At 40.6% G+C, this 288145-nt stretch overlaps 2 protein-coding genes across 2 annotated transcripts; one reads left to right on the top strand and one right to left on the bottom strand.

Moving 5' to 3' along the window:
- Positions 1 to 52513: 52513 nt before the first annotated feature.
- Positions 52514 to 247329, bottom strand: CPA6 (carboxypeptidase A6). The gene is made up of 11 exons (XM_059672668.1): positions 247016 to 247329; positions 166712 to 166787; positions 112022 to 112146; positions 107512 to 107626; positions 105599 to 105700; positions 103101 to 103205; positions 84112 to 84222; positions 83323 to 83413; positions 62354 to 62556; positions 58320 to 58404; positions 52514 to 52866 (listed from the first exon to the last, which is right to left on the bottom strand). The coding sequence occupies exons 1-11, from the start codon at positions 247129 to 247131 to the stop codon at positions 52679 to 52681; spliced, it is 1317 nt and encodes a 438-aa protein (XP_059528651.1). The 5' UTR covers positions 247132 to 247329; the 3' UTR covers positions 52514 to 52678.
- Positions 247330 to 282060: 34731 nt separating this feature from the next.
- On the top strand, positions 282061 to 284018 carry LOC132220119 (RNA exonuclease 1 homolog). Its single transcript, XM_059673059.1, has one exon. The coding sequence runs from the start codon at positions 282061 to 282063 to the stop codon at positions 283954 to 283956; it is 1896 nt and encodes a 631-aa protein (XP_059529042.1). The 3' UTR covers positions 283957 to 284018.
- The last annotated feature ends 4127 nt before the right edge of the window (positions 284019 to 288145 follow it).

Raw genomic sequence — 288145 nt, 5'->3', positions numbered from 1 at the left:
ACAGTACAACGATTGAGATTTCTTTTGAGAGCCAAACTTATTAAACTTAAACTATATAGGTAGGTACATTGTTATTAACTTAGTTAGGGTACTCCTAAGGCTTAGGAAGAGCCATACTCAAGAGGCCAAAGAGCCGCAGTTTGCCGACCACTGGCCTAGCTTGTTTGTGGGTTAGGAACAAATTTGAGGGTGAGAGTGCAGTTTTCAGTTTTTTTAAAAAATAAATTCTTCTAGATATGACCTAACCCTCTCAGAAGGAATGGACTCCATCCTCCTTCCTCCCAGGGGACAATTCATCCTCCTCCTTTGCTGGGTCTAAGACTTCACCCAAAAGGTAGTTGTGATGGGGGACAGGGGCATGCACAGCCTTGGGAGGTGGGCACTCTCACCCAACTTGAAACTCAAGGCATTAACTCTGACCAGCCTGGCACAAAAGATCGGGTAAGACTGAGATAAAGCTGATGTCCTATTAGCTTTCCAAACATCCTAAGGGAAAGATAATATCTTTAGTCATTTATTTGCAAGTGAAGGAGAAGGGGTAGGTGGTAGCAGAATCAGGCAATTTTTACACAAAATTTTGAGTATATTTCCCTATTATTATCATTGTTGTTGCTTGGTGCTTAGCCAACCTATTTAAATTTTAAAAAATCTCAGTATTCACTTTAATTTGATTCATTGCTGTTTTTAAAACTTTCAAGTTCTATATTTCTGAAATGCCTATCATCCTCTAAATTTTAAAATATATTTTCCTTATAAATGCTTTCCTGGGTCCATTTTTGTCTCTTGGTCTGCAATCTCACCTTTCTATCAATTATCCCTAATCGTTTTCCCTTTCGTCTGTTACTTTGTATTAGCTGTCTTGACTTTTCTCTTTGGATAATATAACTACTTTTTTTAAAATATATTTTATTGATTTTTTACAGAGAGGAAGGGAGAGAGAGATAGAGAGTTAGAAACATCGATGAGAGAGAAACATCGATCAGCTGCCTCCTGCACACCTCCTACTGAGGATGTGCCCGCAACCAAGGTACATGCCCTTGACCGGAATCGAACCTGGGACCCTTCAGTCCGCAGGCCGACGCTCTATCCACTGAGCCAAACCAGTCAGGGCATAATATAACTACTTTTATTGTAATATCCTATATAATAAAACCCTAATATGCAAATTGACCAAACACCGGAACAAACAGTTGCTATGACATGCACTGACCACCAGGGGACAGACGCTTAACACAGGAGCTGTCCCCTGGTGGTCAGTGCACTCCCACAAGGGGAATGCCGCTCAGCCAGAAGCCCAGTGAGTGCAGCGGCGGTGGAAGGAACCTCTCCCACCTCCGTGGCAGTCAGACATCTTCCCCCCACCCCCCCACTCCACACCAGGGCTCCAGGACTGCTAGAGGGTGCAGACCAGACTGCCCCCTCCAGTGCCTCTAGTTAAACAGGAAAAGACTCCAACCTGGTTTGGTGTACTTTATCATCATCCTTTGAAACACAGATGTAAGTTCAGTGTCGTAAATAGAGATATAAATTCAGTGTAACATGAGAATTATATAAAATCTGAATAAAATTTAATCTGAATAGATCTGATTGATGTTAGAAACCAATATTAGTTAACATAAAAATAGCATCGTGTTCACTTGGCTAAAAAAACCCAGCCTAATGCTTCCATATTATCTTTCCTATCTCTCAGTTCTATTAGCTTTCCAAACATTCCAAAATCTGACCCTTCCTTGACTTTCTAATTTCTCTAGTTTCTCAATAATAATTATCATTTATACAGAGCTTATTATGAGCCAGACGCAGTAACCCAAATGAAGACATTTCCATTATTATCCCTAATTTATAGATGAAGAAACAGAGAATTTAACTTTCCCAAGTCATACAATTAATAAGTGGTGGAGCCAGGATTACAATTTGGAAAGTCGGGTTCCAGAGCACATACTTTAAACAACTAAGTTATACTGCCTCTCCAAATAGTCTTTTCTTGTAACCTCCTTCCCTGCCCACTCCCTCCTCCCTTGAAATCCACAAGCAGGAACTCAAATTCAAGGCCATTCCTCCTCCTCTCTTCTTTTCTCCATATATCCATACAGACACCAAGCTTTTCTGCACCTGCATGCCTTTATCTTTCAGCAATCCAGAGCACCCACCAACCATCTTTCTTTTGTTTGCTCTCCCCAAAGGATTTCTAACTTTCAAAACCTTCTTAAATTCATCCCCTCCTAAGTTTTCTTCTACTTCCAACAGCATCAATCCCTCCCTTCTCTATACTTCTATAGCATCATCTCCCTTACACCTAATTGTATATCCACAGTAAGTGTTTAATCAGACTGCAGATTTTTGAAGACCAGAGCTATAAGATAAAGCAGGCCACTTAGGAGAAGATGGGAAACACTGACTAAACAGAGAAACATCAGTTTTGCTGAGACCACAATAAAGACATGACTAATATAAGAAAGGCCATCTCCAAAGTTAAGTCTGCTTTTTTGCTTTTCATGTGAAGAGGCTTGTAAGCCAATTTGAGATTCCTCTTTTATCAGGTCTGCTTGTTTTCATCTTGCTTATTGAGGAAATAAGTGTGTAAAGTGCGTCTTCAAACTCAGAGGTCCTGCTCCTTCTTTGGCAGGAAAAGTATCAATACCTTGGACAGGGTAAACAGAGCCAGAGCATGATAAATTGAAGAAGTTCATTTAAAAAGAAAACATAAGAGGAGTAAGCAAATTTTTTATTGAATAAGGGACTATATTGTAGTTTTCTTTTTATCATTGAAGTGATTTTTTAAAAAAAAAAAAAATTAGAATGTTGCAAAAAAAAAAAGAAAATTGAGCCAGAAGTTGGAGGTAATAGATTTTCCATGAATTTTAAATCAAGTGTTAATGTCTTATAGAATAATAAACCTGAAAGCATAAGCACTTAAATTTCCTTAAAATCTTTACGTTATATCATTTTCTAGGGTTGTAGAAAATACTTTCTTTCAGTCAATGTTACTATTCTCTTCTTTATATATTGTTACAATTTTTCCTATGTAATTACACTACCGATAGCTATTCCTTGCTAGGTACTTACTTTTATGATACCCTTTACAAGCATTAACTCATTTAATCCTTCCAACAACTCAGTCATGTATATGTTATTATTTCTCTTTTACAAATGAGGAAAAATAATTAGGGATGTTAATTGCCCAGGTTACAAAACCAACTATAAATATAAGTTTGTCACTTGCTAAAGTTCACGCGTGCTTTTAACCATTGTTCTATCCTGTCCTTCTCAATCACATATTTCTATACCCATTTGAAAATGCCTTTTCACCAATATTGTACCATAATCATTTTAAACTATTCTCAACAACTAGTACACTGAACTGAGTGTTAAATATTGATGGCTATGTAGGCATTACATTTTTGGAAGTCAGGTTTTTTTAAAAAAAATTAAAATGGAAAATTTTGTTAAAAGCCTGCCTTTTAAAGAAATTGAATTATAGTTTAAAAATTCCAGAAGAAAATCTCTAGGCCCAGGTGGTTTTACTAGTGAATTCTACCATACACTTAAAGAAGAAAAACACCAATACCATGTCTTTCAGAAAATAGAAGCGAAGGGAACATTTGTCAACTTATTTTATGAGACCAGCATAACCATGAAACCCAAATTAGATAATGACAGTACAAAAAAGAGAACGTAGAACATAGATGTAAAAATCCTCAACAAAATATTGGCAAATAAAATTCAGCAATATATAAAATAATAAGACACCACAACAAATGAGAGGAGAGGGTTATCTTGGGAATGCAGGCTGGCTCAATATTGGAAAATCAAGCAATGTAACTGACCACACTGACATACTCAAAGATATAAAGTCATGATCATAAATTGATGAGGAAGAAGCTTTTGACAATATTCAGTGTTTATTCAAGATAAAAACTCTCAGCAAACATCCTCAACCTGTTTAAGAACATCTTCAAAAGAAACATCAAGAGGCATCATATTGTGGAAACATTCAATGGTGAAAAACTGGAAGTTAGGATGAGAAACAAGGCATGGCTATCCTTCTCACTACTCCCATTCAATATCATACTGAAGGCCTTAGCCAGTACAATTAGGCAAGGGAAAGAAAAGGCACACAGATTGGAATGGGAGAAGCAGACTGTCCTTAATCACAGCCAACATGATTATCTATGTAGAATATCCAAGGCATCTACAAAAACAAAACTAACAAACAAAAAACAGGCTTTGGCCAGGTTGCTTAGTTGGTTAGAATGTCGTCCTGATACGCCAAGATTTCGGGTTCAATCCCAGGTCAGGACACATACAAGAATCAACTAAGGAATGCATAAATAAGTGGAACAACAAAAATTGATGTCTCTCTCTCTCTCTCTCTCTCTCTCTCTCTCTCTCTCTCTCATTAAATAAAAATTAAATTAAAAAACAAAACAAAACCAAAAAACCTCCAAAATTCCTAGAACTTATGATTGACTTTAGCAAGGTCAGAATACAAAGCCAATGCATATTTTTTTTGTATTTGTATAAATTATGAATGTACAATCAGAAACCAAAAATTTGAAAATACCACTTACAATAGAGCCCAGAAATACCTGTAAATCTAACAAAACATATGTAGAATTCTATACTAAAAGCAAGAAAATGCTTATGACAGAACTTAAAGAAGACCTAAATAAATGGAGAGATATATCATATTCTATCCTTCTAATCATGGACTAGTTTACATTGTAAAAATGTCAACTAATCTTACAGGTTTAGTACAATTCTAATTCTGTAGTTATAAAGAAGCTGATTCTAAAATCTATATGGGAAGGCAATGTAACTAACAAGTTTTTTAAAAGAATAAAATTGATGAATCAATACTCAATATTAGCTTTAATATAAAGTTGTGATAAGACATATAGTATTGGTTTAGGGATAGTCAAATAGATCATAGAACAGAAGTCCAGATATAGGCTTATAGAAATGTAGCTAATTGATTTTTTTTGACAAAGATTCAAAGGCAATTTAGGGAAAGAAAGGATAGTCTTTTCAGGAAATAGTGTTGAAACAATTAGAAATCCATATGTTAAAAAACAGCAATAATCCAGCCTCAACCCAAATATAAAAATGAACTCATATAAAACCTAAAAAATAAAAATGAACTCAAAGTAAGTTGTAGGTCTAAATGTAAAATGTAAAGCTATAAAATTGTCAGAAATAAGCATAGGATAAAATCTTCATGAGCTGCGGTTAGGTGGAACTTGTTAGTCATGACATCAAAAGCATAATCCATAAAAGAAAAATATCCATAAATTAGACTTCATAAAATGTAAAACTTTTGTTCTGTGAAAGACACTATTAAGAGAATAAGAAGACAAGGTACAAAATGAGATAAAGTATTTGAAAGTCACATATCTGAGAATTTGATTGTATTCAGAATATATATTTTTTAAATTCTCAACTTGTGTTCATGTATATTTATGGGAATTCTATTCATGCTCACTAAAAACTGGGAACAACTCGTATGTCTTTCATTGAGTAAATGAATAAATAAATAATGGTACATCTATACAACAGAATAATATTCAGTAACCCAAAAAAAACAAATTATTGATAAATGCAACAACTTGGATGAATCACAAAAACGTTATGCTGAGTGAAACATGCCAGTCTCAAAGGTCTGATGATCCATTTCCATGGCATCCTCAAAAAGGCAAAACTACAGGGACAAAACATATCAGTTGTCATCTGCTGCTGCATGTGAAGGTAGGAGGTGTCACAAGAGAGAACACAGGGAAAGTTTTTATGGGGGAGGACTGGTGGAAATGACCTATGTCCTGATCATAGTGAATTTATACATACGTGTGTTCAAATTGATACATCTGCTCACAGGAAAAAGTCAATTTTACTCTACGCTGCTTTTTAAAAGACCTTCTACTTTTTAACAATACCAACTACCAATTTTATCTCTATGAGGATACTAAGTCAGAACCCACTGGATATAAGGTAAAGATGACTGATTCTGGCGATTTTTAGGTAAGTAAGAGAAATGTAGATTTGCTATTTTAAGCAGTAGAAAAATTTATAAGAGTATTGGAAGAAGGAGAGTCTGGTTAGTAAAGAGGCTAAATCATCCAGATTGGCCATGAATGGAACTAGAAAGTTATACAAAATTCCACTCAGCTATAAGCAAGCTCCAGCCGTGGGCAAACTACGGCCCGTTTGAAATGAATAAAACTAAAAAAAACAAAAAAACAAAAAAAAAAAACCGTACCCTTTTATGTAATGATGTTTACTTTGAATTTATATTAGTCCACACAAACACTCCATCCATGCTTTTGTTCCGGCCCTCCGGTCCAGTTTAAGAACCCATTGTGGCCCTCGAGTCAAAAAGTTTGCCCACCCCTGATAGACCCTTGAAGTGCATAGAGAATTCCACTTTACAACCTGGCTGGAGATCCTGGCTAAGGAACCTGGCTATGCTGATGAACTGAAAGCTGTCTGCCTGTCATTCCTTCTTCACTGACTTCGCCCACACCTTTGGGAACCCCTGGACCTGTTTGGGCAGGCAATTTTGTCGACATGGGGAGGTGCGCAGACCTGTGGAGCCGACTGAGGGGAGCCGGAGAGTCGTCCCAGGGCGTGTGGACTTCAACCGCTGAGTTTCTCACTCCAGATCTCGAAATGCATCGTGATTCCTGTCCATTGGATTGTAAGGTTTATGTGGGAAATCTTGGGGACAACGGCTCCGAGGCCTAGAGAAGTATCCAGACGGCTTATGATTTCTCTCCCGAGACAGTGATCTCTCTCTTCTCCTATCTCTGCAAAGGGGCCTGCTCCGGCTACGGGAGAACTTCTCCCGTAGCCTCGGAGCCGATCTAGGTCAAATGAAAGGAAATAGAAGACCAGTTTGCAAGATGAGTGGTGTACAGGAAATAACTTCATTTGACAGAAGGATGTACAGAAAATTCAAGTTTTGTTTGAGACTTCATAAGCTTGGTGCATTTTTTAAAAATATATATTTTATTGATTTTTTTACAGAGAGGAAGGGAGAGAGAGGGAGAGAGAGAGAGAGTTAAGAAACATCAATGAGAGAGAAACTGCCTCCTGCACACCTCCCACTGGAGATGTGCCGGCAACCGTTACATGCCCTTGACTGGAATGGAACCTGGGACCTTTCAGTCCTCAGGCCGGCGCTCTATCCATTGAGCCAAACCAGTTAGGGAAGCGTGGTGCATTTTTAAGATGTTTTAGCTGTTCACATTTGTTTGTTTGGAACAGTGACACATAAAGATGTAATTCTCTATGGTTTGAAATGGATCATATGAGGCATGTAATATCAAGAATTGTTACTTTACAATGTTCCCTTAAGCAAAATTGAATTTGCTTTGAACTTCAGTCTTGCGTAGACTGATAATAAACCTCTTAACTTCTGCCCCCTCCCCCCAAAAAAAGAATTCCACGTTGGTAATTTACATTTTTTAAATTCTCCATGAACACTTACATACTTTCAAAGCTTTTTAGTGATTTACCACTGTTTCAACCTGGAAGAATTTCTGCAATTCCCTACCACACCATTCATAATCCCAAGGGAATCTCTTACATACTTGAAAATGTGAACAGTGTTTTCTTTAAAAACAACAGCCGGTGTGGCTAGTGGTCGAGCGTCAACCTATGAACTAGGAGGTCATGGTTGGATTCTGCAGCCGATCGATGATTCTCTTTATCACTGATGTTTCTATCTCGCACTCCCTCTCCCCTCCTCTCTGAAATCAATAAAAGTATATTTTAAAAAAAGAATAAATTTCTCATTGCACACATTTGTCTGATTTTTCTTCTTCACAAAAAGAATATCTAAAGTGTGTAGGATTCTTTAAATACTCTAATACCTTGCTATTCACAGTATTGTTTGAGTACCAGTAGCAGTGGAAGCTGGTTAGAAATGCAGAATCCTTGTGCCCTATCCCAGACCCTCCAAACCAGAATCAGCACTTTAGCAAGACCCCCCCATGGCAATTTATGTGTGAGAAGTACTCCTTCAATAGGCCTGATGGACTTGGATGAAGATCGTGCCAATGGCTGTGAGATATTAGGAACATTGATGTTATATCAGGGTACAGAGAGAAAGGGCACTGAGCAGGCTTTGGTGAAGTTTGTTAAAGAACCAAAGGGAATCTTAGGAAAAAAACCCTAGAAGGTAAAGTCAAGGGGAAATCCTACCTCCTGGGTGTAAACAAAATTGCAGTACATTTCTATTTAATCTGTACGAACAAAATTATCATTGGAGACTTCCCAAAAGATCCATTCATTAGCTGTTTCAAAAGCTAAGTCCAAATAAAATAAAACTCTTGACAAACATCTATCCACTTTCAATCAAGTCTCCTGGCCTCTGGCCTTATGCCTCATCCCACCACCATTTAGCCAACAGCAAGAATGTTTCTTCTGAAATGGAAGCAAAATCATGTCACTGCTGCATTGGACACCTTCCAGTGACTGCTCATTTTACTCAGAGTAAGAGCCAGAGCCCTAACGCAGTCCTGCAAGATGATGCAACGCACCTGCCTCCACAGTTACTCAACTACTCTCTTGGTTTGCTCAGTTCCAGCTACTGTGGCCTCCTTGCTATTTCCTGAACTTGTCAAGCATGCTCTGCTTCCAGATCTTTCCATTTGTTCCTTCTGTCTAAGATCCTTTCCCTTCAGGTCTCTGCTCAAGGGTCCTCTGCTAGGTAAGGCCTTCCCTGACCACGCTACATAGAATGGCCTTCCTCTAATCTCTCTTCCCTCTCGTCCCTCCTGGGCCTCCCTATCCCTCTGCTTTTCCCCCCATAGCACTGATCACCATTTCTCACACTATTATTTTGATTTGGGGGATTTGTTTCTCCCTCTCTAGAATATAAGCTCCTCAAAGGTTGGGATTTTATTTTTACGATTGCTATATCTCTAGTACCTAAAAAAGGGATAGTTGTTGAATGAATGAATGAATGAATGAATGAATGCTTCTGCCTTAGTCTACTCAGGCTAATATAGTGGGGCCTTGACTTAGGAGTGTCCCGACTAACGAGTTTTTTGAGATACCAGCTGTCTCTCCGCTGATTTTTTGCATTGAGTTGACAGAGTAATTTGAGTTAATGAGCTCCTTAACCAGCTCGGTCTCTGAATGAATTACACTCGTAAGTCAAGGCCCCACTGTATAGCGAAATACCATAGATTGAGTTGCTTAAACAACAGAAATATATTTCTCATGGTTTTTTGGGAAGCTAGAAGTCCAAGATCATGGTGCTGGCTGGTTTGGTTTCCGGTGAGGACCTGGCTTATATATTTCTCTCTAGTCACATTGGGAGTTAGGGCTTCAAAATATGAATTTTGGGGACACACAATTCAGTCCATAGCAGATCCCATAACTAGTTCACTCATACCATCATCAAGAAAATTGCCCCCCTTAGGCTGCATTAAAAATTCTTACCCCATTCAAGGCTGCATTTAGTATCTATTCTGACGTAATTTCCCCTGAATAAAAGTGCTACAGTCAGATGTCATTTGATGTGATTTTCCCGGGGTTTGTATACAGGTGGCTCTGGACATGAAGAGGTCTCTCACAGTCAGATGTCCCTGAACACATATTTTTAAATATTAAGAAAAAAACCAGAATTCAGGTTATTTATTGTAGTTACTTCTCAGTTCCTTATCTTCCTTGACTTGTTAACTTGAACGAAATATTAATCTATAAAATAAAGTAATTGAAGCTACTCCGAAATGCTACATGCCTGCATGACATAGTGCAGAAATCTTTCCTGTTTGCCAATTGCTTCTGCAGTTGTGTAAGTATTAGGAAGAACTCATAAAACAAATAAATTTAAGCAAACTTTGCCTCTGTTCTAGGATTGTAAACCTCCTTACCATAGGAATTGGTTTTCAACTGGTCATTAGACTTATCTTTGGGCAAGTTTTAACACACAGAACTGACTCCTCCAACTTCTCTTCTCAACTAGTCCTCAACCTTAGCCTGTAAAAACCACAGAGACTGCCCCGGCTGTGTGACTCAGTGTTTGAACGTTGACCTATGAACCAGGAGGTCACCGTTCAATTTCAGGTCAGGGCACATGCCCGGTTGCAGCTTGATCCCTGGTGGGAAGTGTGCTGAAGGCAGCCAATCAGATTCTTTCTCATCATTGAGGCTTCTATCTCTCCCTTTCCCTTCCTCTCTGAAATCAATAAAAATATATTTTAAAACAAACAAACAAACCCCCTCAGACTCTCAGCATAAATAATTTCATTCATCCCCCTGGTTTCTAACAGCTAAGGCCTGAGTCCTTAGGGTACTACTAGCCCCTTAAATTCCTGCCCGAGAAAGCTCAAGGCTGCCAGGAGAGTGTATTGTTTGTTCCAGCCAAAACCTGGTGACAGGCAGAGAGGCCCCTAAAAGGCCTCTTGGAAGAGTTACTTTAGAAAGTTGCAATTATAAATCCATTCCCTGCTCCTTTGAGATGCAAATCTCTACCACCCAGACTGGCTTCTCCAGAATATCAAGGATTTTTCTTTAAAATGCAAATATATATATTTTTATCTTTATTGTTGAAAGTATTACGAAAGTTCCCCCTTTTACCTCATTGACCTCTTCCAGCCCAGCCCAGCTCCCAACCCCCCATTGTCTGTGTCCCCATTGTCTGTGTCCACTGGTTACACATATATGCATACAGGTACATTGGTTCATCTCTTCCCACCCACCCTCCCTCAAGGAGCTACCTCTCCCTCCCAGTCCCAGTGGGTGCAGAGCTCTAACCTGCACCACGGCCAGTTTTAAAAGATATAAGAAGTTTGTTCCTCCTTAGAATTGGTGTCAATTAACAAACCCAGATGGCCTAGTCACATGGACCCTTAACACTCCCCAGTCTCTTCCTTGGCAAACTCGACTTTAAGAAGTCTCTGGCCATTTGCTTTGACCAAGTTGACTTCACACTGGGCTCTCTTCCCTATTGCAATAGCTGCCAGTATTACTGAATAAAAAGTTACTCACATTTCTTTAACCAGATTTATTTGTCTTTGACCAGACCAAGCCCAGAGATTCTGTTTCAGTGGATCTAAGGGTGAGGCATAGGTATCAGGATTTTATAAAACCTCCAAAGAAGAGTCTTGCAAGTAACTGCTCTCCAACAGTGGTTCTCAAAGTGGGGTCTCTGGGCCAATGGTATCATCATCACCTGGGAACGTGTTAGGAAGGCAAATGCTAAGTCCTCAAGAAGGAGCCTTCCCCAAACCTGCCACACAGGCATGTGCATTATTGTGAGCTGAGGCAACCAAGACCAGCAGATTAAAAATTTTTACTTCTCCCTTAATCGCCCAAAAGAATATAGATGAGGGCCTGGCCCCCAAAAGAGAGCTATGCCCAGAGATAACCATCAAGAGTGTGGGCCAGGTAATGGGTAGCCTGGGGCAGCTTGGCAGGACCGGAAGGTAAAAATCCTCTCAGTGCCCTACTGTCCCTGCAAATGTTTGCTCTTCCCATTTCTTGAAAATTATCTTTCTCTGCACTGAAGTCTCAGACTCCTACTCTCTTCTCCTTGGCTCAGGATGGCACATAAGCCTCAATTGCCTGACTGCCTATGGGTCTCCCATTCTTACGGAGGCTCCGTATCTATGTAATTAATTTCTCTCCCCTGTGAACCTGCTTATGTCAATTTAATTATTAGACCAGCCATGCTCCAAACCTACTGAATGTGAGACTCTGGGGGGAGGCCCAGCAGTTTGTGCTTCAACAACAGCTCCTGGTGATTCTGATGGACTAAAGTTGGAGCACTCTTGCTGCAGGGGGTTTAATTTGCTCCTCGAACTATAATTAGGACTTGGTTAGTTAACTGTGACTGGGAGCCTTGTTATGTCCATAAACATTAACCTGAAGAATGTGTCGGCAAAATTTCCTGCTTCCTTCCTTCCTTCTCCTTTCCCCCCATTGTTTTCTCTAAAATGAGAGTTAGAAGGATCTTGGTTCACCAACGTTCTTGGAAACCTTCATTATCATTATTATTTTTTAATCCTCACCCGAAGATCTTTTTCCATTGATTTTTAGAGAGAGTGGAAGGAGCGGGAGAAACAGAGAGAAACATCAATGTAAGAGAGACACGTGGATTGGTTGCCTCCCATACATGCCCCAAACCAGGGCCGGGCATCGAGCCTGCAACCAAGGGACATGCCCTTGACCAGAATCAAATCCAGACCCTTTAGTCCTCTGGCAAACCAGCTAGGGCTAATAATGGAAGTAATAACAGTTTCTAAATGACAATGACAAAATTGACCATTGAAAAGGGTGAGTAGAATGTAGAGCTCATAAAATGGATTCTCATCCTCCTCCCTTTAAAAATTGCTATATATCCTAAAATGTGCCTGTTGGCTAACATTTTTATAACTGAATATATGTGTTTCAGAGAGGAGACTAGGAGAGAAAAATGATGATGTTTTTATGTGGTAGGTATTTATATATTGCTGCTTCTTTCTACTTTTATAGTTAAAGATTAAGTATGTCTGAGTCTAGGATATATAGTGCCAGGCCTTTGAGAGATTCTTCCTTCTCACTGCCAGAGAGGAGGAGGCATGGAGGGGCGCTGACAGTCATTCCTTCCTGCTGGAGGAGAGACGGTCCTTGAGAGAGGGAAGAGGACATTTCTTCTATTTTCTGCTCTAGCCAGTGACAGACAGTTATGGCTCTTTTAATCGCTTTATCTCATTTGCAAATGGAAAAACACATTCCACAGAAAGAATTCTCTGCTTCTGGAAACACTCGTTTCAGGGGGGGAAAAAATGCTATGAGAAAGCTTTATTTTGGGCTTTATAGTCTCTTGTTTTTCTAAGTTAAATAGCATTGCAAAATACAGGATATTGTAAGTGAAAAAAATGTACGAGAGATGAGAGAGAAAGAGATCTTTCAAAGCAGAGATGATAGGCCTTAATTTTAGAAACAAATACATTTTGCCAAAAGAGATCTCTTTGTATTTCTTACATTAGGATTTTCATTCTGTAAACAGGTACTAGTTTCTAGAGTCTTGCCTTAGTGGCAAATTGACTATATAATTTGGGAAGATGCCATTTCTGAAAGGCATCAACAATTTCTTTTCTCTAAGAATTATCAGGCCCACTTCCTCTTCAAACAACCAAAAGCATTTGAGTGGAATTTTAGTTTTTATTTAAAAGCTTCTTTTAATGGGCTTTGAAACTCTTCAATAACTACCCACAAATCTCAAATCTCAACTGCCATTGCCTAGATGGTATGAGCATTGGAGCTAACAGGTTAAACCAGTCTTTCAGAGTCTGTCCCATCTCCCCGCCTCCCCTGCCCTCCAACATGTTCTGAGACAAAGGTGAGTTCAGCTGGGAGGGGTGGATGGTCTTGAGTCATTTCCCTGTACTTCCTCTCCAGTGACATTATCTACTACTCCACCTTGAAATCCTAGAGCCATTTCTACAAGATTCATTACTCCACTTCATTGAGCAACTGGTCCTGGTAGCTGAAGGCTTAAAAAAAAAAAAAGAATAGTAGCAGCAAGCAACAATTTTATTAGCAATATTTTAACTCCAGTCTGAGACACACCTGTGAACTTAGTATATTAAGAATGGTGGGCCCTAACCGGTTTGGCTCAGTGGATAGAGCGTCGGCCTGCAGACTGAAGGGTCCCAGGTTTGATTCTGGTCAAGGGCATGTACCTGGGTTGTGGGCACATCCCCAGTAGGAGATGTGCTGGAGGCAGCTGATCGATGTTTCTCTCTCATTGATGTTTCTAACTCTCTATCTCTCTCCCTTCCTCTCTGTAAAAAATCAATAAAATATATTAAAAAAAAAAAAAAAAAGAATGGTGGTCCTGGCCAGTGTTGCTCAGTGGTTGAGCATCAACTTATGAACCAGAAAGTTATAGTTCAATTTCTGGTAGGGATACATGCTTGAATTGTGGGCTTGATCCTCACTGGGGAGCGTCCAGGAGGCAGCCAATCAATGATTCTCTCTCATCATTGATGTTTCTATCTGTCCCTCTCTGAAATAAATTTTTTTTAAAAAGAAACACTTATAAAAAATAAAAGGGGGGTGGTGGTAGTGTGGAGGGAAAACTAAACTTTTGAAACCTCGTGGTAATTCTGCCAAAATTCATGGGTAGAAGAAATGAAATCTTTGACCTGTAACTTAATATATGTGTATGTTGTATTTGTACACACTACCTGCTTGCCCGCCTTTCATAAGGCCCTACATGCGACACTGCCTGGGTGCAGGAGAATAAGGTTCCCATCTTCAAAAATCTGACAATGGGGTTAGAAGGGAGGAGGCAAACATGTAAACTAGTAACTAACTGCGAAGCAGGATGAAATAAGTAATGATACAGAGATTCACGCACAGAGCTAAGGGAGCAAAGAGGCAAGAGTGACCAACCGTGGTTCTTGCTTGAAGGGAGTTATATGCAGCAGCCTTTGGGAGTTAAGGGAGATCCCAGGTTCAAATAAACACACTCAGATGAGAAAGCAAGACTCGAATGGAATGGATTCAATAATATAACATATACGAAAGTCCTTGGCACATATTTTCAATTATTGTTTCAAAAACTAGTTGGCAGTTCAGTTGAGCCCTGAAGGATAAAACAAATGGAATTCGAGGAGAAGGGTTTTTCCAGGCTGAGGGAGCGGCCTGAAGATGGAGAGGTGACATCTGAGGCTCAGGAGGGAAATGGGAACAAAGGGCTGATGGCGTGCTTCCAGCAAAAGGACCTGGGAGTCATGTAGACTACGTCCTGGGAGCCTTCTGTAAGTAACATGCCGTGGGGTTAGGAGAAAACAAAGAGAACCGCGGTCATTTTACCTCCCCCTTCAGACATACCACCAGCCTTTTTCGGGCCTATTTCTGATAAAAAAAAAAACTACAAGAGGAGAGTAAGGAAATTCACATGTTGCAACAAACAAGGACATGTGTGTGGCTCCTAGTGTCCTAATGAAGGAATTGTGAAACAGTCCATTGCCTCTGCCCCCACCACCCCTCCCGTACCCGCGCCACCACCGTCTTTTCCACGGGAACCAACAGCATTAACTCCACCTCCCCATGTCTGACAGTCTCCCTCCCCCACCATCTCCGGAGCCAGAGTCACCACCACGGCCACAAGCAGAGCAGAGGAAGCTCCTGCCAGCGATGCCTCGGACCGTGTTGCACACTGTCCTGCCCGAGAATGCCAACCTTTGTCCGTGGAGAGAATACGTGTCAGCTGAGGGAGCCAGATGGTGCCTCTTACTCTGCAGGTCCTCAGTAAATACCTATCAACTGGAGTTTCCATTGGTTAGGAGCTCTTGATTAAAACAAACTACCGCTTTTTGCTGCGTGACTGTTCCTATGTCAATTTTCTCAAACGACATTAAGAATTTTAAGGAGCAATTTTGGTGTGAACAGTTTTGAATCTAAATGCTGAAAAATCTCTACCACAACCCTCATTACTACTATTTTCATATTATTTGAAAAAATGATAAAGGCGAAATTTTCCTAATTATAAAGGGAAGGCACATACATTACATAAAACTTGGACACTATCACACCCTCTCCCTTTCAAAGCGTCCTTACATGCCCCCCCCAAACCCCCACAAAAACCCAATAACCAGACCATCTATTAGTTTCCTAGTGTTGCTATAACACATTACCACAAATTAGAGCCGTAAAAAAACTTGGTACCTTACTGTTCTGGAGCTCAGAAGTCTGATGTGCCGGTCTCCATGGGCTAAAATTAAGGTGTCAACAGGCTGCATGCATTCTGGTAGGTCTAGGGGAGAACGTGGCAGCCCACATCCTTTGGCGCGTCCCCTTCCTCCAGCAAAACCAACACCTTCACCTCTCTCTGGTCATCCCTCCATACCCGCATCTCCCTCCCCTGCCTCCCTCTTCCACTTTTAAGGACCCTTGAAATTACATTGGGCTCACCTGCTTAGCCCAGGATCCTCTACTTGCTGATCAGCATCTGCAACCTGAAGTCCTCTTGCCACGTAATGCAGCACATCCACAGGTTCTGGGAGTAAGACGTGGTCATCTGGGGAGGTTGTGGTCATCACTCTATCGCACCCATAATCTCCAGACTCAGAAAAGGTAATCATAAACACTTTATTATATGACTTTCTAGTCTTTTTTTTTTCTTCAGTGTACATAAATGCAAATATCTACTACATGTAATAGGCTGCTTCCCACTTTAAAGTGGAATAATGACTGTGTGGGGAACGGAGTTTTCTGTGTAACTAGACCAGTGATGGCGAACCTTTTGAGCTCGGCGTGTCAGCATTTTGAAAAACCCTAACTTAACTCTGGTGCCATGTCACATATAGAAATTTTTTGATATTTGCAACCATAGTAAAACAAAGACTTATGTTTTTGATATTTATTTTATTTATTTAAATGCCATTTAACAAAGAAAAATCAACCAAAAAAATGAGTTCGTGTGTCACCTCTGACACACGTGTCATAAGTTCCCCATCACTGAACTAGACTATTGTTTTAGTTTTCTGAATAGCGTGTAGGTTATTACCTACTTTGAGCTCAGTTTATAATCAATAAAGCTACTTTGTAATAAGTAAATACTGGAGAGTCAATAAAGGTGCCCTACCTGTTCCCTTTTCCCCATTCAGATGCACTAGAAGTGGAGTGAATATATCAGTGCGTGTTGACTTAAGAGTTGGCAGGATTTGGCAAGAAAGTTTTAAAACTTCCGTCTGGGAAGAATCAGGGTTGTTCCAATGAAAACAGGAGCCATTGGCAGTCGTGAAACCTGGATGTGTTCACACCTGTAACACACCTTGTATTCATCACGCTTCAGCCCCCTGAGTTCTGTGAAAAGGAGAACTTGCTTATACACATATTCTACTAATTTATGTCTGGGCAACTACTTCCTTCTTCCTGCAGTGCCCTAACATTACACAAATATAAAGAATAATACTCTCGATATCAGATATTTTTCTCCTGGCCGGTCACTCATGAGTCACCACCACCGATTTTTATAGCATTGTCCTCACAGACCATTCTCTAGGTGGGGAGTTGAAAGTAATATAGCAGTTCATGCTCTAAAGAAATTTCAAAATGGCAAAATCCGTTTGAGTAATCAAGAAAACCACACGGAGTTTACTTTGAGTAACCTAATTACAACGGCAAAGAATGTGCTGTTTATTTATAGAGTACCTTTCCCCCAAAGACAGTAAATTACTAAATTACTATGTTGTCTCTTCAAACATAGATGGGGAGAGGCATTTTGGTAAAGTTGATCTTATCTGGTGATAAGGGAGAAGGGTCTCTCATTCCAACTCCCCCCTCCCCCTCCCCTGTTTCCCCCCTTTTTCCTCATCCCTTTAGAACCCCAATTCCAAACTGGTGAAAGGATGGGCAGCAACTAAGCCCAGAGATGGGGTGACGAGTGAGAGCAGTCACTCATTTTTAAACTGGGTGTGACCTGTTTCTCTGCTTGTCCCTTGAGGTCTAAATAAAAGGAAATCACTCCCCCAATTCCAAGGCTTGTGGCTGATTTCTAGAAATTACTAGGCAGTTTATAGTCTCAAAGTCACCTCTGGCTGCAGGTCTTGTTTTCTCAGTTTATGGACTGTTACACACACACACACACACACACACACACACACACACACACACACACACACGTGCGCCCCACTCCCACGAGGTGGTTTGCATGGTAAGTGGACTTGACTAAAGACTCTCTATTGACATTTCTCTCTCTTCCTCACCTGGTGCCCAAGTTTAAAGTCATTACCAACCCAGCTCCTCCTTCCTCTCACAGGCAAAATAAATTCCTCTGGTTTTGTCATGCAGAACCAGTCAGCCATTGCCTTTGTTTCCTCACTGCCTTCCCACAATCCTCGGGTGCTCACCTGCTCCAAATGACTTATCAAGGTATTTCCCCAGGCAACGTTCCCTTCCTGGGAAGAATTCTTGTGTCAGCTGTTAAGACAAAAATTTCAACCCTGTCTGACTTCTTTTTCAACTCTAGTTTTCAGCCTAGAGAGGGCTATTATTTCTTTTATTCAAGCGTATTTTGCGTGCTTATTTTACGCCAGGCGTTATTGCTGGAGCTGGAAACCCAGCAGCGAGTTAGACACCGCCCTGGCCCTCATGGAGTTTCAGCCTCAAGCGGGAGAAATGTTTGCGACAATTAGCGATGTGAATAATTATTAACAACTGTGGTAAATTACCACAAAAGAAAATTTCTGTGTGTTATCTGGAGGGTCTTGGCAGTGACAGAAAGGGGTGATGGGTGAGAGGTAAGGGAAGGTTTCCCCGGCAACATTTAATTTGCTCAGGATTAGAAAAGACTGGTTTACTCGTAGGTCAATTGTTCTTTTCTCTGAAAATGCTGCCTCTGAAGAGACAACTAAAACAGGAAGGATGACGTTTGTTGAGTTTCAGTCCTGAATTAACTGATAATCCAAGGGTCATTTATTGAGGAGCTTCTACGTATCCGGTACTGTGCTAAGAGCACATGGACCTTGTATGAAGCTAGAGTGGGTGACAGAAAACATCAAAAAATAAAGAAGTATGGTTTTCAGGCAGTATGAAGCGAAGTAACTGGAAACAGGTGGCAGGGTAGGTGGTCAGGAAAGACCGAGTGAGGTTCAGAGGCCTGGAAGGTGAGGAGCTTGCTGAACAGTGTATCTAGATCAGTGGTTCTCAACCTTGGCTGCACATTAGAATCACCTGGGAATCTTTTTAAAATCTGAGTTCTGGGCTTCATCCTCCGGAAGTTCTGTTTCTTTGTTATGGGGTGAGGCCACAAGATTAGTAATAAAGAAACAGAATTTCCAGAGGATGAGGCCCAGAAATCAGGATTTAAAAAAGATTCCCAGGTGATTCTAATGTGCAGCCAAGGTGGAGAACCACTGGTCTAGTTAAAGGAAAGGTGTGTCAAAAGGCCCTGAGGCAGAAACAACAGCACCGGCTTGTCAGACATTAGAGGAAGGTAAGTGGGACTAGGCAGTGATGGCGAACCTTTTGAGCTCGGCGTGTCAGCATTTTGAAAAACCCTAACTTAACTCTGGTGCCGTGTCACATATAGAAATTTTTTGATATTTGCAATCATAGTAAAACAAAGACATATTTTTGATATTTATTTCATATATTTAAATGCCATTTAACAAAGAAAAATCAACCAAAAAAATGAGTTCGCGTGTCACCTCTGACACGCGTGTCATAGGTTCGCCATCACTGGCCTAGAGCATGTGACAGGAAGAGGGGTAGGAGGACCTTGGTGTGGAGCCAGGACCTTCTTAGGTAGAGTTTTGTAGAGACTGGAAGGAGTTAGGGTCTTCCTTTATTTTTTTTTTTTTAAATTTCCAACTCCCTCCTCCCCTTTGGCAACCAACAACTTGTTATCTATATGTATGGGTCTGTTGTTATATTTTTTGTTGTTTTTTAGGTTCCCCATATAAGTGAAATCATACGGTATTTTTCTTTCTCGAACTTATTTCACTTAGCATAATGCCCTCTAGGCCCATTCATGTTGTCTCAAATAGCAAGATTTCATTATTATTATTATTTTTTAAAAACAATGTTGTTTTTAATTTTTTTTTTATTGATTTCAGAGAGGAAAGGAGAGGGAGAGAGAGAGAGAGAAACATCAGTGATGAGAGAGAATCATTGATCGGCTGCCTCCTGCACACCTGCCAACCCTTGTTATTTTGGGCCTTTTTCCCCCTGAGAGTAAAATGAAGTTATCAGCAGGGGAGTTACTAATTTGTTTTATGTTTTAAAAAATCATTCGTGGCACAGGATACAGAATAGGTTGTTTATCACAGTGTTTTATAATACATGGCCTAAACATCTGTTGATGCGGAAGGAAATCATAGTATAGTCATACAATGGAATACTATGAAGCCATTAAAAAGTCAGTGTGTCAGCCTGTGCTAGGGTGAGGGACTGCAGCCTGGAAGGGTTACTGAATGTGGGAGGGGGAGGGACTGCGGCCTGGAAAAGGTTACCGATTGTATTAGAGTCAGGAGCCGTGGCAGAGAAAAATTGCTAGATTGTCTTAGAAAACAATGTGTTATGATATGCTCCAGCCAGGTGTGACTCCGTTTACCTCCCCTTTGTGCTTATGAACTTTCTGTGAACTTCTAAGAAACAGCTAATGAAATGCTTCGTATTTTTTTTAACACTGTTTTGCTATAAAAGATCATACTGCACCCTTGGTCTCTGCCACATGCTCCGAAGCTCCCAGAGGGGGAGATAGGCGCTGTGGTCAGCTGGCCAGCTTAATAAAGGCTCTTAAATTTAAATTCTGAGTCGGTGGTCTATCTCGCTGAGCCAACCCATAACAAGCCCAGCAGATGTGGCTCAGTGGTTGAGTTTCAACCGATGAACCCGGAAGTCACGGTTCGATTCCTGGTCAGGGCACATGCCTGGGTTGTGGGATCAATCCCTGATAGGGTACATGCAAGAGAGAGCTGATCAATGATTCTCTATCATCATTGAAGTTTCTATCTCTCTCTCCTTCTCCCTTCCTCTCTGAAATAAATAAAAGTATTTTAAAAAATGGTGGCATGTCTATATGTTTGCATGGAAAGATATCTACATTATATCTAATTGTGGGGGGAAACAGGTTACAATATGATAACTGTACTGAGCTATAATAAGGCTGAAAAGTCATAAACAAAAATGTTTATATTATTTATCTTTGGGAGGTGATAATATAGAATTACCTTTCTTTCTTTTTTTCCCCTTATATCTATATTTTCTAGTTTTTCCACTTGAGTAATAAAAAAGGCATATAAAAAGAATATAAAAATAAGTTCAGGAGACATAAGATTAGAATATGGCCTGACAGTAATACGGCATTTTCATTTACCGAGAATTATGTTTATAGCTTACTTCAAAACATGAAGGCAGACATTTCAAATGTATTCATAAAATTTATAATGAAAAACTGGAAGTGTGATTACTTTAGATATTATTCTTTAAAATTAATGTTCATAGTATTTCTCTTCTTCCTGCAAATATTATTCATTGTCTTTGATCATACATTTTCTCAGATCCAATGTCAAGCTCTTTCCCAAGTGGGAATGCTTCTCTGTTGCCTTGCTTTATTTTTTGAATTGGGATTAGAAAATATTTCTATTATTGTTCCACTTAAAATTTCCAATAAAAGCAATTTGAAGAATGGGAAACTAAGACTCAGTGGTATATATTTGAGCTCCTGGTACCTTTTATGAGTTGTTGTTCTATTTGCTGTTCCTCTATTTTTGCTCTGATTTACACTTAATTCTTTCTGTTCACCAATTGGTGATGTTTTAAGTCTCGTAAATATTAGCTTTAATAACAGCAGGGCATCTGACCAAATGTCAATGGGCCAGTAAGTACAACTTTCTGACTGTAGCAGCAGGGGGTTAAGTTCTCTGCAATTTTGGTCTTTCTGAACTCGCCTTGTTAATTTCAGACATCCTTTGAATTTTAAACTTCATGGCATGTTTTGCAACAGTAGATTGCTACAAATGTAATCAGCCTTTTGATTTATATGCTTGCAAATTCTGAAAGTTATCTTTTTCTTGTTGGTGTTCATTACAGTCTTTCTGAAATGATTTTCTGTCACTGTTGTATAAAATAACTTGGATTTCTGAGTTCCTCCAATGATCCATGTCCATAACAAATTTAAGTAAGCTACGTAGGAGATATACAACTTGCTAATCATGCTAAAGGAAAAGTATAAATAAAAAGTGATTTTTAAAGCGAGGCACCTTTAATGCCTTCAGATGCAGTAGCCATAGAGATACCTCTCCATCGGACCAAAGTGTTAGTAGAGATTCTTTGCACCTGTCTCTGTGAAAAACAGGGTTTTTTTTTTTTTTGGTTTTTTTTTTACAGCACAGCTATTATATTGTAATTTTATCAAACAGCTTTCTTTTCTTCTCTCTCTCTCTCTCTCTCTCTCTCTCTCTCTCTCTCTCTCTCTCTCTCTCTCTCTCATTTTTTGTGTGTGCTACTGGTAAAGGTCCATTTCAGCTAACATGATCATAATGATAAATTCTGACTTTAGTGGAGTGGGAATTAATTGCACTCATCAGGTTTTATTATATCGTGACTTAGTTTAAACAACAACATTTAACAAAACAGTACACTGCTAGGCTGCCTAGCCACAGAAATGCAGTACCCTTGGTTCATCTCAGAACCTCACAGTAACCACCAGCATTTTTATAACATTTTATGGTTTCCAAAGTCCTTTCACATACATCATGAATACAGTGTTTCCAAAGATGTCTTTAAACTTTCAGTGGTAGATAAGGCTATATATATATATGTATTTGTGTATATTCTCTGTATTATCTCATGAAAGTCTAACCTTTCAGCGGCCATAGCCAGTTTTAAAGACCACATGTCACAGACTCACTATCCTTGTAACTATTAATTTCCAAAATTACGATGTAGCAGGCTTTTAAATTAATCAGTAAGTATACATTGAATGCCTTCTTATTTTTAGGTACCAGCATGGAACTTGAGGGGAATAAATATGAGTAAACTTCTCTTCTGTTTTCAAGAAACTTGTAATAAAATAACTTTACCTATTGCGATTAAACAACTATTCACAATATTAAATGGAGTGAAAGTTTTTTTAAAATTTATTTTTATTGATTTTTCACAGAGAGGAAGGGAGAGGGATAGAGAGCTAGAAACATCGATGAGAGAGAAACATCAATCAGCTGCCTCCTGCACACTGCCTACTGGGGATGTGCCTGCAACCAAGGCACATGCCCTTGACCGGAATCAAACCTGGGACCCTTCAGTCCACAGACCAACACTCTATCCACTGAGCCAAACCGGTCAGGGCTGGAGTGAAAGTTTTTAATAGAGGTATATATACTTATAGACATAAAGAGGAGAGAACCATGAATTTTGACAAAAGAGGTTGAGGAAAGCTTTATAATGGGGTGGTATTTGATCTAAATCTTATTTAAATAACAAACAATAAACAAAATAAACCAAACACTACCAGAATTACCCTTCAAAGAGGTCTGCTTAGAAGACTATATTTGCATTTCAGTGACATGATGAGTAATCAAAATATGTTAGAAATTGCCTCTAGATCCTATTTCTGAGTCAAAGGATGATTAACCCTGTATTCAGAGTTTGCTTTTTAGTATGCTGCTTGATGCTCAGCTCAAGCCAGTAGCATTTCTGCCTTCAGAGGACTTGATGCTTGCCTAGAGTCTGGGATACCTGGCTTCTCCTTGCATTTCTAGGTGATTTGTGGGGATCAGCAGAGAGGAGGAATGTTTCTGGCAATTGGCAGACCTTTAACTAAGGGAGCTCTTTTTGTCTGCCATTGAACCTAGTGACCTGTAGAAGTTCAGAAACAGTTGGTATGAAGAAGGCAGGCCTATGTCAAGTATAAATATTTAGTCCTGGGTAAAATATGATAAGAATCTTCAGTAACATATAAATAGAGTTTTCAGTCATTTTCTCTAAATTTTGCTTTGGGAAAGACAAAAGAAAGAGGATCTGCTACTATTCTGCATACAATTAAGACAAACTTGTCTTCTCGGAGAAGAACTTGTTGAAACTGGGGACAGAATCTAGCCACCCAACCTTCATGTTAGATGTACATCTCACCTTGCCATCAAGGATGGGAAAGCTTGTTTTTGAGGGGTGGGGTGGGGAGGGAGGGGTGATGGTGGCTACTAATCCATAGAAGACCAATTAAAGGTAAAGGGCACATTTAGAATACTTTGGAAGCGTGCTTTAATTTCATGGAATGTCGAGTAAGGAGAGTGGAAACGAGGGAAGAGGTAAAGTAGAAGAAATAAGGAGGGTGGAGGAGAAAAGAAAAGATAAACAAGTGGGTAAATAAAGTAGAAAGGATGATTTAGGCAGTGGAGGAAGAGAGGAGAGAGAGAAACTATAAGGAAATGGAAGAAACAGGCTCCCGTTGAGGATGCTACAGTTTTATGACTGCTTTTATTATTATTTTTAAAATATATCTTTATTGAGTTCAGAGAGGAAGGGGGAGAGAGAGAGAGAGAGAGAGAGAGAGAGAGATCAATGATGAGAGAGAATTATTGTTTGGCTGTGTCCTGCATGCCCCACATTGGAGATTAAGCTCGCAACCCAGGCATGTGCCCTGACTGTGAATCAAACCGTGACCTCCTGGTTCATAGGTCAATGCTCAACCACTGAGCCATGCCGGCTGGGCTATCACTGCTTTTAAAAGTGCTAACTTACACAGGACCTTCAGGGTTCCTTATCCTATTGTGAATGGGATTCCAACAGAAACCCACAATGTGGAAGCTTATTTCCTGGGATATTTGTTGGACTGGGTTTTTGAACCCTTTATTCTTTTTTTTTTTGCGGTTAATCCAGGCAGTTTTATTTAGTGCAATTTTATAAACTTCAGTGCTGACTGCTGCTCTGTGAGGGGTTTCCTCAGCGGGTAGCAGGGGAAGCTCGCCCTTTGGTTGCAGGAGATGCTGTGGGGACACGGGTGTTGTGCCCAGATTTCAAAGTTCCCAAGACCCCCAGGGAGCCCGTCAGTCCGATGCAAAAGCAAAGAGTCATCTATTTCAAACCCGGGTTTGGCTCCCCTGCCACACTCACCGATGCAACGGTAAGCTCCAGTTGAACCCTTTATTCTTGAGGAAGGCAGGTCCTTGGGTCAAACTTGATGGTTTCGATTTGATCATAATCATCTAAAATGTTAACATAAGCATATCATAAACCCCCAGGATGACCACTGTAGAACAAAATACTGTCTAATACTTTTATTGCAATGTTTACTTTTATATTTGCCTGGATATTTGTAAAATAGTCCTGGGTTACTCTAAGTCTCATGGGCTAATGATGGAAGAGTAGTGGTTAACTTAATAAACGATGTATTTGTTCCAAGTAAAGGCCAGATGAGTCACCCTGTGCTTGTAAGGACATTCGAATAGAGAAAAGTAGTGGGAGACAAGAGATCTGAGGGAAGAGAGCCCACCTTCGATGTGGGTACCACCTTCTTACTACAAATAGCAATTTGGTTTCAGCAAAAGGGTGTATTCCATCGCATTAATGTTGTTAATTTAAATTTCACTAATTTTTCTGGTTTTGTTAGATTTTAACTTGCAAATTTATTTTAAATTGTATGAAGTTCATAAGTAAAAGATATTTGTAAATTGTTTTATGTTTTTACATATTTAAGTACTAAACACAAATTATAGCAAGCCTGTGAGTCTTGAGGATTCTCATATTTAAAAGAGATCTGTTCATTACTAAAGTTTGAGAAAAACCACTCTAAATTTCAGTGGAAGATCAATATCACCCCAGTGGCTAAATAATATCAAACTAAAAAGTGCTATGAAAATGGAACCATGTTTGACTATTGGCTTTTATTATTACTTCACTAGGGGCCCGGTGCACGAAATTCGTGCACTGGGTGTGGGTGGGGGGGAGTGTCCCTCAGCCCAGCCTGCCCCCTCTCACATACTGGGAGCCCTCAGGCGTTGACCCCCATCACCCTCCAATCGCAGGATCGGCCCCTTGCCCAGGCCTGATGCCTTGGCCAGAGGCGTAGACCCCCATCACCCTCCGATCGCCTGATCGGCCCCTTGCCCAGGCCTGACGCCTCCGCCAGAGGTATCAGGCTTGGACAGGGGACCCCCATTTCCCCCCGATCACTGGCTCTGGCCCCCACTCAGGCCTGAGGCCTCTGGCCCAGGAATCATGCCTGGGCAGGGGACCCCCATCTCCCTCTGATCGCTTGCTCCACCCCCCGCCCAAGCCTGACGCCTCTGACCCAGGCTTCAGGCCTGGGCAAGGGGACCATCATATCCCCCCAATCCCTGGCTCCACCCCGACCCAGGCCTGATGCCTCGGCCAGAGGAGTTGACCCTCATCACCCTCTGATCACCAATCACCGGATCGGCCCCTTGACCAGGCCTGAGGCCTCCGGCAGAGGTGTCAGTCCTGGGCGGGGGACCCCCAGCTCCCCGCGGTTGCAGGCTCCGCCCCTGCCCAGGCCTAACGCCTCTGGCCTAGGCGTCCGGCCCGGGCAGCGGGGACCCGCAGCTGCAGCGGCCCCGCGATCGTGGGCTCCGCTTTAGGCCCAGGCAAGGGACCCCTAGCTCCCGGGACTGCCAGCTTCGACCGTGTCCAGCTCCCATCGCTGGCTCCACCCCTACTTCCTGCTATCACTGGCCAGGGCGGCAAAGGCGCCTGATTCTCTGATCATGGCCCCAGGGCCGCCTTTGCCCTGCCCCCCAGCTCTTAGCTCCCCCCTGGGTTTCCGATCTCTGTCAGTGACAGGGGGCTTCTTCCTGCTTTCCCTTTCGCCTCCCTGCATTGTGCCTACATATGCAAATTAGCCGCCATCTTATTGGCAGTTAACTGCCAATCTTAGTTGGCAGTTAACTGCCAATCATAGTTGGCAGTTAATTTGCATATAGCCCTGATTAGCCAATGAAAAGGGTATCGTCGTACGCCAATTACCATTTTTCTCTTTTATTAGATAGGATAGGTGTTTCGTATTCATACCCAAGTACTATTTTGGGGGCAGTGGATCTTAGTATCTTTGCTTTATTTATTTTTCTCCTTCTAGTAGATCTGAAAACAAATTGTTAGTGATAAAAAATACTGACCATTTAAAATGTCCATTCATTATTTTAATATTTATTAAATGGAAAATATTGCCAGGCAAAATAGTTACATAAATTTATATATATGTATTTGATCACATAAATAAATAGTAAGTATATATTTACATAATATCCTATATAATAAAAGGCTAATGTGCAAATCGACAGAACGGGAGAACGACTAGTTGCTATGACATGCACTGACCACCAGGGGGTAGACGCTCAACGCAGGAGCTGCCCCCTGGTGGTCAGTGTGCTCCCATTGGGGGTGTGCTGCTCAGCCAGAAGCCTCTCCCACCTTTGCAGCAGCGCTAAGGATGTCTGACTGATGGCTTAGGCAGGGCGTGGGCCTAAACCGTTAGTTGGACATCCCCCGAGGGCTCCTGGACTGCGAGAGGGTGCAGGCCGAGCTGAGGGGACCCCCCCCCCACCCCGAGTGCACAAATCTCGTGCACCGGGCCTCTAGTTTATATATAAGTATAAATATAAAGTAAATAAATATATACATATATTTTTAGGTAAACTAATTATTATAGACTGATCAATAGATAGACATAGATAAGACATTGTTCTTAGCCTTGAGAAGCCCCAAAAATATTGCAGGGAAGATAAATGTAAAAACATAACAACCAAGCAATGGGAATAACTGTTATAATAATTGATATGTGCACTGAAGCAAAGAGGAGGAAAAAAAGAAATTCACTTTTATTAGGTCTTATTACTTTTGTTATAAATTAGAATTTTCACATTCTAGAGTAAGAGGTGAATGTCTGTGTAGGGTTTCCCACCTCCCAGCTTTACTGAGGTATTATTCACATGTAACATATGTAAATTTAAGGTATAAACGTGATGATTTGATACACATATGTTTTGCAAAATGATTACCACGATAAGGTTAGATAACACCTCCATCCTGTGTAGGGTTTTAAAATTTGCCTCATTTAGCAAACAGGCCTGCAATAGTGGTAAGAATGTGCATTTGCTACATTCAATAACAATTGCATAATGTACCAAGGAAATGTTGAAATGTCTCCTATTACATAAACTATAATTTAATTGTTTGCTAGCATAGGTAAAAAGAATATAGTGAATAGCATGATGTATTAGACATATGCATCATTTCATTCACTCATGCTTTTAAAAAAACCTGTACCTTCTATGTGCAAGATAATACATAGGTACTAATGAGAAAACAAAAATCAATAAGGCATCTTTATTGCCTCAAGGAGATTATACCTTAGTATATTCAAGTGACTACAATTTAGAGTAGTTCATGCTAAATGTCCTAAGAATTATATAACCTAATATGAAAAAGTTCAGAAAAAAATGTTTAGTCTGAGTATCAAGATTGACTTTTTGGAAGAACATGGATTTGAGCTTGGTCAAAAGGAATGAGTGGGCCCTAGCTGGTTTGGCTCAATGGATAGAGCATCAGTCTGTGGACTAAAGGGTCCTGGGTTTGATTCCGGTCAAGAGTACATGCCTGGGTTGTGAGCTCAGTCCCCAGTAGGGGGCATGCAGGAGGCAGCCAATCAATGATTCTCATCATTGATATTTCCATCTCTCTCTCCCTCTCCCTTCCTCTCTGAAATCAATAAAACATATATTTAAAAAAGGGATAAGTAGAATTTTTATAGGTGGCTATCACAGATAGAGGGAGCATGTCCCAAGTGTAAGAATTCTTTGGACCCTAGGAGCTCATTTGCAGAGGTGGGAAAGGGTGAGTCTATTTCAGAAACAATAAGCACGCTAGCTTGGTTTGAGCATAAAGTGTGTGTAGCACAGTTGTGGGAGATAACTTTTAAAAGATTCATCAGCAATAGGTCATAGGTGGCCTGAACCTCAGGAAAAACAAACAATTGTGCAAATATTTATTGTAATCTCTCAAGCGCTGGGAATCGAAAGATGAATGAGGTAAAGCCTGTGCCCTTGTGAACTCAGCTCCACAATCCTTGATGCCTTGGGGACAGGCATCATTCAGAGACCATAAAATGTGAGGGTACATCCGGTAATAAAAATACGAGCAAATGATGATGAGAACTATTATTGGGGGAGTCGGAGAAAACACCAGGGAGGAGACAATATTGTACATGGGTCTTGATAAATGAGTGCAGAAAAAAGAACATATAACCTCTCTTCTGCATACAGTGCCCCAGAGCTGACTTAGTCAAAGAGCAAAATGTGGTCCCATGTGACTTAAGGGGCAAGTGCTGGAAGTTGAGGCTGGAAAGAAGGTTGGGGTCAAAAGGAGAACGGTTTGTAGATTGTGGTAAGGAATTTGTACTTGTCTTAATAACCAGTGATTTTCAGTCTTTTGGGTTTGTGGCACACCTTCAAATGCTAGAATTTTTAGCAGGACAATGGGAAATAGTAAAGGTCTGGACACACTAAACAAGCCTGCAGCCATCACCGCACAAGCATTGCACCGTGTAGTTATTGTCTCATAGTGTCTACAAAATCATCCATCGCTACTTCACTAGCGGCTTGGTTGACCTTCACCGTGTTTCTGTGGAAAAGAGCTTTTTACTCCCAGACAGTGCACCCTTGAAAACTCCGAGGTGATGTTCTCACAAGTTCCAGTTAGAATAAGATAGTTACCTTGGCTCAGACTGGATGCTACTTGAAGCGTCTCCCCTCTTACTAGTAGCAAGTTGCACTCTAACGCCCCACATGTTGCTCAGATCAGCATTCTGTTTGACAGAAATTAGTTAAAAGTTCCAATTACTGGCAAAACCAACATTTACCTATTGATCAAAAGGTGGTAGGATGTTTGCAAAGCGTGCAAAGTATAGCAGCAGAGTGCTTTGCTTTACCAGGTGAAAACCATGGCTGTAGGCCACAGACAGTCGTGAGAGACTTTTAGCCAGAACCAAAGGGATGACACGGGCAGCTTAATCAAACTGCCATGTGCAAAATGTTTGGAGGAGAGGCTGGGAGCTGGGAGACCATATCAGGTCGTCAGAACTAGGATCAGAATTTGAGTTTCAGTCAAAAGGGAGATTCAGGGTCACTTTATTAAGGAAATACAGGACTTGGCAATTGACTGGGTGGAGGAGTATCATGATGGATCTGCGATTCGATGCCTGAATGAACAGAAGAATATTAGTGCTATTAATAGGAATAGGATAGTCAGGAGCAATAGCAATTGGGATTACATGAGAAATCTGGCTCAGGGTAATTGAGTTTTCAATGGTAGTTACAAATTAGCCAAGATTAGTGATGTCTTTAGAATATTATCATTCTAGTAGATACCTGGGGAAAGTAAATATTGCCCAATATAGCAATTCAGTGTATTCTGGCCTTTTACTGTCTCACATACAACTCCATTTAAATGCAGTTTTGTTTTTTAAAAGCTGATTTACCTGCGATTTTTGTGGAACCCATTCATGTACTTATAGGCTTTAAGAAGGAGTGTTCTGGGGGCTCCACCTCTGGGGAAGTGGGCATGGCTGCACACCACTACCTGCCGATCTAGGGGTTCGAGTAAGTCTGTCTCCTGAGAAATATGTCTGTAAGGTTGTTTCCACGGTTCTTACCTTTCCACTCTGGGGTGGGGCATAGGAAGGCAGGTGCAGCACAGAACACAGAAAAGTACCAGCCTCTAATAGGCAAACTTTAAGCAGAGGGGTAACTAGGAGACTCTAATTTTTGAGTCCTATGGTTGCTCTTATTACAAATGAGGAAGTTAAAAACGACTTTCACTAGTTATTTCCTCAAATTAAAAAGACGGAAACAAAACCCCCAGAAGAACCCAAAACCACAATTTAGTTGACTCAAGCATACACTTGAGTGGCTGGAGAAGAAAAGGCTTTTCTTTTGATGTATAAGAAAACCCCAGCGTCCGGAGTTCCGGATTTCCTTGGATGCTGTGATGATGTCTTTGTCTGTGGTTCCTCATCTTATTATCCAGGCACACAAGCTGGCACAGGGGATAATTCCACTGATATTCATGCCACTAGATCAGTTTGCAGCACAAAACACACACCCTTGAGAGTCTGGAACGATACCTGTATTCCCTGCGGAAAGTGACAGTGGGAAAAGGACCCTGCCTTGCAGCATAGAGGAGGTGGGGGGGGGGGGAGGGGGGGGGTAGTGTTGAGACTGAGGGACTGGATCTGCCTCCTTCGTTTAACAAGGGTCCATATCCAGCAGGAACTCAATCCTGCCCACAGGCTATCTGAAAAAGGAGATGCACGTTTCATCAATATAAATCTGGTTTCAAAAATTAGAGCCTTAGTGTTCGGTGTCTTCATTTAAATACATATTTTTGACTTGTTGCGAGTGAGGTAAAATAGGCAAGTCCGTCTCTCCCTACCCCTTGGGCAGGAGGAAGGATGTGTTCCTGCTGAAGCTCATTAGTGGGGGGAACGGTGGCTTTCGTCTTGTAAACCCACCCGTTGCCTTTGGCTGGAGAGATGTCTATTGTTTTATAATATCCTCACTGCTGGGGTTTCCCGCAGCTGCCTGTGTTTGCTGCTTTGCATTTTCTCCATTTCTCTTCGTGATCTCATAACCAAGGAAGATTCTGCGTATTCATTTCTTTCTTTCAGCTTATGAATGTACTGCTATGCCTCCTGGCTGCAAAAATGTGATAAAATTACTAGGAAAAAATTCAATAATTAATGGAAATTTTATTCCTCCCACTTACAAGATTCAGAAAAAAAGAATCTTATTCCAAATCTTGATATGTGGACTTAACCTTCAATTCTGAAGAGTAGAAAACATATACTGTGGACTAGAGAAAGAATGCTTTAAAAATGAATTTTTCTTACCGTCTAGGAATTAACAGGATCATGCCGGCCAAATTTAATTGACATGAGAAAAGATTGAAAGAGCCTAATACAATCACTGTTAGATTCTCTAAGATCTTCAGTATACCAGTCATTTAAGAAACTCTCCCTTAACAATAAAAGAAATCTCATTTGTTTGTTTTATGTAAATAGGCCCAGTTTTCGTTAGGGGGACATGAAGCAGTTATCAGAGCAGACACCTCTATTGAACTGAAAGTATTGTCTTTAATTTATTTGACTAACATTTTTTTTTCCCGTGAACACATCTCCTATGTGCCATAACCCATGCCTTCATATAATAACATTACATTTTATTTTAGCAAATATTATAAGATTAAAAATATAAGAGGCCACACACCTTATCTAGAGAGCTGGGGAAATAACAAAGTCTGTGAAGAATTTGGGATTTTTACCTACTTGCAAGCTAATGAGCTAGCCTGGCTCTGTTTCAAGGGTGTTGACAGAAGACATGAGACTCCTAGGCCAGAGACAAATGGCTTGATTTCTCACAGCACAGTGAGTAGGGATAGGATAATGTCCTGTCAGTGCCAGGTCCCCATGCCCTGCCCCCCTTCCCCCGCCCCAGGTCCCATGGCACACTCAGATCCCATGCCAGTACATGCCACGGGTTGTGTTATAGAAGAGGAACACTACGCTTCAGGAATGTACCATTTTTATTTTTATTTTTTTACAGAGAGGAAGGGAGAGGGATAGAGAGTTAGAAACATCGATGAGAGAGAAACATCGATCAGCTGCCTCCTGCACACCTCCTACTGGGGATGTGCCTGCAACCAAGGTACATGCCCTTGCCCGGAATCAAACCTGGGACCCTTTAGTCCGCAGGCCGACGCTCTATCCACTGAGCCAAACCGGTGAGGGCAAGGAATGTACCATTTTTATAATGAGTGGCATGCAAGATGCCACTTCAGCCCTCAGGATTGCTCTCCACAAGCACGACCATCACACATGGCCAGGCTGAGGAGCTGCTAGGGCTTTGTGGTCTTGGCCTCCCTGGCAAGAGTGTGCAGGGAGGGGTGCTCAAGGCCCAGGATGATTCACTTTTCCTAGCAGAAGCTTATTAGCTTGGGATGAAGCGATGTGATAAGAGCAGGAAAGACGCATTCCAGTCAAAGGAAGTGGTATTTGCCAGGGCCCTGAGGTATGAGAGGCACAGATGTTTCAGGAACAGTGGAGAGTCTGGCATGATGGGCATGGCGGTGATAAGTCTGAACAAGTAGGCTGGCATCTAGTCACCAAGGGTTATGGCACGTGGTTTTATTTTTATTTTACAAAGCTCGGAGCATTTTGATATGACATGATTGAACTTTATTTTCTATATCTGGTGATAATGTGGAGAATAGGCTGGAATCAGAGATAAGATACCTGAGCCTTTTACTAGGTGTCCCTAGAACACCTCACTCATTTTATGTCCTTTAAACCTCCGCCTTCTCCAGCCCCCTCCCCCATTTTTCTCACTTCTGACCTTATCTTACCCAATATCTCATTCTCAGCTTCAAGACCCTCACACTCTCACCTTCATGCCTGACAGCCCTCTCCCTTTAACCTACATTGAAAATGTTCAGATAGTTGCTGCTATGCAGTAGGAACATGTCTATTTAATTCACTGAATTTTCCAGTATTTTTCGAGTTGTAAACATGTTATTTTCTGGGAATTTATCCACTGATCTTTTTCCTATGTCAATAGTCTAGTAAGAATTTTTACTTGGCATGATATAATTTATAAATCCAAAGTCTATAAAAGGTACATTGTAACATTCAATTTATTAAAATGAAAAGTACACAAATACTCTATTTTAAACAGTATTTAATTATTCTAAAAAGAAATGTGAAGACAGGTATAAGTATAGTATTTTAAAAGATTAAAAATGGACTAACTATATTGAACATAAAGTCAAGATACCAAGTGTTTTCTTTTCTTTTCTTTGTGATTTTAAAACCTTCCAAATTTTGCAATGTATTCTGGGGAAGAAGTCATGGTGATTACTTTTTAACCTTTTCTGGGAAAGTACCACTGTAACAACCACAAATTCAGAGGCATAAAACAACACAGAGTTGTGGAGGTCAGAGGAGTGCAATCATTTTTTATTTGTCAATTATAGTTGACAGTCAACATTATTTTATATTAGTTTTAGGTATACAGCATAGTGGTTAGACATTTATATAATTCACGGAGTGATCCCCTGATAAATCTAGTACCCAACTGACACCATACACAGTTATTACATTATTATTGACTATCTTCCCGAAGCTTCTCTTCACATCCCTGTGACTGTTTTGTAATTGCCAATTTTGTACTTTGCAATATTTTTATTGGGCTAAAGTCAAGATGTCGGCAGGATTGTTCCTTCTGGAAGCTCAGGGGGAGGACCTGTGCTGTTACCTTTTTTTTTAAATCTTCTAGTGGCACCTGTGTTCCTTGGCTCATGGCCCCTCTCTGTCTTCAAAGCATGTCACTCTGACCTCTTTTTCTGGTGTTATGTCTCCCCTGACTCTAATCCACCTTTGTCCCTCTTATAAGGACCGTGTGATTACTTTGAGCCCACCTAGTTAATTTAGGATAATTTCCCATCTCAAAATCTTTAACCTAGTCACCCCTGCAAAGTCCCTTTACCTTTATAAAGGGAACATTCATAGATTCTGAGGATTAGGATGTGGAATTTTTGGGGGGGAGGGGTCAGAATTCAGCCTACCACAAGCTCACTTTCCATTGAGAACACTGTTCTTTTCTTCTTCCACAGCTTTACTTGATTTGGGGCTACAGCTGAGATCATTGGGCTCCCTAAACATGTCATCCATGTATTGATCTGTTTTAGAACAGGCTTAGCAAAGTATGTTCTTAGAGTTGGACGTTTCTGTGTAAATCCTCCTTCGCCACAGAATGGCTCCGTTTTGAATATGCCAGGTGGGTTTGGTAGGTCTGTCTCTCTCTCGCCCAGTGCCCTACCTGTCTATGCCCTACCTGTACCCACTCATCCTTCCCATTTCAGGCCTCATGGTTCCAGACTGCAACGTGCTGGCATCTGCATCTCTTTGCCCTGGTCTCGGAGCCTGTTCTGTCTGTGCTGGGATAGGCTGGGCATATGCAAAAATGAACACCCCCAGGTCCCAGCAGCCCTGACGAATTAATGAAGCTAGTGTATAAAGATCCCAGCTTCTTCATTTGTTTATTGTAATTTTTTTTTATCCTCACCCGAGGATATGTTTATTGATTTTAGAGAGAGAGGAAGGGGGAGAGAGAGAGATCGATGTGAGAGAGAAACATCAATTGGTTGCCTCCCATACCAGGGATCGAACTAGGTATGTGCCTTGATTGGGAATGAAACCCACAAGCTTTTGGTATAAGGGATAATGCACCAACCAACTGAGCCACCCAGCCAGTGCTATTTATTGTAATGTTTTATTGAGATATAATTTACATAGCAAACTTCATATTAAAGTACAAAATTCAGTGGCTTTTAGTATATTCACAATGTCACACAACCATTGTCACCATCAATATTTTTATCCCTCCCCCCAGAAATCTAGTTCTCCCTCCCTAATTCCCTGGCAACCACTTACCTACTTGCTGTCTCCATGAAGTGACCAATTTTGGACACTTTATATAGATGGAATCATACTCATTTTTGGATGGACAACTTCAAGGCACATGTTCAGTTCTGGTTTTCAGATTTCCCCAGCAGGATTAGGCTCATTGCCCACAATGGTAATGGGCAATTAATTGGCTGCCTTTCCTTTCTTGTCTCACTTTCCTACCTACCCACCAATGTTTCCAAGAATCACCTTTCAAATAAAGGGCTTGCACTCAAATCCTTGCTTGAAGGGTCTGTTTCTGGGGGAACCCAAAGTACCAGGTATATCAAATTAACAAATCCACTCATCAAATACACACTGAATATTTACTCTGCGCTTGGCATATTGCTCAGCACTGAAGAGGCAGCACAAACAATCCCAGTATCATCCCTGCTGTCACAGAGGGTATGGAAGCAGGGAATAAAGGCACTAGGCAACTTACAAGCGAGATGAGTGTTCTAAAGGAGTGGGTGAGATCTGAAGAATGGGAAGGACTTAGCCAGGTGAAAAGGGCAGGGAAATGTTCCCGGCACACGGGCCATTCTAAGATAAGGGTGAGCATGGTGCTCTGGGTGTGGGGGGTGGGGGGGGGGGGAGGGATTGAGAGAAAACCATATGGCTCTTGTAGAAAGAGTTGGAGAACAGTTGTGTAAGGTACTTACCTCTCCCTTCAATGAAGGATTTGGTGTCCAGCTGTGGAGCATACAGTGGTCAACAAAACAGTCTTCAGCTGCCAGCTACTTCAGGCCTGCCTTATCTCCCCAGAGCCACCTAGCCCAAGGTCACTCCCTTCTTGGAGCTGCCTGCATCTGGCGAGTGAGACAGGGATATAGAAGCACAGGCATCTGGCCTGGTGGGGGACATTCTCAGGGGCAATAATCACCCTAGAGCTCCTGGCTACGTTTGTTGGGTCTACATTGCAGTTTGATTGCTTCCCCAGTCCAACCTGCTGCTCCTTTACTTTCACAGGTGTTGGTCCTTAATAAATATCGCGCTCCTCAAACTCTGCGTCAGAACCGGCTCCTGGAGGACGCGGTCTTCAACAGCTAAGAAACAGGAAGGCTTTGTGTCATGTGTGATCCTACTATGAGGGTTCTTCTCCGACACGAAGGCGGTTGGCGATCCTTGGAACCTGATAGGATGGACTCCACCACCGATGAGGTGAGTGAGAGAGACTTTGGAGTCTTCCCTGAAGGGTTTGCAGGTATGTTGGTGCCGGAAGCCATTGCAAGAGTTTCATCGAAAGGTTGATGGAACTTGGGGACTCAACAGGGCTGAGTCACACATGCAGTCGCCTGTTGGGAATGGCTGAGGGTATTTCCCCAAACCTGAAAAGGGATGATTGTTGGCTGCCAGACAGCTCAGGGCATCTTAATCTACATGTTATTGCCTCCTCCTGGCCAAACACCTGAACAGCCGTAGGCTAATTCCCCATTCTGACAATGCCTCTGTATAGGAAACCCTGACCCTTTAAAGTATATATCTCTGCTTCGCCTCAGGACAAATTGTGTTAATAAAAAGCTTGGGGTTGCCAAAACCGGTTTGGCTCAGTGGATGGAGCGTCGGCCTGTGGACTGAAGGGTCCCAGGTTCGATTCCGGTCAAGGGCATGTACCTGGGTTGCGGGCACATCCCCAGTAGGAGATGTGCAGGAGGCAGCTGATCGATGTTTCTCTCTCATCGATGTTTCTAACTCTCTATCTCTCTCCCTTCCTCTCTGTAAAAAATCAATAAAATATATTTAAAAAAAAAAGAAAAAAAAAAAAGCTTGGGGTCCTAAGACGATGAGAACTTAGATCTTAGTTTCCTTTAAGCTAAGCTCCTCTAACCCCCAAATGCCTTTCAAAATTATATTTTGTCTCTGGACTCCTATTTAATCTACGCACAGCCTTCTCCAGATTCCTGAACCCTTCTAGATGCCGGAACAAGAACCCCGGCAAGTTAGCCTTTGAGACATCCTGGAAGTTCAAGAACAGCTTGGGGGTAGTGAGGGTTTGTGATGAGCATTAACATTTTGGGGGTACATTTAAAATGCATTTTATTCTTTGTATGTATTTTTCTAAATTAGTCTCAGATGATAACATTTGTAAATGTCTATGTAAATTAACCTTACTAGTAATAGATCTGTTTGGATTTATATGGTCTTTCATCCTTGGATCCCCTAGGAATGTGAGCAAAAGAGAAGATCATAGAAATATTTTTTTTCCATGGAGGATGATATGAGATTATATACTGCTGGCATTTTAAATTTAATGTTCTGTCTGGGTTGTAGACTTTTAAAATGATAATTAGATGCTACTCCAGTGGGTACTTTGAAAAGCACTAAAATATTAAATAACTGGAATGTTTAACTTACATTAGCGGGGACAGGGATATCTCCATTCCTCTGCCCGCACCTTAGAGTGTACCGCTATGGTCTAGTTTGCCCCCAGGGTACAGACACCAGAGCCCATGCCCACCCTAAAGATCCTGGGATGCTATAGAGATCTGTCTTCATTACAGATGTCTTGGAGCACACACGACTAGAGGCATAGGGATGGGCATTGCCATGGAGGCAATGGCACAGCCTGCCAAGTGCTGGAGTTGTTCTCCATTCTGGCACAGCTCCTGGGGGCCCCTGTGGTGACCCTCACTGCCATCCCTTCTGGGTCCCCTGGGTCCCTTCTTGATCTGGGGACCCATTTCAAGAGGCCATCAGGGATCCCTGATCTAAAGCCACCCTTTCTTGTCCCTCTAGTCCAGGGGTTCTCAACCTTCCTAATGCTGCGACCCTTTAATACAGTTCCTCATGTTGTGGTGACCCCCAATTTCATTGTTACAAATTGAACGTAATTAAAGCATAGCGATTAATCACAAAAACAATATGTAACTATATATATGTGTTTTCCGATGGTCTCAGGCGACCCCTGTGAAAGGGTCAGGCTGAGAACCGCTGCTCTAGTCACTTCCTTAGGTTCTGATGCCTCCTCTTGGGTGAGATTAATGTCCAGCACCTCCTCTATCCTTGAGGGAGGGGGGTGGGGTGCTATCTTTAGGACTTTTCAGGCGATTGCAGATGAAAGAAAGAAATATCCGTTATAAATTCTCTGCCATATAGCAAAATGTTTTGAATATGTGAATATGAAAGCAGTTTCAATGAAGTTCTAGAACAAATAAAATTAATCCATGGTGATGAAAATCCGAATGATGGTCGCCTCTGGAGCAGGGGGGGGGGGTGGGATTGGACTAGAAAGGGGCTTGAGGGTCTTTTCTAGAGAGAAAAAAGTATTCTACTTCTTGATGGGTGGGGGTGTATGTAAAAACTCACTGAAGTGTGTATTTAAAATCTAAGCATTTTATTTTATATAAGTTTAAAAAGAAAATAGGATGACAGTTCAAAAATGAAAAAGAAATGACTATATAAAACGAATTCAGGAAAAATTTAGATTTCAAAATTGTTTGGTTTTAATCTTCTGACTTCAAAACAGACAGAGGCAAGGGCCCACCATCAGCGTGCAGCTCTGCTAAGGGATAGGGAAACATTTTAATCCGTAGTTAATCATTTGTATTAGAAACCAAGAATCTCGCCTGCAACGGGAAAATACTGTTTTTACATTTCATAATTAAAGTTAGCTAGATGAGATTTGGTACACATCTCTTTGGCTTTTCTCTTCAGCTGACACAATTCAGCGGGCCCGTGGAGAAGGTCGTTTCAGTCAACATGGTTTCCTTATAACGTTGATGAGGAAAACAGGATTGCTCAGCTGGGGCCACTGTCTGTGAAGTTTGCACGCTCTCCCTAGTCTATGCCGGTTTTCTCTGGGACTCTGGGTTCCTCCCACATCCCAATAATCATGCATGTGAAGTGAATGGGCGGGTCTAAGTGCCCCTCCTGAGGGAATGTGGGTGGTTCTGGGATGGAAAGGTGTCCTGTTCAGGGTGGGTTCCCACCTTGCAACCTGAGCTGCTGGAACAGGCTCTGGCCACTGTGACCATGACTGGCATAAGTCAGTAGGAAAATAATGACCTTACTTGTTTTTATTCACCTTTCTTAAATGTACATCTAGGTCACATTGATTTCAGTGTTTAATATTAGAAGTGTTTCGGGTCTCTACTTAGAGAGTTGGTACTGTTTCTGTGACTACTAGAAATATGCCGTAGGAACTTAACTCTTGTTTATATCCATCAGCCTATGGTAAAACAGGTTCCCTTCTATGTCATTTTGCTTAAAGTTGCAGTTTCCAAGAACCAGCCAGGATGTTAAGTTGAGGACTTAATGCAGTGGTTTTCAACCTGTGGGTCGCGACCCCTTTGGGGGTCGAACGACCCTTTCACAGGGGTCGCCTGCATATCAGATATTTACATTACGGTTCATAACAGTAGCAACATTACAGTTATGAAGTAGCAATGAAAATAATTTCATGGTTGGGTCACAACATGAGGAACTGTATTTAAAGGGCCAGAAGGTTGAGAACCACTGAAATGTATTTCTACCCACAAAGTTTGCGAAAATAGGTGACTCTGTCCTGTCTGACCAGCTATTAGTGTATGCTCTTGACAGGCAAGGGAAAGTCACTTAGAGACTGACCACCACATGACCCTAGAGTGGTGAGAGAGTGATGAGGGTTCTACGACATTCCAAGGTTGTGCATGTGTGATGACTGGGCAGGTCTACAAACTAAAACTGGATTGGATGATGCAGTTCTGTAGAGTACGCCGAATGCTAGCCAGATCAGAACACCCTTGGGTGTAGATGTCAGAAATATCTTAGGACACAAGATGAAAAGTTTAATCAGCAATAGATAATTTGTTAGTATAAATATGCATGAGGATACTTGTATATCCCTTACATAAGTGGGACATATACGTGGGGCATAACTTTGAGGGATATAATTAAATGAAAATCTTGTTTTTTATAAAAAAAATCTGAAATTTAAATTTAATTGGTGTTCTATATTTTTATTTGCTAAATCTGGCAACTCTATGTTTGGGGTATGCTGAAAGGGCAGGGTTCTTGCTTGTTTTTCTTCACTGAAAATCAGAGACAAATAATCTTAGCCTGTGGTTCTCAAACTTCAGCTTGCATGAGAATCACCTGCAGAGCTTGTTAAAACTCAGAGTTTCTGATTCAGTAGGTCTGGGGTGAGTTCCCCCAAATTTGCATTTTTACCATCCCCAGTCATTACTGATTCTGTGGATTCCAGGGATCTCCTCTGAGAACTACTGGTGGGAGGTGATGCATTACAAAGGTATGTGCAAGGATTGCTAGAAAGGCTGTGTTGATGTATCCTGTCCATTGCCATTCCGCCCAGCACACTAAACTATGCATCACTAACGAGGGACAGCACATCAAACATCATGTACCATCATGTAATATCAATAAGCCATTTATTATATATAGTTGTCTCTGTTTCCGGACTTTATGGACACTCTGTAGGTAAGTGATTTGCCTCTGTAGTGAACGGATTGCCTTTTAAATTAAAATTCCATATTATAATTAGAATAGAATTAAAATTTACATAAGGCCATTAAATAGTAATAGCAGAGAACCTTTGTTAAATTATATACCAAATAAATATTTAACAAGGTGAGACACTCAGGAATGTTATTTATATTTTATTAAACACCACCACAATTTCCATAGCAAATTATATACACACACAGCATTCATGCAACCTCGAGATGTTTGGAATACAAGAGTGGAATTTCTACAGCATGACTTTGTCCAGGGACCTGATTTTCTTGGAGGAAGATACAAGAGGGATTTTCTTGTGCTTTTGATAGAACTGGAACATACTGGAATTTTAAAAGTAATTTGAAAGCTGATATTTTCTATTTCTACTATCAAGATCACTGGGTTTTGTTTTTCACTTTTCTATTTACTGGCTTGTTAAAATTGATTTGGATTTCCTCTTTTTAAGGAGAGAAATACATAGGAAAAAATGAAAGAAGATTACTAGGATATTTTGCTGGGTGTACTAATCCTTTGGCTATTGTTTGATCTACCACAGATATGTGTTACAATCTAATGATTAACTTACTAGAGGTAAATAGAATATTTAATGATATGATGTATAGGATTTCCTTTAAAATAGCTGCAATATGAGAAAAGTTGGAGGAAGAAAGATGAAATGTTTGGTAAAATATTGATAATTGTTGAAACTGAGTAATGGGAGTATAGGGTTTATTATACTATATTACCTTCATATATTTTAAATTTTTGATTAGTTAAAAAAAATTTATATTCTCAGTTTTGCCTCTAACTGGACCAAAAAACCATACTCAAATCATTGGAATGTTCTGTGCCTCAGTTTTTAAAAATGATCATATTGCAATTAATCATTAAGTAATTATTGAGCAAGACTTACTGTGTCATGAGCATTCTGATGGTACTAATTAAATTCTCAGGGATGTTGTCAGATTACTGGAAGGTATAATGTACTTCAAAAAAAACTAAACCTACATTTCAAATATTATTATCACTGAATCCATTGTTGAAATTCATTGAGTACAAATGCTTGGAGCACAGAGCTCTGGTAACTGAAGGTTCCTGAAGACTTTTTTTTTCATGTTTAAGAATAGGTATTCACGTTAGTTATCTGCTGAGAGAGCAGCTGCTCAGATTCAAACGTGAGAATAGGAAAGAAAAAAAATATTACACATTTTGGCTCCTTCTGTGTTTTTGAGGAAAAAGCAAAGCAACCTTTAAGATTTCTAAATACCATCTGTATCTACTACACGGTAACATATAATTTAATTTGGACAGTTTTGCGGTCAATTTCCCAAATGGCAGGTAAATGTACAAAGAAAAACTAAAAGGTTAAGAATATGCAAGCTTGTCTGTCTTTTGCTGTGCATGCACAAGCATAAATGGTTTAGAAAACTTGGAATACAATCCAGGCATGGCTGTGTGGCAAGCTGCCAGAATAGGGGAGACGATGTCCCCTTCTTATTCGTGGACCTGACCGTGGCATGAAATGACCCGTGGCCTGAAGGTCTGGGGTCTGGAGCGTGTGACCACAGTCCGGCTGGCAGCAGAGTGGTTTACTGTGCACCTGACGGGTGCTAAAGACGTGAGAACAAGAAACAACTATCAATGAGGATGAGGATGCACCTTGCACCCAGTGGAGTAGGGTAGACATGGGTTCCATGTGACAAGTGTGTGGTGTACTTACCCTCCTGAATCATTAGAAATTCTTTCCTGTGGTCGTTAGGCAATGATTCCCTGCCTAAAAAGGTGTATTCTGTGCAGAGGGTTAAAATGCTTTCGTAATGTGGTGTGTTTGAACTAACCGTATCCCCTCTGTTATGGACTGAATGTTGTTGTCCACACTCCAATTTGTATGTTGAAGCCCTAACCCCAAGCATAGATATATTGGAGATGGGGTCTCTGAGGAAGCAGTTAAGGTTAAATGAGGCCATGAGGGTGGGGCTTCTTCTCCCTCTCCCTCCCTCCCTTCCCTTTCCCCTTCTCTCTCTCTCTTTTCCACCTCTCCCTCCCCACTCTCTTCCCTTCTTCTCTCTCCGCCACCCCCTTCTCCACCCCCTCCACCTCCATAGGCATAAAAGAAAGGCAAAATAGAGGCCTTACCAGGAACTGAATTTGTTGGAATCATGATTGGACTTTCAGGTTTCAGCACTGTGAGAAATGAATGTTGTTTAAGCCACCCAATCTGTGGAATTTTGTTTTGATAGCTCGAGCAAACTAATACGTCCTCCAATAGACAGTGAGCTGAGAGCACTTACTTCTGGCACCAGAGAGGTCAGCTTTTGTAGGAAGTGTGGAGAGAAGTCTGGATTGTGAGACCTACCTGGAAAGGCAGGCCAGTGGGAGGCAACAGAGGGTGGTGCTTATTCAGAGGCACAGAAGTTGCCAAGCGAGAAGGCATTGAGGCAAGCTTCACTTTCCTTACAGTTTTGCTTGTGGATTACCTTGGCAGGAGGCAGAATCAATCTCACACTAATTGCTCAGTAAACCTTTGGGTAAATGCACAATTCCCTTGGGACGTGGATTTCCTCCAGCAGATCGCTTGTTTGCCATATATGCACAATGGTTAATGTATCTAATAACTCTTTTGGTCTTGTTAGTTTCGATTTTTAAGAATAATATCTTTAAAACCCAAGAGCACCGAATAGGGATATTTCCTCCTAAATCAGGGGTGGGCAAACTTTTTGACTCGAGGGCCACAATGGGTTCTTAAACTGGAACGGAGGGCCGGAACAAAAGCATGGATGGAGTGTTTGTGTGAACTAATATAAATTCAAAGTAAACATCATTACATAAAAGGGTACGGTCTTTTTTATTTTTTTTAGTTTTATTCATTTCAAACGGGCCAGATCCTGCCCGGCCCGCGGGCCGTAGTTTGCCCATGGCTGTCCTACATTAAAGTCTATATTTCAATGATCGCCTCCTTTTAGATGAGGTAGTTACTGAAATTTTTTTTCTAAGCTGACTTACTTTGTCAACAGTGTGTTATAGGGAAAATTTTTTCTTTTAATTAAACAAGATGCCCAGTAGCTTGGGTTTGAGAAAAATAGATCAAGATGAAATTCTAATGATCATTTACCCATAATCAATGAAGATCTCTGCATGCTTTGATTATATTAATATTTTTCTTGCCAGTAAAAAAATATGTCTGTATTTCTTACCCTATGTTGTTATGGACTGTAAAATATAGAAAACTTTGCTTGGTATGAATGATACGGGGCTCAGACCCTTTGCTGATATTTTTCATATGTTACCTCCTTTAATCCACACAATATGCCTGTAATACAGGTCTTCTTATCTCTGGTTTGCAGATAAACACTAAAGGGTGTCTCCTCTGGAGCACAACTTAGAGACTCAGCACTGCTAATCAGAATCTTTTTTCTAAATGTAAAACCAAATATACTATTTGTTTCATGTGTAGTTTTGCTTGTGGATTACCTTGGCAGGAGGCAGTATCAATCTCACACTAATGGCTCAATAAACCTTTGGATAAATGCACAATTCCCTTGGGAATTTTGAAAACACCTTATTCCATGATCTGCTCATGCCATTTTCATTAATATTTTGGAAACAAAAACCTTACTTTGAACTTAAAAAAGCCACTAATAAAAATGTACAAGTGTCATTACTCGGCAAAATAATGCCTGGGCTAAATATAAAAGTAGAGTAAGCCTGGGAAATGGAGCCATTATTCTCATATGTAACCCAACAGGAGTTTTAATACAATGTATTGTGTGGCGCCAGAAATTGGTGCTGGCTGATTAAGCTGGAAAGGAATTTATTATGTAGATATTAATGGGAGAACTAGCTCAGAGCTGAGTCTCAGAATGCTGTCCAGCTGCAGGCTGCAGAACTGGCTAGATGAGTTTAACCAGGGCCCCCACTACTGCCCAACAAACATTAGGGAGACTGCTGCTGCCCCCACCCCGCCACCGCCATTTCTGCAGCATGAACTTGGCTGACAGTTTTGCTACCATGTGGATTCTATGTGGTCTCTCCTTTCTCAAATTGCTCTTTTTTTTTTTTTTTTTTTGGTTTTGAAATTTGTATTACCTTATATATTTATATTAAATATGCAGTACAGATTTTAATGTTGATAAAAGTGGGATCGAAATGGTTTATTCTCAAATGATGATGTACTTAAAAAAATATGGCCCAGCACTTTCAAAGTCCTTGTTGAACAACACAGAAAATCTTCAGCAATGATTCTTAAGATTCCTTCGTTACTTTCTTATCCATTGCTCGCCTCCTGTCCTTAAATTTCCTGGGAAACTTCCCATTCCTTTTCCCATTCCTTTTCCAGGTGTCCTCTTGCTCCTATTCGCTTCCCCACCCTTCTTCCCAGTTCCCCATGTAAAAGCTCAAGGACTGGTCCAGTAAGGAAAAACCTGTCTTGGATGGAGACAGAGGAAAGAGATTAGGACAGGCAAAACTAGGAATCCTCTAGCCCTTAAGGGAAGGAAACGGAGATGTGAAAGACAGTGGGTGCACTAAAATTTTGTATCCAGTCATAGGGACACCTTTAATAGTGATTTTTAAGAAGCATTTGAAGCCCTGGCCAGTGTGGCTCAGTTGGTTGAGCGGATTCTCTTGCATTGAAAGGTCACAGGTTCAATTCCTGGTCACGACACAGGCCCGGGTTGCTGGCTCACCCCTAGTAGCATGCAGGAGGCAGCCAATTGATGTTTCTCTCCCTTCCTTCCTCTCTCTCTCTCAAAAAAAGTCAATAAAACATATAAAACCCCCCACAAAGAATTACTTGGAATAATTAACTAGTCCTCACAAATATGCACATTGCTATAAGATATGCAGTTCAAATGTTTATTGTGATTCAAAGTGACTTCTATACGAAAGGAACTAGGCTAAAGATAATAAGTACACAAAAAAGAACAGACTACCAAGTTATCTTAAAAGAAAGATAAAGGCTAGTGTTCATATTTCTGATTCTTAAGAGTCATTAGTTTAGTTTTAAGTTCTCAGTACAGAATTAATCCTTTGGGGGTAAATTCTACTCAGAGTTATATTATTATCATAAATATTTAGTTGATTCCTGGACACCCTTAGCTCAGTGCTACCTCTTTAGGATATCCTCATGTGTCTCCCATGATAGATTGTGACAGGTGCAGTGACACTTACTTCAAATATTCATTCTTTTATGAAATTCTGTTGACCCTGGCACAGAGCCATCACACTGTCTATTCAACATTTGCTGCTCTACCAAATGAAAATCTTACACAGTATTTGAGTCCAGTGTTGCCTGAGGCAGACAGCTGGATCTAAACACACCTAGCAACACAATTTCTGCTTAGCAAATATCAAATAATCTCCCTTAGAATACTGAATACAGCTTTAAATTACTGAAGAATGCTACCTAGGACAGCAAGGTTCTGTATAACTATATTAGAAATTCAATGACTGAATCTAACACCAGTCATTGGGTCAGACATATCTTCTTTCTGAGCATGTACACTGGGCTGCTGGCTCATTTTCTGGAGGGGATGGGTGCTCCTAGTGTTTTTAATTCTTCCCAAATGGGGAAGCATTTATTCTGAGAGACAGTTTGAAACTTCAAACACACTGTTTCAGTGCTACGTGGGAAGCTATCATTTTCATTTAACTCATAATTAAATTATAAGGTGAACAGTACTCTAGAGTCTATATACTATGAAGTCTAGACTTATCCTTCGATGTGCTTCTCTTGTCTCGCCTGGGCTGGTGGAACAAGGATGGATGCCCTGGATAGAAACTCTCACAGGACACCCATGGGGGAAAGAGGGTCGTCCTAGAAGTCGTAACTGCAGAAACACGGTGGGGTGATTGGCAGCCCCTGGAAAGGAGGAGCTTGAGTCTGCTTTAGAAGGTCTTCAAGTTGTCACGTGCATTATTCAGATAGTGGCTCTCAGCACCATTTGTTTTGTGACATATTTAGGTATTCAGTATAGCTGTTTTCAGATTTATTATGCAATATTCCGATTCATGAAAATACTCTATTAAATGCAATTGCTCATGTAATTACTTTGCTTAATCTACAGCATACTTTAATTAACATTGCACAGAATTCTGATTTAATCAATTAGATTTGATCACGTATAACTTAGCTGTAAATACTTTTCATGATGCAGCAGTCCACAATAATTATCGAGAGCTAAAGAAATACACGACACCACCTAAAACTAACAAATTTCCCATGCGAAGAGAAGTAAATCATAATTTAAATATAACTTTATTTAGGAAAGTAAACTACAAAGAGTAGACAATTCTGTTTCTAACAATAGTCTAGTGAAAACAACCTCGCAAGGAGTGTTAGAATTTTAAAAATATGCTTTATTTTTGCAGCTATTTCCCAACAGTTAGCCATGAGAACAAATGATTAAACTCAAGCAAGATTCATCACTTTTTTAGTTTTGTTAATAGTCGCATTAATATCAGTATCTCATATTAGTTTACTGTTATGGGTTGACTTTTGTCCCCCTGCCCCTCAAAAAAAAGAAAAAAAAAGAAAAAGAAAAAGGTATGTTGGAGTTGTAACTCCCCAGTACCTCAGAAGGTGACTTGATTTGGAAATAGGGTCAACTGCAGATGTAATTAGTTAAGAGGGGGTCGGGCTGAAGAAGGGTCGGCCCCTAACCCAGTGTGGCTGGTTTCCTTATAAGAACACCAACACGGGACAACACAGAGATTCGCAGGGCAAAGGCCATGTGAGAGGAAGGCTGAGTTTGAACTTGTACCTGCAAGTCAAGGAACACTAAAGATAGCTGGCGACCGGCCAGAAACTAGGAAGAGGCAAGGAAGGATTCCCTACAGGTTCCAGAGGGAGTGTGGCCCTGCTGACACCTTGATTTTGGAATTGTAGCCGCTAGAACTGTGAGAAGAATTTCTGTCGTCTTTAGCCACCAATTTGTGGTGCTTTGTTATGGCAGACCTCGGTCACTCATCCACTCACTGAAACTAAGTTGAGAACTACAGCTCAACATGATCAGAATCTATAACATTACTTTTGATAGTAGTGTGTGGGGGGGAAGTATCTTGCTAAACTATTTTTTTAAAATGCATGTGCTGTTTTTCATTTGGTTAACTTTACATTCTAAGCAAGTGTCGACGTAAAGATAACACTTTTTGTTCCTAGCACCCCTCTTCACACAGCACTGAGCCGAGTGCCTTGAACATAAATCAGCCAGCAGTACATTCTGTGGCTTAGTTTAAAAAGATTAACCTATAAATATTAAAATACCCACTTATAGAACGTGAGCCCTAAATATATACAGTGTTACTGAAATGTGGGAGTAATTATTGAGAAGAATTTACATGAGGTTCATCAAGGCAACTTTTATCTTGAAACTATATGTGGGTAATAAGCTATATGCCCAGCCAATTTGTGGATTATTGAGATTCTGTCATTTCTGTTGTCTTTATTTTGACGTTGAAAAAAATATTCTTAGAACCTATGCTATGTGAAGGACAAGGAAAAATAAGATAATATACATTTAAGTTATTGGTGTTAACTTGCTGAAAGATCTTATTCCATAGGGTATAGAATAGGTGGAAATTAAAAATATAAAAAATGGATTTTGGAGGTGATCTGTAAATTCTTATTTCAAGAGTTGATCATTGTTTGGTTGTTACAGGGGTGGTCATGTTTGATGGGAAGACATTAGTAGACAACAGCAGAAGATCTCAACCCAGACAGTTATCAGAACGGGGGCTCTGCAACTGCTCCCAGTCAAAGGCAAAGCTTCCTGGCATCAAGGGCCCATGAAGGCCACCAGATGACACCAGTCAGTTGTGCGCATCTTTGTCAGGTCCTTTGATAAGCAGTATTTCCCCAGTCTTGGGGGTCTTCACGACCTTCTAGCCCTCCTGGTTGTTCTGAGACCTTTGGCTTTTGCCTATTCTGTGGGTGGAAATGACTAGTATACAGCCCTCTCCTCCTGGTCATTTCTGAGCCTGTACTGCCAGATGGGATGGATTGGCCTTTAAAGTCCCAGGTGTACTATTCCCAAGCCGGCCTGAGCCTCACACCTGCCTGAGACCCATTCCTGCAGATACATAACTGGAACTAGAGAAAAAGAGATAAACTACGTTGGTAGAACATAGAGAAGATTAACATTTCCTGATTGTCTACTGTATTCTAGGTTCTGTCTGTGCTAGGCATTACACATATGATCTCATTTACTATTTATAAATTTAATTTTGATTTTTTAATTGAAACAATGTACACTTTCTTTTCTTTTTTTATTTTTTTTATTTATTGCTTAAAGTATTACAAAGGGTATTACATATGTGTCCATTTTATCCCCCCGCCCTAGACAGTCCCCTAGCCTCCCCTATCCCCCAGTGTCTTATGTCCATTGGTTATGCTTATATGCATGCATACAAGTCCTTTAGTTGATCTCTTACCCCCCTACCTCCTGCCCCCCAACCCTCCCCGGCCTTCCCGCTGCAGTTTGACAATCTGTTTGAGGCAGCTCTGCCTCTGTATCTATTATTGTTCAAAAGTTTATAATGGTCTCTATTATCCATGAATGAGTGAGATCATGTGGTATTTTTCCTTCATTGATTGGCTTATTTCACTTATATCTTTTTTTTTTTTGTTAATCCTCACCCAAGGATCTTTTCCACTGATTTTTAGAGAGAGGGGAAGGGAGGGGGAGAGACATAGAGAGAGAAACATAGATGTGAAAGAGACACATCAATTTGGTTGCCTCATGCACACACCCCAACCAAGATCAGGGATCGAGCCTGCAACCAAGGTATGTGCATGCCCTTGACTGGAATCGAACCTGGGACCCTTCAATCCTCAGGCTGATGCTCTATCCATTGAGCCAAACCGGCTAGGGCAACAATGTACATTTTATAAACATCAAAAAGACTGGGTGGTGAGTAGTTGGGAATTAATTTTAAAAAACCATCTTCCTTTAAGAGGGGTATATTCTTTGTATGATTTAAAAAAAAAACACAGCCATCAAATATGACAAGGCTTATATTACAAGCAGTAGTCCTGCCTGGCTGATTGGCTCAGTTGGTTGAGCATTGTCCCATGCACTGAGAGGTGGCTGGTTTGATTACTGGCCAGGGTATATGCCTGGATTTCGGTCTCTATCCCCAGTAGGGGGTGTGTAGGAGGCAGCTGATCAATGGTTCTCCCTCCAATGTTTCTCTCTCTTCCTCTCCTTCCCTCTCTCTCTAAAATAAATAAAAACATTAAAAACCAAACAAACAGCAGTCCTCTGCTCCATCCTTCTTCACTCCCAATCCCCTTTCATTAAATCAATAATTCATAATCTCTTAAATTATTTCTTCTAGTACTTACCTGTTTATTTCTAAATTAAATGCAAATACTGATATTTCTCGATTGTTTTTTCAGTTTTAGGTGTTGTCTATTGACTTCCTACTATGGCAGATGAGGAGTTAGCTCTCCTACTACTATTGCTCCTGTTCTCACATACATGTACTTCTTCCTGTCCTTTAAATATATTTATATCACAATTTTGGTTAATATTTAGGACTAACATTGTTTAACTGTATGAATACTATTTATAGCTAAGTCATATGGTAAACTATGATTATATTTCCTCTCTTGTATTACTCATTGTTTTCACCAGAGTTAACTATTGCAATTTTTATTTCCTTGGTTTCTGTGCTTTTATTACTAATTCACCCCCAAACTTTCTGATGCAAGTAAAAATTGCCTCTGAACCTGTTTAAGTGTTCTGTTTTATATTCATCTTGGAGAATTTCATCGGAAGTCTTCAGTTCTCCTCCTATTCCAACTCAGTTTTTCTCTAAGCCTGACAAACAGCTGTTACTGGGACTTCCCCCTTCACCATTATTTTTAGGCCCCCCCCCCCCATGCCTTTCTCCTGTATTGGAATTCCGATTTTCTGGGAAATACATCTTTCTCTTGGTTTACTTCCTTGTTTCAGTAGAGCATATTCTTCACAAGGTACATAATTAAGGAGCTCAATTTTATGAAAATATTCCACCCTGACATTTCATTGATTGTTTTGCTGGATGTAGATTTTTAGGATAGAAAGGGTAGAAATTTTCCTCAAAACTCTGACACAATGCGCAATCCTCCATTGTCTGCAAGCTTCTGTGGGGCTATTGAGACGTTTCATGCCACTCTAGTCCTCATTCCCTTGTGATCATTTCCCCCCCTCCTCTCTGGAAGTTTTTAGGCTCATCTCTTTATCCAGCTGTTCACGGTGCATCAGATATATCCTCTGAGAGGATTTGTTTTTGCTCCTACCAAATACTGGGAGGATATAACCAATCTGGAGGTAATCTGAATTAAATTCTTGGTTGGCGGTTTGTCAGGTCACTTAGGTATGGGTTTCCCCCACTACCCAAAAGTAGCTTGTTCCTAAGAAGCCTTTCAAAGGCTGACATGGCATAAAGTGAAGAAGCCGTTTCCTCAGGACACATCTTGATAATAGATGCATAAAATAAATCGGGAGGAAGCCTGGATACAGTTCAGAGATCTGGTGGCTTGATGCTGGGATGCTGCGTGTGATTCCCTGGGAAGGGGCTCGTTGGGGCTGCCCTCGATGCTCGGGGTGTGAGCTGTCTCTTTAACATTGGCTGCAAAACAGATGCGGAATGCTATTTTCACTTTTCAAAAAATCTTCCTCATGAGAGACCCGGAGAAGGCCAAGGGCTCAAAAAAACAACAAAAAAAACCCGAACAAAAAAATAAAAAAAATCTTCCTCAGATTTCTTTTGGTTAGTGGAAACAGGTAGTAATGTAAGTCTTTTGTTAAAGTGGAGCGGTGTAAAGCAAGCTTTTGAAAAGCAGGGGATACCGATAGTGTGAATGTGGGCCACAAACCCAGGTGAGGGTTGACGGGTGGTTCCAAATTCTCAGTGGCAATTTCTCCCCACCGTACTCTTGCCAAAAGTTGGAACTGTCCATTTTCCTTGTGGTCCACGGGAGGTGTGTATGGGGGTTATTTGTAATTTACACCCGAATCTCCAGAATCTGGTGGGAGAATCTGCTACTGGACTTCTCACCCCGGAGGAGCCTTGGGCTCCGTTCTCTGCTCTCATTTTCCAAAACGCTGTGAAAATCAGTCTGTACTCAGGTGGTGTGACAATGCCCTCAGGGTAATGATGCACCACTTACCTTTCTAGGTTCCTGCCTTTGCTCAATGTATGCCTGAGATTTCCCTACTTTTTGGTCTGATGTGTTAAAGATTATTTTAAAAATTATCTTTTTCCCCCCCACATGTTTTCGTTATTTCCAGCAGTCCAGATAGAGTACTATGCTGTCATATTCCTGGAAATAAGAGTCTATATCACCTTTCTAAGCCTCAATTTTCTCATTTGAAAAATGAGGATAATAGCAGTAGCTACCTGACAGTATTTGAAGAATAATGTGAGATCATTACATAAAGCTCTTAATGCCGTGTCTGGCAGCCCAATTCATGTTTTCTCCTATTTTTTTAAAAATATATTTTATTTTTTACAGAGAGGAAGGGAGAGGGATAGAAAGTTAGAAACATCGATCAGCTGCCTCCTGCACACTCCCCACTGGGTATGTGCAACTAAGGTACATGCCCTTGACCGGAATCGAACTTGGGACCTTTCAGTCCGCAGGCTGACGCTCTATCCACTGAGCCAAACCGGCCAGGGCGTTTTCTCCTATTTTAAAAGTGGTATTCTCAGAGTCTAATGTGCTCTATCTTGCTATATTTTTATGGGTATATGGTACACTAATGCTCAGGGTAAAGCTGTGAATAATCTGAGGTCTTGAAAATTTTATTCTTATCCTATTAAGGATTATAGTTCTTTGCATTTCAAAAATTTCCATTTCTGGATTCAGAGTCCAGAGTGCTAACCATTACACCATGGGGCCCAGGTAAAAAAAATTTCCATTTCTAAAGGACCAAGTGATTAAACACCACTGGTGGCTCTTAATCGAGAACAGGTGATTGATTGAAGTGACATTCTCAATTTGCACATTTTGTGAAACAAAAGACTTTAAAAATATCCCCACCTTAATCAAACAAGACTCTAATGGGGTATAAAATGGATGCTTTTGCTTACAACAAACGAGGCTATGCTCTTATTTATTTATTTACCTTTTTTTTTTTATTGCCACAGAGAGTTGAATTGCATGAGAGGTTCCTTTAAAAGTCCACAGATATGCTCACTTCAAACAGTTGCCTCTCTCTTTAAGAACAGTTTTCATCCACTGCCCAGCAGCTCCTGGGCAGAGTCAGCTGTCTCGCTGGCGGTTGACCTGACCCTCGGGCCATCTCAGGGACACTTCTTCAGCAGGTGCATGGCGATGTTTTTCACGGCCAGCATGGTCTCTGTACAGGTGGGTTTGATGAGCACCTCCGGGAGTAAAAACCCAAAATGCCCAGTGTCACGCAGTTCAAAAGCAAACGTGTAGGGTATTCCATTTTTGTAGGCCCAATCCATCGAGCTACCAGAACTCACATCTGAAAGTTAAAAGAAAAAAACAAAACCGGCCTCACTAAAGAGTCTGTATAATTTTCAAAAATGTATATATTACTAAGCTATCCTAAATTCTTCCAATAAATACTGTTTCACCAAGAATGATTTAACAGAAGTTCCTTGGCCTCGGGCTCAGAGACCTTATAAATCAGACCTGCCATTTTTGAGAACCTAGTCTAGGTTTTAATGCTTTTCCAGTGTATTGACCTCAAAATTTCTCAGCCTCAACTCCAATAACATTTATTTCCACTCGAACTTTATTCACCCATGACCAAAACCACACTATGGACTTTTCTGCTTCTTATCACTCAGTTCTTCTTCACTTCCAAGGTCTAGCATACTGCAATTCTGTTCCCAGAAAACCTCGTTTCCTATTCTTCCCCTATTTTTTTTTTCCTCCTAATGAACTTGTTCTTTGCCTTTGCTTAAGTTTATAGTTCCCAGACTCTTCCCAGCCTTATAATTTCATTTGTCTCTATACCTGGCCATGGTCAATTACTTCACTGAATTTCTCACCAGAACTCTAAAAATGACTCATCTAGTCTTTTTTTCTGCCTTGGTTTTGCTGATTCTCGATCCCTGACCCAGGGTCTCTGCTTTGACGCCTTATGAGGGAGCTGGAGAAAGCCTTTGCCATAAATTCACACTAATCACTGAAGTCTTTCTCTGTTCCTGATGCTGCTCTAGGCTCCTTTTTCTACACCTTTACTTACTGTTTTTCATTCCCTCTAGTCCTGCCCATCACTTTCTTATTGTTCCCATACTCAATGAGTAGTGAGCCAGCCACCTCCTCTGCTGACCTCATAGCCCTCTGACTTCCCTCCTTTAGCTCAGAAGAAGAAATGTTGCTCATTTTTTACACGTGTCATCTTTTGATACCATTCATTACTGTCTTCTCTGCTAGTGAGCGGGTCCCTTCTCCAGGCTTTTGTCTCATTAATCAAATCCCCCTCTATCTTGCAGCTGCATTGGCCAAAGTGTTTAAGCACCACTTTCCTACAGCACTTCCTGCTCATGATCCTGCTATATGCCATCCTCTTTTTCTTCTTCCTGTTACTTTAAAACTAAAAGAGAATTGCTCTATGTTTCTTCTACATTTTCAGTCGCTTTCACTTTGGCTCTTGCCTCTATCTGTCTATGAAAACTTTTTTCTTAAAGGTCACCAAGCACAGCAGGGCTGATCCCCCCGCCGTCCCCCACTCAGATTCCACTTTCAACCTCTCCATAGCGTTTACCCTAGCTGACAGTCCTTCCTGACAGCTCTCTCCTTCTGGCTCCTGTGACCCCATATATTCCAGCTTTTCAGCAGAGTCAAGAGTGCAGACAACAGAGGCAGACTGTATCCAATTCTCCCTCCTGTGGCTGCTCTGTGCCTCAGTCTCTGCTTTTGACAAAGGGATAACGCCCACTGCACACGGGTTGTTGTGAAAATGAAATAAAATAATGTGCTTAGCCTATACTAGCTGTTACTGTTTTTCATCTTTACATCCCAAAGTGCTTAGCATGTAGTTCTTAGCCAAACATGCTCTTAATAATTTTTAAATAAATGAATACATGTTTCATAGAATAATCTTCATATACTTTTCTCCTGAAATGTATGTAATGCAGCCTGACATACACCATTACGTTAAAATGTGCATCTATTCAAATAATACCACTTTCTATGCTATTTTTGCCGGGACAAATTAGACACAGAATTAGTGTGGGAAGATGACAATTAGATGACTCTGTTGTTTCTCAGAGGCTTCAGCTAGGACAGGCTGTATCTTCATTGTCCCTCCGGGTTAGAGTACACTGGAACTACAAATAGTCGTCATAGTAGCCAAAGCCAGAGACAGTCTGTGCCAACAGTTAGCTCATGGTCATGTGACAGCCTCATTTCTATGGTAACAGGTTCTTCTCGGTAAATATCATACTATGACTGTGCCGTGATACCAAGCTGCAAAGGTGAAGTGTGAGATTTTTAAAATGAATGTTTTGAAATTGTTAATATATATTGGTGTTAGTTGGTAGTGTGATTTCCCCCATTACTTAAAATTTTTAATTTTTCAACTATAGTTGATATTCAATATTATGTTAATTTCAGGTTTACAGCATAGTGATTAGACATTTATATACCTTATGAGGAGATCCTGCCCAATTGGTCTAGCAGCTCCTTGGAACCATTGCAATATTATTGACTATATTCCCTGTGCTGTACTTCCCATCCCCGTGGCTATTTTGTAACTGCCAACTTGTACTTATTTTTTAAAAAAATAGTCTTTATAGTTGAAAGTATTACATAGTCCCCTTTTCCCCCCCATTGTCGTCATCCAGTCTGCCCCTGCCCCCTAGTCTCAGCCTTCCCCCTGCAATTGTCTGTGTAATTTGTACGTCTTAAACCCTTCCCCCTTTACAGCCAGTCCCCTAGTCCCCCTCCCATCTGTTAATCATCTGCTCTCTGTATCTATGAGTTTGTTTCTATTTTGTCTTTTAGATTCCACATATATGTGAAATCATATGTATTTGTCTTTGTCTGACTTATTTCATTTAGTATAATAATTATAGGTCAGTTCATGTTTTCACAAATGACAAGATTGCATTCTTTTTTATGGCCAATGTATACATGTACCAACTCTTCTTTATCTGAGTGTCTATCCATGGACACAGGTTGTTTCCATATCTTTGCTATTGTAAATAATGCTGCAATAAACATAGGGATGCATGTATTTTTTCAAATTAGTGTTTTAATTTTCTTTGGACAAATACCATGAAGCGGAATAGCTGGGCCATATGGTAGTTCCAACTTACAAATTTTTAAAAAAATATATTTTATTGATGTTTTACAGAGAAGAAGGGAGAGGGATAGAGAGTTAGAAACATCGATCAGCTGCCTCCTGCACCCCCTACTGGGGATGTGCCCGCAACCAAGGTACATGCCTTTGACCGGAATCGAACCTAGGACCCTTCAGTCCGCAGGCTGATGCTCTATCCACTGAGCCAAACTGGTTAGGGTCCAATTTACAATTTTTAAGGAACCTCCATACTGTTTTCCATAGTGGCTGCACCATCAGTGCAGGAGGGTCCCCTTTTCTCTGCATCCTTGCCAACACTTGTTTGTTGATTTATTGAGGATAGGCATTCTGACATGTGTGAGGTGATATCTCATTTTGCTTTTAATTTGCACTTCTCTGATAATTAGTGATGTCGCAAATCTTTTCATATGTCTATTTGCCACCTGTACGTCCTCTTTGGTTAAATGTCTGTTCAGATGATCTGCAATTGCTAGTTGTCTATGTTGGGCTTAAAGGTGCCTGGGAAAGGCTATGCTGTCACCGAAGCCGGCTGCCACTAGTGCTGGGCTTGGGGCTGCTTAGCAAGAGGTACTGTACGAGCATACTGAGGCCAGACACTGCTTGCTTTGGGTTTGTAGAGCTTAGAGTTTAGTGAAGTCTGCAGTACGGGCCAAGGCTGGTTGCTCATGTGGAACAGCAGCTGGAGGTGGTTCCAGCTGGTATATGAGTTGGGTGGGTGGGGTCTTAGGTAATCACCAGGGTGGGGCAAGTATTAACCAGGTGGCTAGGGACTCAGATTTGTCACCTGCTTGTGCATACCAGCTGAATTGGGGGAGGGCTCAACAAAGGAACAATGGTGCCTGGCAGCACTTCTGTCCTTGGACAGAGCTGCCTCTCTGGCCCCACCCTGAAGCCAGTCATTTCATTTCCTCCCCATAAACCCCTGGTGCTTTTCCAGCTGCCGTGCCTTCCCTGTGATTTAGGGTGAGTGTTTGTGAGTCTGTGCTCAGGTCTTTTAAGAGGACGCCTGGATCTAGAGCAGCCCTCCATCTCACCTGGACAGATCCCTGCTGGTTTTCACAGCCACATGTGGTGGGGACTCCTCTTCTTGGCCCTGGTGCTCTGGGCTGGGGAGCCCACTGAGGGGTTGGTAGCTTTCCCTCCTCAGGGGGCACCTCTGCAGCCAAGATATCCTTTCTGATTTGTAACCTCCACAAATGGGTGTGGGACCAGACCATTTTGTGTCCCTGCCCCTCTTACCAGTCTATAAGAGACTTCTTTTGAAAATTCATATATAAATTGATTATAGAGAGTAAGAGAGAGGAAGAGGGAGATAGACACATCAATGATGTGAGAGAATAATTGATCAGCTGCCTACTGCCTGCCCCCATGTGCCCTGATCAGAATTGAACAATGATCTCCTTGTTCACAGGTGGATGCTCAACCACTGAGCAACACCAGCCTGACAAGGCTTCTTCTTTATATTCTTAGTTATAGGACTTCTGTTCAGTTAGTCTTCAGGTGGTTCTCAAGGGTGGCTGTTCTACAATTCAGTTGTAATTTGATGTGGTCATGAGAGGAGGTGAACACATCGTTTACCTACCCCACCATCTTGACTGGAAGTTCATAATGTGATTTTTAAAAATACTGTATTTCCCCTTTCAGGGTGACTTTATTGAAAAGTAGTTCCGAAAAGGTCAGCCTGAGACTAATGATCATGGAGTGTGAAAAAAGTTCTGATACTTAGGACATTCTCATTATTAGCATAAGTAGTGTTAATTGACAAACCAAGCTTCTGAAGGCTGAAAAAAGTGAATGGTTATGAATATAATGATGATTAAAGACATCAAGAGAAATTTTCTACTTTATTATAATGCATAATCAGGTGTCACTATTTATACATATACACATGATCTGTGTGTGTCTACACCTTAACATGTATACATGGACATTCAAATATTTAGGATTTCTCACTAGATTTTTCAAGTCATATAGTCAATGAATTTCAGAGTTTGAAAGGCCACGAGATATGATTTGTCTGATTTCTCATTGAACAGTTGTGGGTACTGAAGCTCAGGGTTAAGGCCTTGGCCAGGATTGTATCCTGACTTGTGGCAGAATCAGGACTAGAATCCACGTGTCCCAATTCTTCATCTGAGTTCTTTCTCAATTGTTCTTTATTTTATGTAAAATAAGATATATTTCAATCACCTTTTAATGAAAAATTCAGCTGAAGATGCTATGTAAGAAGTAGAATTTCATAACAAGAATGGTGGAGGAAAGGAATAAAAAGGAAGCTCTGTTCATGCTGAAACATGACTTCAGGATTTCCCCAAGGCCCATTTCCAGGCTTATGGCGGTTACAATTGCTTAAGGAGCCCATTTTGGTACTTTCTGCTGCCATAAGATCTCAATTCAACTTGGCAGTCATTACTACATGACTAGAATATTCTCTGCTTCAAATTTATTTAAATTGGTACAGTGATTTCTGTTGGGTAGTGTAAAACTAATCCAATATCAACTCCCTTCATCTTCCTTGGCTAATTTGGTAGTCAAAAATTTCATGTTAGGGGGCACACACTTTCTCTTTTTTTAAAGGGAAGTCATTATACAGGATATTGGCTCAATAAATGACTCTGACACAACACACACAGGAAACTTACACAAGGTGCTGGAGGCAGGTCCATATCTATATCGTATCCCATATACTGATCGAAGTGCATTCACAGCTTTGTAAGCTGCAGATTCCTGTGAGGAAAAAATGGAGAAATTTATGTCACTTACATCATTGCATTGAAACCTTTGGAAACACTGCATGCTGTTTGAGCCTTATCAGTCGTCACTTTGAAGAACAAGGATGGACACATTAGTTAATAGCCATATTTAATAATAATGTTATGTTACTCTTTGTCACATGCTGAATTTTGCAATATGTTTTAGAACACATTTCCTTTGATTTATCCTCACTAAGAGCCAGTGATCAGTAACATTTCCATTTTACAGATGAGAAAAGGAAGTCCCAGTGAGGTGAAATGGGCATGCTGGGCTTACACGGCAAGGAGGAATTGAGTTGGGATAAGTGGATAAGTACTCATATCTTCTAATGCTGACTTAGACTTCTGTCTTCTTCACGTTAGTTCCGAGTCACCTATTTCTATAAATTACAACATGTTTGGTAGGGCAGGCTTGTCTCAATATTTAGACATGTGCCTCTACATAAGAGATGTTTAATCAATACGTCTTGCATGAATGTTGAATAAGCATAGATCAGCAAGAGTATCAACGTAATCTTATTGATCCTTAAGTACATACTTCACTGGTGATGTACAAGATATTTAGAACACATATGGATCAATTAGGAAGCTCTTTGATTCAGCAAGAATGACTTGTCTTATGTTATGTGTTTATTCCTACTGGGAACGGGGACAGTTTCAGAATGCGCCATGACTTCTAAAGTTACATACACCTCTGACGGAGCCAGCCAGTAGTTCCAAGATGTAGAAATTTTGAGGTGAAACTCTTCCTACCAATGTCAAAAACCAGAGAAAATATTCAGCACAATCAAAATACTAAAGGGTGAATATTCTAACATGAACTAGAATGATACCGACTACTCTTGAACACATTTCAAATGGTCCAAAATACACGTTTCAGCAAAGAGTTAGACAAGTATTGTATGACCAGTAAAGAAGTATGTTGAAACCAGTATACAGCTCTCCCGTTTCCATTTGTCCATGAATAATTGAATACGCCAGTTGAAGCACTCTGGGCCACGTGGGCTGTGTGTTGGACCCAGCTTCAGCTTGCTGTCCTCATTCACCTCAGGGAGGCATTAAGCAGCATTTGTAGCAAATGCCACCCTTTGTGGCTATTCAGGGACCAGGCTCCAGAACCTGGCAGACAATCGATTATTGATCTCACTGATGCTGACATTCTCCTTTTCAGGAGCCAGCAGAAAAAGAATGAAAACACCATAATCATAATGAGGTATCTTTATGGAGAATGTTCTAATGTATTAACATCTTATCCAACGGTCACAGAAATATTCCATGGAAAGGGCAGATCATTCTACATCTAGGAGATTACTCCATTCTGCTGGTGCGGAGACCTTCGTTCCTCATTATTTCATGACTAACCCAAAGGAAAAATCTATTAAGAAAAAACCCAGATATCCACTTTTACCTACATACACAAAACACCTACAGAGTTTTAGGCTTTTCAGCTCACTGCTCTTCTACCACTCAGTGCGGGTGTCTGTAGATAAGAGGCTTAGATATGATCCTTCCACAGAAGATGGAAACTTCAGCACATTTTTAAAAAAATATATTTTATTGATTTTTTTTTTTTTTTACTGAGAGAGAAACATCTATCAGCTGCCTCCTGCACACCCTCTACTGGGGATGTGCCTGCAACCAAGGTACATGCCCTTGACCATAATCCAACCTGGGACCCCTCAGTCTGCAGGCCGACGCTCTACCCACTGAGCCAAACCGGTTAGGGCTCAGTACACTTTTTAAAGAACCCTTTTCCTGGCTTGCACAGTGAGACATGTATTTGAGAGAGTTTAAGTGTTTCCTCTTTTTTATTTTATTTATCTGATTTTATTTTTATTTATCTTTATTGTTGAAAGTGTTACAGATGTTTCCCTTGTTCCCCCTATTGACGCCCTCCATCCCACTCTCCCTTCCCCCAGGCCTTCACTGCACTATTGTCTATATTTATGGGCTTTGCATATATGCATATAAGTTCTTTTCTCTATTGCTTTCTCTTTCCAATTGTCCAAAAGGATGCAGGCCTCACGTATCAGGCCTCAGCTGAGAAAGGAATATATATATATATTTTTTATTTCCATATTTAAAGCAACTTAATGAATGACCTAAAAATATTGGCTGAAACACAGACTCCCACATGTTGATGGAATGTTTATGAACAGTTTTAATTTAAACTATGAATAGCATGTAATGGTTTCTGGTTGACATTCAGAGACTACCTAGCTTCTGAGAGTCATAATCCTGGTTTTAGCGATTTAGTTTGTACGTAACCCACTAACAGGATTTCTCAATAGTGGCACTACTAACAGTTTGGACTGGGTAATTCTTTGCTGTGAGAGGCTGTCTTATGCATTGTAGGATGTTCAACAGCATCCTTGACCTCTACACACTAGATGTCAATCGCATCTTCCAGCTCTGTTGTGACAATCAAAAATGTCTCCAACACTCTCCATTGTCCCTTGGGAGGCAAATTTATCCTTGGTTGAAAAAATACTCTTTATATTACACCCTCCAATCCAAGACAAAAAGAAAACAGGCTTTATTCCTAGAGAGAAGATAAATTCAAAATATGGAGAACATCCTCATGTGATAGTTTTAATATATTGCATACTCCATGTGATGTGTTATGAGCATGTAAAGAGACACTGTGCCATTTAGAAAGGACTGAACATTTGCCTATAGAAACATTGTGATACGAGGTGGTCAGGGTGCCAGGTCAACACCAATAACAACAAAAACCCGATTTGACCCTCAGAGTAGCTGAAGGATAGATAGCATTCTCAATAGCACTATCAAATGTAATGACCACATTCACAATATTTCTTGAGAGAGAGAGCATTTGCTTGGAATTCTTGCTTGTGATGCCAAGAACAAAGTTCCTCTTTTAGACAGAATGCAAGCCTTCCCATAGGCCTTCTGTCTTCCTCATGTTCCCTATTCCTTCCAGGCCTGGGCCTCTAGATCAGGAATTCCTACAACCCAAGCAACTGGCACAGGATGTGCAGTTCAAGGTATAGGGAGAAAGGAGATGCTTCTCTTTTGTAAAACCCTTTAAATTTAAGCATAACATACATACAGCTCAGTGAATGATCACAAATTGCATACACTTATGCAACCCCATTGAGGTCAAGGAACAGAATAGCAGCAGCAACCCAAAAGCTCACCCATGCCTCTTCTCAATCACTGCTCCCAACCTCTCCTCCTCACTTCTAACACTATACATTAGTTTGGCCTGGTTTTGAATTTGATAGGCCTTAGACACTGAGGGTCTGAACCAGACCCACTTTACAAGGCATTATGCCTAACGGGTAGCTTGTTGAATTACTGAGATGTGGAGAGAAAGGAACACTGCTTTTTCACTTTTACGTAATCTTATGCCAGAAAGGCTGTTCATTCTTAGTACTAACTTGTCAGATACATGCCCAGAGACTTAGTAGCATAAAATAAATAGCACTTATAAATTAAAACTTGCTTTTAATTAATGAGTCAGGCCATAATTTATGAGCAATTATTTACTCAATAAAGTGTACATGTGACCAGAACTGTAACACTAATAAAATCCATCCTAACATTTTCTGTGTAACCTGTGGAGAGAATGTAAACAGGGTGAAATGATTGCATCGGGAAAGCAGCAGAGCACAGTGGGTTAAATCAATAGCCCGGCAGCTAGATTTGGGGCTGAATCTTGGCTCTGACACTTAGTAGCCATGTGTTTTTAGTAAAATTATTTAATTTCTCTAGGTTTCCGTTTCCTCATCAGTAAAATGGGGTTAATAGTTTCCCCCCTTATATGATTATAAAAATAAATGAGTTCATATATTATAAAACGTTCATTAGAACACACAGAATATATGTTTGCTATTATCATGAATCATCTTAAAAAGAAGCAAGAAGCCTGGCACACATGTTCACAGGCAAATACTTACCACGCAGCTAAAATTGGGGATTGTTGCATATTTGTAAGAATAGGGATACAGCAACATCTGAGCATATGCATGAAAGGAGAGGTAAGCCCTAATGTGCTTCTTGTGTTTTCGAAGAAAGTTAGCGACAGCTTTCACTTCAGGCTCAGATTCCGGGAAAGGTCCGCAGTACGTGTCATCACAAGGGTGCATGGAAGCTCCTTCATCTGTCAGTTAGAAAAGAAAATGGGGTAGGGCCGTGGGCAGGCAAGAAGCAAGAAACACAAGTCAGCATTATTAAATTGTGATTTTTCTTTTATTTCTATACACATAGGGTATTGTTAGGCAATCCATCTAACTTCTCATTTACAGAAATCGATTACTGAAACATCCACTGTGGCTCAAGCCTTCAGGCATAATAGGAGGGTGGCCCGAATAGGAAATAGGTGCGGATTGTTTAAGTGAGCCTGGAAAAAGAACTACTTTAAAGATAACTCTATCAGATGGAGAACTAATTCTATATGATTCCCTAGGGAAGGGAAGGCCTCCTATATATATTCATCACAACACCTGTACTTTCCCTCCATATGGTCAACACTCTTGTGATTAGTGTCAAATATTTACTTGTTGATTAGTGTCAAATATTTACTTGTTGATCTTTCAACCAATATTTACACTGTTCTAGGTACCCAAGATACACTGGAAAACAACACAACACACACACACAAATCCCTGCTCTAACAGAACCTACATTTTATCTGGAGTCTTTGTTAGACTGTAATGCTCTGAAGGCAGGGGCCGTGTCCTTGCTGGGCACCTGGCAATTAGAACAATAGTATAACAAGTGTTCAACAAACATTTGCCAAATAAGTGAATGTCAAAAAGAAAAGGCTAGGTATCTATACAGGTGTCTTGTGCGATACAAATATTGATGTATCAAAAACATGGAAGCAAGACAAATATTTCCATAGAACATGCCAAACCAATTTCTATTATATTTTTATATCAGCAATATCCAAACAGGTCTTGGAAAGCCCATCTTGGGGGTTTGAAAGTGTTCAGTTAAAAAACCTTCAAAACTAAATCTTGAAAAAACAAAAACTAAATTTTGATAATTTTTGAAATGAAAAATCATGTTATACAGGTCTATGAAGAGGAGGAGGGAAAGTAAGATTCACTGCAACAATCACAAAGTATTAAGGATCCAAGAAATTTTGGAAATAAATTACATTTCCCATAGTTATTTGCCATTCTGAGCCATTATTATCCCTCTAATACCCCTAGAAAACTATAATTCTTCTCATAAACAAATGGAAAATGTGACATAGTCTAACTCTACTGAACACAAAAGGACAACCACATTAAATCAGACTAAATTTTGAGGGCAGTCGGTTTAGTTTATTCTACCTAGGAGAGTCAAGATGGGGAACTGAAAGCAATTGTGGTTTTCCTCTGTTGAGTCTAATTCTGGAGACGCCTCAGAAGCAAGTGGGTTATGGATGGAACTGGGAACTGTAGCTGATACTCCAAAAGGAATAGGAAAAATAGGCACCTGGCAAACACTGATGTAAAGCACTGGAAGGAGAGATCACAACTGAACAACTAATTCCAGACGGAGCTGAACTAATGAGCTAGAGCAGTGGTCGGCAAACTGCGGCTTGGCAAACCGCGGCTCGCGAGCCACATGCGGCTCTTTGGCCCCTTAAGTGTGGCTCTTCCACAAAATACCGACATCTGCGCATGGGCCACAAAGTTTCAATCGCATTGTACGTGCGCACCCGCACGTGGTATTTTGTGGAAGAGCCACACTTAAGGGGCCAAAGAGCCGCATGTGGCTCGCGAGCCGCGGTTTGCCGACCACGGAGCTAGAGAAACAAGAATTTATTATAATCCTAATAAATATTCTCAAGGGACTATCGGAGGGCATTAGAAACAATGAACAGATACAAGAAGTTATGAAAAAGATCCAATCAGATATAGTAGAAATTTAAAAATTCCTGGGTTGACTGAATACAGTTGATGAATGAGTTAATGAGATGGAGTGGGTTTTGAAACATTCCCAGAGGCATCAAGAAGAAACAAAGAACTGGGGAAAAAATTAAAAGTTATAAAAAATGGAATATGTTTCAACATTTGATTAATAGGGGCCCTGAAAGAAAAAAATAGGCAGAAGTTAAATATTTGAAGTACTGCTAATTGAAATTTCCTCACAATTAGAAAAAGATTGAATGAACTTATTGTTCACCAAACAAGAGAATTAAAAGGGAAAATATCAACTCCTTGACACCTTCAGGTAGAATTTAAAAACAAACAAATCCAGGGAGACAGAAGTAGGTCATCTATAAAGGAACAAGAATTAGATTCACATTTACCTTCTTAATAGCAACACTATAGTAATATTTCCAAAGTATTTTTAAAATATGTTTTTATTGATTTTAGAGAAGAAGGAAGAGGGAGAGAGAGAGAGAAACATCGATGAGAGGAAAACATTGATTGGCCACCTCCTGCACGCCCCTCTACTGGGGATCGAGCCCACAACTTGGGCATGTGCCCTGACTGGAAATCAAACCAGTGACTTCTTGGTGCATAGAGGTGATGTTCAATCCACTGACCCAAATTGGCCAGGCCAAAGTATTTTTTTAAAAAGAAATTTGAATCTAAACTTTTATATTTAACTGAACTCTCATTGAAATGAGACTGAAATAAGGATGTTTTCTGGCATAAAAGGCCTCAGAAGGCATATTATACACACACAATTTGTTAACACTCTTGAAGAAAGTAGTCCATCAGAATGATAAGAATTACTGGAGAGTAAGCAACTCAGTAAGATCTATTGTCTAAATAAGCAATGTCCCAAGGGGAAAATAAGTGTAATGATCGAGTATCAAATCCTAGAATATAACAAACTGAGGGAATGATGGAGGGTGGGGAACCAGAAGTAAAAGCATGCTAAGTGTTTGGTGTCTTTCTCAAAGGAGATATAGCTATTGACGAAGTATAGAAATTGATGGAGAAAAACAAATCTAAGCATGGATCCTAATAAGTTAGGAATAACCATAAGAAGAAAAATAGAACACAAATTTCATAGCAAACATAAGTAACTTAGAACCATTCAACAGAAAATAGAGAAAAAATAAGACATTCAAAAATAAAGAACAGAAGTTAAGATGGCAGAAATAAATGTTAATGATTAATTAACATATAAGTTATTATGAAAAATGCTAACAGATAAAAATTGCCAATAAAATGACTGACATTTTTATAGAGAAAAATAAAGAAGACCCAGCAATATTATGTCTACAGAAAAGTAGTACAAGTAAATATAGCAAATGTCTACTTTTATTTTTATTAAAGTATTGTTAACATATGGTATTACATTAATTTCAGGTGTATAACATAGTGACTCAACATTAACATACCTTATAAAGTAACCATCTCTCACTGTACAAAATTGTTATGCTATTGACTATATTCCCTATGCTGTGCATTACATCCCCATGGTAATCCCCTTCACCTTTTTCGTCCATTCCCATTTCTTGGCAACCATCAGTTTGTTTTCTTCTCTGTATCTGTGAGTCTGATTTTTTTTTTTTTAGATTCTACATAAAAATGAAATCATATGGTATTTATCTTTCTCTGTCTGACTTATTTCACTTAGCATAATACTTTCTAGATACTAGTGTATTATTGTTGTTACAAATGGCAAGATCTCATTTTTTATGGGCCAGTGATATTCTATTGTATATATGTATATACCCATCTTCTTTATCCAGTCATCTATCAGTAGACGCCTAGGTTGCTTCCATATCTTGGCTATTGCATGTAAGTAATAACCATTGGGATGCATACATCTTTTTGAATTAGTGTCTCCATTTTCTTTGGATAGATACTCAGAAGTGGAATTGTTAGGTCGTATGGCAGCTCTATTTTTAATTTTTTGAAGATTCTCCATACTCTTTTCCATAGTGGCTGCATCAATCTGCATTCTCACCAACAGGGCATGAGGGTTCCCCTTTCTCCACATCCTTATCAGTACTTGGTGTTTGTTTGTTTATTGATGGTAGCCATCTTGACAGGTGTGAGGTGGTACCTCATTGTGATTTGCATTTTTCTGATAATTTTTAAAAGGAGAAATTTAAAAAAGTTTTTTTAAGGGGAAAAAAATGAACCCAGAAAGCATAGATAAATTTGGTTTTATTTTACATTTTGCAGAAACTGTCCTCTGTGGAAATTGATTTAAAAGAAAGCAGCTGGATCTTCTAGTTAGCATTACTTGGGGAAGTTATAGTTATTGTCACATAAATTCAGTTGTTATTTTTCTTCTTTAAAAAATTTTGATTTTAGAGAGGGGGGAGGGAGAGAGGGAGATAGAGAAGGAGAGAGAGAGAGAAATTGGTTGCCTTCTCTATGTGCCCTGACTGGGGATTGAACCAGCAACCTAGGTATGTGCCACGGCCTTCTGGTGTGTGGGCTGATACTACAACCAACTGAGCTACATCAGCCATGGCAGTTTTGTTTTTATTTTTTTCATTTCCTGTGTTTGTTTTTCTTTTCATTTATATCTTTTAAATTTAACTAAGTGGGATCATATTCCATTTATTTTCAATCCTTGTAGTCTTTTTAAAAATGTATTTTTCACTTGCTTTCCCCACTGTCAACTAACCTTCAGGTAGCCTATGTTAACAAGTGAGTGCAGTTGTTAATATAGTTTGTGAACATTCACACCTGTAACTGTGTATATATGTATTCATGTACCCTTGCATATAGGTATTTTTATATAGGTATGTATTCATTTTTATAGGAGCTATTTTTGGTCATAAAACAGGATCATAATCATATAGTTTCTTGCCACTTGCTATCTCCTTCAATGCTAGTTTGTGGAACTCCATTTGTGTCAACTTGAATTCATTCTTTTAAATTCCATTGTGGTTATGTCATAATTTAGTCTCCCACCTGCCTATTGCAAGGGATTGTGTTTATTTCTCTCTTTGTTAGGATGAACAATATTGCAATATAAAAAGTAGGGCACATTACGACTGACTTGACAGAAGCAATGCTGCAGTAAGTATTAGTACTCGTGTCCTTACATGTGAGGACTCTTATTTCTGTGGGACAGATGGATAGGCACAGGACAGTGGCTTGAAGGATACATTTAAGTAGGTGCTAAGGTCACATGATTCAAAATCTTAAAGTTCTAAAAGGATTGTGTTTTTGATCTGCAGTTAAATGTTCTACCCCTGACCTGTACCCCTTAACCTTAAGATTGTATTTTTCATTTTCATAGATTTTCACCAGATTGCTTACCAAGATTTTTACTATTTGCATTTCCATAAGCAGTGTATAAGATTTCTATAGCTCTTTAATTCCTCCCAATAATACCTTTTAAGTTTATCACCTACAGAGACAGATATTACATTAGTTTTAGATGTACGACAGTGATTAGACATTTATATACCTTATGAGGTGATCACCCTGGTAAGTCTAGTTCCCATCTGCTGTCATACATTGTTATGACAACGTTATTGACTATATTCCCGTCAATTTTTATCACCTTTTGACATTTGCCATTTTGATGGCAAGAATGTAACTTTTATTTCTTACTGTAAGTATGTTTGAGCATTGATGTCTGTTTATTTCAATTGGACTCTTCTCTGAGTTGCTTACTCATGTCCTTAGCACATGTTTTCTCTTGGGTTGTTTATCTTTTCCTTACGCGTCTATAAAAGAGCTTTGTATACATACTTGTCTGTCATCTGCATTTTATCCTCAAATTTATAATTTTTCTATTCAGTTGTCTATGGTAACTTTAATCATTTAGACATCTAAAATTTTATATAACTACTGTCTTTTTAAAAAAATCACTTCTGGGTTTCTTGTGTTGGTTAAAAAAGTTTCCCTATTCTTAGATATTATAGATAATGTATTGAGTTTCTTCTAAGACTTTTTATCATATTTTTTTTCATCCAAGTCTTTAATTCTTCTGGATTTTTTATACATATGTAACATATGGCTATGCTTTCAGTTTTAAAAATATGGATAGCCAATTCTGTATCATTTATTAAATATTTTATAATTTTCCAGTGAATTGAAACAATACTTTGATCATATATTAAAGTCTACTGCATGTGTGGATCTATTCCTAGATTCTCTGTCTCTTCTGTTGATCTATTTGTCTATTTCCATATTGTTACCCTATCAAACTATATTAGCATTACAGAATGCTCTGATATCAGGCAAGACAAGTTCCCCTAACTGTCCCCCCCCCAAGTTTATTGCCTTTTTAGGGTCTATTTATTTAGATCATATAAACTTACTATCTTTTAAAATAAATTCTCAAGAGCTGAAAACAAAATGAAAAGCCCCATTGAGATTCTAATTGGCATTGCATTATATTTATACTGATTTTGGAAGGATATTATTATGTTGAGTTATCAAATCCAAGAACATGTTACACCATTCTACATAACACCATTTACCTGCATTTGTCATAAAGCAGAGTATCCTGTGTGAAAATTGTGTGCATACCCCTGTCCCTACTTGTTGGACCTAGCAGTGTTTGATCAATATTGGACACATAATAAAATGAAACAACACTTTATTTCCTAATTATCATGCACAAGCTAAACTGTATAATATTAAGAAGGGCCATGCCTCAATCTAATGCTGTTTGCCTGAGAAGCGCATTAGGCAATGGAATACACTATAGCATTTTATGGTTCACTTTGTGGATTGGAATCCTGCCGATGTTATCTACCACAGATTAAGTACTGATTCAGCAGAATGGGATAACACAGTCAAAATTCTCTCTGCCTGTGTTTTTCTCTGAATTTTTGTCTTACTCATCTATACCAACCCTGTTTTTAAAAAATAGAAACAGAATATGACTAGCGGGGCCTCCAAGATGGAAATTAACTCAGGTGGAAAGAAAGCCACTAAAACGACCTAATTTTATTTACAGCCTTTGGGGGCACTATTCAAGCTTTACTAAGATGTAGAGGAACAGCTACAAACATTACTGAACCGTAAGTGCCTTCGGAATTTTAAGCAGCCGTGTTGGGTACACAGTTTGAAGAGTCCTTTTCAGATCTAGTCTCAGTTACGCAGATTCTGATCCGAAATATTTGCTGTACTACAGAAGATCAAGATAGCAGAAAATGAAAGCACCAGACAGCATTTTAAGGAAACAGGTAAAAAACATCAAGAAAAGGATTCAATATCTAGGACACTATGATAAAACAGACTTCTAACGGAAAGGGACAAGAAACATCAACCCTAAAACTTTAGGTTTTAGGATCATGATCATCTAAGGGTGATTCGTCTTCCCTTAGTTTATGGGAGCCCATATATTGTTTCTGGAGCTGAGACAAAATTCTCTTTGCCAGCTTCACATGCAGAACAAGAGCAGAATATATAACAGACCTCTGCAGTGCAGAGGGAGAGAGTTGAGCCCTGTCAAATAGAGCAGCATACATCTCTGTTCTGAGCATTTCAGCAATTTAACTTCCACACCATACATCACCTCTTCAGTTGTTGAGTACTGAGATGCGAAACTCTACAAGGACCTCATAAATCTAGACAGGAGACCAGACGCGCACACGAGAGGAAATTAGAGGACAAGGCAATGTAGATACCTAGGATACAATTGTAAAGTGTGTGGTGCAGACCAAGTACACGGAACATAGAGGAGGGAAAGGGAGTACGTGGATTAGCAGCCCTGGGGATACTGTCGTGGCAAAGAGACTTGGGGGTACTCAAGATGGATGGAACTAAAAATGTGGGATTTTATTTAAAAAAAAACACACAAAGGACCAAAGGTTTTGTTGCTTGTATGAACATTAGTTCCTCTAAATGGTAAAATGAGGTAGGTTGTGGTCTTTAGAGAAAAACTGGAGAAGAAAGGGGTGCTAGAAGCAGCAATGGCCCGAACATCACAAGGCCAGGTTCCAGTAAGAGCTGTACTACTGCTGAGCTCAGTGACAGGTGTGTCACTGCTCCGGCTGCATTTGTCCCGGGTGGACCAGGACCCCAATCAGTGGTTCTCACGTGGTGTTGTGTTGCTATCCATTGTGTGTGTGGGGTGTCACACAGCAGCTAGTTATATGTTATAAAGTTATTTAAAATAATCGATTTAGTTGTCCTGATTAATAACTCTTAATTTATTCTCATATACTCTTGTGACGGGGGAGAGGAATGGTCGATTAGAGTGGGTGTGCTGGGAAGTCACCTCAGGAGTGTGCTCTCACCATAATTTGGGTACGTGGTAGTGGGGAAAACAAAGCTGAGAACTACTGGCTAGAAAATGATTGCTAAGACTTTACAGCATCGACAGTTTGTGGTTCTAGTCCAGAAAAAAAAAAAAATCCCAGTGTAATTGCACACTTACTTTTCCTTAAAATCTTTAGATTCTGTTCTGAGGATGTGAGGGTAATATTCAGTAATAAATGTCGTGTGGCCTAATTGATGTTCGTTTTTGTTCTTAGAGGCAGTCTGTAAGAAGATTGCAATCGAAAACTTAGCTGGAAAGCAAATTGTTTCATTTTTCTAAACACATTTTCCTTAGATACAAATTTCCCTCCTTGCCTACTGTCCTCCAACCCCCTCCCAAACCTGTTTCTGCTCTTGTATTATAAACTCGGGATAGGGCTCCTGATTGCCCAAATCAGAAGTCATTTACTGCATCCAACAGTCTACGAAGAGCTGTTGATAGCATTGTTTTAATTTCTCTCAAGTACACCCAACCCAACTAATAGTGTCTTAGTCAGAACTCTCTTGGATTATTGTAGGGGTTTCCCTGGTTCTAGGCTCTTTTTTTTTTTATTAGTTAAGGTATTACAAATGTGTCCTCATCCCCCCCCATTAACCCCCAACCTCCCCCCCACACACAAACTCATGCTCCCATCCCCCTGTTGTCCATGTCCATTGGTTTGGCTTATATACATGTATACAAGTCCTTCGGTTGATCTCTTCCCCTTACCCCCGCCCTCCCCTACTTTCCTTCTGGTGATTGATAGCCTGATCAATATTGATCAGCTGCCTCCTGCACATCTCCTTCTGGGGATGTGCCCGCAACCCAGGCATGTGCCCTTGTCTGGAATCGAACCTGGGACCCTTCAGTCTGCAGGCCGATGCCCCATCCACTGAGCCAAACCGGTCAAGGCCTCTAGGCTCTTCTTAATCTGCTTCTTCGGAAGTCCTGAATCAATTTTACTAAAATGCAAATCTTAATAGGTAATTCCTTTGTCTAAAACTTTCCAATGGTCAACCACTGCCTTCCGGATAAAGGGCCCAGATTAGGGGCATTTTCTCTATATTCCTTGTGGCTGGCTGAATAACGACCCCCACGGACTGCCAGGTCCTCATCCACAGAATCTTGGAATGCCCACCTTTTGTGAGAAAGGCCTTTGCAGATGTGATAAATTAATAGTTAAGGGATACTTATAGGAGGAACATTTGATTATACACAGAAGAGAGGGCTAATTGACAGGAGCAGGGGGACGCTGAGTCAGAGAAAGGGTGCTATGTTGCTAGCTTTGAAGGTGGAGGGAGAGGTCACAAGATGAGGGATACAGGTGGCCACTAGTCCCTGGAAAAGGCAAGGAAATGGATTCTCCCCTACAGCCCCTCAAGGGAGTGTGGTTTGCCCCACCTCCAGCCTGATGAAATCCATTTTGGACTTCTGGCCTCCGGAGCAGTAAGAAAACAAATTTGTGTTGATTTAAGCCACCACGTTTGTGGAAACTTGTTAGAGCGGCAAAAGGACACTCATACACTCTTATAAGCACCCTTTATTTATCTCTACACAGTTTGATGTAATTGTATTTTTACTAAACCATCAGTCTTCTTGAGGGCAGGAATTATGCCCTTTTCTTGTATCTCCTGAGCCTAGTATACTGTCCTTAAAAGATTTATTAAATAAGCTAATAAATTGATCAATATGATTCAGACTAGAGGATGCTTCCAGAAAATTCTTCTTGTTCTCTTTTCTCTCTATTGACATTCTTTGGTTTTGAGGTCAAAGCCCTTTAACTGGATATATGGAGGATTTTTTTATTTCCTGGCTAAAGAGCTTAGAGTCCTCTTTAACTACCACAGTGTCCATACCTCTCCCCCTTACCGCCCCCCCCCCCCCCCCGCAAGTCAGGCACTGTGTTCCATGGCTCTGCTTTCCAGAATTAGCTCCTTTCTCTCTTCTCTGCCCCTACCTAATGTTGGCATTCCTAATCTCTCACCGTGGCCTTTCAGTGGGTGTCCCTATCACCACACGCTTTAATCCATCCTTCACCATGCGCTCAGACTGCTTTTCTACAGCACAAATATAGTATGTCATTCCTCCACGCACTCCCCAAACTCTCCTTAGCTTCTCATGGGCAACATCTGTGCAGACCCCTCAGCATGGAGTCCAAGCCCCGACTGATGGGCCCCTTTGAGGCTCACGTTTTTGTTTTTTTTCTGTATACCCCCTAAGCAGCCGCAGCCCCACCCCTCCCAGAGCCAGTTCATACTCTGTCAGTCCCTCCCACACCTCGTTGCCTTTGTTGCTCCTCTTCCTTCAGCCTGGATTGTCCAGCTCCTTCCACGCCTGGAAGGCTCAGCTCCAAAGCCGCCTGTCTGCTGCTTGCCCACTCTCACCCCAGCAGAATTCCCCATCCCTCTCTCCTCTGTGGGCCAGGCTTTCGTGCCTCTAGTTGTCAGCTTTCACGGGCCTCAGATCACAGCTGGCTGTTTACACGCCAGGCTCCCTCACTGGGCTGCTGGTTCCCAAGAACAAGGACTGAATGGTGCTATTTGCCCGGAGTTGTGCTTTGTTCATGGCAGGGGCTCGATAAATATTTACTGAGTGAATCAATCTGCCCTACAGCAAGGTCCCTCTTAGTCCGTCACATCAAACTTCCATTTGTGTTTTATATCTGAAGGTCAGTTTTATTATAATTGAAGGTTATAATGAAAGGTAAGAACTCGCACAAAAGCCCAAATCACAAAAAAATCTAGGTTTCTGGCATATCTTCAAAATATATGCAAATAGGATTATTTTGAAGAGAATAAGAATATCCCTGAGAATGACAACAAATAATAAAAAGGAATCAATAATTTTGAATCATATTACTACTTTGTCTTTGATTGTTGACAATACACCTTCCTAATCTAAGGGTGATGAAACAGATAATTAGTGCTGTTTTTGTCATGGAACTTGCTGGAAGGCCATTCTGGAATCTCTTTCTCAAAATCACACAGGCTTAGAATGGCATGCATTTAAACCTCATTTTAAATAGACTCCAGTGTAAGAAAACAATTCTTGTATTCTAATGAAATATGTCACATGAATTAAACTTTTATTTGCTAATGTACACTTTCTATTTCTTTACATAATAAAACAAATTTTTGCAAAATGTTTTGTATCAGTGTAACACTTTTTCTCTTGATCTATTTCATATTCTAGGGGAATATTAAGAGAAATAATAGGGGAAACCAGAGGGTGGAAGGCAGTGCCTTCGGTGTTTATTAAATTAGATGATATATAATGAAGTGGGAACTCTAACCTTGCATTTCCCACCCCATTCCATTTGGTGGGGGTGGTGAGTGGGGTCAATGAGGAATGGTGGTGGGGAGTGTATAACATAACTTCTTCATAGACCCACGATCTGCCTCTTTTTGGTCTCACTCCCCCACATTTTACTAATAACTAATTCAGCTAAATAACAAAAACTAATATGAAAGGAGAAGTGCTTTGAATGGTGATAGTGCATTCTGAAGCTTGATTTTTAGTTAAAATTATACTTTAATTTTATTTTTAGAAATGATTGTTGACTTATTTTTACAGTTTTTAATTTTTTTGAGTGGCCACTGTATGGGCATGGTTGTGCCATGTAAATTGATCCCACCTTCATTTGCCTAGCCATCAATTTCTTTTCCCCAGAAGCAATCACCTTTACTTCTTTCCTGTATTATGCATTAGTCTATGCACTTATAAGCAAAAGGCCAGTTTTATCATGTCCATCTTTAAAAAAACTCTTTTTTTACACAAAGAGCAATATTATTTATATATTTTAATCTTAAACCTTGCTTTGTTCAACTCTGTGTGTATGTGTGTAATCCTGGAGATTTTTTCATTGAGTACATAAAGCAGCTGTATAATTCTGGCTATTTCTATTTTACTGTATAATTTTAATTTACATAACTAGTCCTTTGTTGATGGACATTTGGGAAGCCCCTCATCTTTTGTTGTAAAGAGTGCTGTGATGAGTATCCTTGTACATGTGTTTTTTCTAGATATGTGACTACAGCAATAGGACACATTTCTAAAAGTAGAATTACTGTATTACTCAGTCAAAAGGATGTGTATTTTTTAATTTTGTAGACATTGCCAAATACCCTTTCACAGAAGTTGTACCCATTCCCACTCTCAAAGGAATGTATATTGCTTGTTTTCTCATATCCTTCAAATTTTAGCCCCTTTCTTTCTGTCTTTAACACATAGAGCTGTGGTACATAATAAATTCATAAGAATTTCAATAGGTTCAAATTAGATGGTCAGAAAAAGTGTTTCTAGTTAAAGTGTATTTTGAATATAGTTAGAGAAAAATGTACTTGAAGAAAATTAAGAGTCTATTTCCTTGATCTAAAGAAACTTTCCAAAGTAGCATCCTTACAGAGTACTGCATAGATATATCAGGTACTCAGTAAATCCTTGTTGAATGACTCCTGTGGCGTTATTGAGTTTTGCTAAATTCTCAGTGCTACAGTAGGGTCACCTAACTTGAAGTCTTAAGTGTCAAGAACATAGATTTAAGTGGTGTTTATCTCTGGGATTCATTTCATTATATGCAGCTTTTAAAAAATTTATCTTTATTTGTTATTTGGCTAATCACTTGAAGTTTGTATAGGAAAAATAAACACAGAGTGCATACTAGTGCCATGTAAATTGACCCGACCCCCCCTAAATAAAGCCAAATTTATTCCTTACAGTGAAATTGTAAAACTATGTTTAGAAAACATTTAAAAGAAGGAAACACAACACTAGTCCTCTGATACCAGCATTTTGGCATTTTATTTCCTAGTCTTTTCCCCCATGTTAGTATGTGAATGTGTATATATCATACACATATCTATCACATGTACATACAGAATCATTATATTCTTTTAGAGAATTGTATTCACAGTGAAAAAGTTATAGCCAGAATTAGATTCAATAGTATATTATATGCCTTTAATTATTTTTAAAATGATCTTATCCATATTTATGGTTTCCTAAATTTTCACCAAATGAATTTATATTAATTTATTTAACAATTGTCAGTTCAACATTTGGGTTGTTTTCAGTCTCTTATTATTATAAATGCTACAATGGTCAGCAGTATCTTTTTCTCTTTCCTTATAATGTATTATCATAATGGGATGCTTGGACCAAAGGTTATATACAGGCTTAAGGTTCTGCTTTGACTCTCTTGTCTTTTCACTGTCCATGTGTACCCATCTGATCTGTCCCCAAAGCTTCAACTTCTCCCTCTGTGTTCGGGGCCCTCAAGCCTATGTGGTAAGACTAGAAATTTTTCAGTCTCTCATGTCTACATCCAGTTACCTATTGTACATCTTCCCCTAGAACAGGGGTGGGCAAACTTTTTGACTCGAGGGCCACAATGGGTTCTTAAACTGGACCGGAGGGCCGGAACAAAAGCATGGATGGAGTGTTTGTGTGAACTAATATAAATTCAAAGTAAACATCATTACATAAAAGGGTACGGTCTTTTTTTTTTTTTTAGTTTTATTCATTTCAAACGGGCTGGATCTGGCCCTCGGTCCGTAGTTTGCCCACGGCTGCCCTAGAATCTTACCAGCACTCCACCTCCACTGCTCAAAGTAGATGCATATTTGCCGTCAAATCCTCACCTCTCACAAATGCCAAATCATGGTAGATGATGCCTCTATCCATTTGTCGCTCTAGCCAGAATTGAGTCATCCTAGACACCTCACTTTTCCCTCTGAAATTCATTGTTTACATCTCACTGGGATGTAAGTGAATGCTGCTGCTTCCGCACTCTACATCCTTGCCACACCCTCCTGGCTTATGGTCCTGCTGTAGTTTACTAACCCGTCTTTGGCTGATATTCCTGCTCAAGTGACACTCAGAGATCAGTCATTTACTTCTGGCTTTAAAAGCTCTTTATTATCCCTCCCTTTAAAGGTTTCTAATTACCCATTGTTTGTCAAACTTTTCCATCAGAATACCCTGGAGAATTTGTAATCATGTACCTGACATCACAAGCAAATTCAAACTGTCTGCATGGCATGAGGTGGCCCCAGATAAGCAATAGTTACTGGGGAATTTTCTTCTCCTTTCTTCTCCCCATATATTCCCACTCTTTCTCTTTCCCTTATTTGTGTTTAATCATTTTGGTTAAACAGCCCAAGTCTTAATATTCTTTTGATACCAAACTGCTCCTTTGCAGACAGGAGTTGTTTAACAGAGAGGAATGACTGTTCATCGTAAGTTGATCCCTAAGGGTCACACTCATGGCTAGAAACAGGGGCATCAGTGTTAGACTTGGCTTCCCATTCGGACTCAAGTTTTATGTAATTTGGAGCATGCGTCCTAATTTCTCTGAATCTTAGTTTCTTCATCATTTACATAGGGATAATAATAGCATCAACCTACGAGAAATTCATCTTGGGCACTTGGCGTATGGTGAATCCTTAATAAATGCTACCCACAATCACCACCACTAGCAAGCAAACCCCATATGATATCTAAATCTATAGACTCTGTGCCCTTTACTCTCTATAAAAAGCTCAACTGAGCATAATAATTTAACTCATTGATTCTCTAATTTTAAAATTTCTCTCTCAACCTCTGCAGAAGATTTTAGATAATAATATATCTTTTTACACTAAGTTGGTTGTAAAGCAAATAGGATAAGCCAACAGATTTTCCCTTTATATTCCCTGGATTTCCAAATAATTCCGTGGGCATTAGATAAGGACTCATCAAATCTTCCAGAATTTTCTGATACAATTTACAGCACCTTGAATTATAGAAGGTGCTCATACATGTGTTTTGATTTAAAATTGGATTAATATGTAATGTGTTAGAATCACCCTTAACACAGGTGGCAGGGATCTTAAAGGTCTAGTTCAACCATCTAGTTGATATCTAATCCCATCTCTATGCCTTTTTCAGCCCAAAGTTACCCTACGGTATCTGTAAATCTCAGTGATATAAATTCACTGTCTTATAAGTCAGTGCACTCCTGTTGTGAGCTCCATGCCTCTGGAAATTTGATGAGGATGAGTTAGTTCTCTTCCTGAGCTCACCCGGAGGCCAGTCTCAGCACTTCCTCACATCCCCAATTAGCAGGTCCAATTACACAAACGTTAGTCAGTGAAGCAGATTGTACTGAATGTTACCAATGGTGGTGGTTATGCAATACTGAAGGGGATTTATATACTTCACAGCAACATGTTTTTCTTTATTGTTGAGAGTATTATGGATGTCTCCCTTTATTTTCCCCCCATTACCCCTCTCCATCCAGCTTCTCCCCCACCCCAGGCCTTCACCTCATTATTATCTGTGTCCTCATTAGACACCTTTGAGTTCCAAAGTACCTTTCTAGATGTTTTAGCAATGTTACCCCCCTCCCTCTCCTTGCCCCAAATTTAGTCTCTGAAATTCCTATATTTTTATTTTTATAGCAATTCAGCTTAGGTTCTCAGCTAGAATAGCTCTCAAAACCAAAGCCCTTCAGTGGGAGGAACTCATCTTCTTAGAAAGATGGCCAGTGACCATCTATTCTTTCACGGGTATTGGCTCAAAACAGCCAGTATGTAATATTTTCCCTTTTTATCTCTGGTGATCTATCAAAATATTTGCCCATCCAAACAGCCCCCCCCCTTTTTTTGATAGAGCGAGGGGGTTTTGGCAGGAGAAGGGCATGTGTGGAGAGAGACATAGTAATTGGGCTGCAAAAAATATGGTTTTCTCCATTTTATACCTAATTACAATAGTAGGTCACTGAGTGTTCTACAAATAGTAGTGATACTTCATTAAGTGCCTAACTAGCTCCTAAATGGCAGTTAAAAATTTCAGAACATCTTTATTAAGCTATAATTCACATACCATAAAGTTCGCTCTTTTCAAGTGTACAAGTCAACGGATTTTAGCATATTCTCAATCATCGCCACTATCTAATTCCAAAATACAAGGATGAGCAAAATTAAACACACAGTTCATTCCTGTTTTTATTTATTTATTATTTACCTATTTTTGCCCACTCTATATTTTTATCATTCCCCCAAAGAAACCCCTTACCCACTGGCAGCCAATCCTCATTTCCCCCTCTTCCTAGCCCTTGGTAACCACTAATCTACTCTCTATCTTTATGGATTTGCCTATTTTGGACATTTCATATAAATGGAATAATTAATATTATGTTTCAAGGTTCATCCATGTATCAGTACTTACTATTTTTTATGGCCAAGTAATATTCCATTGTATGGATATACCATATTTTGTTTACTTATTCATCAGTTGATAGGTATTTGGGTTGTTTTCACTTTTTGGCTGGTATAAACAATGCTGTTGTAAACATTTATGTGCAAGTTAATGTACGGACAAATGTTTTTATTTCTCTTGGGTATATACCTGGGAGTGGAATTGCTAGGCCATATGGTAACTCTTTATTTAATTTTTATTTTTTATTTTATTGATTTTTTACAGAGAGGAAGGGAGAGGGATAGAGAGTTAGAAACATCGATGAGAGAGAAACATCGATCAGCTGCCTCCTGCACCCCCCCCACTGGGGATGTGTCTGCAGCCAAGGTACATGCCCTTGACCGGAATCAAACCCGAGACCTCTTGGTCCGCAGGCTGACGCTCTATCCACTGAGCCAATCCGCTTAGGGCTAAATTTTTAAGGAACTATAAAACAGTTTTCCAAGTAAGTGATTGCATCATTTTACATTCCCACCAACAAGTAGAAGTGTTCCAATTCTTCCACACTCTCACCAACACTTGCTATTATCTTTCTTTTTTATTATTTCACACTTAGTAATGTGAAATGGTACCTTGATGTGAATTTCCCTCATGGCTACAGATGTTGAGCATCTTTTTGTATTTACTCCCATTTGTATATCTTCTTTGGAGAAATGTCTGTTCAAATCATTTGTACATTTAAAATTGGGTTATATGTCTTTTTTATTGGTGAGTTGTGAGAGCTCTTTTAATATTTTGAATAAATACAAGTCCCTTATCAGATGTCTGCTTTTCAAACAGGTTCTTTCATTCTGTAGGTTGTCCTAATAGTAATTTATATTTAGGCAACACTTGATTTATTTAGGGATTAAAGCTTAAGTATGGATATCATCCAAGCCTTTTACTTCTCTCCTGTATTTGTTTGAATTTGGAAAAAGCAGTGCTCACAGTTATTTAAAAAGCGTGCATAGAAAGATGGGAGAAAAACTCCACAGTGCCTAGTAGAGGGTATGTGCTCAATTAACTTTGGCAAATGAATGTATAAAATGGATATATTTATTCTCGGTTCCCACCGCTATTCTGACTTGTTGAGTCCCTCTGCTGGACTTCCAGTGCAATGATATTCATTTCATGACCTGAAGGCCCCCGGGGGGAGCTATGACGTATTGGAAAGACGTACTTGTTTCCATGTGTATGCTGTCTACTCTACTTAATGCCCTAATGCGTAACACTTCTCTTGGGATGGAGTTTTCATTGCAAAAAAGCAGTTTTGTGTTCTACTCTTGATGCCTGAGACTCACTGACTCTAAAGAAAGAAGCAGTTGTTTTGGCAGTTCAATGTCGATGCTGTAGTGTTTTCCATGGGCCTGGACATTTCATACCATTTACACTATGCTCATTTGGAGGTTCGCTGAGGGATTTCATTTATTTCAATGCCCTTGACCCAGCAAATAGCTGTGGGGAATGAGTCTGACGCTGTGAGGGAGGAAGGCCACATCTGCTTGCCTGTCAAATCAGCTGAATCTACTCGGGAGATGTTTGGAAGGAGAGATGGTCCCAGCCAGGCTGTCTGCATTTCCACATCCCTTTCAACGGCCTATCAAGGTCATTTTGCAACTGACATCTGCCATCATCCTTTGTCAACATCTTGCCCGTTGATTGATAGCAAGAATCAGAAGGATTCAAAAAATGGGAAGAATCAAAGGAATTCTAGTTGGGACAGCGGTTGAAACTAAGAAATCAAAGAAGGCTTCATATGTATGAAGGAAACAAGCTGGGTAAGGAAAGAAGAGCCAAGGGAAGCAAGAAAGTTATTTGTAACTGGATATCAACAGGAGTCTAACCTTACGCAGGCAGAGCTGGCTGGCCTGCTAGGGTTACTCAGCTCGGTTACCCATTCAGGCCGCTCACCCCGATGGTGGTGGGCATCATGTGGACGACACATGGATGTGGGTAGCTGCCAACGAGTGAAACAGAGCACATACCTAATGAGCATGCACAGTGGTCCCATCAGAGAAGGGGAACATAGAATTTAAAAAAATTAGTGGTCTTAGGGAGTTAATGTGAACAAGCTTGTCGTCTCAGTTCAAGTTGAAGAAAAATATTTTAACTCTAAACCGGCGGTTCTCAACCTGTGGGTCGCGACCCCTGAAAATACATCCTGCATATCAGATATTTACATTATGATTCATAACAGTAGCAACATTACAGTTATGAAGTAGCAACGAAAATAATTTTATGGTTGGGGGTCATCACAACATGAGGAACTGCATTAAAGGGTTGCGGCCTTAGGAAGGTTGAGAACCACTGCTAGCACTTTCTAGTACTTATGCAATGCTTTTTCTTCACCCATGAGTGCAAACTCTTTTAAGTTTGCCTTATGGCTCATCATCACAACACTCTCCTGAAGGAAAAGGCAGTTAGTTATACAACTGACCTGAGGCTCAGAGGTGAACTGACTATTCTGGAGGGTTGAGGGAAGGGGTGGGCCACTGACATTTAGACGCCTGTTTGAAGCTAGGACTGAATTAGGCATTAAACATATGTAAATTCCTTTCATTCCTATAAGAACCCTTTGGGATGGGTATTAGTATTGTTATTTGATTAAGGAAAATTACCTAAATTATTTGAGCAATGATGGTAGAATAAAACCGTATCTGTCATATTCTAGAGCTATATTCTTTCTGTTCTCTGATATTCTTATTTGCCAGTCCTAACTGATGAAGGGAGGTGCCCTGGAGCGAGATGTGGGCGGAGTCTAAGCTTATGCCCAGTTACTCTGTCTGAGGCTGGTGGGGACCGGAGGAGTAGCATCTAACACAGAACCCAAAGTGTCACAGAATGAGTGAGTTATGACAGGCCTCACTCCTAAGGGACTAACAAAGACTCTCTATCACACAGGGTCTATGTTTTGGGGGAGCTAAGGTAGGACTCCGCCAAAGGGCAGCTCCTTACAACTGCACTTTGATGATACTTCTCCTTCCCCTCCCTCCTGTTGCCAAATATGATACTAGTGAAGGGAACTAAAATATGTCGCCCCCAAATATACTCTTTGACATAAAAATTATTTTTGAGCTGAAGGCAATGAAGCAGCAGCAAATACAGGAAAAGCTCTCTTTACCTTCTCCCCCTTTTCTGCCTAAAGACAGGATGTAAATTCTTTTTTTTCTTGGAGACAGGACTCTTATTAGCCCAGAGAGGGACCAGAGGAATCTGAAACAAACTTTACTCCATGATTTTTCTCCCATGTAGTCACTTTCCCAAAGTTGGCTGCCCTTGGGAGCCTAAAACTGCTCTCCTCTGACTTGTCATTTCTCCTCAGATTTATTGCTCTTTGTTGGAGATGCAGGATAAGCCAGAGCTCTAAGTTGCCACTTTGAGTAACTTTCCATGACGTTTTCCCCATGTGACATGCATTGTACATGCTGATATATTGTTTTTCCCTCGTTAAACTGTCTTTTTGTTTGAGTCCCAGCTAAAATCTCAAGATGGGTAAAGATAAAGTTTTGCCTCTGCTACGCTAGCTATGGCTAATTCTCTCCCTCCCTCTCTGTCTCTTGTACGCTACCTGCTTTTTTTATTTTGCAAGTTTCCTTCCTTATAATAATACTCTCTCTTACTTGAAAGGTCCATATCCATGAAATATGGACTGTAGCAAAAATATACTTGCTCTGTGTGTGGCCAATCAGGGCATAACAGGCAGATTGGTGGATTCTCATCAAGGATCTGGCAGCTTTGATCATCTTGACAGATGATGGCAGGATCCTTGTTACGCTCAGTGAAAGTGTTACAGAAATACCGGAGAAGAACCAAGCAACGCTTAGAGAGATGGAGTTACATTTGTTACGCGTGGGCCCAGAGGAAATGTATCTCAAATTCTGGGTGAAATCACACACGAAGTTTCTCATATTTATACGATTTTACCTTCTTTGTCTCCCAAATATGGTGGGGGTTTTTTCCGGTTCCCTTTACAAGTTCTTGAAGGGCCCTGTGTGCTGGGGCTTTGAGACCTCAACCAAAGGCTTGGCCTGGTGCCAGCACTGATAACTTCGTCTGGGGAAGGTTTAATGGCCTCTCTGAAATGGGAGTAGTCTTATTTTCCTTATTATTTAAGCCAGCAAGCATCTACAGAAGCCAGAAATAGCAGGGTTAAAATTTCAAACAGCAGTTTTTATAGAAGATGGATGCTTCGAAAGGATGAAAACATTTAACCAGATTTATACCACAAACCATACTTCCTGTTTTCGTTTCTGAATGACAAAGACTTCATTCCTCAGTTTTTTGCTTTTACATCTGTTTTTAAATTTTCAGTTTTCAGGATTGGGTTGACAGATTTAAATCCTTGATGTTTACATATTTTAAAACCCCTTTATTTTGTTTTGTACATTATGTGCATTAATATGTACATTATAGCTACAATGTACATATTAGGTTTTCACATACAGAAAAACATCAGTCTCACATGAGAGTCCTCACAGGCTCACCACTTCTGAGTGGAAAAGATCTGAATCTCAATTAGTCCCCCACTTACCACACCATTTCACTTTCCAGTTACGATTGGCATCCACTCCACGGCAGCGAAACCTTGAGTTCCTTGACCTTGTTTTCCTCCAAAATCGATCCTAGAATGTAATTAAGATCATAGTTGCAGAAAAAAATACTTACAAGGTTACTCACATGCATTTTAGTAGCACAACAGTGAATGAATCCCAGCATTAGGGGAGAGTTCCTCCTGGAACAGAATAAATTCAAGGAGTGGAAAGAGGACTGGGCACTCAGGTTTATGCTCCATTATCTGCCACGACCCTGCTGTCTCTTACCTTAGGTTGGCCTCATTTCTTTACAGGCAAATTGAATACGCTGGACTAAACTAGTGTTTTTTCACCATTTATTTAAAAGGAGAAATCTTTATTTACACGAAATCTTTTTGCTGCTGTTATTGTTAATCCTCACCCAATGATATTTTTCTGTTGACTTTTACAGAGAGTGGAAGAAACAGAGAAAGAGAAACATCAATGTGAGAGAGACACATCAATTGGTTGCCGCCCACCTAGTTCCCTGAATGGAACTAGGACCCATCAGTCCAAGGGCCGATGCTCTATCCACTGAGTCAGACTGGCTAGGGATATTTACATGAAATCTTATGCAAAGCTAAACATACAAACAAAATCAAAAGGTTGTTGCTATGATGGGGGAAGGAGTGAGGTCTCTCTTGTAGCTTGGGATCACGAAGCTGGCTACCCACAGCTTCCTTCCTGTTTGTGACAGTTTTCTATGAATTACTCCACCTTTTTTTGATTGGATAGGCAAAGTGACTTACATTGGTCCAGCTGAAATGGTATCCATCAACATTAAACACAGGCATGATATAAAAATACAGGTGATTCATCATTTTTCTCATGGTTGGGTCGCTCCTGTATGTTAGAAGAGCCTAAAGACAAAGGTGACAGTTTTCTTATAAATTGATTCCAAAAACAGATTTAGAAAAAAAGAAAGAAAATCTTTTCTCTCCATGGGAAATACCAAATATGTTGGGTTAAAAGTAACAAGGTAATATAAACTATACTCTTGGACATTACATGTTCCTTATTGAGACTTTTGTATTATGAATAACATTTTAGCAAAGGTGACAAAACAGATTAATTGGACAGCCCCTGGCAGTGTCTCAGATCTGGCTAAATTTTAGGTTGTTTAAGAAAGCAATGGTTTTGTATAATCAGTTCTTTTTAAGATTCCATTCTATTGTGGACAAACTAATTACCTGATATCTTTGATATCTTTACATGATACATCATAACACACGGTAGTTATATATGTCACTTAATTTGTATGTCTAACTGGTACCATATTCAAGTCCTGGAACTTATTGCATGGACACAGTTTTCTCCTGATTTTTCTATAAAAAGTTTAATGAACAATACAACATCTCTCTCATCTTGATCTTGTAATTGGGTTTTACTTATATTGCGTCTGACGCCAAGTCTGAAGATTCTGCACTATAGATTTGGCCTCAAGTAGAAAAGCATTGAATGTGTTAAAACATTTTGAAATACCATTCCTTTTTTAAAAAAGTTCTTCCTGATGCATGTTTGTCTATGTGTAGAGTATCTTAGAGAAACACATAGGAAATTTGTAACAATGGCTGCCTTTGGGCAGCAGGACTGGGTGACAATGTATTGGAAGGAGAAATACCTTTATGGTTATACCCATTTGGATTGCAATTCAAAATAAAATTCTTAAATCTTAAATTATGTACATATTTTCTTGGAAAATTTAATACTTACAATTTCAATCTTCTTTTATACTTAGTTAAGTAGGATTTTGAACCCCTCATAAGCAGCAATCTGTATTTACATGGTGAGAATTCTATTCATAGAGAGCAATCCAATAATGCAATTTATTATTAGAAACTATCACTATATTAGAAATAATAATGAAAATAGAGTTATATTCAAGAAAAGTTACTAAATACAATTTTATTAAATATAATTTAAATATCTGTGGGATCAACACAAGTTGATACATGTTACTATAGTTTTCTCCTGTTCTCCTTTAATTAAGATTCAATAATAATTTATTGGCCAAATAGCTTTAGTAGAACTTCCGTATATGGTTGAATTTCAATTACCTGTAATGTTTTAATCTAGAGGGATTGTACTTGAAAGAAATATACATTCTCTAATTATTGGGTTTGGATTCTATGTGTTTATTGGATTAAGTCATAATCACATTGTTTATATCATCTATAATCTTACTAAAAAATTTTGCCTGTATGCTGTTTTAGTCATAGGGAGTTGTGTTAAAAAATTGACATTATTAGATTTGTCACTTTTCCTTATAATTTTGTCAAATTTTGTTTTATATATTTTGAGGTCATTGATATGGCCTCATTTTAAAGTTCTTTATTTCTAAATAATATATTAAGTAAGGAAGTTGTTCTCTGGTATTCTGTTCTGAAGTGGACTTAATTTCCAACAGTTGCCAAAACTTGTTTTTCCTCTGACAAGTAAACAGGTGTCAATGCATTATATATGCCATATTTGTGATTTTTTTTTTTTTTTTGTAAATCTCTAAGAATTGTAGCCATTCTCCATCTGGTCAGTCAAAATGAGAATGATTACACTATGATGACTATTCAGTATTGAATAGGATGATTGAGAGACCTCCTTGCTTGAATGCTTTCCGTAATAGGACATAGATCATTTCTCTTATGGTTTAGGTGGAGTTTCTAGAAAAAAGATGACCATGTAACTTTCAATTTCCTATCATTCTAACATATGATAACCTTCTAATGTGTGGGACTCTTTTTAGCAATCAATTTACACCACCCATACACACAGAAAAGGAGATGCTTACTATTTAACTTCCATCTGGGCTTTACAAGTTTAATTTCTTGACTACTATTGTTACCTGTAAGGAAGACTTAATTAGTGGTGAACTGAAAGGCAGCCACAAATCAATACACCACACGCCTCAGTGTGGTAGTCTTTAGGTACTACACTCACCTTACCTCTCTATTTAAGAAATACTTAACGGGAATGGATTTTGATTTTAAAATAAGAGATATCAAAGAAGTTTTGAGTATTATCTTCTGCTAGGAAAATTATATGTCTTGTATTAGGTAAGGGAATTTATTAAGTTAAGAAAGACAAGGAATGAGTCTAATTAGTACTCATCACGTACCAAGACTATTTTGTCTTCCCCATAAATATACACATGTCATAACAGAATTCACCAAATGAACTTTGGTTAAATTTGAGGAACACTTTTTCAATTACTGAGGCCTTTGTGTGGTGTGGTCACGTTAGGCCCAAGAGGTTGCCCTCCCCCCTCTTTTCATTGTTTTTGGATTTATTTGGTTGGATGTTGCTTTTGTAGAGCCCCATGACAACCTGGGGTGCTAGGGTGTTTTTTCTTTCTTTTCTTTTTCTTTCTCTCTCCCAAGACTAGTGTTACTGACCTTTTAAAAGTAGTTTTTGCCCTGGCCGGTTTGGCTCACTGGATAGAGCATTGGCCTGGGGACTGAGGGGTCCCGGGTTTGATTCCGGTCAAGGGCATGTACCTTGGTGGCGGGCACAGACCCAGTGGGGGGTGTGCAGGAGGCAGCCGATCGATGCTTCTCTCTCATCGATGTTTCTAACTCTCTACTCCTCACCCTTCCTCTCTGTAAAAAATCAATAAAATATATTAAAAAAAGTAGTTTTTAAAGTTTCCATTTTTTCCCCTCAAGAATCATTACAAATGACCTAAAAATAAGCACACATTCAGAAAAGGGAATACTGGGAGACGTAGGCATGTTCCAGCTGAGGCCCAGGGAAGGGCGCCGTCACCAGGCACGGTGAAGAATATCTTCACCCGGGCTGGACTGGAGTAAAATTATTTAGGATGGAAAAAAGTTGTAGCACCTAAGTGGGTGCATCTTGACACAAAAGAAGCATTTAAAATTTAATACTAGGAGAATTAATTAGAGCTGGAGAGAGTTTCCAGGGAGATTTTTGAAAGGGAGCTTAATCTATAAAGGTATTTGATGTCACACTATGAGAAGCTTGTTAAATGCAAGATGGAAACTAAATAATAGTTTGAAAGCAACATGAGCAAAAGGCTCTGTGAATGAAGGAGGGAGAGCTGGAAAATCATATGCTAATCTTGAAAATTCCAATTAAAAATATTTTTAAAATTTCAGGTACAATTGACACCAAATATTATATTAGTTTCATGTGTACAGTGAAGTGGTTAGACATTTATATAATTTACAGAATAGTCCTCCTGATAAGTCTAATACCCACCTGATACTATACAGAGTTATTACAATATTATTGACTATATTCCCTATGCTGTATTTATATCCCATGACTATTTTGTGACTGCCCATTTGTGCCTCTTCATCCTTTTACCTTTTCATCCAGCCCCTCAACCCCCTCATTGAGTTTGTTTCTTTTGTGTTTGCTCATTTATTTTTTTCTTTATATTTCACATGTAAGTGAAATCATACGGTACTTGTCTTTCTCTAACTGACTTATGTCACTTAGCATAATTCCCTCTAGGTTCATCCATGCTATCACAAATGGTAAGATTTCATTCTTCTTATGGCTAATTAATATTTCATTGTATATATGTACCACGTCTTTATCTAATTGTCTATTGATGGGCACGTAGATTGCTTCCATATCTTGGCTATTGTATATCTTTTCAAATTGGTGTTTTGGATTTTTTCAGATAAATACCCAGAAGTGGATTAACTGGGTCATAAGATAGTGCTACTTTTATTTTCTCCACATCATCACCAACATTTGTTGTTTGTTGATTTAGTGATGATAGGTATTCTGACAGGTGTGAGGTGATATCTCATTGTAGTTTTCATTTGCATTTTTCTGATGATTAGTGATATTGAGTATCTTTTTCTATGTCTATTAGCCATCTAAATTTCAGTTTTTCCTATACTTAGTTAATTTATACTTAAAACTACCCAGGGATGACTAATCTAACAGGGCAGGTGATAAATGAAAATTGGTATTTATTCATCTATATTTGTTAATAAGAGACATAGATAAATATTTGAAATAATTTGTGTTACCGGGAAGAATACAAAATTAGAAGCATGTCCCCTATACTCTTTCCTAAGAAACACTACTTCAAATTTTAGAACTTATATACTAAGATAGCCTAATAACAAGGTTGGTTGTATTTACTCAGGACCAACAGAGTGAAGGCCAGGACCAACTTTGTGGCATTATTAAAATCTATGTAAGAATCTGTCATCTACCAAAAAGAAAGGAGAGGTACCCTCACTTTGCATCACTTTGCTATACATACATTACAGTTACCATGGTTTAGTTAAATAGTATCAGTCCTCCAACAAGTACAGTTCTAATTTCAGTTACCACTAATTGATTTTTAGTCTACAGATCACTATGTAAATAACAGATGGTTATCAAGATCTGTGACCAATTATGTCACTTTTTTTAAAAGTGTGTCTTTGGGTGATTGGTCACTGAGCATCTGCTATTCAGTTCCCACAGAGACAGCAAAGTGTGTAGCTGTGTTGCCCCCTTGTCTCCTAAACCTGTGCAGCATGTTACAAAAATGGATGGTCGTGAGAAGAAATGGGCCAACAAAGATGAAAGTTCAGCAGAGAAACAGAAAGTGGTTGTAGAGGTGAAATCTGAACCAAACGTAAATGAAGTTATAGAAGAAAAAGGTGATCATGGAATGTCGACAGTGCCACCATTCAACTCTAGATATGCAGCCGGAGAGACCTAGTGAAGGAGAACTTACTGTACAAAACGAGAAGAGTGGTTGTGACGAAAAGGAGGGAGATGACCCAGGGGAAATGATGCTGTCAACATTTCATATTAAAGAAAAACATAGATATTTTACGACATTGAAAGGGCAAAGAAAAAATATTGGAAGCCAATCCCAACTAAGAAAGGAGTATGGCAATTTCCCAAGGCATAAATAAAGGCACTCACTTCACGTTGTAAGTTATATAATGAGAAGGCAAGCACTGCCTAAACTACCTGTCCTAAGGTTTATTTTTTTTTTTAGAATGAAATAGGTCATTTTAATTATTAATATTTCTAATGTTCAATTATAGCATAATAAATATTAGCTTTACTCTTTTTGGCCATTTTCCTACATATTTATAACAATAAAAGTTTTTAATCTCTTTGATAAAAATATGTAAAGGTCATAGAACAAACTTAATTTTCCCCATTGATTATTAAAATAGATTTTAATGGCTTCAGCTTGTAGGGTCACTGTGACAGTCCAGCAATACTCTCAGGAAAAGCAAGAACAGCCTGTACAAACAGTGCCCAGGACACTCTCAGATATTAGATAGTGGAGTACAAGGAATGAAATGAATTTCAATTCAATTCAATTGAACAAACATTAATATAGACCTTGCTCTGTACAAGACATTAAAAATTGAATAAAAAGGGAGAAGAAGCTAGGTTGGAGGATGCAGAGGAGTAAAGAAAAGACTGGGGAGGAGAAAAAGGATGGGAGAACATGGGGAATTAAAGGTACAAAAAGGCTGGTTGAAAACAAATCAAAATATTGTAATTACTTGGAATAGTAGTGAACAAAGTCAGACAATTTAAAAAATGCAGGTCATTTTTACATGATGAACTGTTTTTTTTTTTAACTGTGCAGTTAAGAACCAAGACTTAATTGCTTACTTAACTGAATTCATTAAATATTTGATCTGGGCTTAATAACTCAATTATTTATTCCCTGGCTTTTAGCCCATTTCAGCAAAAAATTTAAGTTCTCTTTTTTAAAAAGTTTATTTTATTTTTAGTGATATATTTCTTAACCAAAACTTTGAATTTTACACCTACATTTGAAGGTTTATATTTTTACCTTTAATAACCAGCAAGACATAAAATACCGAAAGAGAAGATTATCTCCAAAGCTCTTAGACCCTGGAGAAAGCATCGCCCTTTCTGGAAAGCCCTCCCAGTTGAAGGACTTTTCCCACAACCACTGCACCAAGTCTTCCAGAGAGCTCTGTCCTTTACACACAACCCACCACAACCTCTGAACATCATGATTTACCCAGCCCACAGGCATCAGCTGGTCTTAGAAAAGAACTCCCTTCCCTGAAAGTCTCTTACCCCCATTTTTGGCTATTTGAGTTATCTGCATAGTACATCTGAATCACATGCCAGGTTTTGGTACCAGGGTTAGCCATCACATGTGGCCAGTGTAGATGGGAGGGGATGTGTAATGGAGTTGGTTTTCCTGTGTAGTCAGGCTGGGCAAGGAAGGCTGAGGTTTCACATTATGTAGCAGCAGAATACTGTGGCTCACCTGGAAAACTAAGCAAGGTTTTCCCTTCCCTTCCTTGCCCTCCCCTGCCCTCCCCTGCCCTCCCCTCCCCTTCCACCCCTCCCCTCCCCTCCTCTCCTCTTCTCTGTTTTTCTTCCCTCCATTCTCCCTTCCTTTCTTTCCTTTTCCCATTCTTTCTCTTCTGATTTCTTTATCTTCAAAGTCTGGAAGAACTTCTCATTTCAGATCATTACTGTCTCAATTTGCCTGTGGACCATCTTCTCACAAACCCTTGCTTTTTCTATGATCTGCTACCGAGTTAAATAGCATACAACCACTGAAATACTAACATTCTGGTAGTTTGAGAATAAAATGTATTCCGTTTTGGTTGACTTAAGTGGCTTTTTAACTAATAATGCCCATGCTGGTTTTTATTTTATTTTATGCTTGGATATAGCAGCATGCTATATTCCTCCTCTAAAGTATTTTATGAAGCCAGGGCTATCAATCATTTCCTTTAAGTCATCTCCTTCGCTTTTATGCTTGGAAATGTCTTTCCCACTTGGAAATCAAAAAATATTTCCCTGAGTTACTGTCTAAGTATTTATATATATAAAAGCACAGCAACTGGAATGGTGGAACGACCAGAATGACCGGTGGCTATGATGCACACTGCGGCAGCCAACCAACATGATCTGGGCCCCAATTGCCCACAGCCCCTCCCCCTAGCCAGCCCTGCCCCTGGCCGGCCCTGCCCCTGGTTGGCCCCCAACACCCTGATCGGGGGTGGGGCCTGCTGGCCAACCGTCCTCGGCCCCTCCCCCCAGCCAGCCTGGCCTGATGGCTCCCATTGGGGTGGGCCAGCTGGGCCCCACCTGTGCACAAATTTGTGCACCAGGCCTCTAGTTTTATGAATAAAGACTCTGGTCAGATTTGTCACAGCAATGTAGAATTATTGGAGGCAAAAATTAAGTGCTATACATAACTCTGGGCTAGCTAGCACCAGTCATGGCTTAAGATACTCAATCTGGGAGACTGACAATTTCAGTATAGTCAGTTCAATTTAACTCCCTAAGACACACTGTTTTCTGTTGCTTATTGTTTTCCGACACATAAATATTTCTTTTTTAAATAGAATGTAGACTCCTTGAGTGCAGGCACCATGAATTATATTTATGCTGATATTCATAATGCTAGCAGAGCACTGAAAATGTAGTGCTCAACAAGAAATTGTTGGACTGATCAATATAAATACCTTCTAGGAAAACCCTATTTAATTCTAAAAATAACAGCTGTATTGGAAAATGATTTGCAGATCTTATAATTCATCCTTATAAAGTATACAATACAGTGTTTTAAAAATATACTCAGAGTTGTGCAACCATCACCCCTATATAATTTTAGAATATTTTCATAATCCAAAAAGAAATCTATATTTTAAGTATCAATTCCCCAACTCCATCAACTCTCCCATCCACAGGCAACAGCTATTCTACTTTCTGTCTTTATAAATTCATCTATTTTAGACATTGCATATAAATGGAATCATGTAATATGTGGTCTTTTATGACTGGCTTCTTTCACTAAGCAATGCTTTTAAGGTTAATCAATGCTGTAGCACGTATCAGCACTTCATTCCTTTTTAATTGAAATGTAATTAATATAACACACAATTTACTACTTTACAGTGGGTAGTTCAGTGATTTTTAGTATATAATGTTCAGTTATCATTACTATCTAATTTTAGAACTTTTCCATCATACTTATTAGTAGTCACTCCCAACTTTCTTCTTCCCCACATCCTGGCAACCACTCATCTACTTCCTGTTTTTATGGATTTGCTTATTTTGGACATTTCATATAATAGAATCATGCAATATGTGGTCTTTTGGATCTGGCTTATTTCATTAAGCATGTTTTCCAAGTTCACCCATGTTGTATCTTGTATTATACTCCATTCCTTTTTTTGTATGGATATACCACATTTTGTTTATTCATTAGTTGATGGACATTTGAGTTACTTTTACTTTTTTGGCTAATATGAATAATGCTGCTTTAAACACTCATGTGCAAGATTTTGTGTGGCTATATGTTTTTATTTCTCTTGGTTATATACACAGGAGTGAAATTTTTGGGTCACATGGTAACTCAATATTTAATTTTTTAAGGAACTGTTCAACTGCATTTAACCTGTTTTTTTTATAATTACTATTTATAATAATAAAAGGGTAGTATGCTATTTAGACTAGACATCTTCTGGACATCATTCTGGATGTCCTTCCTGACAAAGCTGGGGCCGAAGGGAAGCCAGTCTGGGTCCCGGGTGCCTGCCAGCGGCCAGAGGAGGGTAGCCCGGGTCCCAGGTGCCAGAGGGAAGCCGGTGCTGGCAGCTGGGGGAAGGAAGGCCTGCTATTGCATGAATTTTCGTGCATTGGTCCTCAAGTCTATAACAATAAAGGTGTAATATGCTAATTAGACCAGGTGTCCTTCCTTCTGGACAAAGCTGTGGCGGGCGGGGGCTGAGGCAGAGGTGGCCGTGGTGGTGGTGGGGTGGGGGGGGGCCAAGGCCCTTGCATGAATTTCATGAATTGGGCCTCTAGTTTTTAATATTTTTATAGTTGAGAGTATTACAGATGTACCCTTCTTTTTTCCCCTCCCCTTGCCCTTCACCACCTGGTTCCCACTTTGCCCCTGGCTTTCCTTGACCACCTGTTTTTTAAGTTGGTAGTTTTGTTTGCTTTGTACTTTACCTTTTAAGTCCATTGCTTTTAAGCTTTCTGAGTGTCTCTTTTCATAAGTCTCTACTTGTCTATTTTCTTTTTCTCCTGCTCTGTTTACCCTCAGATTTAAGTCTCTACTCTGGTAAATAACATCGGTTTGCTTTTGCAGAAAGGTAACCTCCAAGTTCTGTGTATTCATCTGTTTCTTTCTCCTTATGTATCTATTCTAGTTTTCTTTCTTTGATGAATTTCATGTCTGTATCATCCCTCTTGGCTCATTATAAATTTAAGAAAACTTTATCACCAACAGATAGTGTTTCTTAAAGCTCCCTTTTGGTTTCATGGTGAAGGGGCATCTGTAGGGCATATTTCATTAGTAAGTCCACCATGTCTGATCCCCCCTTTTCCAACCCCCCCCCCATTGCTATAAATATAATGTTAGTAATGGTTCTATCCTGCTATAAACAAGCATTTAAAAGAGATTCTGCAATCCAAGCATACCTTCATTCGTTTCTTTCATTTTGCTTACAAGATAGAACATTCTGTGATGTGAATACTAGGAAAACGAGAGGTGGCAAGTGTTGAAATCAAAAGTGATGGCTCTATGTTTTTCAACATAATTAAAAGATTTTTCAATTTAAAAGATAAAAACCCTCAATCCTGTGCATTTTGCATTTCAAATGCAACCAGCAGTCAGATGTGGAGATAATGAGTTCATTTGAGCAATTTTCAAAATAACTGTGATCGAGCCCATCGCACCAGTCATTGAAAGCCAGGTAGCTTGCTTTTGTGTTACTGTCTTCTGAGCGCTGCGCGTCGAGGCATTCATGGATCCATGCACGGAATTGGAGTGGCGAGCAGACAGGAAGTGGCTCTAAGGCATGGCATGGGAGGCCAAGCTGGCAGAAGAAGAGAGGGGCATATGGAGCTAGAGCCACATCTGGATACGTATGGTTTCCATGGCATAGAGGCAGGGTCTGTGGGTGAGGATTATACAGCAGGGAAGAGAGCAGGGATGAATGGAACCCAGAAGTATGGAGACCTGGCTATTATTTTTATAATAAATTCTTTTATGAGATAAATGTAGATTCACATGTAAATATAAGAATCAATACAGATAAATCCCATGTACCCTTTACCCATGGTCAGAGACAGCAAGAGCCCTACACAAGCTCTGTTGCTCTGAGTTGCTCTAAGTCCATATATTCTTCTAAATTCTTTCCGACGGTGCCTGGGCCGGTTCCGCCCTGAACCTCGCCCACTGTACTAACTGTTCAAGTTCCTCCTTTATCCTCGGCTCACTAGTTACAGGTGTTGGGTCTGAGGCCCTCTGTCTAGGGCTGGACCTTCTTGGACGCTGGGTCTTAGATGGAGAAGCCATGAGAGGTTGTAGTCTTTACTGCAGAAGCCAGTGGCCATAAGCCATTAGACAAACAGCTCTTCATAACAGTGTCCCAATCAGGCAGCCGTACATCGGCTGGTACATACATAACTTTCCCGCATAGTAACGCCTCTAATAGTCTCTGTGTTCACAGTCGTTATCTGAGCCGCCGCAAGCTGCCTCTAAACTCACCACCTTACATTGTCGTGGTACCTGAGCTCTCTGCCTCAGCAGCTTCTCCTGTCTCCCCTGCCCGGCACCCTGGCTGGTCTCTGTGGTCTCACATCTCTGTGTAGCGCCCTCCAGCAGACTCGCTGGTCAGTAGCTTGTATATTATTCCAGAGACAAAGAAGGCTTCATGCCAATAGTTCCATCAATCATATTTTGGCTACAGAAGGGTACGCGTGCGCAGTAGACTAGGGGAGTGCTGTGCTTGTGTCCCTGCACCTGCGTATGGTATGAGCTAGGCGCAGCGTGGCTTTGGACATCCCAGTACACGAACAACAAGGCCTTTCACACTCTGAGTGGCCTTGGCTGTCCGGCTACTCTGGTATGGTCCCCACACCCACTTTCCCCCAATGGCAACATCTTACAAAACTATAGTATGATATCTCATTCAGCCTTTCTGCCACCACCAGGACCCCTCATGGTGCCCCTTTATGGCCACATCCAGTTTCCCTCCCTCCGCCGCCTCTCCTTAACTGCCAGGAACCACTGGTCTGCTCTCCGTTTCTATAATTTTATCACTTCAAGAACATTATATAAATGAAATCATACAGTACGTATCTACTTGGGATTGGTTTTCCAGGGTACCTCCCTGGAGCTTCATTCAGGTTATTGTATGTGCCCATAATTTGTTTCTTTTTATTGCTGCGTAGTTTTCCATGGCGTGCGTGTACTGGCTTGTTTAACCATTTGCCCATTGAAGGGTATCTGGATTGTTTCAAGTTTTTGGCTATTGGAAATAAAGCTGCTATAAACATTCCTGAACAGGTTTTGAGCAAACATAAATGTTAATTTCTCTGGGATAAATGCCCAGAGTGCAATTACTGGGGCATATGGTAATTTTAAAGGAAACCGTTCACTGTTTTCAAGAGTAGGTCTGTTATTTTGCATTCTCACCAGCAGCGAGGGATGAGCGATTCAGTTTTTCTGCATTCTCTCCAGCATTCGGCGGTGTCCCTCTCTTTTCCCTTTCTCCCTCTCTCTCTATGTATATATGAATAATGTTAATTTTATCCATTCTGATAGGTGTCTAGTGATAGCTCATGGTGGTTTTAATTTGAATTGCCCTAATGACATGGCATCTTTTTGTATGCTTTTTTTTTTTTTGCCATTGGTATACTCTCTGGTGAAATGTCTCTTTATGTCTTTTGCCATTTTCTAATTGGATTGCTTCCATTTTTATTGTCAAGTTTTGAGTTTACTCCCAATGTGAGTCTTTTAAAAAAAAATCAGATATATGGTTTGCACATATTTTCTCCCAGTTTGTAGCTCATTGTTTTCATCCTCTTAATAGGGTCTTTCACACAATTTTTTTTTAAAAATATATTTTATTGATTTTTTACAGAGAGGAAGAGAGAGAGATAGAGAATCAGAAACATCGATGAGAGAGAAACATCGATCAGCTGCCTCCTGCACATCCCCCACTGGGGAAGTGCCCACAACCCAGGTACATGCCCTTGACCGGAATCGAACCCGGGACCCCTCAGTCCGCAGGCCGACGCTCTATCCACTGAGCCAAACCGGCTTCGGCTTCACACAAATTTTTTAGTTTTGATTAAGTTTGGTGATGTTCAATTTATCAATTTTTATTTTATGGAACATGCTTTTGGGGTCTAGTCTAAGGACTCTGACTAGCTTTAGATCCTGAAGATTTTTTCCTAAAAGTTTTATAATTTTACATTTTACATTTAAGTCTGAGATTCATTTTAAGTTCATTTTTGTATAAAGTGTGAGACTTAGGTTGTGGTTCATATTTTTGCCTATGGAAGTCCACTTGCTTCAGGACGTTGAAAAGGCTGTCTTTCTTTCCTCCATTGAGTTGCTTTTGTACCTTTGTCGAAAATCAGTTGGGTATGCGAGTATAGGTCTACTTCTGGGTCCTCTATTCTGATCATGTATCTCTGAGTATCCCTTCACAAATATCACACACTTTTGATTAGTGTAGCTAATATAAACACATAATATGTTTTGACATGGGTAGCAAGGTTCTTTTTCAAAGAGTTTTAGCTCGTTTAGTTCCTTTGCCTTTTCATATAAATTTTAGAATAATCTTTCTTATATCTACAAAAAGTCTTGCTGGAATAAATTATGTTATATTTGTGTATCAATTTGAGGAGAATTAACATTTTTATATGTTACGTTCCCCCATCTATGAATAGGCTATTCCTCTCCATTTATTTAGATTTTGATTTTTCACCAGTGTTTTGTAGTTTTTAGCATAAAACTTTGGTACATGTTTTGTTAGGTTTACTCCTAGGTATTTTACTTTTTCAAGTAGTTATAAGTGGTATCGTAATTTTAAAAATATATATATTTTTATTGATTTCAGAGAGTGAGAGAGAAGGTGAGAGGGATAGAAACATCGATGATGAGAGAGAATCATTGATAGATCGGCTGCCTCCTGCATGCCCCCCACTGGGGGTTGAGCCTGCAACCTGGGTATGTGCTCTGACTAGGAATCGAACTGTGACCACCTGGTTCATAGGTCAATGCTCAACCACTGAGCCAAACCAGCCAGGCGGTAACATATTTTTTAATTTTAGTATCCATGTGCTTGTTGCTAATATATAGATATACAATTTATTTTTGTATGTTTATCTTGTATCCTGTGATCTTGCTGAACTCACTTATTCTATAGATTTTTCTGTAGATTCCTTGGGATTTTTGATGTAGACAGTTATGTCATCTACAAATAGGATAATTTTATTTATTCCTTTATAATCTATATGCCTTTTAATTCCTTTTCTTGCCAGTACTGACTAGGACTTTCAGCACTATGTTAATTAAGAGTGGTAAAAGTGGACATCTTTACTTTGTTCCTGATTTTATCAAGAAGCATTTAGTCATTCACCATTAAGTATAAATGTTTGCTGCAGGATTTTTGTAGATGTTCTTTTTATTTTTCTTTAAATATATTTTATTGATTTTTTTACAGAGAGGGAGAGGGATAGAGAGTTAGAAACATCGATGAGAGAGAAACATCAATCAGCTGCCTCCTGCACATCCCCCACTGGGGATATGCCCGCAACCAAGGTACATGCCCTTGACTGGAATCGAACCCTTCAGTCCGCAGGCCGACCCTCTGTCCACTGAGCCAAACCAGTTAGGGCTGTAGGTGTTCTTTATAAAGTGGAAGAAGTTCCCCTCTATTCCTATTTTTTTGAGTTTTTATGATGAATGTATGTTGAATTTTGTTAAAGCTTTCTCTGTCTCAATTGATAAGATTATGTGAGAAGATTATTATGTTAGATTACATTGATTAACTTTCAAATATCCAACCAGGCGCACAGTCCTGAAATAAACCCCACTTGGCCATGGGCATAATTATTTTTATAGATTGCTGAATTCTGTTTGCTAGTATTTAGCTAAGGATTTCTGAATCTATTTTCATGAAAGATATTGTTCTCTAGTTTTCTTTTTTCCCCTACTCTCTGATTGATTTTGGTATCAGGGCAATTACTAGCTTTGTAAGATGAATTGAAAGTGTTCTTTCCTCTTCTATTTTCTAAAAGAAATCATGGAGAACTGGTGTTAAATTTCTTTGAACATTTGGTTGAATTCTTCAGTGAAATAATCTGAATCAAAGGATTTCTTTTAATTTTAAAATAATGAATTCAATATCCTTAATAGTAATAGGGATATTCAAATTATCTGTTTCATAATGAATAAGTTGCAGTTTTTCAATTTATTGATTCATTTTGTGTAAGTTGTCAAATTTATATGTGCAGAGTTATTCATAGTATTGTCCTATTATCCTTTTGATATCAGCAGGGTCTGCAGTGATATCCCCTGTTTCATTTCTAATATTGGTAATTTGTATCTTCTATCTTTTATCTTTGTCTTCCTTGCTAGAGTTTTATTAATTTCATTAACATTTTCAAGAACCAGTTCTTTGTTTCACTGATTTTTTTCTGACTTTGTTTTCAATTTCATTGATTTCTTCTTTTATCAATATTTTACTTCTGTTTGCTTTGGTTTCATTTTCTGGTTTCTTGAGGTGAGAGCTTAGATTATTATTTTGAGATTTTCCTTCTTTTCAAATATATACATTAAATGCTATCATATTTTTTCTCTCAGCATTGCTTTGTGTTCCAGAAATACTGATATGTTCTATTTTAATTTTCCTTCAGTTTAATATGTTCAAATTTTTTTGAGATTTTTATCTTTGACCCATAGATAATTTTAAAGCATGTTAATTTCCAAGTATGTGGAGGTTTTCCTGTGATTTTTCTGCTATAGATATCTAGATTGACTTCATTGTGGTCAGAGAACACAGTCTGTATAACTTTAATGGTTTTAAATTTGTGAAGGTCCTGTTTTTTGGCCCAGGATATGGTATATCATGATATATGTTCCATAGACACTTAAAAAGAACGTGTATTCTGTTGTTGCTGGATGGAGTGATCTATAAATGTTGTTTAGATTCTGTTGGTTGATGGTGTTGTTGAGTTCTTTCATATCCTTGCTGATTTTTTGTTGTTGTTGCTGTTGTTTAAATATGGTTTATTGATTTTTAGAGATGGAGGAAGGGAAAGGGATAGAGAGATAGAAACAGCCATCAGCGGCCTTCCACATGCCCTTTACTGGGGATCCAACCTGCAACCCTGGCATGTGCCCTGGCCGGGAGTTGAACCGGTGACCTTTTGTTTCATGGACCAATGCTCAACCACTGAGTAACACCGGTGGGCCTGATTTCCTTTCTAATGATTCTCTTGCTGTTGATTATTTAAAAATACCAAATTGTAGAAATTACCACTTAAACATTGAGTTTATTAAGTGCTTATTATATGCCAAGCACTTTAAGTTTTTACATGCATTATATCATTGAATCTTCCCACTAACCCAGTGTGTCACATATAATTCTTAGGTTCAGAGAGGTTAAGTGACTTGCCCACCAAGATCACACAGCTGGTAAATGGCAGAGCTGGCGTTCCAACCCAGGGCTGCCTGGCGGTTAAATGTGTGCTGGTGACCTCCATGCAATTTGCTGCTCTATCAGAATCCCAGGGACTTGGTACGTTTTCTTCCAGTTCACATCTGAATAAGGATGTAAACATTAGTGTGGTGGCTGTGGGGCAAGTGCCACAAGATACGGTAGGCAGCCGCTCAGCTGGTCTCCAATGATTCCCCACCCTTAGTCCTTAAGCTCTTGCGTAATGTCCTCCCCTTGAATACGGCCTGGACCTAGTGATTCACTTCTAATGGACAGAACATGCAAAAATGGTGGTGTCACTTCTGAGATTAGGTTACCAAGAGACTATGGTTTCCAGCTTGGGCCTGCTCTCTCCCTCTTCCGCTCTGAGGGAAGACAGGTGTTGTGTTGTGAGCTGCCCCGTGGAGAGGCCCACATGAAGTCTCTGGCTTACAGCCAGGGAGGACCTGAGGTTGCCAGCAGCCACGTGAGTGAGCTCAGAAGCAGATCCTCCCCCACACAAGCCTCTGATGAACGAAGCCCTGTGAGGGATCCTGAGCAAGAGGCATTTGGCTGTCCTGTGCCTGGATTGCTGACCCACAGAAACTGTTGTTTTAAGCTGTTGAGTGTGGGTTAAAGCACTCAAGAAAGAGAGAAAGCAAAGGCAGGAAGCCAATCTTTTGGCTTCTGAAAGTACCCTCGTCTCTTGGGGTTGGAACTCCAGGGAAATCAAGACATGGTAGAGACCACTGACCGATTGGAGAAAAAAATGTAAGGAAAGAGGACCTCTGTCCTGTTTACGCCATGTCTGAAAGGACACCCTGTCACGTGTTCCTGCATGAGAGGAGGGACAATCAGAAGTGTGGCATGTGTCAGCCAAGAGGGGGACAGACATAGCATCCTACGGTCTCCTGCGAGGCAGAGAGCGCCCAGAGCTTCCCTGGTGTCCCCAGAGGGGCATGAAAATTAGATGAGTTGAGAGCCTGGGAGCTGGTCATGGGCCTTCTGTGGTGAAGGGGAGGTCACTTGTGGAAGGGATGCTGCTTGGTGCCCCTCTTGGACCAGCCACCCCCTGCCTTCTTTGGGAGGCTGAGGATTTAACAAAGGACTGAGTTAGTGTGTAAGAGATGATGTTCCAATGCTAGGCAGGTTTAAGGTTATTTAAATCTTTCAAGTCCCTATTCCCTCTGCCCCCAATACCACCATTAGTGGAAATGGGGGCTTTAAAGCAAATGAGAATATTTCTTATAAGCCTGTAATGTCGACCCACTCCTGACACTGCTACCATGTGGCTGTCACACATTGGCAGCCCCAATACTTCCACCAGGCCACTGAAACAAGCGATCCCATAGGTCTTCTCCCTTCCCTCCCCCCCCCCGCCCCCAATTTCTGTTTGCTCTCCTGACTCATGGAAAATGTAAGTGATAAAGTGGAGAGGCAAGCAACTGCCATAAACAGGAGAGTGAGGGAGGTATGGAAAGGGTAGCAGAGGCACAAAAATGGATAGACATACCTGCGTGCTTGAAGATGGCCTGGTGAAGGAAAAAGCCTTTCTTTAGTTATCTTTGGTAAAATGGCACATCACTTTCATGGATTCTTCTTGCTTTTGCTCCAATATCAACTATTTTCAATGGGCAGTCATTATATGTGCCTCTTTCTTTTTCTGTGGTTACACGGTATCTTCCCTTCCTTGGACAGTTAGCTTGAGTTATAGAGCTGCCTCCCATGACTTTACAGATTGTGCCTTGCAAAAATCCAGGTGGTACCATTCATATTACATGAGGTGATTTGACAAGTCCTCTCTCAGAAATCTTTCCACTTCATTACCACTGGATTCTCATTATTCCCATTCATTAACAAATGTTTGAAAATTTATTAAGCGCCAGGTGTTGCTCTGGGTGCTGGGGATTTGGCGCTGAACAAGCTAGAGTCTCTACTCTTGGTGCAAAAAAGAGATAACACCATGAACATATAAAATAAGTTTAGGTGTTCTAAGAAAGAGGCTGCACATGCGGGGTGAGGTAAATTTCTTATGTCCTTCAATCGCACACAGGACCGTGGTCTAGAAACAATAGGTGTTCTGTACTTAACTAATTTCTCCTCTTTTTGAAACGAGAAAGCAGACAGTATGTTTACCTATACAATGGATATTTAATACAAGGTAATAGAGTTAATATCTTATTTGATTTTGCGTTTGTCCTATTAGGGTGAAATGGTCTTTTAAAGAATATGAATTACTCAAAACACTGAGCGGGAATAGTTTGAAAATTTTATTATTACATAATATTTATAAAATTAAGGATACTTTTGTGGGTTTGGTAGTGGCAGATTTAACAAATTCAGTACTTTCTTGACATTTTACAGGGCTAGGAGAGTCCTCAAAATCCCACACCTCACACTAGAGCATATAATTTCCTTATAAGACTGAAGTTTTAAAATATCTTTGGTATCCTTAATGGTTCTCTGTAAGTACAGGGCTAAACATATTTGTAAGGTTACTTTTTGGCTTAGAACCTTCATTTCCTTAGTCTTTTTCATTTTCAGCACCAGTTCTATAGTGGTTGGTTTTCTTTTAAGAGTCTTTTAAAAAAAATAAGAAGTCAAGATTAAAAAACAACAACCACGAAAGTCATTACATTCTTGACAAGGATAGAAAAATATTCAAACATGTTAAGATGTTGGTTCATGAAATTGCCCATTCTTGGGATAGGGACCCGCTAGATACACTAACATACAGAAGCCTTTGGAAAGTGAGAAATCACTATGAGTTATTAATAATTAGAGTCGATGAAAAGTTCTGAGAATGTTAAATTCACAGATGTTAAAGGTCTTTGGTATCTAAATTACAGATCCATAGCAGGAGGGAAAAATGCAATCACTTGCTCATCTCTTTATTGTTACAGCATGTGTGAGATCATTTTGACAGAGAAGACAAATGATGTTGAATATTATATAAGAATCCTCTCTGGAACACATAAATTTGATTTTTAGCCTTTTGCCATATATCAGCTACTAGGGCTGGTTTCTAATTGGTTACAAATTCATAAATGCTCTGAATCCCAGGCTCCTTCTCTATCATGAGGGTTGGTAATTCCAACCTCTAAGGGCAGAGGTGAGGATAAGCTGAGCCAGGGTTATGAGAGGTCTTCATAAACATGAAAGCGACTCAGAATCAATACGTTATCATTCAAGCAGGTATCACTGGCTTCACATTCCCAGCTTTGTTCCTTGAACAGAATAAAAACACATGGGAGCCACCGACTAGCTGAAATGGGCATTGTGTAAAAGGTTTAACTTACTTCTTTTACAAACCACTGACAAAAGGCAGGACCAATCCATTCTCTTGCATGAATACCACAGTCTATCCAGACAGCTCGTTTGTAAGCTCGAGATCTCCTGCCCAGCTGAAAACAAGAGAATTCACCGTAACCAATGCAGGCTTTTATTTTTGGATTTACTCACCAGCATACTTTAATAAGGTTTCATTTGATAACCCATAAAAAAGAGAAAGTGATTTCCTATTTCAGAAGTCCAGATTTGTTTACGCAGAAACAAATTTATTGCCCTGATTACAAATCAAAGAACTGGAAAATACACAGGGAAAATAGTAATTCCTTAGAGAGATTTGCTTCTCTATTTTAATAGAATATGTGACCGTTAAGTAAAAAGCCAAATTTTCCACCTCGCCTCCATCCAAGAAACCAGAAATATTCCCAAGGAGTCTTTTGTAAAGAATTAGCTATGTTTTATAGGTGGACAAAGTAAAATTTTATTTAAACGCAAAATGGAAAAACACAAAACAACTTAAATTATAGAATTAAGTGACAGATTTTTCTTTATAATCCTACTAGTGGCCTGGTGCACAAAATTTGTGCATGGGGGGAGGGGGTTTCCTCAGCCCAGCCTGCACCCTCTCCAATCTGGGACCCCTCAGGGGATCCCTGTGGGATTGGGCCTAAACCGGCAGTCAGACATCCCTCTCGTAATCTGGGATTGCTGGCTCCTAGCCACTCACCTGCTTGCCTGCCTGATCGTCCCTAACCACTCTGCCTGCTGGCCTGCTCACCCCCAGCTACCCCCCTTTGCCGGCCTGATTGCCCCCAACTGCCCCCCACACACACACACACCAGCCTGCTTGCCCCCAACTGCCTCCCCCTGCTGGCCTGTTCACCCCCAACTGCCCCCCCTCGCCAGCCTGATCACCCTCAACTGCCCTCCCCTCCTGGCCTGATTGCCCCTAACCACCTCTGCCTCAGCCCTGCCACCATGGCTTTGTCCAGAAGGACGTCTGGAAGGTCTCCTGGTCTAATTAGCATATTACCCTTTTATTAGTATAGATTATGAATATTACCTTATAATGGTTTCTAACCCAGTAATCGATAGGTGGCTCTTGACTTTATGTTTATAGGGGATCTAATTTTCACTTATTCATTAGTTCACTCAGGAAATTCTTTTCAATGTCAGACACTGTACTCAGCACCAGAGATTCAAAGATGAAAGACAGGATTTATATGCCAGTGGGGTGGGCAGACATAGGAGCAATTAATCAGTATGATGTGAAAATGTGTAAGTTAATTTGGGAACATGTCTAATTTTTTCCTGAAAAAGAAAAGAAGGCTTCTCAAAAGAGGGGCCTTCTCCTGGAGCATTTGAGCACCTGAGGAAGCTTTGTCCGGCAGACAAGTTGGAAGAGAACCTAAGCGCACCATATCCGAGGGCCTGCTTCCCGGTAGGAGGAATGGCAGGCGGAGCTGGCTCATCCCGAATCCCACGGGACAAGTGTGTTTGGAGTCAGGGGGAGAGAGCGAGAGCCCACACTGACAGCAGTGGAGGTGGGTGAGAGGATGAGAGGGTAGAGGCTGGTTTCAAAGGGAAGCTCAGTACAGAGGCCGTTATTGGGATAGTCCAGGGGGAACAGATCCAGCAATAAGTGAGGACAAAAGAAGAGGTCGGTGCAGCTCCAAACGTTATTTAGAAGGAAGGATGAATGTTCTTGGTGGTAAAAATCAAGGAGAGGCATTTAGGCTGATGCTCATGTTTTTAGACTGGGAGAAGCGTGGTGCCAGTCTGAGGGGAGGTGCTTCTGTGACTATTGAGATGAGAATGTAAAGCAGGCAATGATGGATGCATTTTAAAGCTCCAGACAGTGGACGCCACTGCATAGCAGAGTCTCTAGAATGATTGTTGACACCGTGGGGTGGATATGCCCATCCGGAGATCGTTTGTAGAATGAGAGCACATTTGAGGATAGAATCCTGGGATTGTCAGAACGTAAGGAAAGGATAGAAATGAGGAACCTGAGAGAATGGTAAAAAAGATGGGAGGAAAGCCTAGTGGTCATCGTTGACCGTGGCAAGTGAAGATTTAGAAGAGTGGTGGGGGCACGACAGCCAGTGAGTCAAGGTCTCAATAGACGGGGAGAAAGTAGAGAGGGATGTTTTATTTTAAATCTTTTTGAGTGTTTGCATGTGAAGAGGTAGAGAGCTGTAGAAGAGAATATAAGGTGAAGGGCTGGGAATGACGCATAACTTTTATGTAGCACCAACTCGCAAATTATTTTGAAGGTCATTATTTTTTAGGTGCATTAATATGTTAGCATTCTCTGAAATACTCAATGGCAAAAATTCAATATGGCTTGAAAACCTAAGGGAACTTGTTTTCTGAAATTATCAGATAATGTTAAATATTAGACACTATGACAGACCATTTCACTTCTTTTCCCCATAGATCAAAGTTAATGTTTAGTAAATATTTTAGTTAATTTCCTGTTTTTTACCTAATAATTTCCTGCTTTTACCTTTAAAACAAGGAGAGATCTTCCCTCATATGATTTTCCAATAGAGAACATGTGAATGAGGCCTGAATGAGTATTATTCAGATGATGCATCCAATTTTGAATCTAAAAGCAAATAAATAAAGACCATGTCAGACTCCGTAATTATAGAGCTTTTAGAGACGAGAAGGTAACAAGACAACAATAGGTCCCAGAACACAAAGACCACACATGGAATATAAAATTGAACAAAAGCCAAAATTTCTATTTTAAATTTCTTCGGGATATTTAAAGTTACCTTTTATTTTCTGCCTTTCCAAATAGTAGCTTCATGTCTGTATATTGCTCCCTCTTTAAAGCATACCTTCTACTATCATTTATCATTAATATCTTGATGGCAGAGTTTTTTAAAAAATTAATGTGTTCTGGGTTCCTTTTGAAAATCAAAATTTATTTTCATTTCCTCCCAACTATTTAAGAGTAAAAAAAGGAAATTGCTTTCAAGAAAATCATTCAGACAACTTGAAAGTGCTCATTGAAGTGCAATATATTATAATTTGCTACTGAACAGAAGATGCTGAGAAAAAGACATTATTTTTTTTGCATTTAATGGTATTCTATCAAGCCACATATTGGAGGGCATAATCTGAATAAATTCCCCAGTTATAGTGATGCATTTGCATCAATCCTTTCACATACACTTACCTGTCGTCAGAAGGTACACTGGAGATGGATGAATAAGGCACTTAGAAAGATGGGTGACATTTCTGACTTAAAAGCTCCATGAGGAGTAAGGAAGTCACACAAAAATGTCCCACTATTCCATGATGTAAAATAAAGAATCTGTGCTGAAAAAAATATTTTGGAAGGTACTATATTTTTTTCTTAGTCTAATGAGTCTATGTATGTATGTATACATACATATCTATATAGATATATTTTAAAATTTTGACTTTTTTCTAGTTCATGTTAATAGCACATCCACGTGCCAAGTTATCTAAAGCCTTTCCTTATTGTAACATAAAATATATAGACATACTCTCGAAAGGAAAGCCATTATCAAGAGAACCAAAAATTCTCTTAAGAATATGTAACAGGATCTCACGAATTCTATGCCTGGCATTCTTTTGCTCAATTCGGAGAAGTATGGAAAATATATATATGTGCATTCATTTATTCATTCTATCCTCAACTCTCTGTTTGGAGGTCTATTTGCTTGCCACTAGGGATATAGTGGTGAACGAGAAATGCCTGTCCTCATGGAACTTGCAGCTTATTAGAGAGAAAGGCATTGATCAAATAATCGTACATCCACGTGCTATGGTGCATGCAATATGCTGGGGGTTGGAGGTGGGAGTGGAGTTCTGATTCAGTAGAAACAGCTGTCTTCCTGCTTAAGCTGAGATTTGTGGTCCAAGTGAACAGTAAAGGATATGGTAGTGGGAACGAGGTTGCTGTGTTTTCCAGGTAGAATAAATAATAGCACAATAATAAGCCTTGAGGTGCCACCGATGAAGCTTGGCCTTTGGGAGGTCACAGACTTGCAGAGGGTGTGGGGTAAGAAGCAAAGTTCACTCTTATCCCTCAACCAAATCATTGCTCTCAAACTCGAGCTCACTCTACCTTCCATCAATAAGTGCACCTGACTTTTAAGTTAAGGTCTTTATAACCACAGTTATAACAATGTTACTTCACTTTTCCAATGCATTTCCCATGTCTTATGTAGGGGTGGGTGGAGCAAATGAATTAAAATTATTTTGCTACTTCTTATATAGCAGTTAGTTAAAGGCTTAGTGGAAGACTGAGGTGCCTAGGCAATATAAAGAGCTATACATACTCTTCATCTAGCCCCTGCCTCTTAGTGCTTCATTCTCAATCCTTAGATCTGATAAAAATTAATTTTCAAAAAAGTAAAGAAAGCCCCTTTGATTACATACGTCTTCTAAGGAGTGATAAACTTCATAATTATATTCAGAGAGGGATCTTCGATTTCTCTGAGCTTGCGAACTGCTTCCTTTTTCCAGTACTTTCTGAAGATCTTCTATGAGGATCCTGGATATGTAATAATAGACATGATGAAAATTAAATGGAGATAATATAAAAATCAGGCAATATATAAAAAGAAAACCATGCATCTATGAAGTGAGGGCAGCAAATACTGATATTTCTAAGAATGCCAAATTTTGGGAAATGTTATTTTTTCAGGAAATAAAAGCTCTTAAATAAATGGTGTAATAAATATTAAATGTAAAATTATAAGCATATGTTCCCTAATAATAATAGTAATAATGACCACCATTGATTGAGTAGTTATACAAACTGAATGATTATGTGAGTAAATACAATCACACTGCTATTTTCAATAACTTAGCCTGCACCTTAATACAGGCCCAAAGAGACCAACCTGAAAATGAAAATAATTGTGATTTGGAAGGTCTAGCCCATTTTCCTCATCAAGTAGTTTATTGGAAACTAATGGATTGATGAGAAGGCCAGGAAATGGAGCCCAGAAGTGGTTTTTGTAGCTGTTGTATTTTCTTAGTTCTTTTTTATTTTTATTTTTATTTATTTTCTTAGTTCTTTACAGCTGATTATTATTCCTACCAATTGTATGAGCTCCTATGAAGAACTTTCCAAGTGATGTCATTACTTAGTACAAAACCACTTCCTCCAAGCTTCCAGGGTGGAAGAGGGAACTCCAAATTTGAAGTTCCATGACCAATTTTTATAGGTATTTAATTTACAAAATGAATGACAGTTTTTTTATGGCAAAATGAGTCATCTTATTTTGTCATGTCATTAAGAGGAATTGATCACCTAGGGGCCAGACACATGGGGTCACATTATTTCGGCTTTAAAGATGACGATAGCTATAAATATGTATAGCTGTACAGAGTAAATGATAATATTTTGAAAATACTCCAGGCTCCAATAATAAAAGTCAATTAAAATGATCTCTACCTACTGGTCCTGTGGAATTTAATATACTCTTATGTGTTATTATCTTGCGACCAACAAAATGAATAATTCTAAATTATTATTCTCCACGAGGAGACAACTGGTTTAAAACACTCATTTTAGACTCTAGCCTCCGTGACATACAGTGTGATTTTTATTCTGTTAGCTCCGCATGACCTATATTTAATAGCAGGAAATAGAGACTTGTTAAAATAACTGGTATATTCTTTTCTAGCGAATAATAATTAATGAAGCATGTGAGTTGTTACTGAGCACCTATAGATATAATTACCAAGCTCTTTCCTGCTAGGCATTCAGAAAATCAAAGCTACAGCAATGACTAAAATGTGTTCAATATGAACAATAGTTTTATGCACAGCTGTGCCTCTACCCTGTTGTAGAAGCACAGATAAAATATCTTACTGAAAAGCAAATCAGTACTTTAATAAGGCTGCAATTATTTTTCTGGCAGGGAATTATTTGGGTGAACCAGGGAGGGATGCCACTGTCATGTTGCACCCTTGGTCCAGCCTTTCACAGAGACTAGGGCCTTCACCATTAATCCCAAGAGCCATGAGCCCATCCCAGGCCTCGCCAGACATCATTACAGATCTTTGTGCTTGTTTTGTCAGTACCAGAACTTGCTAAAAAAATTGGGGGTTGCCCTAGCCAGTTTGACTCAGTGGATAGAGTATCGGCCTGTGGATTGTACGGTCCCAGGTTTGATTCCGATCAAGGGCATGTACCTTGGTTGTAGGCTCCTCCAAAGCCTGGGCCCTGGTCAGGGCTCATGGAGGAGGCAACCAATCGATGTGTTTTTCTCACATTGATATTTCTCTCTTTCTTCCACTCTCTCTCTAAAAATCAATGGGAACATATCCTCAAGTGAGGATTTAAAAAATTGGGGGTAGCTGAGGTTAGTTATTGACAATCATGCTTGTCAATCCCGAAATCCTAGGATTCCAAACAAAAGGTAAGTCACTCAGTCTAGTCTCATTACTACGTTGCACTTCAGATCCTGCATTGACTCCCCATCCCTCCACTTCCTTTTTCAGTGAACTTTCTGGAATCCCTCGTTCACTGTAAATAGGCTTCCTACATCCTCCAGTCTCTTCAGAGAACTCTCTCTTATATTCTTGCCCTAATAGAGATTGGATGCTCTTAAGGATGCAGGTTCTTTTATGGCTTTCTCTTCTTCCACTCCACTTAACATGGGGCCAGAAGGTAGGGACCTCCATTCTCCTGGACCCCCATTTCTCCTTCCCCCTTAATCTTCTAACTTCCAGGAAAAGCTTATCCTTTCTTCAGCATTTTATCATTCCTAGTTGCTTTTCTCTAGCTCCTGGATTCTTCCTGATATTGCTGTCCTGTTATATCTCTCCACATCTAATCTTGCCATCAGCCAAGGAGATTTAAGAGTGCTATGATGATTCTCTGGTGATTTATCCACCCATTCTTGACCACTTCAGCCTCAATGATCACTACTACACTTCAGCCATCTGCCCCATGGTTACCCCCTGAATCTTGTCACCAGCCATAAATGTTCTACCCTAGATTTCTTAATATCCAATAGCCAACACTGTCAAAACTTCCATTTAGTTTGTTGTCCTCAGTCACACTACACCTATTTTAAATATAACGATCTTCACCCCTTCCTTGATTCTCCTGTCACCCCCCCCCCCGTCATTCCTCCCAAACTCTCCCCCTTTCCTATCCAGATTAGACCCCATGGATGAATACTTGAGCTAGTATCTCACTAGGAATGTCATTATGACCATGATCTTTCTGTGGTCCTGCTCCATGAAATCTCAACTCTTTATCAGGGCTATAAGCTCTAGTATCTGCAACAACTTCTTTTCTTGGTTCCTACCTTAGTTTTTCTCTTGGAACATTCTTCAACCCTTGTTTCTTCACTTTCAGAAGATAATTTTGCTTCTTCAAAAAAGTTAGCCATCAGTTATCATCTCTTTCAACTAGTCCCACACTTATGTCTTCAGTCTTAGAGAGTAACGTTCCTTCCTACTATTTAAACTCACATCTCCACTTTTGCATTCTTTCTGATCTCATCATCATCTTCTTTCCTACTGGCCCCTCCCCTCAGCCTATAAACAAGCCCAAATTGCACCCTCCCCAAACAAATTCCAAACTCAAGCAGTCATTGATACTGCATCTCCCTGTAGTCACTCCTCATTCTCTACTTCTCTCCTTACTTTACCTTCCAAGAGCAGTCATCTTCTCTGCTGCTCCATGTTCTCACCTCCTGTTTGCTTCTCTGTCTCCTACTCCTGACAATTTAATTCCTCAATTAGAGTTACCAACACTGTTTCTATTGCCAAATCCAGAGAAAACTGTTCAATCCTTTTCTTGCTGGTCTCATTGCAGTATTTGATACCACCGATGTTCCCTCTCTTGAAAGTCTTTCATTTCTTCTTTGACTCCTGTTCTATTCCTGCTAGTATAACTAGTCCTTAAGAAAACCTGAAAATATCCAAATCTGTATGAATCTGGCTGCTCATTCACCCAAGCTAGAAGACTTGGCATCATTCTTGACTTCTTTCTCTTGCACCTGCATCCAACCAAGTGAGGAGTCCAGGAGGTTTTGCCTCTGAACTATTTTATTGAATGCTCTCCTGATCCACTACTCTGGTCGGGACTCAGGTCCTCACTATCTCTTACCTGGACCATGATTGCAGTCTCTGTCCAGTTATGTGTGTCTCCCTTGCTTGCATCCTCCACCTATGCAGCACCACCCGCAGGATAAGAGTGAACATCATTCTTCCCGCAACCTGACCTCCTCTGACTCTCCACCATTTTTTTCTACTCTCTGATTTGAATTTTGTACACTAATAACACTGAACTACCTCAGTTTCCTGCACACACACTATGCTGCTTCTTCCCTTCGCTTGCATCGTCTCCTCTGTTTGCAAGGTCCTTAGTCTTATCCTTTGCCTAATTGAACAGCTCCTACAAAAAGCTCTCCCCGCTGCCCTAACTGGTTTGGCTAGGTGGATAGAGCGTCAGCCTGCGGACTGAAAGGTCCCAGGTTTGATTCCGGTCAACGGCATGTACCTTGGTTGCGGGCACATTCCCCAGTAGGAAGAGTGCAGGAGGCAGCTGATCGATGTTTCTAACTCTCTATCCCTCTCCCTTCCTCTCTGTAAAAAATCAATAAAATATATTTAAAACAAACTCATTCGCCTTCTAGGCATTGCTAGGCTTCTCTACTTTCCTCCCACAGAAAAAAATACCTTCTGTGTTTATACTGATGACTTGGTGGTGATGGTGAAATATGTCAATGTGGTTTCTCTCTTTACCATTACGTTAATAAGCTCAAAGGTGAATATAATTGTTATATTCATGTTGGTTTTCCCAGTTGGATAAACAGTACCTGACACAACATCAATGGCACTCAGTAAATAACCTGAATACAGCTATAATTCAGTTCAACTTAGTACAAATGGACTAAACAATGAAAAAAAAAATGCTTACTTGTATGGGATGTTGGCTTCCTGTAAAAAGGCTAGCAAGGTGCGGGAACCATTGTGGGGAATATGAACATCAGTGACTGTTCCCTCTGAGACATAGGAGATACTGCTGGGCTGCCACAGGTCCACCTGTAGTGCAGGAACCAACCTATAATTCATATTCAGTGTAGGTGGGAAAGATCCATGTCACAGTGTCAAACATGTTATCTTGTTTGCATTCAGTAACATCAAACATATTTTGGAATTAGTCTCAGGGCTTGAATCATGAGGGTAAAACTCCTATTTGATTTTGAATTCTCTAAATTATGTCATATCCATATATAATTTGATCATAATTTATAAACGTAAAGACCAATACATTAAAGCTACAAGGTAAAAATGAGATAACAGTTATAAGTATGAGTTTGATGTTTAATATTATTTATTGCGCAAATATTAGAATAATACTGATAAAAAATATTACCCTTTATCCTACTATACAAGCAAATCGTGGTAGTCTGACAACATTTGGTAACTTTACATGGAACGCTCTCCAGGTTTGGTACCTCCTCTTTCGCCAACACATGCCTTTCACCAAGAGAAACATCCCTTTCTCAGGGAGGACTTGTCAGCTAGGGTAGGTTTCCTCGTCATAGTTCTTAGAACACCTGGTGCTTTCATTGTATAACTTCCTTTGACCAGAATGTAGCCTCCAGAGGGCGAAGGATTGTCCATTCTGTTACCACCCCATTCCAAGTGCCTAGAATGGTGCTTTGTGCACACTGCAATTCAATTGTTATCTGTTGTGTATATGTAGGCTTCATTTAGTAACTCACTGTGTGTTTACCATGTGTTCAGTGTTTTGCAGGAAGGCAAGGGCCATGTCTGCTGCTTGCTGTAGTGCCCTAGTGTTTTGTCTAGTGCTCTGCACTGGTAGGAATTCCAAAGTCACTGAAAGAATGACTTGTATTTTTGCAAAAGATACCTCCAACAAGGGACTGATACCCAAAATGTATAAAGAACTCATCCAACTCAGAACAAAACAAAAATTCCAATTTAAAAATGGGCAGAGGACCCGAGCAGACATGTTTCCCAAGAAGACACAGATGGCCAACGGATATATGAAAAGATGTTCAACTTCACTAGCTATAAGGGAAATGCAAATCAAAATTGCAATCAAATACCACCTCACACATGTTATCAATAAGGAAACAAACAAGTATTGGAGAGGGTGTGGAGAAAAGGAAACCCTGTGTGCTGCTGGTGAAAATGTAAATTGGCACAGTAACTATGGAGGTTCCTCAAAAAATTAAGAATGGAGTTACCATATGACCCAGCAATTCTTCTGGATAGCAACTCGAAAAATTTAAAAACACTTATTCGTAAAGACATATGTATCCCTATGTTCATTGCACCATTATTTACGACCTAAGTGTCCTTCAGTTGGATGAAGAAGACCTGGTAATAGGGACTACTACTCAGCCATATAAAAGGATGAAACATTGCATTTTGCAACAACTTGGATGGTCTTGAGAGCATCATGCTAAGCAAAATAGGAAAGGTGGAAAGGAACCAGAACCATGGGATTTCACTCATATGTAGAATATATAACAAAAAGCAACAAGTGAACAACAACAACAACAAAAACAAACTCACAGACAACAGTATGGTAGTTACCAAAGGGTAAGGTGGGTAGGAGGAGGATTAAGAAATTAAAGGGGGTCAAATATATGGTGAGGAAAGGAGACTGGCCTTTGGGTGGTGAGCACACAATGCAATATACAGATGGTTTATTATAAGATTATACACCCGAAGCCTGTATGATGTTATTAACCAATATTACCCCAATAAATTTAATTTAAAAAGAATGAATAGCTGAACTCAGCTGGGAGGGTAGAGAGGGCTATCTTCTGCATAAGTCTAAAGCTTATCAATTAGGTGCAGTTTGTTAGTTATAGTCATATCTGTTTTCTCTCTGCTTTGGGACTCCCTCTTCCTGCATTTCCAGTCTTGGTTTGCTGCTAAGTTTTTATCAGATAAGGTTATTTTCACTTAGGTATTCAATTAAGAACTCTATAAGACTAAAAATACTTAGTGATGCAAGGAAAAATAATGGTATAATTTAATGGTATAATTTAATTTGGAAAGGGTAGAGAGGCATTTATTTTGGAGACAAAAAGTCTACCTGTTTTCTTTCAAGCAGCTGACTCCTCCACTAACTTGCAAGGGCAAATCTGACTCAGCTGACATCCTAGTCCAACAATCCTAGGAAAACAGAAGTGTGGGGCTGGAAGGGATGCTGAGAGATCATTTGATCCATCTGTCAGCCCTTGGGCAAGGATGCATCTAGGTCTCAATCAAACTGTCCCCAGTAGATGCAACTAAACCACATCTTTTTAGTCTCCCAAAGAGGAGAGTTGATAACATACTAATTTAACTCATATCCACATTTAATAAGAGATCAGACATTTGTCTTAATCTCTTACATTATGGCACAGTTTCATTTTGTTTTCTTGTTCTACACTGAGCAATGGCTGGTTTCTTGCCTTTAAGAGATAAAGCACCTTGGTATCTTTTTTTTATGTGTTAGATTTTCCTAATCCTTTAATCATCTTTAGGACTTGCCAGATTTTTTTTTGTATGTGTGTGTGTGTGTGTGTTTGATTCTTATATCAGTATTTTTTAAAAATTTTTTTGATACAGTTGACATTCAATACTATACAGGCAATCCTCGGGTTACGTCAGACTCGACGTACGTCGATTTGTGGTTAATCGCCATCTCCCATTTATTTATATATAAAAAAAGTTCTGTCATTTCGACGTATGTACATATGTGTTTTATTAGTTACCACAAGTAAAGGTCAGGAATTGTTATCTTTCTTTTAAATTTTTGTTTCTGTTTCACTTCATTACTGCTGTGTATGTGCTCCATGTGAGTGAGTGATGTAGGTACTTATGTAGGTGGGTTCTGACTTACGGTGAAAATCGCGTTACCTTGCGCTGTAGGAACGGATCGCCGATGTAACCCAAGGACCTACTGTATTAGACTTACAACATAGTGATGAGACATTTATATAACTTAGGAAGCGGCCATCCCGATGAGTCTAGTACCCATGTGACACCATACATAGTTATTAAAATATTATTGATTATATTCCTTAGGCTGTACTTTATATCCCTGTGACTGATTTTTATAACTGGCAATTTGTACTTCTTTTTTAAAAAAATATATTTTATTGATTTTTTACAGAGAGGAAGGAGAGGGATACAGAGTTAGAAACATCGATGAGAGAGAAACATCAATCAGCCGCCTCCTGCACACCCCCTACCGGGGATGTGCCTGCAACCAAGGTACATGCCCTTGACCAGAATCAAACCTGGGACCCTTCGGTCCGCAGGCCGATGCTCTATCCACTGAGCCAAACCAGTCAGGGCAATTTGTACTTCTTAATCCCATTCCCTTTCACCCCCCTCCCATCTGACAACCATCAGTTTATTCTACAGACATCTTTTTGATACTAAGGTTTGTTGCCATCCCTTAATACTTCCCCTCCCCCCATCATTATATCCCCAGTTTTCAGAATCATGCATGGCACATAATAGGCACTAAATATTTTCTAAACGGGATGAAAGAAACCACACATTTTTATCTCTTTCTTCTTCTTCTTTTTTTCAAATATGTATTCTCTCCAAGATTGCTCCAGAGCATTTCTAGGTTCCTAATTCCAGTTCCTCTTACCAAGAAATTGATAAATTTTCACTTATTTCACTTCTCAACTCAAAGTCCTTAATTTTGAATTTTTATTACATTTCCGTGTAATATTAAAAATACGCTGCTTCTCAGGTCACAGTACTGCACTCTTTTCTGATGACGGCAGTGGTCACGTCAGCTACACTGTTCAAGAAATGCTTATCTTTCACTGTCCTATTTGTCCTTGCTCTCCTTCTTACAACGTGTCAACATTTCAAGTATCAGTGGGCTGCTGGGAGGGAAATGTGGCCAAAGAATATGGTCTCCTGTAAACCAGAGGCATTGGTAGGCTGTTAAATTCCTGGATCCAATTCTGCCTAACCCTGTCTCCTCTTTCCAAGCCCAGGAGCATTTTGTAAGTTATCATTTCCCTAAAGCACAGTCCCAATAAATCCTCAGAAATGTAGGCAATTAGATTTCTTGTGGTTTCACCATTAAAGAAAGATGAAAACATGTTAACTAACAACTAATTAGGGATTAAAATAATTAAAAAAATCACCAAAGGCCTCATATTGGGATAAAGTTAAATCAGTCCAAAAGAAAGCATTGCTTATAAATTTTAATACAATAGCAATTATTACTACCAGCCTGAGTAGTAGTCATCAGAAAAACATTATTTCTACATGAGGTAAAGGTGGGAAGCCCTGGGAAAGCTGTGTCTTCGTGCCCAAGTTTTCCCTCTAGTTCTCTTTAAGGCTAATTGCTGATTGTAATCATTAGATAGTCCCATTTATTGACACGAAGTCCACATATTGGAAAAGGGAAAGATTCTTAACATTTCCCTAAACTATTGATTGGTACATTCACAATTTGGAAACATTGTTGAAGCCTATCTATCTGTCAAAGACTTAGAAAATAAGAGCAGTAAAAATGTTTGGTTTATTGGGTCAGTGCAACAAGGGGTTAATCTCAGGACCAGGGGCTTGGAAAGACTCTGTGGGATTTGGGGTCATGTTAGGTAATTCTGTGAAGGGGTTAAGGAAGTAGGATTTTTTTTTCTGAAGTGAATGCTATCCAAAAGAGAGGTAATTCTATCATTGGATAGCTTAATAATTTTACCTAGAAAACAGGGGAAATAATGTGGGGCTAAAACTGTAATTGATAAAGAAGCCGTAGCCACTCATATCAGCCAAAAAACCAAACCAAAACAAAAAACACATACAAAAAAAGAGGAATGTTTGGTCATGCTTCTGGTTTGGACAATGTTCTCTTTTGGTCTGTGTTTAGTCATGATCACTGTGATCTTGTTTGTTTGTTTGTTTGTTTGTTTGTTTTTAAATCTTATTTCATGAGGGACACAGAGTGGTCTTGTCTGAAATTGGTTTACTGTGAAATGGTTTATATTCACCAGGAGAATACCAAGTCTAGCTGTTAGTGTGAGTCAGGTTTGCTTTCCGTTTTCCAGGATGATCACTGTTCTACTTAGGTCATGTGATAACTGCTGGCAGGCTAAACAAGGGCTGGGAACTCAGCATTATCAGGCCAGGATGACTTGGAGGTGATTTGGGGACTACGGCGTTTGGGGTTATGGGACAAGGGGTGTCCAGCCGTGCTGGCCCCCCCCAGGAGAGACTAGGAAGTCCATGATATCTGCCTTTGACACCATGCACCTTTCTGTAGCACCTACACACCAACACCTTTTTCATATAAAAGAGTCAATACTTCCTTAATTCCTGTCCTTTCGGTGAACATTTGAAGACTTATAAATACTAAGGAAAGATTCTTGACTCCTATACTAGAGACACTGAAACTAGGCGGCCATGCAGGAAACTTATTAGAGACGTAATATTTCACTACATTCTGCTAGCTTAAAATAACTCTGTACCTGAGAATCCAGTTAGCATTTTTCGCCTTTAGCTTTGCAGAAAGGATGGAAATAATCAGAAAGCACCTGGTGCATCACATGGATATTCATTAGTAAGTATATTTGAAGGAAGAGCCCCTGATTGCATCCCATAAAGTAATAGAGATTCCCTCTACCCTCTTTTGATGATTTATGGTTTAAACATTGATGACTTCTCCATGATATTTGATTGCTACATTCAGAATATTCCATTTGATGCTTTAACAGCAGTATGACGGTGCATTTACATTTTAAAATTCTGGCTCTTTACTGTGGTTTAATACTCAATGAAAAGCACTTCAGATTTTGTTAATGCATTTTCTTCCCAGAATCTGGCTCAAAAACTCTACTATATATTATCCAAAGAAATAAAATAAAACATCTTTGGTTTTGTGGAAAAAAAAAAAAAAAAGATTCCCAACGTAGGAAACGGGAAGAAGCCATTTCTTTTATATCTTATCTAAATTTTAATATGTCACATTTTAGGGCCTTAATTTTCTTAATTACAAATAATGTAGCTAAACTACATGATTTCTAAGTACGCTTTACACTATAATTCTGTTAAACTCAGGGTGCTTTTCTGAGTATAAAAGCTTACATTTCCCTAGGAAGATCTTTCTCAAATTTATCCATATTTTCTTCTTAGCCTAAAAGTTAGAAAAAAGACCCTCTCAACAATTTAGCACTAGAATCACCTTGCATGGACTTATAGGTCAGTATCTATAATAATAAAAGTGTAATATGCTAATTAGACCAGACGACCTTCTGGACGAAGCCGGGTCTGCAAGGGCCGAGGCAGAGGTGGCTGCTGGGGCTATGCCCCTTGCACGAATTTCATGCATTGGGCTTCTAGTTGAAAATAAAACAGAAGCTTTTATCTGTTTCTTCTAGGTTATTTGTTGGCAGATGACTGTTCATAGTTGTGTCTTATGATCCTTTGAATTTCTATAGTATCAGTTACAATATTCTTTATTTCTGATTTTATTTATTAATCTTCTCTCTTTTAAAAAATGCAGATTCTGATTTAGCAGGTCTAGATACAGTCTGAGATTCTGCATTTCTAACAAGCTGCTAGTTGATGACAGTGCTGCTGGCCCATAGATCACACTTGGAGCTGCAAGGAGTTATGTCCATTGGAAATGCACAGAAGGAGCGAGACAGGAAAAGCATTCCAAAAATAAAGTTGGTTATGCAGAGTGAGGAAGAAGGAAGGAGAGGAAATGATTGAGATTTCTAGCCTATGGGAGAGTTATCGACTGACATGGGAACGAAGAAGGAGAACCAGCTGCAATCTGTATTCATTAAATCAAGTTTCCGTCTGTTCTTAGACCAATTTTAAAAAAGTGAAAGAGCTGAACCCACTCTTACCAACATACAACCTACCAAGACTTAATCAAGAGGGAATGGAAAGCCTGAACAGACCAATAATGAGTAAGGAAACTGAATCAGCAATAAAAAACCCTCACAATAGAGAAAAACCCAGGGATTGACGGTTGAACTCCACTGAACATTTGAAGAAGAGTTAATATTAGTTCTCCTTAACCTCTTCTAAGACACAGAAGAGGAGGGGACACTTTCAAACTCATTCTTTGACTCCTGTATCACCCAGATACCAAACAAAGACACCACAAGAAAAAACTACAGGCCGATATTTCTAGTAAACTTAGATGCAAAAACCCTCAATAGAATACTAACAAACTAAATTCAACAGCACACTGGAAAGATTATACACTAGGAGCAAGTGGAATTTATCCCTGGGATAAAAGGGTGGTTCAACATACACAAGTTGACTGATATATCACATTAACAGAATAAAAGGTTAACAGAACATAGAATCATAAGAAAAAGCATTTGACAAAATGTAATATTCATTCAAAATAAAAACTCAACAAAATAGGTGTAGAAGAAACTTATTTCAATGCAAAAGAAGGCCATGTATGAAAATCCCACAGCTAACATCACTCTCAATGGTAAAAACAGAAAGCTTTTCCTCTGTGATCCAGTACAAGGCAAGAGTGTCCACTCTTTTCACATCTATTCAGTAGAGTATGGAAAGTCCTAGCCAGAGCAATTAAGCAAGACAAAGAATAAAAGGTAACCAAATCGGAAAGGAAGCAAAATTATCACTGTTTCCAGATGACATGATATGTAGAAAACCTTAAAGACAAACACACAAAAGCCTATTAGAATTAACAAATACATTCAGTAAAGTTGCCGGAGATAAAAATTAACATGCAAAAATTAGTGGTATTTCCATACACTAATAACAAACTATCAAAAAATTAAAACAATTCCACTTATAATACCAGTTCAAAGAATAAACTAGAAATAAACTGAACCAAAGAGGTGAAAAGCTTATACACTGAAAATCATGAAACAATGGTGAAGGATACTAAAGAAAACAGAGAAAAAAAAGAAACAAATTCTGTGTAAATTGTAACAATATTAATATTTCCAATCAATGTCCATACTGCCTTAACTGATGCATACATTCAATGCAATCCCTATAAAAATCCCATTCTTTATAGAAATAAAAAATCCTATAATTTATATAGAAATACAAAGGACCCTCAAGGCAATATTTTTTATTATTTAATTTTTTATTTATTGATTAAGGTATTACATATGTGTCCTTATCCCCCCACTGCCCCACCACCACCTCCCCACTCATGCTCTCATCCCCCTAGTGTCTGTGCCCATTGGTTATGCTTATATGCATGAATATAAGTCCTTTGGTTAATTTCTCCTCCTTACCCCCAACCTCCCCTGCCTTCCCTCTGAGGTTTGATGGTCTGATCGATGCTTCTCTGTCTCTGGATCTGTTTTTGTTCATCAGTTCATGTTGTTCATTATATTCCACAAATGAGTGAGATCATGTGATATTTATCTTTCTCTGACTGACTTATTTCACTTAGCATAATGCTTTCCAGGTCCATCCATGCTGTTGCAAATGGTAGGAGTTTCTTCCTTTTTTATTTTTATATATATTTATTTTTAAAATATATTTTATTGATTTTTTACAGAGAGGAAGGGAGAGGGATAGAGAGTTAGAAACATCGACGAGAGAGAGAAACATCGATCAGCTGCCTCCTGCACACTCCCCACTGGGTATGTGCCCGCAACCAAGGTACATGCCCTTGGCCGGAATCGAACCTGGAACCCTTGAGTCTGCAGGCTGATGCTCTATCCACTGAGCCAAACCAGTTAGGGTGGAGTTTCTTCCTTTTTACAGCAGTGTAGTATTCCATTGTGTAGATGTACCACAGTTTTCTTTTCTTTCTTTCTTTTTTTTTTAATATATTTTATTGATTTTTCACAGAGAGGAAGGGAGAGAGATAGAGAGAGTTAGAAACATCGATGAGAGAGAAACATCGATCAGCTGCCTCTTGCACATCCTCCACCGGGGATGTGCCCGCAATCCAGGTACATGCCCTTGACCGGAATCGAACCCGGGACCTCTCAGTCCGCAGGCTGATGCTCTATCCACTGAGCCAAACCGGTTTCGGCACACAGTTTTCTAATCCACTCATCTGCTGATAGGCACTTAGGCTGTTTCCAAATCTTAGCTATGGTAAATTGTGCTGCTATGAACATAGGAGTGCATATATCCTTTCTGATTGGTGTTTCTAGTTTCTTGGGATATATTTCTTGAAGTGGGATCATTGGGTCAAATGGGAGTTTCATTTTTAGTTTTTTGAGGAAACTCCATACTGTTCTCCACAGTGGCTGCACCAGTCTGCATTCCCACCAGCAGTGCATGAGGGTTCCTTTTTCTCTGCATCCTTGAGAACACTTGTCATTTGTTGATTTGTTGATGACAGCCATTCTGACATGTGTGAGATGGTACCTCATTGTCGTTTTGATTTGCATCTTTCGGATGATTAGTGACTTTGAGGATGTTTTCATATGTGTCTTGGCCTTCTGTATGTCCTCTTTTGAAAAGTATTTAGGTTGGTTGTCCATTTTTTTGATTGGGTTGTTTATCTTCCTTTTGTTAATTTTCTGAGTTCCCTGTAAATGTTGGAGATTAAGCCCTTATTGGAGATAACATTGGCAAATATGTTCTCCTATGCAGTGGGCTTTCTTGTTGTTTTGTTGATGGTTTCTTTTGCTTTGCAGAAGCTTTTTATTTTGATGTAGTCCCATTTGTTTATTTTCTCTTTAGTTTCCATTGCCCTAGGAGCTGTATCAGTGAAGATATTGCTTCGGCATATGTCTGAGATTTTGCTGCCTGTGGATTCCTCTAAGATTTTTATGGTTTCTCGTCTTACGTTTAAGTGCTTTATCCATTTTGAGTTTATTTTTGTGTATGGTGTAAGTTGGTGGTCTAGTTTCATTTTTTTGCATGTATCTGTCCAATTTTCCCAACACCATTTATTGAAGAGACTGTCTTGACTCCATTGTATGCTCTTGTCTCCTTTGTCAAATATTAATTGAGCATAGTGGTTTGGATCAATTTCTGGGTTCTCTATTCTATTCCATTGGCCTATATGTCTGTTCTTGTGCCAGTACCAGGCAGTTTTGAGAACAGTGGCTTTGTAATCTTGAACAAGAAGAACAAAGCTGGAGGCATTATACTTCCTGATTTAAAACTCTATTAAAAAGCTACAATAATCAAAATGGTATGACGCTTGCATAAAGACAGACATATAGACCAATGAGACAGAATAGGGAGCGCAGAAACAAATTCATGCATTTATGATCACCTGATCTTTGGGTGCCAATAACATATAATGGGGGAAAAGATTGTCTCTTCAATAAATAGTGTTGGAAAAATTGGATATCTACATGCAGAAGAATGAAATTGGGTTCTTATCTCACCCCATATATAAAAATCAACTCAAAATAGGTTGAAGACTTAAATGTAAGACCTGAAACTATACAACTACAAGAAAACATGGGAGAAAATCTTGACATTGCTTTCATGGATTTGACATCAAAAGCACAGGCAACCAAAGCAAAAATAGACAAGTGGGATCTCATTAAACTACTATATTACTGAACAGCAAAAGAAACAATCAACAGAGCGAAGAAAATATTTTCCTCAGAATGGAAGAAAATATTTTCAAACCATATATCTGAGGATGGTTAACATCTAAAATATATAAGAAACCCAACTAAATAGCGAGAAAACAGCCCTATTAAAAAATGGGCGAATGACCTGAATAGACATCTCTCCAAACAAAATATGCAAATGGCCAACAAGTAGAGGAAAAGCTACTTAACATCACTAGTCATTAGAGAAATGCAAATCAAAACCACAATGAGATATCAGCTCACACCTGTTAGAATGGCTATTATAAAAAAGACGAAAGATAACTTTTGGCAAGGATATGAAAAAAGGGAACCCTTGTACATGGTTGGTGGGAGTGTAAATTGGTGCAGCCATTATGGAAAACATCACAGCAGTTCCTCAAAAAATTAAAAATAGAACTACGATCTGATCTAGCAATCCTACTTCTTAGTATATAGTTAAAAGAAATGAAATTAGCATCATGCTCTGCACTTTCATATTCATTGCAGCGTTATTTACAATAGCCCGGATTTGGAAACAACCTAAATATCCAACAAATGAATGGATAAAGAAAATGTGACACACACATTAACTTCAACCAAATTTGAGATAAATCCAGCAAAGGAGGGAACGATTTCTAATCCTAAGAGCAGAATGTGATCAGGATGCACTGTCAGAATTCCAGGTGTTTCAATTCATAATTCACAGGAAGGAACTCTGATGTCTGCTAAGCTGGCCTGAAGCCTTTCATGGCAACCCCAGAGCATCCACTGTTGTTCTCTGTTGTGTTTAGCAACGCCATGCCGGGCACACAGAACATTACATTAGGACCGGGTGCCCTGGCAACGGCTTCCCTGTTAAATGGCAATGAGTAAGCCATGATGTTTAACAGACACTGCAAAGCTCATGCACCAAAAACAGATCTCCCTCATCCTCCATGTTCACTCTTTCTGAATAATCTCAGTGAACAATCGTTTAGGGATATTTAGATGACCTTTTTCCTGAGACCTGCTGTTTTATGCTTTGCTAGATGTCTAATCTGTGTAATTACATCAGGGCACAAAATCTGTTTAGTGTTCTTTGATATGGATTTCACATATAATTCACCACTTTTGCCATGCATATCTCTGACAGGCAACTTTAAGCTTCCTTCCATTAACCCCCAACCTCCACCTGGATCTAAGCAGGGCTTACTTCTCCTCCTCACCTGCTCTGCTATCTTTCATTTAATGATACGATAAGGGGGAGTCTTCTGACCTTTTCATCCTAGAAGTTATTTGCAGAGCCTTTAAAACCATTTTTTTCTAGCCATCAGACAAGGTGCTAAGTTATTTTAAAGCCTGCTTGATTCATATTTTATCAGTAAGGCAGACTTTTGTCTATGTACTTAAGTCCCATTTCATGTTCTTTAGAAATAATGATTTAATTAGTGACTATAGAACATAATTTTAAGAATAATGATATTGTATAATTATAAAGCACTGGGCTATGTATAAGTGATTTTTCTTTCAAATGTGTAGCCCTTCTCAAAAAGTAGTTAATTAGAATTACATGTATACTTCAGAATGAGGGAAGCATAATGTAGAAAAATGCAACTTATTGAAATTGGAGCTCCATTATTTTCTCCATGAAACTCAACAGCTTCTCTCAGAATTTTCTCTGCGTTGCAAGGTTTATTATCCACATGATAATGCACCCCAAACACCCAAACTCTAAATCTAAAAATATCTTTTTTTGTGTGTGTGTGTGTGGAAAGGTGGACATTTATTGGGAAACAAGCACAGACTCCCCGTAGGGAGGGGGTCCCAAAGGGGGTGGCCCACTGAGCCCCTTTTTCCTAAGGTTTATAGGGCGGCAGTTCTTTGTGTCCCAATACTCCCTTCTGATTGGTCCTATAGCAGCTTCAAACTCAAGCCCCAGGTGGGCCCCCTCTTTCTCTCCCCTTTCAGTGGTGGAATTCCCTGTCCCCTGTGAGCACCTGTCTTCCTCTTTCTCCCTTTTGTCTCTGTACTCCCTGTGGCGCTCCCTGTGTTTTGTGAATGGGTGTCTTCCTCTCCCCTTATCCCAGGGGTGGGTAAAAATAACTTTCAATGTCTTTACCTGGCTTATCTTCCAGTGGATCCTGAGGTAGATTCTCTCTCTGCACTGTCCCTCAATTTCACTCCCATTGCCTGAATCTCCACCTTCAACATTTCCCTGCCGGGCCCTTTCATTTTGCTGCTGACCCATGTGCCTGGCTCTCGTCTCTCTCTTCATCAATCTGCCGCCTTGTACAGTTGCTACAGTTACCTTTGTTAAATGCAGGCAGGCACCTGCTGAAAGTCTCTAATGTTATCTACTGAGTAGAGGATAAAGTCCAAGGCCTCTGGTAATGAACCTTGTTAGTCAGTCACTCACGCTCTGGTCTCGCCAACAGACTCGTCACTCCCTGCCTCTGTCCCTTGGCATAGATGGTTTTCTTTACCAGAAGGGCCTACTTGCTTCCTTACTATCTCCCTTATACCCCTAAGCATAGGTCCAGGTTTTGTGGGGTCCAATGTAAGAAAAAGAGCACACACTTATGTACTCTCATAATTTTGTATAATTACAAACACAGAGGCAGGGTGTTGCAAGGATCCCAGTCTTGGGCTTCCTCCTGGTAAATCTGCCTGAGTTATTGCTCAATGACGCCTATTGAACTATTGCTTATGAAACTTCCTCAGTCTGGCAGAGTGACCATGATAGTATGGGCTTCGTAAGGATTTGCTAATTTTAAGAATAAAATCCTATTTGCCTTTAAGTTTGGCTCAAATTTCATCTCTTCTGTACACTCCTTCTGAATTTTCCCAGGTATTTGCTGTTTCTCCCTTTTTCCAAAGTGCTTTGCAGACACATTTATTATGGCACTTCAACACCACCTGCTAACGGTTTATTTGTGGACCAGTGGTCCTCAAACTTTAGCATCAGAGTCGGCTTGCAGAGCTTGTTAATCTCACTGGCAGGGTTCCTGACCCAGTGGGCCGGGGGTGCCTTTCGTTGGAGGGTTTACATTTTTAACAAGTTCCCAGGCGATGCTGATGGCCAACCTCAATAAGAACTATACCCTACTCATTCTAAACACATTGCTGGTTCTTGGTAGCTGCTTCAATATATAGATTAAGTGGAAAAGGAATTAAGCATTCACCTATGGAAGGGCATTGTTTCCCCTCCCCCCAAAGTTTGAGGCTATTATAAATAAAGCTTCTCTGAACATTTGTGTACAGGCTTTTGTGTAAACCTGTTTTTATTTCTCTGGGGTAAGTGCCCAACAGTGCAATATCAACTACTTGGCCCTTATTTGAAAGTAACATATAGTCCCATATTTCACATGTAACTAAACACATAAACTTATCTTCTATTTAAAAAAAATCAGAAAAGAGCGTATCCATTTGACTAATCTTTTCATGTCTAATATAAGGAGTTACCCTTATGTCCATCTGCAAACGCCGGCGTAATTGGTAAGCTTGTCATGCCTGCAGCTGATGAAATGGACCAGGGCAGAATTTCAGCCAGCATTTCTGATCATCTGCTATAACAGCCTGATCCTCTGAATATAAGACTTTTTTTTTCTTTCTTCCTTTGGTATACTTCATTCACAGCACACACGCACACAGTTTTTAAAAGAATGCCTCTTGGTTTCCTTGATTCCAAATTAAACAAATATGGTCATGCAGTTTATAATGAATTGCTTTCCCCTAGCTATTAAAATCACCAAGCATACAAGAGGCGTGTTAGAGAACAAGGCAGCACATGCACAGGTGAATTGAAATTCAAAAATAGAATAGCAACTTACTAAAGCTCAGGGGATTGATGGTTGGTCACAGTGTAGTGACCATTGCGCTTCACATAGACAAATGCTAATTGCTTAGCGGAGACTTCGCCCATGGCGTAGGACTCAGATGGCATGGGGATGGCATATAACTCCCCCACACCACAGCTCTCAGCAGAATATGTTACTATGTGACTCAACATATAATAATGGAGTTAACACAAAACACTAAGGTGAAACATGTCAATACTTTTGAGTAAATAATAAAAGAATGAATAAAAGGACAACAAAATCTCTGCCCATGTCTCAATTACTGGCAGGATAAAGGTAATCAGTTTGGTTAACATGATAAACTTCATTTGGAGAATTATATTTTTATTTGAACTGATAAGTAACAAAAAGAATGCTGATTAATTTTGAGCTAAACACCTAATTTATGAGGCTATAAAACTGTGAAAGAGTATTTAATGTCATACTCAGGACATAACTTTATAAAATGTTTGAATCAATATTATAATAACTCTAGAAAAGTAACATTTGAATAATTTATTAATTACCCATATTTGATCAAATCGAATATGCTGTGAAGTTGAAGCTTTCTTTATCTTACCAGGAGGTATAGAAGATTTCAAAAATGGGAGACAGTGATGTAAACCATTATTAATCGCAAGATACATACCAACTTCAGAGAGGTTAAAATGTGAAAAACATGTGCATCTTAAAATAGATAGGATATGGTAATATATAAGCATTTGTTGGGCATCTACTCTATGCCAGGAACCATGATAACCACTGGATATACAAAAATGAACAACATATACTCTATATACTCAATAAGTATAGAGCCCAGAGGTGAAAAGTAGAGAGAAATCAAACAACTTCAGGTATAGTGTTCTCAAGTTAATTTTCAAGTTAGTTCAAAACACAAGGAGAAACCTTCTCATAATAGCATTATATGAGGGCTATTGATTATATGATAGCTAAAAAGTAGAAGTAGTTTTATGAGCATCTAGGAAATAAACTGTGACACTCTTTTAATTTATTTCTCAAGCACTTGCAATGTCAATCCCCCCGGCCACATTAAAGTTTGTCTCGTTTTGATAGATTAGAGTGGAAAAAAACCATCATTTTCCTCTTGGGTCTCAAGATTCAGGAGTGACCCAATATTCAACTCATTCATTTCTCAAATAAATATTTTATCATCTTGCAACTGAAATAAACTGTAGCATTTTAGTCCCAAAGGAAAACTACTAAAAATAATAGAAATAAGCAGAATACTGACTTAGTCTTAAAATATCCCCCACTACACTGCTTGTATCTATTTCAGGTCCCCAAAATGTTGCTGAGTGAACAATATAGTCATTTGTGATGGAAAGAGAGACAATGTTGATCTTCAAACCTGAATCCTTTCTGCAAACTGTTAGATTCCTGAAGGGTGTTTTTGTGTCCTTAACTGTTTTTGTTTCACATGATGGCATAATAAAAAGAATAAATATGTGATCTTTGTCCCCGGGACCTGGCCTAGAGCTCCTAGAACACTTGGAATATACTTTCTTTTGTATGCTGATGAGATGACTCATGGGTGTGGCGGGAGAGTAAATAGCTTCAGGACTGGGGCTCATAGCCAGAAAAACCAACCAGATGATAAGAGGTTTGTACTTTCAGCTTCACCCCCTGATCTTCTGGGAGGGGAGACAGGCTGGAAATTGAGTTCAGTCACCAATGGCCAATGATCGAACCAATCACACCTACTACAGAAACTTCCATAAAAACCCCTACACTATGGGGTTCGGGGAGCTTCCGAGTTGCTGAACACACTGAAGCGCCACCTCTCCATACCTTGTCCTACACATTTAGCTGTTCCTGAGCTGTTCCCTTTATAATGACCTGGTAAGTAAAGTACTTCCCTGAGTTCTGAGTCATTCTAGCAAATTGTTATACCCAAGGAGGTGGTCATGAGAACCCCTGAATGGGCTGGGCAGAGGTGTGGGCAGCCTGGGCACCTTATTTGCAGCTGAAGTGGGGCCATCCTGTGGGACTGAGCCCTTAACCTGTGGGGTCTGTGCTAAGTTAGTGTCAGAGTTGAGTTGAATCAGTGGATGTTAGAGAATTGCAGAATTGGTGTGGAGAAATGATGTATACGTTTACTGTGAGAAAGAAACCATATACATATTGTATTATGTTCCCCCCTTTCCTGTTGCACTGAGGCATTTCTGTGGGAACTGCTTTGGCCGAGTGTGAGGGACGTGGCGGGAGTCCCTGCAGGCAGAGCCTCAGAGCAGGTGTGGTTCCCTGTCTCTCTCCATGTGTCAGTGACAGCGATGTTCTGAACAGAGGCAGCTCCTTCAGCCTGGGTCCCAGAGTGGAGACGACGCAGCACAGAGCTGCGATGGACCATGAGCCAGAAATAAACCTTGTTCAGGTTTAGGCATAACTTGTCTCCCCTAGCATAACCTAGATGATTGTATTGAAGTTCAAGTGATATGGAATAAGGGGTTTATGATGGGAACTGGACTATGTAGCTGTGGGACCTGGGGAATAAGTCGGTCAGATAGTGTTGCCTCTGGTTTGCTGGTGGGCCGAGAGCCATCACTGATCAGCAGGGCTGGGAGAGAGGGAGGACAAGGTGGAACCTGCCTGACCCCGCTGCCTGACCTCCACCACGTGGGTACCTGCAGAAGGAGCCGCATCCTGTGCTACAGACCTGCACGTGCACCTGCACAGAGCTTGAAGAAGGGGATTCCCTGGGACCTGAGAAGCTGTAGGCCAGACTGCTGCTCCACAGACATGGTAGGGGAACTGGAAGGCCAGGGACCACGTGGGTGAGCTGTGGATGGCCACTGACTGGGACCTCGGAGCAGACTGGCTTCTGCTTTTCCTCTGCCTTGTTTACCTCCAGCAATTTCCTCTGTGGCCAATCCTAACTCAGAACTGGATGGGACTTCGGGAAGCTTAGCTAAATTGGCACACACAAAAGCACCACTGCTTATGAGCACATGCCAGGAAAAACTGCAGGCTCTGCTACAAGCCGGAGTTCTCTTTTCAAATCCCTATTTGGAGTCAGACTTGGGGAACTGAGAGGAAACTTATTAAAATGTCAACCTCTTTTTGCTTCCTTGAGCCCAAGACCCAAACCAAAGCAAGGGGCGTGGTCTGTTACTTAGGCTCTTTGTCATAGGACTGTATCTGATTGGCCCTTGAGATTAGCACTGGGACCAAGGAAAGAGAATAAGACCTGAACCTGAGCTTTACTAAGCTGCCTCTGTCCATGTCTCTTTATCCTGGTCCTGCCAGACCCTGCAAGGGTGGTGGGGAGGGAAGAGAGAGGACGATGAAAAAGAACTTTTATTCCTGTGAAGTCCCATGTGTGGTTAATGTCCTATCAACTCGGTGCCTTTTTGAGGGGCACATCAGGAGTCTTTACTTTTGGAGATAGGGGCAAGTGGTGAGGCTTGAGCGCCGCCGGAAATTAGTGTCCTGACTTAACTGGACCACAATTAACCGATGGCCAGACCCGGGTTCTCTGGAAAAGAAATGGACTCATGTTCAAGGCTTGCTGGATGCTTCCTCCCCGAGGTTACTCTCTCAGGACATCCGTGTGCCCCTGCTCCCACCAGCTGAATTGCATGCTTACCAAGAATGAACTGCATTTATTCCAAAACCTGTTTATGCCTCTTAGGACAATCGCTGTGAGCGGAAGTGATGCCTGCAGTTTCCATTTCACTCCTGAAGAATGAAGCTGCTGCTGCCCTCTCGGTATCGGTGGCTGTAGCAGTTGTTTCTAGCAGTACCAGTTGGATTCAATTGGCAGCTTGTTCTGCCCTATCAGAATCAGCATCCTTTGCAACTTCAGAGAGATCAGCACCATCTGCCAGCAAACCCCTCCACCCTCAGGTTTGATCTCAACTCGGGGGGTGTGGCTCAAAGCTGCCTAGGGCACCAGTGTTAGCAGGCACTGTCCTTCCTCCAAGGCTGAATTCTGGCTCGGTGGGAGCTTTCCTGCAAACTCCAAAGTCTAGTCATCGTAACCCATTCCCTTTGTTCATGTGTCCAGCATTAAGTATGAAATAGACACTAACGAGGCTTCTAATCACAGCTCTTGAGCCTCGGGGAAGACCATTTTCAATACTCAATATTGATTTTGTGTTACAGCTAAGGATATCCATTCCTGAAAGAAAGTGTTTTTCTTGCTTTCAGAGAGAGGGAGAGAGGGGGAGAGAGGGGGAGAGAGGGGGAGAGAGAGGAAGAAAGAGAGATAGAAACATTGATGAGAAACATTGATCGACTGCCTCCTGGCACAACCCCTACTGGAGATGGAGCCTGCAACCTGGGCATGTGGCCTGACCAGAATAGAACCAGTGACCGCCTGGTGCATGGGACAATGCTCAACCAACTGAGCAACGCTGGCTGGGCAAAAGTGTTATTCTACAGATTACATCACACCTCTGCTTAAAAACTCTTAATGGCTTCCACTGTCCTCTGAGCAAAACCCCAAGGTTTTCTCCTTTCTGCCAAGGCCCTGTGTGAAGTTGCCCTGGGCTGTATCTCTCAGACCTCATATCTTTCCTGCTCTCTCGCTCTTCTGTTTACTACACTCCAGACTAATTGGCTTTATCTCTGTCCATCAAATGACTAAACTCAGCTGGACAAATCTGCCTTGGTACTTACAACGATCCCTGCCTGGAATTTCTCTCTTGAGACCTTTGCATGACAGGTTATAGCCTTACTACCACATATTTAAAGAGATGTTTTCTGAACTTTCAAAGAATCCCATTCTCTCTATTTAATCTATTTTTTCCATTGCATTTACCACATTCTGTAACTACCTTCTTCATTTGCCTCTTTTCTTCTCCACGATGACAAGCTCAGAAGGGCACCTATTTTGTCTATGTTGTGGATTAACCTCTTTAAATATCCAGTGAATAAAAAATGAATTTAGCTTTTGGCACTGTCTAAAATATGCAAATCAATGTAAATTAATTACTTTTAAACTTCAAAGGAGCCCAGAAACTCAAAGTACCTAAATATAACTTTCTTCTTCTAAGACAACACAGAACAAGTGGACAGCTGTTTTCATAGGATGGACCATTCATACACTATAGTGAGTCATCAGGTGAAGAAATTAGCAGCGGGTGGAGGGGGGGGGGGTTGGGGGGGGTCAGCCTACTAGTAACTTTGATGCAAGACCCTGTCAGAGTAAAGAAGAGCTGATGTAAACTGTTCACCCACGTGTTTCATCCCAGCAAATGCACAGCACAAATCTTGCAGTCTATGCCTGCGCCTCCCACCTGGTCACACTTCATCATGAGGCTGACGGTATCCATAAACACACCCTGAACACCGGCGCAAAAGGAAAATGGTAGTCTTATCAAGTAAGCAAAAACTTTATGGCAAAGTATAAGAGTCAGTAAAATTGGTGAGATTTTCTTTTAACAAACCCTGTTGAATTATAGTGGCCCAAGAAGTTTTTCCAGGTGATACTGACTCAACTTGCTTTGCAAAATGCACGTGAGGCCCACTAGAATCAGAGGGTTGACTATAAAAGTGTCCTGGCGCTGATGTTTGGGGTCCGGCTTAATACATCACATTTAAGGAGAGTTGTATTTCATTAAGAGTCACCTGAAATTTCTCTTTGCCCCCATATATTGGCACATTCTTGCTGTACCATAACTATGCCATCAGTGAAACTTGTTTCTAAACCATTTAACGTTTATATACACGTAACCTAATAAGACTGATAAGAAATTTTATTTAGATCATTCAGAGAATGACTTACCAACTAATATATTATCCAAGTCTATACTTCTCCCATTGAAAGTATTTATTATCCTCCCCCAAAACACACATATATAGGAATCTGGGTAGTAGAAGTGAACACACCAAATCCCAGTTGCAAATTCAGTCTCAGGACAAGAATACTAGCCTGCCCACAAACCCCTGCACTGCTCATGGCCACGGGGTCCTACAATCTGACGCTTCTCAGGGAGAGGATTTAGATGTACAGTCATGTGCCACTTAATGAGGGAAATATGTTCTGAAATGAGTCATAGGCACGTCGTTGTGCGAACATCATAGAGTGCACTTATACAAACCTAGATGGTCTAGCCCAGTGGTCAGCAAACTGCGGCTTGTGAGCCGCATGTGGCTCTTTGGCCCCTTGAGTGTGGCTCTTCCACAAAATACCGACTTCTGCGCATGGGCCACGAAGTTTCAATCGCACTGTACATGCGCGCCCGCACGTGGTATTTTGTGGAAGAGCCACACTCAAGGGGCCAAAGAGCCACATGTGGCTCGCGAGCCGCAGTTTGCTGACCACTGGTCTAGCCTATTTCTCCTGGGCAAGGAGCTTAGATAGCATGTTACTATAACAAATATTGTAGGCAATTGTAACACATGGTATGTATTTGCATATTTAAAATATCTAAACATAGAAAACACTAGAGGCCCCATTCACGAAATTCGTGCACTTGGGGAAGGAGTCCCTCAGCCCGGCCTGTGCCCTCTCGCAGTCTGGGAGCCCTCAGGGGATGTCCAACTGATGGCTTAGGCCCACTCCGCATTAGCACTGCCACGGAAGTGGGAGAGGCTCCCACCACCGCCACTGTGCTTGGCAGCCATGAGCCTGGCTTCTGGCTGAGTGGTGCTCCCCCTGTGGGAGTGCACTGACCACCAGGGGGCAGCTCCTGCATTGAGCGTCTGCCCCCTGGTGGTCATTGCATGTCATAGCAACTGGTCGTTCCGCCATTTGGTCGATTTGCATATTAGCCTTTTATTATATAGGATCTAGTAAAAATAGGTATCAAAATTACAATGAGATTACAGTCTTATGAGACCACCATTGTATATGTAGTCACCATTGACCAAAACATCAGTTTGTGGCACATAACTGCATAAGTACACAATCTTCAGATTTCTGCTCATGTTCTGTCATAATTTTATAGGAACAATAGAACTAACTTTCTCCACTGTCAATAATACGAAGTCTTTTCAAAGTTTGCCAGTGTGGAGGTACAAACAAGCTTTCTTATTTATTCTACTCTGTTTATCTTTTTAAGGCCTTGATAAACCTTAGCATAGATCCCTTCTGTATCACAGCTTACATCATAGACATCATGCTGTGAGCCATCCAGAGAAGGCAGCAAAATGGGAAATTTATCCACACGCTCGTCCACACAGGATTCCACACCGGCGCTTTCTATTGCTGATGCTTTGGACACACACACACACACAATCCCGTTTCCCAGATGTACTTTCGGCAGGGCTGTTTCTAAACCATCACACAATGAAATGGAGAAAACACTGTAATTACAAAAGAGAAATGCTCTCTACAGGTGCTTGCTAGACTCCATCGTTTATGACACTTAGCATTGTTAACCTGATTTATAGTCTCCCTCAGTGGGACAAAGCTATACTTTCTCCAGCTGTTTTTTTCGGACTTCTATCCTTGAATACAGGTATGTGCCAGGAAGAAATACAAAGTGTTCAAAAGCAAGAGACTAGCTAACCGTGCTCTGCGAGGCCTTTGATCTTCCTAGGAGGCCAGAGCAATGCCTCTGTGGGTGAAAAATCTTGTATAAGGTGATAAACTATGTTGTTAACTGGTGGGGAGCAGAGGCTGAGGGAGAGGGGGCCCTGGGATCACTGCTCATTCTCCCTCCCTCCCTCTTACTCTCCTCTTCCACCAGAAGAGGCTCACTCAGGGGGAATGGGGTTGACATGGAGGAAGCTGAGGTTTGCCAACTTTTCAGCTGTTCCTGACTTTTTAATTAGGGTATTGATTGATATCCTAACAGACAGGCTGACACCAGGGCCGCAGGCCATATGGAAATGGACTGCTAGGCCATCTCCTATTTTCCTTTTAGATCCCCTTTCCCACTTGTTAGTGGCTCAGTGCCTTCATGCTACCCTCTCTGCTCAGCCCCATTCACCCAGAATTTACAAACAAAAGCATTTTGCTAGCTAGGCTTAAAACAAACAATTATTGTTTGGAGAGTACAGGCAGCAACACAAAACCCTGATTATTTGAAACACATTATAAACATGCAAATGTGGAAGAGTCTATACAGAAGAGCAAATACTTTCTAAATTTCCACTTTTAATTCCTATTCCAATTCATCTTAAATAGAACTATCCAATTAATTATTCTTTAACAACATTTTCAATGTTTCTCCCATATCCCCAAATCTATAAATACTACAAATTGCCAGTAGGATAAAACTCCCCAATTTTAATTTTGGTGACTTAAAGTTCTCCATTAATTTAGTGAAAAATACATATGAGGAACTCCACTAAGCATTGCCAAGGATACAAAATGAGCACAAGACTCCTCTTTCAAGGAATTTACAACCTAATTGGTAGACTATATGTACAAAACAACCTACAAGGCAGAATATATGAGCCACAAATGAGACATAAATAATAACCAGCGATTATATACTTAGCATTTACTATGTGCTAGGTAGTTCACATCTCTTACCATGAATCCTCACAACAACAATATAACATAGAGGTATCTCCATTTACAGATAACAATAGCAATTACCAAATTCCTACCAGTGCCAGGCGTTGTGTATATATGATCCCATTTAATCCCCATAAAATCTCATTTTATAAATGAGTGTTGGTGATCTGCTTGAGGTCACAGAACTAATCAGTGTTTATATGGTCTAAATCAGTGGTCGGCAAACTCATTAGTCAACAGAGCCAAATATCAACAGTACAACGATTGAAATTTCTTTTGAGAGCCAAATTTTTTAAACTTAAACTATATAGGTAGGTATATTGTTATTAACTTAATTAGGGTACTCCTAAGTTGGCCTTTGCTAAAAAACATCCTCAATCTGATTGAGGTACGTTCGCTGAGGTCGACCCCTTCCAACTCTCCCACCCACACTTGTCTTGTATACTTGTTTCATCTATCTCCTTTCGTTCATCCTCTCTATATGTCCATCCCCCACTTCTTCTAACGCCACTTCTTCAAAATAGACTTGCCCAGGCCGAAAACCAACTTCTGCGCATGGGCCACGAAGTTTCAATCGCACTGTATGTGTGCGCCTGCACGTGGTATTTTGTGGAAGAGCCACACTCAAGGGGTCAAAGAGCCGCATGTGGCTCGTGAGCCGTGGTTTGCTGACCACTGGTCTAAATGTATGGTCCAAATACACATGTTGGAATCCTATTGCCCAATGGTATTTGGAGATGGAATCTTTGGGAGATGTTAGGTCATGAGGGTGGAGCTCTCACGGGTGGGATTAGTGCCCTTATAAAAGAGGCCTGAGAAAGCTCCTTAGCCCCTTTCTACCACGAGAGGACACAGTGAGAAGTCAGCAGTCTGCAATCCAGAAGAGGACCTTCATGAGAACCCAACCATGCTGGTACCCTGATCTTGGACCCCCAGTTTCCAGAACTGTGAGAAATAAATTTCTGTTGTTTATAAGTCACCAGTCTGTGGTATCTTTTATAGCAGCCATTACTGATTAGGGGAACTAGAAATTATTGGAGTTCCTTGTAAGAGAGCTCCAAGTCTGATACTCCCCATTTAGGCCCTTCTCACCTCCTAAGTGTATAAGAAACAGAACATGCAATTGGTCTCTGACTCTAGGAGTAAAGCTTGCCAAAGTCTATGGTGTCAAACCCAGATTTCTCTCTGCCTATGACTCTCCTGTTATGCGTGTCTTCTCCCTCTACCCCCCCCCCACCCCCATTACTATTTTTTGGAAGCCTGTGCTTCTATTAGGATACAAGCTACATAGTGGCTGTTAAAGCTATTCTTGTGTGTGTGTGTTTGGGAGATAAAGGACTGCATCTAAGGTATTAGTTTATTTAATTCAGTCTTCCTATTTGTGCAATAATAGATCGTTTAACAAAACTGCATTCTCTTATATGAGTTGTGCTTTCAAGGTCATAGGAAGAGCAGCAGAGAGCTGAATCAAATGCACAAAATGTTCTTGAAACCATCAGCAAAATGTTTATACCCACATTATCCATTAGAAGGGACATATGTCTGTTTCCAAGTACAATTTATGCATAAAGCAAATTTTCTCATTTAAAAAGGCTTAATTCAACTTACCTTACACATTAAGTATGATGTCAATGTATTTTAATTAGTAATTAAAATTGCCGAAATAATTCCATGGTTTTTTGTTTTTTTTTTTAAATTGTAAAATGATCCATCATGTGGCAATGCACATTGTAATTAAGCAATGATCAGAACAATCATTGCAAACAACAAAGGGAAAGGCTGGCCTTTAAAGGAATTTCATAAGGAGTGTTTGAGTTGATGTCAAAAAACATTTACCGAGAAATGAATTGAGAATCCCAGTGTGGTCTTCTAAATCTTTCAGTCTGTACCATTTGGTCAGATCCGTCACGCCATTTGAATTAAAGCTAGAGATGGATATAAAGCAGCAAGACCCCCAAATAAACATGTTAGATAATGGAGAGCAGGTGGCAGACAATGAGAAGCTCTGGGGCCACTCCATGGGCTTTTTTTTTTTTTTTTTTGAGGGTCTTGCTCTGTTGTTAGGTATGCTGCAAGCCACTGCAGAATCCCCCTCGAAACCCAGATGGCGAGACTGTGTGTAAATACTTCAAAGGGGAAGGACGGGAAGGATAATGGGACACGGAAAAACAAAAAAGGCCGAAGAGCGTTCTGTCAGCAGTGTGTGATTGAAACACCCCACACAGGTCTGGCGGAGTTTGCTTATTTCTGAAAAGGACACTCCCTTTGAAGTCTGTCCTTTCAGTCGGAGCTCTGTTAGGCGAAGGGCCTCCCTTACTGCTGACAGGATACATCAAAGGAAGCACCTTGCGCTACATGGGAGTGGCACGGTCAGCAAAGACCCTGCAGATAGAGCGACAGAGCAGCTAATGGATACGGAGCCAACGTCCTGTATAAAACACCACTCCTGGTTTTCAAAGGATGAGCCGCTTTCAGAAAGGCCTTTACATTTAGGACTGCAAATACAATGGTTGCTATTTGGTGGTTTTTTTTTCCAGGGCGAAACAGAATGGACAGATCATTAATTGGTATTGATCAACTACCCGGGGTCTATTCTGAAAATGTGCACAATTTGTAATGCGGGTGTGTCTCTGGCACCCTCACTCTCTTGATATTTTTAACCATAGTAAAACAAAGACATTTTTGATATTTATTTTATATACTTAAATGCCATTTAACAAAGAAAAATCAACCAAAAAAATGAGATGTCTGTGGTAAGTCCTCCACCTGCAGACAATATCCTAGAGGCTATCAATGTCCGATTCTGACACCTGAGCCTCCACCTTCTCAACTCAATGACCCGAATCTGTACCCTCCCCCGCTTCAGGCACCCACTTTAAGGTCAATGCCTTGTAACACTTCTGAAAGTTTGCATTTCATTTTTCCACTCTTGGACTACAAATTCCTAGCCATGCTTTCACCTTTCTGAGGTTACGAGTGACACAGGGAAAGTCCAAGTTAAAGTAGGTTAAAAAAATCTTTCTTTTCCCAATATACATGGGCCTGTGAACACATCGGAAAGGTGAGGGGTTGTAAACATGTCCAGTCCTATATCCTCTGCTTTCTCCAGACTTCTAGTTCCCTCTTAGCTTTTAGTCTTTTTTTTTTTTTTTTTTTTTACCCAAATGGGACACTGTGGTTAATAGCATTTACAATAACCTCGCCATATCACTGCATGCTGCTACACCCGCATCACCAAACCCCAGCCCCAGACCAGTGCTCCAGTAGACCTCTGTCCATTCTTACAGAGAACCAGAGGTGCTGAGACCTGGAGGGCATGTGTAGACTGGCTTCAAGGCATGATCTCTAACCTCAGGAGGACACTTCATGCTGCCCATGAATCCTCCTTCATAACCACTGGAGATTTTAAATGAGGTGCCCAGGAATGCCGAGGAGGCACAAGGTTGCCCTTTACAGCAGAATGGCCATTCCATAGGCTACTCAACAACCTATACCGTGGCGCTGTGGCCTGGCATGAGGTGAGTTAGACATCCTGCCCTGGAATCTGAGCTTTAAGAAGGGAAGGAGTTTATCAGTTGGCATCTGAAGAGACTGAAAAAGGGGCAGACATGTAGAGAGCAAGAATCATAGTAATGGCAGCATCTCTCCCCTTCCCACCTCTTTCTTCATAAATGTATTACTTATTATTTAGACAATGGGATAAGAGGGGACAACCCAGTGTAACTCCTCTTTCATACTGAGTATCAGAAGGGTAGCTGGGCCACGGGAGATCCAGGTTCTGTGGAACCTAAAGCACATACAACTTGAAGTGTCATCTCAAGAAAATAAAACAAAACACCATCACAAAAGTAATTCAAACGTATTTAAAAATTGTTGCAACTTCATAGTGAGCTACATAGTTGGGCAATTAAATTTTACATGGCAATCACTGACTTATCCATGAATAGATGTGTTTCTACCGCTGAAACATTAGATTCTTCAGGCCACTTAGCTGAGTCAGGGGCAATTTTGCAAAGCATTTTGTCTGGAACCACTAGATTTAATCAGGCAGAAATGCTCTAGGTCAGTGATAGCGAACCTATGACACGCGTGTCAGAGGTGACACGCGAACTCATTTTTTTGGTTGATTTTTCTTTGTTAAATGGCATTTAAATATATAAAATAAATAGCAAAAATATAAGTCTTTGTTTTACTTTGGTTGCAAATATCAAAAAATTTCTATATGTGACACGGCACCAGAGTTAAGTTAGGGTTTTTCAAAATGCTGACACGCCGAACTCAAAAGGTTCGCCATCACTGCTCTAGGTGCTTAGATAGGATGCATCGGTATGCTAAACACACATGGACTTTTCACACAGATATGCTCAGAGCTAGAAGTGCTACAGCTCTATGCGCCGAAAGCACAAATTCTAAAAACAGAAAATTTCACTTCACATGCTTTCCATTAAGAACACATGGTGCATTTATACTTGTATGTGCTTCACTATCAAGCATATTTCTGACAGCAGAGAATGTCTGTTTTGACTGCACATTTGAGAAATAAACCTTTTGCTTAGGATTAGACATATCTGAGGATATGAAGAATATTCTATTGATAAAGTAGTTTCTGGCTTCCCACATTTCAAACCTTGTTTCTTTAATGCTACTCTGGTACTGGGCGCTATAGGATGAGGTTGTATCACTTTACGTTTCCTCCGCCCTTGCCACAGTTACTGTGTTGGCATAGTGGGCGGAAGGAGATAACTAGTAGACCAAGTGACTTCAACCAATATAAATAGAATCCCACTTAAATAAAACTCAGTGTATCCCAAATTCCATCTGCCTTTAGCTGATCTCCCAATGCTGTGGCCTTTCCTGGCACAAGAGCTCATAAATGACAGGGAAATAAGTTAAAAATCTTACTTTGCCCAATACAAATGGGCCTGTGAACATATTGGAAAGGGCTGTCCAGGGGAGGGGTTGTAAAGATTCTATTTTATTAGCTTTGGGGTAAATTCAGCTTTGTGTCTGGACTCTAAAGGTTGCTTAGCATACAATCTGGAGGTTCCTAGTAGGAAAGATCAGCTACTTTCATACACTTATTGAAAAACAGGCATCTTCCTTATTCTTGATGAAGATGATAGAGGTAAAAGGGATATTGAAGATCCAAAGAAGTAGGATCAAAGTGTTTTTTTGAATCAGATGAGATATTAAAATTTCTTGAGACCAAAGGAAAGCAGGAGATTAGCTGTAACATGCTGCTTGCTCTCACAAGAGAGTAACGGAGCCCCAGGATAAATCAACCCTATAATATGGATGAGGTCAAGTGTGCATCAGGTAGAAGTAACCTGCAGTGTCTGTATCCCCAACCAAGGACTTTCTCCCCACCCTAAACCCTTGGCCAATCAGTCATCTCAGCTTTGAATTGTTCACCCAGTACATCAGCTCACTGGAGATGATAAAGTTGTTCTACTAGAGCAGGGTTTAGTAAACTTACTTTGTAAAAGATCAAATAGTAAACTTTTTTTGGTTTTGTGGGCCACATGGTCTCTGCTAGTGTGAATGCAGTGATGGACAAAATGCTAATGAGTAGGCATGGCTGTGTTCTAATAAAGCTCCATTATGGATGCTGAAATTTCAACTGCATATCACTTTCCTGTGTCACAAAATACGTTGTTTGATTTGTTAACGATTAAAAACTACAAAAGCCATTTTTAATTTGAAGGCTATGCAAAAACAGGTAGCAGGCCAGAGTTTGCCCCAGGCTATAGTTTTTGCTGATCTCTGCTTTACAATAAGCTCAGGAAAGATTTGGGATTAAGCTGATGGGAGGTTCAGATGGACACCACTTTTCTGTTTTCCATTTCTAAGCAGAGGTAATCCTGTGTATCAGCTGTTCTTTAGGCATCATGCTGACGCTCTAAAATATCTTTCTGGGCATCCCCCCTCAAAGGGCTAAAATGCAATATTATCAGCTTTCCTATCCATGACTTTTAATTGGCTACGGGTGGTTTGGGTTGGCTTGGGATCAAGAGCATATGTTATAGAGACACAGTACCAATGCAACGTGATGGCCACAACCCAATCTGTACAACCGCACTGACAGCTGAGTCATTTGCATCTATATTGTGCTCCTTATGGGACTCTCTTATTATCATGAGTATTGAACTCCAAGAGACTTCATTAGTCCCAGTTACTTGGATTTTTAAGATATATCAATTTAGCCCTAGCCAGTTTGGCTCAGTGGATAGAGTGTAGGCCTGCGGACTGAAAGGTCCCAGGTTCGATTCTGGTCAAGGGCATGTACCTTGGTTGTGGGCACATCCCCAGTGGGGAGTGTAGAGGGGGCAGCTGAATGGATGTTTCTCTCTCATCGATGTTTCTAACTCTCTATCCCTCTCCCTTCCTCTCTGTAAAAAATCAATAAAATATATTAAAAAAAAGATATATCAATTTAGTAATGTTACATAATTTGAAACACTTTTCAGTAACTTTTAAGTGTAACATACAACTCTTATTATTCTATTTAAAAATCTATACCTAAAATAAGTATTTTACTTTCCCATGTTCTTTGTTTGATTATCAGTGGTTCTCAACCTGTGGGTCGTGACCTCTTTGGGGGTCGAACGACCCTTTCACAGGGGTCGCCTAAGACCATCCTGCATATCAGATATTTACATTACGATTCATAACAGTAGCAACATTACCGTTATGAAGTAGCAACGAAAATAATTTTATGGTTGGGTCACAACATGAGGAACTGTATTTAAAGGGCCAGAAGGTTGAGAACCACTGGATTAAGCTGTACAGGATACACATCCTTAAATAATAATCAGCCTTTAGTTTGTCAAATTTGTTTGAACATTTTACTTTGCATTTATAAATGTATTCAATAGATTTCACTTCAACTGACTGACCAGCAAGTTTACCACCTAAACAAGCAAATCTTTTCTACATACTTAAATGTATAAATTTAAATGTTATTAAATTTATAATGATACTCAAATTCTTCCAAGATTTCCATTATTGTTTGTAAGTGTAGTTAAATTTCAGCCTAATTTTCAACTTACGATCACAAGTCTATACATTTAAATTGTAATCCCCTTAACTAATCCATCAAGTTCTCTATCATGTCAAATTTTCTTAAACATCACAAACACAATAAATATGCAATACATACAGATTATCCCAATGATCATAAAACCTAACCTTATCCCTAAAGCACAGATAATATGAGTTGATTTACTTTCATTAATTCTTTAAAATTTTAAAAAATTTGATTTTTTTTTTGAAAGAGAGAGAGAAACATCCATTTCTTGTCCCACTTGATTCTTGTATGTGCCCTGACTGGGGATCAAACACCCAACCGCGATGTATTGGGATGACACTAACCAACTGAGCTACCTGGCCAGGCCTACTTTCATTAATGCTTAATTTTAAAGCATCCTGGGGTAAAAGTATCTTATCTTTTAAGTCAAGGGTCAGCAAACACAGTCCAGGTCCTGCTGCCTGTTTGGGTATATCTTAAATGCAAACGGAAGAAACACACACAGTAAAACAAGATTTCAGCATCCATACATAAAGTTTTATAGAAATACAATTATGCTCATTTGTTTAAATATTGTATATGACTGCTTTCAGGCTAGGCCGTCAGTGTGGAGTGGTTGAGAGAGACCATATGGCCCTCGAACCTAAAATATTTACTCTTACAGAAAGTTTGTCACTTCCTCATTTTTTTTAAGGAGACACAAGTCCTACTCTGCTTGAATTTCGAACACCCAAATAAAGCATCATGGCAGCAGACAGTTTTGCCTGAAGGGTGTCTGGAGACTATGGGCAAAGAGCTTCTTTTAGACACTGTTTATCCTCCTTCCTCCTCCATGTACCCAGAGCACCATAAACAATAAATACTGAGGATAGGAAAGAAAGGATGGCAAAGGCAGAGCTATACAGGAGTGGGCGAAAGTAGTTTACAGCTGTGAGTACACAAAACACAGAGTTTATTCTTGTATTTATCAATTACTGTATTATCATTTATTTATTATTATTAACCTATTTTTGCCCACCCATCTATTTTGGGTATAAGGACAGAGATAACCATTCATCCCATGTAACTCTTTACTCACACCCACCAAGATACAGTGGGGCCCTGACTTACGAGTTTAATTCGTTCCATGACAGAGCTCGTGACTCAAATTACTCGTATGTCAAATCATTAAAGTGAACGAGTGAGACACGTGATGCTGGGCTGATGTTGTGGCATTCACTGTGACGTTCGCTGCGCCAACTAGCGGTGGGATATCTGAAGCTGGCTCGTAAACCGAATTTTAGCTCGCAACTCAAAGCAAAAAATCGGCCAAGAGATGGCTCATATCTCGAAAAACTCGTTAGTCGGGACACTCGTAAGTCAAGGCCCACTGTATAAGAGATACAAGTGTGCACAACTCTTCAGGGCTTCTCAGCAGGTGCTGAGCAGTGGAGGCCACTTCTCCCCCGACCCAGAAGGAGATGCTGTGGGAGCTGCTCCCCGGGCTCCAGGTCTGACAGTGTGAACAGCAGCCTCACTTTTCAGTCAAGCTCCAGAGCGCCCATGTAGGAGATCTGGCTGTCTTTCCTAGCTGTCAGTGGTACCGTTCATTCATCTTCTCTGTATGTTGCTCCTCTTGCCTTGATAGATGGTTTAACTAAATATTTTAGCTAAGCCTTTCTCTGGGGAAGCATCTCAACACCCAGTTTAAGCTTAACTTAATTTACACCTTTCCTGACATCACATCAGGAAGTCTTACATGTAATACTTGCATATGTGTTTTAATGTGCAATATAGATATTTATTTGATCCATAGCTTATAATTTGAACTCATAACTGATACCACTGTAATCAGCTAGTTATTGATAATAGGAGAGGAGCAAAGGGAAGGCAGACATTATTGGAATGTCATTTGGGCAGCTTCACTAGGAAGCTGCAATTTCTCACTCACCAGGGAATCACGGGCCTATCCCCTGCAAATCATGGCGGTGGGAGGATGTGGGGGGTAGGGGGTAGGGGAGTCCAATAAAGGGGAAACAGACGCATGCACAGTGAAGTTGGGGTGACTAGGGAAGGTGTCTATCAGTCACACCTGGCAACAGAGATCATTGGCTAGAATGGGTGTGGCTACTGGCAGCCTGTGAAAATTTGGGGGTACATAATACCCTAAACAAAGGAATTCTCTCTCATGGCCCTCTTTTGTGGCTCTTATTACTCTTGACTCTTGGCTTGTGGGCTCTCTTATTTCTGCTTCTTTGCATTTACCATGTTTCCTCCATAGCCATGTGGCCCTGCGGCCCCCACATGGGATAGACCACAGCAGGGAGTACAAGCTAAGTTAGCCTGATGAGGAACTGGACTGCTCCAACATGGAACAGAAACTCCAGACACTGACTCTGATTCTAGCCCCATTGAAGCCACTGCTACGCTTCTTCCTTGGCAGGACAAGGAGAAATGGGACCTTGGAAATAGCCATTTAATTCCACAGAATTAAAAATCACTTGTTCTCCCATGCAAGTCTCAGAAAGTAATTTTTCTTGGGATAGTGCAAGAATTCCACTCCCCCCCCCCCAACAAAAAAAAGAATTCCACTCCCACGAACAACAGGTGGGGACAAGGACCTCTCCCTACCCGTAACATAACCTTTCCACAGCACTTCTGAACCAGGAGTAAAGCCACAACGAAGCCAAGTTCATCTAGGGGAGCACAGAGAAAGCTCAGAGCCTTTGGCTGTCTTTAGCTTTGCCTTTCAGTGAGCTCACGCAAAGGATGGTTGAAATGCCTCCCTCAGAGCGTTTTTGGAGTCCAGTTTTCATTTCCAGAAAATCTAAAGTAAAGAAAGATACTTGAAATACAGAGGGAAGGAGGAAAATACAGAATAGGAGGGGGACATTTGAATGGAGCGGAAATATAAGCCAGATGGTTAAAACAAAGTTCATTTGTCATTACTACACGGAAATTATGACAGGAAGTTTATAGCCCCATCCATTGCTTAAATTATCCTTTAAAATAGCGTTATTTTAAAAAAAGAAATACTCAATAAATGGGCAACTCACAGTGCCCTCTGAAATAGAAAATGATTCTTAAACATAATCAGATCAGTTTGTTGAATCTAAATGTCAAGTGTATCTTACTTTTTGAGTTTTGACGCTAGCTCAGCTCCAAAGTATGATTTATCAAGATCATGAGTGATGGAGACCAGACGCCAGATCTACATTAATGCTGACTGATGTGGGGAAGCCATAATTATGGGACTTGGATAGAGAAACTCCAGGTTAGAGGGCTGAGAATGTGGTAGTTTTAGAATGTTGCAAACATTTCTTAGTTTATTTCAAAATTTCTGTAAGTCTATTTTGCTTTTTATAATTTTAGTCTATTTTTTGTAGCAAAACATTTAAGATCTAGCCTGTTAGTAAGTTATTGATGTGGTTTCGATCAAATCATTTAAAAAATTAAATGAAAATATAAATTTATTTTTAAAAAATGGTTTGATTAAAACTACCTCAATAAATAGTGCTAGGCAGCACAGCAGCCTCACTTCAGGGGGACTTTGTGCTAATGAGATTATACACTTGCTAATGGACAGTACACCTCATTGAAAGAGAACTATTACAGAGGCTTGTAGGCTGTGGCACAGAGGAGAAGGAATATAGATAGAAATTTAATATCAAAGCAAGAGCTGTGGGGATACAGTTTACAAAAAATCCAATATTATAATCCTTAGAAAACAAAGAACGGGCAGGTAGAACCTTTAACGGAGGGTTGCGTGTGAGCATTTCTAAACCTTTTCTGACCCTTAAACCTGCCTTGTGAAGTCTTTCAGGAGTTGGAGGGACCATTTCATCATTTTCATGCAGTACTGATAAGGAGAGACTGATATAATGCTGTCAAGTTTTAAAAACATTTTTGCTATAAAATAAAACATCAAAGCAAGTGTAGAGCTTAAAGAATTATTAGAAAGTGAAAAGCCATGTAACCATACCCACAGTAAGAAACAAAACCTTGATAGTACCCCTAAAGGAGACCATTTTCCTGAATTTTATAGCAATTACTTTTAATTTTTTGTTTGTATTTTTTTTTATCATCTAACAAGTTCTTTCTAATTATATCACCCATTCTTTGATGCTTTTACTCAATATTCTTGTCATTTCTGGGATTGATTTTTTTCTCTCTCCATTAGTTGGGAAGCTATACCATCACTTAAAGAACACTTCCTTTAGTGAGTGTTACCGATGAACTCTCTTACTTTTGTCTGACATATCCCATCCTCATTCTTTATTTTTCATCACTATTACAGATGTCCCCCAATTTCCTCCCCTTTTCCCCCCTTCTCTCAGTTTCTGTTCCACCCCAGGCCTTCACCACACTATTGTCTGTGTCCATGGGCTATGCATATCTACATATATAAAAGGCTAAGCATTTGAACAACAACCAGTTGACCAGTTGCTATGACATGCACTAACCACCAGGGGAAAGATGCTCAACGCAGGAGCTGCCCCCTGGAGGTCAGTGTACTTCCACAGCCAACCTCCAGTGGTCCCTCTCCCCACTTGCCCCCCCCCCCATAGGCCCCAATTTGGGGGGGGGGACTGGCTGGCTAACTGCCCGCGGTCCCTCCCCCGGCCAGCCAGCTCCCCCTGCTTGGCCCTGATTGCTGGTCAGGCCCAGGGGCCCCACCCGGGCACAAATTCGTGCACTGGGCCTCTAGTATGTATATAAGTTCTTTGGTTAATTTCTTCCCACTTCCCCTCCCTTCTGAGATTATGTCAGTCTGTTCCATGTATCCATGCCTCTGGACCTATTTTGTTCATCAGTTTATTATGTTCATTTGATTCCACATATAAGTGAGATCCTGGGATATTTTGTCTTTCTCTGACTAGCTCATTTCACTTAGCATAATATCCTCCAGGTCCATCCATGCTGTCTCAAAGGGTAAGAGATCCTTCTTTTTTACTGAAGCATAGTATTCCAGAGTCTACACCCCAACCACCTTCATTATTGGCCTCTCACACTCTAGACCACTTTACACCTGCACTGAATACCCCAGAGCCAAGTACCAGACAACCATGAGCAGCCCCCTATGCCCCAGAGTCTACTGAAATTATTCAAACTAACCCATCCTACGTTGGTTTACCCTACATCACCTGTACCCTCCTGCAGAAACTCAATAAATGGTACCAAGTAATGTTCAGTATTATAAGAGCATAGAGAGGCAGTTTTATACTATATGAACATCTAGTAATACTATTTTAGACACACTTTAATCTTTCCAGTTTAATGTAACCAAAAAGGATATTTCTCCACAGAACCTCATTTTTTAAGAAGAAAAATTTTCAAGAGAAGGCCATAAATAAATACTAACCTTTGATGTTACAGTATTAATCAAGAATCCTATATAATAAAGATGTAATATGCAAATGGTTGTTACGCTGTGAAGCGTAATCACTGACCACGTAACAACCAGATCACAGATCAGCAGGAGGGTGGGGCAGCGAGCTATAAGTGGGCAGCGGAGAGCTACAGCAGGGGGCAGGGCAGCAAGCTATGAGGGGGGAGCTACAGGAGGGCGGGGCAGGGGGCGGAGAGCTACTGGAGGGCGTCAGTGAGCTATTGGCAAGCTACTGGTGCACAGATTCATGTGCAGGGCTACTAGTTTTTATATAATTGAGCATGGTCTAATACTTTAGAATTCTGTCAAATACTTCTCTATGGAGAGCAGCAAGGCTTTGAGAATTTCCTGTAATTACTGTAAACGGGACATCTGTGACAATTAGTCCAAGTCCTTGTTTGGAATATCAGATGTCTTGATTACACCTTTGCAAATGCCACATAATGTGTAGTATACTAGTTGTGCTGGCACATGCAACATACCTTTAAACAGCTCATAAAAATGAATTTCTCACTTGGTAGAACTTCTCTGTAGTGCAACTTGTAGTATCACAAACACCAACCCACACATAGTTTTGAAATGCCTCCCCCTCTTTGAATATATGCTTTAAATACCATATGTAAAATAATGTTTTCTACTTTTTTTTTTCTAAATACATATTCCCAAATTTCCCTGAAAGTGACCCATTCACAGTACAAAAACTCCAATATATTGTTCAAGTTCTTTGATAGAACTAGAAATGTTTTGTAGCAAGTGTTTCTTGAAACAACTTGTTAGCTGGCTGAGGTTTAGAAATCTGTCACACAGAGTTGTTTTGGCAAACCTATAGGCATAGTAAATGGGGTATGATCTGTATTTTTAAGCAATTTTATGTAAAGGTTAAATTTTTAAAATTGCTCTTTGGAAGATATGTGGAGATTATTTTAAATTTGTGGGCTTGTGAAAAGATATACATCAAATATCTCCTTCAAAAATTAGAAAATATTACTTAGTCTACAATGTTTCTCTGAGTTAAAAAGTTTGATTGTGCACTATGTTGGCAAGGATATAGAGAATAGAGATTCTCAGACATTTCTTGTGGGAGTGTGAATTGACAGAGTCTCTATGGAGAGCAACTTGGAAAATACCTACAAATCAAAATACATATGCTCTTTGACCCAAGAATTTCATTTCTGAGAACTTCTCTTACTTACATATATGAAATAGATTTCCTGTCAGGTTCTTTTCAGTGACAATGTTCATAATAGCATAAAATTGGAGGCAATTTTAACATCAGTAGAATAATGATTAAGGAGAAGCTGGTATACCATTACAATGGAAACTACGCAGGTATAAAAAATAATAACAGAGCTTTTTGTTTTGTTTTGTTTTGTTATGGAATGATTGCCTAGATATCTTAAGTGAAAAAAACAAGTAGTAGAACAGTGTGTATAACTTTGTTATAATTTACAGAAAAAGGCAGAAGAGAAATGTATGGCCATACACAGGCATACCTCAAAGATATTGCCAGTTCAGACCCAGACCACTGCAATAAAGTGAATATTGCAATAAAGCGAGTCATGGGACATTTTTGGTTTCCTAGTGCTTATAAAAGTTAAGTTTGCACTACACCGCAGTCTATTAAATGTACAATAGCATATGGCTATAAAACAATAAACACACTTAATTTCAAAAAGACCTCATTGCTGAAAATTGCTAACCATCAGCTGAGCCTTTTGCAAGTCATAACTCTTTTGCTGGTGGGAGGTCTTGCTTTCAATTTGTAAAATTCACAATTCTGTGAAGCGCAATGAAGTGAAGCACAATAAAATGAGGTGTGCCTGTACAGATATATCTTTATCTATTCCCTCTCCCCACTCCACCCAGATGTGTGTCATTGGTAAGAAATTGGTAACACTGGTTGCCACTGTGGGAAGAATTGGGTGACCAGAGGACAGGAGTGGGAGGGAGATTTTTTTTTTACTGTGTATTTTTCTAAACATTTTGAATTTTAAATATTATCAATACATAGAGTTATATAGTCAAAAATAAATGTCCAACTTTTTACAAGTCCATTTGAACTCTACATATCTATATATATAAAACCCTAATATGCAAATAGACCGAATGGTGGAACAACCGAATAACCGTCACTATGACATGGGCTGACCACCAGGGGGAGGCGTGCATGGAACATGGTGGGTGTTGGCCAGGGCAGGATGGTAGAGCAGGTGAGTGGGGGTGCCAGATCAAGGTGGGGCACCGGTCACTGTCATTTGGGTGAGCCTCTGGTTGTTACTGAAAATTCTTTGCTCCCGTGTGCCGCGGTCCCACTGAGCACTTGCACCTGCTGCCAGTGCCAGAGCTGCTGCTTGTACCTGCTGCCGGCACCCAGTGCCGATCTTGATCTTTCAGTGCAGTTAGCGGGTGTGAGGGGCGGCTGCTGTCCCTGATCGCCCCTGAGGGCTTCTCCACCTCCCCCTGCACCTGAGGGGCGATCAGGGCAGCAGCTGCTACTCGCACCCACTGACAGTGATGCCCCACTCTCACCCGCTGCTGGCGCCAGTCCCAATCACTCCACACCATCAGTAGGTGCGAGCAGGGCCAGTACCATCAGCATGTGGGAGTGGGACTGCCAGCAGACAGAGGACGAGGGGCTGTAGAGGGAGGGGCCGGGCAGGGGCCAAGAGGAGCCAAGACCCACCCCGGTGCCCACCATAGCCTCATGGCCCACAGTTCCTTTCAAGGTGCATGAATTCATGCATTGGGCCCCTAGTGTCAAGATAAAAAGGAAGTACTCATTAGCAGAATAAGTCTGGTGTACTGAGACTCAACACCCTAAAGGTTTACTCCCCTTAAAATAGAAACAAAAGCTGCCATCTCGTAAAAGGCTGTTCCTTTCCCTCATCTCATCAAGTTTAACAGGAAGGCATGGACTACGACAGTTCACTGACAGACCTCAGGGAAATAGAAAGAAGAGCAAAATTGGAACATAACAACTCCAAATGGAGAGAGGTGAAATGAGGTCAGGTCAACCCCGAATGCTAGGAAATTATAGCTCATTTCCACTTCAGGACTAATTATGACTCATGTTCCGAGCAGAAAATGAGACAAAGCCATCACAGCACCACCTATCATTTCTTCACCTGCTTGGGAACTATGAGAGTTAAGTTAACTAACATTTTATAAAGAATTTGGAACCCCTTGATAGCCAAGTGTCATATAGAGTTTTACAATCTGGTACTTTTTATACCTTACTTAAATAAAACGCCAAAGTCCTTAATAAAAGCATGAAATTAAGTAGGACACAAACCTTTGGGTGGCCGTGCTAGAAAGATATGTTTCTTTCTTTCTGGTTTGAACTGGGTTTTGTCTATTATATCCTGAAACAAAATACTGCGAGTTCCAAAGATCATTCCGTGTCTATGAATTATCCTTTAATACTGTATAAGAATTACATTCTTGAAATGTTTCCAAACTAAGTACAGAGGGTCACTTTGAACTTGTAGTTACACGTCTGTTCTCTTTACCTCCCAAGTGGAGATGGGTGCAGGATTTGTCCAAAAACGGTTTTAATTTGAGCACTTCTTTTTACAAAATTCTTCGAGGAGAAAACCTTAGAAGTTCATTTAACTACTGATTAAATTACAAACACATTTATTCTTGAAAGAGTTCATTCTGCACTTTATTATACTTCTATGGCTTTCCGAGAAGAACGGAGGGTATTGCTAAAAGGAAGAAAGGGTCTATAAATTTAACATGGGTACTAAATGAAACCGACAGTCTCTAAAGCATCTCCATAAATTTTTGTTAAAACAGCATTAAAGACAAACATTTGTAGAATCTTTGAAGAGTACTGGGAACATTCAGATCTGTAATTAGTATTTACTAAGTTGTCCTTTAAGATAACCTGGGGTTGTAGTTGTGCATATTCACTGAGATAGTCGGAAAATAATTCCCAGGCAAATCAGATTTATCCTTCCGCCCTCCTTTCGAGAATAACCGAGGTTCATGAATCACTGAGCAGTAGTTATCTCCAAAGCCTCTTTGCTAAGCCCAGAGCAAACTGCTAAATTTGGTCATTGTTTGATTTTGCTTTGCTGCTGCCTTACCACCCTGTCCCCTTCACTTAAGTTAAGCCTATGGGTGTCATCGATATTTTCATCCTTTGGATTAAAAAACGTACTATACGTCTTTTTAAAAACTGTGTTCTTTGTGCATAAGGCAGGAAAGGTAGTCTTTTTATGTGGAAGGAGTGTGTGAACAGAGATTTGGCTGGAAAGAGTAAAAGGATGTTGGAAAATGTCAATTGTCGACATCAAAATATGCCAGCTGGTGATGGAGGTCGTGTGGGATTAAGGCAAAGAGAGCTACAATTTATTAACCTTAGGTCATCTGATTCAAATTGGTCTGTTGTTCCCCACACCTCATGAGTGAATGAGAACATGTGTTTGAGTAAGAAAACCAGAATCTGAGAACAGACTGTATAAGAGAACAACAAAGTTCTTTAAGAGCTCAAGATAGAGAATGAATGTATCTACTTGTGGCAGTCGAAGAAAGCTTTGGACGAGTTAGCATCTGAGACAGGTAAAGAAGGAGGGGGTGGGCATTTCCAAGGGTGGAGGAATAACAGATCACCCCCATCTCCTTCAAACCTTTGCTCAAATGCCATCTTTTCAGCGACATCTTCCCTGACCATTCTATTTAAAATCATACCCCATGCCTCCCAACCTTCCCCCCTACAACTCTGATCATCTGATATGCTACATTTTACTGTTTTTAAAAATCATTTTCCCTTTATAGAATGTAAGTTTCAAGAAAACAGGGATTATTGTTGGTTTTGTTTATTGCTCAGTTTTTAGAATGGTGTCTGTTACACAGTAGTTGCTTAATATTGGGATACATTTATACATCTGTATAAACAAGGCTTAAGACTCAAACATGCAGGACATATTTGGGGAACTAAGCAAGTTTGGCTTGATTGCTGAATATGTATAGTGAATAAACGTGGGCTAAATCTGTAGCGGGTCTACAGAGCCGTCCTTTCTGTGCTCTGGGTGACCTCAGGAATATTTCCAAGCTCCCTGACCCAAGGTCCAGTTTCTGTTCACAGCACAGCGTGTAAGTCACGCAATGCCCAGCATATGGTCATCAACAAAGGTCTGTTAGAGAACGAGTCTGTTTGTAAATTCTCAGGCTATACTGCTTTCATAGAATTTAAACTCCTGTGACATTCAGTGGACCCACAGAGCTATGCCCAGGAGTCTCAGAGATGGGGTAAGATTTAGAGCTACTAGCTCTGTCAGGGTAACCCTAGGTATGCCAACAAATAGACCCAGAATGTAGATTGGCTCACATTCAAAAGTTTCCCCTCATTTCTGAGATAGCTGTTCCTTGCTGGTGGGTAGCTTATCCATCATGTGGTGATTTAGAGATCAGGCTGCCTTCATCCTGTGGTTCTACTCGACACTAAGACCTGGCCACAGTCACTACAGCCAGTGGATAGGGACAGAGAGTGAGCAGGGTTACAAAGCCTTGATCTGTAGGTAGCATTCTGCATTTCACTCCACTGGCTGGAACTCACCCACATGTCCACTCCTACTGTCAGGGAAGCTAAGAAACATGAGCCCCAAAGAATTCGATTTTTGATGACCAGTTAGTATGTTCTTTTAGTCACTAGATACCTGCATGAGGGGACCCCCAAAGTTAGCACAGTCTTCTTCAATATGTTCAGATGTGGCTCCTTATACTTTGGAATGTATAAATTAAAAGGCGGGTTATCTGCCCCTTGCACCTCCCTCTACCCCAGGTGCGATGGTGAGCAGAGACAGGACAGCCACAATAACATCTCCTTTGAACAGGGAAGAATGGGAAGTGGGTGTAATCACTGGCCCAGGTAATGAGGACATCTACCTGGGGGGCATGGTAAATGGGTGCAGCCACTGAAGAAAACAGTATGGAGGTGCCTCAAAAAATTAAAACTACAACTACCATATGACCCAGCAATTCTACTTTTGGGTATTTATCCAAAGAAAGCCAAATCACTAGTTTGAAAATAGATACGCACCCCTATGTTCATTGCAGTGTAATTTACAATAGCCAAGATAGGGAAGCAACCTAAGAGTCCATCAAGAGACAAAGAGGAAGTGGTACATATCTACAATGAAACATTACCCCGCCATCAAAAAGAATGAAACCTTACCATTTGCAACAACCTGGATGAACCTAGAGGGTATTGTGCTAAGAGAAATAAGTCAGTCAGAGAAAGACAAATACCATATGAGCTCACTAATACGTGGAACATAAAGAACAAATAAATGAACAAAACAGACACAAATGCATAGATACAGAGAACAAACTGATGGTTGCCAGCTGGGAAGGGTTGGGGGACTGGGTGAAAAATGGAAAGGAATTAAGACATACAAACTGCCCGTTACGAAATTAGTCACAGGAATATAATGTAGAGCACAGGGAATATAGCCAATAATATTGTAATACTATGTAAGGTGTCAGATGGGTACTAGACTTATTAGGGCCATTGCTTCGTCAGTTACATAAATGTGTAAGCAAGCACTAAGCACTATACCTGAAACTAATATATCGTATGTCAACTGTAATTGAAAAATTAAAAAAGAAATTGTATATTAAAAAAGACCCCCTGCTCTGGAACAGGGGAGGAAGGGCCTTGGTAGGACCCAGGCCCCGCTCTCTGGGTTCTCCCCACTCCTCTCTGGGAGGTTTTCCTTTGGCCACGATTCTTTGAAGCACTGGTGAGGACGTGCTCCTGGGAGACAGGCAGCTTTTGCAGCCTGCTTCTAGCTTGTCCACATTTTTGGTCCTGATAGTTGTATAAGGCTTTACCTAGCAATGTGGTATTTTGGGGTGTGGGATTGTGGGACTGCGATGTTTTGGGCCATCTGTCAGAAACCAGGGAAGCTTCTGCTCTGTTTTCTTCCAAGACGTTTCATGTGACAGCAACCACACCCACAGTTCTGCCTTAGGTGTAATTCTCAAATCTGTTTCATTACCATTTTTTTTTTTGCTTCCTGGCCCTCATGCGCTGCCACCTCTCTCCAAATCGACAGGAGCCTCTCTGAGGGCATTTGAAACAGTAGGTTTGAGTGGAAAGGTAGAAAAGTAACTTCCTTAATGGAAGTCATTTTGCAAACTGAAGAAATCTTAATGGACCTATTTTTTTTTTTTTGCTTAAAAACTTTTTGAGTCTTGTTTTCTTATGTTTAGGACTGAGAAGCAGTCTGGTTTTCCTGCCCTTTCATTCCCCAGTCCCTTTTCATTTCTGCTTGTAAACTCATTAATTCCTGCCTGAGCTCAGCACTTTCTCGTAATACCTTTCTGTAAGCAGTGAAGAACCAACACATGCTAACATTCTGGGTATTTGCACCTACTTTCCTTCGAGCTATAGGATCAGGAGACGCTTTCTTTGGCTTCCATGTTCAGCTGATACTTTTAACGAACGTTACCATATGTTTTGTTACCACATAACACCGATCTTTTTCTTCCCAGGCTGTGATATCTAACTTCCTTCCATCTACTGCCCAACTGTTAAGCTAAGGCCACATATTTTTTATTTGTTAAGGTAGCACTTTAATGTACCATGTGCATATGTCACCCCAAAATATGACAGTAGGGGTTCAGGACATGCCACCTCAAAATAGGCTGCTTTGGTATATTGATGATTTTGAGCTGTACCACTTGAAAACCAGCAGATGCAGGAAGCAGCTTTCTCTGCACTGCCCTTATCTGCCTAAATACAGATTCTCTAAGAGGAACTCAATGGTCATAAATCCCCTCCCTGAGAGTTTCATCAACCAGGGAAGACGGACTCTTATCACAGAGGGGAGACTAGAAATTGACTCCACACCCAGGCACACTTTGTCACAAACCATCATGCCTCCCATCTATCCTTCTAAGGGCCTGTTCTTCCCTACAAATTATTTGCTCTCCCATAAGAAGTCTACACTGTCTTTTCTTTTTCCATTAAGATGGTATTTAAGTCTGAATTCTAAACCATCTCCGGAAGTTACTTGTCTCTAGATATCTCCCATGTAGACATGAGTTATACCTGTTAATAAACTTTGATTTATTTCCCTCTTGTTAATCTGCCTCTTATTACAGGGGTCTCAGCTAAGAACTAAGAAGGGTAGGGGGAAAATTATTTTTCCTCCCCTACAATGCTCAAATACAATATAATGACTCAAATATAAGAGAGGTTTACTCCTTGGTCACATAACAGACAAAGGCGGGTATTTCTTGAGGGTGGGCAGCTTTCCTCGCCATGGTGATTCAGGGATCCAGAAATTTTCCATGTCATGGCTTCTCCATCCTCTGTTATTACTGTCATCCAGGCAGGAGAAGAGAAAGAAAACATGGAGGGCAAGCTCTTTTCTTTAAAGTATTGGCCCAGAAATGGCCCACATGACTTTGGCTATGCTGTTGCATGGCTACAACTAACTATAAGGGAGGTTGGAAAGGGTGCCCAGGAAGAAGAGAAGACAGATTTTGTTGCATAACTAACAGTCGGCCACACTGTAGGTCACTCCAGGCATCTCTGAAAGCCCCGAGTCCTTACATCCTAACAGACACACAACTTATAGATGTGTGACTCTATTTGTTCATCGCAAGCTCACATTTCACTGTGATCTTTGATTTTCCCTTCTGTGTGGCTTACAGTCTAAAAATTTATAGGCATTACTCTGTATTTATCCTTATAACTTTAATTTCTGTTTTTCAGAACCCTCTGCTGTTTAATTAGTTACCAGAAATTTCGATGATAATCCCCTTAAATAACTGCTCCTTCCTTATCCATTGATTCCATCTTCTGGCTTCATGGATATTCTTTAGAGACTATCATTCATAGTCTGATGAAGAAAAAGCTAAATATCACTGGTCAGAGAACTTTTATGGCTTATGTCTCTCATAGCCCTCATCTGAGATTTAATCCACTTATGGTTGTATGATATAGACCTTATTGGTACCAGTTGTTAAGGAATAACTTCTCTAGGTAATATCCCAAGTCCTGTGACAGTCAACATTTTGTATACTGTGCTTTACTCATCTTGATAAACCTTGATCAATTGCTCTTTTGACTAATTATGGCTCTTACTCTCCTGAAAGAAACTGGGTGACCCTAAGAGGTTTTGTTATTCTAAGAACAATGTTGTTTTCTTTGTAATCTGTCAGTATTCGTTAAAATAGAAATATCATGCTCATTATCACTATTTCTTCCCTAATCTCTCAGCACCTTCTTCATCAGTCACATATTTATATTAGAAAAATATTTTTTTCTAAAATAGGCTTAGACGATTTAAACACATTATTAAGAAATAAAAAAGCAGGGCGGGTTGCAGGAGGTGGCAGGAGAGATGACTGACTGCCCAGGGCCATACCACTTTTGGACAAAATTGTGAAGTGAGTCCTGTTTGCCAGTGGCACGCTCCCAGCTCCCTCCATCTGGATGCTCCACTTTGGCCCATATACTTTCCCAGTGTCCTTACTTATTCTCAGCTGACTGCCAAGTACGGCATACCTCATTTTATGGGCTTTGCTTTATTGTGATTCACAGATGTAGTTTCTTTTGTTTGTTTGTTTGGTTGGTTTATTTTTTACAAATTGAAGGCAAGACCCTCCATCAACCAAAATATTATAACTTGCTTTTTTATAGGGGTCTGGAACCCAACCACAATTTCTCTGGGTTATGTCTGTGATTTCAGCAAAAGTCTTTTTAAACAAGATAAAAATTTTAGGTAAAACGTCTCCTGTAGGTTCCTCAAAAATTAAGAACAGAGTTACCATATGACTGAGCAACCCCTCTATGCGAATCTGCTACCCAAATTTGGAAACATTTATTCATAAAGATATATATACCCCTATGCTCATTGCAGCATAATTCACGGTGGCTAAGATATGGAAACAACCAGTGTCCTCCAATAGATGATTGGACCAGCTCTAGCCTGCTGGTGCCCCAGCAAATTTCTCCACCATTCTGGGAGCCACCGGCTCTGGAGGCCTGAATCTCAGCCATGGAGCTGTGGGGGAGGGGAAGAAGTTCTTCCAAGTTCTTAATCTCCTCCTCCTATTTCCTTCCTCATTTCCAGAGGTAGCAGCTGCTCTCTGCATTTGCATTTCTTCTCTCATGCCTTTTAGTAGTTAGTTACTATTTACTAATTAATACTACTTTATATTAAAACTAGAGGTCCGGAGCACGAAATTCGTGCACGGGGGAGGGGGAAGAGGTCCCTCAGCCCGGCCTGCACCCTCTCCAATCCAGGACTCCTCGGGGGATGTCTGTCAGTTTAGGCCCGATCCCTGCCTGCCTGCCTGCCTGATCGCCCCTAACTGCTCCCCTGCTGGCCTGATTGCCCCTACCGCCTCTGCCTTGGCCCTCACGCCTGGGACCCAGGCTTCCCTCCTCCGACTGGCCACAGGCACCTGGGACCCGGGCCGGCTTTGCCCGCCTGGGACTGCGGGTGGTTTCGCCCAGCCCTGGTTTTGTCAGGAAGGACATCCAGAAGGTCATCCAGAAGACATCCGGTCTAATTAGCATATTACCCTTTTATTAGTATAGATGTTGCTGTTCAAATTAGTGGTGTCTGCCTCCTGACTAGACCTTGACTGATCTTAGTGCTCACTACAATTTGTTGTCTAAACCAATGGGCTTACTACTCTAAGCCGGGCTCTGGATAGGGTGGCTGGAGCTTTAGGCCAGGAAGAGATGGAACTATTACATGAGAGAAGAAGAACATATTCTGCCCTTCCATTGTTTACCCTCCATCCATTCACTCCTTGCTTGAGAGTCCAAGGGTTGCTCCCTTGGTGTATCCTCTATCACACTATCACCAAAAGGTTCATCCTGGTCCCTTAACACAGAGGCATCTCCTGCCTGTGCTCCCAACATCACCCCTCTAAGGGAGTGAACAATTGAGGCTTGTGATACCACCTGTCAAAGATCACCAATCCCTACCTTGGGTCAAGGTCTTCACACTGCTAGATACCTCCTTAGGTATCTTTAGTCAACATCTCCTTCCTTTCCTCTCTCCCAAGAATATTATGCTGATTCTTAGCCCAGATCAGTCCATTTTCAAAATGTGACTGAAATGTGAGTAAGTAGAACACTAATGATCAGATAGCCTCAAAGCAAATGCAATGATCAGAAAGAGGTCTCAGAAGCACATTTGTGGGACCATGGGGATTTTAATCACTCCACATTTATACAGCTAGACAAACAAAATGGTAGAAAACAGGAAAGTCCTTTAATCAAGCAAAGTCTTTGTGGTTTTGGCTGATGAATATGCAAAAGCTGCCCTGAATATTTTTTAGGGCACAGGAATTGTCACATTGGCATCCCTACTAGCAGTTTTTAGGTTATAAGCAAGAAACGGATTTGTTAATCAAGTAGTATGTCTAAGGCATAAAGAAATACAGACATTTCTGATTATACAGAACAACAAATTGACTTTTAGGCAAAACACCTGAGCTCTGATTTTCAAATTAAAATATTCTGGTAATTAGCATTATTGTATTCATTGAGTCAGTCAACACTGGAAGGGACAATCTTAAAATCATGTGAAGCTTTCACAGAAAATTGCAGATCTTAGAGACAGTTTTCTCAAGAAACATATATATCATTAAGTTCTTACACAAATACTACTTCCCTCATAAACTTCCTTAGTAATTGGAGAGATAATTTCCCCCACCTCATACTTTTGATACTCCCTTAACATCATTCTACAATGATTCAAATTCCTACCTTGATTTTGCTTTTTTGATCTTGTTGACAATTTATTGTCAAACGTATTTTTTTTATTAGAACCTAAGTTAGAGTTGTATGTATTTTAATCATAGGCGAGTAGTTAGATAAATGAATTCCTCTTGCTCATTCATTCAAGATTTGTTGAATACCTACTACAACCGAGCACCAGGGAAACAAACATGAATCAGGTATAGATCCTACCCAAAGAAGAATGGTAAGCAGCCCTTGCTCTCAGGGGGTTCTCAGACTAGTAAGAGAGACACAACATGCGATCAAATAGCTACAGTGTAAATATATATGTTCCAAGCTACAGGTTAGCACAAACGTGGGAAGATCAACTCTTCTATACTTCTCTACTTTCCAGATTAGGAAGTAGAGCAATTAGGAAGCATAGAGCAATTAGGTCATTCACAGATACTTGTACGACTCAGACATGGAAGAATCTAGATATGAACGCAGGAAGTACATTGCCAGGGGTCATGCTGTTCTTAATCACCATGCTAACTGCTTCTCACATTTGAACTTATAAGACCTCATGTAGTTAAATTTTAATAAGTACATTTGGATGGTGATAGTCAATCCCTTTGGGTCATTAATACTCATTTCCATTCTTGTGCCTTGATATCAGCCATTAAAGCAGAACCCACTATCATTTCAGAAAGATCACCTCGGCTCCAGTATGGAGAACAAATAGGAGTCATAGGTGAGGCGACAGAAAGGCAATGTGGGAGACGGGTTCTATTCAGGCTAAAGACCATCAAGGCCAGGATTAACGCAGTGGCAGTGAGAATGCAGAGGAGAAGTTACGGAGCTGCCACCCCCCCCCCCCCCCCGCTAGATTTGGTAACAAACTATAAACAAATATGTGCGTGAGGTTGGAATGAGGTGGGTATAGGGGGTGTGGTCAGTTATAAAAATGAAAATTCTTCTCAAGTCTGTATTCAAACCTTGCAATCATCTCATTAAGAACTAGAATCTGTTTCTTCACTCCTTGAATCTGGGCTGGCCCTGTGACCTTCTTTGACCGTTAGAAAGTAACAGGAGTGATGTTATATGAGTTCCAAACTCGGGTTCAAGGACCTCTGTGAGTTTGCTCTCTCTTACTCTTGGATCGCTGTGACCCCTGAGTAAATAATGAATGAATTCAGTTGCATAAATGAGCCCACTTGAGATCACCTTCTGTGAGACTCGGATGGACCTGGACTTTCAAACTGTCCAGTTACAGTTACCTTAAGGATGGCCGTTACTACCAGCCAATAAGAGCGACTACTTCTAAAGTTTAAAAACTGGTTTCAAAGCAGGCTGTTTTGTGGTGAAGGCCTGGGGTGGGGCAGGAGCTGGGTGGAGGAGGACAAAATGGGGAAAATGAGAGACATTTGTAATACTCTCAACAATGAAAAAAATAACAACAACAAAACCCTGAATAGTCTTACAAACAGAAAGGAAACTAAAATACTATGGTATTAGCCCAAGGTCATGTTGCCAACTTACTTGAGTAAATTAAATAAAAGACCACTGAGGTGATTATAATAATACTGCAGAGGATTTTTTTTTTTTTTACTTTTGAAGAAATGTTTCTAATGTATCCCCCTCCACCACACACACATATGGTATTGTTTCTCTTAATATGTTTTTGTTATTGAGTTTTCTAATTACCAATCTCCATACAGAAGGAGAAGACTGCATGTCGTGTCTGAAATTTATATTCCTGAAATTTAATCCATAATTGCATTTGGACGTCTGCCTGAATTATAAGCAGCTTTTTCTCTTTCAAAATTGCCAGCGAAATCAAAAGTAATGTTGCTTCATTACTTTACAAAGCTTTTAACAAAAAGATGGAAATGTTTTAACCTGCTCCCAATATATTGACAGATAAAAGTTTTGGTCTTTTTCTTACTTTTATCATTCAGAATATTTCTGTGTATCCTCAGGTAGCTCACTGAATCAGTGTTTTTTGTTTTATTTTAAGACCATAGTATTCAATTTTTATTGCTAAATTGCTATAAATTTAGCAGCTCAGTTTTATTTCTTCACCATTCCTATAGGTTAGGAGTGGCTTGATTTTCTGCTCAGGCTAAAATCAAGTGACCACTCATGCTAGGGACTTATCTGGTACTCAGGATCCTCTTACATTCTCACTGGTTGCTGGTAAAATTCATTTCCTTGTAGTCGTAGGACTGAGGTCTCTGCTTTCCATCTAGTCCAATGCGGACAGCTCTCAGCAACTAGAGGCCCCCTACAATTTCTTGCTACATGGACGTTCTTTGCACGGATGTTTGCTTTCCTCCAGGCTAGCAGGCACCCATCTGTCTGACGCTCCCCTCTCATCCTCCCCCCAGAGAGAAAACACTCAGTTTTTAAAGGGCCCACATGATTAGGTCAGCCCCCCCCCCCCCCAGATAGTCTTTCTCTTCCAAGGTCAACGGACTTGGGACCCTATTTACATGTGCAAGATCCTTTCACAGCGGGAACTAGACTCATGTGTGATGGAACACCCGAGAGGAAGTGTGTGTATACCAGGGTCACGAATCTTGACGGCCAACTTAGAAATCTGACTACCACAGTCACGATGAAGAGATGCTATGATAGCTCAATCGGTTTCTAAAGAAAATGAGGACGAGTAACTCCCACAGCAGGAGTTCTATCACCATCTTCTTCCTCATAAGTTTCCTAGTCAATTAAATTGTCCAGTTGGATGCTGAGCCTGTTGGCTCCTCGGGACCACAGGTATTTGAAGCTCCTGTAGGCCCAGCTGTATGACTTGGGAGTGCACCAAAGAAGATCAGAGATGAGAGCAGTCAACTACAGCACGTCGCCGAGGAAGGGGGCAACACCTGGGAAAGGCAGCAGCAAGTTTCTCAGCCAAGCAAAGGAGAAGGGTGAGGCCTTCCTTGTATGACTCCACCTTGCACTCAGTGATACCTGACCAGCCAGCTAATATTTTGAGGCTATGATTTAGTTTGTGAAAGTGACAAACTTTTGGGTACAGTCCAGTTTTCTTTTTTTTTTTATCATATAGCCCTCTGATGAGAAAACTGGAAACCGAAGCATCATTAATTTTTCTTTCAATGAGGATGTGTCAATTCTATAACAGGAACTTGTTCTGTGACCTTAGACCAGTGGTTCTCAACCTGTGGGTCACGACCCCTTTGGTGGTCGAACGACCCTTTCACAGGGGTCGCCTAAGACCATCCTGCACATCAGATATTTACATTACGATTCATAACAGTAGCAACATTACGGTTATGACGTAGCAACGAAAATAATTTTATGGTTGGGTCACAACATGAGGAACTGTATTTAAAGGGCCAGAAGGTTGAGAACCACTGCCTTAGATAAAGCCATTTCTATCCTTCAGAGCAGAAAGAATTTGTGAAGAGATGTGGGCTCAGTCTCTAATTGTATTCACCTGCAAACTGTCCCCTTCCATCACAACTTTATATAAATCATGGCTATGTGCTTCATCAACAATTTAGTTGATGGGTGCTTTCTCAATCTCGTTCTCTGGGGCATGGTTTTCTGTTTAACTTTCTTGTTTTAATTCTTCAGCAAAACCATACAATGTAATTAGGAAAGTAACCAGCTTTGTAACATTTTCCACACCATTTTAGCTATGCTTTGACTGTACCCCTTCTCAGAGTCTGTTTGATGTTGCACATACGTTTTGCATTTGGTCATGTTTCAGATAAGATGCTGTGAATTTACAGCCTAGGCATGTAGTCTAATCACTTTTCACTTTTCCAGGGCTCCTTGGTGATAGCCAGGAAAATCAGAGAATTCAAAGCACTGGTGTATGCGATTAAAGTAAGAGCCGCCGAAGGCCAAGACGCAGGGTTGTTACTTTTCTGGGTGTATTCGCTTTCTGTGGCTGCCCAGAGAATTAACCACAGCAGCGTAAAACAACACCCATTTATCATCTTACAGTGCTGTAGGTGAGAAGTGCAGGCAAAGCTGGCTGGAATTTTTCTTCAGGGTCTCAATGGGCTAAAATCAAGGGGCCAGCTGGGCTGTGATTGAATCTGGACCTCAGAGGCATCTGGTGAAGACAGAACATAGTTCCTTGTGGTTGCAGGACTGACATCTCCATTTCCTTGCCGTCTATCACCTGGGGTGACTCTCACCTTTGAGAGCCCCTGGGTATTTCCGATGGTGTGGCTCTCACGGACATTTCACAACATACCAGTTTGATTCTCCTTTGAGACCAGTAGGAGCTCTTCTCTGATTTCGTTCTCTGCTTTTAAAGGGCTCACCTGATTTGGTCAGGCTTATCCAAGGTAATCTCCCTTCTGCCACACTACACAATATATCAAAGGAATGACTATCCCAGCCTACTCACAGTTCCCACCCACACTCAGAGGAGGGATTATGCAGGGCGTGCAGACCAGTGGGGAGAAATCTTGGGGCCATCTTAGAATTCTGTCTACCACACTGTGCTTCAGGGAAATAAGGCAACGAAAGGCTTCCTGGCAAATCCTCCTCCCTTCCCCTGGAAGGCAGTGCACAGGTGTGCAAACGAGCTGCCAACAATGGCCCCAATTCTGTCCATCAGCTCCACAGGGCATAGGATGACAGGCAGTCATCATCTCCTCCTCTGCAGGCCCTGTCTCTGCCTGGCCAAAATGCCTGCGCTTAGTGTGAGTGAACCACTCGATGACACCATTTACATAAAACGCCAGCAAGTTAACATGATGCTTTTACATAGAAACTTATTTGAGTGCAACACTTCACACTTCAGCCCAATAAAACTATTTCTTTAAGGAACAGAAGAAATGTGCAGAGAAGAGCTGACAGAACAGGCATGAAACCGCTATCCTCAGAAAGGCCTGCTTGCAAGATGGGCTCTTCGCTGGCATCCGGGAACCTAGATCTTGGAGGGTTTCCACCACCCTAACTGGGAAGAGTGGCTAACACTGAACTGTGTGTGCAAACAACATGGTTCAAGCTGAACACCTGCTTTCTCTCTGAGAGTCTGGAATTCTGGCGTGTGCTAGGCAGAGGGGCCTACATGACAAAAACCCGGGGCCCTAGGTCTCTAATGAGCTTCCCTGGCAGACAATATTTCACATGTCTTATCACAACTCATTGTTGGGGCAATTAAGACCATCCCGTGTGACTCTACTAAGAGACACTTCCTGGAAGTTGAGCCTGGTGTGCCCTGGGCTTCAACCCTTGTGCCTCTTCTCTTTGCTGATTCTGCTTTGTATCCCTTTGTGATCCTAAGTCATAGCTGCAAGTAGGACTATAGGCTAAGTTGTGAGAGTTTTGCCTTCAAATCACTGAATCTGGGGGTGCTGGGGTGGTGTGGGTGACTCAGGAATAAAGTAAATGAACACATGATAATGATCACACTGAGTCTAGGCTCCACTGCCCAGCAAACTTGGCTTTCACCCTTCTGTTGTGAAGATGGTCAGAGTAAATAGACTAGAGGCAAGAGGTGGCCTCACCTGAGTTCTAGAGGGCTTGGCCCTGTCTAGATAGGTGTGTTCTGATTCCACACTGTGACCTGGGGCAAGTTACTTAACCTCTGCCTCTCCTAGTTTCTTCATGTGTAAAATAGTAATAATAACGGTACCCACATCATAGAGTTGTTAAAATGAGGCAAGCTACAGGAAGCATTGGCACTGTGAGAGCACACAGTGGCCAAGAGGGACTGGGTGTAACTCCGGATGTAACTCCCTGTGGGGCGGAATGCCTGGAATATCATTGACATTCTAACATCTACTCCCTATCTCCCTTCACTCCGCTCCCGTCTTCCTCACCAGCCCCCTTTCCTCCCTTCAGTGTCATCTAAGCCTCCACAACCAAGCCATTTCCTCCCCCACCCCTGTTTATTAACCTTTCCTTCAGAACCAAATGAATACAACACGCAGGAGTGTTTTTTAAGTGTGTTCATAAAAGGGATCCAATATAAATGCGTTATCATCAGTGTCCACAGTCCTAGCTTTATTCAACATCTTTTAGTTCCATTTACTGTGATTTACAAGAGTTTGTAAGTAACCCTCACAGTCCTCATTGATGTTATGTTATTGTTTTTGATAATGGTAAGTGATCATATATATAACGATGGAATTTTATTTTCATAGCTTTGTAAAGCCTACCATATAAATTGGGGGGGAAATCCTAATGATTTTTTCCAATATTTGTTCCCTGAAATACTAGATCCCAAGGTGTAAAGCGGATATTTAATTTTTCCAGTGTTGTATTCAAAACACAACTGCAATGGAGATGGAAACGTCTACTTGAAACTGGCTTTGCTTCTTTTTTTTTTATTAAATATATTTTATTGATTTTTTACAGAGAGGAAGGGAGAGAGATAGAGAGTTAGAAACATCGATGAGAGAGAAACATCGATCAGCTGCCTCCTGCACATCTCCTACTGGGGATATGCCCGCAACCCAGGTACATGCCCTTGACCAGAATCGAACCTGGAACCTTTCAGTCCGCAGGCCGACGCCCTATCCACTGAGCCAAACCGGTTTCGGCTGGCTTTGCTTCTTTACAATTTTTGAGGCTCTGGTGGATTGTTTTGATAGTATTCAGATATTGCTGTTGAAAAGGCTACAATGGTTTGGGAGAAGCCCAGCAAATGCAGTCTCTCTGCAATTGGATAAAACCATAACAATTTGAGGATAAGCTCCTGCAACCTCACTCCTTATGATGAGGCACCAACATTAAACTGGACATTTCATGGATAGGGGCTGGGTAGGAAGAGGAAGAAAGAAAATCCATAAAATAGAAGTTTAAAATTTCATTTCAAAAAAATTCAATATGTAAAGGGAAGATGTCAAAGAGAAAAAAAATCAAACCAAAAATAGAAGACCAAAAGTTTGATAATTACGAACATTTCCAGAAGCCCCTGAGTCTTTCACTCCTCCTTTATTCCTCATCCCCTCACACCTTCTCCAGGTACAATCCAGGTAGGATTATACTCCGGTCATATAGGACATGTGTTTTTCTATTCCGTATTGAAGATATTCATAAGGCTTCCTTTGTAACTGTTTTGCTCTCCATGAAAATGAGCCCAAACCACCATGTTTTATGGGCTCACTTCTCTTCTTGGCAGGTAGTCATGGAAAAGAGCCCCATCACCACACTTCTCATCTTAAGTCTTTAGCTAAAGCTAACACTCAATTACATGCAGTAATAGGGACTGAGAAACTCACTAACTTTAAAATCCATAAAATCCATCAAAGATTGAGTAAGCAGAGCCCTTCAACTTTTGCCAACGGAATTCTCTTATCAAATCCACTGAAACATAGCAAAATTAATTAACTTCAATTTCTAGCTTTTGTTTTCTTCATCTCACGTCTGCCTGAAGTTCTAATGATCAGCAGGAAGATTTCAAGAGGGAAAAGTGAAGCTCTGGAAAAGTATAAACTAACTTCACTCATGCATTAAACAACAAAACATTTACTGAGTTTCTAGGATATTCCAGAGACTGACTGCGAATTAAGTGATGAAGAGACATACACAAGCTCTCTCATGAAGCTTACATCCTGCTAAGGGAGATGGAAAATAAATAAATGGACTAGTAAATAGATAATGGGCCAGATATATAATAACATTTTAATAATCTTAACTGCCCACTAAAAGCTCTTTCAAGTTCTCTTAGAATTTTATTCCCGTGGTTAATTAATTCCAAATATTCAACTCCAGTCAGCAAAGCGCTGCAAATACATTGCAAGCACAATGATAAGTGAGTGACACTCTCTTACCTTAAGCCGGTGGCTTATTTTCTTCAATGCGTACACTTCCTCTTCAGTACTGGGGATAAGTCTTATCACCTTATCACTGTAAGAAAGGGGAAAATGGTGATATTTACTTTTAAAAAATAAAGATGTAACCACCTCTATTTTTTACTTAAAAAACAAAACAAAACAAAACAAAAACAAAACTGCCCCTGCCTTTAAGAAGGAAAACAGCAAACCTTTGAGCTCAACAACAGGTATTTTATCCAGTTCTTGTTACTCTCTGATTGCTTGGTCTTTTTCTGTCTTAAAACCATTTGTTTTTTCATCAGCTTTTGAAGATTACAAACTCACACTTAAGCAGAGAAAGGTCAAAACACAGGCAGAGTGGCAATAAGGACAAGAACTCTCCTGAATACCTCAGAACAGACACCAAGAAAGAAAATTCTTAATGATAGAAAAACACACACAACACTTTTAAAATAAAACTTAATGCTGAAAAGGGATGTGACTTTCGATGAGAGGAGATATGGAATCCACACACCATGACCATTCCTGGTTTGGATTCTTCCCACACTGAGAACAGTAAAGATAAGCCCATCTCTATGGGGCATCTTAACTCTCTAGTACAGAGCTTCCCAACTGGTCTGTGGGACCCGACTGGAGGGCCACCCAATTGTTTACTTGAGTTCCATGTGATACTGATGACCGGAAAGCTGTTAAAGTGAAAAAAATTTTAAATCAATTTTTACAGCCATTAAAATTATACCCCAGTTGAAATTATATTTGGATACTCTCTAAGAGTCTTTCCATAACTTGAGTAAGACTGGAGGGGTCATTTGTCAGGGAGTTGTTTGTGATGGTGACCTGTCCCTCAGGTGCGCCTGTCAGGTATTATCATTTTGTATATGTCATGATGAGGACATGTTGGGAAGCGCAACTCTACTGTGTTAAAATCACAACTGTCAGCGTGTCTTGCACAGAGTAGACACATTAAATATTTATTAATGGATTTGGCACAAAGGCGATCATTGAGAATTCTTGGCTTCCAGAGGAAATGTCGGTAAAACTAAATAAAATACACAGGAAGGAATGTTTTTCGTAACCCCCTATGGCATTTTATAATGACTGGAGATAAAGTAGAACATCATGAAGACCATATATTTAAAGCTCAAAACAAAAATTCTGGCATTCACCCACAACTTCCATCTCCAGCCTGACAGGTGTGCCGGAATCAGGATGGAATTTGCATGCTTTCCATGGTTTTGCTTATCAGTGGTTCTCAACCTATGGGTCTCGACCCCTTTGGCCGTTTAACGACCCTTTCACAGGGGTCGCCTAAGACCATCCTGCATATCAGATATTTACATTATGATTCATAACAGTAGCAACATTACAGTTATGAAGTAGCAACGAAAATAATTTTATGGTTGGGTCACAGCATGAGGAACTGTATTTAAAGGGCCAGAAGGTTGAGAACCACTGCCTTAGATGAATAACAGTTTCCAAGGTGAGGTAAGATTAATGGGTTTGGGGGGGGGGCATTAGGGACCTTCCAGATTTGCTGGATGATGATTCTTTTTTAAAATAACATTTTAATTATAACTTATTTAGTTTATTGATTTGAGAGAGAGAGGAAGGGAGAGAGAGAGAGAGAAACATCGATTGGTTGCCTCCCACTCGAACTTCAATCAGGGAACGAATCTGCAACCTGGGTATGTGCCCTGACCAGAAACAGAGCCCACTACCCTTGGAGCACAGACAACGCTCCAACCCACCAGGGCTGAATGAAGGTTCTTTAAGGCTGTGTGTTCATTTCTAATCATTTTAGCTTTGTAATTTCCAATGATCCGGTTATACCTTTGTTAGGCCTGTGAATTAAAAGGTCCTCGGCTTGCTCATGATAATTTATTATGGTTAGGCACTACCACCCTAATCTGGCTTTGTAGCTTTTGTTTCCTCAAAGCCACAGAAAACAACCTTTTAGTATCTTTTTCTGAAAAGAATACAAGAAAGTAGAGGTTAAGAAAAATTCATCAAGTCACTGTAATACAACTCCAAACCTGAACTTTAGAATTGAAATGTAATTACATCTTTTCTGGTACACAATGCGTTGACCTTTGCTTGCCCTGGCTTCATCAGATCCTGGCCTCTCCTACCTGACCCAATATGGTTCTTGGCTGAGAAAGACACCTTTGCTGGGTGATATGGTTATTATTGAAGGATGGGTCACTTGACATCCTGCTGGAGACACCTCCATCGAGGCCTGTCAGCTCCCCAAGAATGCAAAGAAAGCAATCTGTAGCCGTTTTACAACTGTGGGAAGATAAAGAAAAAACTTAACCCTGAAAGTGATTGCTGAAACCCAGCTTTATCATTCAATTAAAAAAAAAATCACTTCATCTCAGCTTGTAGAAATTCTCAGGTGCAACTTGAGAAATGTGTTTATTATTGTTTGATTACTTATCAAAGAACAGAGAATAAGGAAAGCTATTTAGGAAAATCCATAAAGTGTCTTACTTTTTTACAAGCCAATAAATGAGAGGGGTAGACTAACTAGTAACCGAAGACCAACAAAAGCTCTTTATTCAGCATGTAAAACCCAATGACCCCCAACTGTCCCATTTGTCTCACCGAAGGGAAAGCTTACTCTCTCTAGATCTGATAGCTGGCCATTTTGAAAGCAGATAATTCAGCACTACAAATGGGTTTCAGGTAGTGAAATAGCGACTGGAACTTAGAAAAACCAGCTGCGAGTATCAAAGGTGAACTGAGAGGCTTTCTAATTTATCAGTTTTCGCCCGCTAGGTGGCAACATCAATTTTAAACCCCATAACTACCCTTTGGGATTAAGATGAGAAACCAAAGGTCTGAATGTGATTGAGGTTAGAGACCAGCTGCTCATTTGTATATGTGTTTGTGAACTAGATATTTCTAACTCAGCCTATATAAAGTTGTCAGGAGGAAAAACAGGCCAGGTGTTTTTAATTACAGCTTAAGGCTGTAGTATAGAGGCAGTATAAGGAACCTCCAGGTAATTATGTTTATGTATTGATTCATTATATACTTAGATTTTGTCCCCTTGCCTTACAGGACAAATGAGATTGTATTGCTATAATGCTAACATCAAGTTTTGTTTTATGTTAGATTATTGTTATGTACAGCAGCAACCACGCGGATGAGATAATCTTGAGTAAATGAAATCGATTTATAAAGTGTGTAATAAGAATGTATGCATCCAGAGAAAAGAATTTGGCAAGAGAACACCATCTCTAACGTTTTACAGTCTGTCTGAGCCTCAGTGTCCTGGTCAGAGGGATGAGCCCACTCGCCTTTTCATGTTACGCTGTTTGAGTTTGCTGGCTACCATGTTTACTGGGACACCTATGGAAGAACAGCTCTGTTTTATGGGCAACTACGGAGTCCTCCCCAGACTCCTTTTGAAAGACATGGATGCGAAGTTCCAGAGTTTTGTTCTGGCTCCCGGCAAGACCTTTCACAATTGATCCCATGATTAAACTCTAAATTGCTCTAGTTTATGAACCCATGCTTGTAAAAATCAAAACATTACAGAGGATATGAAATAATAAAGTTCCCCTCCCAGTTCTCTTCCAACCTTGACCTTCCATCCTCCCCTCAGAGCCTTGTTAATAGTTCCTTGTGATTCCCTCTAGACCAGCGGTTCTCAACCTGTGGGTCGTGACCCCTTTGGGGGTCGAACGACCCTTTCACAGGGGTTGCCTAAGACCATCGGAAAACACATATATAATTACATTTTGTTTTTGTGATTAATCATTATACTTTAATTAGGTTCAATTTGTAACAATGAAATTGGGGGTCACCACAACATGAGGAACTGCATGAAAGGGTCGCGGCATCAGGAAGGTTGAGAACCACTGCCCTAGACTTTTCCTTTGCATTGACACATGCACACACTTTTGGGACCACAGCTAATTTGACACCTGACTTAAAGGCAGTCAATGGACCATAAGGTGGGATGACAACTGAATCCTTCCCAGTTGGGTTCATTCCACTGGACGATGACTGACAGCTGATCTAGTCAGATCCTGCCTTTGGGACTTTGCACTTGAGACATAAAGAAAAAACCAGTGAGTTTGCATTATCAGGAGCAGTGGCCATAGATGCAGGCAACAGCCAACTTACTATAATGGCAAAATTCTCAAGCACGGAATGTAGGCATTGGACACATTGCCCTGGTTTGGAAACAGTCCCCAGTCTTTCTCATGTTTTTTTTTTTAGCATCAACATCGATGATCTCATGCATGCCTTTTCAAACTTAACAAATGCACTATTACTAAGACCACTCAAACTTCAGGTACTTCAGTTTTTCATTCATATCTTTGAAGAACCAATTCATCTTCCCTGATCCATTTTTTTTTTCTTCACTTAGGGAAGAAATAGAGCAAGGCTGGATTCTAATATCAGTTCCACCACTTGCTGTGTGCCCTGGGCTAAACTGCTGAACCATTTAGAGCCAATGATTCATAATCCTTACAATGGGGGGAAACCCCAATACATTGTTGCTTAAGGTTTTGGTGAAAATTATTCCATTCGGCCACATTTACTAATATTAAAGTCACGTTAAGTTCCAGGCATTGTGGCAGGGGATAGGGATATAGCAGTTCCTGCCTGTGGTGAGTTTACCATCATATTCTCAATGATAGAGTCTGGGAAATGCCCACCTAATAGTCTCTCAATGCACAGTAGCTACTGTTATTACCTCTACAGGAAACTGTCTCACCCTTTAGAAATTAAAGCGCTAATAGCAGATGCTTCTCCAAGTGGGTTTCACCGTGAACATCAGAAGCAATAAAACATGATTTTGTTAGGGATATATTTCACCTTTTTTGTTGCTGCTGGTGCTTTTGTGTGTGTTTTTTTTATAAGTATTTAAATCTCATTATTGATCAACTTCCTGATTTGGCACTTATTATTTCTTCTCTTCTCTTCTCAGGCAGCAATTTGGCATCAGAGAAACACACGTATTAGACAGTCTCATTATTTCCTACAATAGCAATTGAGGATAGAGGACACTTTATATAAAATAAAATGGGAAAGCCCTAGCTGGTTTGGCTCAGTGAATAGAGCATCTGGCCTGCAGACTGAAGGGTCCCAGATTTGATTCCTGTCAAGGGCATATGCCCGGGTGGCGTGCTTGATCCCCAGTGGGGGGCATGCGGAGTCAGCCGATCAATGAATCTCTCTCATCATTGATGTTTCTATCTCTCTCTCCATCTCCCTTCCTGTCTGAAATAAATAAATAAATAAATAAAATGGGAAAATAATTTCAATGAAAGTCCTGCATAGATGTTCTTGCTGTGGGTGCAAGCTGCACATGCTCAGTTTTTCAATACTTCTAAAGACACAATTTAGCTGGATATAGAAAGGGATTTCTACATTCCTTGGCCTTCACAAGGAATCAGATTAGATGGCTGTAGTGGCTGTGCCTCCAAATCCATTTCCCCTTCATAAGCCCTAACAAGACTGATTTGCTCATATAGTCCCTCCATCCCCACATCTATATACATAAAAGCCTAAGTGACTGGCCGACCAGCCGGTAGCTATGACATGCACTGATCACCAGGGGGCAGATGCTCAATGCAAGAGCAGAAACCACAGGCATGGAAACATGGAACAGACTGATGAATCTCAGAAGGAAGAGGGGAAGGGGGGAGGGCAGGAAGGGATTAACCAAAGGTCTTATATGCATACTAGAGGCCCAGTGCACGGATTCATGCACCAGTGGGGTCCCTCAGCCTGGCCTGTGGGGATTGGGCCAAAACCAGCTCTCCAAGATCCTCCAAGGGGTCCTGGATTGCAAGAGGGTGCAGGCCAGGCCTGAGGGGCCTCTAGTTAGGAATAAATCTTGATTAGCCAATCAGAGCTTAGATATCTCCAGTAAATTGTGTTAGTATGGAGATGAATATATGTTATAAATGGGCCCAATCAGATTTGAGGGAAGAATTATTATTCCATGGCTGGGGTTGAAAAGATTCACGCTCTTGTTGAACATGAATAAGGAAATATGTAACCCTGTATGTATAACCCTCACCTGGAACAGCCATTAATCATGAAAGGAGTGAGCTTTAGGGTACGGCAGATTCTATAACTGCTGAATAGGCAAGAAAAAAACCATGTTTTCAGTGGTTTTGTTGAATTAACCAACCTTTAAGCCTCTCCTTCCTGCCTCTGGACTTAGTTATTTAATATAAAAATTTCATTATCATGTAGATCAGTTTGAGTCAGGTTGTCTCCTACATGTAACCAAAATTGCCCTGCACAATAATAATTTTGCTCTGTCTATTTTTAAGGAATGAGATAAGGAAAAGCAATGGAATAAATAAATTTACTCTTAAATCAAAGTCTTCACAGGTGGGAAAATACACACTGGCCTTCTTTCTTTCCTTGAATACCTTTCTCTAAAACACCCCTCTAATTTTGATAGTGCTTAGAAAAACTGCGTGTGTTTTCAGAAGGATGATTTAGGCTGCTCAATAGCTAAATGCATCTCATATTCTCAAGAAAAATGGACCGCTTAAAATATTTGCTGAATTTTCTGAAAGTCCTGTATCCCATGGAAGAGTTAATAATAGGATTTCACTTAAATAAAAATCTCTCGCCCAAGCACCAAGGAACTCATTAGGTAGTCCAGAAAAAATTAATGTTCACATGTCAATTCTATATTATAAAGTGCTTGGGTCTCAGAGGTGCATTTCCTTTGATGAAAGATTGTGTTTTGATGTACATGAAAAATTCCCTTAAAAAGCAATAAATAAGAGACCACTTGGCAGAGAACACTCCAGAGATAAATGGATTTCCCCCTCTTTGGTTATGGTTTATAGTCGCAACATAAAGACCTCAGAACATGAAGAAGCTCCCTGTGGCAGTTTGCTTAGGACACGAAGATTTAGACTTCACTCTTGGGTTAAAGTTAGGCAGAGGGATGACTTTCTTCCCGCCTTTGGTTGCTGCAACTATTTTTAATAGCAGAGAAAAGAAAAACAGTCCTCCTAAGCCTTACTGTACTTAAGAGAAATGTTCTCAGGAGGTTGAACACCTATCATGGAATCTCACATGTAATGGATGATCAATAGATTTTTGCTGAGTTGAATTGAAATTGTTTTTTCTTTTGTGTGTATGTGGTTTATTTTTTTATTGTTGTTGTTTTTTGTAAACTGCAACCAACCAACCAGACAACTATCTTTAAATTTCTGAAGTTGACTTCCATTGTAAGATTTGAGAATTTCCTCTTCTCCCATTAGCACAAGCCAGGAAGGAAAAAGCAATAAAATGTAACACTGCCTTTCAATTAATTTCTTACAGTCAGATAAATTTCTTCAGTATGTCTCAAAGACTTGAAATATATTGTGTGAAATCATTATGTGATACTTCAATTTAGCCCTTTCTTGTAGTATTTAAGAATAGGATGCAATCTAAGAAATGAAGAACAAACCATTCACTTGAAAGATACCTATATAGCAAGTTGCTAGTGGGGAAGGAAAAGGAAAGGAGTTACAAAGCATAAGGGACCACCTTTCAAAGATGTATACTCTAGTTTGGTACATGAAACATAGATAAAACCTTATTACTAGAGGTCCAGTGCACGAATTTGTGCACCTTGAAAGGAACTGTGGGCCTTGAGGCTACAGTAGGCACAGGGGTCGGTCTTGGCCCACCCTCCGTGCCCCTGCCCGGCCCCTCCCACTGTGGTCCCCCCCTCATCCAGTCTGCCGGCAGCCCCACTCCCACCGCTGCCGCTGCTCGCACCCACTGACAGTGCAGAGTGATTGGGGCCAGCATCAGCAGCGGGTGTGAGCGGGGCTGGTGCCATTAGTGGGTGCAAGGGGTGGTTGCTGCCCCAATCACTTCCCAAGAGCAGAGGGAGGTGGAGAAGCCCTCAGGGGCGATCAGGGCCAGCAGCTGCTGCTTGCACTTGCTGATGGTGCCAAGCAATCAGGGCTGATGCTGGGCACTGGCAGTGGGTGCAAGCAGGGCTGGTGCCGGGTGGGACTGCAGCACATGGGAGCAAAGAATTCTCAGTAACCACCAGAGGCTCGCCCTGATGACAGTGACCCGTGCCCCTCCTTTGTCTGGCACCCCCTCTCACCTGCTCCAATATCCCACCGCACCCGATGCCTGCCATGCTCCACACATACTCCCTGGTGGTCAGTGCACGTCATAGCGACTGGTTGTTCAGTTTTTCATTTGTTCTGGTTGTTATGCCGTTCCGTCTATTTGCATATTAGCCTTTTATTATATAGGACTGTAATATAAGGCAGTATGTGGTAAATGTTTTATAAATTATGTAGAATATATGTATAAAAAAGGTTTAGATGTGATAATCAGAGAAGACCACATGGAAGGACTTGATAATTGAAACTAAGAAGATCTGGGCCCCAGGGACTGACAGCCATCAGCACATATTAGTTTAGTGGTTTTGAAATCTGAGTGTGCATAAAATTCACCTGGGAATCTATCTGCCAGCATAATTTGGGGTGATAAATATACTGAAATCACCTTCCAGTGAAAATCACTTAGCAATACTGAAATATGTATGTATGTGATATATTTTTTAATATGCAGGGGTAAGGTGGCAACAGAGTAAGTCAGGTTAAACCTAAGAAGCCAAAAATGCTGAGATAAGCTAACACTGAGGCCAGTGGCTACCCTGACTGAGGAGCATCTTGCTAATTCCTAAGTTTGAGCAAGGTGGGGATTCAGATCAGAGACCCTCATAGAAAGCCTTAACAGTAACAACCTCAGTGAAAACATAACCAGAAAACCAGTCTTATGAAAGGAGAGAGTAGGGAAACCGTGTCTTGGATTTGGCCCTGGATAGGAAGGAAAATGAAATTTAAACTACCTATGTGGTCCAAAAATCTACAAGCTTCATTCTCCCAGCTGCAGAGTGTACCCTGCTGATGGCTCACAGCTGAGTCCATATTAAAGAATGGTCTTCCTGAAAATGGAACTCCCATTTGACCCTGTGATCCCACTTCTAGGAATATATCCCAAGAAACCAGAAACACCAATCAGAAAGGATATATGCACCCCTATGTTCATAGCAGCACAATTCACCATAGCTAAGATCTGGAAACAGCCTAAGTGCCCATCAGTAGATGAATGGATTAGAAAACTGTGGTACATCTACACGATGGAATACTATGCTGCTGTAAAAAGGAAGGAACTCTTACCATTTGCAACGTCATGGATGGAACTGGAGAGCATTATGCTAAGTGAAATAAGCCAGTCAATAAAGGAAAAATACCACATGATCTCACTCATTCATGGACAATAGAGACCATTATAAACTTTTGAACAATAATAGATACAGAGGCAGAGCTGCCTCAAACAGATTGTCAAACTGCAGCAGGAAGGCCGGGGAGGGTTGGGGGGCAGGAGGTAGGGGGGTAAGAGATCAACTAAAGGACTTGTATGCATGCATATAAGCATAACCAATGGACATAAGACACTGGGTGATAGGGGAGGCTAGGGGACTGTCTAGGGCGGGGGGATAAAATGGATACATATGTAATACCCTTTGTAATACTTTAAGCAATAAAAAAAAAAAGATTAAAAAAAAAAAAAAAAAGAATGGTCTTCAGCTGAAGGAAGGTGCTTCACCCAAGATTAAGACCCCCACCCCAAGGGCAACCTTTATGCAAACCCGAGTTCATGCTGTGGCTCTGAGGCCTGCCCCCTGGTCTGAATTTGAGATGTTTCTGCAGTGCCAATCCAGCTTCACACTTCCTCCTGAAGTCTGTTGTAACTGCCGTCCAATCCTTCTTCTATCCTCAGCTTCCTTCATTTCCTTATAGATCATTATAATTTTTTGTTTGTGAGAGAGCACTCTCCAAGAAAGTGATTCCATGAAGAACAGACAGAGACCCCAGAAATTGACCCAATGAATATCAAGATTTATTATAAAGCAATGGTAATTAAGACAGAATGGAACTGACATGAGAATGGACACATAGATTAGAAACAGATCTTTACTTATAGAGAAACGGTCAGTGACAGAGGTAGTACTGCAGATCTGTGGGGAGAGGATGGACTCTTACTGCATGTAACTGGGACCACTGGTTATCCATGTGGGGAGAAAATTAATAACCTGGGTTTTTCTCTCTCACACACTCATCAAATCAAGTCACGTCAACCTAGGTCAAGTCAAGTTGGAATAAGAACTTAACTGTGAAAAGAAAAACCTTAAAAGGTCCTGGAGACAAAATATCTTCATGATGTCAGGGTTAGAAAAGGATTTATTAAACAAGATACAAAAATCATAAAGGTTGATTAATTCAAGTATGTTAAAATTAGAAACTCCTTTTCATCAAAATATACCATAATGAAAATCAAAAGTCAAGCCGCAAGTGAAGAGAAGACATTTAAGTATCCATCAGAAGATTAGTCTCAATATGAAACAGATGCATTACTTACGAAAATTGGGCAAAGATATGAATGCAATAAATAAATAACCAAAAATATGAATATATGCTCAGTATAATTTGTAAACATGGAAATGCAAATTAAAACAGTGACAACTACCCTTAAAACCATTTCACAATTGTCAGTTTTTTCCATTAAATTTTGATAATATCAAGAAATGGCTATTGAAACTCAGATCTTTGCTCAGTAGAGTATAAAGTCGTGTAGTACTTTGGAAGAAAATAGTTGTGTGTTAACTGGTAAAAGATAAACCTTCCATACTCATGTCCCAACAATCAAACTCTTAAAAACTCCCATGCACACATGTACCAGGAGAGCCATACAAGAATATTCACTGTAGCTTTATTCCATGATCACAAAACAAAACTAGAAACAAGCCAAAATCCCATCAACAGTAAAAATGATAAATTAGAGCTCTCCAAAAAGTGGAATTCTTTTTGGAGAGCTATAAAAGTGGACTTAACAGCTGTTAAAATACATGAATTATGACTATATACACCAATGCGGATGAATTTTGCAAACAGAGTTGATTGAAGTGACTGTGAGAACAGAACTTGGGGGAGGGGAGGATAATCAATGAAACTGGGAAGATAAGCCAGCATCTGTTTACAGTCCTATCGTATGTATTCCTTGCTTTGGAGATTTTATTTTTTTGATGGTTTTAGTTTGGTTTGGAGAGAATTTTTGTGTGTTTTTTTTGGTAAGCATACTCATATTGTGGTATGTGAATGGTCTTTACATCTCTGGAGGTTACTACGTCTTGCTGCTTAGTGCCTGTACAATTAACAGAGAAGGCAAAACTGGGAGTGCGTGCTCCTATGTACACTGCAGCACTAGCCACAGAGCCAAGACATGGAAGCAACCAAGGTGTCCATGGACGGATGCACGAATCAGGAAAACATGGTGTGTTTATGTGTATGTGTATAAATATACATACAGTATATATACATACACATATACCCACATATATACATACATATGCACACACATGGAATATTATTCAGCCATAAAAAGGAAATCCTGCTATTTCTGACAATATATATGGACCTTGAGGTCATTATGCTAAGTGAAATAAGTCAGACAAAGAAGGACAAATGCCACTGTTATCTCACTTCTTTGTGGAATCTTAAAAAACCAAACTTCTAGAAAGAGAGTAAAATAGTGGTTACCAGGGGCTGAGGGTTGAGGAGAAGAGGAAGATGTTGGTCAAAGGGTACAAACTTTCAGTTTTAAGATGAGTTCTGGGAATCTAATACACAGCATGGTGACTCCTAACAATACTGCCTTGTGAACTTGGAAGTTGCTATAAGAGTAGAGCCTTAATGTTCTCACCATAACAACAACAACAAAATGGTAATTATCTGAGGATGTGCTAACTAACCTTATTGTGGTAAACATTAATAATATATACATGCATCAAATCACAACACTGTATATCTTAAACAATGTTATATGTCAATTATAACTCAACAGAGGTGGGAAAATGTGGAAGTACAAGCATTGAATTTTTTTCATGCAGAGACTAAACTGCATAAAACTTTAATAGCTTTAAATTATTATATTTGCCCTGCTTAAACTTTTTTGGGGGATGCTGACAAAGATGTTTAGAACTTATTTCAAATCATATTGGAAATATCTGAATGCAATGTGTATATAAAATTTTTTTTAAAGAATAATTAGGCTTATAGTAATTGTCTAAACTAAACATTCTGCAGGGAACTTTTTCAATTATAATATTAGATGCATTTATTTTAATCCCAGCAATAATAAATTATAATGATGCCCAGTAGTTTTCAAGTTACTATTAAGCTTTTTCTAAGTTCTGTACATGCATTAACCCATTTATTCCTACTATGACTTTTTATTTTTAGTAATTGGCTACATTTAAGGTAGTATATTAAATTATTTCTATCTTTTAAGGATTGAATAAACAGTAAACTGAGGCAGTGATTATCTGTATACACACAAGAGTGGTGAGAATTAGGGTTGAATTTTGTCAAAGGCTTAGAGACTCAGAAGGACACTTTATAGGCAGTTTGTCTAAAATTGTTTATTATGTGTAGAAGCAGTGGCTGACACGAGACCTATATAGCCATTATCACCTGTGACTTGTTTTTTCAAATCTGAAAATTTCTAGGAAACAAGAGCCACCTTGAAGTTCAAGCTCAGTCTAACAAAAAACTCCTTGAATGCCAATAAAGACATAAGGGGAAGTGGTAAACCTGTAAACAGCCCTTTGAGAAGGAAAAGCACCAGTTGCAGAGAAATGAGAATTAATAAAGTATGAAAAGTGAGCCCGGTTTCATTATTTTCTATGCCATCCAAACCCCAGATCTGCCCCTTTCTTTCTCCTCTATTTCCTCTATTAAATGTATGGATGAGGCTAGTGGTTTAGATTTTGAGATCCTTTCCAGAGGGAAAGACTGAACTTACTTTTCTTTCTTGGCAGTGGGACTGTCTGGCTCTATACATGTAACCAGCCCTGTAAGACGTCTGTCAGGGGTTAAAAAATATGATCGTCCAATTACCACACCAGTTAGGATGCTTTTGTTTCCAAATGAACAGAAAACCACCTCAAATTGGACAGAACCAGAATGGGAAGTTATTTGCTTCGAAATGAAAAGTCTAGCCATAGGTCAGCAGGATTTGGCCAGCACTTGGGCCTGATTTCTCTACAATTCTCTTAGCTCTGTTCGCTCAAGCCAGCATCCCTTACTGTCACTGAACGGCTGCAGCAGTTCCGGGCCTTACACGTCCATCCAACACACTGTCCAGAACAGGAACAGCGTACTTTCTTTTCCAACTACATAAAGAAAACAAGTCCTAAACCTCTCTCGATTTGGATCAAGTGAGATACTGAGCCCACCCTTGAACTAATCACAGCGTCCGAGGAACACTATGTGCTCCTGCAGCAGCTGGGAGCTGCTGGTGACGGTGGGGGAGATGCGGAACCATCCCTGACTGCTTCACAGTGAGGAAATGCACAACGTTCACACATTTTAACCAAGAGATGATCCCACATGCATTTGCTTCCGGTGCTCTTGACCAATGACCTTTCCCAAAGGGCACACAGGTTGGCGGGATGCCAGCTGTGAGTACGTTGGTAGGTTTTAATGTACAGGGGTGGGAGTGAACAATCTTATCAGGTTCCTTCCTACAAGCCAAAGCCTTCCAGAAGAATATTCTGAGGATCCAGGTTTTGGGCATTTAACAGTGCTCAGGAGCAAGTTTAATTAAGAACGATCAGTGAGAGAATGTTAATATTCACAGTCTAAAATTACCACACAGAAGCTGAAGAGTCAAAAAATTGTTGTCAGCCGTATTCAACGGCAAAACCTAAAATCTACTTCTTTTGTCTCCCCAAAGGAATGGGCCTGACGCTTAATGGCTCTGTGATTATATAAAGGTCTTTACTTTTTAATACTTCTTCAGGCTGTGGTTTTTTTTAGTGCCTTCTGACTAGGTGCTTCATTTTCTCCATTGGGTGAATAAAATCTATGGGATGTAGGACTTTTTGATACATGGGTACTAGATCCTGGGAAGAAACCCAGGTTTCAATTATTAGGAGATTAGAATAGTGGGAGGTCTCGGGATGTGGACAGCGTTATGTCTTGTGCGGTGTGCAGCGGGGAAGGAGCCAGGGCCCCTGAGGGCAAGCATCAGCCCTCAGCCCTCAGCCCTCAGCCCTCAGCCCTCAGCCCTCTGCCCTCAGCCCTCTGCCCTCTGCCCTCAGCCCTCAGCCCTCAGCCCTCAGCCCTCAGCTCTCAGCCCTCTGCCCTCTGCCCTCTGCCCTCAGCCCTCAGCCCTCAGCCCTCAGCCCTCTGCCCTCTGCCCTCTGCCCTCAGCCCTCAGCCCTCTGCCTTCTGCCCTCTGCCCTCTGCCCTCAGCCCTCTGCCCTCTGCCCTCTGCCCTCTGCCCTCAGCCCTCAGCCCTCAGCCCTCAGCCCTGGCCTCCTCCTCCCCACACCAAAAAACGCTTCCTCTTATGACATGAAATGGGTTGGAGCAGGATTGAGGGCAATGGATGAAGAGTGTTTTGTACAGGATAGGTGCCCGTCTATAAAATCTGGGACAATGTCTTTTCCTGAGTGAGGGTGGAAACAGAGTCCTATGGGCGTTATGGAGTTACTCTGACACATCAAAAATGCCCTCTTCCTTTTCCATATTACCCCCAGGCCTCAAGGGCTTACACAATAGGCAGCCAGATCCATCTAAGTTTCTGGGTTTTTTTTGTACTTTGGTTCCTAGTACTGGCTTTTCTATTACTGGCTGTGAAACCTGAGGCAAATGATTTCACTTTTGTGATCTTTCTGTGAGACATGGATAATACTGCCCCTTTATTACAGCACCATCAGTAGGATTGAATTAGGTAATAGACAAGCATTCCTTGAATATCATAAAGTCGCACAATGTAGAGGGTGATTATTTAACCTCTCCAACTCCTAAAATCATCTGGAGTGTTTCAACTGTGCAGTCCTTTGATGTGCCCTAGGGGTCTTGTTGTAACAGGAATTCTCACTGCAGCGTGACATAATCTGATCATTCTGAAAAGCAGAGCCTGGTGCTTCTACCGTATAAAATAAGATACTGGGGCTGGGGGCAGGGGGACCATATGCTAGTTTTTGACTGTTATCATCCAAGTGGAATACAGTTAAATTTCTGATAACAGGGATCGGACTTCACCATTATCATGGTTTCTGTGATTTCACTTTCTCTAATGAGTTAAAGAAAGGTAATACCTACTATGAAATACGTAACTGTTAGGAATCAGGAGAAACAGATTTTGATGGAAAGACATAAGGATATATGTCCCTCTTGAGATGAACTCTAAAACCCCATTACATTTGGCCATGAAAAACATGTAAAGTCCTTACTCTAAACTGCTTAAAAATAACATTTTCTTCTGCTCAAAAGCCTCTGTTCTGCATCAAGCAAGATCGCTGAAGAAAAGAGAGCGAACCTCCGCTCCATCTAATCTTGCGGGAGGTCAGATAGTCTGGCTCCGATGCGGTTCCTACTTCCTGAAAGAACAGAGGATGAGCTCCGCTGGAAATGACAGGGAAGCCCCCCTGGGACTCTCTGTAATGGCATAGCTGAAAAGGAATGTTTAATCTCTGCAATCCTGACTTTAAATGGCCACCATTGTGTGAACTGAAAGGTGATGAGACAGTGCTGAGGAGCTCATGGTGGCAAAAATGGGAGGAGTAGCTGAAAAGGATTTTTTTTTAAGTAAATAAAGCCTCTTTGTAACAGAATCTTTCCCTTAGTTTATCCCTGGGTCCATTTTCCCCCAGGTCATTTCTTATCCATTGTCTTCCTGAACATAAAACACTTGACACTGATATTATCATGAGGTTTATGGGTTTATGGGTGTTGGAATCTCCTTCCTAATCTCTGTAGAAGCAGAGAAGTTAACAAGGGCCATTGGAGGCGTTATTATGCTTACTGTTGTTTATTTTTAAAAAGATTTTTTTTTAAATTTGATTTTTTAGAGAGAGAAGAAGGGAGAGGGAGAAACATCAACGTGGGAGTGGAGCATTGCTAGGCTGTCTCCTGCACGCCCCCTACTGGGGATCAAGCCCGCAACCTGGGCTTGTGCCCTGATCAGAATCAAACCAGTGACCTTTCAGCACATGGAACCACACCTGACCAACTGAGCCACACAGGCCAGGGCATATTGTAATTTATTTATACCTCCTTTGCTCAGACTATAAACAGGGTTGGATGAGAAAAGATAACCGGAGAAAGGCTAGCTGAGATGTTACTTCCTGGACCAGGTCAACCAGAGGCAGAGCTAACTTTTCCTCCCACTCCTGACTTCAGAAACCATTTGATGGTTTCCCCATGAAACCCATACCCCTAAACATTGGTGGCTAGTAGTTTCTGTTTGAGACATTTCTCTGGCCAGTATCCCATTCTTCTCCCTTTGAATATTCCCACAAATACCAGGGGATGGGAAACATGGATCAGTACAGCAATGACTGATTAGCCCTGAATCTAGGTCATTTATGATTTAATGCTTATCAAGGACATATCATGACCAAGAACTCAGAGGACACCTGGTGACGTGATATCACCACGTGATGCCATCAGGTCATTGAAATGTGTTTCAAGATTTGCTTCTGTCACTTAACCGCCCTGATGTCTGATCATCTGTGAGACAGTGAAACCTCACCCACATGGCACAGCTAGGGGAGGACTGAATGGGAACAGAAATGAAGGCCCTTTATAAAGTAGTCAGATGCCACAAAAACGAGGTTCTGCCTGGGCCTACAGCCCTTGGCTTTTTAAGGATGATCTTTATGAGCTTGGTGGTGTTCCTTAACGGTTCAGAACAGCGTGCCAGAGCCAAATGGACACATCCCTGCACCTAGACCTCTGGATCAATGTGACTCTTCCCAAGTAGTTTGGCCTCAAAGTCTGAGTTGGGGAAACTGAAGTACTATGATGCCATTTCCTCCTTTCCTTTCAAAAAGCCCCCCTAACATGAAGACTACTATCCCACCTCTATACTCACCTCCCCTCTCCCCACTTCTTATCATTTAATTTATTTTGTTCAGACTCAGACTAGGAAGAGCAGGAATGATGGCTCAGGTCATGACTGCAAATTTGAAAGAGGTTGAGGAAGATGCCAAGAGGGGAAGGATTAGTGATCTAGAGAGGCCAGCCAAGAGCTGGTTCTTTGAAAAGATAAATAAATTTGATAAACCTTTAACCAGACTCATCAAGAGAGGCCAAGAGAGCAGGCTCCTTCTTTCATTTCCCTCCATAAAGAATAAGTGAAAAATACATAAGACCTGGACACAGACAACAGCGTGATGATGGTCGGGGTGGAGGTGGGCAAAGGGGAAGGGGAATGGGGGCATCTGCAGTAGTGTCAACAGTAAAAAATGAATGAAATAAAATAAAAAGGTAACTTTAAAGATAATGATAGGAAGTTACAGTGGTAATAAAACTATGTGCATATAATTCCATGTCGCTGTAGAATCAGTGTAACCAGACAATTGTTATACAGGACAAAAACAAAAACCAAAACCCAACCAACCAACCAACACGTGCATAATATATCTAGCAATTTTAAAAATATACGTCCTTACTTTCTCTAAAAGGTAAGAAATAATCAGAAGAGTTGGCTTTATAAGTGAACAGAAAAGACAGCCTCTTCCACCCTGTCTTCCTTGCTGAAGGTAGGCTGGCCCGACATCCGATGTGCAGTGTTCACTGGTGTCTCTGACAGCCAGCCCTGCTCTGTTCCTGGTAGGCCTTCAACAAGTATTTGTTGGATCAAAGTTTCTTTATACCTTGAAGGGTCTAAAGTGTTATGTGTGTGTGTGTTTGTTTTTTTAAAGAATATTAGTAATACTCAGGATAGCTAACCAGCTCTTCCACACACCCTGCCTTCTCTCCGTCCTGTCCTCTGTCCCCCTCTTTGCAAGCTCTCACGGCTCAGCCGGTTCTGCAGGAGCCCCCCCCCCCCCCCTCCACGTGGGCCTCCTCCTCAAGCCCCTCTGCTGTCTCTAGAAAATACATTCTGTTTATAACACAGATCCTGAATCTTCCTCGCTTCATCTCCACTGCTCCTCCTTCACGCTACCTCCTTTGCTCTCAGCCTCCTAACTGGTTTCTCTGTTACCTTCTTGTTCCCCTTCGATCTATTCACAAAATAGGCAAACAGATTTTTTAAAAAATGCCAGTGGCATTCTGCGCCCCATTACTTAAAACTCTTCACTGTCTTTCCATTCATGAAAGATCAAATGCTTAGCATGGCCTGCAAAACCCTATCCCAGTTGGCCTCTGCCTTCTTCTCCAGGCTTTTTTTTGCACCTTTCGCCCCCTCACCCCCTCACCTTTATGGTTCAGACATCCAGGCTTTCTTTTTGCTCTGTGATGGGCCAGAGTCCCCCTTCCGAATGGAAGCAGATACATAACAGACTTCAATTTCAGATTATATCAGAGGATGCTGAGATTTCCCTGATTAAATTATGGCTGCCAATCATCACTCAAACTCCAGAAATTGCTAATTAAGAGACAAAACAATGCAATATATGTGTAACTGAGCACGACCTAAGGATGCACACTAATACAATATTATCACTTTCTTCCCAATCTCTTTCAGAGTCTCCTGGCACTTGGATTATTATTGAAAATACATTACACATCGGAGAATGTCAAATCCACACTTTAATAAACTGCAAACTTAATTATGTTTGCAAACCTGCCCCGAGGTCCTCCTCCACATTTCAACAAGGTATTCAAGCAGCTGACTGCTAGAAGCAAGACTTCAATTACCCAAACAGCCTTATTCATGCATTCCACCAAAACAAGTTAGTTTCACATTTATCATAAGTAATAAATAGATCACATGTTGTTATCAAGATGCAAAGCCCATTTTATGACACACTGCCTTCTTTTCATTGCATTTCTATGATTGCTTCGAGATTTTCCCCAGCGATAAGCCAAGCTGACTTTCAAAAAATGAATTGGAAAAGATGGCAACCTTTGAAATATCATTTCCCTCAACTGCGGAAAAGCTTCATCACTGTGTCAGTGTTTTATAATCCAGGTAGGAAGCTGCTATAGAGGCTGATCATTTCAAACCTAGTTCGGGGTCAGTAACAAAGCCCAAGTGGTCTGATTTCATTACTTAGGGAAGCCGTGCCGCATAATGGAAAGACGGTGGATTCAGAAAACCTACGTTTGAATCACACGGCAGCATACATTTAGGAAGATCGCTTCTGAGCCTCGGATTTCTCTGGAGAATATCGTATCTACTAACAGAACAGTGAAGTGTAAATGACCTTACCCACCGAGTGTGTGGCATCGAGTAGGGGTTAAACACTGCAGTTTTAATGCACTGTAATGAGGTAAAGCTTTCCACCTTCTCCTGATCTTATTCACAAAGGAACAGGCCGAGCTGCCTTTGGTATTCATATCACTGAGTAGATGTAGTCGATAGGGTGACTGATTCCATTAATTTCCCAAAGGACCTGGTTTTTCTGGAAAGAGGTCTGTCATGGTTCGCTTGAGCGTTTAGTGACTTTGGTATTAGTATTATTGCAGTAATCTGGATTACTGTAACAGCTTCCAGTTACAATTCCATTTAAAGGGAGAGAGCTTTTAGTAAAACTATATTATTTCGAATCATGTTGGGAAATGCTAGTTCATTCTTTAAAAAAAAACTTTATTATTGAAAAGTATTATATATGTCCCTTTTTCCTCCCATTGACTCCTTCCCATCCCTGCCCCCCACCCCAGACCTTCACCACCCTATTGTTGTGTCCATGGGCTATGCATATATGCACACAAGTTCTTTGGCTGATCTCTTCCCACCCACCCACCCCTGCCTTCCCTTTGAGATTCCTCAGTCTTTTCCATGCTTCTATTGTCTCTGGATCTATTTTGTTCATCAGTTAATTTTGTTCATTAGATTCTACATATGAGTGAGATCATGTGATACTTGTCTTTCTCTGACTGGCTTATTTACCTAAGCATAACATTATCCAGGTCCCTTCATGCTGTCTCAAAAGGTAAGAGATCCTTTTTTTACTGCTGCATAGTATTCCATGGTGTAAATTTACCACAGTTTTTTGTTTTTTTGTGTGTTTTTTTTTATCCACTCATCTACTGATGGGCACTTGGGCTGTTTCCAGGTCTTAGCTATTGTAAATTGTGCTGCTATGAACATAGGGGTACATTCATTCTTTCTGATTGGTGCTTTGGGTTTCTAAGGATATCAGTTCATTCTTGTATCTGGTAATTCGTTCTTGTATTTGGTAATGTATTCCTTGAGTATGTACCACACATCACACACCCTTCTAAACAAAAAGGAAAGAGCAATGATTGAAAAAACAAAGAACATTCTTGACCTCTGTCAGGGAGCAAATACACACACATAATGAGTAGAGCATTCAGTCTGCAAGATGGTGAGGAACCCTTGGACAGCAGAAGGTGGGGCAGCTTTCTGTGAAGGGCCAGGTTTTCTCACCTTGGACTGTGGAACTGGGGTCAGTTCAAGAGGTCAGCAGATACGAACCCCAGTTCCACATTCCCAGATGAGAAAATCTAATTCAAATGGTTTTGGGTCAGGTGGCAGCTCAGACCTATCCCTAACATTTGTATAGGGCTGAAGTCAAGAGTGTAAATGGAGACCCTCATGACAAATGTATAAATATTAAAAGTTAAAATCAAGGAAATAAGATAAAATGTTTTATCTTTTTACTCTGACAGGCATATCTTCTTCTTTTTTCTTTTTTTAAAAATATATTTTACTGATTTTTTACAGAGAGGAAGGGATAGGGATAGAGAGTTAGAAACATTGATGAGAGAGAAACATCAATCAGCTGCCTCCTGCACACACCCTACTGGGGATGTGCCCCCAACCAAGGTGCATGCCCTTGACCAGAATCGAACCTGGGACCCTTCAGTCTGCAGGCCGATGCTCTATCCACTGAGCCAAACCGGTTACGGCAGGCATATCTTCTAATAGCCTGGAAGTCCAGGTTCAAACGTAGGACTATTGGGCTCCATGGGGCACTGTGCCTAAATGCAGCAGCACAGTGACCCCCTAGCCTGCAGCCCCTGTGCTGCCTTCTCCTACCCCTGCATTATGAATACCCCAGTGTGCATATCCAAGCTCCAAGACAGCCCACACAAATGGCCGCCCCTTCTACCACTGGGCCCAGGGCTGCAAGGCTCATGTGGGCCCTACAGGTGGGCCTGAGGCTGTTTGGGTTTTGGTTCCAGGACCCTGGATTTCCCGACAGAATGGAAGTGCACACTTTGAGAAGGATGTGGGTGCACCTGGAGAAGGGCTGGAGCATGACACCCAGGGCACGAGTCCATCTGGCCTAGGAATTAAGAAATAATACTAGCTACACTCCCGGGAAAAATTATTACTCAGGTTATGGCACATCCTATTACAAGGCTGGTCAAATGTATTAAAAAAAAATAGTAAAGGAGCCTTATACTCAAACCTTTAGTTTACTGCACACTAAACCAAAAAAGATAAAAATTCCTTAGGTACTACCTGGGAAAGGGGAAAACAGAAGAAAAATGGCCACAATAATACAATAAATCATAAGTAACTTATCTTCTCGTTTCTGAAGTTAAAAGTATTATTCTTCCTCCCACTGCCACCCCCAAATCAGCAAACGCTCACTTTTAAAGGTTGAGTGGACTACTGATGATATTTTGTGGTTTTGTTCTACAAGATTTCTATTTCTTCTCAGGAAAACAAAACAAAACAAAACAACTACAACACCTGAAAACAATTCAGGCTAACCTTTCATTCCATTACTTTTCTCCTCTGATTCCTTAATAGGCATGTCTGTGTACAACTGAGATCTTCAGGACCTTACATGACCGATTCTCTACATGAAGTTGTCATTTCCTATTCTCTGACCTCAATTTCCACTGCTGAAATGGAAGCATATGACACCAGCAGAATGAAAAAGCGAGAGAGGAACAGATCTCTCAAGAAACAATATCTCCAAATACAAAGACTGAAAACATGAAAAATACAGTTTCTTAAAAAATTTTCAAAATAGTTTTATACAATTATAATTAGATCTTTTCAAATTAGTCATATGCTCCTGTGGTTTCTCATCGTCTAAACAATAAGGTTCAAATTCATCGACATTTTCCTCTTTTTGGTGGTCTTGCTTCTTTCTAGCCTCCCATGTATATATTTTTCTTCTACAGCTCTGTTTTTATTGCACCATTTCTCTCACTTTAGAACTTCCCATGGGCCTCGGTTTGTTACAGCAATAATTCTCAAGTGTACAGGCAATAAAGTTTGAGTATGAGCTTTAGAGCTCAAAAAGTCTGGGTCTGAATTCCAGTTCTGCTACTGGCAAGCTGTGGGATTCTAGACAAGCAACCTAGATTTCAATTTCCTAATATGTAAATGGAAATAATAATGGTGGCTATCTCATTGGGTCATGAATTAATATAGGCAGTGCCTGTATTAATTCACAGGGCAGTGCCTGGCACCTGGTAAACCTTCCATAGATAATTGACAAAATATATATGACCTCTTGGGGTTTGTGCCTGTCCCCATCCCTATAGGCTCATCTTTTGATCTATCATATTTCCTGTCTTATAATATGCAGTTCTGGACTATTGAACTACTTAGAGGTTAGTGAACATGCTATACTGTTCCTTTAAAGAAAGAACCATGCTGGACATGACCTCTTTAGGAGTTTCCCCAGTTGCTCAGACACAGGTGACAGCTCCCTCCACTGTGCTACTTTTATACGTCTCTGCTACACTCCTCAGTGGAGACAATGCAAGCCCTTGTTGGTTAGGAGAGTCACAGAAGTGGGCAGAAGGTTTGTAGCAAGCTCTCCAAAGTAAGGTGTTGCTCGTTCTCTCAGGAAAAGAGGTCCAAAGAGAGCAGTGGTGAGAGAGGGCTAAAGAGGGTCACTCTTGCCAATGGAGGACCTTGGTAGTAGCCAGTGAAGCTGGGCAGAGGGAGACAAGGCCTGGGAGCTCACAGCCCTAGAACCTGGACAGAAAGTCCCCATTGGCTCCTCCCTATGACTAGGGATGGGAAGATGGAAGCACTTGGGTTGGTGGTTCAATGAGAGAGAGATCTTTAAGGGACTCTTAGGAAAAGCTTTTTAACCCAAGACCCAGAGCAGCAGCGTAGGGAGGCACCTGATGCTGCTAGGCCAGGTGCTGCCTGGTGGTGTGACTGTGACCTAGGTTCATGACACAGAGCCCCTGGGTGCAGACTGCAGCCCTGCAGTCCTGGGCACCGGCAGAAACGGAAGGGCCAAGTGCAGGTGACAGGATGTGGGATCTCCAGGTCAATCAGGGTGGCTAAAACTCTTGATCATTCTCAAATCCCCCAAACATTTTACTGGTTGGGGCCTTAGGCCTCAGAAATATTAGTTATTGCTATCTCTAGAACAACAGGCCTGAGGAAATACCTGCTATACACAGTATTGTGAATTATAGGGTTTACAGGTCTGTATTTCCTTTCTTTTCATACTGTGGGCACCTTGAACTAAGCATGTGGTTATTACTATCACCAGAGCCAAGCAGAGCAAGGCCTGTAGAAGACGTTCGATGAGTGTTTAATATTGGGAATAAAAAAAACACACCTATCAGCTGACACCTAAACAGGCTCTGGATTGATTTAACTTTCCTACACGAGAGCTATTCCATCATGACCCAGCCTAGAGGTCATTGTCTTCTCACTACTAGAGACCCTCTGCTTTGTTTCCTTAAAAAAAAAAAAAATCATATTTTGGAAAATTCTGTCTACCAGACTATCATTATTAGCCATCTGTTTCCTGTTTTCATTAGACACATTTAACTGCCAACAAAATCTTTTTAACAGCCCGAGCTAACCACTTACCATGAATTAATCATGATATACTATGATTTAATCAATCACCTCACTTAATAGTTAAAAGAAAAACTTTGAAACTTTAGTTTGTGAAGTTTTTTTATTAGGCATTTTAAAACATTGAAAGTTGACCCCGGCTGGCATAGCTCAGTGGTTAAGCATCAACCTATGAACCAGGAGGTCACGGTTCGATTCAGGTCAGGGCGCATGCCCGGGGTTATGGGCTCCATCCCCAGTATGGAGCATGCAGGCAGCAATCAGTGGTTCTCTCTCATCATTGATGTTTTCTCTCTCTCTCTCTCTCTCTCTCTCTCCCTTCCTCTCTGAAACCAATAAAAATATATTTAAAAAACACACAGCAACAACATTGAAAGTTGATGGTGGACTCCCATTTCTGTTTTGATGACCCCTGAGTAAAACCATCAATTCAGTGTGCCCAATATCATTTCAAATCAGGAATGAAGGCTTCCTTCCTGTTCAACAATATCACGTGGCTTAGCGAGTGGGTTCTTTTTTTTTCTTTTTCTTTTTTTAAAATATATTTTATTGATATTTTACAGAGAGGAAGGAAGAGAGAGAGTTAGAAACATCGATGAGAGAGAAACATCGATCAGCTGCCTCCTGCACATCTCCCACTGGGGATATGCCCGCAACCCAGGTACATGCCCCTGACCGGAATCGAACCTGGGACCTCTCAGTCCGAAGGCCGACGCTCTATCCACTGAGCCAAACCGGTTTCGGCGCGAGTGGGTTCTTGATCTCAGCTCTGGAAAGGACCTCAGAGCTTACTTAGTTAAGTCCCTTTGCCCCCAAATCCTTCCAAAACTGGCTGAGCAGGTGTCATAAAATTAATTACTATCAGAGCTAGAACCAGAACCCATGTGTCCTAACTCCCAGCCTGCTGGAAAGTGCCCCATGTTAACATCACCAAAATTTCCTCACCAAAAGTTATAGACAAAAGAATTTTAAGATCTTTGAAATTGTATAAGACCTTCGACAACTATGAGCCCACCTTTACATTTCCTCTCATTTTAAAGATGTATAAAAGGAGACTCAGTGAGGTTAGGTGACTCATCTGAGGGGGCCCTCAGAATTAGGAGTGAAAGTGGGGTGAGATTTCTAGTCCTCTGACACTCCCTCCAATTTCTTTTGGTAGAAGAATAATTGTAAATTAGTTTAATCCCAACTGAAGATAAGGTACTCTCAAGCTTTCAATGACGGAACACAGCTTGAAATGGTAGTCAGTACCCCATGGCTGCCATAGTGGGCTGCTCACTCTTAGAAAGAGCTTTGTGGGTGCCAGGCACTAGGGATAGAAAGATGAACTGATACCATTGTAATTAATCTAGTTATTAATAATAGAAAAGGAGCAAAGGGAAGGCCAGATGTTATAGGCATGTCATTTAGACAGCTTCACCAGGAAGCTGAAGCTTTACACTCCCCAGGGGTCCAACAAAGGGAAGACAGACACATGGCCAGGAAAGTTGGGGTGACAAGGGAGTTCCCTCTCTTGTGTTGGCAGGACCCTCGGGACTCTCGCTTAGGGCGAGCTCCCTTGCACTCTCTTGTGTGGCCCACGGCCATGCAGAACCCACACACAATGGGCTAATGGATTGTAACTAGCCTGATGCTGAATTGGACAGCTCCAACATGGAGAAGAGACTCTGGACACTGGCTTTGATTTTAGCTTTACTGAAACCCCAGCTGTACTTCTATGACTGGACAAAGGGAAATTCAACGTTAGAAATTCAGGGATATAATGCCACACAAATAAAAATCACTCATTCTCCCGTGAGAGTCTCAGACGTTTCTTTCTCTTGAGCTATTATAAGGACTCCACCCCCAGCACCCAGTGGGGAAAAGGACCGCCCATTTGTCTGATAACAGAACCAGATTGGTTCCCATCTTCCAGGCTCCTGGGCGAACATGAGCTTCTTAAGTAACATCATGTCTAGCCAGCCATTGTTATGGCCACAAATCAATAGGTAGTTGCTATACAGTATTGACATGGTGCGATTCTATACACAGAAGGTTCTCCAATATTTGAGTTGAGTGGGCACAGGTTATGCACATGTTGTTTTTCTTCACATATGTGCACATTACTAAAATCATCCTCCTTGAAGACTTAATCCAGTTAAAAAGGCTTTGCTCAACATGGCTTTCCCCTACAATTATAAAATTTTTAATTAATTTTTATGGCTAGAAAATTGTTTTGATTGCAATATATTTTGTCAAAGTACTTTCAATAGCTTCCAGTGGATTTATCTCTATTCTTTATATTCACTCCAACAGTTTGTACAGTCAGAACTATAAGAATACATTCACATCCAGTAAAGGTTTTAATATCACAGTTCCTTATCTGTTGTCCATCAGTTACACATGCAGGCAATTCTCTACTGTTTTGTTTGTGTGAAAGAACTGCTTCAATTACAATGAGTTAAACAATCTCTCTAACTTATGACAGGTTTATTTATAAATGCAGAGGTAGCTCTTTCTTATTATAGTAGCTGCTCTCCAGTTCTTATTTCAAAATTAAGGGATATATAGCATATCCCACGAAAGATATGCTCTAGTACAGCCGTGTGCAAACTACGGCCTATGGGCTGGATCCGGCCCGTTTGAAATGAATAAAACTATTGAAAAAAAAGACCGTACCCTTTTATGTAATGATGTTTACTTTGAATTTATATTAGTTCACACAAACACTCCATCCATGCTTTTGTTCCGGCCCTCCGGTCCAGTTTAAGAACCCATTGTGGCCCTCAAGTCAAAAAGTTTGCCCACCCCTGCTCTAGTAGGAAAAATAGAAACCTGCTGTCAAGTGTGATATTGTTTCAGAAGTTTATCTGGAGACTTATAATAACAAAATCCCTCGATATTCAATGTTTACTGGCACACAGCATTTTGCCAGGTACATGATAGGCAAAAACGAAGCACATAACTTTGAGAGGAAACTGATGTGCAAATTCACAGTTACATTACAATATGCTTGCTCAAATGGAGTCCCCTGGGAGCAAAGGAGAAAAGAGAACCCAGAACTTCCTGGGAGGGAAGTTTCTTAAAAGAGCAAATGCTAAACAACAGGTGGCTGCTCGCCTCTGGATAAAGGACGGGGCAGCTGTGGTCAGGATGGTTATGGAGGAAGGATCACCGTCTCAGTGCAGGGATGGCTTGCAGGCAGATCCTGAAACCAGTACCATTACCAGTCAGCTTCTTCCTTGTTAACCAAAGATCTATTGCCCAAATCATTTAGGACAGTGGTCAGCAAACTGCGGTTCGCGAGCCACATGTGGCTCTTTGGCCCCTTGAGTATGGCTCTTCCACAAAATACCGACTTCTGTGCATGGGCCACGAAGTTTCAATCGCACTGTACGAGCGTGCCCGCACGTGGTATTTTGTGGACGAGCCACACTCAAGGGGCCAAAGAGCTGCATGTGGCTTGTGAGCCGCAGTTTGCCGACCACTGATCTAGGAAGTCACGCAGGAAAGATATCCTGAGTTACCATCTGATTTATTCCAGGGCTAATTACAAGTTGGCTATTTACTACCACATTCTTAAATGAGTGCATTCATTACTAGAGGCTGAAAACAGTCCCTTACTAAGATGATTCTTCTTCAGCATGGCAATATTGTTTAAGGATACACTGACAACTGATTATTGATTCAGAGGTTTCTTTGCATATAGACTAAAGAGAGTAAGAGGTGAGTGAGTTTTAGAAATGGTTAGATGGATAATTTGATCAAGTTATAAGTGTACACTGAGTCTTTCCACAACTCATCCCAGGAATGAGAAGTAAGCAACAATCATTTCCATGCTGCCAAGAGCAATATTACAGAATCTATGCTGAGGTAATAGAATTCATCAGGAACTAACTTATATTTAATTTAGAAATAATTTTAATAACTTAATTGTTAAAGAGTATAAACTAAATCTAGTTTCTCAGCTAATATCTTCCTTCCTTCCTCTTTCCTCTTATCCTTCCTTCCCCGTTCGGCATCTATTGCTTCCTAGAGTAACAGAAGGGCAGACATTCAAGGGCAGACATGGCTGGGAGATATCTTCAGCTTTATTTGGTGAGGATAAATAAGATTTTTCTTTATTTAATGTGAGTTCTTATTCTGATTGGTGATTGCAGTTGCCATGGAGTTCAGAGCTGTTTTCAAAATGAGCTATCATGTAGTCATGAAAACAATCACCTCACTCTTGCTTCCATAATGGTGTCCAGCTCGTAATAGGTGCTCATTAAATACTTTTTTGGTATTAAAATCTGCCTACACATTTTTTCAGTTATCTATAACCATGTACCTCCTTCCCAACCCTGGGCTCTGGGTCCCCCTGACATCCTTTTACTTTCTTTCATTATGCACGCCTTACACAGGGGCTGCTCTTCCGGAAGCTCCTTCTCAGTGGCATCACACCGCTGTACGCATCTGTCTAATACTAGTGGAGACACAGTGTTTTGGCTCCTTAATGTCCGCTAGCATTCCATAGCACCCATTGGTGATGCTAACAGAAATGATTAAGAATCGGGCTGAGGTACCCGAAGTAGAAAAATACGTGAAACAAAATAGAACACTGCTGCTTCTTTATATGCTTTCATTCTGGTCTCATATTTTATATATTTGTGGCATTGGCCCTGCCAGCTGATTAAAGAACATTATGTCCTTGAATATGAAACCCACTAGTGTTAAGTTTGCTGTAGACATAGAAGACTTTGGAAAACATTACAGTTTCTTTCTCATGCAGGCTAGAATATTATTCAGGTTTTCTTCTGCAGTGGTCTTCCAACATTTGTGCTTACGCACACCCTAAAAGATTTACTATCTGCTTGTACTTCTTAAAGCTGGCGTCTAACATTTTTCATCACGAGTTTAAAGAGCTGCAATGGATATAGTGTTTTAGTGCATTGCAAATACTGGCATTAAAAATACATCACACTTTTAAATGTATCCAAAGGAATCCAAATATCATATACCAGTGAGAAATTTTACATCCTTTTTGTCTTTGAACCCATATTTTCATTCTATTTTCTGTGCAAAATGTTTTCCTACCACCGACAAATCTTCTAGATCACCTTTTTATACTTCTGTGCAACCCAAAACATTTCACTTTCCATTTTTCCCTTTCTCATAAATGCACCACTATCTATTCAGGTCCTCAAGCAGTAAATGAGGAGTCATACTTTCCTTTATCTTCCTCACTCAGCCTATCCATCATCAACTTCTTGTTACTCTCCTCCAGTGTCAAGTCAAAGTCTCCCCAGCTCTCCTGGGTCCACAAGAATTCCTGAGAGGAGGTTTGTCAGAGAGCGGAGGCCCGACATGAACAAGTAGAGGCAAAAGCCAAAGCAATTTATATCTCATTTAGAAAGTATAATTGAAATGCCGTTAACCTAGGCACCAAACCATTCTGAAGTCCTGCTGAGAACACAACCAAGATGCTTTATTCGACATCCCATAAAATGATGTTTTGCTTTTAAAATCAATGAAATGCCAAACCAGAGTCTTCCTTGAACAAATAAGCGCTAACTGCCCTTCTGCTTTAGGCTTATAGGATCTTGTAGGCACCACAGAGGAAGGTATTATTTCAGTAAGGTTTTAAAAAACCACATAACTTTTTATATCACAAAGTGAATTTCAAAAGTTGATAGTGACTTGGGAGCTATAGGAAATTCTGCAGTAAGAAACAATTCAACTAGATGTGATTTGAAGGTACAGGTACACTGAGCAGCTAATGAGATATAGCCCAGCGAGAAATATGAAAAGATGAACTGTGGAAAAGGAAAAAGGAGGCAGGGATGAAAGCCAGGATGTTATACAGGTCCAAATTCTTTGGTCTTGTTTTGCTTATACCTATCCACTTTTCTTACTCTATTAGGCAGCATTAAAACAGATCGTGAAGGGGCAAAATAAAGGATACTTCAGTTTTCTGATACCAAGATAGAAGACAATTTTAAATTTGGATCTAATGATTGAGGTTACATTATTTTAACTTTGTAATCTCTTTCAGTTATTTCATTATTTTTATCCTCAGAAAATAATAGCATTTTAGCACTCACCCGGAAAGGAACAGACTTAATTCAGCAAAATCCATTTAACAAAAATGGACTGAGTGCCTCCTATACACCAGGCACTATTCAAGGCATTGAGGGAATCTGGTTGTGTTGACTGAAGACATTATAATGAGGCAAAAGCCACGGACAAGTGCCTTTCCCCTGGAGAAGCGTTTCATAAAACCATTGTATAGTAAGTCCTCACTTAACTTCACTGATAAGCTCTGTGACTTTAGGCGAAATGATGCATTCTGAAACCAATTTTATCACAGGCTAATTGACATAAACAAGAGTCAAGTTCCTATGGCATCTCATCACTGTCATAATAAAACAATGTTGAATAAAGTGTTATTCAAGGACCTGCAGTATATAAAATATTCTAGGAAGGGTTGCTTTATGAGATAAAGGTAAATAAAGAGAGGATAGTCAGGTAGATAATAATAGCTACCATTTATTGAATTCTTACTATATGCTATATTCTGTGCTATATCATAGCTACCATTTTGCTTCATTCTCAGAGCAATCCTATGATGCAGGAACTATGAACTATGCTCCACGGCTGTGAAATCTGACACCTGAGGGGTTAAGCCCAATATCATAAAGCCTATGAGTGGTAGAGCCAGGATTTGGACAGGTCTGATTTCATGGCTCAAGTGTAAGAGGCAGGTTGTACTATAGGGGTAACAGCATTTCCCAGAAATAATGTAGAGAAGATGCCTGCCTTGCCTGCAAGGTCGTGCTAGAACTCTAAGGTCACTTTAATGCTAAAGTCCCATAGCTGTAATTGAGCTAAAGGATCTCAACTGAAAAACTACTCTTGCCCAGCATCATATCCATAGCAGGAATTTAACTCCAGATAAAGTCTTATGAATAGCAATAGAGACTGTATGACTGGCTCTCTTTGCAGATTTACTGAACATTTAAAGCTTCCAAACAAAGACATATCCATAGTGGTATTGATTCTGGGCACGTTTTCCCAATGCACACAGCATGCCCATCGCTGGGTTGGTTGTCCTCCTCATTCCTGCTGGGACCCTCCCCTTCTTCCATAACAGACGGGATGTCTGCCTGCAATTCTGGAAACTATGCTGGTGAACTGCACCTGCTGGAGGTAGTGTTGTCCCTCTTTCTACTCATCCCTCTATCCCTTGCAATTTATGTTCTAGTTAAATTTTCCTAATCCAATTCTTACCATCATGGTCCCTTATACTTTCACCTCTTCCCTACTCCATCAAAACCAACTCTAACCTGCCCACTAATGCTTAAGGAACCTATTGCTAATTCACTCAGTGCTGCCAGGGGATCCTTCTCTTGGGAAATTGTCTCAAAAGACGGAATTCCTCAATGGAAAGACTTTTTGCAGTGATGGTTGAGTCTAACTTGATGTGAGAGCCATTCTGAGGGTGGGAGGGGACTCTGTGCCAACCCTCCAATCACACCACAAACGCTTCACCCTTACTTCTCCCGCTGAGACTGCAGGGCATCTTTGCTCTGAAGCACATTTGCTCCTTTGGGTGACTCAAAGTCTTGTTCACTTTAAGATCAGCAAACTCTTATTTTTATGCTAAGAGTCTCATTCCAAAATTACAGTTCTCTCTGATATGACACACTCTGCTTCTATGTCAGTTGTATCAGTAGATGAATATTTGTTGGTCTTTTGCTTTTTGGAGAGAATTTTTATGAGTTTATTTGAGCCAGACTGATGGCATATGCCACAGAGAAAGATCTCAAATACTCTCGGGCTTTTGCTTCTTAGTAGGGTTACGGGAGTGTTAGCAGGGGGTAAGTGAGAATGTTCATTATTAGTTAATCTGCGCAGATATGGTTCCTTAGGACATTTCACAAACACAGAGGGGCAGCTGTGCTTTCACTTCCCACCAAGTGGCATCCAACAGAATCTGCATTTATAAGATTCAACCTGCATTCAAATAAGGTTGAAAAATCAGATTTCATTTACCAAAATACCAAGCTCAGGCAAGTCTACACCTTCCTTTAAACCCCTGGCCTTAATTACTCTCTGTGACTGTTTGGGCATGTTAAATATTATTTTATTATTTAAGTTGATGGTAGTAATCCTGCCATAATTTCAAAAGGGGTACCTGTGTCAGACCGCCCTGTTTTGGGGAGAGGGTTACTGTATTGCCATTTAGCTTTCAACTTGGACACTCAGCTATGCTATAAAACTTTTATAGATTAATTGCACAGAAATAATGGCCCCAGCTGTAGTAGATTTATTTGGGTTCTTTTTCCTAGACAGGCTTGTACATGCCTAGTGGACATTCCTTTAGAGCACTGAACTTTAGCACCAGAAATAGCAAAAGGAAGGAGTCTGTGTCACTTGAAGAGTTATAGTATACCATGAACTCTACTCTTTTATAAAAGTATATTGCCATTTAAAATGCATCCAGCATAAAATATTTTGAATGCTGAAATTATTACTTATAACTCTTAATGAGGATATTATATCAGGAAATGTTGACATTCCAATTCTAGCAACAATTCCTCCCTGGTACCAGGGAAGATGTACATGACATAGATCTACATCTTTATATCTCCACCCCAGCAGGCCACTGTACTGAACTGTACTGCACAACTCTATGGGTACCATTCACATTGAGGTCTGTCAACGATACCCCCTTCCCAGGAATTGGTAGGATCCAATCTTCATAGTTTTAAATGGAGGACCTGGAACCTACTAATACAATTCTTGCCTTGCCAGGGGAGGTACTTACTATTTCTCAATTCAGAACAGTTGTGAAGAGAGAAAGACTTTGGTATCCATAAATTATTAAGGAATGGATTATAACTGTTCAATAGCAGCTACTCCACCCCTGTTGAAGTCCACCATTTGATCTTGCTGCTAGTGAAAGGGGAGGTGTGCTGGGGCCCAGAACTGGAATTTGACTATATTTTCCACTACAATGGTACAATGTACTTGGAACAGTAGGTGCAAGGAGCCTTTGTAAACTGCTCTGGAAATCAGCTATCAGTAACAACACTGGATATTAGGTAGAAGCATAAAAGCCAACTCACAAATGAATGTTTGGAGCACAATCATCACTTCAATATCTCTGAGTGTGTTATATGTCACAAATATGTGAGATATATATATATATATACTAGTATAATTCTTTCGAAGCTATTATCCTAGCTCCACTAGAGGAAATAATCAAGTGTCCAGGGTGGTAAATATCTAGGCAAGAATGCATATCCATATAGAAAAAAAAATAAATCTTGACTTTCTCTTTCACACAATATACAAAAAAGTAATTCCATATAGATTGTAGCTCTAAATGAAGAAAGGATAAAGTATTTTTTTGGGGGGGGAAAGATCTTCAAATATTCTGTGTACCATCAGAAATACATCCAAATGTTCACCAGAAGATGCAGACAGAAATGTTTATAGCAGTAATATTTGTCACAGCCCCAATCTGGAAATAACCCAAGATCTACCAACAGTAGAATGGATACACTGTGATATGAGAATGAGTTCCAACTACACGCACAAACACAGCCACCACTCAGCATAATGTTAAGTGAAAGAAACCCAGATATAAAGAGTATGATTCCATTAATAGAACGTTCATATACTGTTAAAAGTAAGCTATGGAGTTAAAAGTTGGGATGCTGGTTATTGGGAGGAGAGGCAAAAACTGTGAGAAATTCAAGGGAACTTCTAGGTGCTTGGTAATATTCTGTGTCTTGGTCTGATTATCAATTACACAGGTGTGTTCACTTTCTGAAAAGTCATTCAACTTAACATGTATGGTGTGTGCACTTTTTTGGTATATTTATATATTGTGCCAATAAAAAGTTCACATTAAAAAATAGCCCCAAAACCAAAAGCATTTTACATGTGTTCTATCCATGAGAGCTTATTGATTAAACAGTCCTTGGTGTTACCCTGCTTTTTACAGAAAGGACATTTTTGTCCAAATTAAACATATGTCTTTGTGTTAAAAATCTTACTTGTTATTTGGAAGGGAAAACACTCTTTGAGACAAAATGCTTCTAGGAATCTGTTTTGAATAGATTTTAATGCCTTTCAAAGTCTTTATTGATAATGTGCTAAGCCAAACATTTTCAATTTTACATCATGGACTTGAACACTACTAAGCTTTTTACTGCTAAAAGATCAACAAATAAATGCTTGTGCTAATCAGTTTTGATATTTAGGATGCCATAGTGGAAATCACTTTGTCTGTGCATAGTAGTGAAGCTGCAAAATGCCCAGGGGTGTCCACAGCTGCCATGCTTTTGATGAATAGGAAGCCACAATCAAAAACTGCTGAGCCAACACCCCCCCCTCCCCAAATTAAGCACCGTGCTACTGAGTTTTAGTTTGTTCTTGTATAGATGACTGTCTACTGCTTGGAGCGCATTTCCTCATATAGTTCAGCCCAATATTAGGCTTAGATCCAAGGATTTTAGGACTTAATTGCTCATTTCCTGTGTAAGTGGTTCAGCATGCTATTGCTCGGCTACAATTGTTGATGGTGATCAAAACACAGATTTGGAGGTGGGGCGTGGTAGGGACTACGTATTGTTTTTGATGGTATCATGGAGGATGAGGCATACATATAAAACTGACTTGCATGCAGGTTGGACGTCAAGTTCTTCATGGTCCTTTTCTAAAGATCATATTAAAGTGCATTTCCCCAGGCTCCCTATCTTTATGTCACTCTGAACAGAGGACTAGATTCGATGAGAGTTAAGAATGCCATCTGTTTCTCATCCAAACCAAATGTAATTTAACTTAACAAATGTTGTTAGTGCTTGCTACTTCCAAGGCAATGAAGTAACCTTATAAGGTTTCACATAACTACACATGAACTGACATGAAACACATACATACATAAGCATACATGGAAACATCTATCATCAAGAAAGAAATCATTTGGGTATAGATTCTATTTTGTGTGGTTTCATTTTTTTTTTTTTTAATTCTGTATCCAGACATGACCTATCTTCCAAGTTCTAGTCCTATAACTTCATCTGGGTGCTGGGTATTTCCACTTTGAATGGTCCTGTATTACATCAAAAGAAGCATACCTAAAACTCCACCCTTTACCCCTAGCCCTAAGCTTTCCTATTTTAGCAGTCATATATACTACCAGTCTTTCAGCTACCCAAGATCCAAAGCTTTTACTCTCATTATACTTTTAATTTGCATTTGTCTAATGGCTATGTTGAATATTTTTTCATGTGCTAATTTGGCCTTTGTATATCTGCTGTGGTGAGGTGTTCAAATATTCCCCCTCCCTTTTTTTTGCTGGGTTGTTTTCTTATTCTTGAATCTTAACAGCTTTTAATATATTCTAGATAGAAGTCATTTATCAAATGTATGGTTTATAAGTATCTTCTCTCAATCTGTGACTTGTCTTTTTATTCTCTTAACAGCATTTTTCCAAGAGCACAAGTTCTTAATTTTAATAAAGTTAGTTTTGTTATTTCTTTCTTTTTAAATAGATACTACTTTGGTAGCAGATATTAGAAACCTTTGCTTAGTTCAAGGTCACAAAGATTTTTTCCCATGTTTTCTTCTAGGAGTTCTATAGCTCTACATTTAACATGTAGACTTAAAATCCATTTTGACTTGTTTTGATAAGTGGTACAATGCTTGGATTTTTTTTTCATAAGGATGTCCAGCACCATTTGTTGAAAAGACTTTCTTTGCTTAATTTTCTTTGTACCTTTATGAAAATTCATTTGAGAAAAATAATGCTTATGCTATTCAGTTTGATATTTAAGATGCATAGTGGAAATCATTTACCTGTGGTTCTATATTTGAACTGTCTATGGGGTGCCATTGTTCTATTAGTCAATCTTTCCCTCAATATCATACTGTCTTGATTACTATACCAGGTAGCTTTCAAAAGTCTTGAAATCATGTACATTAGTCCTTCAAGTTTTTTCTTTAAAAAAAATTGTTTGGCTTTCCTAGGTCCTTTTATTTGCACATGAATTTTAGAACCAGCTTGTTAATTTCTTTAAAAAATACATTTGCTATGATTTGACTGGGATTATACTGAGTCTATAGAACAATTTGGGTGGAAAAAAATTGAGCCATCTTCTTATTTGTTTCTCTGTACATAATGTCTTTTTTCCTTGATCCTCTTTTTAGATTTTCTCTTTATCTCTGGTTTTAAGCAATTTGATTGTGTTGTAACAGTGCAGTTTCCTTCGTTCTGCTGCTTCAGCTTTATTGAGCTTCTTGGGTCTGGGAGTTTAAGTTTTAATCCAATTTGTAAAAATTTTTGGTCATTATTTCTTCAGATATTTTTCTGCCCACCTCCCAACTATCTCCTTCCCCTGGCCTTTGGGAACATCCATTACATGTATCTCAGGCCACTTCATATTTCCCATAGATCAGTGGTTCTCAACCTTCCTAATGCCATACAGTTCCTCATGTTGTGGTGACCCCCCCAATTTCATTGTTACAAATTGAACATAATTAAAGCATAGTGATTAAACACAAAAACAATACGTAATTATATATGTGTTTTCCGATGGTCTTAGGCAACCCCTGTGAAAGGGTCCTTCGACCCCCAAAGGAGTCGCAACTCACAGGTTGAGAACCGCTGTCATAGATTAAAAATGATCTGGTCATTTTTTATTTCTGTGTTTCAATGCCATGTCTTCAAGTTTACTAATAATTTATTCCACCTTATCTAATTTAATATTCATCCCATCCAGTGTATTTTTTGTGTGTGTGTAGACATAGTTTTAATTTCTAGAATTTCAATTTGTGTCTTTTTAGTATTTTCCATGTCTCTATACATGCTCAATCTTTTATCTACCTTCTTGGACAGATGAAATACTGTTATGACTGTTATGTTCTTGTCTACTTATTGTATTGTTGGTAGAATTTGTGGGTCTATATCTATTGATTAATTTTCTCCTTATTATGGCTCATGTTTTCCTACTCTTTTTCATGCATGGAAATATCTAAGTGGATGCCAGACATTGGGAATTTTACCTTTTTAGGTCCTGGGAAATTTTTGTATTCTTGTAAATATTTTTGGGTTTTGTTCTTAGAAGCTGTTAAGTTACAATTTGACTCCTCTAAGTCTTCCTTTAAAGTTTAGGATTAGAGTAGCCTCTATTCTATAGCTAGTTTTATTCCACTACTGAAGGCAAACACTTCTGAGTATTCCCCATGATATCATGCAAATTATGAGGAGTTTTTTATTCTGTCCCTTAGGAAGATAAACTCTTCTTGCCCTATATAGATCCAAGGATTGCTTTCTTCTAATCTTTTTGATGGTTCTTTCTCCAGGTTTAGGTAGTTTCTTTACACACATTTGTCAATGAGAGGGTCACTGAAGATTCAAGGGGCCCCTCTGCAAATCTCTGGAACGCCCTGTAGCTCTCCTTTCTCAGACTCTGCCCTGCAAGCTTTGCTGCCCTGGACTCCCAGCTCGATCTCTTTAGTGCAGGGAGACTTCCAGGCTCACCAGGGTCCCCTCTCCCTAGCTGCCTCCTGGAAACTCTCTCCAGGCAGTAAGCTGGAGCAGTCATAGTGCCGGCCTGCTCTGTGTCCTCTCTCCCTGTGATCGCTGCCCTGTCATGTCTGATGTTCAATATATGAAAACCATATTTTGTTTATCTTAGTTGTTTTGGGCATGAGGTTATATCCAAACCCTGCTACTCCATCTTGTTCAAAGTAGAAGTTGCCATGTCCTCCCTCCCCGCCCCGCCCTGCTTTTTTTGGCTGTGCCTTTTTAAACCTCTTGTGTCAATATTTGTACAACTCACCTAACTTATGACATTATATCATCTGACACCTCAAATATTGACTCCTGTAATTTTTCTAACTGGTCTCCCTGTCCTTGGATTTCACAATTCATTCACTCTCACTCAGTCACAGTCAATTTTATATACTTTCTTCTAAGCTAGTAAAAGCTCCCTTTTGCCTTCAGGATACAATGCAAATTTCTAATCTGGCATGCAAGTTCCTCCACAGTCTGACCTCCACTTATCTTTCCAAACGTACTTTTTTGCTATCTCAGCCAGGCTGAGCTACACAGGCTTCCCAACATTGCTTGTATGCAACAGTCCCTCTGCCTTATTATATTCTCCCCAAGAGAAACACTCTCCTCTATGTCTACTAGTATTCTTGGTAGGCAAGATAGTAATTTTGTAAATAACTTGATAATTTATCTAAGTAACTTAACAACTTCTCATAACAAAGCTCAGGAATTCAGGTTATTTTCATTCTTAAAAATTAGTTTTTGATGTCTGATTTTTTTTCTCATTCACTGATATACCTTTTGTCATCAGAAGTTTGTCTTATACACCATTACTCTCATGCTTAAGTTTATCACTGTGTCATGTGTCTTGTAGAAGCTTAATAAATATCTCATGTTGTCGAGCTGCAGCGGGAAGCCCGGGGAGGGTTGGGGGGCAGGAGGTAGGGGGGTAAGAGATCAACTAAAGGACTTGTATGCATGCATATAAGCATAACCAATGGACATAAGACACTGGGTGATAGGGGAGGCTAGGGGACTGTCTAGGGCGGGGGGATAAAATGGATACATATGTAATACCCTTTGTAATACTTTAAGCAATAAAAAAAAAAAAAGAAATCTAAAAAAATAAATAAATAAATAAATAAATAAATAAATAAATATCTCATGGTCGTTCTCTGTCTTGTTCATGTTCTCTCACTAAAAATGCAAATGTAAGTTTCCTGTCCCCGATAACCTGCCTGTTCCACGTAGCCTCAAGGTGACGAGCTGTAGGAACTTTTCCTTTAAGTTCTCGCCTCTCATTTGCAACAATATGGATGGACCTAGAAGGTACTGTGGGAAGTACGTTAAGTCAGTCAAACAAGGAAAATACCATATGATTTCACTTATATGTGGAATCTAAAAGAACAACAAAAACAAATAAAACAGAAATAGACTCAGAGATACAGGGAGCAAACTGATGGTTGCCAGAGGGGAGAAGGGTCAAGGGATGGGTAAAAAAGGAAAAGAGGAATAAGTGGTACAAACTTCCAGTTATAAAATAAATATCATGGGAATGTAAGGATGTGCAGCAGAGAGAATATAGCCAATAACACAGTAATCACTTTGTACAGCAACAGATGGTTACTAGACTTATTGTGGCGATCTCTTCATAAGGTATATAAATGTTGAATAACTATGTTGTACATCTGAAAATAATATAATATTGTATGTCAACTATGCTTTAATGAAAATGGAAAAAAAATGTTCTCACCTCCTTTACCATTTTCCCTTTGGGAACAAATCACGAGTAGCCTCACATATGGAACGATTTTACTACAGGCTGTGGAATGCCAATGAAACACCTGATTGCCAGTGAAACAGCACAAATACTTCAGCTCTCCCCAGCTCATGACCGACCTGAAGCCTGGGACATCTGGGCTCTAGTACAGGTCCCAGCCAGCTTCTACCCCAGAAACAGGAACTTGCCCACTCTCTCTCAGGAACTGAGGACACCAAAAAAGCAGGATCCTTTTTGGCTGGGTATCCAGATATGTCAAACAGTTCCCAGTACCTTCAAGATAATTTCTTTGTCTATCTTCCATGCTGAGATTCTCAGCCATCCTCATGATGTAGCTAGCCCAGTGGTTCTTAACTTTTTATGTATTGTGGCACATTTAAAGATCAGATTGTTACATTATTGTCACCCACAACTGTGTGTGAAGCAAGATTAGTGTTCAGGAGTCAGAAGTTGAAGAATCCTGTTAAGAGTCCTATTAAACTCTCAAAAGCACTATAAACAGCCGTATCAGCCTATGGATACATGAGAAGTGGTAACTATAGAAGGAAATCCTTATCAAGTTTGAAATACAACTCAGAAAATATCATGGTGAATCAACAGATCGCAAAATTTTTTGACTTCAATATATGTTTAACTTTTGGATAGAACGCAGGGAATGAAAATTATATATTCAAATATGGTATACATTTCAACAACAAAATGCCAATGAATACAAACTTGAGATGGCAAATTTAACTGTATTACACGGTTGGTATAGTACAAGTTTACCTACAATAGGTTTACTGTACAAATCATATTTTAAACAAAATAATAAACGATGAGTGACTACTGCCTAACTAAATGGTTTCCCCTGAAGGATAAACTCTGTCCATTAACTTGAAAATTACATTTTTATAACTGCAAGCATTTATCACTTTTCTTTTCCCCCTTCACTTGATAATACAAAAGGGAACCTTACAAAAACAAAGAAAACAAGAGGAAACTCACACAAAGACCAACTATTTGTCTCTCCAGTTTTTGAAATAATACATGTTGGCCTCAGTTATCTGTTCAAACAGAGTCCATGTTAAAATCTTTCCTTTCTTCTCCTTTTGTTTTTTTGGCATACCATAACCTATACTTTACATCTAGGTGGCCCTGGAAAACCAGTTGGTCAGTGGTGTAGAAGTAATGTGTGCCTCTTTCAGGCCTGGCTCCTGAACTTTCCTTGAAATCCACATCACCTTCTCTTTCCTCATTTGCTGGGGGCTACAGAGGACTCTGAAATCTGAAAAGATGTCAGAAAAGATGAAAAGAGCTTGGATCCCTGAATGACTCTGTGGAATAGAGTACCCTAGCACCCAAATTGTCATGAGCAGCAAACAAATCTTTAGTGTTCTGTGATATTTAAATGTGTGGTATTTAAATGTAAGATATAATTATCTCTATTTAAATACATTACCAAGTTACTTCATGGACTTATATATTTTTTTATTTTTCTAATGTTTTGTTCACCTAGCACTTTTAAATGCTAAATAGATTTCAGGAAATTGGCTTTTAGTGAAAATAACCATTGATAGATGGATGGATTAAAAAAAGAGATGACTCATATACAATAGAATATTACTTAGCCATAAAAGAGAATGAAATCTTGCCATTTGTGACAGCATGGATGGATCTAGAGGGTATTATGCTAAGTAAAATGAATCAGAGAGAGAAAGACAAATACCCTATGATTTCACTTATAAGTGGAGTCTAAAAAACAATATAAACAAACAAAACAGAAACAAGGTTGGATACAGATAACAAGTTGATGGTCACCAAATGGGAGGAGGTTTGGGGGCTGGGTGAAAAAGGTGAAACGTTTAAGAAGTACAAATAGGTAGTTACAAAACAGTCATGGAATGTAAAGTATAGCATAGGGAATATAGTCAATAATATTGTAATAAGTATGTATGATGCTATATGGATACTCGACTTATTGGGGGATCAATTTGTAAGGTATGGGAATGTCTAATCACTGAAACTAATGTAATATTGTATGTCAACTATAATTGAAAAATAAATTTTAAAAAGAAAATAGCAAAGTATTACTACAGGCCCCTTTAAGAAGGAGAATATTGCTTGGAAGGACAAAAAATGTGAACTGATAAAACAAAACCTCAAACCAATCTTTGGCACCAACTCCAAAACTTCTTTTGGTTGATAGAGAATAATTCCCTTATGAACTACACTGGAGTTTTTTAATTAACACATCATATTTTTGTCCTAGTGGTTGCCTGTGCAGGGATGAAAAACAGATTTCAAGAACAAGAGAGTGGTAAAACTTGAATGTGATGAAGGCATATTTCACTTGTTAAAGTGTGAACTATGTGCTGGCAGCTGCTTGAGAATATCATTTATTTTCATAAGGATAACATAATGCGTTTCACCACTGAACTATTTTTATTGAAACTTATCTGTAAAGCATTTTAATGACAAATAGTAAACATTTTTTCCAATTAAGATTTCTAACAGTGAAGCTTATCTTTCTTGCTATAACTTATTGTGTGTAAATCATGTCTTTTTTATGTATACTATTTCAAAAGTGGGTATGCTAAAACTATTTTTCATTAAAAATAGTATCACATAGAAATTATTACCCTTAACTGATGGGTTTATTAAGTAGCAAGAGCAAACAGCTTTATGTACACTATTAATGAGAAGTTAGTGTGTTTCTCTAACTATTAAATCATAAGTCTCTGTGAAAGTGTTGACCTCATTGCTTCAAATTGGGGCACAGATAATCAGTGCAAATTAATACCCAAAGTAGTTCACATGTAATCTTTATTAGCTGATAATGTGTTGGAGTTGTAAAAGTAGGTACATATTCATCAAGAGTCATACCAATTAGCATCCATATATATAAAAGCCTAAGCAACCATTACAACCAGTTGACCAGTTGCTGTGACGTGCACTGACCACCAGGGGGCAGACACTCAATACAGGAGCTGCCCCCTGGCGGTCAGTCCACTCCCACAGCCAACCTCTCGTGGCTGGCCAACCTCCCACCATCCCTCCCCCAGGCTGGCCAGCCCCAATCGCTGGCCAGGCCAAGGGACCCCACCTATGCACGAATTCATGTACTGGGCCTCTAGTATATCCATAAGCCCAGGGCCCAAAAGACTCTAGGTGAGGGGATAAGTCACTCAAGCAGGAATAGAAACCTGAATGAAATTCCAATGATGACTCAGAACAGCAACATTATAAGGCAGGCTGATCACTAGTTAGGCAGGCTGATCACTGCAACAGTATTAGTACACTGGTGACTGTGAGAAGACTGGCCCCCAACAGGAAAATAATTGATAGGAAATTCCTTCTGTTTTCCGCATAGCATTTGTAAACTGTGCAAACCAGGATCACTGTTATTTTATTCTGTGGCAGTATCTTAAGGAACAAATGATAAGATGCTCAAAGCTATTTCTAGAGTCCCCCCACAGCCCTACTCATGTCTTTGATAAAGCCAACAAAGGACTATTTTCAATCCTTTAGTGCATAAACTACCAGGGAAAACAGGATGCTCACAGAATGTAGAACATACCATGGGCCATGTTGGAGCCAGGATCTCTGGTTTACTTACTCCTGGGATTAGTGGGAGGTGGGAGAAGGGCCCTGGCACATTGCAAGTCATCAAAATTACTTGTTGAATGGATGGTCTTATATGTAGATGAGTTCCTATTCTAGAGAACTTTGAAAAAGTTCCTTAAAAGACTTGTTCCCAAAAGACCTATTTGAAAGCAGATCTAGAAGACCCAATAGGGACCTTCCTCTGGATGTCCACTAGAGTATTACTTCCTAAAACTTTCCTCGTCAGGGCACACACAGAACATGATAGTATCTGTACGAGACACTTGGGTAAACTGAGGAATTTGGAATCCTGGGTGAGGTTGAGGTAACGGGCAACCTGAGGGTTGGTGAGCTAGATTTCCCAATACATAGTTTGGAAGCTCTTTTCCAGAGGAAAGGATGAATGAGTAATACTGAGGGCCCAATGAGAGACCTAGAATCTATTAAGTAATCTACACTAATAAAAGAGAAAAATGGTAATTGGTGTACGACGATACCCTTTTCATTGGCTAATCAGGGCTATATGCAAATTAACTGCCAACTAAGATTGGCAGTTAACTGCCAACAAGATGGCGGTTAATTTGCATATGTAGGCACAATGCAGGAAGGCGAAAGGGAAAGCAGGAAGAAGCCCCCTGCCACTGACAGTGATAAGAAACCCAGGGGGGAGCTAAGAGCTGGGGGGCAGGGCAAAGGCGGCCCTGGGGCCGCCTTTGCCCTGTCCCCCAGCCATGATCGGAGAATCAGGTGCCTTTGCCGCCCTGGCCAGTGATAGCAGGAAGTAGGGGTGGAGCCAGTGATGGGAGCTGGGCACGGTCGAAGTTGGCAGTCCCAGGAGCTAGGGGTCCCTTGCCTGGGCCCAAAGCGAAGCCCACGATCGCGGGGCCACTGCAGCTGTGGGTCCCCGCTGCCCGGGCCGGACGCCTCAGCTAGAGGCGTCCTGCAGGGGCAGGGGCGGAGCCTGCGCGATCGCGGCGCCCCCTGCTGCCACTGCAGGTCCCCGCTGCCCGGGCTGGACGCCTAGGCCAGAGGCATCAGGCCTGGGCTGGGGGCAGAACCAGTGATGGGGGGAAATGAGGGTCCTCTGTCAGAGGCGTCAGGCCTGGGCAAGGGGCCGATCCTGCGATTGGAGGGTGATGGGGGTCGACGCCTGAGGTCTCCCAGTATGTGAGAGGGGGCAGGCTGGGCTGAGGGACACTCCCCCCCCCCCCCCCCGCACACACACCCAGTGCACGAATTTTGTGCACCGGGCCCCTAGTAATAACAATAATAGAAGTAGCTATCATGCATTTGAGTACTTACCATGTGCCAGTCACTGTATTCAATGCTTTATGTACACTATTTGTTTTCACCTTTAAAATAATCCTGTGGATTATACTCTGATAATGACAGTGTAAATAGACCAGATGATTCTTCTCCATAGAAAATGATTGTAGCCCTAGCCAATTTTATTCAATGGTTAGAGCGTCAGCCTGCGGACTGAACGGTTGCGGGTTCAATTCTGGTCAAAGGCACATACTTTGGTTACAGTTCCAGTTGGGGTGCGTGTGGAAGGCAACCAACAGATGTATCTCTCTCACATTGATGTTTCTCTCTGTGTGTCTCCCACTTCTTTTCCCTGTCTCTAAAAATCAATGGGAAAAATATATCCTGGGGTGAGATTTTAAAAAAGACACCCAACAACAACAAAAGAAAATGATTGCACAGTAGAAAAAATTATCAATGATAAGCATCTCAGGGCACTGGGAAATAAGCAAAGATAGGCAACCCTTTGAGAAGTGTTTGTTTACTCATGAGAAACTGCTACCGCATTAGAGAATTGTGGGTTTGTAGCTTTTACTTATTCATGTATGTCTGGGAGCATGCCCGTCCTCCATCAACTGCCTAATGTGAGCAGTAAAAATCCACAGGTTTATCAGCCGAAGGTGACAGACTTGTGTAGGAGCAGGTTCAATAATCTTTGCCCAAATTATTGTCCGAACTTTAAACTGAAGGCTCAGGGGAGAACCCCCCAAAATGAACAGCTGGAGATTTCAATAAGACTCCAGACATGTCAATAATAAAAAGCCAAGTCCTTCCAAGAACAAAACAGATTCCAGAATCACTATAAGTATCTAGAAAAACTTTTATTTCTTTTTTTTTTAACCAAAGATTATGAGATGTGAAAAAGAAATGAAAAGTATGACACAATTAGGGAAAAAAGAAGTCATTAGGAAATGACTTTGAGTGAGCTCAGATACCAGGTTTAAGACTTCAAACAGCTATTATAAATATGTTCAGAAAATCATGTTCAAGGAATGAAGGAATATACCCTAATAAATGAGTAAAATATAGTGAATACTAAAAAAGAAGAAAACTATAAAAGGGAGCCAAAATGAAAATTTTAGGGGTGAAAGTATATTAACTGAAATGAAAAATACGTTGCATAGACTCACAAATTTGAGATGATGGAGAATAAAAATAAATCAATGAATGAGAAGACAGTTCCGTAGAAATTATCCACTCAAAAAAACAGAGCAAAAAGACTGAATAAAAATAAGCAGAGCTTTAGAGATCCATGGGTCAATAACAAGCACTGCAAAACACATGTAATTAAAATTTCAGAAAAAAATTTGAGGGAAAAAATGTCTGAAATACACCCAAATTTGGTGAACATTTTTAACTTACAAATCCAAAAAATTAAATAAACTCAAAGTGGGATAAACCAAAGGAAATACAGCTGGGCACATAAGAGTCAAATTTTTGAATGCTAAAAATAAAATCTTGAAAGTAGCAAGATAAAAATGACTCATCACATACAGGGAACAATGGTAAAAATAATGGCTAGCTCTTCTTCTGAAACAATGGAGACACAGATATTGGAATGGTATATTCAACATGCTAAAAAAAAAATGGCCAATGAAGAATTCTCTCTCCAGATAAATGATTCATTTATTTTAAGCAATAAAAAAATATGAGAGTGAAAAAAAGACATTTCCAGATAAACAAAAATTCAGCACATTACTAGTGTACTTGTGCTACAAGAAATGCTAAAAAAAACCCCACAAAATAAAATACCTAAAGTCCTCAGGCTAAAGAGAAGTGAAATCAAGAGGTAATTCAAATCCAGAGGAAGGAATGTAAAACACTAAAAATGTGAAGATACAGGTATAGGAATATGTAGTATGTATATAATTATACATGTGCGTGTATATACAAATACTTATATTTCTACTCTCACACAATTCCATTTTTCCTTTCTGAAGTTCCTTAAAAACCATATAACTTCTTAAAGCAAAATAAAAAATTGTATTATTGGGTTTAAAACTTATATACATAAACTATATATAACACTATAGCAAAAAAGAATGGATGTATTTTTTTAAAAAAAAAAAAAAGAATGGATGTATAAATCTATACCAATGTAAAGTTCTTACATTTTATGTAAAAAGGTATTAACTTGAAATAGATTGTTAAAAGTTAAAAAATGCATATTGTAATGGCAGCAAAATAGAGCCACAAATTTAATAGAGAAATTAAAATGGCGTACCAAAAATACCTATTTTACAGAAAAGAATAAAGAAATAGAGAGAGAAAGAAAAGAGTGATGAGAAAACTAAAAAAATAATCAAATGGTAGACCTAAATCCAATTATATGCAAATTGTATTAATAAGGCCCTCTTAGGTATGGCTCAGTTGGTGAAAACACTAACTTGAAAAGATACCTGCATCCCAGGGTTCACTGCAGCATTACTTACAATAGCCAAGATATGGAAATAATGTTGTGTCTATCTATAGACTTATGGATTAAAAAAAACCTGATACACACACATACACACAGAGGAATATTGTTCAGCCATAAAAAGAAGGAAATCTTGCCATTTGCCACATGGATAGAACTCAAGGGTATTATGCTAAGTGAAATAAGTCAGACAGAGAAAGATCTGTATGTATGCTCTCATATGTGAAACCTAAAAATAATTATAACAAAAACAGCAATCTGTGTCTCAACATCCCCACCAGGTGATTCTTTTTATTTTTTAAATATATTTTTATTAATTTCAGAGAGGAAGAGAGAGGGAGAGAGAGATAGAGCAAAATCAGTGATGAGAGAGAATCATGGATCGGCTGCTTCCTGAATGCCCCCCTACCCCACTGGAGAGTGAGCCCGCAGCGTGGGCATGTGCCCTGACTGGGAATTGAACCGTGACCTCCTGGTTCACAGGTTGACTCTCAACCACTGACCCACACCAGCCGGGCTGTATACGTATTTTTAAGTTCTTTGTGCCACACAGGGCCTATCTGTAAGCTGATACTGCCTAAGAGTACACAGTACCTGGGAAAGGCAAAGACACGAATACACAAGCTGTTTTAGCTAAATAATATCACAGTGGAAAAAGGCAAGAATGGTGCCCAGAAGTTCTATTACTACATTCTAGGTCCAGTTCCTTTTTGTTTTCCTAATACGGCTTCAAATAAGTTTCCAGAGGAAGCCCAAAGACCAGAAGTTCATGGTAGGCCATTCCACATAAGGTAAGCAATGCAAGTGAAAACCTTGTTGAAATGAAAAGAGAAAGGCCTGGAAGAATCTCATAATATCAGAGGCAACGTTGCTAGAATAACTTTTCCTAAATGCTCTATCATGATGGCTTCTTGTAGCCATACATGGCCAATAAAAAAGGGGCTTTGGCCTGGCCAGCCTGGCTCAGTGGATGAGCATCTACCTATGAACCAGGAAGTCACGGTTCGATTACCTGTTAGGCACATGCCCCGGTTGTGGGCTCAATCCTCAGTGGGGGGCATCATCCATCGTTGATGTTTCTATCTCTCCCTCCCTCTCCTTTCCTCTCCAAAATCAATAAAAATATATTTTTTTTTTAAAAAAAGAGGGGCTTTGTAGACTAATTAATTAGTTAACTAACAATTTTAATTCCAAGTAGGCTTGTGCCTAAAAATTAATGTGATATTTATATTCTTAAAGAGCTTCAGAGGTTGGAGAAGCCTTTAAAACTGTATGTAAGCTATTGTGCATATTTCCGTTTTAGAGGAGCTAGTACATCACACTCATTGGAATCACACAGGGATCCACAGCTCAAAAAGGGTTTATCACTCTCTGGTCTAAATATTTTCTTTTGGCTTATACCATCACGAGGTATACAAAATTGAGATTTTTTTTCCTTATATATTTCTCCAAGTGACTTTTTTCTTTTATTCATTTTAAACACTCCAATATGGTAACTTTAATCGAAGGGGTACTATTTACAGACCTGAAGCTGTGATGTCTTTGCTGGTCTCTAGAGCCAGATGTTTATAGTTTTGCCTAAAGTGGCTCACTGAGTCATCATGGTTACAAGTTGAATAGCACCCATTCTTTCAGTTTTATAAATACCAGGGAGTTTTATAAACTCTGAAAGAGAAACGATTGCTGGTAATTAACCTCAAACTGTATTTGCTATGCTAATATAAACCATTGTTCTGAAGCAATATAACCATTTTCTCCGGCAATCATTGGGTGGCATTCCGCTGGACAAAGGAAGCCTTCTGCAATTGTAGGGGTTTGTAAAAGACTTAAGTAAATAGATGTTGGACTTCTTCTGGTATTTTTTGTTCAGGGACAAATGAATCATTAGAGCTACCACTCCAAAGTTTAAAACAATGTGTTATAATCAACAAATATATGGTTAAAGTTGGAGTAATGTTGCCTTAGGACAGTGATGGCGAACCTTTTGAGCTCTGCGTGTCAACATTTTGAAAAACCCTAACTTAACTCTGGTGCCGTGTCACATATAGAAATTTTTTGATATTTTTAACCATAGTAAAACAAAGACTTATATTTTTGATATTTATTTTATATATTTAAATGCCATTTAACAAAGAAAAATCAACCAAAAAATGAGTTTGCGTGTCACCTCTGACACACGTGTCATAGGTTCGCCAACACTGCCTTAGGATGATTTTTAGAGTATGGATCATCTGTTTTCATCTTTCCTTCCAGGAATTTAGGCTGGGGTTTGCAGTCTAAGTATATTTTTATGCTATAAAAATCAACAACTAAACATTGATCAAAGAAAGTTTACAATGATTTTACTTCAAAGGAGTTGCATTTTATGTATTACCTGGGAATAAAAATACCCCAGAATTAGCAGGTAAATTTCGGTGCACCAATAATAACATGCTAGCATTCAGACATAAAATTCTGACCACCCTCCTTCCCTGCAATCATGGATTTTTTTGATGATTTATCTCCATATTCTCCATCTAGCCTCCTTCAGCCGGGAACACATAAAGACAGGCCAATGGTAGGAATATACATATAGTCTATGACAATAGAATATTGTGAGCATATTAATTAGTGCTGACAGAACTATTCACTTAGGCACAAAGCACATCTCAGGGAATCTCAGAGGAAACATGGTGTACTGGAGAGACCACAAACTTTGCAGTTGGAGTCATTCACTTATTCTTAACTCATACATTGATTGTGGGCCTATTTTGTGCTAAGAAATACAACAGGAGCCCTGGCTGGTTTGGCTCAGTGGATAGAGCGTTGGCCTGCGGACCAAAGGGTCCCGGGTTCGATTCCAGTCAAGGACACATGCCCAGGGTTGCAGGCTCGATCCCCAGTAGGGGGCATGCAGGAGGCAGCCAGTCAATGATTCTCTCTCATCATTGACATTTCTATATCTCTCTCCCTCTCTCTTCCTCTCTGAAATCAATAAAAATATATTAAAAAAAGAAATACAACAGGAAACTCACAGATATAATTCCTGCCACCTGGAACTTTGTAGCGTCCGTTCTGGTGTGCTGTTGAGCACGTGTGTATCAAGCATTTACTTTGTTGAGTCTCTGGAGCCAGATGTTTATAGTTTTGCCTCATCTATAAAGGGAGAGAATATCACTCATTTCTTCTAGTGAAGGGTGCGTACGAAAAAGTACCTGGTTCAGTAGCTAACAAACAGGTCCTATTTAACTCTGAACTATTATTAGACAGCTCCCTCTCAGTTTTTGAAAGGATACACATGCCATGGCTGTAAAAATGTGTGACTGTAAAAATGTGTGGCGGGTCAGAGAACACATTTCCAACTCTTTAGAGTACAAAGAGTGCAGCAGCCCCACGGCGGCTCCATGACAGTCTTCTATAGTCTAATGAGGATTTTATTCTGGAAAACTGCACCTAACCTCAGATGCCCTACCTAGTCAGAGAATGCAAAAGCACCCGGGGTTTAAACAGACCGAAACCAGAACTTAGGAATGTGTGAAACTGTGGCTAGAACCGAACTCGAGGGTGGCAAGCAAGAGAAGGCTCATTTATGAAGCTTTTCCTGGGAAGAACTGTAACTCCCTGTTAGGAGTGGAATGTTTTTACTTCTGCGCTAGAATTACTGCAGACTCTGAACTGTAACTGAGGACCTAGTTCGGTGGCTCCCAATCGTTTTGGCACTCGAATACCCCTTCTTCCCTCTTTCATGAGCACCAGGCTTGGAAAGATCATGTCTGCCGTGCCTGGGAGAGTGCAGGCACACAGAACACGCTGCACAAGTGTTCGCTATTATTACTATGGCTGCTGTGACACTGAGTTTTCAAAGAAAATGACATATAACAAATATTTCTCATCATGAGGAATAACAACCATTATCTCTATCAAGTTAATAGCATTTTATCCCAAATCAGGGACACTCAAGGTCCCCATGATCTTGTGTAGCTTTATCTGCATGACTTGGATGGGTCCAGGGAACCCAAGTCCAAAACCACTGGGTTTATTATGCAAGTTCCTTTCCTTTCTGGAAAACATCTGAACTCACAGTCATTGAGATTACTTAAAGAACTGTAGTCATTCAATCATTAATGTTGTCTTAATAATAATAAAAAAAAGATGAATGAATGCTCCCAACAGCGGCTACTTTTTGGAGCCTGGTCCACAGAGAGCCCCACCTCTGCACCTTCTGTATGGCTGGCCCCAGGCATTTGCTCTGAATTACCTGAAACTGTGTCCCTGGCCTTGACTGGCTGGAACATGGCCAAGTACATACCCAGTGCTTTCTGCCCAGAATGTAGGATTCCAACTGAGATACAAAGAGACTGCAAACAAGGGTCAGTGAGCACAGCCTGTTGAGGAAAGGTCTATGATCAGGCCTTGCAGTCCCCAGTTCCCCACCCTGGAATCCTTGCAACAAATTTCCCATTTTGGTCTCAAGCAGCCCAAATCAGTTTCTGTTACTTGTAAACAATAAACCCTTAACAAATATACAATTCAAATGCTAATTTACTATAAACCTAGACTTCGATAAATAATACAGAAAATATCAGCTCCATTAGGTTTTCTATGGGGGATCTAAAACAAATGTACAAGTAACAATACTCATTTTCAGAGCCCCAGGAGATAGAAGTAGGGGCCCTGTTGTGGCTGGTGATCACACTAAGATTAACCCATGTATGGAATTGGCCCCCCTCTCTCCTAAGTACAGGTATACCTCGCAGATATTGTGGGTTAGGTTCCACACCACCATAATAAAGCTAGTATCACAATAAGTGAATCATAATTCTTTTGCTGGTGAAGGGTCCTGCCTTTAATTTGTAACAAAACACAACATCCGTGAAGCACAAAAAAGCTAAGTGCAATAAAAGGAGGAATGCCAATATCTATTTGCATACGTTCATTGACACAAGCCTGAGAAGGCTCCAGGTTTGGAGTGGGGTGGGATCCTAATCGTGTCCCCAACAGCAGTGTGTGTATGTATGCATGTGTGTATACACACACACACACACACACACACACACACACACACACCTACCTCTGTTAGGTAGGGAAGCACCTTACACAAGCCATTGCTTGAAGACAGATGTCAGAGCCCATAGAGAGAATGCAGGAGAAAGGGAAAGGATGTGTACGGAGGAGCCAGTCAGCATGAGTCCCGAACATCAAGTGGGAAGTCATGGTTGAGGAAAAGACAGTCTGTTGGTACCCTAATCAACACCCCGGTGGCATGATTACCCCAGGAGAAGCAGCACAATAGACACATTGAGAAAGCAACATAATCTTTGGAGTCCAAGCTGACCTGCATCGGGACAGATTCCAGATCCTCATCAGAGGAGGGATCTCTGTCTCCCTCCCTGAGTCCTTCCAACCTGGTGAGTGTGCAGCAAATCACACTGACACGCCCACTTGGGCAAGCACCTGGGTTTGTGATGGGAGCAAATCCCAGCTCAACCTGCATGGAGATGGCTCTGCTGCAAGGAATTTATTTTGAAAAACTGCACCTAACATTCCAAGACTGAGGTGGCGGGAACTGAGCGGGAGCAGAGCACCACCCAGGCCTTGGCACAGCCTGGGCACAGAGAAACAGCGCAACTGGACCACTGAAGCTGCCACCTGATGTCCTGGAGGTGTCATGGGCACGTATTTACACCCGCAGAGGACTGCCAGCGCTGTTGGGCAGTAGCAGGGAGAATTCTGTCAGGAACTGAAATCAGCAGAGCATGTGAAACAGTGAGGCTTCCCATGTTTTCACAAAGCTCAGAGACCCACAGAACACATTCCAAGTGCACACAGAAGCCTGCTGAAGACCCACTAAGATCTGTTTTGGGAAGCTTAGCCTGGGAGCAGGCATCCTCAGTAGGTCCCTCTAGAAAGCCAGAGAGGCGTCACTGAAACAGATGTTAGGATACACAGAATCCCAAAAAAGCAACCTCATTTTAGAGACTAGCTCCTTCTCTAGGGACGACACATATGACAACAGCCACGTTGATCATTTTAACAGACAAGAGATGGTTGGACCTGGAGTTTTGTTTGGGTGCATGAAAAAGCCCCAACACAGAACCTGGCTGAGTGGCTTGTCTGCAGCCATGTTCTTTCCTCATTGCAAGTTTTCATGGGCGACTCCAACGAGTCATTTATTCCATGTGATCAGCTCATGACTCTATTTTTGAAAAAAAACAACACGCACAAAAAAAAACACCCAAAAAACAAAGGAGGGAAAAACATTCTTTCCCTGCTCTAGCATTTAAGCTTGGTGGAACGTGGCCACACACATTCTGAGTAACAAGACATAGACAGTTAGTGCCCTGGGCACTTTATAGGCAGCCTGGGAGTATTTCATCCATTGTTTCTAAGGCCCAGATTGATAATTGCTGTTTCCATCATAGGCATTTGACACAATGAGCCTTGCTAAAGTGCTTCCCAGTCTCCAAATGGCATCATTCATTTTTTTTTTAATTCTAAGAGGAGATTGATTTTACAGTATACTGGCTAGTGGAAGGCTCCTTCCGTTTTCTCTATTAAATTAGCTTCTGTATATAATTCCAACTTAGAGCTGCATTCATTTGCTATTTATTTCTGCTTCTCTCTTAGCACAGGGATGAACCTGAAGTTCAGGTTGTTAAATGCTAGCCACCCACAAAGTTTAATCCTACTGGTTTTACACAAGCTCTAAATTCAAATAATTGTGATTTCGAACCCTCTAGTCTAAAATGGTTGTCTAAGAATGGGGTTCTTTAGAAGGCTATCATTTACATATTCAAAATATCTCTATGTCTGAATCTGACCGTAAATACATCTGTCTATTGTACATGAACAAGACGCATCACAGCAGGTGCTGGGGTAAACAAGTTGCCTGAGGTCTCATCACCCACTTCCATTCAGAACATACACAGGATTATCCCATAGGTGGAGGGTTAGGGATATATAAAAACAGCAGAAAAAGTTATTGAATGGAAACTCACTCTGAAGGAGGTGTCATGTTCAGGGTACTGGGGTAGAAGCACAATCCTGATGGGGAGGACAGAGAAAGCAGGTGTGTTTAGGTGGTGACAACTTCTCAAAGATCCCAGGGTTTCTCTTCCTATTCTATTACTAAGCCTTAACCTAAAATCTGCCATCAATCCCTATTAAAGTTTAAAGCGTAGAATGAAGTGCCTTCCTAAACTTTCTCGGTTGTTTCATTGGCCAAAGTGGCAGTAGATAGACTGGACTTAATAGAAATACTTTGCAGAAACAGAGGAGTCATAATATTCGATTAGAGACACATTTGTTGGATATTTAATATACACCCAACACTTCCAGGATCCTTTTTCTACTCTCAATGAATTTATAGTGTCATTTGGGGATTTAAAAATACATACATTTTTAAAGTCCAGACTAAATCAAGCAACTGAAGGAACTGAGGAGCTATTGTAGGCCTGAGATATCAGAAAGGCACCTCCTCTCAACCAGAGCCTCTAAGTCACCAAAAAGAATGCTACCATTCGGCACCTAAAAAGAGAAGGTATGGTGACGTCAACCATCTTGGAGACAAGCTGTGGTTTTGAGTAAGTTGACTCCTCAAAGTCTTGCTAAGACCAACCCCTGGGCCTTGTAAGAGATGCAGAATCTTGGGCCCCAGCACAGCCCCACTACATGAGATCTGCATTTTCAGAAAATACCCAGGAGGTTTCTATGCACATGAAGTTTGAGAAGCTTGGCTGTGTACATGTTCTCCATAATTCATCTATCTAGGTGATTCTCCTCTTTCTTTTAATAAGTATCTACTCTGCTGCTTCCTTGTCATGAAAACCAGCCCCTCTCTGCAATGTTTGAAGTAAAGAAAGGGAAGATGTTACTGGCTGCTTTTAACAATTTTCCACTTCTGTTTTCCAAAGTATTCTAACCAATGCCTATTCCAGCTGTGCTCACCTTTGTGATTACAGTATAATAAATGCATCTAGTGATAAACCAAGTGGATTTAATTAAATGCCTGATTAGCTATACATGTTAAAACAGTTGGTTAACTTCTCCAAAGAGGACATACAGATGGCCAATAGACACATGAAAAAATGCTTAATGTCACTCATCATCAGATAAATGCAAATGAAAGCCACAATAACATATCACCTCACACCTGTCAGAATGGCTATCATCAATAAATCAACAAACAAGTGTTGATGAGGATGTGGAGAAAAGAGAACATTTGTGCACTGTTGGTGAGAATGTAGATTGTGCAGCCCCAGTGGAAAGCAGAATGGAGTTACCTCAAAAAATTAAAAATGGAACTGTTTTATGACCCAGTGATTCTACTTCTGGGAATTTCTGCAAAGAAACTTGAAACACTAATTCAAAAGAGTATACGTACCCCTGTGTTCATTGCAGTTTTATTTCCAATAACCAATATTTTGAAGCAGCCCAAGTGTCCATCAGTAGATGAGTGGATAAAAAGCAGTGGTACATTTACACAATAGAATACTACTATGCTATAAAAAGGAAGGAAATTTTACTCTTTCCAACAGCATGGATGACCTGGAGAATATTATGCTAAGTGAAATAAGCCAGTCAGAGAAAGGCAAGCACCATATGATTTCACTTATATATGGAGTTTAATGAACAAACTGAACTACCAAGCAAAATAGAAACAGACTCATAGATGGAGAGAAGCCAGACAGTTCTGGAGGTGAGGGGTTGAGGTGGTGGTGGGGGTGTGTGGAGGTGGTGATGGGGGAGTGGAGGGATTGAGCATAAAAGAAAAAAAGAGAGAGGACTGATGGACACGGACAACAGTGTGGTCATTGTAGGTGGTGGGAGTGGGTGGTTGGAGGTGAAAGAAGACATAGAGGGGATAAACGGTGATGGAAAACAATAAAACAAACAAACAAACAAAAAGTTGGTTTTTCACCAAAACAATGGAAAGTGTCCTATGTCACACAAAACTGTAAATGCTTTTCTTGGAATGGCCATTTAGACATAAAATAGTGACTGTAATTCCTTAATACGCTTATAGAAAAGTTATGGATTTCCAAATTTGTCCTTTAACATAATGAAATCTTCATCAGATAGAAACAACATTCTTGTCTAATTCAAAATGCTTAGTTTGGCTATCCAACAGGTGGCCTCTTCAGCCTTTCTGAGACAGCCATAAAGAAAGTAGATGTTACAGAAGAGAGAGATGGAAGAAATTGCTAGTCACCAATGAACCGGAAGCATCTTGACCAAGTGATACTGGACCTTGCAGTAGATTGAGGGAAAAGTGGAAAATTCGACACTATGACTTTTGAGGCCTTGGCCTTTACCGTATTCATAATTATATCCTCAGTTAGCTCTGTTCAGTACCTGAAAAGCAGCAACTGCTTCAAAGATGTCATTTGAGAAACTGATCAAATAATAGTCATCAGTGTAGAGAAAAAAACCTTCCACAAATGGTAGGGAATTACACACAAAGGGGGAGTGAATATGTCCCCATGAAGCAAGGCACTACAGCCCCCACTGACGGGAGGAAAAACCAAAACCCAAAGATCTCAGAGTACAGGCCCAAAAAGAAATAGTCTGTTTCTGCCAATTCTCCCCCTTGCCCCCTTCCTTCTGGAGACCTTTCTTTGGTCTTAAGGAAGAAATTAGGAAAAATAGCCTGCAACAGAGGGATCAGCAGGGACTTTGAAGCCAAGCAAATCCGAGTTTGGATGTAAGTGCCTGAAGGGTGTTTTCAATCCAAATTGCACAGATGAGTGAAAGGAGAGCAGCTGCATGGGGAAGAAGAAGGGGGAGAGCTGGAAATAAGCTCCGTGAAATAAAGGATAATAAAGATACCCAATTGGGGCACCATTTGCTTGTTTTGATTTTGCAGGAAGTACCCTTGTCCCTCTTTAATCCTTATTGTGTTATCCCTAAGCAAAAACATATCAATCACATGCTCTTTGTAAAAGAGTAAAATGCTTCAAAAGCATATAATATTGGCAATGAGAATTCCCCACCAACCCACTCCCAAGAGATAACTGTTGTTAACCATATGGTAAATATTCTTCTAAGGATATTCTTGCTGCTTTATAATTTGAAATTGTAATTATGCATTTGATATACTAGTAAACAACATGCTAATAGTTAACCATTGTGTTTGGCTGAATAATGCAGACATCCACATTCTAATCCCTAGAATCTGTGAATATTCCTTTATATGGTATAAAAGGATATTGCGGATGTGATTGAGTTGAGGATCTTGAGAGAGATCCTTGTAAGAGAGAAGGTAGAGATTTGACACTCACAGAAGAGTGCAGAAGACAATGTGACTATGGAGAAAGAGTCTGGAATGAGGAGGCCTCAGCCAGCTATCAAAAGAAGCTGGAAGAAGGAGGGGCAGGATTCTCCCCTGCAGTCTCCAGAGGGAATGGAGCCTTGCTGACACCTTGGTTTCAGGCTTGTTGGCATTTTGTTAGCAGAAATAGGCTTTGGGGAGGAAATATCTTTGGGCCTGAACTCATAACATGAAAAGACACAAGGAGATGAATATAAATATAAATATATATATATATATATATATATATATATATATATATAATATATATTTCATTAAGTTCTTTTGCCTTCCAGAAAATTACATTTGCATTCTTCCAAGAAAGCCTACTAGGGTTCAATGTCTGAGTACACCCTTTTCTAGAATATTATCAAAAATACCAATCCCCCATAGCAAAAAATGTTAAGTCCTAATCAATTCTGGTGGGCACAATTAAGAAAATAATATTGCTATTCCAAACAATCAAGGTTTTTAAGAATTGTGTTTTTACTTGTTTTTTTAAAAAAGCTAATTTGGGCTAAAGGAAACACAGCCAGATAAAATAATATTAATCTGGATAAGAATGAGGAACACCGAATTTGCAAAACCTGAGGGAAACCATTCAAGTCTAAGGAGGACCAGGGGTTATGTACTGCCCATGGTGAGGAGTGTACATGCATGTTTGAAAATCCCTCTAAGAAATTTTATCAAGTTAGGAAGTCAGAAAAATTCCTCTGGCAAGAGACTCTCCTCCATATCGTTATCTGGGCTGATACCTTTCCCCAAGTACATACAGGTTTCCCAGTTTTAGGAGTTGTGGATTATTTGAACAGAGACAGGTAAGGGCTAAATTCAATTCACAGTTCTTATTTGAACCTTGGGGTTGGGGGTAGGGCCTGGGGTGTAAAAAAAACTTAGCCCAGCTGCCAAATTTTTTTTTTTGGTTCTTTTTTCTTTCATTGTTATGGGCAAGTTGAATTGAGAATCATGTTTAAGACAATGGGCCAGGTTCTAAATCTAATCAACATCTTTGTTGTTGTTGAGCATTTGCTATTTATGAAGCAGTAGGAGAGGCATAGAAAGTAGTTGAAATTATAGGCTTTACATTAAAGATGACTCAAGTTGACCAAAAAAAAAAAAAAAAAAAAAAAAAGCTGGCAAGGAGAGAGATGTTGGTGTGGGCTTGTTTGATTATGATAGGGCTGGACCTTAAAACTAGAGGCTGAAGGACACGGATACTTCAGATAGGAGGACAGAGTGAAGGACAGCATCCAGGTGATGTGAATAGAGTGTGGGCACGCTATGGTCATGTTTGTGGAAATCTGCAGACCACTCTGACCAGGGTCAAAAGCTCTGTCACTTTTTGAAGTGAAAAAAGGAGTCAAAATGGGAAAAGGAAAGAGCTATAGAAGGCTAACTGGTAGATGGCCTTGGATGCCTGACAAATGAGTTTGGATATGATTATTGAGATGTCACAGCCCGCTGAAGTGTTCCGGATCATCAGAGTAATGTAATAGAAAGGCACTTCAGGAAGATAAATTTGGTACTGATGTGCAGAAGAGATTGAAGGGGGTGAAACTGGAAGCAGAGAGGCAAGTTTTGAGGTTATTATGACCACACAGGCATAAAATAATGAATATGGCATGAGAGCAATGAAACCGAGGGAGGAGATTGTGAAAAACAGGAGTGATAAGACTCGATGAGCCACTGAACCAGGGGAGAAAGAAAAGTGGCATAGGTTTTGACCTTGGGTGTTTGGATTTCTCTAAATTGAACAAAAATGGGGGAAAGAGGCAAGAAGATTGTATGTGGAATAAAAAGGATGAACTATTTTAGCAAAGTAGGCATCCACATGGATGTGTCCAGCAGCCAACTAGACATATGTGACTTCATTATGGGTAAGAAGCCAGGACTGGAAATAAGGCATGAGACTCATCAGAGCACAGGCACTAGCTCAAGCCATGAAGACAATTCACATCTGTGAGACAGAGAATACAGAGCTGGCAGAGACAGCCCTGAGTGATAACCTGAGGGGGGTGGGGGGGGGGCAGGAGGCCAGTGGTGGAGACACAGGAGAAGTGGTCAGAGAGAAATGAGCCAACACCACGTTTGGATAATGCCACCAACTTTCAGGAAACAGAACTTAAGAATGGAAGGAATGGTCTTCAGCAACTTGAGAATTATATCTCTACAGCATGTACCTTAAACTTAACAAATGGCTCCCTCTGATATGTTTGAATTAGGGATGTCATGCTCAATTACAACTCTGCTCTGGCTTTTCTTCATCATGGTGATCTATTTCCTGGCTCACTTCATTCTCTAGTGGAGCGACATGTACTTTGTGCAGCTTACTCAACTCAAGAGAGCAACTTCAGCTGGTACTTCCTTTTGCAACTGCACAATTAGAAGGCAGCAGGTGATACTGTCACCAAATATTTGCTAAGCAACCTACTATGTGAAAGAGCCCATTTTAAGGGCTGAACAAACATCTTATTCACTTATACTCCCCCTTTTAACACAAAAGGTAAGCATTATAAATGTTTAAATAAATCCAATGCCGGCTGGGGGGGAAAGTCTTAAATCTCACATATGGAGTTAATGGTGCCAAGTTGCTTGTTTTTATAAGCACGAGAGCTTTTAAGAGCCAAGTACTCTGGCTACGCCCATTAGGTTACACGGTCCCCTCAAGACTTTGTTGTGTGACATCTGGTACTTTACTGCCTTCAAGGCTAACGAGAAATACCAGGCGTGCCGTTTGCTTTGTCTCAGTGTTTCTAAAAGGTTCCCTTTCCATTTGGTCTTTCTTTCTCTGTAAGTGGTGATATTCTTCAAGGGTTTCAGATATTGAAGGCCTTGTGTTAATAGATTTGTTTTTGTTTTTTTTACTTTTAAATGTCACGTATCTATTACTCAGAAAGGAATATACAACCACGATCTGTACACTAGCTTTTATTTGGCAAAGTTTTTAAAGGATGGTGTTGCCCAGATGACTTTGAGTTTTGGGGACACAGTGTATGCCTTGTGGCTAAATACAACCAATAACAGGACACTGACTGAGAGAGTCAGGTGCAGATTAACAACAGAGCCTCCGGGTGACACTTTTTATGGCAAAGCTCGTATGTTACTTTAACAAAAACCCATATCAAGGATTAATAGCTCCTAGTGCGTGGGAAAAAAACGAAATTTTGCAAACATAATTGAATTTTACACATCTGTCCACTGTGCAGGAGGGATTAACACTAAAAGGTATTTATTTATTTTTATGTATGGGATTTACAAATGCTTGCTGCCATAACTGCCTTTATTACCTTTGGCGGGTAGCTTGACCTTCTTAGTTGATAAATTTCATCAGTGGTTTACAAACACTAGTCTATAGATGACATGCATCAGAATCACTTGGTAACCATGTAAAAAAATTGACTCCTGGGCCCGATTTCTGGGTACTCTGAGTTAGTATATTTGGGGTATGTCCAGGGTGTTTTTATTATGTTTGTGAAATGTGCAGGTCACGCTGATAAGTAGTCAGCTCTGAGGTCAGCTCAGTTCTTTCTGGATGTACCATTCTGTGACTGCAGGTTCTGTGATGTAAAGCAGGCTGTGATGTGCCAAGTATGGGCGTCCAGGCACCGAATCTTTCCCAGGTGAGAAAATGATGGCCCTTCGCTATTGGGCCGAAACCAACACTAATGGGCGTGTAAGTCTTAGTCTTTAACTAGAGCAAATGTGAAAATGGCAGGGGAAAGATTATCATCTTGCCTACGCTGCCCTTATTTCAGGGGCATTTGGAGCATTTCGTCTTTATTTTCCCAATAAATGTTGGAAGAAAAGATATCAGGACACAATGATATACTGAAGACATGTAAACCAAACTGAATTCGGGTTTCCTCTCCCCTCATCTAGTTCTTATGATGTACATAATGACATAAAATTAAATCTCTTGTGTTGCCATAGCAGATCATTTTAATATTTCGGGGATAAAGGAATCTACCCTCACAAAATACCATTGCCACCGTCTCTTACCCACATCTTAGAAAGGTAAAAAGGAAAATAATCGACACAAACAACATCCCAAAGAAGTATGTCAACAATGCAAAGACTAGCACATTTCAAAAATAAGATGATACACATTACTCTCACACCTCCTATTTTTATTTAATAATAAGTCATGCACATTTCTCTAGGTCAGTAGGTGCTCATAAGTTATCCTTTGTAACAGTTTCATAATTGTCTATAGTATAGAGAGATAATATGTCAAGATTTCTCCAATCATTTCCTTAACGACAGGCTTTTAGCTTGCTTTTTAAAATTACTACAGACAGTGCTGCAATAAACATTGCAACACACATCCTAGTGCTTTTAGTTTGGCCTGGTATTTTCCAATGAATGGATTGCTCTGAACATGGGTTCCAAGATCTTAACTCATACTAGATTCTGCTGGATTATTTTTCAAGGAACGTGTAGCAATTTCATGTTTCTACCAGCACTGTACGAGAGTTCCAATTTCGTCTATACCCTCCCCAGCACTGAGCATTTTTAATCTTTTAAAGTTTTGCTGATCTGAAAGATGCCAAATGGCATTTTATTGCTTTAAAATGCATTTCCTTGTGTATGAAATACACCTTTTCATATATATTGGCTCTTTGCATGTCTTCTTTTGTGAATGACCCTCTAGGACAGTGATTCTCAACCTTTTGGCCCTTTAAATACAGTTCCTCATGTTGTGACCCAACCATAAAATTATTTTCGTTGCTACTTCATAACTGTAATGTTGCTACTGTTATGAATCGTAATGTAAATATCTGATATGCAGGATGATCTTAGGCGACCCCTGTGAAAGGGTCGTTCGACCGTCAAAGGGGTCGCGACCCACAGGTTGAGAACCGCTGCTCTCGGATAAAATTAAGTTATACTCTTCCTCACACCATGTAAAAAAAATAATTCCATATAGATTAAAGGCCTAAAGAAAAATACTACAAAACCAGAATAGCAAAACCCTACATTTTAGAACTTTAGTGGAAGAGTTATTTGACATTTTAAACATGACACATCTAAATTCCATGGAAATTAAGAATTTGAATTTTTAACCATTAAAATTGTTTATATTGTTTTTTGCCTTACAGACAAGTCAGAAGACACATGATAATTGGTTTTAAAAAAGCATGTGTTGTATATAATACAAAGATTAATTGCCCTGATATACGGTTCTCTCAAAAATTGATTCAAAAAAGGCAAAAGGAAAAAGAAAGCAAAAGAGAAATGGGCAAAGGATACATGCCCAGTGATACCTTTTCACTGTCACACCCTGCCCACGAAGCTTCTGGTGTTTAACATGTAGACGAAGTGCGTGTTTCCATCAGAGTATTGATAGAAGGTGTATCTCCTCCCTCATGACCTTCTCACATTCACATCCTTCTCTGCCTGTCGAGCCCCTTGGCATTTGGCTCTGATTTCCTCGTGGTGTATTGCCTTTGGTAAGCCTCACATACCCAATAATCACATCCGAATTTTCCTTTTGACATTTCCCTCCAACCTCCTCTTTCAATTCTTCAGCCAACTCACCAGCAGCCCAACTGCCTGCCTCTTGAAGCCAACAGCTAATACTCAGAAGGCTCTGTGCACACAGCAAAAGGCCCCACCCAGCTCCAATTCAGTATTTCAGGTGAGCCCTACAAGGGAAGGACCACAGCCAGGCCTAGAGTTTAGAAGCCAAGTTTAGGAAAGGCACCTGCATTGTTCTTACACACACCAGAATATAAAGCACTTGTATGTCACAGGAGCAGATGAGGAGCCGCTGAGATGATCCATGAGACACATCCAAGTGATAACAAGCAACGGGGCCAGGTTTTCTCTTAGAACCACAGAACTCAAAATCACCAGTGAGCAGTGGGAACATTGAGTATTACTCCTTTCTCGCTAGATGGAGAGAGCACATTTCTCACCAGCTCTCATCCACTATAATTACCATTCCCAGTAAGTGCATCATTCAAAGCCCTGCCTTAAATCACATTCCCAGAAAGCCCTCTCTTGTCTTAGACTCACCCCCTAATTTTCAGCTGCCAGTTCCTTCTGACTTGGTAGCACACTGTACGACTTCTTTATATCTTTAATCACAGTTGTAATTAACATCTGCCACCTTGACTTGAGCACAAACACAATGAAAGCAAGTACCACATCTATTTTGTGTACAATACTTAGCACAGTGCTAGGTACAAGCTGGTAATCACAAAACATTGAATGAATAAATGGAAATAAAAGTATCTTGCTTATTTATATCATGCCTGTTGTAAGAATCTGTGATTATTACTGTTTGTTCATTTGTGCATTGCTGATCTCCCTCATGAAAATATGGGCTTCTTAAGAATAAGGGGTTATTCCTCACCCTTTATATTCCTAACATCTGAAACAATGTGGACATATAAGTGCTCAATACAAATTTGATAAATACACAGATATAGGTCCCAGTATGTGCTATTGCTGGCTGGCTGGAACCTTGAGATAGTTGTCACCTCCATTTTCAAACCTCCATGATTGAATATTGTGAGCACTCCCAATCTCCATATATTTATTTTACATCATTTACAAATACTATTTGATGTACCAGCATATTATGTATATTATAAACATACAAAAATTAAAATCAGGATGTGATAAAAATAAGTGCTAGACACATAATATTTTTTGGAGCACCCTACTTTGGAGACCCATTTTTCTGAATGACAATGAGTCACCCCAAATTAAACTGCAATCAGCTACACAGCTGTCAAGCCAAATTTTTTCAATATTCTTTAACCAAAAGCCTCTGTTTTAAGACAAAATTCTCTTTAATCAAGGTTCTAGAATACACGAGAGGGAGGCAAAGAAAATAATTCGCAAGCAATTGAAAAGTGGTTTTCATTCTAAAGTTTTTTTTTCCCTTTTAGTTTTAAGGTTGAAATTACTAGTTAGGGAAAGAATCAAGCATCCATAGGTCATGGGTGATGTCTACCCCAAAGGTGAGAAGTTCAAAGTACTAACAGTCTAGTAAAAAGTAAGGATGAAGGATTTCACCTGGCAGTAGAGTGGTAGAAAATTTATGCAGACAAAGTTCCCTCTCAGTCCATCCCCACAGAGACAAGATGAAATAGCCCTAAGTCTTCTTTGGCAACTTAAAAGACATTCAACCTGACTAGGTTCTGATTGTCACTATTATGGCAGTTTACAAAGCAAATATTTTTCCCGAATATCTTTTCAAAATATAATGGGCTGGCTCAGGCTGGGGTAAATATATGTCAGAGTGGAATATATGTAAAAGCATAATGGATTCTCCTCCAGTTAGTTCAAATGCTTTTCCCTGACCCATTGTATTAACTTTTAAATGAAAATCCAAATACAGATTTAATCATACTGTGGTATTGAGACCACCAAGGGGTTTCTATTTGAAAACCCATCTTGTTAAATACACAGATCAGCACGATGCTGGTTGTTTCCGGTATTATTTTAAACTGAAAAGCCTTAAGCCCCTCTCCTGCGTTTTACAGAGTCCCCAGGATCTGCGTGACACGCGGCAAGGCAGCCGCTCTGGCCATTTAATGCTTCGTTGGAACACCCCAAATCTCATTTTTATTCAGAAATAAAAAATGAACATGCTGTTTTACTTTGTAGTCATTAGTTTGGCCCTGAGTGTTATATTTATTAAATTTACTGACTTTTGATTCTTATTTGCAATGCTTCTAAAGCAGTTTTGGCATAAGGCAGCACAGAAGACAAAGACAAAATCCTTGCTATAGAGTTGATTTGTTTTTGGTCAGGGTGGGGTGCGGGTGGGGACCGACACATGTTTCAAATTACTTTTCCTCGAAATATAAAAGTTATTTATGCCTCATTTAGAATGAGTAAATACAGAAAAAAAGTATAGCGAGAAAGAAAAATCTCTCTCATGCTATCACTTGGTCATAATAAATACTTACTATTTTGGAGCATTTTCCCCCTGGTATAGTAAACTATATCATATGTAAGAAATCAGAGTTACACTTGAGCTCTTACTTAATACAGCTCTGTATCCTGTTTTCTCCCCACTTCACACTGTACCTCAAGCATTAAAAATTATTTGTAAACATTTACAACGGGCACAAAGATTCCATAACATGCACTGTAATTAACCTTTCTCTTATTGTTGAGCATGTAGGTAGTTAGTGAAGTTTTGATTAAATAAATGGAAGGTGAACACCTTTCTCTGTGCACTCTAAACCTTTTCTCACCATTTCAGACAATTCTCTTAAGAAAGCTTCTTAGAAATACAACTATAGAAAATATTAATGCTGGGAATCACTTGCATTTATTGAGTTTTAAGTGTTAAGTTTTGTCCTAAGCACTTTGCATATATGAACTAATTCAGTATTAGTTCAATCTTACAGATGAGAAAACAGGCCCAGAGAGCTGGAACACTCTTTCCAAGGCCATAGACATCACCAGCAGCGCCTGGAGCCTGTGAGCAATGCTGAGGCCCCGGCCCTTCCCCAGCCCTCCAGGCTGCAAACTGATTCTGCATTGTTCACAAGATCCTCTGGTGATTCGTTTGCACATTAAGGATTTGAGAAGCTCTAACAATACACTCTGTAACCTTGGTAGATCTTTACTACTTTAGTGGAAAATCTGCATGTAAACTTACTAGCATCTCCAGAGCATGAAAAAAAAGTCCTTAATTAAAGCTTATGTTAGGCTCAACCATATGAATTTCTTGCTATCCTATATAATAAAAGCCTAATATGCAAATTGTCCCCTCAAGCAGGAGATCAACCTCTCGCTATGACATGCGCTGACCACCAGGGGGCGGCACAGACCATGGTGGGCGTCGGTAATGCTGCCCTGACAGCAGGCGGCAGTGGAGGCGCTGCTGGCCCTAAGTGGGACCATGGTGGGATGGTGGAGCAGATGAGTGGGCGGTGCCAGGCCAAGGCGAGTGCAAACAGGGGCTTGACTGCCTCGCAGATTGCCCTGCATATGGAGACCAGCAGCTGGCAGGCCCTGATTGCCCAATCGGGGCCAGGTCCCAGGCTGGGATGGGGAACTGGGGTGGGTGGCAGCGACCAACCTCCCACGGCTCCTGGGCAGGGGGCTGTGCCTCTCGCTGGCTACCTGGGGGCAGGGATGATGGGGACAGAGGTGCGGTGAGAATGCAGGGTGTCTGCCAGGCTCGCTCTCACTCCCCCTGGTATCCTCCCCTGGGATGCCAGGGCTCACACGCCAGGGAAGCCCCCACACTCAGGTGCCAGGCACTCGTGAGGAGCCTGCCCTGCACCCGCTTGGCCTTTTCCAGGTGAATCAGGCCACAGCCGCTGGGACCACAGGGGCCAGTCGGGCTTCCTGTGGGTTTGCACAGGAGCTGTTCTGTGAGGCCGGCCGGGAGAGAGCGTGCTGCCCACCCGGCTTCCATACCGTGCCACTGGGTGGTGCAGAGGCCCATGCTGCGCCCTCACCAGCGGTGTCCAGCCGCGCTCACCGCATCTCCATGTGGGGACTTGGGTGCTGTGACTCAGGAGGAGGGGGGCATGTGAGGGCTCGGGGGCCCAGGTGCTGCCCAGGGCCCAGAGATCAGCTGGGACCTGCCCTTCCATGCCAGACGCTCACACTTCGATCGCTGGCCAGGCCTAGGGACTGCACCCATGCACGAATTTCATGCACCGGGCCTCTACTTTTAGATGAAAAAAGTCAAATACTGGCAATTTATAGTGGTTCAATTTCAGTAGGTGGAGGGATAGCAATAATAAAACTTACAGGTATCTGCAGTCTGTGTAGAGATAGGATTTCAGAAAGAATAAGATGGGGTTCCTTCCCCCAACGAATATACAGTCAGGAAGAATAACAATGAAACAGGTAATTCAATTCAAAGTGATAAGCGCTACCTAAGAGCATTCTGAGATCTCAAGAGGAAGTTAAGTGATATTCTGGAAGACAAATGCTATGAAAGAAAACAATGATTTGCTTTTATTGATGGTAAGGAAGTTGGGCTTACATGCCTCAGCCAAATTATTAAAAATGGGCAGCCCTGTGAGCTGCTGGGAGTCTGATATAACAAACAGGTAAAGAATATAAGGTGTTCCAAAAAGTGTGGGAGATGTGACTTGCCACTTGACCTGTGAAAGCAAGGTGACAGTGTATCCTTGCTGAGGACAGCAGGTAAAGAAAATTACAGGTCTTGCCACTCAGGATGCACTATTCTCATGGGCCCCCGATTGGCCATATTTTTTTAAGTTGGATATTTTAAGGTTGGGTGAAATGAAGAGGTGGCTTCCCATTGTGCTACAAAATGGACAGTAGAATCTTAGGAGGAATTAATCCTCAAGGGTACAATATGTTTACCAGAGTGCTTAGTAACCTGTAAATAAATCATACAGTATGTGTAAGAGCACAAAGCCTTTGCTAAATATTTACCTTCTCCCCAGCATGTCCATTCTCAGGATATTATTCTTTCAAGTATTTGCAGTTTCCTGTTACAGAATGAGACTGGGTTATCGTGTTAATTTTGCATCGTCCCACTGGTTGGTTTGGAATGCTCAATTTTGAGGGAGGGGGTTGAATTGGCAGTAATTCCACTTCACCATTTTACCTTTTTCTTAAGATTTCTTTTCCGAGAAAGCACTAACCTACCACCAGTTGGGCCCATGGTGAGCTATTCATCTGTTAGTTAAATGATCTCCATGTAAGTTGCTTTTTCACATGCAAGAAAGACTTGTTGGTGGCAAGTCCTTTGGTGCTTCATATGTTTTCTTGAGAAACTATACATGTGTGTCACAACTGGAGAGTGAGCCTCCAACATTGGGACCTTCCCGTTGCTATTTCCTCAGGGTCCTCACGTGCCCTTCCTTCGTCCAAAGCTCCTTCGGTCAAGGCTTTCTGAGACTCAGCCTTTCTCACAGGAACCAACTGATTTTCACATAATTTCTGTCTGGATATCTACAGATTTTCTCCACGTTGCTGCCATGGAGAGCAGGCTGAGCTCCAATCATAAAAGGCTGTAAGTCTGAGGACACTTCAACCACATAGCACTGTATTTGATCACTTCTATCTGTACACATTTTTACCATTAGCTTATTTTAAAGGAAACTGCCCACATTTTCCAGGGCCATTCTGTTTCTGTGGCACCTGGAGCATATGTGGCGTTCTGACTAGGGGAACTGAGTATAGGAATTGCAAGCAAACCTGTGCTCTCACTGCACGAACACATCTAAAGAGTTAGAAAAGGATGAGCCAAATAGAAGAACATGGACAATAACGTTCTGAGAGGCCAATTGGAAGGCCTTTGGTTTGTAAAAATTATTCAAAGACGAGAGAAGATGGTAAACTCAACGAGAATTGATGATAAAGGAACGATTTATAATCTCAAATGAGTTCATATGTATTCTTTAGACTAGAGGATCAACAACAATGACCAAAGGCGAGGGTTACTTCTCTATATTTGGTAAAAGGCAATGGCCAATGAACATGTTGACCAGCTGGCGTCCATTCTGCTCTAGACAGGAAACAGCAGCTTAGGCTCAGCCTCAGAGATCTCCCCAACGCAGGGTGCTATTCAAAGCAATTTTAGGGGCCTGTGTAAGTAAAATATCTGAGACCGAATTTGGGTAATCATGTGAGTGATAACCAAAACACACTGAGCAGGGGGAAATAACATGAGAGGGGGGAGTATCATACTTAGGCAATTACTGGTGGCAGATCTAGGGGTCCCCATATTCTTCCTGCAGCCATAAGGGGCAAATGGTTTCTATTTCTCAGCACTTGTCATTAATAAGATCTAGTCTGGCAAAACTGCCTGCAAATGTTGGCAGTTGGATTCCTAACTTATCAGTTTCCTTCATAGCCTGCCTTCCTCCCTTCTTCCCTCTCTTCCATTGAAGGACTGTGAGAATACAGATAAGAATAAGATACAGCACCTTTCTCTCAACTTTCTTATAATCAGAAAGGAGAGAGAGGATGTGCACAACCATAACACCCAGCTGTATGTTGGACGCATGGTGGGCACTCAATAAATACTGTTAACAGAATGAATGAGATATTGTCTTGGAAAGAAAAGGCAGGATGAGGGACCTGTATAGTTTGAAATAGAGAGGATGGAAACCAAGATAACTCAGGTCAGATGCTGTTCTGCCTCCATCTTATCAGTAAAGCTACTTTGCTCTTATTAGTAACAGGTGTGGAGTTGGAAGGGCAGGTTAGGCAGGCTGGGGGCTTGAACTAATTGGAGAGTTTTTAGAAGTGATATTGTGGACAGCAAACTACAAGAACAAACTAAGCTTCTAGGAAATAAAACTTGAATGTGATGAAGGCACATTTTAGACAGAAAAGAAGGTAGACTAAATTTACTCCTCTAGGAAATGCCAAAGTGGTTTTCCTACCAGTTAATATATTAAGATGACCTTCCACTCCTCCTTAGCAAGTATTTTCCTCTGCTTCCATGTAGAGAGACTGGACTCCCCCATACCTGTCCTTCTTTTCTGCTCTGTAGGGCAGGGGCTGACAATCATTTTTCAACAGCAAATTTTTAACTACTCCAAATAGTTCGCTATTCAGGCTTGTCCCAAATGCCCCTAACCTTCCCCAATGTGTACCAACTTTGATGCCAAATACATTACTATCACATCATCATACACATATTACATACATTTCATGGAAATATGATTGTTTATAATAGGGCCCCAACCATATCTTATTACAAGTCTTACATCCTCATTACATTCACAAAAAGGAGCCTAGTAGACATTTGGGCAATTCACAAATCAATCTGAAAAGTAGATGGGGGAAATGAAAATATAGCCAATGAGGTCACGTGTACAAATGGTTGCAGATTCTGTAACCAGATGCTGATATGGTGATAAAATATGTGATCACGTAGAAGTTTCACCTTTTAGCAGTTGGCGATCTAAGACTAAAATGCTATAAAAGTATCAAGAAAACGAAGGTGGAAAAAGAGCAGGAAGAGGGTGTGTCGACCTAACATACTTACATTATCATTTTTTTGTTTTTGCCAGTTTAGGTCCTTGGATTAAAACATAAGCCCTCAGAAAGCAGACTCTGCCTCCCTTTCTACTTGAAGATTCTTAGCCCTACTTGGGATTAATAAATGATGGCCAGATAGTCATCACTGGTACTCCTGGTACTTGGTCAGGAGGATGGGAGGACTGGAAAGATAGAGGAGGAAATGGTACCTCCAGTTCTCAGGTAACTGACAGGAGGAGGGGGAGGGGAAGCCATTCATTTGGCTAAGAAGACACTTAGACATTTTCATAGATCTTTTACTTAATTCCCCAGGAAGACAGAAGGTAATGGAAAGGGAATCAATTTTGTAACAGGATGTGTCTACATGAGAGCCTTCCCAACTAACATTAGACATAATAATTTACTGAATATAATACCTGATATTATATTCCAATTTACAAAGTACTTTATCATTTCAGTCAATGCTAGAGAAATACAAATTATGGCAGCCTTTCCCTTATCCTCTTTCTTCCACTGCTGTTCCATTTCTGTCCTCGTTCATTTCATTTTGAGTTCCAGAAATTTTCTAACACAAATTTTCATAGTTAAGTATGTATTCTTTCTGCTTTCAATCCCAGCTTGGTTTCTCTATCAGTCAGGGTCCCAGGAGAAACAGAAATTTGCTCAGATGATGCAACTAAAGAGACTTTAACAAAGGAGCTATTTACAGAGATGTGGGCAAAGTAAGGGAACAGGCATGCTGTAGCACCCAGAGATGAGGGATTCCTGGGTCTGAAGGGATAAAAGAAGGGAGGCAATGACCTCCTAGAGAACAAAGAGAGCTGGCGCTTGGCAGCTTGTCCAGCAGGAGCCATTATTGTGGAGGCTAGTGGCTACTTTCAGAGCTGTCACTGAAACCAGGAGGGAGGGATAGGGAAGAAAGACCCTTACCTTTCTCTCTTCCTGCCCTTCATTCAACCGCCAGGTAAGGGAGCCAGACACAAGCCACAGAATTACAGCTCATAGGCACAGAGAAGAGAAAAGTAGAGAATGGTTTGGGGGATTTCTGACATCAACCTTGCTTGACTTGCATTTTGGCTTCCTAAGTGCTTATTTAAAGGTATAGCCTCACCCTTTTGTGGAATTGTACTAGACTGAATGATGAGAGTCCATGGTGGCATGTCTCAGGTAACATGTAGCATGAGGAAACATGTCATGATCCTTAAAAAAAATCACGGAGCTGGGTTCATGATTCCATTACAGACTCATCTCTACCATCAGCGGGACCCTCAGTAATGGTTGGTGATCCCTCTGAAGGTCCAAGTTATTTCCGTCAGGAACATTTTAAAATTAAATCATCTCTCCTGTTACTATGTCCCCTATTCACTATCTCTTCATGGGACCAGGACTTCTCCTCCTCCTTTACAGAGAAAAGAGAGGCCAGCTAGCTTTCTGTCTCTCCAGAGACCTAACTTCATCACTTCATCCCTCTCTCCTCTTTGTCTACAGTCTCTCCCTCTCTTCTTATTCCTACCACTTCCCAAGTATAGGAAAAACATGGCCATATTTTAAGACGTGGAAGCTAAATAACAAAACCCCTTTTCAAGTCACTACTGACCTGTATCAATACCCACCATTCATGAATAAGTTATTGAACTTATGATCTACACTCCTTGCTAATTTCCTTACAGCCCAGTCATTCCTCAGCTTACCATATTCTGGGTTTTACTCACCACACCAACAAAAGCACCACTGATAACATTGCAACTGATTTCTTAATGGCCAAACCAGTGGATACTACTTTGCAGTATTTGAAGTGACTGACTACTTCCTTCTTGGATCTTTTTTTCCAGGTTTTCTGATAATTCCTGGGTATCTTACTCTCTTTCTAGGTCTTTATACTAACTTCCTCTCTGGCTTTTCCTCTGTATTCAGTTTGAGACTCTCTATGTTTTTCACATAATGAGTGGCCCCTAGGTGATGCATCCTACACTCAACGTTTCAAGAAATTCTGTTTACAAATCAGTTACTGGAACCTTTTTCACAATCAATTAATATCTCTCTCTCTCTCTCTCTCTCTCTCTCTCTCTCTCTCTCTCTCTTTCTCTCTCTCTCTCTCTCTCTCTCTCTCGAGCTTCCAACCCATCTATTCAATTTATAGGCACCTAAAACTACATATTCAAACTACTTAACTTCTTGGCAAAGAGCTCAGTCCAGTTACTCAATTCTAAGTATCACTTTACACAATTTTCTCTTTTCTCTCTTCTTTGATTACCTAATTGTAGAAATCCTACCTCCTAAATATTTCTTTAATTGGTTACCTCCTTTCCCTTCAATTCTCACTGCAATATGCCAGGCTCTAATGCATATTAACATAGTCACCATAACATCCCAGTCTTCAGTCTTCTTGCCTTCAATCTTCAGCCCTCAAATCTTCCCTTTTCAATGGTGACAAATGAAATTTTCATTAAAAAACAAACAGACTAACTATTATCTCAATTCCCTGTTTAAAATTCACCATTAGCACTCTGTCACCTTGGGAGAAGTCAGAACTCCATGGGACATAGGTATGAAGCCTTACCTCCCCTCTCGTTACGCCCATCAAGAGAAATACCCTTTAGGTTAGCCATACTCAGTTGCTCCAATTTTCTAGACTTCACCAAGCTCTCTTACCTGAAGTTCTTTGCACATACAATATATTGCCTGTGTCTGGAAAGACTTAATTTAAATTCTACTTGTTTTTTTATGACTGAGATCAGGGCCATGTCCTTTGGGTATGAATAATTTAAAAGAAAAATGTAAAATACCTTGGCTATTTAAGAATCCACCTCAAATCCCTGTTTGTCTTTTAAGATTCATCTCACATCCAAGAAACCTTCTTTGACCTTCTCTCCACCCTTCAGTCTGGATTAAGTGACCCTCTCCTGCACTCACCCGGCACCAAGAGTATTCTCTGTGGGCACAGTGACCCCACAGTTGGAACTGTTGTTTACTTGCCTGAGTTACTCATTACGACTATGCACATGGACTGCTCTTTTATCTCAGTAGTCAGGCTTGTAGAGGGCCAGATACCTTACAAATATTTATAGAAATGAAATGAAATCCTTTCTCATTAAACACTTCTCAGCCTTGCCAATTCACTTTACTTCAATCCTGACAACTCTAGGGAATACGAAAGAGTAAGATGATTTCTGGACTTACCAAAGACACTTTTGTCAACTAGAAAGAATGCTGTGCACTCGACTGATCTGTGTTTTTTTCACCCCATCACCAGCTCTGTAAATCCCTTTACCTTTTTTGGAGTTCTTCTTCCTCATGTACTACATAAAGGGATTGGGCTGTGATTTTTAGTTTTGTCTCTTCCAGTTCTGACAGTCTAAGAAACCATTTACAGAATGAAAGCACACACCAACTTGAAGTGCAAAAATCTAAAAGCTTATTTGGGTGGATTATTTCTTCAGGAGAACCAACTGGAGGGGAGAAGGCATTGGTAATCATTAAATATCCGAGTGACCAGTGAGAGAGAGAGTTTGTTAGTGATTTCTCAGTATGCTTTCCCAGATCTGGCCCTCTGGCTAAAGACCATTATTATATTGTCTCCCTTGCAGCTAAGGCCATCTAACTGATTCTGGCCAGTAGGGAGTGATGCTTGATGCTCTGAAAGGAAAGAAGAATGACCATTCTTCCTTCTTGAGCGGTATTTGTGAGTTGAGTGTTGAGCATGGCAGAGATAGGCCAGAGGGAACCTCGTTCTCTGGCACTACCCAGAATACCTGCTCTGTATTTTTACATGAGAGAAAAATAAATTTATTGTTTAAGCTATTGAATTTTAGGGTTCTTTGTTTTATAGAAAAAAAGATAAAAGACAAAACAAAATAACCCTACAGTATTCTTAATAACATAGTAAAACATTTTTTTACATCTTAGTGTCTATTTTCAAAGTACAGTGAGTAAAAGAACGAAGATGGTAATTTTATTGACAAGAACCAGTCATTAAAAAGAAAAGAGAACCAGTTATTAGAAGTTTCCTTCAACCTTTAATAACATAATTAATTTTTCAAGGAAATTTACTATAGTTCCTAAAATGAGATCCTAAAGCTTTCTATTCTGTATTCCACTTTATCTTAGAGAAGTGAGGGCCCAGAGGCAGACTGGGAAGGCATTTACCGGGCAAAGCAAATTCTAATCCTACAAACCAGTTATCTACTGATTGATCATAATGAAGACTCTAAAACAAATCTCTGAAAGGGTTTTGTTTTCTGTTCAGTAATTCCACTTACAAAGACACAAAAACATGAAATGCTTTTGTAGCTCATACAATATGAGCTGTGAAGTTATGAAACATTAACAACCTTCATTGCTTTCCAAGGGTGGAAATCATTATGCTAATGGTATTACCCAGAAAGTATCCTGGCGCCATAAAATAAAGGCTCCATTATCAGATTGGGCTCCAAGGAGAGAGTGGCCCAGAAGCATTTGAAACCCTCCTGCTTCCGCTCGTTCAGCGGCAGGGGGATGCCGGTCCCCAGGGAGCACAGTCTGCGGTGACTTCAGGTCAGAGGAGGAGAGAGCTGCAGCTTGCACATCTGACAGGCAAAGCAGGAGGCCCCGACTCAGAGCACGCCACAGGGAAGAAAGCTTTTGTATAATCAACCGATAAACAATCAGTAATTAGGGGTTGCACTTCGAGCTAGTGCATAAAGAAAACGAAAAATATTCTACTGTGAATAAGGGCCAAGAGCAAAAAGGAACTTCCAGAAGGCACTGGGGAATGATTCCATTTACTATAAATGAACTGTGGTGGAAAGGTTCAATAGTGACCCAAGAAACTCCCCCCTCCCCACCAATATATCCTTCATAGTCCCTAATGCCCCAAATCTGTCTCTCACACCTTCCAACCTATTTTCATCATCGAGATGGCTTCTTTGTGCTTTAGGTCCTTAGTATGAATGGGGCCTGTCTGCTGTGCTTGTTAAAGATGAGCACTGCTGATGCTATTTCTCAGACCTGACCTCCCAGGGCTTTCAGGGCCAAGGAAGAGGGCAACAGAGGCAGGTGAATCAGAGGGTTTGATTATAGAGGCCTTGAAAGCCAGGCAGAGGATTCTGGATTTGATGGAGTTGGCAATAGGAAACCAAGTAGATCTTTGAGCCAGGAGTAACCCAACGAAGGTCTTATGTTAGTGAGAGCATTAGTATGAGAAAGAACTAGAGAAAAGTAGATTGGTTAGGAGAAAATTACTTTTTTGTTGTTGTTAATCCTCACCTAAGGATATTTTTTCCATTGATTTTTAAAGAAAAACATTTTTATTGATTTTAGAGAGGAAGAGAGAGACAGAATCATCAATGATGAGAAAGAATCATTGATTGGCTGCCTCCTGCACACCCCCTACTGGGGATCAAGCCTGAAACCCTGGTATGTGCCCTGACTGGGAATTGAACTGTGACTTCCTGGTTCATAGGTCGACACTCAATCATTGAGCCATACTGGCTGGGCTCCACTGATTTTTAGAGAGAGTGGAAGGGAAGGGGAGAGACATTGATGTGAGAGAGTCATCAATTGGTTGCCCCCTACACATGCCCCACCCTGGAATGGAGGTACATGCCCTTGACTAGAATCAAACCTGGGACCCTTCACTCCACAGCCTGACACTCTAACCACTGAAAAAACTGGCCAGGGCAAGGAGAAAATTACTTGAATCTAGGCTAAGATAAAGAAATCCTGAACATAACTAGTGACTATTAAAAGGGAGAGGAAAGAATGGGTCACTTTGCATAAGAATGGAAGGAACCAGAGATAGATTTGATCTTTAGTAATGAAATAAGGGGGTGGTTGAATGCTTGAAATAAAACTCATCAAAACAACAAAAACAGTAAAGAATAAGCCTAAACCCACAATTTCCTATCCAAATCACGACCCTTTTCAGACTGAAAGGGGACACTGCCAATTACTACATCTGGGACAGTGTTGGGCAAATGACAATGTATGGCCATCCTACCTGAAAAGAGCTTTAACTATCAACATGGAAGGTAGCTCCCAGATTCATACCACCAGCTCCAGGTTTCATAAAGTTCATTGTATTAAAAGGGAGTCACCATCAGAGGATAAAAGAATTACAAGCTGCTGTTGAGAGACAGCGGTCCAGCCAGAGCGGTAGGGTGGAAACACATGTGATGTCCCTGAACTTTGAATCTGATCTCCTGTCACTGTATCTCTCACAGTCCTCTTCTCTTCAATATGTCACATCCCAACTTGGGGCCTCTTTGCCTACAGGATTTTGAGGACCAAACAGTTTTAAAAAATCTTATTTCCGTTAAGTCTAATTTCTGAATATTTATATCCCGTTTCCATGGGTAACAAGGTAACCTGACAAATAACTGGGGTGTGTGGGATGGTAGCAAGTGAGAGACAGGGGTAGGCATGTGGCTACAGCATGGACACTGACTAATCAGAATTCACCAGCTGGTTGGCTGTAATCAGCCTGCACTCACCTATGGTCATGGGAAAAAGGCTGAGTCACTGGAGCTGCTCCCCTGAGAAGAGGAAGAAATTGCTCAGAGACATGAAAGGGGTCTTCTGGAATGCAGGGCTGGGTGAGGAAGGAGGTGGCGGGAAGCCTCACGGGCAGATCCATGTGGGTTCAAGTCCCTAGAAGCAGTGCTGGTGGCAGGCAGTCAGTGCTCTCTCCACCTCTAGCTGAGATGCAGCAGGTGAGGCCCTGGAAGGATTCCCACACCTCCCTCTTGGTTCATGGAGCTCTCCTGTTAATCCCACGATAGCCTGTCATCCATACAGCACTTACATGCTGTATGGTAAGGTTAGGTGTGGGGCTGGCTATTTTCTGTAATCTCTCAGAGGACATTGGCCCTGTTAACACTTTTAGCACAGAGTAGGCGTTCAAATACTTGTTGAATGAAGGCACACACTCACAGCCACTTTCTGTGTTGCTGTGTGTGTGTGTGTGTGTGTGTGTGTGTCTGACAATCTAAAGTTCCTTCATTTTCCATTTTTCCATCCCTGTGGTCTCTGCCTGCTTTTCTAATAATGATTTACCTTCAGTGACTCATCATCACCCTAGAGAAGGGACCAAGATTAAACTTCCAAGTTTATCTACACAATCTACTCCTTTCCTTTATTAACTGGAAAGGATCAGTTTCCCAAACAAGATTAAACATTCAGTTTTCCTTTTTTTAATGTTAACTATTTTTATTTGAGAGAGAGAGGGAGAAGGAGAGAGGGGGGAGAGAGGTGGGGGAGAGACTTGTTGTTCCACTTATTTATGCATTCATTGGTTGCCATCCTCTATGTGCCCTGACTAGGGATTGAAGCCAAAACCTTGTTGTATTGGGACAATGATCTAACCAACTGAGCTACTTGGCCAGGGCCTATTTAGTTTTCCTTAAAATCAATGGTTTTCCATACCTAAATGGGTGGCAGAGTGAGAAGTACTAGTTTGTGGAGTCAGGTGGAGCTGGGTTAGTTAGCACTGAACTTGGGTTACCCTGCCTGCACCTCATTTAGCCTATATTTACCATGGGGATACCAAAAACTGCATAAGGTTGTTGAGAAAATTATTATCTTTATAAATGTTTATGTAAATTATTAATAAGGATTAGTTATTTTACCACCCTGTTAAGTGTTTAGTAAGTGCCAACATCCTCACAAGAACTTGATGACGAAGGTTCTAATATCATCTCCATTGTCCCAGAGGTTCAGAGAGGTTCAGGAACTTGCCCAAGGTAACAGAGCTACGAAGTGTGGGAAAGCAGAAACTGAAACCCAGGCACTTGAACTTCAGAACTTATAAGCATTGTCACACTGACTCACATGAAAAAGGTACCAAATAAGTAGTTCTCAAAAAACCCTAGCCACTGTAAGTTCGCATTGGCAGAATGTATTGCTTTGTTGTCTTACATCTATCTTTTATCATCACTAAAAAGAAAATCGACCGTAATTGCACGTGATTGGGAATATCCTTATGTGTTTGCCCTCAGTATAGTAAATCACCAGGTCTGCTTCCAGGCACACGAGGAGGCGAGAGAAAGGCGAGGACAGTGCTGTGTGCCTGTGTCCACTCACTGACTGACGTTTGTTTATCCAGGAAATGTTTGACCTGCATTGGAGCCCTCTGACACTACAGGATCAATACATATTATTTCAAGTCAAGTTATTTCCCACATTTCGCTTACTTCTTTTTCTACGTATTTTGCACTGGATCTTAGCCAAAAGGCCGAGAAGTGATTTTTCTATGTATTTTAAATCTCCCCTCTAAATGTGTGATTTCATCTAGCTACCCAAAAAGGCATTAGCTTTTGTCAGATTTTCCTTGAGGTTTCTCTACAATTCTTCCCCCCGAGACACTTAGATTTGCAATTTACTGAGCATCCATTATCCAATTGATACTATACAACTGTCAGTTTGTGGAGAAGGAGGACTGAGCTGAAAGCTGCTCTCGGGGACATGCTGGTCTGCCCTCCGTGTTCTATTTTTCGTTCATGTGCAGAGGCCTGTGAATGATAATCCCATATTATTAGATTCAACCAAGACCTACAAAAGTATTTTTCATAAGACTGCAAGGAATAGGGCTGCTCCATAATTATTAGCAATAACACCGGAACAAATTATGTAAGGGATTAAAAATGAGGTGGTTTAGAACCGCAACAAAAATATTGCTAAATACTATTCCACTATGTCATCCCATCAGGTTCTGATTCACTGAGGACTAGGCCTGCAGAAAGCAGCTCCTGGGTAAATAAAGCAAAAAAAAAACACCTCCCAAATTTATGCATTTTCTTTGGTGATGAGAGAACAACAGCGGGTAAGTAAACCCCCCCCCACTTTGGAGGGTGAGTGTGCTCTGAAACGTGTCTTGTTTGGAGAAAACTCTAGGCTTCTACTGTGATGGACAGGTAAGCCTGCCTTCTTCACTTTCTCATGGTTGTATCGTTTTCGTCCCACTCCCAGATGCCTGGTAATTTATACATTGGGACTAACTTATTATGTAGCATAGCAGCCAAAGAGAAAATAGCAATTATTACTTGCATTGCAGAATAGGAAAGGTAGTGCAACTACCAGAGAGTCCCAGTGGCTGCGGATTCTAGAAGGAAGGGCGCCAACATCAGCCTCATTTCCTGGGAAAGTGCGCACACCTGCGCAGCTGAAGCGAGCCTGGTAACCAGTCATGGAGGAGTGCCACACGCTGGCATAATTACAGAGAGGGCCACGGCGAGCCGAGGAGTGAGGTCCTGTGTCACACGGCGCACCTACACCTGTGATATATGCTTATCATGTGGCCTGAGTCAGCTAGGACAGTCACAGTTCCTCTGCAACCTCAGCCTGTACCCTCAGTCATGAAACACGGGCCTCTTTCCCCAGAACTCCAAGGGCGGCGACAAATGACTGGACCCTGTGTGTCTAGGAGACCGAAAAGCAGCCCTCAGATGTTCACTCCTCTGTTTTTCCTGGGAACACTGCGGTGGAAAAATCTGGGATTGCATGACCATCATGGTCCCCATCGCAACCAACACCCCACCCCAGCCTCACCCCCTAAAACCGAGGGCAGGTTCTGAAAATGTCCCCTGGGAGCACTCAGTCCAGAGGGACTCCAAAGGCAGAGCCCAGGTTCTCCAGGAGAAGGCAAGCAGCTCTCTTTTCCGGGGTCACGCTTACACATGCTCTTTACACTACCCCTGGAAAGGGCAGCTTTGCTTTAGGACACTGGGTGCTCCCCAGTCATAATCCAGATCTACATGAAAGCTGTCCTCAACTGGTAATGATTGAGCCATAGTCGACGGCTTAAAAAAAGATTTAAGACACCGGTTTTCCTGCTCTGCAGAAAGGCATTGAACTAGAGGAGCTATTTAAGGTTTTGTGTGTTTTTTTTTCCAGCTCCAAAATGCAGGAATGCCATAATTTCCAGATTCAAAGAATGACCCCCTGCAAGTTCGAGCAAAGCACATGCTGTATGCCTGTCTTCCCAGCAAGCCTTCGGGACCATAGGACGTGCATAGCCGCCCACTGCTCTGTGCGCCCCGTGCCTCCTCATGAAAGGCACTTTCCACGCAAAGCACGCTGACCCACAGGGGGAACATGGATTGTTGTCCCCTTCTATGTTTCTCCCTTCGGGAAAACGCCCCTCATCTTACAGTTGGCTACTTTTCTTCTGCTTATTTTGAGTCGACTCATTTGCATCACGCAGATTTGGAAATCTTTCTAATGACCACGCTGAGAGCTAACAAGCATTAAAAAAAAAAAAAAAAGCACACAGTGCTTAAATGAATCGCCGGTGAGTTTCAACCCACTGCTCCCGCACACAGCGCTAAAGGGGAAGCTCTAGTTTTCAGGTCATAATTCACATGGTGCAGCAGCATCCTTCCCCCCCTTCCCGTACCCCCACCCCCGCCCCAGCATCCACCAAGGCAAATACTGCAAATGCTGCCCGCAGCTACAGCAAAGACAGAATGCCATTCACCATGGGTCCGCAGGGGAGGCTGGCACACTATGCAAAGTATGGGAAGCTAGACTCGCACCCTCCACATTCTCTCAGTGAGCTCAGCCAACGAGCTGGGGACTCACACACATTTTACTTTAGGTGGCCAGGAAAGTATTCAGGTTCACACAGAGACCACCAGCCCCCTCACCCAACTAAAAGCCGTGCAGGGCATCAGGGTTGCTGCACTTACCCGGCGTAGCGGTTGCTGTAGAGGTGGCTGTGCCCTGGTTGCAGGATCTTCAAAAAGATCAAGCAAAGAGGCAGAGAGACAGCTGTCTGGCTCCTGGGCTTCCCGAGGAACTTCATAGCGTTTCAGTGAGAGGAGCTGAAGTTCGTTCCAGCAGGCACCCGAGGCTGGAGGTGGCTCACAGCACCCCCTCCACGCGCCCAGGGTCTCTGAGAGGGGGTTGGGGGGAAGGCTTGGGAGTGAGCAAAATGTGACACTTCTTTCCAGCCACAGGATTAAAAAAAAAAAAAGTTTAAACGGCCGAGGAAGGAAAGTGGCTCTTCGGACTTGGTCTTGGGACAAGAGCAGCAGCATACACAGCCCAGCCCAGCCCCTGAGCCGGCTCCTTAACCAGGCTCTCCTGGAAGGGGCTGGGCCTCCCCCGTGCTGACTCACGGCAGGGGCTTGCTGGGTGCTGCTGCCTTGGGGAAACTCCTCTCTGGTTCTTTTTGTTGTTTGCTTTTTGCTTTCCATCTTCAGGCTCCTAACTTTTCTGGCCAGCCTTTCTTCTTCCATTACCCTCTACAGCAGAGGACCTGAACCTAATTGCAAACACTTTGTTTGAGGACGCGCTAAACATGCAGGCATAGAACATTCCAGGCTTAATGTTTTGATCTACCATGACAAATCTCTACGAATTCCACATCCTGAAATGCACAGTGGAGAGCCTTGTGTGTATGGGCGCAGGGGTAGGCTGGGCACCTGGATAGGAACAGCCAGCCTTGGTCCCGTGGTCATCTGTACCAGGAAGGGCTAGCTTCTCTCCTGGGCTCCAGAGAGCTCTTATGGTCCATCCACAGCGTCAGCACCCAGAGCCGCGGCTATTTCAGAGGTTCTCTTGGCGAACAGGAGGCCTCCAAGGGCTTTACCACCTTCTCTGCACATTTGGAATTACTTAGGGAGCCAGGCCATTTAAATCAGAATTCCCGGGCGTGGGAGCAGTCGTGTAAAGAGCTCCTCAGGTGTTCGAATGGTCGGTCACCACGCTGGTCTTGAGTGGGCTTCTCAAACTTGAACGTGCATGCGGATCACCTGGGGAGCTTGTGAAACCGCAGCTTCTGATGCAGTGGGCCGGGGCTGGGGCCCGAGATTCTGCACGCCTAACAAGCTTTCAGGTGCTGCTCATGCTGCTGGTCCTTCAGCCAAACTTGGAGAAGCAAGGTTTTACTTTAGAATGAGGGCAATTTTTCTTCTTCTCTCTCAAAAGTACGGGTGGAGGGCACCCTGGAGCAAACGATTTCCTTCTTGTTTTTCTAACGTTGGTAATGAAGAAGGCCTTTTTAGCCCCCACTTGCTCTTACCCAAATATATGAGAACACGTATTTGGAGGCACGTGCTTTGCTCCAGTAAATAAGAACAGTGTTATCTAGAGTGCCTCCTGTTATCGCCTGTGTCAAATCCTGATCATACCATGGAACAGAGTGTGAGCCAGCATCTATCACATTCACTCATGTACTTTTCAAAGTTCATGAAGAGTCGTGGCCAAGCACTCCTGTCCCTCCAGTATGATAGCCAGCGCACCTGTTTAGAAGAGAAGCACCAACTCCCTCCCCATGTTCTCCACCTGGAGGGCTGAACCAAACTCACAGGAGGTTGGTCCTTAACAGAGCCGAAATGATGTTCCCTTGAAATGAAACTCTAAGGACCAGGTTGTCTTCATCTACCCCTGGATTCGTTTAGTTCATCTCTTCCTGGAGTCCCCTCCCTAACACCCGCCATGCCCTCTACCGTGGAGCACACACAGCACATGGAGTTTAGGGGTTTGTCTGATTTCCTCACAAGGCTGCCTTCTCCTTGAATGCAGGAGTGTACCCCTTTCACCTTTGTGTGCACTTCCGTCTGTCTCCTAGGGGGAGCACCATGTTCACTGAAGGATAAAGAACAATGTTTGTTGAGTGAATGATAAACCTGGGAAGGGATTCATTCAACAAGCATGTACTCTGTGGCTTCTGTATCCAGAGAGAGGAAAGGACATCAGGGTGGCAGAGAGCTCTACAGATGTCTTTGAATAGTGGGAGTTCCCAGGTCTCTTGGTTTTATTTCTTGTTGGTTTATGTTGTTGTTTTCTTCTTCCTGACTTCATGGCCCAGTGCCTTCGTCTCTGTAAGCTGGCGAGGCTGCTCTGCAAGGCTCCCAGCGATGCTTCCTGAGGCTTTTTGATGAGACCAAGAAAGCCTACATAACAGCCAGTGAACTGTTGAAATAAGAGGTTACTGTGTAAATAAAACACTTCATCTCTTTGCATTTCATTATGTCAGAACAATGTATAAATCTGTCATATTATATCACAACATTAAACTAGGAATGTTCAGGCTCTGACTGGGGATTAAGCTCATCCTCAAATCATTCTGAAGGACTGGATCCAGTGAGCATGTTCAGCAAAGCCTCTCCAGACCCTGAGACCAAGGTAATAATTTCCTGGACCATCAAATATGCAAGAGACCTGGTGACGTCCTTCCACCATCCTAAAAACCCAGATCAAAGGGAGGGCTTCAAACAATAGAAACCATTCCTAGCAATCTTCCTCTGCTTTTCTAAGGACCAGGTTATCTGATCAAACTTCTCTTGGAGTAGATAAGCGCCCATAAAATGAGTGATAAATGGAGTCCATTTAGCAAGTGGGAGGAGAAGAGAACAGTTTTTCAGATGAAATTCAAAGATAAGAGTCCCGTTTTTAAGGCACTGAGAGGGAGTGAATTATTAAACCAGTTAGAGATTTGGAGATGGAAAAATGAGAATTTCTATTTATTGGCTATGCCCTTGTCATATTTTAGTGCAAGAGTGAATTTTATTAAAAGAAATATTAGCATGCAGAGAAAAAAAAAAGGAAATGACAGTCGGGAGAGGAAAGTGTCTTCCTTTATTTGGGTTCATTTTGTTGATGATTTTAATATCCCTCCTAGATCTGAAGTTCTATGGTGTTGTGGGGAAGATTTTGAAAAATTGTTTCTTAAGTATATGAGTGAGAGTCATGTGGATTTATGTGGGTCAAGATATCTGGAGAAGATAAATGGGTGTGGTTGAGCTTTGCTATACAGGCAACCCTCCAATTGCAGGTGGCTTTGTGTTCATCTCTCATTGCCTTATTAACAGAGATATATTGCCCATCAGGCCTCTTTTATGGCTTTCTGCCATCATTCCAACCTGTGCGGAAATAGCAAATGTAAAGTTAGGCTCCTGCCTCATGCATCTTGGCTACTTTGTGAGGCGTGTCCTGAAGCTTCCTTTAACTACACATTGCAAAGGATTCTCTATGATTCCCTTCTTCAGTGCCATCAGCTACCCTTTCTTGCCCCTATGTCTTTAATCTTTTCCTTGTCAACTTCCGTATCTCTCCCATCCTTAAACTTCAGCTCTCTCTATTCTTCCCCCGCCCCCCCCACCCAGGTTTCACAAAAGCATACTCTTGAACCCAGACAATTTACTTTCCATCACTACCATCCTGACGAAACTTTCTCTTCAAAATCATGGGTAATCTCTAAGTAAAAACACTTGGTTATCACCCCAATCTAAAGTTCTCACCCCACTCAGGTTCCTAAGGTTGTGTGCCACCTGTTCTTTGGGATAGGGGACACTGACCTCTCCCGTTCCTCTCTTCCCTAGGGTTCTTTCTCTATTTTTTTTTTTGACCTGCTTATAATATAGATGCTTTTCGGGGCTCTTTCTTTGACCTTCTCCTCTTCTTGATGTACTGTGTGCAGAATAGGCTGGAACAAGTTCATGGAAGAGATTGACTTGAGCTGGGTCTGGAAGGGATGCAAGGATTTGGCTGGAAAGAGATAGGAAGCTGGATAAAAATGACCATTATTGTCAAGGAAGCATTGTAAACACAGAAGACGTGGTTCCTGACTTTGTGACTTTTGGTGCTGGTGGAGGGGGCTAGACAGAAACACATAGTTACATGTAGTGGTTCAATTAATTATGTGCAAACTAATCACAGATGCTATGATAGTGAAGGGGGAGTGGGATCACATATAGTGGGTGTCCTGAGGAAGTGAACATTTAAACCAAATACAAGAAGGAGCCAGCTGTATCAAGAAAAGGATGGTGGTGGTGTGGATGGAGTGAGAAGAGGGGACAAGACCATTGCAGACACAGGGAACAGTATATGCAAAGAAGTCCTGTTTAGAATTTACTGTCCTTCCTTAAGTCAAGACAGGATAGAGTACATTCAGGCTCCTCAGCTTGTTATTTAAGACCCTTGAGAACTTTCATTTGCATCTCTTCAATATTCCCTGTATACTCTGTGTCTTTTCCTTCCTCTAGGTTTGTCTATGTCCCCTTGATAATAATAATGGGCATCTCTATATAGCCTTCCTATCCTCTATTCAGCCAAATACTTTCATCCTTTCAGGACCCAGCTCAAGTCAGTCTCTTCCATGAGAATGTTCCAGTGCAGTGTGTCCACTGTGCTCACCTTCTTGGAACAGACAGCATTCATTCATGTATACCATTATATTCTAGTGTGTTGACAATCGAATATTACCATTTATTGTAGAGTCCTTGAGGGCAGTCACTCTATTGTGTTCATCTTCAGATTTCACAATGCAGGGTCCACAATTGACATCCACTGACAAAGCTGTTGTATTGCCTTTTAGCCAGGTGCTCATAGAACCTTTTAGCTGTTCAGGGAGCCCTTGTCCAGAACCCAGGCTACACCCTTAGCCAGGTCTCTCATAAAAAGTCTTGCTTGCTCAGATGAAAGAGCAATTGGAAGAGCAAATGTTACTGATGGACAAGCCTATGATTATATTTTTAAGTCTCTGTAATTGTTACAAAGATAATTCATAGAATTCATAGAGCAAAACCAAAGTATGTTAATGTAGGAAAGTGGGAATGAGGAGTCGTACTGCTGATTCCAAGCAGCAGAAGAGACTTATCCATCTTCTCCCTTTCTATTCTTTCTTCTTTCTCTCCGTCCCTCTCTCTCATTCTCTCTCCTGCTTTCCCTTCCTTCCTGATCCTTGTCCCCAAGGCGCTAACTAAGAAATAAGGTAGGGAAAACATAGATGAAAATACTCTAAAGATTACTATTTCAAATGACAGAGAAAGGATGTTTGTGTTATACCATTTGTGACATTAAGCATTTTTATGAAAATTAAGAGAAATTTGAGACAGACATTACAGAAAGTTTGATTAGAATAAAGTCAAAAGAAATATTAAAGCAAATGACTGAAGGACTACTCTCCTATCCATGTGCCTAAGGCAGTGGGGAATGATGAAAAAATAAGACAAAAATAAGAACAGAAACAATAATGACAGAAAAGACTGAGATGTAAATAAAACTTTTACTAAAGATTAAGTCAAGAGGAAATTGCAGATATAGCAAAGATCAAAAGGATAGGTGATAGAACCTGTCTTAAGAAAGAAAAACTGTTGTGAGGAATGAAAGAAGTCCAACAGGTAGTAACTTTTCTCTTCAGACATATTAGATGCTCATGAAGGTTGAGGGAGAGGAATGTTTCCCTGGTGCTGAAGGACAGAGAGAGAAAAGGGCGTCAATTGGGAGAAAAGGGGGACATCCTTAATACTTTCAACAATAAAGGTAAATTTAAAAAAAAAACTAAAGGAGCTCTGTTCTGACTGGTTTCTAGTGATAAATAAGTATACTTTGAATATTCCTAAAATTCCAAGACAATAGGGAAATTGAATAATACTTTAAATACTACTATCATAAAAAAGCACTCTTGCAGAAACAAACTCAGAAAATTTTAAAAATCCAAGTTTATATAATTAAGGTAAACATTTGGCAAATAAGACTAGTTGAATGATTCTGAGATAATAAAAAGAACAGCAATATTTTCTCTAATTTGTCAAAGGTAAAATTCTCTTTGGACATGCTTTATGTAAATGTATACAGCTGTATCGGTTGGTTATGAAAAAATGTGAATTTGTTTACAAGTAAATTGAATCCTGATTTTGACACTTTATTTCAATAGGAATCATGTTTTATAGTATGTCAGTTTGAAGATAATTTCCAAGTTCTTTAGGGAACTTAACAATAAAAAGACAAATACCAAATTGAAGAATGGGCAAAGGATCTGAATAGACATTTCTTCAAGGAAGATATCCAAATGTCCAATAAGTAGATGAAAAAAATGCTCAACATCATTAGTCATTAGGGAATTGCAAATCAAAACCACAATGCGATACCAGCTCACTCACACTAGGATGGCTATAATCAAAGACAGACAGTAATGAGCATTGGCAAGAATGTACAGAGCCCTCAGGCATTGTTGGTACGAATGTACTATAAAATAATGCAGCTGCTGTGGAAAATGTTTTCTAGTTCTTCAGAAATTAAATACAGCCCTAACTGGTTTGGCTCAGTGGATAGAGCATTGGCCTGCGGACTGAAAGGTCCCAGGTTCGTTTCTGTCCAAGAGTACATGCCCAGGTTGTGGGCTTGAAACCCCGTAGGGGGCGTGCAGGAGGCAGCCAATCAATGATTCTCTCTCATCATTGATGTTTCTATTTCTCTCTCCCTCTCTGAAATCAATAAAAATATTTTTTTAAAAATTAAATACAGTTACCCTATAATCCAGAAATTCCACTCCTGGGTTCCACTCAGGGAAATTCAATCATATTTTTATACAAAAACCTGTACACAAACCTATACCAACTAATAAATGTATAAACAAAATGTGGTATATGCACACAATAGAATATTTGTCCATAAAAAGGAAGGAAATACTAATATTTGCTGTATCATGGATAAACTTGAAAACATTATGCTAACTAAGTAAAAGAAGCCAAACACAAAAGGCCACATGGTGTGTGATTATGTTTATATGAAATGTCCAGAATAGGTAAAACATATAGACATAAAACACATTATCCGTTGCCAAGAATGGGGAGTGAATGCTAACGGGTATGAGGTTTTATTGTGGAGGTGATGAAACTGTTCTGGACTTGGACAATGGTGATAATTATACAATCTAGTGACTATACTAAAAATCACTGAAATGTACATGTTAACATGCTGATTTTTATGGTATGTGAATTATATCTCAATTTTAAAAAGATCTTTAGGAAACTTGAGACCCTTAGGCTGATTAAATTAAACTAATTAATGGTTAATCACTGGACACCTATATTATTTCTAAATAAGATAGAACATGGATAATTGACTACTAAGTATAATTTATGTTTATATGATTTTGCTTTTAATATGCTATAGATGGGTATATCTTTGGTTAGTTTTGCACTTTCAGAAGATATATAAGGCTGTAGCAAGTATGTGTCTGTACACAGTTGTGTTATATGTATTTATAAGTTCTACCTATTGGCTAAAATGCTGATTTGTGACAGTTCTCCATAATCCACTTTCACATTTTATCTGTGAAATACGAGTTAGTTATTTTGGTTAAAAGATTTTTTAAAAATTTGTCTTTATTGTTGAAATTGTTATAGATGTCCCTTTGTTTTAAGGAGCCATAGTGACAGAGAAAATACAACTACATATGTGCTCCTATCTTTCAAGAAAATTGTAGATTTTTCTTTAAAAAGTTCTTTTCTGGTTTTTATTGTTGCCCATTTACACTCTTAAAACTTAGCGAGGACTCCAAGGAGTTTTTTTTATATGGGTTATAGCTACTGATATTCATCGTATTGGAATTAAGACTAAGAATTTTAAAAAAATATTGATTGATTCATTTGAAGATAGTAATGATGGGAGCCTTGTATGCAAATAACATCTTATGAAATTAGATTTTGTGGTCTTGCAAGATTTATTCTAAAGTGCCAGTATGTTCCAGAATATTAAAATGCACAATGACAGGCAAACCTTGGAATGTAAATTTTATTTGCCTTGGTTTATAATACCTGAGTCTGGAAAGCTCTGGAATGTGTTAATAGCTTAGCAAACTTTGCTCACTGTTTATTGGTTTTACTTACAATATGAAGGGTTAATCTTTATGTCATCAGAGTAACTTTCTGTGCTTCATACTGACATTATTACATCCTGGATTATTTAAGAGAACAACAACAAAAAGAAGGGTGGTGAAGGCCTGGGGTGGGGAAGAAACACAGGGTGGAGGACAAGGGGGAAATGGGAAGACACCTATAATACTTTCAACAACAAAGATTAAACAAGAGAACAAAGAATCCTCACTTCTGAAAGAAAGAGCTAACATTGTACAATTATGTTACCCTCTATGTTTCTTTTTAATTTTTATTTTTTGGTCACTCAATTAAATAGGGTACAAGTATTATTTCTGAGGCATCATGGTCTTAATCAATTATCTAAATCTCCTCTCATAATAATTTTTATTTTTGTTTCCCCAAATCAACTCTCAATATAGAAAAAAGTAAAGTAAAACCTTTAAGATATATATATATATATATTTGCCTCTGAAACTGTGTTTCTGATTTCCCAGATGGCCCCTGCGAAATTACAAAGACTTATTCTTTTACCTTGTAAAGTGCTGGAAATAATTAGGTTTTTTAAAATATCGATATTCCTGGTGACGGTGCCTGAGAAGAGTTGCCAAATCAAACGAGATGCTTATCCTTCCTCAGGTTACATCTTTATAAGTAAATATTAGTATTTCTGAAATTGCATATGGGGAGTTCAGAGAATTCTGTCAATGTCTTTGCTGCCCATGACATGTTTCTTGGGGCTGTTTTGCCTGATAATATCAGGCATCAACAATAAAGTGTTATTCATCATAAATTTCAGTTATTATTTAAAATGCTATTGTCCGCAAGCTCATTCTGCATTTGAATCTAATATCTTCTAGGTCAGTGGCTCTCAGTTTGGGATATACATTAGACGCAAGCATGTAGCTTTATAAAAATACAGATGTCTAGATTCTACTTCAGACTGACTAAATCTCTTTACTGGATACGCTTGGAATATTCTTTGCATATGCTTTGCATATTGTTGGTATGTCATGTGCCTTATGTCTCAGGATTATTAGTTATATTATGAAAATTACTTCCTCTGTAAAAGTATGGTCATCTAATTGTATAAATCTGATGTCACATTCACTGACTTCTTGGAAAAGAGGCTGATTCATGATCCTTACAGACATTTTACCAAAGTGTTTTGAAATGGCTTTACTATCTTGTTTTTCATGCCATATACACAACCAAATTTCTTGTAGTTGCGTCATTCTTTTTTTGACAAGCTTTTTATGTTTTTAAATTTTATTTTTGCATCCTTCTTGTTGTGGATTCTCATCAGAACGTTTACATTTGAAAATTATTATAAGAAATGAACCACAGCTATTGTCATCTGTGTCGTGTGCACAGTTTTTTGTCTTACTCGATGCTTTCATGGTGTAGGTATGGCAGTTTGAAAGGTCACCAACAGTGAGTCTGGTCCTCCTCCTTTCTCCCCGGCACACTGGAGCCATCTTCTCCCAGCTTCTGCCCAGCCCCCTCATCAATGTGGGTTCTGTGCACTCCCTTTTCCTACCCCACCCCAAAGGTTAACTGCCTTATTCTTTTCTCCCTTGTTCAGGGGTCTCTCTTCTTTGACTGTTTCTTTTAGTTCTTCTCTCTCCTGTTCCCAATCATTAGTTCTTTATTATTTGATCTACCCCTTCTCTCTGATCAGGGGTCTTATTCCTCTCCCCCCACCCCAGGTTTTTCCCTCCCAATTGTCAGCCATGTTCCTAATCTTTCAACAGCTCACTGGCTGTTACGTAGGCTTTCTTGGTCTCATCAAAAAGCCTCAGGAAGCATCGCTGGGAGCCTTGCAGAGCAGCACTCCCACTGACTCCTCCCGACTGTCTCCATGTTTCCTTCCGTGTGAACTCCTTAGTGTGTCATAAGCAAATTCTTGTTTGTCCAGGTTGCATTCCTAACTCCATTTTGCCTGCCTGCTAGAGGAGAAAACGTACTCACAAATATTAGGCAACTGTTTCCGAGTTGTGGACACGGGATTCACAAATTGAAAATCAATCCCGTGCTACCCTAAGTGCTTTAAGTGCTTCTCTGAATTAAAGGAAAGCATCAAATGTCCAACCAGAATTTCAACACCAAAGTTAGCAGCTGGGGCATAAAGACTCTCACAGAGCCTCTTGTTATCTGAGTTAGGCCTTCCTTTATTTGAAACGTGCAACTTGGCATTAAATTCACAGCTGCGAGCTTTCTAGGAGGGAGAAAAAAATGGTGTGGATAGAGTTACGTCAGCTACAGAAGAAATAAAACCTATCTGTGATCTTAATTCTTCGGGCAGCCTAACGTGGTGGCTGGAACTGTTTTCAGAACTTCGAGGAAAAACTGATGTAATTACATTCTCCAGGGCAACCCTTGAAGAATTCAGTTTAGAATTATGCTGCTCACCTATTTGGTCAGTTGCACACCGATTTCCACCCCTTTCTTACCCCAAACCTTCTGTCTCCCTACAGGCTTCCTCAACTTTATATACAGAAAAAGCTTTGTACACACTGGGCATTGTTCTAAACCAGTGATGGCGAACCTATGACACTCATTTTTTTGGTTGATTTTTCTTTGTTAAATGGCATTTAAATATATAAAATAAATATCAAAAATATGTCTTTGTTTTACTATGGTTGCAAATATCAAAAAATTTCTATATGTGACACGGCACCAGAGTTAAGTTAGGGTTTTTCAAAATGCTGACACGCCGAGCTCAAAAGGTTCGCCATCACTGTTCTAAACAAGTGGGTCCCAGACTTTGCTGCTCTTTAGATTCAGCAGGGGAATGTTAAAAATCCGAATCACAGTGTCTGGGAAGAGAACCAGATATCACCATTTTGAAAAGATTCTTGGCTGATTCCTAAATACAACAAAGTTTGGAAACCATTATTCTAAGTGATTAGCCTGTATCAACTCACTGTCTTGGCTATTACCCCTCAGAGGTCTCAGACCGTCCCAGATCTCATGGGTTGTTCAATTCAGTTCTCAGTGTCACAGGTGATAACTCATCCTCCTTAATATACTTACTCTTGTGCTCTTTTTTTCTAGGAAACTGCACCTCCACAGTCATTTTCATTTTCTCTTAGTCCTACTTATAGCTTCTCTTTTACCTGTCCTCCTAACATGGATGTGCTGTAGAATTCAGTTCTTGACTATCTCTTCCCTACCTTACATTTAGCCCCTAGATCAGCGGTTCTCAACCTGTGGGTCGCGACCCCTTTGACGGTCGAACGACCCTTTCACAGGGGTCGCCTAAGACCATCCTGCATATCAGATATTTACATTACGATTCATAACAGTAGCAACATTACAGTTATGAAATAGCAATGAAAATAATTTTATGGTTGGGTTACAACATGAGGAACTGTATTTAAAGGGCCAGAAGGTTGAGAACCACTGCCCTAGATGAACTCATCCAATCTCATGGATGAAAATATCATTATATGCTGACAATTCCCATATTTATATTCCTAGTTCCAAACTTCCTTCTACTTCCTGACTCCTAAATACAACTCCCTATTCAATATCTCCATTTGGATGCGAATAGTCACCATAAGATGATATACCTAAAACAGGATCTCTGGTTCTAGTCTAACCACTCCTCCAAATGTACTCCTCTTCAGAAGTTCCCATTTGAGTTGATGGCAATTCCATTATCTGAGTTGCTCAGATGAAAAAGAAATCATTCCTGACCACTCTTTCTATGAGCACATTGAACTGGTCAGAAAATCCTGTTGCCTCTATTTTTCTAAGTATCTCCAGAATCCAACTACTTTTATCACTTCCAGTGATCCCACCCTGGGATGAGTTGCCATCATCTCTCTCCTATATCACTGCACGCACCTTCTCACTGTTCTTGCATTTATCAAGCCTCCTTGTGGTCTACTCTCAAAACCGCCACTGAGTGGTTCTTAAGGACACAAGATCAACTGTGTCACTCCTCTGCTTGGCTTTCTATTTTACTTATGGCAAACCCCAAGATTCTTATGATCACCTATAAGGCCCATCTGATTTAGTTCCCAGTCACCTCTCTGACCTCATCTCCAGCTACTCCCACCCTTGCTCACTATGCACCAATATTGTTACGCTGAATAATTCCTCCCCCCACCCCCCCGCCAATGTCCATGTCAGAATCTCTGGAACCTGTGACTATTAACACTATGTAGCAAGAGACTTTGCAGGTGTGATTAAGTTAAAGATTTTGAGGTGAGGTGATCATCCCAGATTATCTGGGTCGTCCCATGTAATCACCAGGTTCCATAGTTAAAGTCAATAATGGAGATGTGACAGTGGTAGCAAGAGGTTGCAATATCACTTGGAAAAATTACTAATTTGGCAAACCTTGTTTTTATCATCTATAACATGGCAAATATAATATCCACCTCACAGGGTCTTTCAGAAGATAAAGCAAGAAAATCCTTGTATATTTGCCTTTTGAATTGATATGTAATATATTCTATTTACATTCCATACATTTCATGTTGTTTATTTTGGACCAAATTTTTCATTAATCTGAGAAAAAATGCAAAAGTCAGTATGTTATTCTGTATGTTAATGAATTGATCATGCAACAGAGATTTATATTTCTTCTTGATGTTCATTTAGGTCATTAAAAATATTATAGAAACAACTAGACCACACACAAAACCCTTGAACATCTTTCTAAGTGGATTATTATCCTTATTATTCAACCATCCATGAATTCACCTACATTGAACATGCAAATATGCCCTAGCTTGGTTCACCAATTTTTTTGAGACACTTTTAAACTGCATTGCTAAATCCTGATATATAGTATCTGTAACAACTCCTTAACTGCTGGGTAGTTGGGAAATTCTTTCTTTTACTGAACCCATTCGGATTCTATGAATCATCTTGACCGCTTCTTTGTTTCATAAGTATTGGCAAGTCATAAACCATATTAGGATTTTTCTAGATACTGATATAAAGTTTATTGTTTGATAGTTTCTCAGGCTTACCTTTTGAAAGAGAGGCATTTTTCCCCCTTAAGTATTAATATTTCTGTATTTCTCACTAGTAGTCTCTTTGGGTCTATGCTTGTACCTGCACATTTCTTTTGTATCCGGAGACATAGTACATCTTGGTCTGAAAGTCTGATTATGTTTACTGTGACCAAGTACTCTTTGACGCTTCTCCATATCTTGGGCTTCAGTTCCCTCTTAACAATGCTTCTGTTATCTGAACAGTTGACAATCATTCTTCTCAATTGATAGGGTAGAAGTTGTTAACACTGCCAGAAAATCTTGTACTCTCAATTTGTTTAAGGCATCAGTTTCAATACAGAACAGGAAGTATTGTTTTCCAATATAATTACAGATTTCATTTTACATAGACAAATTCCATGTTTTTCCCTTCAAATTATATTTTTATTCATCAGACTTGATACTTTTCTGAGGGCAAGCAACATCTCCCTCCCTTGGCTTTATTTTTCTTTTTATAAAAAAAAATTAGAATGCTCCATTTAACTTGGATCCTTTGAATGATAAGTGATTTAGGATTGTTTGTACAATAGCACTGGAATTAAATGAGCTCCATATTATAAGATATTCAGCTTCTGAATATGTGAAAATGTAGAATGTGTACCTGGCACATTTCCTCTGGGGAAAATCTCACTGAAATGTGTCCATGTCCCCCTTTATTGGCTCCAGAAATAGCAGCCGTGTGCTCCTTCACCCTGTGTGTGAAGCACTAGCCCTTCTCTGCAGTCGCCTCTAAGGACGCCAACTCTGTCTATTCAACAGATTTCATTAACTGGACTGCTTGGTTTTTATGAAATAAGGAAACTATGAAAAGAAGGACAAAAAGAGAAAATTTTTGTTAATTAGTTCACTCCAAAGTTAATGTTGATACAGTCATATTTGATTTTTGTCTTAACAGTAAACTTAGGGCAATTTCTCAATAACCTGTAACTTCCCTCTGTTTTGCCTCATAAAGAGATATTTTGCTATAAAAAGATCAACTACATGGATTTCCTATATTGTATGGAAGGGAAACATCTAGAAAAGTAACCCTTAAAAAATACTGATTTACATTATAAATTTGGGCTCTCTACTTCTGGACGTCTTGTCCTTCTGACCAGAGAAAGTAAAATGGTGTCACTTCAGTAGTCATGGTCGTGGTAATTAACACTGAATGCATTACTACGCGTTAGGGACGGTGTGAAGGACAGGGTGTCCTTACATTCAGTCCTCATGGCAGCACCGTGAAGCAGATACTACTGTTACCCTCACTTCATAGAAACAGAAGCAGAGGCTCAGAGGTTAACACAGTGGCCCAGAGCAGACAGTTACTCACTAGCAGAGTCTAAATTTTAAACCCAGTGTGCCTGGCTTACAGGCTTGCTTTCATCCACTATGCAATACATTTTTCTGACTTTAGCCACCAGGAGAGACATTTCTGGAAGTCCAGTTCCCCTCTAGCAACACTTGCATTTGTTCTGGGAGTCTCTGAGATGTGCCTCATGTGTACTCATTAATAAAACTCTGGAGTTAATCTGGAGATTCTTCCCCACTATCACTCAATCTTCACTTTGGTAATAATTATATCATTGCTGAAGTCTATACCATTCTCAAAATCTGTCAAAGGGCTTTCTTCACTTCTCCCCCTCCTGGAGAGGGACTGAGGCACTTCATGGGTGGTCGTGGGGGTTGTGGGGGGCGCTGTCTCCACATGGACCCAAAGGTATGAGGCTGTCTATTCTGTCTGATGGGCCTGCTCTCCCCAGCTGGGTGGATGAGGGACCTGGGCGCCATCACCACCTCTGTGGGCAAAGTGAATGACTCCCATCATGGAGCAGTGGGTGTGCTGGAGCAACAGGAGTCCTTTGGGTGCCAGGCCTCCCATCGCTTCCTTGCCCCTCTATGCCTCTCAGCAAGTGCCTCACTGTGGAATGCCCTTTCTCACTCCACCCCCCCTTTACCTGGCAAGGTCTTCTTCATTATTTAAGACCCAACTCAGGAGCCACCATGTCTCTGAACCCTTCCCTGATTATTCCCCACAATTTATTGGTTGCCCTCCACTGTGCGTCCACAATGCTCTTTACTTGCCTCGAACGCTGCCCTAACATGCTGTATTGTAAGTATCAGAACGCTAGACAATCGAGTGCATTGTGCCATTTGAGGGCAGGGATTATTCTCCATCTCTGTGTCCCAGCACACTGCCTGGCATGTAGTACCAGGTCACTAACTGTTAAATAATAAATCACTCCAGTGTTTCTACCTAGAATAGCTGGGAGGATGAATGCCTCAAAAATCTTCCTTTTTAAGTTTTTCTTGACCCTTCCAAGTTCATACCTTATCCTTGCTTACCTGGACCCCTGAAGCAACTTCTTAACTCTTTTTATTGTGGTAAAATAGACATAATATTAAATTTACCATTTTTGTCGTATTTAAGTATATGAACATATTTAAGTAAGTCCTCCTCAATTCCACCCTTCCCTTGGTTGCCCAAGTGAACTAAATCCAGGTCAGCCTGTTATGTAAAATCTTTCACTCACGTGCCTTTGCCTACAGAATATACTTAAATCAATGCTTCAAAAAAGGCCACATAAAATTCGCATGTGCAACTCCTTTCATATCAGCAGGATTTAGATTTCAGTGATGAATTTTTATATAGTTGGTGTGTGATTGGCAGTTTTACAGGAAGAAGACTGCCTGGGGCACTTTGCCTGTCCTTTCACATGTGAGTGCTGCTTGCAACCCATCCATGACCCAGGAGACTGAATCTGAAAGGATGACTCAGAGGGAAAACCCTACCGGAGCTCCCCCCTCTGTCCCGTCCTCCCTGTGGAGCCAGTGAGGGAAGACAGGTTGTTCCAGAAGTCCTGATTAAGAAATCTATAAAACAAAGAGTATGCGTTGTTGGCAGGTCACGCAGGAAATGTTACAGACGCTTGAACAGCCCTAAGGATGGGGTGCTCAGTGTCTGAGAAATCAAGAGCCAGTAGTTAAAATCCTGTTGCTTAACCACCCACAATTGGTTTTATTTGGGGGGAGGGGGCTAAAATATTCTAGGAGGACCAAGGATATTTTACAATGCTATTTTTTAAAAAATAATTTATATTTTTTAATAATTATAATAGGAAGGACGGTAGGATTTACTGAGAGTGGATAAAGTCCTGATACTTTTGAACGGATGGGGTCCACTCAGCAGTAATGAATGAGAGTTGAACTTAGGTGTAAGAAAGGGTCTACAAGCACCCAGGTGTTTGTATTTTCCAACACCCTATCTGCTAGCACACAGCACTTCCACATACATTCCTTCATTTATTTCATTTTCAACCATTTCCAGAGCTATTGCTGTGATTTACATATTTTACACCTGAGGACACTGAAGCCCAGAGCATTGAGTGATTTGCCCAGAGTCACTTGAGAGATGAGACTGAATTACAAAGCAGTTCTCTGGACTGTAGATATAGCAGGGAATGGGACTCTGTATAGTATTTGATACATGGTAGGTGCTTAGTCAATATTAGGGGGTTCCATCCAGGCAGTTTCACTGCACTGCACTGCTTCTTACTAGCTCTCTCTGGTGTATTAGTGCTTGGGAGTGAGTGGTAATGAGGAACCTCTCAGGGACTTAAAGATGGAAGAAATGATGGATTCTGTCAGCCATGGGTTAGCATGATCAGGAAATGGTTTGTGATTGTGCAGCAGCAGAACAGAAAGAAGGCTGGCATTTTGCCAACTCTAACCAAGGCAATCTAGAAATAATAAAGAGGCCAGACAGAAATATGAATTCAGTATATAATTTCATTATACCTCATTTGGAGAAAGACAATATGAATGAGTCAGGATGCAAAGGATCTTAACCTGATTGGACTGAACTAGGTTTCGTTATAATTGGTTTCATTTGCAATCCTAGATTATTTTTAGCATTTAAAAATTCTGAGAATGGCTTCATGGGCATGGTCAGACTGCCAAAGGGGATGGTGAACAACAAAGTTCCAGATTTTATAACATAAAAAGGGGACCGGAATGGCCAGAACTAGGGGATGATACTCATACAAATCCTACTTAGAAGAGAGGGTATCCCATCAGGCCAGTGTGAGGACCGTATACCTGGCAGAATGTGCCCAGGTTAGAGAGCGAAGCAGTGCAATAACAGATTCTGATGCCACAAGGCATAAAAATGTATATTTTACTCCCCTCCCTTTTATCTGTTCCAACTAAGAGCCCCCAGGAATAAGGCTTTCCGTACACCTTTCTTAGGAGACCTTGCTCAAGCTGATGTGAATGTCCCCCCACCTGGTGGTTACATTGTTAACGTAAATCAATAAGTCGGCATTTTGTAAGCTTCTATGCACCCACCTATGTGAGTCTGCAAAACTGAGGACAAAATCTCGCTGTGGGGAATTCAGCACTCGCTGCCAATGCTGTTCAACCAGCCAGCCTTCTGATGAACAAAAACTGCTTCCATTGGAAACCACAAGGCTGTTTCTACCAAGAAACCGATGAGAGTTATCCTGTGTTTGCTCTTCATAATCAGGTTTTGTTAACAATTATAATCAAAAGAGATTGCTAAGTTCTCTCACTGATTTATAGGTGGAAAAATCATGCAACTGCAAATCTAAAGTAACATTGGCCCATGTCTGAACCCATCTAAATGCTGGACCAGGTGCCTGGACAACCCAGACTCTAGAAGTGATGACTACCATCACATAATCTAATAGGCATGCCAGGTTCTGAGTTACCACCAAGTGCTCTAAGATGCATTTCTTGGGTTCACACTGTCTACCATGTAATTGAGTTGGTGTAAGTATCCTAGTGTTACGCTTAGTAGGAATTAGAATCTATAACAGTTCAGGTTTCTTCCAAATAATCTGCAACAATTTCCCCAAATTCTGACCAATGTGCCCTAGCACAGTGTCTGGCACATGAGAAGTACATGGTTTGGCAGAGCCAAAATGCAGTGCTGCTTTGCTATTAGAAGTGAATTTCCCCCAAGTCCTATCCTCATCCATTGCTGCCCTGCATGTGACCAAAGAATGTTCCTGATGGGAATGACCTTCAGGTGCACAAATGTGGTTTCAACATAAACTTTTCCGGGTTGAGTTTTGTTTTTTTTTTCTAGTTTCAAGGCTGAGACATGCATATGTTGCCTCGATGATAGGAATTCTTATAAGAATATGAAGGGACATGGTACTAGCAATTTCACAGGTAGGTACTAAGGAAGTGAAGTGCCATTCACGCTGAGTAGGCTGCCACGGTAACGGTACCAGACTCAGGCATCCATCCCTCCCTGCTCCCTTTTCTAAATAACTGCTGTTCTGGAGCCTCGGTTTCTGCTGCTGTGCTTTATGCCAAGCTAGAGCTTCTCTGCCGCCCCCTGCTGCCTTCTTCCTGTGCTCCTGCACTCTAGATCATGGCTCGCGCCGACTCCTGGATGCTCTGCTGCCAGGTTTCTGCTTCCACAAAGACTTCTCTAGGGAGAATATGTAATGGCCTTGGGTTGACGCTCTTTAGTGCAGAACCCTCTGCAGGCGCGGCCTGTAGTTGTTTCCTGAGATCCCAGCCCCCGATCCCAATTGCTTGTGGCCGGGATGATGGGGTCCCATAATACAAGGTCTGAATCGTGTGGGTAAGAAAGTGCTGCTGGCTGCTTGGAGGCTGGCAGGAGTGGATGGAGAAGGCACGTATAAATCAGAGGCTGTCATTACAGTTGCCAAAGCGTCGGTGTTGCCTCAGACCAAAGCTTTGCCATGTCTGATGCCATTCCAGAAGGTAATGTGCAGTTCAGTACATGCCGATTGGGGTGTCGTTACTGAGAAGCTGTGTCTTTCATTATAGACTTCATGCTGATAATTGACCACACCATATGTTCCAAAGCCGGAACTCAAGCTGTCCGTTTCCACTTTCATTCAGATGTGGCTCACACTGACGGCTTCCCATAGGACCTTCTGCCCAGTGTGTAGGTGGTGATGGCTCCCTAAAAACCTTTGGATCGAATAAAGGGTTCCATTTGCTTCTGTAATCGCCTACTTTGGGGCTGACAGAAGAATTGAAAATCTGGGGGAAAATTGTTCAGCTCTGAAGTCCATATGTGATGATTTGCTGCAAGAGTGATAATAATAACAATGAAAACAGTATTTCAGCCTTGACATTCCCCATTTCGAATGTATGAATTCCTTTAGCGAAAGTGTTGCCTTTGAAAACTTGTCTCTCCCCTTTCAGGGACATCTCTCCAGGGGGGAAGCCCAGCAGGAATTGTTCTCTGCCCTGAGGGATGACGACGACTGGGCTCCCCCCAACCTTTGAGTTCAAGGCTTACCTTGTGCGGATCACAGTGTTAAATCTGACCACATTGGGATATGACATAGCCACTATGTAAATGAGAAATGGCCACAGATGTTAAAGGTGATCCTCAGGGCCAGGTGAGGCTCTGCATTTCATACAGGGTGATGACAGGGTGGACCTATCCATGGTCAGGCTGCTCTAATCTTATCCCATCGGTGTCAAACCATGTCAGGGCTCTGGAAAACAGAAGGCTGCTAAAAGGCCTCTTAGTTCCTGCATTTGGCTGCAATTGAGGGTGCACATAATTTTTCAAAAGGGATCTCCAAGAAAGGTTATCTTTATTCTGGGTCGTGGCCAACTCTTGCAGCTCAGGCAGGATATTATATACAGTGACTGGTGAGAGAAGGGTGGAAGTAGCTTAGATTTTTGTTCTTGAAGTCTCCCAGCCTTACCGAAATACAGGTTATTGGCGAGTATGATGATTATTCTGTCTCCCAACGTCTTGGCTGTTCCTGATTCCAGGAAAGTCTCCCTCCCTTAACCCTGCAGGCCTATGGCTGGTAATGGTTCCCAGCTATTGCTGCTCCCTGAGCATGCTTCAACAGCTCCTGTTGGTTGTCTTAACCCCGTCTATACCACTGCAAACAATTCCTTCACCAAAAGGCCTCCTTAAACATCCCAGCTGATGATGTCATCTGTCTTATTCCAGAACCCTGACTGAAACATCTAGTAGGCACACATCTGCATCATAAGATAGTTGAGTTTCTAAAGTAGATAATTTCCATTTCCATTTCTAAGATTTGTCAGTATAGTGACATCTTAGGCTTATCAGCTTAAAACAATTTCTTTAAAATTTTAATAGTGTGTTTATAGAAAGACATCATTTTATTTCCAGTTTTGATCTTGGCCAAATGAAATGAATACCTCATGGAAGTTCATTGTAATTCAGTCCCTAACAACTTGCTGTTCTTTAGCAATATTTTTTCACTAACAAACATTTTAATACAAAATAATTGCCTATTTAATTGATAATTGTTAGATATTGTGCCCTTATGATTTCATGTTATGTGAATCAACATAAAAAAGAAGCAGAGAGGTCGTGTCCCGGAGCAAATGGAGTGAGCAGCTGAAACTAATAACATCCACCCCGAATTGGCGAAATTGCTCAGCTAGTGAGATGGTTTGCAGCCGGGAAGGGCAGAACTCCCCTGGAAAGGTAAAAAACAAAAACAAAAACAGGGATTTGGGCAGGAAAGTTTGCCAGACCTCTGAGCCCAGAGGGTCGGAGGGAGACCGCATGGCAGACAGCCGCATCCCTTGGGACAGGCACAGCCCCTGACTGGGGAAAGGAGATCTGCGGGATTCCTGGCGCCGCCGGGGGATTTGAGAGCTGGGTTCTGTGATCACGGAGGACTGAGCCTAAAGGGGGCAGCCTGAAGAGCTGACCAGACCATGCAGTGCCGGTAAGAAAAGAGCTTACAGGAACCAAGCCTTCCCTGTCTCCGAGGCCGGCGTTTGTTTGTTTGTTTTCACTGAATCCTGTTCATGGGACATTTCGGATATAGACACTCACCTGTGCTGAAGAGAGGGAGAGGGTGCAGAGGAGTGGAATCTGGGGAGAGACTGAGGAGGGAAGGGGGGGGCCGGGAGAGGTGGCAGCGAATTGAGTGCTGAGACACCCCTGAGCCCAGGACTGGGGCAGCCATTCTCTCTGGAGAGTGAGACTCCTCCCCCTAGCCCCCAGGCAAGGAGCACAGCCACACCCAGATTCCACCCTGAACGAGATCAAGGATTAAAATAATCTGATCAGTCCCTGGGAGTTAACAGGGTCTGGCCTATAGAGGGATTTTCAATCCCAGCAACAACACAGAGCGGGTAACTATTAAGGAACCAGCTCTGGATAATTGACCTCTCCAAATCACTTTTAAGTCCCATAGAGATGCCGTATAGCCTCAGAGGCCAACCCCAGAACACTGCCACCCAGAGGCTGAGCCACAAACTGACTCTTTGCTAAACACAAAATAAGGCAGACTGGGAAACAAATACGGCCTGCTTTAAAATAAGGACTGTGGTTTACAACACAGAGGAACAGTGTATCGCAGGGAAACTCAACACTCTCCTGAATACCTGGCAGGACTAAAGGCGAGCCAGACTGAAGAATAGAAGAACCGAAGGACCTTCACTACTGCAATTTTTTTTTTCTTTTTTCACCTTTTAACTAAGAAACCAATTTTTTTTTCCTTTTTTTTTTTTGCTTTTTTCCTTTTTTTCCTTTCTTTCTTCTTCTTTTTCCATCACCTGATTTTACCCTTTTAATTACTACCTTCTTATTTTTAACCAGTATTATTACTGCTACCATTTTACCATTTTTTAAAGTGCCATTTTATTTTCTCTTTATTTTATTTTGGGATTAGTGTTCTCCATTCTATTTTCATCATTATATTATTGGTTGTTTCTAGTTTGCATCCATCTCCAGGGGAGCTGTTGCTGGAATTTGTTGGGATCAGTGGCGGTTCTATAGGAGTATTCTCCTCATATAAAAGTCTCTTCCCCTCTTCCACTTCATTCTCTCTTTTTGCTCTCTTTTTTCTTGCTTTTATTTCACCCCCTCCTTTTTCCCAATTTCATTTTTGCACTCCTTTTTCTTGTCCCTACTTTTCTTTTCTTTTTTCTCTTTTATCTACCTTCTTCCTTATCCCCTAATTCTCTTAATTCGGGTGGTCACCTTTATTTGGGGTTGTTAATACCGTGAATATATTTGTGTTTAGTGCCTGGTATGTGGTGCCTTGTTGTGTTGTATTTTGTGCCTTTAAATCAACGCAGCAGATCCAAGCAACAGCAGCCTCCTGAGCACCCCAACCTCTGCTGAGGAACAGCAGCTGTACATGAAATCTCCCCCCACCAGCCAGAATAGCCACCACAGCTGTGAACAGCACCCACCATAGGAGCTGCTGCCAACTGAAGAGCAGTGCTACCACAACCGCCCGAAGAGAAACCACAGACCAAGGAGTCACTGCCACCCAGAGAGCAGCCACTGAATGACTCAATGTCTAGATATGTCAGTGAGATCAAACATGGGTAGACAAAGAAACCCCCAAAGGAAAAAGAAGGAGGACTCTCCAGAAAAGCAGCTAAGTAATACAGAGGCATGCAACATGACAGAAAAAGAATTCAGAATAAGGGTCCTAGAGTGCATAAACCGGATGGAGGAAAAAATCGACAACCTCTGCAAGAAGCAAGAAGAAACAGATGAAAAAATCAATAACATATGGAAGAAGCTAGAAGAAACAGATGAAAAAATCAACAACTTAAGTAAGACCCAAGAAGAAATGAAGAGTGATATAGCTGCAATGAAAAACACCATTGAAAGTATCAACAGTAGACTAGGAGAAGCGGAGGACCGAATTAGTGAATTAGAAGACAAGGAAGCAAAACACACCCAAAATGTACTGCAATTGGAGAAAAAAATTAAAAGACAGGAGGAGAGCCTAAGGGAGCTTTGGGACAACATGAAACGAAACAACATATGAATAATAGGGGTACCAGAACAACAGAAAGATGAACAAGGATTAGAAAACCTATTGGAAGAAATAATATCAGAAAACTTCCCTGAGGTGGGGAAGAAAAAAGTCACACAAGCCCAGAGAGTCCCAAACAAGGTGAACCCGAAAAGACCCACACCAAGACACATCATAATTACCATGGAAAATGTTCAGGACAAAGAGAGAGTCTTACAGGCTGCAAGAGAGAGACGGAAAGTGACATACAAAGGATCCCCCATCAGATTATCAAATGATTTCTCAACAGAAACACATCAGGCCAGAAAAGAATGGACAGAAATTTACAAAGTGATGCAAAGCAAAGGACTGAATCCAAGAATACTCTATCCAGCAAGGCTATCATTCAAAATTGAAGGGGAAATAAGAAGCTTCACAGACAAAAAAAGGCTAAGGGAGTTTATCACCACCAAGCCAGCAATGCAAGGAATGCTAAAGGGACTGGTATAAAAATAAGAAATAAAAAGCTCAGAAAGAAAACAGCCACACAAAAAAAGAAATGGCTACAAACAATACCTTTCAGTAATAACTTTAAACATAAACGGACTAAATGCTCCAAACAAAAGACATCGAGTGGCTGAATGGATAAAAAAACATGACCCATACATCTGCTGTCTACAAGAAACCCACCTCATTAGAAGGGACTCACACAGACTGAAAGTGAAAGGATGGAAAAATATCTTTCAGGCAAATAAAAAGGAAAAGAAAGCTGGTGTAGCAATACTTATATCAGACAAAATAGACCTCCAAGTGAAGGCCATAACAAGAGATAAGGAAGGCCACTTCATAATACTAAAAGGATCAATACAACAAGAAGATATAACCCTGGTAAACATATATGCACCCAATGCAGGAGCACCCAAATTCATAAAAAAACTCCTGGAAGATATCAAAAGAGAGATCGACAACAATACAATCATAGTAGGGGACTTTAATACACCACTGACAGCACTGGATAAGCCCTCTAAACAAACAATCAGCAAAGATACAGCAATCCTAAATGACTCACTAGATCAGATGGACTTAATAGACATCTTCAGAACACTTCACCCCAAAGCCAGGGAATATACATTCTACTCAAATGCTCATAAGACATATTCAAAAATAGACCATATATTGGGTCACAAGCAAAGTATCCCCAAATGCAAGAAGATTGAAATCATAAAAAGCATCTTCGCAGACCACGATGGCATAATATTAGAAATAAACTACAATAAAAACAACCCAAAATACTCAAATACCTGGAAGCTGAATAGCATGCTATTATATATTGATTGGGTTACCAATGAGATCAAAGAAGAAATTAAAAACATCCTGGAAACTAATGACAATGAAAACACAACAATCCAAAACCTATGGGACACAATGAAAGCAGTCCTGAGAGGGAAGTTTATAGCTCTACAGGCCTATCTCAAAAAACAAGAAAAAATGGTAGTAAATCATCTAACTCTACAACTCAAAGAATTATAAAGAGAGCAACAAGAAAACCCCAGAGTGAGCAGAAGGAAGGAGATAATAAAGATTAGAGCAGAAATAAATGACATAGAGACCAAAAAAACAATACAGAAAATCAATGAAACCAAGAGCTGGATCTTTGAAAGGATAAACAAGATTGACAAACCTCTAGCCAGGCTCACCAAGAAGCAAAGAGAGAGGACCCAAATAAACAAAATCAGAAATGATAGAGGCGAAATAACAACAGAGCCCACAGAAATACAAATGATTGTTAAAAAATACTATGGACAGCTCTACTCCAACAAACTAGACAACCTGGAGGAAATGGACAAATTCCTAGAAAAATACAACATTCCAAAACTCAATCAGGAAGAATCTAAAAATATCAACAGGCCAATAACTATGGAAGAAATTGAAGCAGTCATCAAAAAGCTTCCATCAAACAAAAGCCCAGGACCAGACGGCTTTACAGGGGAGTTTTACCAAACATTCAAGGAAGAACTAAAACCTATCCTCCTCAGACTACTACAAAAAATACAAGAGGAAGGAACACTTCCAAGCTCATTCTATGAAGCCAGCACCACCCTAATACCAAAACCAGGTAAAGACAACACAATGAAAGAGAATTACAGGCCAATATCCCTCATGAACATAGATGCCAAAATCCTCAACAAAATCTTAGCAAATTGGATCCAGCAGTACATCAGAAAGATCATACACCATGACCAAGTAGGATTTATCCCAGCAATGCAAGGATGGTACAATATCTGCAAATCAATAAACGTGATACATCACATAAACAAATTGAAAGAAAAAAACCACATGGTCATATAAATTGATGCAGAAAAAGCATTTGACAAAATTCAACACCCATTTTTGATAAAAACTCTCAGTAAGACGGGAGTAGAAGGATCATACCTCAACATAATAAAAGCCATATATGACAGGCCCACAGCCAGCATCATACTCAATGGACAAAAACTAACACCATTTCCCCTAAGAACAGGAACAAGACAGGGATGCCCCCTCTCACCACTCCTGCTCAACATAGTACTGGAAGTGTTAGCCATTGCAATTTGGCAAGAAGAAGAAATAAAAGGCATCCAAATTGGAAAAGAGGAAGTAAAACTGTCCTTATTTGCAGACGACATGATATTATACATACAAAACCCTAGAGACTCCATCAAAAAGCTACTAGACTTAATACATGAATTTGGCAATGTGGCAGGATACAAAATTAACCCCAAGAAATCTGAGGCATTTCTATACACCAATAGTGAACTTTCAGAAAGAGAGATTATAAAAACAACCCCGTTTACCATCGCACCAAAAAAATTAAGCTACCTAGGAATAAACTTAACTAAAGAGGTAAAAGACCTCTTCTCAGAAAACTACAGGACGTTGAAAAGAGAGATAGAGGAAGACATAAACAGATGGAAGAACATACCGTGTTCATGGATTGGTAGAATCAACATCATTAAAATGTCCATACTACCCAAAGCAATCTATAAATTCAATGCACTTCCCATTAAAATACCAATGGCATACTTCATAGATCTAGAACGAACTCTCCAAAAATTCATCTGGAATAAAAAAAAGACCCCGAATAGCTGCAGCAATCCTGAAAAAGAACAAAGTAGGTGGGATCTCAATACCAGATATCAAGATGTATTACAAAGCCACTGTTCTCAAAACTGCCTGGTACTGGCGCAAGAATAGGCATATAGATCAATGGAATAGAACAGAGAGCCCAGAAATCGGCCCGAACCAATATGCTCAATTAATATTTGACAAAGGAGGCAAGAACATACAATGGAGCCAAGATAGTCTCTTCAATAAATGGTGTTGGGAAAATTGGACAGATATATGCAAGAAAATGAAACTAGACCACCAACTTACACCATACACAAAAATAAACTCAAAATGGATAAAGGACTTAAATGTACGACAGGAAACCATAAAAATTCTAGAAGAATCCAAAGGCAACAAAATCTCAGACATATGCCGAAGCAATTTCTTCACTGATACAGCTCCTAGGGCACTTGAAACTAAAGAGAAAATGAACAAATGGGACTACATCAAAATAAAAAGCTTCTGCACAGCAAAAGAAACCATCAACAAAACAACAACAAAACCCACTGTGTGGGAAAACATATTTGCCAATGTCATATCTGATAAGGGCCTAATCTCCAAAATTTATAGGGAACTCATACAACTTAACAAAAGGAAGATAAACAATCCAATCAAAAACTGGGCAAAGGACCTAAATAGACACCTTTGAAAAAAGGACACTCAGAAAGCCAAGAGACATATGAAAACATGCTCAAAGTCACTAATCATCCGAGAGATGCAAATCAAAACAACAATGAGGTACCATCTCACACCTGTCAGACTGGCTATCATCAACAAATCAACAAACGACAAGTGCTGGAGAGGATGTGGAGAAAAAGGAACACTTGTGCACTGCTGGTGGGAATGCAGACTGGTGCAGCCACTATGGAAGACAGTATGGAGTTTCCTTAAAAAACTAAAAATGGAACTCCCATTTGACCCTGTGATCCCACTTCTAGGAATATATCCCAAGAAACCAGAAACACCAATCAGAAAGGATATATGCACCCCTATGCCCCGACCCACGGGACAACAACGGGGGAAGAGGAGACACCCTAGGAGAATGAAACAAACAAGGGACACGAAAGAATGGAGGCAAGACAAGTCCTGATCAAGCCTCCCACTTTATTCTCACAATGGCAGAATATATACTGTTTTAGCGAAGGGGGGTGGGTAAAGGGGTCTATGGGCAGTAACCTATTACTAGAGATTTATTAGGCTCCTGATGGCTGTGCTTATCAGCGGAGATGTGTGATTTAGCAGGCTCCCGATGGCTGTGTGTTTATCAGTGGGGATGTGTGATTTAGCGGCTGTGTGAGGGTAGTTTATCTTTAACTGCTGGCCAATTTGCAAGACATAGGTGGTTTCTGGTAATTAGGAGTTTCTGGAGGAACCAGAAACTTATAGTTTTTAAGATGGCTTTGTCTAAGCCAATATTTCTAATGGCTTCCAACAATTCCTCCCTTTTTCTTTATTAAGGGTGGGATTTAACCGACTGGGGGAGTAGGGACCTGGTTCCTCCCGTGGGATGGTGGGATCCCACCGTCAGTGGCTCTTGGTATCTTTTGGGGAGGAGAGGCAGAGCCGATAGTTATGTATAGATACCAACCTCTATGCAAACCAGGTGTGCTCACAGGGAAATCCAGAGGCGGTCGAAAATTTTTGTGACCTTCCCTTGCAGTGCTTTGCCGTGCACCCAGGTCGGTGCCCATGCCTTTCTCCTTCTATGGGGAGTAGGCAAGCATCCCTCTGGCGTCATGCTGTCCCCGCAGGGAGGGAGTTCTAGCAGTCATTATAATCACATTCACGGTCTAACATGGCTAAACGATGGTAGTGTACCTGAATGGGTTTGGCCAGGACGCTATCAACCTGCTGTTTTACAAAGTCTGTTAATTTTCTAAAAGCCCAGGGGCCAAAAGCTAGGATTAGGAGAAGGCTTATAAGGGGGCCGAGAACAGGAAGCAGGTAGGGTAGGAGTCCATTTAAGCCGCTCCAAAGGGGGTTCTCGAATAATTCTCTCGTCTCTTCACTAGATCTTCTTGTAACTTCTTTATCTTGTCTCGGACGATCCCGGATTTGTTGGCATAGAAGCAGCATCGTTCCTGTAGGGCTAAGCATATTCCTCCCTGTTCTGCTGTGAGCAAATCTAACCCTCTTCTATTTTGTAGTACTACTTCAGCTAATGAATCTATTTGATCTTGGAGATCATTGATAGTGCCTGAGAGAGCTTGGACATCATCAATTAGATGGTTAGATAATTTATTATAGGTGTGTAATGCTGTCCCTAATCCGGCGGAACCAGTAGCTACAGCTACTTTTGGCAAAAAAAAAAAAAAAAGGTCAAGAGAGGTCAATACAGAATGCTTAAGTGCCTTCCCCAGGAGGCCCTCCAAACAGTGGAAAGGAATAAATCCCTTCATGTAAAACATTCAAATTCATTTGTAAATTTGTTTGGGATAAATGCACAAGATACTGTTGTAAAGCATCAAAAATTATTAATGAAACTTGTAGAATAATACCATGTAAGAATATTCTTTGCACTAGGTCATGACAACTTAATTTTAAACTCAAGGTCTGGAATGAGGAACCTAGTTTAAAAAAAAAAAAAGAAATGTACAGAAGCAGAGACAGTATGCTATCTAAATTACAGTTCTGGGTAAACACATTATCTAAAGTCCTTGGGTAATAAAGGAAAAATGTGCCTTCTAAGACATATGAAACTTACAGTTTTTACCCGAATTATTACCATACTTCACTTTACCATGACCCAGGTGGTCTCTGGGCTGTTGGTTGTCTGGTTTGTCTTCCTCCTGCTGGATTACACTTGGAGAACTTTACCTTAAAAAAGAAAACTCTTTCTTTTTTACACCAAGTAACCTATAGGTTACGTCTTGGATGTTGACTGATAGTGCCCCAAGGCCATGTATTCCAAGTCAAAGTCATTAAACATTTATGGTGACTGTACTTATTTTCAGATCTGGTATTTTAACAGCAAATCATTAGGTTATCCTGTAAATATTAGTGGACGATATTTCAAAATTTTTAAATTTCTCCTTTTTATTAAATTTAAAATAATATTTTTAAACAGCATTCCCTTTCAGCTTATTTGCATATACAGAGGGATCATGGGAAGCCTTCAGTAACCTTTTTAGAAGAATTTTACTTTATTAGGATTCAATTGCTTACAAAGATTAGTAAATTTAAGTAAGTATTTTTTTAAAAAGCAAAGCAAGTAAATTTAGTATTTAGTAAACTTCTGATTCACAAGGGGCAAACGCTGCACCACTTCCAGCCTAATTTAAAATGCAGGACAGAAGTTCTCTCACTGCTGACACAGCTGATTCTCATAGCCACTTGGCCTGGAGGTCAAACCCTCCCTGGGATTAGCTACAACAATCAAGGTTTAACTATAAGACTGCGAACAAAGACCACTAGGGGGTGTACCAAGGAAGCATAACAAAATGCGGAGACAAAGAAACAGGACAAAATTGTCAATGGAAGATATAGAGTTCAGAACCACACTTTTAAGGTCTCTCAAGAACTGTTTAGAAGCTGCCGATAAACTTAATGAGATCTACAAGAAAACTAATGAGACCCTCGATGTTATATTGGGGAACCAACTAGAAATTAAGCATACACGGACTGAAATAACGAATATTATACAGACTCCCGACAGCAGACCAGAGGAGCGCAAGAATCAAGTCAATGATTTTAAATGGGAGGAAGAAAAAAACACCCAACTGGAAAAGCAAAATGAAAAAAGAATCCAAAAATGCGAGGATAGTGTAAGGAGCCTCTGGGACAGCTTCAAGCGCACCAACATCAGAATTATAGGGGTGCCAGAAGATGAGAGAGAGCAAGATATTGAAAACCTATTTGAAGAAATAATGACAGAAAACTTCTCCCACCTGGTGAAAGAAATGGACTTACAGGTCCAAGAAGCGTGGAGAACCCCAAACAAAAGGAATCCAAAGAGGACCACACCAAGACACATCATAATTAAAATGCCAAGAGCAAAAGATAAAGAGAGAATCTTAAAAACAGCAAGAGAAAGTAACTCAGTTACCTACAAGGGAATACCCATACGACTGTCAGCTGATTTCTCAACAGAAACTTTGCAGGCCAGAAGGGAGTGGCAAGAAATATTCAAAGTGATGAATACCAAGAACCTACAACCAAGATTACTTTATCCAGCAAAGCTATCATTCAGAATTGAAGGTCAGATAAAGAGCTTCACAGATAAGGAAAAGCTAAAGGAGTTCATCACCACCAAACCAGGATTATATGAAATGCTGAAAGGTATCCTTTAAGAAGAGGAAGAGGAAGAAAAAGGTAAAGATACAAATTATGAACAACAAATATGCATCTATCAACAAGTGAATCTAAGAATCAAGTGAATAAATAATCTGATGAACAGAATGAACTGGTGATTATAATAGAATCAGGGACATAGAAAGGGAATGGACTGACTATTCTTGGGGGGGAAAGGGGTGTGGGAGATGTGGGAAGAGACTGGACAAAAATCGTGCACCAATGGATGAGGACAGTGGGTGGGGAGTGAGGGCAGAGGGTGGGGCGGGAACTGGGAGGAGGGGAGCTATGGGGGGGAAAAAAGAGGAACAAATGTAATAATCTGAACAATAAAGATTTAATTAAAAAAAATAAATAAAAATAAAATGCAGCAGCAAGTGGCTTTTGTTATTTCAAATTACATCTTAAAATTCCACTGCTGTATTCTAAGAAATATTAAACAAAATAACTTGTTTTGCCCTTTCTCAGAGGCAAAAACTTAAAATATATTTATTAATTTTTATTTGATAAAACTTTCCATGTGATTTCAAGTATACTAAATTTGGCTAAATTAAAATATCCTTTAAAAAGAGAGAATAAACCTTTGAAAACATTTCAGGGCCCGTGAAATTTCTCAAAGTCATTCCTTGGTTATAGTTTTGAAATCCAACTTAAAAAGACCATCAAATTATATATATATGTATATATGATTTAAAATTATATACTTCTTATAATTATTAAGAGATATTAATCAAATTTAAACTGGTTTTTGTATTAAAAATTTTTCAGTTGAGATCATAAAATTAATCCTTTTTTAAATCAGACCAATGAGTAACATATTTTGAATTCCTAATCATTTAAGAGAAAACGCATTTTATTTTTTCAAAAACAAGTTATACTTTAGATATTTAATTAATTTCTCCCGATTCAATTTGCACTTTAAACTTTCAGAGCTTACAAGTCAAATATTAGCAGTTCTTTGGTTAACTACACTTTTATATTTTTAAGAATAAATTTTAAAATCTAATAATTAACTTTAAACCATGTTTTTCCTGCACGGGGAAACTGAGAAGCGAACTTGTAGGTATTACAAAATGACTACTGGTGGAAAGCTGATTTCAAAGGAGCCACCTTTTGGCTGCTTGACCTTTTCTGGGAAGGTCGCTAGCAAAAGGTGTAGCCATTGAAATGCAAATTAACATTCCTAAAGATGGCTGCTGGCGGGAATTGGATTATCTAAATGCTAGTAGGGGAAGGGCATGTCTACCACTCCCTCCACCAAAAAAGGGTGTGGCTTTAAACTTTTTTAATGGCAAGAAAAGAGACTTTTACATTTAAGGATACATTTCAAATAAAATATAAGGCATTTTCAATTAATAGATTAACTTCTATCATCTAGACTTCATACTAGGCATACTCAGATCAACATTTTAGTATTATAAATCTCAATACTTTTAGATGATTTGAACTTAAAAGTTTTAAGTTTCCAGCCAATAAGCCTGGCATAGCTGCTTAATTACTTGATTATCAACTTCCTGGTGGTACTTGCCTCAGGGCGGGAAATTTCAAAAGAGCTACTTTGAATCGCCTTGGGAAACCAGCCTGCATTTCTTTCTCAGGTTCATCTTTGCCATTTTTAAGACCAAAACAGTCTCGGGTTTTTATTCTGTACACAGCAAAAGGTCAAGTTCAGCTCAAAACTATGCGCACTCGTTTTTAAACTGGCCTTTTCCCTTTACATGTGCATAGAAATCCCGGATACATTTTTAAATTTGTAAAAGCTTTTCAGTTGCAAGAAGGACTTTAATTTTAGAATACTTGGGGAGGGGGCGTCCACACTGGATCGCCACATGTTCCCTCTTCCCTTCCCCCACACCCTGCTTTTGGGGGAAGTTTCAGCAAATGACTCAGATGGCGTATTTTTCCCAAAGTCATGCTTATAGAAAAAGACATTTTAAATTTTTTCCTATTTTGCTTTCTAAAGTCATGGCTAGCACCCAAGGTTATCTTAGCCAAAGTTAGGTTGTCATAAGATGTTCTCCGGTAATTTTTAAATAAAACATTAAGTAATCTCATTGCGGGAGAGCTTGTAACTCTGCTCTCTCTTGCCACCTTTGAATCTCTCCACACCAGAGGCGGACTCAACAGCGGGGTTTCATTTCTTATTACAGATTTTAGATTCCAAATACAAATTAAGATAAGAAAACACATTAAGATGACGATGGCACTATTTTTTCAGCCTGATTTTAAGGAATACCTTTTAATATTCCAATTTCTTTATAATTTGGCCTTTTTGCACAGGTGATTCTATTAACGGCAAATTAAACGTTTCAGGATTAGGACATGGAGGTGGAGGGAGCCATGAAGGCCATTTCTCCCATTTTTTTTTCTTTCTGCTCCTCTTAAGGAGTGGAGGGTGCAAGGGGGAGGAGATCCATCCTCCTTGACCTCTCCTAAAGCCTCTAGGAAATGAAATGCGTGTTCCACAAGGGGAAACAATTTTTGGCAAGTTCTGATTAACTTTTTGGCAAACTTTTAAGATTTAATGTACCTTTTTCAAGAAACCAAGGGTTATGTTCTATAATAACATGCAAAAACTATAAAAGATTTCCTTCTAAAATTTTAACACTTTAAACATGCAAATCAAAAGTCTATAATAAACCATGAGCAAAGGTCAGTGACGAAAGTGAAAAAATTCCTTAAATCTTTCTTTTTAACCCGAAATCCTCGAGCCTTGAGGGACTCCCTGAGCCCTCTGAGAAATTCTTAAATCTTTCTTTTTTAACCTGAAATCCTCACGCCTTGAGGGACTCCCTGAGCCCTCTGAGAAATTCTTAAATCTTTTTCTTAACCCTTACTCCCCATGTCCTGAGGGACTCCCTGAGCCCATCTAGAAATACTTCATGAGAGTTCAACGAGTTGCCCATTATTTTGGCTGGGTAGTTCTCAAGATTTCCTCCTCCACGTAAGCCTCTGGGACGTATAAACCCCGTGCCAGGTCAGCTGGGAATTTCTTAAATCTCTGGTGATCCTTATGTAACCGCTCTCCTTTTACCTTACGGCCTCTGCTCGCGTGTCATAGGTTGGGATGTATAAGCCCCATACCAGGAATGGCAACCACTAAGACTTAGCGAGCTCAGAGTTTGCCAGAGAGGGCGACACAGGTCTGGCCAGAGAAGAATTACTTTTCCCAGTGATTCAGAGTTTTCACTGCCGGTGTCGGGTACCCTTCACTCTTCCCCGAACGGTGAGGTGAAGTGCTTATTAGTGGACTGGAGGGAGATCAGGAAAACTAAAAAAGCCAGCCAAAGGGGGAGAAGGCTCTCAAGAGGTATTTTGAAATTCTTGTTTGAAAAGTTTCGTCTGCTTACCTTCACAACAATCTGTCTCACGGGCGGGCGAAACCGTGGCGATCAAGATGCCGAGTCTTCACTCGCGAGTCAATACTGCGCGGCGACTCTAAGGGGTGCCTGGCCAGGCGCTTCAAGCAGACGTTCTCGCAGGGGGTCCCCAAGTTGCCATGTTGAGCGCCAGACTGCCCCGGCCTGCGGGACAACAACGGGGGAACGAGGAGACACCCTAGGAGAATGAGACAAACAAGGGACACGAAAGAATGGAGGCAAGACAAGTCCTGATCAAGCCTCCCACTTTATTCTCACAATGGCAGGATATATACTGTTTTAGGGAAGGGGGGTGGGTAAAGGGGTCTATGGGCAGTAACCTATTACTAGAGATTTATTAGGCTCCTGATGGCTGTGCTTATCAGCGGAGATGTGTGATTTAGCAGGCTCCCGATGGCTGTGTGTTTATCAGTGGGGATGTGTGATTTAGCGGCTGTGTGAGGGTAGTTTATCTTTAACTGCTGGCCAATTTGCAAGACATAGGTGGTTTCTGGTAATTAGGAGTTTCTGGAGGAACCAGAACTTATAGTTTTTAAGATGGCTTTGTCTAAGCCAATATTTCTAATGGCTCCCAACACCCCTATGTTCATAGCAGCACAATTCAGCATAGCTAAGATCTGGAAACAGCTTAAGTGCCCATCAGTAGATGAATGGATTAGAAAACTGTGGTACATCTACACGATGGAATACTATGCTGCTCTAAAAAGGAAGGAACTCTTACCATTTGCAACAGCATGGATGGAACTGGAGAGCATTATGCTAAGTGAAATAAGCCAGTCAATGAAGGAAAAATACCACATGATCTCACTCATTCATGGATAATAGAGACCATTATAAACCTTTGAACAATAATAGATACAGAGGCAGAGCTGCCTCAAACAGATTGTCAAACTGCAGTGGGAAGGCCGGGGAGGATTGGGGGGCAGGAGGTAGGGGGGTAAGAGATCAACCAAAGGACTTGTATGCATGCATATAAGCATAACCAATGGACATAAGACACTGGGGGATAGGGGAGGCTAGGGGACTGTCTAGGGCGGGGGGGAAAAATGGACACATATGTAATACCCTTTGTAATACTTTAAGCAAAAAAATTTAAAAAAGAATTGTTAAAAAAAAAAAAAGAACAGTATGCCATATACACCAGCTCCCTTGAAACATATGCTGTGCAGATGTTTCTTCCCTTCAGCGACTGTGTCAAGCAGCAAGGATAGACCGGCTTCCGGCACTCAGTGACCTGGCACTAGGAGAACTAAGTGGAGGATGGGGCCCACCCTCTGCACTCAGAGCTCCCTCCTGTTGATTTGGTCCCAAGGGAGCTCTGGGATTCTAGAAGCCAGTCCAGAGAATATTGGATTAAGTAGGGTGGGATCAGTGTGTGCATCTGACTCCAGGTGCCCTGGGTTCTGAAAACCAATCTAGGGAAGATGAGACCAAGTAGGATTCATTGGCTGAGCGAGTTAATCTGCTTGGAGACAGGCTTTCCGCTTATATAAGGGCTGAAGGCATCCAGCCTAGACCATTAGACACCAGAGCCCAGAAGAGCAAGAACCATGTCGCCACCCGGGAAAAGTGAAGCAGCGCGAGCTCCAGCTCTCCTGAGAGCCACGGCACCGAGCTGGTTTCCTCCTGGCCATCGGCAAGCTCAGGAGGCCGAGCTGGGTGCCTCCTGCCCTGTCCCAACCCTGGTGCACTGGCCTTCCTGCCAGTGGCCCTGCCATCAACCTATTTGCCCTGGCGGCCTGCTCCCGGTGCCCCCCATATACTCCTGGGCCCCCATATATCTCATCATCCAGCCAGAGTCCATGAGGAGAGGCCTGGCCCCCCGCACCCGGCTACCCACCGCCCAGGAGCTGTGTGACCTGCCGCAGGGAGCAGACAAGCCTCCCATGGAGTCAGCCAGCCTGACCCAGGCTGCCCAGGATCCGGCCCCTAAGTCCCCTTCCATCCACCTCTCAGCTGCCAGAGACAAGAGGAGGATTGCCCGCGACACCATGCCCTGCCTGGCTGCAGGTGCCAAGAGGCGCTTCCTGGCCAGCAGCAGCAGCAGCCCTCCTCCCAAGGCCCAGGGGTTGGGCAGCAAGCTCCCAGAGGCCCATGCCCCATCAGGCCAGGCGTCCAAGGCCACCAGCACTGTGCCTCCCAAACTCGTAACCCGCGGCCCACCTGAGCAGAGTTCTCAGAAGCCCGTTCCTCCAAAAGAGTGTGGGGGCAAAGTGCCCGCCATCACCCGTCAACGCCACCTCAGCCTCTTTATGGACAAGGGTCTCAAGTTCTGCTCCTCTACCCAGGATGCCACAGAGAAGGAGCTGAAGGAGGAGAAGGCGGTCTACCACCAGAGCCCCAGCAAGAGGATGGACTGGGACGTGGCCGCAAACACCTTTTACAAGATGCAGGGCCTGGAACCTGGCCCTGGAGCCTGTCTCCACAAGACCCGGGACAGAGGGGCTGTGTTCCAGGAGGTGGTGCTGGGGGGCAAGTTGGCCGCCCAGACCAGCTTCTCACTCCAGTGCCCAAACAGCCCCCCTGAAGAGGATCCTTTGCAAGGGGCCGCCCTGTACCAGCGCCTCAAGGAGCACCTGCTAACCCAGGCCCAGCTCAAGGAGAATGGCTACCCCTTCGCGCACCCCAAGAGGCCAGGGGGCGCTATCCTCTTCACCGCCCAGGAGAAGCCGCCCCAAGATGCCTCTTGCAGGCTGTGCTGCCGCTGTGGCACCCAGTACCTCGTGGCCCCCTCGGGCCACTGTGTGCACCAGGAAGAATGTCACTACCACTGGGGGCGGCTGCGCCCCACTCCAGCGGCTGGGGGCTGGGAGATTCAGTACACGTGCTGCTCGGCCCCCATCGGCTCCCCTGGCTGCCAGGTGGCCCAGCAGCACGTGCAGGACGGCCGCCAGCAGGACCTGCAGGGCTTCGTGCAGACCTTGGACAAAGAGCTGCCCGCAGGGGCTCACCCCGGCATCTACGCCCTGGACTGTGAGATGTGCTACACCACCGCTGGCCTGGAGCTGACCCGCGTCAGCGTGGTGGACAGCGCCCTGCGCCTGGTGTACGACACCTTCGTCAGGCCGGACCGCGACATCATCGACTACAATACCAGGTTTTCCAGAGTCACCGCGGCTGACCTGGCCCACACCAGCACCTCCATCCGCGACGTCCAGGCCGCCCTGCTGACGCTCTTCAATGCCCGCACCATCCTCATCGGACACAGCCTGCAGAGCGACCTGCTGGCCTTGAAGCTCATCCACGGCACCGTGCTGGACACATCGGTGCTCTTCCCGCACCGCTGCGGCCTCCCCTACAAGCGCTCCCTTCGTAACCTCACGGCTCACTACCTCGGACACGTCATCCAGGACCGCATGGATGGCCACAGCTCCAGCGAGGACGCCAGCTCCTGCATGCGCCTGGTCATCTGGAAGATGGGACAAGACGCCGAGACTGAGCGCTGACCGCAGCCCAGCATTTTGTGGACAGGACTATGACTTTGGAAAGAGCTTTGTGATCACATATATCTCTTGCCCCACATGTCTAACAATAAAGGAATCATTCAGTAAAAAAAAAAAAAAAAAAAAAAAAAAGCAGAAAAATCCAAACTTGGCAGGAAAGTGGAATAACAGAAGAAACATAGCAAGAGATGAGCCAAAAAGTGCTGTAAAATTTCATGAATTAGCTATTTTCCATTCAGAATTTCTGGTTATCATGACAGGGGCTGAGCTAACCTCTTCTTTGCAAAGCCATACCAAATCCATACTTCACAGTATTTTCAAGACTTCCTTCTGCCTCAAACTCCTGTCCTTTCCATGGGCCTCAGCTGCCCCAGGGGTCCTGCCCTCACTCCTTGTTAAAACTGATTCATGCCCTAGTCCTGGCCCATCCTCACTGCTTTATCCTCTCTCACTCCATGTCTTCACTCAGCTTAGTTCTAAATGATGGCAGTGTCTTCACTCCAGTCTACCTGTGTACAGGTCTCTACCACCATTCATTCCCATGAATGCATGTTCTATAAGTAAATCACCCACTTTCCTCACCAGCATTCCTCCACTTGAACTAGAAAAGGCATCCCATTAAACCTGTTGGTCAAATGAAGTCTAGTTTTTCCTTTCAATAGGGTTATGTTTTCTCTCATCTCCTAAAAACCCTACAGGGGTGGATGGAAAGGTCTGGGTGTTTTTCATTCCTCATTGCTAATTACAGACCACTGTTCCAATTGAACGATAATATTTTTGTTTCCACTCAGTCACTCAAGGACAATGATGAAAAGTGGGCCAAAGGACTTGTGCTAAATGAATGTTGTTCTTGGCTGAATAATGGTCTCCAAAGATTCCAGGTCTTAATCCCTGGAACCTTTGAATGTTACCTTTTATGAAAAAAAAAAAAAAAAAGGGGTGGGGGGGCCATTGCAGATGAGATTAAGTTAAGAATTTTAGGAGGAGAAGAGGATCCTGCGTTATCAAGGTGGGCCCTAGGGGCATAACATTTTAGGGAGATATGAGACGGAAAAGGAGGGCAATGTGACCACTGAAGCAGGATCCTGCATTGCTGGTTCTGGGGTGGAAGGACACACAAGCCAAAGCATGTGAGGAATGACGCTCACATGCTGGAAAAAGCAAGGAAACATTTCCCCTTGGGTCTCTGGAGGGAGTATGGCTTTGCCAATACATTGATTCCAGCCCAGAACTATAAGAGAATAAAAGTGGGTTGTTTAAGCCACCAAATTTTGTGGTAATTTGCTATAGTAGCCATTGAAAACTGATGCAGAACTCTAGGATAACTTCTAATAGGGAAATTTGGGAGGTAGGTGGGATTAAAGAGAGGTGGTATTTGAGTTCTCCCTAAACACTGCTACTGCTGAATTAATCTCTCTAAAAATATAACACCAATCATATTCTTAATCCTCCTTAAAACCATCTGTAGATTTATTTTTTTTTAATTTTGGCTAACTATTCAAAGGCCTAATTTCCTCCAAATTCAGCCCTTTAGCTCCCTGTTCATCTTTTTACACCAAACCAGGCACACTTGCATCCATATGCAATTCCATCTCCACATTTGGACCTTTGGTCATCTTGCTCCTTCAGCCTTGTTGCCTCCCTCTCAGCCACCATACCTCACATGTCCATCAAACTTAACCACATGCCACATCCTCATGAACTCTTTCCTGATTACTTCTACAGAACTCATTTTCTCTCTCCTCTGAATGCCTGAAGTATTTTATGATTCCTCTCTCCTGTTCCCCTATTATACCCAACTTTTCCTTAGATTTGTAGGTCATAGTAGTTGAATGCATACACTCTGGAGACAGATTTCCTGAAGTTGAATTATTATATGAACTACAGGCCCGGGTGGGGTCCCTCTGCCTTGCCTGTGGGAATCAGGCCAAAACCAGCTCTCCGACATCCCCCAAGGGGTCTCGGATTGCGAGAGGGCGGTTCTCGGATGATGCACCCCAGAATCAGGCTCCCTCCTCTCTGGTTCTGGGTGTGTCACCCGAGAACTACAGCTGCCAAGTCACCGCAGCTTAGGAGTTCCTGCATTGAGTGTCTGCCTCCTGGTGGTCATTGCATGTCATAGCTATCAGTCAGATGGCCGAACGGTCAGACGGTCACTTAGGCTTTTATAGATAGATAGATAGATAGATAGATAGATAGATAGATAGATATAGATATGTAGATATTTACTAGATTTACTAGATGAGTGACCTTGAGCAAGTTACATAATCTTTCTGTGCTTCCACTTCTTCATAAAGATTAAAAGAGTTCATGAAATCAGTGTCTCACACATTGAACAAGTTCAATAAGGCCACCTATTGTTTTTAATTCTGCATTATCTTGCCTTTTAACTGTAAGTTCCTTAATGGGAAGACCCTACATCTTACATATTTTTATGTTCTCCCTAGTTCCCTCTGTCAATGCATTGCATTGAGTAGGTGCTCAGTAAACTAGTTTTAAAGAAACAGGCAAGAGACCATGTCCTGGGTAAGACAATGAAGAGATGTCAAAGGAAGAAATGCAATCAATATTAAGGAAGAATTAACACTCTCTTTACTTTCTTATGTGCTGTATACTGCTCATTTCACTGTAACTTGCTTCAATTTTACCTGTGCTACTGGGACTGCCATCAAAGATCACCAATGGCTTCTTACATGTTGAATTCAAGGACATGTTGTAGGTCTTACTTTACTGCTGGTCACTTCCTTTACCTGGAATCTCTCTTCTCTTTTTTACTCTGTTTACATCACATTCTGTTGGTTTTCCTCAAATCTCACTGACTACCTTTCCTGGTCCTTTTGTGGGTTCTTCTTCTCTCCGTAGTTCTAATATTGTGTACACAAGGGTTTAATGTGAGATTATTTCCTCTTGTTCTACATATTCTTTCTAAAAATGATTACACTCTTGATTTTTACTACTCCCCATATGCCAGACACTGATAACTTCTATATTTATACTTAACGTAGGTATCTCTCTTGGACTTCAGACTCAAATATCCAGCTGAGTGATGGACAGCTCATCCTTGATATTCTATAAATATCTCAAATTCCAGAGCATATACCAAAAATAGCACATTACCTTCTTTTCCACTAAACTATCCTTCTTTTTGTATATTTTCATTTCTATTGGGGTACTACTATTCACCCAGACACCAAGGGTAAGTCATGACCCTATCTCTCACTCAAATCCCATATCTAATCAATCACTAAGTTCCACTGATTTCATGAGCTAAACATTTGTTGGATTCATCCTCAAACAACTGTCCTTCCTACCATTGTCGTAGGTCAGCATCATATCTGACCTGGCTTTCTACATGAACATTCTAATGTTTCATTCCCCTTGAATCCTTTGTCCTGACAGCTTCAAGGGTGCTCACCTGTGTAGCACATGCTTAAACCTCTGCCTAACAGGCCATGCATGGCTCCCATTTCTACAGATTAAGATGCTATTTAACATGGTATTTGTTTCCCTAGTTTGGCCCTGGCCTGTCTCTTCAGGCTCCTTCTCTGTGCTCCCTGCCTCACTTTATACTTCAAGACACAGGGCAACCTTCAGTGCCTTCCCCCATGGCATACAATATCCCATCATTGGCCCTTCTGACTGAAACAACTCCCATTTATTTTGGCTAACTCCTCCTAGAAGACTCAGTTCAGGCAGAACTGTGGGTAAGGTGAAAAAAACTGGGGTATGTTCCAGAAGCTGGGAGCACCAGACCAAGCTCAAACGCTTGATGAGGTCTGTCTGGAAAGGGGAACTCCTCCATCCCATCGGCAGTGGCCACATGCTTTTGTTTCCTGAGGCTGCTATAATGAATTCCCACAAATTTAGTAGGTGAAACAACACAAGAGAAGTATCTTACACTTCTGCAGGTGAGAAGCCCAACACAGGTTTCACTGGGCTCACACCCAGGTTTCTGCAGGCTGTGTTCCTTTCTGAAGGCTCCATACACCTCCTTGCTCATTCAGATTGTTGGCAGAATCCTGTTCCTTCTGGCTGGAGGAATAGGCCTCCTTTTCTTGTGGCTGTCAGGTGAGGGTCATTCACAAGTTGTAGAAGCCACTCACATTCCTTGGCTTGTGGCCCTGCTCCCACATCTCCAAAGCTAGCAGTGATAGGTCAGTTCCCCTCATACATCTAATCTCTCCTCTTTCTT

Source organism: Myotis daubentonii, chromosome 17 (genome assembly GCF_963259705.1).
Source record: "Myotis daubentonii chromosome 17, mMyoDau2.1, whole genome shotgun sequence".
Classification (NCBI taxonomy): domain Eukaryota; kingdom Metazoa; phylum Chordata; class Mammalia; order Chiroptera; family Vespertilionidae; genus Myotis; species Myotis daubentonii.
This window is presented reverse-complemented; position numbering and strand designations above follow the sequence as displayed.

Coding starts and splice junctions, on each gene's coding strand:
- LOC132220119 (XM_059673059.1), top strand. CDS start 282,061: ATGTCGCCACCCGGGAAAAGTGAAGCAGCGCGAGCTCCAGCTCTCCTG.
- CPA6 (XM_059672668.1), bottom strand. CDS start 247,131: ATGAAGTTCCTCGGGAAGCCCAGGAGCCAGACAGCTGTCTCTCTGCCT. Junction 84,223..103,100: donor GTCAGTGGTTTGTAAAAGAA/GTAAGTTAAACC, acceptor CTTTGTCTTTAG/GCTCTTCTAACATACAGGAG. Junction 58,405..62,353: donor TCCCCAATTTTAGCTGCGTG/GTAAGTATTTGC, acceptor TTTTCCTCACAG/GAATCTGCAGCTTACAAAGC.